Here is a 287,130-nt window from a genome sequence, read left to right as displayed (position 1 = left end):
ACGAAGGAAGTATTATTTATCTTTGTATATTAGTAAAAAAACATGGTCAAAGTATGTTAGGTTAGTGATGCACATTGTCAATTAGGTCATCTAATATTTGAGGGAATAGCTTTTTAAAAGTCAAAATAGGCTTAATTGCATGTTTGGTCCCTTATGTTTATTTTAGTTTTCAAGTTGGTCCCTTATGTTTTGAAAGTTTCAAGTTGGTCCCATACGTTTATTTTAGTTTTCAAGTTGGTCCCTTACGTTTTGAAAGTTTCAAGTTAGTCCCTTATGTTTATTTTAGTTTTCAAGTTGGTCCCTTATGTTTATTTTAGTTTTCAAGTTGGTCCCTTATGTTTTGGACCGACTTGAAAACTAAAATAAACATAAGGGACCAACTTGAAAACTAAAATAAACATAAGGGACCAACTTGAAACTTTCAAAACGTAAGGGACCAACTTGAAAACTTTTAAAACGTAAGGGACCAACTTGAAACTTTCAAAACGTAAGGGACCAACTTGAAAACTAAAATAAACATAAGAGACCAAACATGCAATTAAGCCGTCAAAATATTATGGATTCTGATCAAAGTTGTTATTTTTATCTTATTTTTAGGATACAAGTTAACTAGTCTAGTCTTTTATATATATAGGACCACAACAGACACTAGTCAGCTCTTAGTATTTCCATATTAAAAAGTAAATGAGTATAAATGTGCCAATACAATACATTGATGACGCTCTATGACTGTAAATACGTTTGGTCCACTCAATCCATTAGCTACATTATGATCATTTATTTTTAGTTTGGACCAATCATTCTTGAAAATTTTAGCCATAAGGACATTCAAAATCAATGTGATGAGGATAAGGTCGAGCATAAGTAGTTGGTCAACAATCTGTTTAATAATCATGACAAATTTTAGGACACAGTAAGCGACCCAAATGCCAAATAGAAAGGCAAAAGAGCCGTGAGTGTTAAGAGATATAGGTACTACGTAGTGGGTCATCCTAGAATCCTATAGGACCCAAGTTAATAATGTAATGATATGTTGAAAATTCGCATGTACTGTGTGTTAATCCTTGTGCTTGACAATTTATTTGATTTGATTAATAAGTTGTTTTCCAGAGCTATTGTTCCTTGAGAATTTTAAAGTACACTTAAAAACCTCATACGTAATGCCAAAAGAGTCTTGAATAACAACAAAATGGACATGCGTGTAGTGTAGACAATCACAAAATACTCTCTCCGTCTCTATATATAAACACCCTTTTATTAGAGGTAAATGATGTTTATATATAGGGACGGAGGGAGTATATAGCCAGATGAACCAGGGACGGACCCACGTTGCCTCCAGTGTAGGCCTGGGCCCTCACTATATTTCAGTTTCTTGGCACACAGTTTTACAGTATAAGATTATGTGTGTAGTGTAATATTACAGGCCGTAGTACTAGACTACTAGTATGCCAGTAAAATCTAGTCAAAAATATTTCATATATAATATAATATAATATATTATATTATTATATTATATATAGACATGGCCCTCACTATACAAAATTTCTGGGTCCGTCGCTGAGATGAACATATAAAAGTTAGCATCAACTGAGGGTGGTAAAATCTTACAAAGTGCGTCACACTATAGAGTTTTTCTTATGGAGAAAGAGACAAGATATGGACATTTTTTTATAATTGAAAATATTTGGATTTTTTTTCATCAAGTAAACCTAGTGGCTAGAATTCATTTTTAAAGTGAATAAGTAGGGTGTCTAGTGTTCAAACATAACCCATATATATAGTTCCTATCAACCGAGTTATGTTCACGGTGACAAATTAAATATTCGAACATTTTATTTGGTGAGAGAGATGACATTTACATGATTCATCTCTCCTTCTTGTATATGAACTTTACAGTTGGGTTTTACGTGCAAAGAGTGGCATTGATCGTTGTTAGAGTTTCAAACAATTTTCAAATACCGGTCAACCTTAAGCTATATATGATATATTACTTCCGCTCACCCTAGAATTTGCCAACAACAATGCTAGGATCTTTTCAAATAGAGAGTTTTAATGAATAATTTTATCTGTCTAAAGGGTATCTCGCTTTCCAATTCAATCCATGCATATAGTACAAAGCTACCTCTGTCTTTAGTTCTATTTAAAGAAAACAAAGAAGATAAAAACTTTCGATTCTCATTACTCTTGGAATAATAAGTCGTTGAGGGCATTGATGGATATCTCAATTTAAGATATGGACATCACCTTCCTGTACTATAAGGTACTGTCCTAACAATAACATGTCTGGATACTAGTTTCATGTAAGGTTATGCCTCAGGGCCTTGTACGAAGGGCTCCACCCATTGAATTAATCTTCTGAATTCTGAGTTGGTAATAATTCTATTAAAATGTCATATTCTTATTTTTCTTCTTTTTCATAAGCCAGAGAATGGGTACATATGAGGCCGAACAATTATCACTTGAAGAAAGTTAACAACACAACTTTGGTCACTGCAAATAACCTAAATTAACTTCCTTTCTGACATTTTTCCTTCATTGCAATTGATATATGGTCACGCATGCATCATGCATGGCATATAAGTAATGGTCCCAGCTCTCCAAGGGGAAATTGTGGAAGGGGATGATGTGGTAGAAGGACTAAATCAAAAACATTTGCAAACTTAAAGGACTTATGTGTGACCAAAATAATTAAAAGGACCAATCTGTTACAAACCTCAAACTTAAAGGATTTATATGTGACAAAAATAGCTTAAAGGATCAATCTGTTACAAACCTCAAGCTTAAAGGACTCCTGGTGTAATTTATCCTAGTATTAAATAGGATTTATATGTGACAAAAATAGCTTAAAGGATCAATCTGTTAAAAACCTCAAACTTAAAGGACTCCTGGTGTAATTTATCCTAGTACTCCCTCCGGTCCTATTTATAAGAGAAATTTGGGTCAACAAAAGTGGATGTATTTGGTCCAATTTTTTTAACCAGATACATTAACTTTTGTTGACCAAAATTTCTCTTATAAATAGGACCGAAGAGATTATTAAATAGTTATAGACTAACATCAAAATTTTACTCAATGTACCGTGATAGTACCTTTTATTCTTAATTGGTGTTGAATTAATTATTTTGAAATTTCCAATTTACTCATAACTCATTTATATAGACCAAGTATCTTTCAAGTTTGACAGAATAAAAAACGTCTTTTTTGGTTTTTCTTAGCTTGTATAGTTCTCTTCCTCTTTGTCTAAAAAAAAAAAGGGAAAGGAGCGCTAAGCTAGTTAGTCCCCCAGGACACTGATTAAGGAGACTGATATTAAAATTTTATATTAGGAAGTGATGAAAATTGAAATGTTCTATTTTATAAAAGTTAAAAGTTGTTGTTTTTAATAGAAAATTTTTATTTTGAACTTTCTTAACTAGTGTCATGGGGCACTAGTTAGCATTAAAAAAAAAAAGAAGCATTATCTTCCTTTTCATGCACAAACGCAACTCAATTGCTATATGCTACAATTAATTTCATGTTCTATGTTATTAATTGTCCTGGAGTAGGGTTAATCCCACTAAAACTCTGGTTTGAATGCCTATAAATTACTTGTATGTCTTTAGAGTTTTATGTGTTGATGATTTCCTTAGTTGTCAACAAAAAAAATTCTTTACAATGAGTGTGACTTAAAGATATTATTGTAGAAACTGGATTTTAAATAAATTTCGAACACTATTTTAAGTTGGTTATGTAACTAGATTCAGACATTATATGACTTCATTATATGTCTTAGTATGCGAAACTTTTTAAAACGATTTATCAATCGATTTAAAAGAGCATGTTTTGAACCTTGATAATTAACCGACTTAACATCTTTGATTTGAAACATGTTCTTGTTGACATAGTTAAAGCCAGTTGTGTACAAACAACCGACTTCAAAATGACATTGTTATCGTCGATGTTGTTGGTAGAAAAAAGAAGAAGAAAAGAGAAATATGTTTCATAGATGTTATATTTAATTAACTATCAATGATTCATCATCGTCAGTTGATGTATATCAATTAGTCTTCGTTTATCCACTCACTTGTGTATCATCGTTCAAATGATATGTAACCTGAAGTGAAATAAACAATATATATCAGAATAAACACCAAAATAAATAATTATAAACTCCTTCAAAAAAAAATTATAAGAAATAATATGCAAGTCAGAAACTAAAGTGAGGAAACACGTACCTCAAATTCATGGTGCCGTCTAGCGTGCGAAGGGCAATATAGGTCATGTATGGTAGGAGAGGTAACTTTATTGGTTTTGCAGGTTTTTTTTTTGACAAGTACTGGTTTTGCAGGTTGTTATACTATTCCTTACCCAATGTATTTCTTTTGATAATTTTTTTACATATTTGTTGGTACAAATATTACTGGGACAATTTCGGAATTTCATATTGATTAATTTAATATCAACGTGCTCTTTGGCAGTTCCCGTTCTCTACATTAATTCATGTATTGTAGAGTGTAATTTGTCCATTAATTTCCTATAATAATTTACTATATTAGGTGTTAAATAATTTAGTGGTGGTAGGAAAAGTAATTCACAATAATTATTATATTCAATAATTGAAAAAATATTACTGTATTTAATCATTAATTATTATTATAATTATATATTTTTGGTTAACATTATTTAGAGTATTTTATAATTATATATTATTTTCACCCGACGTTCTGTCTGATAAACTATATAACAAGAAAGAACATTGCTCCTTCAATTGAAACAGTTTCAATCGACTTTTGGTGATGGTGAACATCGTTCAGACCGTTGGATATGTTCTAGTTGAAATGTGAATGAAGAAGAAACTCAGTTTTTGAAGATCGGGATCTTCACTGTACTTTATCCACCTAGACTATCCATCTGGTAACCTAGTTAACAAGAAATGACATTGTTCCTCCATGTACAGTACCAAATTCCATATGTGTCTAGTTCTGATTGAAAGAGACAAGATCTTCACTTTTTGCTTTTGCTTTCAATTTTCACCAACTGTACTATTCACGGTTAAAGCATGTGTTGAGCTGAACATTCTGATCATCATCATCAGAATGTTCCTTTTGTTTCACTTAGGATGATTTGTAAGACTTCCATTTGATGTAATCAAATCCTAAGAGTGAAACAACAATGAAGTTTAAATACCAAGAAATTAATCAAAGAAATTAAATACCTATATCAAAGTCCATTAATTCCTTAATCATTAAAGTTTATTATCTTTAAAATTAATTAGGGATTTTGCCTCAACAGTTGTTTCGACCCGTGATCCTAGGAGTGTACATGGGTTATGTCAGCCCAAAAAACCCGACAAACCCACCCAAAAAAACCAAAAAAGTAGGTTGAGTTGAGTGGATATGGTTTTAAAAAATGAAAAATCCATAAAAAATAACGGGTTTTTGGGTAAAACCAAACATAGACCCAATAAACTCATTTACTCAATAATGTTCATATTTTCATTTTCATTTTCATAGAGAGGTAGAATAACAAAAGTTTTGGTCATAAATCAAGTCTAATTTCTAAAATTTACACAATACATCTATATTAAAAATCAAAACATGTTAGAGATACAAATTTAATGTTTGTATCTAATTAACCGTATCTGCATTTTCTCACACCATTTCAAATAGGGTAGAAAAATATTTTTCATCATAATTAAGGGCAGATTTTTTTTTCTTATTATGGGTTTATATATTTAAAAGAAAATAAACATCCCACACATATTCTTTATATATCGTATTTTAATTAATCCTAAAATATTGCTTCGTTAACTAGCATTTTTTTTACGCATAAAAACAATTCTTTGCCCAACAAGGTTAATCTTTCTCTACTCATTAAATAAATAATGTTTTTCATATATAAGCAATGTTTGCTGGATTTTCACCTAGAGAGAATAAACAAGCACGTAAGAATTAAACAAAATCAGTTGCAGTTTTAAAATTAATATATATATATATATATATATATATATATATATATATATATATATATATATATAAACATATAAACAAGGCACGTATGTATTAAACAAAATCAATTGCATTTCAGCTAGAGAGAATAAACAATGCTTGTTGGAATTTCCAAAAATGCCAAAAACACCCTTTTGTTAAATGTGAATCCAAAATCAATAGCCTTTTTTTAAAATCAATATATATTTAAAAAGTACAATTCTAGTGGGTTACATAACCTGTAAATCTCAGCCATTTAAAATTTTTTAAGTAGATCTAATGGTGGACATTCATTTTACAAACAAAATAAAAAAAAAAACTCAAGTCTCCTACGGTAGGAGACCCATAAAGGTCTCCTACCGTAGCCTTTGCCCAAATTCATGGCCTTCAAATATAGTATCTGCCAAAACTCTGTAGTTCCTTTCCTCACATACACTTCTCTTTATACACCTTGATGAATCTCTTTTTGACAAATTAACCTTGATGAATCTCTTGTAAGTTTAGTATAGGCAATCATTATTAATATAGATAAAAATGCAATATTAACACATCACACACAAAAAAAAGATAACAATGCAATATATGTGTGTGTGTTAAATTAATAAATAAATAGAGTATCTTTTTTCTCCTAAAAAAAATAGAGTATCTTTTTTATGATATTTCCGTCAAAAAAAATAAAATAAATAGAGATCTTATTATGATATAAGCATTGTGGTACATAGATTCTCAATGGCCCAAATATAGCAATGGATACATCATATGCCATGGTGACTACAATCTATACCCTTATTATGCGGGGAATCTCTGACTCTGAAACAAAATAAAAACCATGAAAACATTAGCCAGATAAGAAATAGTCGAGGTTTTGTTCTTTCCTTTCAACGTTATATGTATACATGCAACTAGCTAGTTGGTATTTGTCGTCTCATTAGCTAGGCAGGGTCACGAGAGATTCCCAACGCATCATGTGTATGTAACAACCCATAAAAACAAACGGTGAATGCTTAGGTATGTAGAGCTTTTTTTTATTAGAATTGTGTGCATTTTATGTGTACAATTGTAAAGACTAATATCTTGATTGATAAGATAACAATGTGAGACAAAATTCTCTCTTAAAAATTTAACACCGCTGGTTTCTTAATGTCTATATTCGAACTCGTGGTCTTTGATGAAGTTAAAAGATATATTTTATCATCTCATCAAATATTCTTAAGTCGGTATCTAGAGTTTTGCTAAATGTGTATCAACATCCAAGTCATGTAATATTACATCACTTTTTTAGACTTAGTTTACTTTTGAACAATTGTGAGTAATTTATCCAACAATTAATGAGAAATAGTGAATTTGTAAGTAATATCCACAAACTAATTTTCACTCCACGTAGAAATTTGTTTATGTAACTAATTTTTATGGATTGTTGGGTAAATAACCAAAGACTTGTAAAGGTTTTTTATACAAATCAGTGAGATGCAAAAGGTCGAAAGGAGGTGTTTCAGTTAGGTTGACATCCTTTCCATTAACCATCAAAAGCATCACATCAAAATAAAATATTATTAAAAATTTCAATGTAGAGCAAGCGTCTTGGGTGATTAGCACAAAAACCCAAGGAAAAAGAGAGCTGCTATATCAAGCGAAAAATACAACCCAAAGGAATCACGAGAATTGCATAACCAATTGAATTTGTTTATGGGCGGAAAACATGCTGGGTGGGGTGCTAAGTTGGCTTCAGACGTTATGCCACGTACTCTCAGGATGATTTCGCTTACCAATTTGTCGTTATAAATACCTTTTCCCAAGAAGAAATGCGTACATGCAGATGTATCGTTAAAATTCTTGTCGGAAAAATCCAGTGGGATAAAACATGTTTAAGGAAAAGGAGTGGGGTGCATACAAAGCAACAAAAAAAAAAAAACTTAAGGATGGAATATGAAAGAAGGTAATCCGCATTTGTTCCTGAAGAAATCATGTCCAATATGATTTGGAAAACTATCCTGCCAAATCATTAAAACCAAATTAAAAATAACAGGTGAACAAATATAGTTCATCGCTTAAGAATAAAAGTTACTAAAGAAATCTCATCAAAAAATATATGTTGAATATGAAAGAAGGTAACTAGCTCCTACTGTAGACTTTCTTTTAATTCTCATCAAAAAAATAAATAGGTTTTCTTTTAATTTTTGATTTGATATTTTTGATAGTTTAGTCTAGTTTTTTAATATACTTAAAAGTCTATTAGAGTGAAAATATACAGGTCGAATTGAATTTCATAGAGTCTAAGTCTATTAATAAAGCATTCACCTGCTTTCGAGTAAAAGGTGTTAGAGGTGAGAATTTCGATTTTTGTTGTCAATGATGAATGGAACTTGAAGAGAATACAGATTTGGCTTTTGAACATTGGAGATTATTTCAATATGCGGACGTTCTTATGAAATACTCCATCCGTTTCAAAAATGAGTGTCGTTTTAACCAATTTTTTTTTAAATGAATGTCACTTTCAGTTTCCAATGCAATAATAACTTTTTCTTTTCAATTGTACCCTTCAATTAATACTATGTTACACTACTTCCAAAGTATTATTTTTTCTTTAATGAAAAATAAACAAATAGTTGATTAGGATAATTTGGTAAAATTTCTATGACATTTGACTACTTTATTTCATTCCTTAATTTGTGTGCAATTGACTAAAACGACACTCATTTTGAAACGGAGGGAGTAAATACTAGTATTTGGGAAAATTAGGGTCATATCCATGAGTATTGCCTTTTGAAGATTGGAGATTATTTCAATATTTGGACTTTCTTATGAAATAAATGAAAGTATTGGGGGAAAATGAGGGTCATGTCGATGAGTAAGGATCTCTCCATGATGGAGAGGATTATAGATGGAGATGATCTTAACTCTATGTCAATATGAGGAAATTCAAAGTAAATGCTTCCAAATTATAAACAAGTATCCTAATGTGTCCATACACTAGTTAATATTGGATGTAAAATGGTTTTAAATAGGATGGTTTATGAGTTGTGTTTGCTTCAAATTAAGCACTTGTTAGTTGTTGACCAAATAGGGTCACCCTCGCTTATATGGTTAAGTTGTAGTTTTTTCTTTCTGACCTTTTGACCCTCTGTGCAATAAAAAAAAATAAAAGCAATGTTATTTGAACATCCAAAAAGCAACAATTATTTGACAACCGGTTTAAAAGTACACAATTTATAACTAATGATGTGAACCATGTCCGCTTTAAAACAATGTGGTTTACTCCAGTTTGTTCTGTCGATGTTGGGAAGGCCCTGGGTTTATATCATGCAATCCAGTGGATACATGAGCTTTAACTTACAAATGTTGATTTCGAGGTTGACTTAAAAAGAGTATCTGATTACTTCAACAAAGATCGTGGAGATGTCACTGAATTTGATTCTATTATGGATAGTAGCATCCAATTATGTAGAAATTATTTAACAAACTCTCATGTCGAGTTTATTAGGAGGCAAGCGAATGAGGTTGCGCATGCATTAGCTAAGGCAGTCACATCTAGTACTAACTTCCATGTCTTTGATAATATTCCAACATGTATTACTGATTTAATTTTTAATGAATGATATAAGTTATTTTCTCTCAAAAAAAAACTAATGATGTGACTATAAGAGAGAGAAATAAGTAATTAAAAAAAATGAAATAGAATTTATACGGTATAAATATACGGTGTTTTACACCAAAAGGTTGTCAGAATAACATTTCTCAAAAAATAGTACTTGTATAACTCTCATTGGTATTACTCTCACCAGTCAATCGCCATCTACCTCATCCACGGCCTCTAAATCCCGACCATGTGGTTGTAACCTCACTTGAAGAATCGGTCTCCAGGTGCTCTCCTCAAAAGCCACCATGACATCTTAATAAGTAATTAAAAAAAATGATATAGTACTTATACAGTATAAATATACGGTGTTGGACAACCAAAAGGTTGTCAAGATAACATTTCTAAAAAAATAGTACTTGTATAACTCTCATCGTTATTACTCTCGCCGGTCAATCGCCATCTACCTCATCCACGACCTCTAAATCCCCACCATATGGTTGTGACCTAACTTGAAGAATCGGTCACCAGGTGCTCTCCTCGAAAGTCACCATGACATCTTTATTTTTGGTCACTCCATTAATGTCCTGTTTGAGATCCGGTCTCTTCGTTGATGTTTTTATCATTTTAATGTGTTTCTATCAAATTGAGCTCAAAATTGATTATGTTGACGTTTATTGCTGAGTTGATGGGTTTAAAATCACCGCTCTCAAAATTATGATTTATATGCGTACTATTCAGTCTTAGTTTAAAACAAATTTAAATAGAAGGGAAAAGAGTATAAATAGAAGGGACAAAATCAAATGATCTATATTTTTAAAATAATTAAACGGTATAGAATTTTATGTGTGTCCAGAAAAATTTCTCAAAGTTCTGACCAATCATATATTTATTTAAATATATCCAGACCCCCTCTTTCTTTGTCATTAGCAGCAATGGGTTATTGGACTGAATTATATTATAATTAATAATAAAAATAAATGTTGGCATTAAAAATTATATTAATATGGTCTATACTACTAAAGACAAACATCTAATTTTTGCATGAATTAATATTATCCACGTGCAACTGCATAGACCCAAAACCTCTAATTAAACAGTGCTAAGTGCTAACATTCACTTGTTAAAAATTAAAATAATACTAATAAAAAAAATGAAAAATAGTCCCGTCTTGTGTGGGTTTGTATCACGGATGAAAAAGACAAACTAAAATTGTATGGAGCAGTGGAAAATGGCAGCAAATGTGGTAATCAACCATTGACGTTAACTTATCAACCACGAGGAAGTTTCTTCAACCTCGCCGACAAATGTACAGCCTAAGTACACTACTATATTGTGTTGTTGTGTTGATATTAGTTTAATTATTGTTTACTATTGAATCCAGTGTTTGTCCAAATCTAGACCGACTGATTCGATTTATTAAATCTGAAATAGGTCAATGTGTTGATTGGTTCAACCATACTTCTTTCTCGTTTCCATAGAATCAGATTGAATCGGATTGAATCGTGGTTGGTTTCAATCAATCCATTGTTTCAACAAAAGAAATTAAATATTTTTTTTATAACTGTTTGAATCAATTGTGGTTCAATTGATTGAACCAGTTAACCCATGTACAAAGATTTTATTGAATCAATCAGTCCAATTTTTTAAACATTATTTACATTTTTTTAATGGCAAATATATGTATGTATGTATGTATATATGTATGTATGTATGTATGTATGTATGTATGTATGTAAAAAGATAATGATAATTGTACAAAATACATCAAAGGAACCGTCAACAGACGCTCACAAAAGACCCCCAAGAACGACCCTCAGCCCAACAAGATATGCCCAAGACACACCAAAAGCAAAGTAGGACCCTCCAGTACACCCGAAGTCAGCAGAGCTTTAATCAGATAAGAATAAGCCGACTTAACCGAGTAGCGACCGTCAGAGCTGTGAGTCCAAGACCACGCATCCTCCCTCTCCAACTGGGAGTGTCTAAAAGAAACCAAAAGCAAGTCACCGAGCTGGTCCGATTCCCAAACAAACAGAGGCCTCCTCCACCTAAGGTTTCAAACCCATACACTCCCCTCTCATTCACCTAACTCCCCCACACACCCTCCAGCCTGGGTAGAGAGCTGGAAAATCAGATTAAACCTTTCCATGGGTACCCATTGACATCCCTACCCAAAACCTTTCAATGTTTTTTTAAAACTCTCATACAAGGGTTTAACTCTCCATAAGCCTTTCCTTCCCCTCCCCTCCCCTCCAAAACCCAACTCGCAAACAAAGTCTAAAGGTGAAATCCAGCTCCGTTTCTCTCTTGGTAGTTGCCTAAGTTTCTGAAATACTGGAATAACGCAAGAGTAAATAATTATTTAAAGGTTCATGCTAACTTGTATCCTCAGGACACATGTTAAGGAATCAAAAGTATAAACTTTTTCTTAAATTTTGTGCATACAATTAATTAAAAATAAAAAAAAATAAATTCAAATGTATTAATCACAACAAAATATTTCTATTTTTGACTCATTTACTTATGTCTTAAGAGCATATGTTAACATTTTCCTTATTTAAATATTTTTCTACTTTATTAAAGTGTTTAATTTTTATGCCGATAGGTATAGGTTAATCCAATGGATGAGAATTATGAGTTAAAGGAAAAAGACTATTGATTGATGATTTATTAAATAGTATAAAAAAGTGAAGCAAGATTTCTTTTTCAAAACATAAATTTAGAGCTGTCAAAACAGGCGGCCCGGCCCGTTCGGGTAACGGGCTTTTTAGGGCCGGGCTGAAAAGCCCGGTTTAAATACGGGCTAGAATTATAGAGCCCGAGCCCGGCCCTACACGGGCTCCCGGGCTAACGGGCCAGCCCGGATGTATCTGTTTTTTTTTTTCTCCATTTTTTAAGGACTGAACAGATAGATTTAGATGATGCATCACTGTACTCCTATCAGCTCTTGCACATGTATCAAATCCTGCAAAACGTGAAACATAAGAGAAATCACCTTCATTCTCTCTATCATTACTTCAATTTTTCAACATTAAGACAGAAATTAAATTAAAAAAAACTAACCTTTTAATTTACAAAGCTAAACCCTTCAAGTATTCAGGATCACGCTTAGCCCTTTCTTGAAACTTCTTAAACCACCGATCCAAAATATCCATAGGAACAATCAATTTCGAACCATCCACACACCACAAAAACTCTGCATAAAATTAAAGAGATTCTCACCAACTTTCATTGCCAATCTTACAATCCTCTTCTCACCAGCAACATCAATTGAATTCAACGACACCAGATCCTCCACCGAAACACCGATTTTCGCGGAGATTGGCACCGCATCGGCAGTCAATTGTATCGCGCCGGAGCCAGCCAGAGGAGGGATAAGACGGTCGAGGACGAGCAATAGTGACAACACCGCAGAAGACGAATAGGGAGCTGGGTGATTGAACGTAGACGGTGAGGGCTTTGTCGAGTGAATTATCCAATTAGGATTCTTCTCTTTTATCTATTTAATTGAGTTGGGCCGGATCGGATCTCACAGTAATTGGGTTGTGTCAGTCCAGTCGCACACACATGCCACACCAAAAAAAAAAAACTTGTATTTTTGGCGGGCTGCCGGGCTGCCCGAAGCCCGAACGGGCTAGCCCTAACGGGCTACGGGCTTTTTCGAGCCGGGCTAAAAAGCCCGGATTAAATACGGGCTGCAATTATTCGGCCCAAGCCCTACGTTTTATTCGGGCTTTCGGGCCGGCCCGTACGGCCCAGCCCGTTTTGACAGCTCTACATAAATTGACGCAAGCTTTTGAGAGAACTAATTTGTATTGTAATCTCATGTTGACAAATTACATTAAATTCAACCTCCACTTGCGAGATCAACCACATGCAAACTCAGATTGAGACATGATTAACTTCTAATACACACACTAGCACTCCCTTCAACGAAACCATATGCTAGAATACACACCAAAACACAATCCAGTGATCCCAGTGTGGGGAATGAAACCAAGTTGCAAAAGGAAGTGGTGTGTAAATGTTGTAAATTTTGAGTATATTTTAAAAGTTTCAAATATTGTGTTTAATGTTTTAATTGAGAAATATAGAAAAATATTTTAATAAAAAAAATCATTATCTTATTTTTAATTATAATCTTTGACTTGGTTTTGTAACATGTTTTTAATTCTAAATTTTGTAACCTCCATTCTATTGATATCTCTTGAATGTGCTACTACGTGGCTTCTTTCTTGCTTGACTTAAAAACCATGGGTTGCCTAATGAGATAGAGGATGGAAGTAACATATTTTTTTTTTCACTTGCTTTTCGTCAATAATGAACCAAAGCAATTCTCTCTTTTAATAGGCTAATTGCTCAAAAAAAAAAAAAAGGCTAATTGTAGTCATTCAACTTTTTTTCTTTCTCATGGAAAAAGCCCCTCGTATTCATGCTTAGAGTTATAAACAATTTTGATGAGTCTTACACAATTTTTTTGGGTTTTCATCTTCCTGTAAATATATTCTTGCTAGTTCTGCATCCTTGATTTTAAATCAAAAAAGGTCTGTTAAATGCTGGGGGGTTAGCGTATAACTACGCAAAAAATCCTTAAAGACAGCGCAATCAACGCGTCTCGGTCTATTTTCACTATTTGTACATCTTGCAGTTCTCTTATTGAATTGATGAATAGAGATGGTGATTGATGAGTTATGTCGGTGGTCAATTCAACAACAATCTAAAAAAGATAAGTTTATTGATCTCTCTTTTTGCTTATATTTTATTGATTCTTTTATTTATTTATTGATTATTATTTATAGAGATAATTTATGCCTAATTTTACAACAGTAAACTCCCCAAGCATTTAAACAAACCATATATGGGTTTAAACTCATCTTTAAAGGGATGACACTCGAAACTGACTGCCAACACCATAACAGTTTCCCAACCCCACCACTCGCAGCAACACAAACAAGTTAATGGTCATTCATAGCCAAAATTAGTCTAAATTCAATCACAAATGATCGAATTAGATTCAACCAAAACGAAACTCCAAAACAACAAATGATATCAAACCTTTGAATCCTGCATATTTCAACAAACCTGGAGCGGAACCAGGAAATCCAAGACTAAACTGCATCACCAAGCAACAATGGTGCACAACAAACCGACAAAGATGAGAAATCGATTGACGTCGTTCACCAAAACAAAAACAATGCTTCACCGCGCGGATTTGGAGTGAAACCATCCTCACAGGTGTTTTAAGAGCCAACCTCCAACAACTCATTAACAGAAGAGTTGCTGCCATTGCGGGTTTTTGCCGAATCGAAAAAGCCTTTAAAAGAAATCGGCCCTTTGAAGTACCAACAACCACCGCTATAGAGGCAGTGCCGGACTTCTTCGGGTTGAGACTTAACGCGACGGTGGTGACAACCACCACGTCTATCGACCCCATAGGGGTTCAATCCTTCCAAGCAACCTCAAACCACATTGCGAGCGAACTTAACAACGACCAAATGAAAGAGATGGAAGGATGGTGTTGCGGAGGGCCAAACCACTCATCATACCACCACATGTGAAGGTTATGTCTTTGAAAAAAAAAGGTTTGGATTAAAAGGGTTAAAGTTGGCGATTGGAAATTAGAGAGGTTAGAGAAAGGGTATTCTAAAAAGAGAAGGTTATGTATCAGATATTAACCAATTTCATTACTTCATAACCGTAAACATGTACATTGTTAGGCACTTTTGAATCTATGCACTTTTAATTTTTTTTTTTTTTAACTTTGTAAAATAAGTTTTTTCATTGCAATCTTATGGTCAATAAAATAATCGAAGTGATTAATTAAATTTATGTTCAGAAAACGGGTAACAACATACTTTGTCTTGGTTAATGAAACAATGAAAATGGTTAATGATCCAAAAAATTCTCTTCAATTTAAAAAAAAAAAAAAAGAAGAATTGTTCAGGTGTATTTTTAAATGATTTTAATTTGAAAAAAAAAACGAGTACCTGCATTCATAAAATCATCAAATACGTAATAGAGGAAATACAAAATCAAATACGTAATTTTAAAATGGATATAATTCCTAAAAAATACATATAAAAAAAAAATGGAGCGGGAAAGAAAAAGGAAAATGAAAGTTAAGCGGGAACTGAAAAAAGGTGCCAAAATTTTGAAAAAAAATGGTGCCAAACTGCTACTTTTTATACAGCAAGAAGCATCTTTCAATCGAATCTCCACAATCACCACCACCACCATAACCACACTCTTATCTAATCTAATGGATCTTCGTAACAACACTCAAAGTTTGAAGAGAAAACTCGATTGGACTGAAGAAGATGAAGTGGAAGAAGTAACAACTAAACCTCGTCGTTTAGATCTTCCCACTGATATTTCCAATCGGATTCATCTTCTCAAATCCGCTTTTTCATCTTCTCGTTCAGATCGTTCATCTGCTAACTGCGCTCTCTTCGTCCTCTCCGAATTCGCCAAAGACGGTACCGTTTTCGTCATTCCGTGTTGTTTAATTCGATTTTTTCATTTTTTTTTAAGTTTAATTTGTTTTGATCTATCTTATTTTGTAGAGGATATTGTTGATGTTATAGTCAATTGCGGTGCTGTTCCTGTTCTGGTGGAGATTCTGGAGATGGCCGGAGATTGTGATGCCGATTCTTATAAGTATGATATGGAGAAGGAGTGTGCGTTTATCCTTGGTCTCCTTGCTGTCAAAGTAATTATGTTTTTCTTTTGAATAATCTCAATTATGTGATGAAATTTTGATTAATTAGGTCAAGTTTTGTCTTAATTTTGATTCATTCAGTTACTCAATTTTTGTTCATACAAGTCTCATTTCTGAAAAAGTGTACGTGGAGTGAGTAGATTATGTTTGAAGATTAGGGTTGAGAAATGATCCATTTTAAAGGATTAAACTATGATTTACATATTTAATGATGATAACTTTCTGTAATGACTCATTGATTTTTCACTTATATTTTTATAATAATTTGCAACTATAGTGTAGAAATTAATCAGGTCAAGTCTGGTCTTAATTATGATTCAATGATTTAATCAATTTTTCTTCACACGATTCAATTTTGAAAAGTTAGAAGATTAGGGTCTGAGAAATGATTCATTTCAAATGTTTAAACTAGGATCAGCGACAATAATTTTCTGGAATGACTCATTGATTAATCAGAAGTTAGTCTTCAACTGTTACAATTGAAAATTAAGTGATTAATAATTATGTTATTAAGGAGCAGTTATCGTTCTATGTATAATGCAATTGCACAATTGATTCACCATGAATTGTGCATTCCATTTCAATGTTAGACCTTCTGAACTGTGTAACACTGGCCATTGTTTTGAGGAAGATGATTATGTTTTTGAGTATCCATTTGTCTCTTTTTTTAAATGATTATTTCAGATTCTTGTACATCATGAAGTATATTAACTTGGGTTTTATTTATGCTGATCTTTATGTTCAAACAGCCAGAGTATCAACGACTCATTGTTGATGCTGGAGCCTTGTCCTATCTCGTAGAGTTGTTAAAGAGACCCAAAAGCCCTGTAATTTCTCAAGCACTGTTTTCTGGTCTTCTTAGGAGAGCAGCTGACGCAATAACCAGCCTTGCCCATGAAAATACCAACATCAAGACCCTTGTCAGGTTTTTTGAAATTCCAACACCTTAGATATGTATGCTATGTATAATATATTTCCTATTCTAAAATAGATGCTATGTTCAGGTTGGACGGTGGTATCCCTCCTCTTGTTGAATTGCTTGAATTCAATGATACAAAGGTACAGAGAGCAGCTGCAGGTGCCTTGCGGACTCTCGCATTTCAAAACGCTGAGAACAAAAATCAGGTACTTGATTTTTCGCAGGAACTTACCACGGTGGATTCTTTTGGTATAGTTGCTTACAAGAATGAAAATTGCAGATTATTGAATGCAATGCGTTGCCAACTCTTGTACTAATGCTTGGATCAGAAGATTCCTCAATACATTATGAAGCGGTTAGACACAAATGAATTCATATAACCCCTTATATTAAATTTTGCTTTATACAGAATTCCAAGCTCCAAGAACAAGCTGAATGAGCCGCCTTTTTTTTGTAGGTTGGCGTGATTGGAAATCTGGTCCACTCTTCGCCAGAAATTAAGAGAGAGGTTCTTCTGGCTGGGGCTTTACAGCCTGTTATTTGCTTACTGAGGTGACATACATATTTTTTGTTCTTTCTTTTTCTTAAAACAATCCATAGGACTAGGAAATGTGATTTATTTAGCAAACATTATAGCTGCTTTGTTCTAGTAAGCTATTACCTCTATATTAATCATTTAATATGTTTGTATTTCAACCAATCTATGATTTGAATGATAGCTCCTGCTGTCTGGAGAGCCGAAGAGAAGCAGCTCTTTTAATTGGTCAATTTGCTACAACGGATTCAGATTGCAAGGTTGATTAGATTGTGTTTTGCAAATTTACAATGTGATATGCTTGTCATGTGTGGAATTCTCTTATTGATCCTCATTCTTGGTTCATGCAGATTCACATTGCCCAAAGAGGGGCTATAAACCCCTTAATTGAGATGCTTAAGTCTTCTGATTTACAGCTTAGGGAAATGTCAACTTTTGCACTTGGGAGGTTGGCACAGGTGATTATCACTTTGCAACCAGTATTTATCTGCATGCAGGCATTAATTTATTGAAATCAACCCTAAATGTTTATATAATAATTCATGTTAGGACTCACACAATCAAGCTGGTATTGCTTATAACGGTGGTATAGAGCCTCTGCTTGATCTTCTTGACACAAAGAATGGTTCCGTTCAACACAACGCAGCTTTTGCTCTCTATGGTCTGGCTGATAATGAGGTGAAGTTAGTTTCCTTGTTCTTTACTCGGTCAGCATAGTATGTGGCCCTTTATTAATCATTGATGCCTGGTGATATGCTGCCTCTGACATAACTGCTTTGTATGACAGGACAATGTTGCGGTTATAATTAAGGCTGGTGGTTTTCAAAAACTGCATGATGGACATTTCAATGCTCAAGTACGTTCATTTGCTCTTTGTAGTACAGTACTACAGTATGTTCACATTTAATTTTCTGTCATTTCTTCTCTAGAATGATAATTTAGTTGTTTGTTTATCAAGGTAATAGAACCTCTTCTTCTCACTAATTTATAATCAATTTAGTTTCATTATCATTGTTGTTTGACTTGCAGCCTACTCAAGAGTGTGTAACAAAGACGTTAAAAAGGTTGGAAGAGAAGATGCAAGGGCGGGTAAGTTTTCTCCCAATTTATCAGCCTACTCAATCCTTGTACTATTGTTTACATTATTGGTTTTGATTATTCTATCAATTCCTCTTTTGCAGGTACTGAAACACATGTTATATCTTATGCGCACTGGGGAAAAGGATCTTCAAATACGTGTAGCTCTTGCTCTTGCACATTTATGTTCCCCTGATGATCGTAAAACTATATTTATTGACAATAATGGTAACAAACTTTAAAATTTACTTTTTTTGTCCACCTCCCTGGCAGTACTTAGAAAGTATTTTTAATCACTATGCTGCTAAATTTTCAGGATTAGAACTGCTGTTGAATCTTCTCCAATCTACAAACCCAAAGCAGAAAGGTGACGCTTCAGCAGCGCTTCACACAATGGCTATGAAGGACATGTGTTCCTCTATTGTTGATCCTGCTCCTACATCACCAACTCCCCAGGTATTTTGCGTTTTATGTCTCCAATGGGATCATCACATCTAGTTTGGTTTTTCGTTCTTCACTTGTTGAATCATTTGTTCTAAGTTACCATAATTACACAATTCAATTGAAGTTTGAACTTCTTGTTTTTGAAATTGAGTTGTTCATATTCTATTTTCTATATATTATGGGGATGAGAATGGAAAATGAGATCTTTGTTTTGTGTTGTATGTAGGTTTACTTGGGTGAGCAATATGTAAACAATCCTAAACTTTCTGATGTCACATTCATAGTTGAAGGTAAATAAGCTGCCACAGTTTTTGTTATTGTTTTCTGTCAATTTTTTTTGGTTGTATTCATATTGATTCTTATTTATGTACTAATTCAGTCTGTTCTCCCTTCTTCAGGCAAAAGCTTCTATGCTCATAGAGTTTGTTTACTTTCTTCTTCTGATACATTTCGTGCAATGTTTGATGGGGGCTATCGGGTAAGTAACTAATCATTCAACTTGTTTCAAGTCTTCGTTTAATTTTATGTATCCTGGCACTGGTCTTACACTTAAAACGTTCCTGGCACCGGCTTCCAAATTTTATGCATCCATTAGCTGTAACTAGTACCTTTCTTTTGCAAATGTTCAAGTATAAAGTTGATTGTGATGGAAGTTCTGTGCTTGGCGTCTTTAATAGGCTAAGTGGTACTAATTTTCTTGCCCCACATGCATTGTGGAAAATGTGAAAGCCTCTTTGCTATTGAAATAGGACTAATGGATCTTTTGGAATTAAGTGTAAATATCCTTAGTAATGTCTTACAATGTATAATGCAGGAAAAGGAAGCCAAAAATATAGAGATTCCAAATATTAAATGGGATGTCTTTGAGTTGATGATGAGGTATTTTGGCAGTGTCCCTTTTATATAACACTTTGACGTTTCTATAATAAGGCTCTACGTTTGAACTGATTTTCTGTTAAAATTTTAGGTATATATACACTGGAGCAGTAGATATTGATTTGGATCTTGCTCCGGACCTCCTTAAAGCTGCAGATCAATATCTTCTTGATGGTCTTAAGAGTCTTTGCGAATATGCTATTTCTGAGGTAGGCCACGGCTTGAGTTTCAGTTGCTTTTATTTTTGTTGAATTTTTAATGGTTTAATTTAACACTGTTAAATTATTCTTGTAGGATATTTCTGTGGAAAATGTTTCACAGATGTATGTGATGTCAGACACTTTTAATGCTACATCCTTAAGATATGCGTGCATACTCTTTGTCCTGAAGCAATTTGATAATCTGAGTACCAAACCATGGTATGTTATGTTACTTTATTTACAACTTGAATAGTACTTCTACTGTAAATTGCATTGACCATATTTTTATTTTCTCAATCTTAACATGCAGGTATCGTCGCTTTCTTCATTGCATTGTACCAGACATTCACAAATTCTTCTCAACTCTTCTTACTCACCCTCATTTGGCTAACTCGTGCTGTCTTGCGGATCCTTAGATTTTTAATCTCTGCGCGAGTAAGGATGAAAGTGTACAAAGCTGTAGGTGTTGAGTTAATTAGAAGCAGATTTGCATGTCATTCATGTTTGCTTCTGCATTGTCATGCGCTGAATGCACGAGTGTAGCTTCTGTCCAATTGCACAGGAGCACCGTGATTTTGTAGTTTTTCAAATATATAGTTGATTGGTAGGGAAAGTCATTATATTTTAGAACAATTACAAGAGTCCAGAACTGTACTTCATGTTATTTTGACAGTAAAAATGTCAATTATATTGAAGTAATCATATTTATATATTTGGCTGAGTATCAAGATAGTTTGGTCTTTCTTTAGGCTTGAGAATGCTGGTTTTGGTCTTAAATTATCGGTGGTTATAATCGATGATAAAGTGCACTGCATTTGTATATTCTTATTACGTGCTATACCCAAGTGTTGTTACTCTTGGGTTCTTATTTACATAACAAGCTGCTAGCCTGGTACTGTGTTACTTGTATATTAAGAAACAGCTATCTACATTGACAAAACATCATGAATCAAGTGTAGCAAGTTAGGCAAATATGTTCTCTTTTTTAAAACTATGGTTATGTTTCTTTGCGAGCTTTTGCTCTTCAAATCTATGATCCATTATCCATGTTTGCATATAAATATTAGATTTAAAGTTTGAAAGTCCATATGCAAATAGACCAAAATGAGAAAAGTAATGTAAAAAAGGTAAATGACCAAATTGTATTTAAAAATAAGTTAAGTGACTAGAAATATAATTTTGTCAACAAGTGCTATGAAATTTCACCTTAAAAAAAAGTGCCCTGAAGTTTAAAATGAAAATTTTATTTTGAATTGATTATTATTATTTTTTCACATAAAATTTATCATTTATTTTCTTTTTTGAAGTTTTTAGAAGTGAAGTGGCCTTAAGTTACTTGTTAGAATAACTCAACAAAATATTAGCATGTTAAGGAACTAAAAAAAAAGAGATTCTCTATTGAAAAATACATTGTTTTAGACTTTTTTTTTCTTCGAGGAAACATTGTTTTAGACTTTTAAAAAGTTGACTATACAACTCTCACAAATATACTCAAGAGCGTTTAGATGAGATGACACATGTCTCTTTTAGCTTAACCAAAGTCATGAGTTCAAATCCAACCTTACACATGCAGCAGTGTTAAAACTCTTAGGAAGAGTTTGCTGCCAATTTGAGTTCCATAAGGCTTGATGGATTAGTCTCCACAATTGCACACGTGGATGATACCCGATTTACACTAGAAAAACACTCTCACAAATATCATTACTCAATTTGATTATTTAGCAAATGCCTTTATAGAACTTAGTATAAGTAAACGTGAAATAGTGAAGGGTGAAGAAGAAGATTTTTGCATTATAGTCTTCCAAATGTTATCCGTATTCCTTATAATACCATAGTAGTCCTATTTATAGGGCATAAATCTTTGCAACCCACAAGAGTCAAATGTAAGGTGGCATCTACATTTGAAGTAGAGATTAATAACAGTACATATAAAATCTTTTGTGCCACCAAACTTAAAATCGAACACTAAATAAGAATGCTAAAGACATGTTACTCAAGTACTTCATCTCTTTAGGCCTCGTACTTGGGGGGTTGTGTACCGCCATGAGAATTAAGCCAACTAAGGAGCCACATAACCTCTCTAGAAGAAGGGGTGACCCCGCCTACGTTGCTAAGACATCTCATGCTTTGACTAAAGCCTTCCCACTTAAAATACACAGGGCTTTGATTAAGTCTAGTAGAGGTGGAGTAGTGAGACACCTCATGAGTGCCACTAACTTGCCCACTACTTTTCGCCAACCCCCACTCCTTCACCCATTACCTCATATGACCACACTATAAATAAGAGGCTTCATGCCTCCCTCGGTCATTCATTTATCCTATCACACATCGTCAACTCTCAAGAGAACTACGAAATTATGATTATCACTTCTATCAAACTATAATAAAAGTACCCAACCTTAAGGTTCACCAGTGAGATACTTCTTCTGTCGCCGCCATGTGAGAGACTATATCAATACTCTTGTACCCCTTTACTCATAGAATTTGTAATGACATGAACACACACCAAATATTTTAAATATGCACCATTTTACTTTTTAACATTTCTTATGTAACTTATTTATTTATAAATTTCAAGCAAATACAGAAAAAAAATATTTATAACATCAAAAAAAAAAAATTATGTTAAACCCAAAGCTCACAAGATAAACGTTATATTATATCCCAAATACTTATCATTTTTTACTTCTTCAATCTAAAATATTTTAGAGAAAATATCATTTTTTTTTGCTTCTTCAATCTAAAAGATTTTACGGAACAAAAGAAAAAAATCACGTTGTATGTAATGAAATTTTTTCTTCAAATAAAAAGATAATGTATATTTTGAGTATCTTCCCTTAAATTTATATCAAAAAACGAAACTCAAGAGTAGTAGCACTAGCAGCAATAAACATGGTGATGAGTGTTCAATTTCAACTATCATCATCATCTTGCTTATGGCTTCCAAATTCTCTATCTCCACCAATTTCAATTTCTCCACAATTTATTCCCACCCGCAGTAGCAGGTTCTCCACTTCACCTCTCGGTGCCACACCAACCCTCCAATCTCAATCTCCCACCATTCAGGTAACCCAAAATTGAATTTCATGTGTTCCTTCACTCTTGTGTAATTCGTGTTTTCGGAATTCAAGTTATGAACTTGTAATTCTATATACCCAAACCCACAATTCAGACCAAATAGAAGATGCACTGTCAGTGTAAAATAGTTTTACACTTGCATCCATTGAACATCATGGAGTCTTTTTATTGGATGCATGTATAAAAAAGTTTTACACTGTCGGCATTTATAAATTAAATCCTAATTTAAGTTCTGTTTTTTGGAATTAATTACAATGTCAGTTCACTAAAAAAATCTAATATACACCGTCACCATAATATTATTATTTTTTCACTATCAATCAATCATAACCGTTAGATTATTAGCAATGTCACTACTTCTAATGTCACACACTCAATGTTGTAGATAATTGGCAACAACACATTTGATGGTTCCGAAGGAGGGACTGGGACCGATCTTTGGACTGGTCTTGACACTGATCTTTATCACTGGACAAAGGTTTTACGACCTGTGCAGGTATTTAGTATGTGCACTTTATGTGTGTAATGGTTGTTGCTTCATTGCGAAACTTTGAGTGCTGATTACTCCTTGGTATTGGACAGTGGTTTCCTGGTCATATTGCAAAAGCAGAAAAGGAACTCAAGGAACAACTTAAGTTGATGGATGTTGTTATAGAGGTACGAGACGGGCGGATTCCATTGTCCACAAGTCATCCACAGGTAAGTTAACACCAAAAATGTTCATTTCTTGTGTATACCTTTATTCTATGTACCAATGTTGTCTATAGCGGATTTCTGATAACAGCGGGTTGTTCAAATTCAGCTATGCTATAGCAGCCCTGCTATAGACCCTATTTGACAATACTTTGTGCTAAATTGCGTATTGTGGAACAATAGTTGTTTGCTAAAATTTCGCTATGGTATAGCGTTGTAGTGTCGCGAATGCTGCTATTTCAAAGCACTGCTCTATACTCATTGTCTTAACTAGTTTGTATTTGATTCAATTCTTTTGGTATTTGCTTCCCTATCATTGCTCATGGTTTCGTTACCTGATTGGTACATTTTATCATCCAGGGAATGTTTGGGTAATCAACTTAAGCACCTATTCAATAATTGCTTATCATATAAGTGCTTGCACATAACTTGTTTCTACAGTAAGCTATCTTAACCACCTTCATAAGCTATCTATAAGCCATTTTTTCGTATGTTTTTTCAAACACTAGCAAACACTTAGTTATTAGATAAGCTCTTTCAAACACTCCAGCGGTGTTACGTCATTTTCCACAATAACTGTTTCATAAGTAATAACTGTTTGTCCAATTCAATGTTTAAATTTTTTATGAATGTCACATAATGCTTCTTAATTAGGCATAAAATATCAGTGCATCCAAATACAGTAGTTAGGCCTTTTGTACTACGACGATACCTCTTAATTTTTCATTAAGTTGTTACTCCTGCTTTTGTAGATGGATCTATGGCTTGGTAATAAAAAGAGAATTTTGGTTTTAAATAGAGAAGACATGATATCAACTGCAGATCGAAATGCTTGGGCAGATTATTTTACTAGGCATGGAACAAAGGTTGTCTTCTCCAATGGGCAGCTTGGAATGGTTGGTATCCAAACAAGATCTTTTCTCCTCCACCTCTACATGTTCTCAAGATCCCTTGTTCAACATATCTGATCCTATGCGTTATGTACAGGGCACAATGAAGCTAGGCCGGTTAGCAAAGGAATTGGCAGCTGATGTAAATGTTAAACGGAGAGCCAAAGGACTACTTCCTCGTCCGGTAGGTTGCTTCTAGCAATTGCAAACCAATCCTGATTCTTTTTTTTCCGCTTTCCTGTGCTAATTTTATGATTACTTTTCTATATCTAAAAATAATGAAACAGATCGTTTATTGAAGAAAGAAATAACTTATTCCTGTAGGCATATACTAGTTTCTGCAACTCAATTTTGGCTTAAGAGGACTACTTTTCCATCTCTAGAAATAAGGAAATGTATGATTTTGCAGCTCAATTTATTCCTACAGCTTTCCTGCAGCTCGTACACACTGTTTTATGAATGTTCTATGAATCTTAAGATTTTCTCGTTTCTTTTAATAAATTTCACTTGCTGATTTCTTTTTACAATCTCTCTCTAGTGCCTGTCTTGCATTTCGTATTTACAAAATAATGGCTTTATCAGCTTATCAATTAGTTGTACAGATTATAAGTTATGCATATAATTGAGTTACCCCGGCTAATATTAGATTTTGAATAAATTATTATGTTACATTGTCTTTTGTTTCATAATTCTATTCCAACTGTTATTGTATTAATGTGCATTATTTTGTACTATGGAAGTAGATGTGGTCATGAACTTCAGAAACGTAAAAACTTTTCCTTTAATTGTTAACAAATCATTGCATTTGATACACACATGTTTCTCAAAATATTATTGTTATCATTATTATATAATGATGATTTCATGTTACTATTGAATAGGTTCGAGCTGGAATTGTTGGATACCCTAATGTGGGAAAATCATCTCTGATCAACCGTCTGTTAAAGAGAAGAATGTGCCCAGCAGCTCCAAGGCCAGGAGTTACAAGAGACCTGAGGTAATTTATTCATGTTATTTCCCTAAATATCTTCCAAAACATAACATTTCTAATTGTTAATGAATTTATAAGTAGTTTGTTTAACTTGTTTCCTGACGCTGATGTCGGTACTGTTGAGTGTTGAGCTGTACTTTGCCTGTTTTTTGTTTTAAACACGCCCATAATGTCATCAAGAATACCCCTCCCCCATGCACAACTAAAACGCCAAAAAATTTGAACGGACTTCAAATCCTAATGGAGGCAACCTGTCTCTTGATATTAAGCGGAGAAATAAAATCCCTAAGCCGAAAAATGTAGCTTTTGGGGGTTTCTCTTGTCTCTTGTTTTAAGTGGTAACAGTGTCAGAAAGATTCTGTTGCTAACGTAAGTCGCAATTAATCAATTTATTAGGCCAAGTTAACATTCCAGGAAATGTTATTGTTTTCCATGTTTAGTGTTTTATTTATTTTAGGTTACGCTCAGAGTGAGAAATGTATAATCGACCTAGGTTTATTTGTAAAAACCAATTATAAAAAATACTAGCTTTTCATTAGCTTTTGGGTTTCTTCCTATGCTTCCCTATCCAAATAAAATGGTGGCAAGTTATTTTCAAAATTTAGTTTCTAAGGTTTTATTTGTTCTCAACAGAGGAAGAAGTTAATGGTGATATATTCTGTTTAAGTGTTAATAGTGTCGGAATCAGTTTCCTGTAAAAGTTTATCACAGTTGATTTATTTCTGGCTTGAAGTTTGAGCTCAAGCAAGAAACAATGATGGATCTCTTATAACATACTTAGTACATGATTTATTGCATTATTTCCTTAATATAAAAGGTGGGTTCGATTTGGGAAAGATCTTGAATTGCTGGATTCTCCTGGGATACTTCCAATGCGAATCAGTGACCAGTCAGCAGCTATAAAACTTGCCATATGTGATGACATTGGAGAGAGGTCTTATGATGTGGCTGATGTTGCTGCAATTCTTGTTCAGATGCTTACAAAGCTTCCAGCAGTAGGTATGTATCATCATGGCATGCTTCCCTTGGAATCATATTTCGGTTAATAAAAAATAATAGCTTCCTGATCTCAAAGTTCAAACTTATAATTCTATGTTTTTTTAATGCAGGTCGAGACGCGCTTTGTAAACGATACAAGATTCGTGTAGACAGTGAATGCGGTAAAATGTATGCCAGTGATTTTTTTTCCTAATTTTATTTTATTGATATGAGGGGTAACCTTGGCGCAACTGGTAAAGTTGTTGTCATGTGACTGAAAGGTCACGGGTTCAAGTCCTGGAAACAACCTCTTGTGTAAAACAGGGTAAGGCTGCGTACAATACACCAAATGGTGGGACCCCTTCCGGTGGGACCCCTTCCCGGACCCTGCATATGCGGGAGCTCTAGTGCACCGGGTTGCCCTTTTTTTATTTTATTGATATATTTACTGGTCTTGCATTTAGAGTTTAGAGTTCAGACAGTGCTAATGTCTCGTGATTTATCAGTAATTTCTTCCTAATTTAATATCATGTATTTACCCAATTGTAGATTCATAGAGAAGCTTGCGCTTCATTTGTTCAATGGAGATGTTCATCAAGCAGCATACCGTGTCCTGTCAGATTTTAGAAAAGGTAGGTTTGGTTGGACTTCATTGGAGAGGCCTCCTAGGTGAAGTCAGATGTTTACCTAGAAGCAAAACTCTGACGCTTGAGCTGAAAATTATGCGAGAGATATTCAGGTGCAGAATACAGAACTCAACCCTGTATACTGATATACTGTGACTGTGAATGGTGTCGTAAAACCTTCTATGAAGATTTGAGGCTCACTAGACAAAATATTTGAAGCAATAGATGCTTCTTGTTATTATCATGTAATTATTTTTTGGTCTGTTGTAACACGTTGTGTCTGTATACAAGTGTTGTACCATAGGATTTTGTATGCATCATAATAACATTATTATAGTGTGATGATGAATTGAACTAGCATGATGCATCTCAACAACCTTGTGCCTTTCCTCAAGAAGTTATAGAATTTATGCTTTGCGTGGAAGAGTAACAAATTGTTTATCAGTTCATTTTCCTAATCAGAAAAATATTAAATGATATATTGCTTTCAAGGAAGACTATGTAACAACCACATGCACTATAGGAAACCAAAACAAACAGCAAGGGATGAAAGTTTCATCACAATCTCTACTCAGTTACATGATTGCAATTACAAACAAGGGCAAAGCAGGAAGAAAGAAACAGAAAAAGCTACAGAGAAATGGAAGTAGAACAAATCACAAAAGTGTCCTTAAAAAAATATGGTTGAATTACTAATGACGTATACATAGCAATCTTTTTTCTTTGAATTCATTTAATTGTGGAACAGAAATGATACATTGCGTGGTACTTGCACACTACCATCTTGCAATTGTGGAAGCACATGAAGGGTCATCTTTGTTTGACCAACTTTCTTTAATTCTACAAGCCTGCATTGGCCTTTCAATTTGAAGTGTTTCTAGACCTTCCTCCTCCAATTGCCAACAATATTTATGAAATGTGTCTACACTAACCTGAAGTCTAAAATCTATACCAAACAAAAAACTCATTTCCAATCTGTTTAATTCACATGTCTTTACTCCTCCAACTCTTGCATAGTAAGCATTGTTGAAGAATCTGCAAAACCAAATAGAGAACAATGTTAACAGTTAGAAAAAATAATGAAAATGAAAGCTAATCAAAATATCAAATTGATCATTTGATTCAACATATTTTAATATTGCTAAGGTTGTCATCACCCGTGATTTAAAATTTTGGTTGTCATTTTCAATCAGATAGAGCAGTCATACTAATAGAATTTTGACCATATATGGCCCACAAATATTTAAATATTAGACACAACACCAAGATATCCATCATTAGGAAAAACAAATAGTAGCATTGAGATATTGATGTGCATTTTATTCAATTCCAAACTTGCACTTACGCGTCATCCATGAACTTCGCCGCTAGCATAATGCTGGTTATCAGAAGCCGGTGCACATTAAGTGAGGTCAATTTGATCTCCGTTTGCTGAAGTAATCTATCCACATATATGTGTGCCACAACAAAACAGGACGGGCTGCAACCTGAGTACTTAAAGATACGATCAATGTACTTACGAAGACTCAAAGTAGGTGCACTTAAACCATGAAATACTGTAACAACATCTTCTATATGTTTTGTCTCTACTAGCATCTCATTTTTCTGAACTGATCTCTCAAGAAGGGATGAGAGAAGTGACAAAACCCGCGGAACTCCAACACCTTTATCCAAATCTTTAAGCCCCAGTGAAAGGTATAAATCTGAGCTTGCATCATCGGTTTCAAGCTCCAAAGTCACCATATCCAAGCTGCAAAGAAATGAACAATCGATAAGTGAAATGCACATTTTCAACACTATTGGGGGATCTAGTCAACAATCAACATGATAAAGTTTGAACTAATACATGTCATTAGAACAAACAAAATATCACTAAGTCAGTTGAAATAAAAGTTACTTCACATCATGTCATGATTTAGAGAAGTGATAAGTGAAGCTTAGAGCCAATTTGGATAAACTCCGCAAGCACATATAGAGAAAGAAATACAAAAATAAAATAAAAAATATACACAATAACTAAGAGTATTTTATGTAATAACTTCTAATATTAAGTTATTATTACTTTTGTGTCTCGATTTTTTCAGAAACTCTCTCGTTAAACTTCTACAAGGCCAACACCTATAAGGAATAATTCACAAATTAAAAACCATAAACACTCTCATGAGTTAGAACTTTGAAGCATCCAAATTACTTCTCAAGTCTTTTCAAAACAGTCTATGAAGTATCGACTTAACCATGGAAGAAATTCTCCATTTCCACACCTCACTCACAACTCACTCCCTCTCCTCTCCCCTAAAAAATTGTGACACATGCACTATGTCATATGCATAGATGCCCTTACTATGTTATAAAATCCTTTGATCTTCGATCTCTGATTCTTGTGAACGGAGAAAACTCAATTGGGAGGGGAGAACCCACCTTGAGTGTCCTATAGGTTCTCCAACAAAGATTAGTCATTGTTAAACGACAATTGATACATGGATATTTCTTATCTATAACATGCATATCCAAAAAAAAAAATCATTTGATAAGTACGCACAAACATAGGATTTCTATTCAAGGTAACTTTATGTTTGGGTTAGATCTAAGTAGCTTCTTAATTTAGGCATCAATAAAGCACAACCCAACAAGTGCCTAGATCTCAAGTCTCTTGTCCCAAACCATAAACTAACATCAACAACAAGTTCACTCAACTTGAACCAAATTTCTATCTCCTCACTACAAACTCCTAACAACAAAAAGATTACATACCAAATTTGCTCATTGTTATTATCTCTACAAAAAAATCTACCCCACCCAGATCTCAGAGATCAATTTCACTTCCACCCCACCACCCCAGAAAGATTAACGCAAGTTATAGATAAGAAATTTTTAAGATTAACGCAAGTTTCATAAAAAAGACAGAATTTTTAAGCTTTTTCAGCTGTAAAAACTTTGAAACTACCCTGAACCATCCCACCCAGAAAACAAAAAAGAAGAGATTACCAGTAAAATAAACGCAAAAAGGAGAAACAAAAATAAGAAAACAGCAACTAAATTCAACAATCATAGAAACAAATTATGCTAAAAGTCCAATGCAAGTGATTTTAGAAAGAAAGAAAGAAAGAGATGAAAGAAACTCACAAATTATGAAGGAATAATGAATAACTCTAATGCAGATTTTGTTACATAAAAGATGAATGAAGCGCAAAAAGCGGTTGTTGTTGTTAAGACAGAAAAATCATGAAGTATGTGTTTGCGCCATCTTTGTTTTCTTTTTTTGGATCATGTTGTTTTGTTTCTACACAGTGGACATTCATGTTCAATTCATAAAGATAATAAAGCTTTGCTCTTTATTATTTTTTACTTCTTTCTTTAAATAATTAAATCTCAAACAATAACACCGCTACTATACCTTCCATGTTCATTGCTAACAAAAGTAGGTGCTAAGCCTAAATCAACGTGCTTTCTTTATTTAATTTACTTACTCTGGGGCCCACAAATATCCACCAAGATAAATTACCTACTCCTAATTACTAGTTAGTGTAATAAAGATGTGTAAATGAAATTAAAATAAGGCGCCTTAAAATAACATGATTCTTATATGAAATATTAGTCAGGGTCAGGCTATAGAGGGACACTAAAATGGAATAGATCTGTCAGATTGATTTGTTTAACCTGTTTTTACAGTGAGGTGTGTTGAGATTTTAAACCCATAATTAATATTGGTAAGTATAGCTGCTATACTTATTTGTCGAACTTTTTACCATCGGAGATTGTTCTTTCGAGAACTCGACGGTTAGTGTAAAAAAAATAAAATTAAAATAACATGACTATGTTAGAGTGGTCACTATCTGTCCAATTGAAGTTGGTAACTACGTGTATCCTCTAAATATTTTATTATGAATTTAATTTCTGATTAGTAAATGTGAAAATATAGATGGATATTGGTTATCACAAATTGATTGATCTGTACAATTAAGTGGGGGAGTACAGGTTGATTTCTTTATTTACTTCAAAAAAAAAAGGTTGATTTCATTATTAAAAGAAAGATGAGGCAAATAAAGTAAATCAAACTCCTACACACAAGAAAAAGTAGTGGTCATGCCTTCATGGGTTTTGTGGCTAGAGTGAAAGGTTTGAACAAGCGTTGAAGAATATATGCAATGTTAATGCTGTCACATAAAATGACAAAACCAGCTTTATATGCGATGTATAATGCTTGCCATGCTTCAAAATAACTTCATTTTATTTTTCTTTCAGATTTTATTTGATTGAGATGCGGATAATTATTGTCCCGTAATTTAATGGAATACGAAATCTACTCGACAATCAAGTGTTTGCTTAAAGTGGACAAGAATATTTTTCGCCGTGAAGGAATGAAGATTCTATTACAAATTTGTGAAAAATAATAATATTATTACTTTCACTCTATTTTATCTTTTTTTTTTAGGGAACTCTATTTTATCTTTTATTCCAAACAATGTTTTAGAACCCTAAATTTCATAAGCATGCTACGTTGATTCAAGACATCAAGGATCTCCTCAATCTTGATTGACAAGCTTCTATTGATTACACTATTCGAGAAGGAAACATGTGTGTAGATTTCTTAGCTAAAGCTGGTGCTTCTTCTACTTCAGATTATGTTGTTCACATTTCCCCTCCGACAAGATTATGCGGAACCTGATTCCGTAGACTTTAATCTTTTACTTTTTTTGTTTTTGTTCTCTTTTTTTGTTTTTGTTAATTTGTAACAAAAAAACAATTTTTTAGTAATTTAATGGCTAAAAAAAATCAGACTTTCAACGTCAAATCTCCCAGTTCGATTAAATTTATAATTCTCAAATTCAATTAAAACCACATATAAAAAGTTTATGACAAAAGAAGACAAAGATGCTGACTCGGATATAAATTGGTTTCCTCCTTTTTATGATGGCTTTTAAAATGAGAATGCAATTAAGTTCTTGACAAATGATTCATCTTTATTATTAAATCGAAAAATGTGATAGTAGTATTATTTATTGATTCAATAGTAACTTTTATAGTAAAAAACAAACTTTTATACACGAGTATAATGGTAGGAAATAAATTTATCCTTAATAGAAGACAATGCAAATTTTTTTGCTTACACTAGTTGCACCAATTTAAGAACATTTTGAGCCATCATTTACTAGTATTTCATTTTGGCACCAATCACCATATTCCATATAATATGATCGAGTAAGACAACTAAAGATTAGACAGGACACCACCACACCAGTCGTAATTATATTTAATAATCGTAACAACAACAACAACAATAATTTAAAAATTGGTTACCAAAAAAATCATTTTAAAACACTGAAATTTGTTTCGAACAACTAGTTAGTCTAAAAAGGTAAACTGAACATTTTTAGTTACTATTTTCAACAGTTCAATGATTTCAATCATGACGTAAAAGAAAATTATTTCAAGCATTGAATTTAATTTTATCGTTAATTAAAAATAATAACAGACTTTTTTTATATTTTCTATCTCTATTACGGTATTACCCAGGTTCATTGTGAAGCCTATTACACAGGAACGAGCAATAATAGAAAGAAGATAGAATTTGATATTAATTATTAAACTCCTTAGATGTGCAAAGGGCGGTTTTATACAATTTTATCAAATAGATTGTTGGGATTTGATGATATGTTGAAAGACAGTTGGTTGTTGCATAATGACCATACGGTCATTACCCGTCTCAACAGGTGTGCAGAGGATATTCATTCTTGGAGTCGGGAGCATTGTAACAAATTGAAGAAAGATATTGATGATTGTCGCAAAAAGCTATGCCTTTCTCGTATTAATAACACAGGTGCAGATCAAGTTCATTTGTTGTCCTTGCGTAAACAGATGGCCAAGTTACTAATGCAAGAGGATGCATATTGGCGTCAACGGGCAAAAACTCATTGGTATAAGGAAGGAGACCGAAATACAAAATTTTTTCATGCCTCTGCTACTGCTAGAAAAAAGGTAAATCACATTCTCTCTCTAGAAAATGATCAAGGTGTCAAAGTTACTGATAATCCTGGAATGAGTAATTTAGCAAAGAACTACTTTGTGGATTTATTTCAAAAAAAGATCAGTAATACCACACCTGTGGTGGATGTCATTCGACACTCTATTACTGACACTGATAATGCTTTACTTACTGCACCTTTCTCAAAGGAAGAATTTAGAGATGCAATTTTTTCGATGCACCCAGACAAATGTCCTGGTCCTGATGGTTATAACTCAGGGTTCTATCAACATTTCTGGTCCAATTGTAGTGAAGACATATTTAAGGATTGTTGTGAGTGGTTAGAAACAGGTCAGTTTCCGGCTTCTTTGAATGCAACAAATATAGCTCTCATTCCAAAGGGTAACATTCAGACTACTATGAAGGATTGGCGCCCTATAGCTTTGTGTAACGTACTGTATAAACTTATCTCCAAAGTGCTTGCTAATAGACTGAAAGTCGTGTTACCTAAGTGCATTTGTGATAACCAATCTGCTTTTGTTCCGGGTAGGTCAATCCTGGACAATGCCATGGTAGCTATTGAGGTTATTCACTATATGAAGACGAAGACGAGGGGAACAAATGGTTGTGTTGCACTTAAACTTGATATTAGTAAGGCTTATGACATGATGGATTGGGATTATTTAAAGGAGGTCATGCTTAAGATGGGGTTCAATAATAAGTGGATTCATTGGATGACTATGTGTGTTGAGACGGCTGATTATTCGGTTCTTGTTAATAATGAAGTGGTGGGGCCTGTTATTCCAGGTCGTGGTTTGAGACAAGGGGATCCTCTTTCTCCTTATCTTTTTATTATTTGTGCGGAGGGCCTTTCCTCTCTTATCAGAACTGCTGAGTCTAGAGGAGACATTAGGGGTACAACCATTTGTGGAGGTGCGCCACCAGTGTCTCATTTACTATTTGCTGATGATTGTTTTCTTTTCTTTAAAGCAGAAGAGCGTCAGGCTCAGGTGATGCAGAATATTCTCACAATGTATGAAGCAGCATCTGGTCAAGCTATTAGTTTGCCTAAATCTGAGATATATTATAGTAGAAATGTTCCTGTTGCTTTAAAAAATTCAATCACTGAAATTTTGGGAGTTCAGGCTGTACTTGGTACAGGAAAGTACTTAGGTCTTCCTTCGATGATCGGGAGGAACCGTACGGCAGTATTTTCATATATTAAGGACCGTGTCTGGCATAAGATAAATTCTTGGAGCAGTAAATGTTTATCTAAAGCAGGTCGTGAGGTCATGATCAAATCTGTGTTGCAGGCTATACCGTCGTACGTTATGAGTATCTTTCTATTACCGTCTTCTATTATTTCTACTATTGAGAAGATGATGAACTCATTTTGGTGGGGTCATGGGGGGCCCAATAATCGAGGTATCCATTGGATGTCTTGGGAGAAGCTGTCAATGCATAAAAACCATGGCGGTATGTGATTCAAAGATTTGACTGCTTTTAATCTGGCTATGTTAGGAAAACAAGGTTGGAAATTTCAGACAGAACCTGATTCTCTTGTCTCTCGTATTTACAAGGCTCGGTATTTTCCTTCATGTAGTTACTTGACAGCAAATTTGGGTCACAATCCTAGCTATGTATGGAGAAGTATTTTGAAGGCGCGCTTCATAGTACGCGGTGGGGCGCGTTGGTGTGTTGGTACTGGTCACAGTATATCTATACTTGATGAACCATGGTTGCTGAATGGGGATCGTATAGACAGACATATTGTCGGGGCAAACTTTGTGAGAAATTTTTCTGTGAGTAGTCTAATGAATACCTCGTCGAAAGGCTGGAACCAGGAGGTAATTCAACAAGTTTTTAGTTCTGATATAGCCGACTCTATTCTTCGAACACCGTTACTTGATCAGGTGGTGGATGACAGGTTAATATGGAAAGCTGAAAAGAATGGTTTATATTCCGTCAAGAGTGCTTACAGATTGTGTATGGAAGAATTGGTGGATGTTTCTCACCTTCGGAGGCCGGGATATTGGTCTGGTATTTGGAGACTAAAAGTGCCGCCAAAAATAAAGAATTTACTTTGGCGAATGTGTCGTGGGTGCTTACCTACCAGAGTTCGACTTCAAGATAAAGGAGTGCAATGTCCCACAAGTTGTGTGAGTTGTGATGGCCCACATGAGGATCTTGCTCATATTTGTTTCGAATGTCCTTTTACTGTGCAGGTTTGGCGTACAACCGGTCTTTGGAATACAGTTCATAAGGTGTTTCTTGAAAAGAATTCAGCAGCTGATGCCATCTTCGAATTGCTACATCAACTTTCACAAGAATTTAGTCAACGATTTGCAGCTGTCCTATGGAGCCTTTGGAAGCATAGAAATATCAAGCTTTGGCAAGATGTCACAGAAACTTGTGCTAATGTAGTCGATCGAGCTTGTCATATTATGGAGGATTGGTATGCAGCTAACGCCACTATTCTAGCAGCTAGTCGTAACAACACTTCAACAAATTCAGTTCGTAATGATCAGATGACGACAACAATCCCGGTAAGACAAAGTGGTTCAGGTACAACACGAAATTCTTCTGCTACAACGAGTGATATGGCTTCGGTCAGGTGGCAGCGGCCACAACGAGGTCGTCTGAAATGTAATGTTGATGCTTCGTTTTCGGATCAGTTAAACAGAACAGGTATTGGCATATGTGTCCGTGATGACGAAGGAACATTTGTGCTGGCTAAAACTGTATCTATCTCTCCCATGTGTTCTGTTGCCGTAGGAGAAGCTCTAGGCTTATTCCATGCCTTACAATGGCTAAGTGACATGCAATTTGACAACGTCGATTTCGTCTTGGATTCAAAGATTACAACAGATGCCTTTAACCATCGTTGGATTGATGTTACAGAATTTGGCCAAGTGATTTCAGCATGCCAGAGTCTCTTTAACACAAACTTCTCAAACTCTAAGGTCGAGTTTAACAGGAGACAAGCAAATGAGGTAGCTCACACCCTTGCTGGGGTTGCCACATTATCAGCTAGTCCCAATATTTATTATCGTGTACCTCGTTGTATAAACTCTCTTATTATTAATGAAATGCTATAAGCATGCTCTTTTCCTTTCAAAAAAAATCAAATAGATTGTTTAATGATCGCTGTCTTAAATAAAAAAAAAAAAATGATCGTTGTCTCATAATTTCTACTGTAAAATATGGAGCATATTTTAGTAATCACACCAAAGTCCAAACTCAATTTTACGTTCAGAATAACTTGGTTTGTTGAATTTGTTTGATGAACTCTTTCTATCCCTTGTGTAGGATATAAATGTTGTTGACATGTCAACTATTCTTCACATGTCTGCTTCAATGTGAGTAGCTGTTGGAAGTATATTAATCAAAACTTAATTAAGAAACTATATTCATCTGAAAAATTCTAATTGGGCAATCCTTAGTTTCACGGATGAAGCACCGTTTCTAATCTGCATTTGGTTAATGGCAAGCAACTGAGAAAATATTAGGTCTCTTACTCGTATTGAATTGAAATAGAATGAAAATTCACTACGACCTCGCTCTTAATGTTTATATTATGATTTATGCATACAATTATTTTACAAAATGATAAAAAAAAAATTGTTTTGTGATTATAATTCCTAATATTTGTACTGTACCGACATAAAAGCTAGAGAGATTGTCGGCGAACGGTGGGACTTGTCTGAGCTGTCTATAACTGGGTGGGTGTATAAATATTTGTAATCCAGCCAATAAATTCTCTCATATTATTTTATCAATATATTTGCATGACTTTTTTGTTAGACCATTTACAATGGTCATCAACATTAAACACCCTTCAACACCCACTTTTTCAATTCCCAACACTCCACATCATCTTCTCTCTCTTAATTCAACACTCATTCAACTTTAACCTCTCCAATGGTTTTTTTCATTCAACACTCTACCCCACCACCTTTTATTTCTTATTCTTATTTAATTTTATATTTTTGTTTTTATAATTACATAAAATTACAATTATCGATTATAATTAAATTAAAATAAAGAAAAACCGAAAAAAAATTGAAAAAAATTTATTTAAATAATTTATTTTTATTTTTGGGATCCATTTCACTAAAAAGAAGATTAAAACTTCACTTAGTTTGCTAATAGAAAGATATAATAAGAAGAAGATAGTGAAAAACTTGGTATTTTTTTTCTGTGTCCAAATGAAATGAACCAAGTCTCTATTTATAGAGAAAAAAAAATCTTGAATTTTGATATATATTTTTTTTTTTTAAATTTTTTTTCAACAAAATAATTGATGTAGAATTATTAAAAAAAATTAAAAACAGACCAGCCAATACAAAACCAACACGCGTCCCCTTATTCCATATTTCTTTCTTCTCTCTCCGTCCTCTGCACACTCACGCTCCTTGTCGGCGCGTGTGCTACACGCGCCATGTTTTAGCCAATGAAGCAGCGCCGCGTGGCATCCGGTGCAGATTCAATTGATGTTGAATGCATTCATCCTCTCTCTCGTCCAGCACATCCTTCAACACACCTTCAACACACCATTGGCCTGATTTTGCTTGTTGAATGTCAGATTCAACTCCCCCATTGCACATAGTCTTAACAAGTATTTGTATGTCTTTTTGTACATGTGGCGTGGGTCTAATATGAATGAAGACATTTTGTCAAAAATAAAATAAAAATGAATGAAGACATAGACCATTTATTAGTGATTTTTTTTCGAAAGATTATGGTCGTCGGTGGTTACTTGGCTTGGGTTCAAGACAGTGTTTTATGGTTTTCTTGTTGATCATTTTAAGCATCATCTTAAGCATTTCGAAGGGTTAGGTGGCTGTTTCTAACATATAATTTGAATTTCGAGTATAATTTGAATTTCGACCATGCGGATAATTTGGAAAGAAAAAAATGAAAGAACTTTTCAGCGAAAAGAAGAACAACTGCATCATTTATGTGAGAAGGTTAAGCTTCAAACTTTTTGCAGCTCAAATCAAAATACGCTACATTTGATTTTGATTATCTTTTTTTTTGGAGGTTTAGTCATTTTCAAAGCTCTTATGTTGTTGTTACTTAAGTTTTGTTTCTCTCTTTTCACTTATCATTAAGTTTGATTGTATTGTGACTAACTCTTTGTAGTCTCTCTAGTTCAACTTGTGTTGAAATGACTTTTTGATTTATTCCAATATATTTTATATTAAAAAAGTCAAATATTTCGATTTCTAAGGCAATGATTATATGCATTTTTAAAAATACTTACTACTTATGGGTCTTAAAGAGTGCCCGGAGGCACTCGTTAACATTTTTCTTTCTTTTTTATCATATGTATTCTGATCAAACTAGAATTTCTTTTAAATAGAACAAAATAAAATAAAATCAGACCGGGTAAAAAGACTCAAAGTCAGAAGGTTTGCACCAAATTTTTTTCAGAGGAATGACAAAAATAAAGTAGATTTTAATTTATCGATTCTCTGATTGGGAGTTTAAGTACACATTTGGTTGCACCATGGAGCGCACCAAACATGAGTCTATGCCTGCCAAAGACACTTTTAGCCTAAAAACATATGTTTGGTTTATTATTTCTTGACTCGAGTACGGTAATTAGAAGCAATTAAACATGAAGATAACCATGCAACTCAGCAAAGCAAAGCATCACAAGAGTATTTCAGAAGACCATGAATGAAGATTCAAAAGGCCTCTGAAGAAATTACAAATGGAGAAATTCTATTTCAAGTCCTATGAAATACTCAAAAAGACTAAGAAACAAGCAAAGACGCACAAGAAACAGGGTTTGGAAGCCTCGAGAGTGTTGTTTGCACCCCCGGGGGTGCGCCAAAGCAGTGCTGAAATATGGTAGAAGTGGTTAAAGAAGGAACAACATATGAAAAGGAATTAAAAGAAAAAGAACCTTTGAAAGACGAAAGCAGGACGAGGAAATTTTTCAACAACTAGTTAAATTCCTGGGAAAGTTTAAGATCAATTTGCCAATCAGATAAATGTTATATCAGAGTCATTGTTGCAGAATTTTTTTGAAGGACCTCTTATTAATCAATGGTAAACCAACGAATGATAAAGTGGTAGTTGTTTACGAAAGGGTGTTGCACGGTTTTTGAAGACAAGCCTCCTAAGAAGAAGGAAGATCTCGTTTGGTTCAACGAAGGGAAGGGGAAGGGGAGGGAAGAGATTTTAACTAAATATGTGTTTGATTCAAAGGAGGGGAGGGGAGGGGAGGGAAAGAAAGAGATTTTAATTAAATATGTGTTTGGTTCACAAAGAAAGGGAAGTGATTTTAAAACTAATTTACAGTTTTATTCTTAAAACTTTATGGTGTTAAAGAATTGCATATAATTATGGTACAACTCTTCGACAGAGATCAAACTCTCTATTGATAACAATTTCTGATTTTGATAATCCACCTAATACCATAAAATATTTATAAAATTAAATTCTACAAAATATATAACTCATATGCTACTGTTATATTTTTATATTATAAAACAAATAAATTAATAAAAGAAAGAACAAAAAAAGAATTTGATTTGAAAAAAATGCAGGTAGTGAAAAAAAAGTAAGCAAAACTATGTTTTTTTTTTTAACAATTGAACCAAACATATAGTAGCAGTGAGATATTGATGTGCATTTCATTCAATTCCAAACTTGCACTTACGCATCATCCATAAACTTCGCCGCTAGCATAATGCTGGTTATCAGAAGCCGCCAGAGTCACCATTTCCAAGCTGCAAAGAAATGAACAATCAATAATTGAAATGCACATTTTGATCATTATTGGGTGATCAAGTCAACAATCAACACGATAGTAAAGTTTAAACTGTTGAATAACATGTCATTAGAACAGAAGAAATATCATTAAGTCAGTTGAAATTAAAAGTTACTTCACATTGTGTTATGATGAGAAGGATAAGTGAAGCTTAGAGCCAATTTGGATAAAATCCGCAAGCACATATAGAGAAAGAAATACAAAAAAAAGATACACAGTAACTAAGAGTCTTTTATGTAATAGCTTCTAATATAAGTTGACATTATTTTGTCTCAATTTTTTCAGAAACTCTCTTGTTGAACTTCTACGATGCCACACTTATAAGTCTATAAGGATTTATTCCCAAATTAAGAAATATAAACATATTTTAATAAAAAAGCTCTCATGAAATTAGAACTTAGAAGTCAATTTAGGGGGATGTATTGGATTAGGATTCTAAGGGATTTTAAAAGACTTTTTAATTATGAAAAAGTCTTGTGGTATATCAAGACTCTTTGCAATTTAAAAAAAGTCTTGTGGTATTCAATCAAGATTCTTTGTCATTTTAAAAAAGTCTTGAGGTATTCAATCAAGACTTTTCATCACTTAAAAAAAGTCTCATGGTATTCAAAATCATTCAAATTTCAAAGGATTGTTTAATAAATTAGATTTTGATGGATTTTGTGAGATTGTCTAGTGAAATTTTAACAAAAAAAAGTCTTTCAATGAAGACATAAGATTTCTTCGGATTGTTTTTCTTTAAAAGTTTTTACTATCTCTTTCTTATCCCTTCTTCCTTCTCTCTTCTCCCTTCCATCTCTCCTCTCTTTTCTCCCTCCTCTCTCTCTCTCTCCCTTCTCTCTTCGTCTCTCTCTCTCTCTCTTCTCCCCCCTCTCTCTCTCTCTCTCTCTCTATATATATATATATATATATATATATATATATATATATATATATATATATATCTCCCTCTATCTCCTCTCTTTTCTCCCTTCTCTCCTTCCTCTCTTCCCCCTCTCTCTATCTCTCATAAAAATAAAATAAAAAATAAGAGTATGTATTCAAAATATTATGATAGAGAGTGTGTTGTAATCATTTCTTTTCAATGAGTCCTTAAAATTCATAAAATCTTTTGAAATCTTATAAATCCATAAAATTCTTTAAAATCCTTTAAAATCTTATGATGTAAATCCATTGAAATCCAAATTGAAAATCCTGATTGTCTTTTAAAATCATGAAAGTCATTAAAATCCTACAAAATCTTTTAAAATCTTTGAGACTTTTTTAAGTAAAAATTGTCCTTCAAAATCCTAATCCAATACACCCTAGTTCTTAGACCTTAGTCTTTTCAAAACCGTCTATCAAGTATCAACTTAACCATGGAAGAAATTCTCCATTTCCAATCATCAGGGTCACCTCTGAGGGTGGGCGGAAGCGACAGTAATTTAGGGCACCATTTTTTTTGAAGGATTAGGGCACCATTTTTTAATGGCATCAAAATTATTATGTTATTTTTTTTGGTTAGTGTAAATTATTATGTTAAATTTCAAAAATCATTTTCATTATTTAAAAATAAAAAACTTAATTTTAATTAAATTAAAAAAAGACATAAAAGAGAAAGGGGAAAAATTGAAACTAGGTTTCAGATTTTCCCCCAAATTGCGTCCTCTCTTCTTTTCTTCTCTCCTAAACGGGTTTGTTGTTCCTTCGAAGTGTAATCAAGACAGATTTGTTTGTTGCAGAGGATATTGTTGAATTTGGTTTGCAGTTTCGATTGGGGTTGGTTCACAGGATCGACCCTACCAATGACCTCACACACAACTCAATCCATCTCCTCCCCCTAAAAAATTGTGACTCGTACATTATGCTAAATGCATAGGCATCTATGCCAGCCATATGGGTGGTATAATTGGATCACATTGAATACATTACTATATTATTTCACATTTTCCTATTATTTAAACCACTCAACTACATTTTCTAAATATTCATACTACTCTCCAAAAATTTAAAATGGGTCCCACAAAACCCCACAATATACATCACAATTGTATTTTATATTAATATATAGCACCTTTTGAGGTGATAATTAATTGTATATTAGTTTATAAATTCAGCAAAACACAAAGCCACGGTAGTAATGCAGTGCAACGGTTGCCTTGCCAAAAAGCCAAATATCTTTACCACACTGACACAATGGCTTTGGAAAAAGTGAAGAAATGGTAAGAATCAACCGATATTTATGCTCTTAGTATGTTATAAAATTTGTTGATCTTTGATATCTGATATTTATCTATTTTTTATTTTTATTCAAAAACGAAAGATGTAACCCTTGTATAAGTTCTTAAAAAAAAACACTTGTATGAGTTGATACTTGTCTTTTTTTTAAAAAAGAATGATTTTTATGGATAGTAAAGAAATATAAATAGTTTTGGATTTTATTTAAAATCTCTAACAAAAATATTTCGATTCTTTTAACATAAAACCTATTTTTTTAGCACATCTTTAGTCTCCCCTATGCAAAGTTTCTCTTTCTTGATAATTCAATGGATGTGGATTCTCTACCGTGAGAGGTTTCTTAGCCTTTTGATGTTTGAACTCTCTCAGCACATTTAATTGATGCTAGCAAGTTCTTTTTGTAAATACTCTTTTTAACACTTGTTCTTGAATTAAATTATTGCAAGTCCTACCACTCGGCGTAAATTTTATTTACAAAACGTAGATCCACATTGATTTAAAATTAATAAAAAAAGTGAGTGTCACGCAATGTCAATAGAGGAGAATGTATTCTCTCAAATGAATTTCTCTTCATTTTTTTCAATTGTAACATCTCAATCACACACTCAATATCCTCTTTTCTTTATTATTCATCTGTTTCAAAATAAGTGTCGTTTTAGCAAAAAGTTTAAACGACATTCATTTTGAAACGGACGGAAGGTGTATATTATATACACTCTTCAATCACTGTTATATTAATTAATTAAATAGATTTTTTTTTGAAGTATAATTAAATAGATTAAAATGTAGATTTTTGCTTATAACATTGACCCAATGATATTTTTTTTTTTTTTTTTATCTTTCATATTTAACAATGGAGATGTAACAATTCCCTCAAAAATAAATAAATGGAGATGTAACAATTGAAAAAAAAAAAAAAAAAAAGAGGAAATTCTAATCGAGAGAATCTATCACCGTAGTGCTGGCAACACTGTATCAGTTGAGGGAACCTGGGAGAATCCATTCCCCCAGCACTACTCTTCACGCATTATCTTTCATTTCTCTCTCTACTAGACAGTTCCCTTTCTAGTTCCACCTAGCGCCGACGTGTTGTTTTTCTTTGACTTCGTCAGGTAGAACAGGTATTTCTTTGACTGCATTGAATCTGTATCAATAATTCTACAGATGCCCCCATTTTTGTTAAATTTTTCTTTACTATCAACTTAATTTCACTTTCTTCGATTTTCAGATATTTTACCTACGGAATTCAAGGATATCGACATTTATGTATTGAAGCTAGCTTGAAGGAAGGAAGCAGAACAAACAAATTCAATCATGTATCAACAAGTTGCGCAGCAAGATAGCAGTAAGAAATCAATTCCACCTTACATGAAGGCAATCTCTGGATCCCTCGGAGGGGTTATGGAGGCTGCTTGTCTGCAACCAATTGATGTCATCAAGACCAGATTGCAGCTTGATAGGTCTGGGAATTACAAGGGAATTGCTCATTGTGGTGCCACAATTGTACGTTCAGAAGGTGTGCGTGCTTTATGGAAGGGTTTAACACCTTTTGCCACACATTTGACTTTGAAGTATACGCTTCGTATGGGTTCAAATGCAGTACTTCAATCAGCATTTAAGGATTCTCAGACTGGGAAGATTAGTAATCATGGCCGCCTTCTTTCTGGATTCGGTGCTGGGGTTCTTGAGGCTGTTGTCATTGTCACGCCATTTGAGGTAGCTTTCACATCTTTATTTTACTTTTTTATATGCAATGCAATGCAATGCAATGCAATCACTGGTTGTTTATAGCTTATTATTGGTAACATTTATATCGAGAATCAATTACACATGAACAAAAGGTAAGCAGGCAACAAGCTGCGCCGCTAGACCTTTTTGGATGACAAAATCAATCCTCGTAAAAACAACATTCCTATGGATGACCCTTTGAACTCTATGTAGAAGGTCAAATGCAACAAGTGTATCATTAAATTAAATTTGAATTAACACAATCGAGAGTTTGCTCTCGTCCTCCCAAAGGGACTTTAGAGTATGCCGTAGAGTTTGAGTATGGTTATATAATTAAGAGGAGGGGACACATAGTAACAAAGTAGAAAACCTCCAATTAAAATGTCATTCAGGGTTTCAAAAAGTTTGATGTAGTGTTGGGCTATGAGTAGGTGGAGGGGGTAGGAGAGATATTCATGCCAATTATGGGTGCAAGTAAATGATCAGGTGGTGGAAATTAGGAGAGATCCACTTTTATCCTGAACTGTTGATTCCTTACATGCATGATGAAGGAGTTGTGAAGAGAGGCTACAGGTTACTTTATTGAGTTTGAGATGATTGTATTGTGTGAAATGGAATAGAGGTATTAGAAGAACTATTGAATTGAAAAGAATATGAGGATTTGTTCAAAGGAGCAGTAAAATTGCATCCACAAAGATGTTGTGACCATGCAACCATGATCACAATGGGATCTAAGATTCCCAATCTCAAGCCATACTGTTACCCACCCAAACCACTGGAAGGATGAAATTGATAAATTTGTGAAGGATATGTTAGCAGTTGTCTTATAACCCTAGGCTCTGTTTGAGAGTTTGGAGGGGAAGGGAGGGGAGGGTTTTGGAGGGATGGGATTAGAGGAAAAAATAGAGAAATCTTTCAATTTTTTGGAGTGGTTTTGTAGAGAATGATAAATAAATACCTGTGATTAATGTATTTTTTAACTTTGAAAGTATTATAACAACATAGATTGGGCTTGAAAAACTTACCCAAACCCCCCAAAACCCTCCAAACTCCTCCAATACAATTTTTTAGTTCCCCCAAATTAGGGGGAATTTGTATTATGAAGAAAACTAACCCCCCAAAACCCTTCATTATTTCCACTTTTTCCTTCATTTTTTTACAAACCCTCCCCTCCCCTCCTCTAAAAACTCCCAAACAGTCCTAGTATAAGTCTTTACTTCAATTAATCAATTTAAACTAAGAAATATGATGGGAGTTAGTGTTTTCGTACAGTGCATTGAACAACACTAGCACACTTCAACCCATAACAGGTTCCCTGTTCCTGTATTAGAAGAGTTATTAGATGAATTATGGGGGGCTTACCTAATTCCCCAGGTTGGATCTTAAATCTGGTCAACACTAGATTAGGATGAAAAAGGTGATATTCATCAATCTGCTTTTAGGTTAGATGATGGGAGGGGAATTAAAAATATTTGGAACACTACACACTGGTTTATAGTGTGGATCAACAGTCCCATATAGAGCTGTAGAGGTCAAGAAATCATTCTGTTAGGGAAAATATTAATAAATGAAGTTTTGGAGTAACGCAACTTGAACATTTGCCCATATTTTATAAGCAGAAGAAATTATGGCAGATCCTAGTATGGTGAAGGCGATCAAGGAGTAGCCTATTGCTCACAACACTAAAGGCTTTCTTGGTATTTTGAGATTGATAGGTTTTTGTAGTATTTATGCAATTATCGCGAATCCCCTTACTCAATTGTTAAAATAGAAATAGTTTCAATTGGGGCGAAGAGCTATCAGCTATGTAAGCATTTCTGGTTTTTGAACAAAGCGACGACAGATTTCTGCAAAATTTCAAGTTACTATTTGTGATTGAAACTGATGCTTACACAGGTTTTGGGGCTGTTCTGATGCAACAGGGGAAGCCGATAGCTTTAATTAGCTACACTTTCTCTGATAAATCAAAACTGATATATGTATATGGGGGCACACTTGTACATAAATGGGGGCAGTACTTTCTAGGGAAAGGAGTTTTGGAGTGAACAACAGTAATCAGTGTCCAAGATATTGGGATATGATCTCGAAATTGAATATGAAAGCGGAAATGGAAATTGAGCAGCTGATGCTTTGTCTAGAATGGTCGCTAGGAAACACAATTGTTAAGGTGGGAAACGCAATTGTTAAGGGCAACCCTACATGCTCTGACAATAGATCCAAATGCTCATCCAGGTTTCTCCTTTTTTAAGGTGTGTTTGTGGTATAAGGGAATAGTGGTGATGTCATCTCAATCCTCAAAAGTTCCTTCCTAGCTAGCTGAATTTTATTCTTCTCCATTTGGGTGGACAATTTCATTGTAAGGGGCAGCAGTGTCAGTATTAGATCGAGGATAACTCGTTTAATTCATTTTGCAGTATATATCTATTGAGAGTATCCTAAGCCTCATCTGGGAAATAATAATTCTTATTCTTTACAACAACAACGACAACAAAGCCACTTGGCGGGGTTGGCTACATGAATCAAATTACGCCATAATGTTTGAATTCTTATTCTTACAAGTAAAAAATAAAATTTGACAGGTCTTATACACATGCTTATTGAAACAAGATATCTTGTGTGTTGCAACTTGTAACTACGACTACATGCTGCTAATTTTTTTAGTTGCCTTAAGTGATTGCACTAGCGAGCTACTTATTTTTCGGTGTAAAATTCATTAGATTACATGGCTATTCAGCATATAACATCTCAAACATCCATGCATAATTTGTCCTTGACATGTGGAATCCCAAGCTTGTATTATATACTGTGTTTTTCTGCAGGTGGTGAAGATAAGATTGCAGCAGCAGAAAGGGCTAAGCCACGAGCTTTTGAAATATAGAGGTCCTGTGCATTGTGCAGGAATGATCATAAAGGAAGAAGGCCTTCGTGGGCTTTGGGCTGGTGTTACTCCTACTATAATGCGTAATGGAACAAATCAATCTGTCATGTTTACTGCCAAAAATACTTTTGATGTGCTTTTGTGGAAGAAAAATGAAGGAGATGGTAGAGTTCTTCTACCATGGCAGTCGATGATTTCAGGATTCCTTGCAGGGACAGCTGGTCCTATTTGCACCGGTCCCTTTGATGTAGTGAAAACAAGGTTGATGGCTCAGGGTAGAGAGGGAGGTGAAATGAAGTACAAGGGTATGATCCATGCCATCAGAACAATATATGCAGAAGAAGGAATTTTTGCATTATGGAAAGGTCTGTTACCTCGTCTCATGAGAATCCCACCTGGACAGGCCATTATGTGGGGTGTGGCTGATCAAGTAATTGGTTTGTATGAGAGAAGATATCTTCAAACTTCATGATTGTATTTGCAGGGTTCTTTTTTCTTTTTTACGTTACTTTTGCCCTCTCCATAATAGACCAATTCCATTGTAAGCCCATTAAAATCATCATTTTTGCCTTCAATATTATTCGCGGATCTAAACACTAAACTCCGTACAAGAGCTTCATGTCTTTGGGAATTTCTAGCATTTAGCTTAGAGAAGTGATAATAGGTGACATTTATGATGGGAGAGGCAACTAATTTTCTCATCATGGGAAACACATAATCCGACCATTAAAATACATTATTTAACTTCTACCGTTGAGATTTAGGATGGGCAACTTGTTGTGCCCATTACCATGTTCAATTTACAATTATTTATGAATATGGCTCAAAACTATTCTGAAATTGGTTTTTTAATTTAAAATAGGTTTATGTGATTATTTTTATACCGAGTCTATGCGGGAGTGTCGCCTTGGTAGGAATAAATAAAACAGCGTTGCTAGTCATCCCGAGCACTTTTATCCCAATATTATCCCAAAAATAGCTGTAGCCAATTAAATTTCTCCAAGTCCGAAAAACAAGGGAAACCATGAGGTGTAATCAAAGAAGGATATTTAGCAATACAAGGTCGTGAATTGTTCGTGATTGGATTTTTCGCTACAAGTAGCATTTTCCTAAATAAAATGCAAAAATGAATTGAACTTTTATAGTTATTAATTGCTCAATCCTTGCCTGGATTGAAATTTTTAATATAAAAATTTTACACATTAAATTTTTCTTTGCCTGAATTTTTTTGCACATTAAATTATTAATTATATTCACTCTGTCTCATTCTAACTATCTATTTTTATAATATGCACTATTCACATCATGTATTTTGACATGGGGCAAGATATTAGATTTATATCGATGAATATTTTTCAAAATTTCATTTTTTTATCAGCTTTACTAATAAATAATTAAAGAAATTAAATTTCAAAATTATACATTGACAAATGTAAAATAATTAACGATGCCATTTAATATCTTACTCTATGTCAAATATGTATGTGTGGACTTGACTGAGATTTCAATACTTGTGAGATTAAGTGTTAGGACTTTTACGGTAAGACAAATAACCATAAAAGTTGTGTCAAACAAAGTGGTCAAACATGATAAATGCGTTCCGACAATCAACATGTTTTTGTATCATTTGCATTTGACACTTTTGACTTCCTAACATCAGAGATTGTTGATTTTTACAGAGTTGTCATGCATAACAATGTCATGTCTCATAGATTCATGAATATCAGGTTCACACAAGGATTGATTTTGCCATCTTAAGAGCCAAATAGTGCAACTTATTGTCATCTTGCGTTTTATTCATGTGTAATTAGTATGATAATATTATAAATGGTTTAATATGAGAGGGAGTCGGGCATAAAGATATTTGTTTTATGATTAAAGTACCAAAATTTTAGAGAAGGGTACTCAAGAACGGTGGAAAAAAAATAGTTCGGTGTTTGGATTGTAAAATAATTTTAGTGTCCCTGTAGAATCTTCTCTTGTGGCTTAAGAGGTTGCTGCCACTGCTTCAGCTGTTGACACAAAAGACCAATGTAGTCTTAATTCCAACTAAACCGTATAATACAGCACACAAAGGTACAAAATCATGAAGTTAGGTACAAAATCGAACAAATATTTCTCTTTAACGGTGCTGGAAATTTTATTTGCTGCATATCTGAAGAGAATCGAACATGGTAGTGTGATATCAGGATCTTTAAGCTCTGAAGTTAGGGTTTGTTGGAAACGATTGACAACGAGTGAATAACGATTGACGACGGTACTGCAAGGAAAGATTTCTGAATTGATTTGTCTGGATCTTTGTTAGAGAAGGCGAGTGAAGAACAAAGAATCAGAAATCAACATGAAATCAAAGATCTTTGTTTGTTGAGGACGAGTGAAAAGTAGTATCAGACAATTGAATGATTTGTTAAAAGATGGGTGAAATCAAAGTTTTTTTTTGTTAAGAAACTCAAGGATCTTCATTTGTTGGGTTACAGTCTCACGATTTGGTACAAAGATAAGATTTTTTCGTTAATAGTATTCATTTGTGTAGAAAAAATAATAAAGATAGTAATTGGGTAATACAATCATATTTAGCTTTGTGGGGGTGAAAATTGTCATAAAGGAAAACCTGGTAGCACTTGCTATAACCAGTCAACTCAGATTTTCTCATCATGAGAAAATTATGAAGTCTTCCCATCATAACCTGCACCGTGATAATAATGCCTGCCTGGCAAGCCCTATTCGTGGATCCATCCATGTTTGTTGTCAAATTCAGAATCTGAAAGGAGAGAATGAGATTGCAGTTGCACTGTTGACAATGGTTCTTCACAAAACTTCATGTTGAAATGAAATGAGTTTGATAGATTTTTTTTCTTCTGGCCTGGGTTTAAATATTTGAGGGTTCACGAGTTTAAAGATTTTTTGAGTTTCAATGGTTGGAGGGACAAATTTGAGATGTTTTAAATTTATTTTTATGGGTTTCTTTTTTGACTTTCTGAGTCTCAATGATGAAAGCCAAAGAAGATCAACTAATAAACAACATAATAAATTTTATTTAGATTTTTTTTTAAATGCCATGTATGCAAACATATCTCTATCTTTGATATCTAGTAAATTTTTCTATTTTAATCTTTGACAAATATAAAATTAGTGAGTGTTGAAAAGATAGTGTTGCTAGCACTACTCATAAAATTATGCACCAGTACATGGGCACATTGAGAAAGAAATAAGTATAGATTGATAAATAAAGTACTTATACAGAAGGTATCGAATCTTAAATTCAAGCCATCCAACTTTTTAATATATCAGCGATAAATCTAAGCTTTTCCCATCATAAGAAAAATAACAAACCTTCAACTTTTTTTCTTGAAGAACAAACCTTCAACCTTAAATGTCACCAATTACCATAACCATAATATAAACCGTCATTTGTGTCTCATATGTTAACAAAAACAAAATCAGTGTGTTACTAGCATAAAATTAGAAGTTAACAATTAGTAGATTAAAATAATAAACAATAACAAAAATTCATTCCCCTAACGAAATAATAAAAAATTCATTATAAATAAAATAACACTACAAAATTTTAAGCTCACATCCATCCTTTATATCATCTTTAAGCATCTCATAGATAAGGTTACGGTCGAACCAACAACTATGAGAGTCTTTGGTCTATTTTTCAGCACCTATATAAAATTTGTCACGAGAATTGAAAGTAATTTGCTTAAGCGAATTCACATTTCTCAGTAGGTGGCTAGCCAAGTCAATTACATTTATAGCGCAAACTGATCCACATAACTCAACATATTTCAAATTATCGTGAGAATAACCAACACATTTAGTTCTCTGTCTTTGAAATCCAACCATATGTAAATTTTCCATATGTGAATTTCTAACCTGAAAAATTGAAAAACAAATATCACAATTTTACATATGAAATTTTAACAAATTCACTCTACATATAACACTCTACAATGCAGGACTTGATTATTATTTTAGTTGAAATACAAAGTTGTTTACTATGATTTAAGAGTAACTTGGAGCGTATAAACTCACATGACTAAAATAAAGTTGTCATATTCCTTAAAATATCGTTTGAGTTTTTCTAACTTATATACTTTATAATAGAACTCTCTCTCTCTCTAACAAAAAAACACTCTCTCACACACAATTTTACCCTCACTATTCTAATTGAAGAAATTTAAATATAAAGTATAAATATAGGTTTCTTTCATTGTCTACCTTAGAAGAATGTTGTTTACACATAGTGTTTGATTGAAAAACACCAACAATTTACCAATATAACCTCATCGGTAGTTATTATATTATGCATTAACTGAGCTAAGCTCAACTCACGAGGACAATTAAAATAATTAATAGTTAAGCATACTAAATTATCAATCAAGATCATTATAATTAACTAATGTGAGTTTATCGTACTAAATTGAGTCGGATTGAACTGATCATGGTACCTTGATAATGCAGCATGAATTGATCCAATCTTGTGTAAAATTCAGATTCAAAGAGTGGGAAGCTTTCTTGTAACTTTTGCATTGTTGTATTATTGTCAAACTCAAACATGTTGGGGAAATCAAAATCAAACATGTTATGGAAATCAAAATTGAGGTCCATCATGAATCCCCATTCGTGAAGCCATCGTTTGGACAATGTGCATGTTTTCACCGAATCCTTCAAACTTAACTTTGAAAAAATATACGATATAACACAATCAGGCAACTCAGGTAAATCACTCTTGAGCCTTTTACACCTCTTCATTGCTGCTGCATTTAATAACGAACACAGTTGAGAATACAAAATTTGGAGCGAGGGGGGCAGCGTTAAAGAATAAGGTGCTGGAGATATGGACTCAAACCAGGATATGCGAAGGTGAAAAAACTAATCTAACAGCTATGTAATGGTTCTCAAAATTGAGAGTCAAATAAAATGGATAATTGCAAATTGATGATTAAAATGAAAGGTAAAATTGATAGATTAGAACTCAATTAAAATTGATGTTCTTAGTACATATTGGAGAAAGGAAAAGATAGAAGAAATTACTCTACTTTTATAGAGTACCAAAGAGAGAGGAGAGACTTTCATCATTTTTCTTCTAATCATTGGTCCCTTTTATAGAAGGTTAAGAAAATATCATTCCCTTAATTATTGGAGTATTTGGGATCATAACAAACTAACTACTCATATTCCTCATTAAAAAGAAGAAGTTGAGAATACGAAATTAAAAGAATAATCAATCAAACGAAACGAAACAATATTTGATTTTATTAATTTCATCATGATACTTGCTATAGAAGATACACATATGTAAAGTAAAACTTAGAAGGAAAAAAAAAATAATAGAGTTGGAGGAATGAAGACACTACCTCAGAACTGGTGCTGGAAACAATAGATACACGCCAGTTATCGACTACACGACGGCTTGGATGAAAAACCCTTCTAAATTTATAGTTTAATTAGTTTTATATATGAGAAGCATATCTTGTTTCTTTATTTGTTTTTTTATTTTATTTTATTTTATTTTATTTTGTTGACTTCATTTATTTGTTGTTTTGAGATGATATTGTGTTATTTTTTTTACCGGGCCTTCTCTCGCGTTTGGTAATAGCCCGCCCAATAATAGATTAAGTTGCTCTTTAGGTCCCCAAAATTGATCACAACCCCCCAAAATTTCAAAAATATTCTTGTACATAATAATCATTTGAAGTTGCTTTCTGACGCTCTTGGAAATTATGTTCCAATGCTTTCGGAAGTTATTATGTTTCGTTAATCTTAGAAATTATCTTCTGATTGTAAATTGAGAAACAATTATGAGTTCTACCATTGTGCGACAACCGCAAACAATTTCGAGGGAACTTGCATATACATATCAATCACCCTCTAATATGGTTGCAATTGCAATTTCATCGCTAAGACTTCAAGAGCATTAGAAAGGTATACAATTTTTTTGGGCATCCCAACATTTTTTTTAGTTGTCTCTCAAATTTTTATCTTTATAATTAATTATTTTTAAATATTTAGAAAACACGAATCATAAAAATTTCTTTTCTGATATTTTGGTTTTGATTTTTATGAAAAAATACTAGCAATGTACTACTATTCATATCCGAACGTTACATTTATATTTAATCTATCCATTTAAATAAAACCCTCATCCTTCAATTCATTGCAAACTCACTTTCAAAACTAGCCGTTAGTTAAGATTATCTCACTCTTCTCTCTCTCTCTGAATTCTGAAACACCATGACAACCTCGTTGGACACAGCTTCTCCTTCTCCTCTTCACATCAAACAGGTTTTTCCTCTTCCTCTAAAAAAAAACATCACTATTTTTTTTATGTCTTGTGTCTGAAATTAACGTTGTTTTCGTTTTATAACAACAGGATGATACAAACGTTGTTAATTCTTCTTCTCCTCAGTTCACTCCATCTTCCGATAAACGCTTCTGGAGCACTCTCCGTTGTAGAATTGACTCGCTTCTCGATAAACGCGGTCAACCCAAAATCTCAGATTCATTACAGAATGAAAGAGGAAAACGATTGAAGGAAGATTCGTTGTTGCTCATAAGAGGGTTTGACTCGGTTTCTAATACACTATCTCTTTTGTCTAATAATTTGGACAATGCCTTGCTGGTAAGTAGTATTACAATTTAATCTCTTTTGTGCTAATTAATGTTTTTAGATCCAATTAATTAATGTTTTACTTTATTAATTAATAGTATAATCTAGTATTAATCTTTTAATCAATCTCATTAATAACCGCTTTTTTGATATGGTTAAAAAAAAAAAATAATCTAGTATTAATCTTGTTGAGAGAAATGTAATGTGCTGTTAATTTTTTTGAGTTTGAATGAGAAATCTGCAATATTAGATGCAACAGAAATTGAAATTGATTGCATATTATTACTCCGTCTCAAATATAGAAGAAAAAAAATCAAACAAAGTTGAGTTATCTAGTTAAAAATTTGGATCAAATCAAATACATCTACTTTATTATTATTATTTTTTTTGTTTATATTCGAGACCGGATAAAGTAGATTTTTTAGTAGTACATTTAAATTCTAAACATTCAGATTATTTTTCCATAGGGTGCAAGAGAATTGGGGAATCCACCCACATTAACTGATATATTCAAAAGCAAAATTGATCAGTCAGAAAACAATGAAGAAGAGAATTCAGAAGCAGAGAAAGAGAGAGAGGAGTCAAAGCAAGGAGTAAAGAGGAAAATTGATGAATTCTATGAAGAAAATGTTACAGAGTCACAAACAGAAAATGGGGGAAAAATGCATGAAAAACATATCAAGAAAGCAAAAAATGTTGGTTCTTTGTTTTTTTTCTCCTGTTATCAACTATTGTACTAGTACTAGTTAGTAGATTATATTGGTACTGAAGTTTGTGGCTAATTGTAACTTGTTTTCATTTTTGCAGATTGCAGTTTCAATGGCAAGCAAAGCAGCTACACTTGCAAGAGAATTGAAGTCTCTTAAATCAGATTTATGTTTTATGCAAGAAAGATGTGGTCTGCTTGAAGAAGAGAACCGAAGATTGCGTGACGGTTTCGCTAAAGGAGTCAGGCCTGAGGAAGATGATCTGGTAAGGAATCAATTCAATCTTAATCATATACCATATGGTTAAAAGAATTTGAAAAAGTTCCTGTGAAAGAGTTAGTGATGTTATATCATTTTTGTATTTCTAATGTAACTAATATTGTTACATTTTTTACTTCATTGTAATTAGACATTAGTTAGGATTTGTTAATGTAAAGTTGAGTGAATCACAGTTTTTCTCTAGAAATTGGAGTGGTCTAGTTATTTGGTTCTTAATATTAGCATATCTTTGATCCTCAATGCAATTGTTTTAAGAAAAGAGAATCATTGTTGATAACAATAGGTCAATTCTTCAATTAGTTTCAATTCACATTAACATTATCATATTAGTCATTTTGTGTTGATCAATTTAGTCCTGGAATTGTTCAAAGAGAATAATGTATGTACTTCATTTCAAAAACTATTTTAGAATTTCATTGATTTTAGGAGCCTGAATTGTTCAAATTATTATGGAACTAATCTTATGTGGATGATGGTTTGTGTGGTGTAGGTGAGGCTTCAGCTGGAAGCACTTCTTGGTGAGAAGGCAAGACTAGCCAATGAAAATGCAAATCTGATGAGAGAAAACCAATGCCTTCACCAGCTGGTGGAGTATCATCAACATACTTCACAAGACCTCTCTGAGTCATATGAGCAAGTCATCCAAGGAATGTGCTTGGACTTCTCATCTCCACCACGATCAATTGCCGGAGAAGAGACAAGGGATGAAGATGGTGCTGATGATGATGAGAAATAGAGAAGAACTATGAACACCAAGGAACCATCTCTAGTAACCATTTCTACAAGTTCTCTGGTGAACTTTTGATGATGGAGAAGAACCTACCATCACCATTTCATGCAAACCAAATTTTTTAGCACCATCATAACATCCCCTCTGTAATGATGCTGCAAATATTCCTTGTATTACCGCAGAAAATAATGATCTTCCTACTAATGTGACAATGGTTCCAAATGTGATAATAATATTAGTAGTGTCCACTCCGCCACTATTATAATGTGACAGTCTCTTGTACTCTTGCTAAAAAAATATATCTTGCATGGTCTACATAATTAAGTTAAAAAATATATATCTTGCATTGTCACAAAAAAATCTCTCTTGTACTTTGTCTACATAATTAAGTTTATGTACCCAAACCAAATTTATTAAACATTCACTTCAAGTTTGAGTTAGCTTGTTAAACATTCCCCAACCAAGTTAATTGTAACATATTGTCATGACAACAAATTTCACATGCACATTAAATAAATCACACTATGTTGACCAAAAAAAACAAATCTCATTGCCTCCATTGCAATTTTTTCTTTCTTTCTGTAAAGATGTAATTAAACATAGGAAGATGTTTGGTTGACACCCATGCACCTTAGTGGCAACCTTTGAATACTGACCACCTTTGAATACCGATCCATTAGATTTAAACCCAAATCAAAAATAGACTACCCACATTGTTTGAATGTTAGAATTGAAGAAGGGAACTGGATTATAAGAATAATGATTTTAATAAATTTCTTTTCTTCTATGAGTTAAGGCATTGTGAAGGAATACGGTATTCTCAACAAGATCATTTGGCGAGCCAACAATAGAAGCACGGAATCAACCATGACAATGCAATGGTTGTAGGGCATTTGCATTTCAAGAACAATGTTGTTATCAAAATTGAAACATAAGAATTGGTGTTGGATAGATGAGGATGAGGCATTGAAACATCAGAACCACATACAATTTCAAAACATCAAGTTCAACTTAAAGCAACATAAATCCATACATAAGCAAGTTTAAATAGTTAGGCACAACTTCCAGGCACATTAGGTATCAAGTTTGTGATATGATACAAAAAAAGAAGTTCTGCAACATCAACTTTTTCCTTCATTAGCCTTCAATTCTCTTTCTTTTACCTGCAGAAGCTGAATATGCATTGTCGATTTCTTCATTCAAGGAAATAACAGCAGCTTCAGTAGTTTTTGCCACAGTTGAAAGCTGCTGATTAACAACATCCTTCATTTTATCCAATACTTTTTCATACTACAATATCAAAAGGTATATAGTTAGATACATCAAGTCAACTAAAAAAGCTCAAGTAATTAACACATACAGTTTTATCTGTGTCTAATAACCTGTAAATATTCACAAGATCAGATGCTACACCAGTAATGATTTTAAATAGAACTTCCTAAAATAATGTTCTTGTGGTTGCTTCATGCAAATGCAATGGTTAAAATTTTGTTTATGATCTTATTTTATTACTGATGTAGCATATCATGTCATGTTTTGAGATAGTAGCTGGTTCATAACATGATATGAGAGCTTCCATGGACGCTCTCATATCATATCATATCATGTTTTGAGATAGTAGTTGGTTCATAACATGATATGAGCGCTTCCATGACCAAGAGATCGGAAGTTTAATATATTTGGCTAATGACCCCTGAAAGAAATAATAGAAAGAAAAAAATAGATATCACACAACATACCACTTCCAGCTGCCCTTTTAGTTGTTCATTTTCGTTGGATAAAGCTTCAAGCTGCATAATGTAAGTCAGTACACAACATATATGAAATATGAGATAATCAAACACAAAACAGTAGGCTTAAAAATGACATTAGGATTTTTTTCTTTCTAAAATGAATAAATTAAAAACAAAACCTTCTTTTGGGAATCAATGTACATGCTCCGATAACCGAGTGCCATCGACGGGGCTTCATATAAGCTAGCATTTCCATCAACCTGTTATATGTTCAGAATATATTTACCAATGAGGCATCACACTTATAACAATAAAAATAACAATGGCATGTTGTCTTAAGTTTAGGTATATACTATAGTATACCTTGGCTGTCAACAATTCTATCATCTTATACAAAGCATCAATTTTCTGTAAGGCATAGTCAACTTTTACATCCACACTCTTTTCACTTGCATTTTCAGCAGGATTAAGTTCAAGCTCAGACTCAGGCTCAAACAGTAACTGTTCCATTTCAGCTTGTTCATTTTGAGTGTTCTCCCGTAGCAATACTTGCACGGGCTCAGTTTGAGGATTCTCCTGTGGCAATACTTGCACTGGCTCAGCTTGAGTATTCTCCTGAGGCAATACTTGCACTGGCTCAGTTTGAGTATCTGTTGGATTTGGCTGTGGCAATACTTGCTCAGTTTGAGCATCAGATTCATCTTTTTCACTATCACTAACAGTCATATCCACAACGCATTCAACGCCTTGCTTCGAGTTGGTGGATTTAACTTTGACAACCCCGCTTCTAATGCGTTCAGAACGCCTCACAGATCCATTACGGTATTTGGACATTTTTTTAGCCAATGTAGCATACTTCTTTTGATGTTTACTTACCGGAGTGGTTTGTTCTCGTGGTTCTTTTCCTACAGCACTTGTCTCCACTCCAGCCACTGATGAATTCAGATGCTTCTTCAGTGGGGAAGACATAGGGTGTGGATTTTCCAGCTGAGATTCTAACACCTCCGTTGGATTTATGTTTCCATTGGAAGCTTGTTGTTCAACTCTCTCAGAAGGTAGGGCATTAGCAGCAGGCTGTGAGATGAAAAAAAGACAATAATGAGTGAACATAAATGATTCAATATATGATTTGTTTATTCAATCATAAATCCATGAACTTAGCTCCACTAAAGCAAACAATTCAATTTTTTTCTTCATAAATCAATATATGATATTACATGCACAACAAATATCATCAATTGATATTTTCATCAATGGTTGAAACATGATATTAAAAAGGTGCTACTTTTTACCGCTAAACGTCTTAAAAAACACGCATGTTGTCGAAAGTGTACTTTTTTACTCGTGTAAATATGCTTCTGAACGACTAAAATTACTGTTTTTTTTAAATGTGTACATATACGAATTCCTTGAGTGCCGGACAAAGTTTTTCCCATTCAAAAATAGTATATAGGAAGCATGAATATGGTCTAATGTGAAAAAATAAGAGTTGTTATTTCAACCTATGAAGCACAGACACTCCTTGGATTAGGAGTGTGTCCGACCCCGACACGATACTGATACATATAATTATACTAAATTATGTGATTTTCTCAAATGATTAGCGGTGTTGGGGTGTCGGTGTCGTGTCTGGTGTCCGTATTCGTGCTAGATTTCAACAAACTTATGATTTGTTATCCACTCTAAAGTGAGCAGATCCAAGTCAACCACCTTGTACACCAACAACTCACACTAAATCAGATCCCATGGTAAAAACACATAAATTGAAAAGTGAAAACATCGTACAAAAAGGTAAAAAAAAACTTCAAAAATTAGATAAAAAGCAAGCTTTCGACATAGAAAGTACAGAATAACGAAAAGTCAACAACAACACACTCACGAATGCATGCAACCACAAAACGAAAGCTCTCCTATTTCTCCTAACATTCGTTCATGCAAACATTGAAAATCAGAAAACCCTACCTAAAACCATAGCCCTAAACATGATCCGATAAAAAAACACCAAAATAGGAACATGAGAAAGGAAACACAACAATAATAAGAAGAAAACGATAATATCGTACATACATAAAACGGACGAAACAACGGAAAAGAAAGATGAGAGAAAAACAAAAGAATGGATTTTGTGTACCAAGGAGAGTACCGCGTCTTTGGTCTTGGAAGGTTTAGGTCCAGGTTTTCGGCCCATGGTGCAGGAGGAGAGGAAGGTGATGAGCAGAGAAAAGTACAGAGCACCCCCTCAGTCGTCACTCTTTGGTATTGGAATATGAAGGGACAACACAGAACTAAGTTTTAAAGCAGGAGGAGAAACATATGCAATTTGACACGGCAAAAGAGAAAAATGCCACGTCGCTTATTGGGTGATTTGGAAATTAAAAAGACAAAACCCTAAACCTTAAACCCTAAGATACCGTTTTCATCTTGAAATTTGTTAAAAAGTTAAAAGATTATGATGATAAGAACACGTGTTAAAGATTAAAAAAGAAGGTTATGTTAACTTGTACTCCTAAGACACATGAATTTCATAAATGATAAAGTATTTATTACAAAATATAAATCTCTAAAAAAATAATTTGGCACAATTTTCTAGACAAAATTATGTTACTCCATCCGTTTCAAAATATAAGCAAAATTCACTTTTTAGGTTCATTCATTTAATGATGTATGTGGTTCATAATATGGATCACATACATCATTAAATGAATGAACCTAAAAAGTGAAATTTGCTTATATTTTGAAACGGAGGGAGTAATAAGTACTCCCTCCGGTCAATATTATAAGCAAAATTTCACTTTTTAGATTCATTCAATAAATGATGTATGTAGCATATATATATATATATATATATATATATATATATATATATATATATATATATATATATATATATATATATATATATACTACATACATCATTTATTGAATGAATATAAAAATTGAACTTTTGCTTAAAATAGTGATCGGAGGGAGTATGCTAAAACCATTTGTTAATGATATTAGAAATGATCCATGAAATTTAGGTAGAAAAAGTTAATTTTGTTTTTACAATATGTTGAATTAACAATTTCTAAAAATAAAGTTTGCATTTGGTTTTCCCTTAAGAAAACATTTGATGAATTTTATGTACGAAAAATTATTTTTTTTTTCAATTTTTACAATATGTTGAATTTACGATTTCTAAAAATAGAGTTTGCATTTGGTTTTCCCTTAAGAAAACATTTGATGAATTTTATGTACGAAAAATTATTATTTTTTCAAAAATTATTTTTTTCAATTTTTACAATATGTTGAATTTACGATTTCTAAAAATAAAATTTGCATTTGGTTTTCCCTTAAGAAAACATTTGATGAATTTTATGTACGAAAAATTATTATTTTTTCAATGTTTTAAAAATTATTGAAAAAATTATTATTTTTTCAATGTTTTAAAATTATTATTTTTTCAATGTTTTATTTCAATGTTTTAATGTGTTTTTTTTGTGGTGGCCGGGGTTTGAACCTCGGACCTTGCATATATTATGCATTGTCCATACCAACTGAGCTAAGCTCACAAGGACGTTTTAATGTGTTGAATACACAATTTTTAAGATTTTTTTATGGGTTATGCTAACAAGTGCACTAAGGGAACTTAAAGTAGTAAGTTTGCATTGAATTCTACAATTTTTTAACTATTAGAAAGTTAAATCTATCACTTTTCATCATTTTCCAATACAATATTTCTATTCTTGTTCTCTTAACCAATGAATAAAGCGCACCCTTAAGCATTTTCCATTTTTTATTTTAGACTTTTTTTTAGAAGACACTTGTCTAGCATTTACCAAAAATTAAATTTACATTTTTCAATATAAGAATTCTCCATTTCAAAAATAATTGTATTTAAGCTTTGTTTGATAAAAAAAATTGCGAATAATTCGTTAACTTATAGCAGATAATCTAACTGATTGAATTGGTCCTGTTCGATGAAATTGGCATTTGAAGTAACTTAGAAATATAAAATGACATAAAAGAATGTGCATTTAATTGATATTTATTTGTTACAATAAAGATTGCAAGAGTAAAATCGACACAAAAAGTTATAAGCTCTCACTACTTGAATTAGTTTATCAAAAACATCTATAAACTCATAAAAATAAGCTATAAGTTGGTGTAAAAGAGTAGTTACTAAACAGATTTTTTGAAATTATACGAGTTTACTAAAAAAAAATTGATGAAAAGATCGACTAGTTAAGCTCAAGTGATTAATCAACTCAACGAAAGGACCTGAGTTTAGTTTAAATCACAAGGCTTATTTTTATAATAAATCAGAGGATTTCACAACAAATAAAATTGATGAAAAATAATTGTTTTTTTTTTAAGTTTTATTTTATTGATTCCTTGGATCCAAAGTAGACCCATTTTGGAAGAAAACATTAAATACTTTCCCTTTTAAGTTCTTATTCTATATATAGTTAGTTTAATTTTAAAATCAAATTTAATTCTATTTATTTTATTTTGATTTGATTTTTTTAAGGGAGATTTGATTTGATTTGATTTTGTTGTGGCTGTGGACAATTATAAGCTTAAACTTGCCTCTCAATATACTCAATTGTTTTAAGATACAACCGGTAGTCAACCACTTTACACACATGACTATACACAATAAATTACTAGTGTAAGGAATCTAAATAAGTACTTAAACTATAATTTCATAATATAAATCACAAATAAGGAAGAAAAAAATTGAACCCCAAACCCAAATCAATTTAATCATTATGAGAAATACACGATGAGCGTTGTTGTCCATCTGTCAGCTAAGCTGCGTTCGGTCCAACAAAATGAAATTTCAAAACAACGATAATGTGTGAATCAAGTTAGACGCTATTTGATCATATTTGTTCATGCTATTGAGGCAAGTTTGATTTTTTCGCAAAACATGCGAAGAAACCGTAACTTTTTTTTTTTTAAGGATGCGAAGAAACCATAACCTGCATGGTTGAACATGATGAAGAAAGAATGCCATCTTACGAAAGTGCTACTAGCTTAGCTCATCCATAATCTTGTCAATGTTGAGTTTATGTTTTTAATTTATGTCTTGAATTTTCGTTTTTCAATTTCAAGTTATATGACATGTCTTGGGATGTTGTACTGGCACTTGAATTAATGAATGTTAGCTTTTCAATTTCTTGCATGTAGCAGTGCGTCGAGATTGAAAAACCCGGCCAAGTATTTTGTTATTATTCCAAAATAAATTTTTTTATGTGTTCAGATTCTATATTTTAGATAAAATGCAATCCAAGTTTTGAAATATGGACATGAGTATTTTGGAAATTTCGAGTGGCTTAAGAAAATTAGCGGAATGTGTCAAAAAAAAAAAATAGCGGAAAAATTAATTCACTACGAATTTTCTTTTCTCTTTGTCAAACTTATAACTGCTTATTAAGTTGGGCCAATCAACCCTATCACACTTCCAATTTTAAATTTTCGGAGTGAGTAAACATTTATAATTTGAAAATTGCTCAATAAACCCCTTGATTTGCTCACAAGTCCCTTGAACTTCCCAAAATACCTTTCTCGAGACTTACGAACCAATCACTCAAGTTCAGGTCCTAACTCTCTTTCCCTCTAGTTCGGAAGTTATGGTACGATTGCAAGTTTTATTTAGATTGCTTAAATCGTGTTGTCATTTTCGTTTATGTTGTCAATTTGCATCATTTTGTTCTATCGTTACATCTCTAGTTATGTTGAATTATGAGTGGTGGAATGTCCATTGTTGTTGAAAATATGAGTGGTTTTTGAATTATATCGTTGTTGAAATTTTGGTTTGTGACCTGATATTCAAATTGCTCTTCGATTATGATGCATAAACGAATTGAGTTCTAACTCCTAATCCGTTCGGTTTATAACTCCCGAACCAAGCGTAAATGGAGTTGAGGGCAGTTCGGATACTTACTCTCAAAATAGAACGATCGGGAGTAAGGAACCAAGGGGGTCAATTTCAAAATTCCGAGGGGCTAGTGAACAATCTAAGGGGCATATTGAGCAATTTTCTTCAAATTTTGCCAAAACTCAACTATTTTTCTCATCCACTACTTAGCTATCCGGCCGAATCCTAAAACTAACATGAAATGGTCCAATACTCCTTTTGATCAAATTATTTTTTGGCTTTTAAGTCCCTAGCTTACGTAATATATTTGAGAGGAGTACATTCTAACGTCTCAAGTTAACACCAAAAAGTTAACTCAAGTGGGTTCGTTTACATAATACTATTAAATCAAATATAGAGAATTACTAAATACACTAGATTTTTGTCAAAGTGAACTATAGTAAAGCTAGGTTTGGCTGCCAAATATAAAATTTGAAATCCATATATACTTAGAATCAGCTGTTTGCAAAATTACAGCCTCACACAGTTTGCAAGTCTAATGGATTTGCAACGTCTCTAAATTCCAATTCGACCATCTAACTTGCGACCTTATATATATTTTTGTAGTCTATGACTTTGCAATGGAGTGTAACATTTTGCCTTCTGGAGATGCCATATTCTCACCTTTGATATTTAATTTGAATTAAAAAAATTTCCCACTAACAGCTGTGTGGATTACATACGAATGGAGGCAAAGACTGTTGAATTACGTCATATTTATTAAACAAATGTTTGAAAAAGGAGAAGCTTTTGCATGTCATGATGCTGCAAACAAACACCTTGATTCGCTATCTCCTCATTTCATATGCTGGAAGTTGATGATGATGTTCTTTTTTTAATTGTCTTACTAGTATCTAAGAATTGTAATTAAGTGCATCGCTATCTTTGAGATGGTTGAAATTAGATTAAAGTCAAGGCTTCAAATTCAAAAATGATATCTCTACCGTCCATAAAGTATAAATGGAATCAACGCATCTTCATTTTATTTTATAACGTTTGATAGGATGATGTTCTTTGCAATTTTAGAATTTCACTATAAGATAATACGTATGCATATATAATATAAAAAATAGGTTTGAATTTTGATTCAAAGCGGACCAAAAGACGACAACCGAAGTTGATTGAACGTAAAAGAGGACGGTGGTCGCTTCACAGAGAAAGTGATGTACTTGCAAGGACTCCAACACTCATGTCAATGAAGGCTGCACAGAACTTAGATCTGGATGTTTACCTTAAACAAAATATGTACATTTTAAATATTTAATATTTATTTCTTTCAAATAATTAAAACGAGTAATAAAAGTTAAATCATCTGTAACAAAAAACTATTTTTTAACATAAAAAGTTTTATTGGTCAATTTAATTACCACAATGTCAACCATTAGTCATTGTAATGATTGTTTTATCTTCTTTAAGTGAATCAAATGACTTTCTTCACAATTGTCAACTTAATTCTTAATCCTATACTACAAACACTACTACTACTGCTATATTTTTTATTTTGAAACTACTAGTACTATATTTTTATTTGTTATTACTATATGTCATGTGTACCCAAAAAATATTGGTATCCTTGCACGATCGATCCTTATGTGTTATAGCTAGTTCTGTTCTGGCATTTGATCATTTCCATTTTTATTTGCGTGGAGCAAACAAAACCATAGGAATAAAAAAATTGTAGCACTAGCTAGCACGGTCAATACACAAAACTCAACTTATTAAGTAATGGTGCGTTTTATTAACATTTTAGACTGATTCATGCAAGAGAATCCATTGCCTTTCTTCCTCTAAATTATGTATAATATATCAAAAGACAAAAATATGCCTTAGTTAAACGATACATAAAATATTAGCAAAAAATAACGATACATAAATTAACATTTCACGTACATAATGAATCTATAGCTAGCTAGCTAGAATAATTGTGTTTAAATTGAGTCTATATGCATTTTTTCATAAAGGTTTTAATTGATTGGCCAATTTAGAACAACCGCAAAGAAGTAAGGGTGGATTAATCTAAATAATACATTCAAGAGCATTTGATCTATATATGTTTAGGAAATTGACCTAGCTTTCAAAAGTGTGTAAGACGCATATATTCTTGTCCCCTTCCTTTTATTTCCCTTCTCATATTCTTTTCATAATTCATTCGACCCTCTACTTTTATATTTTACAGCATTAATTTATAGAATTAATTAATATATTACATACATATGAAGCAATTATCTAAGAACTATGCGTGTGGTGTACCAAAATCAGTAAATGTTCTAGGTCCCTCTCTTGTAGCCTTCACGACTGGTTTCAGCATTTATACAATATAAGTTCTTTTATTGGAATAAGATTCTTCTATAGACTCTATTTTCTTTCGGTACACTATAACTCTATTTTATTTTGTCACAAAACTAAATTTAGTACGTCATCATTGTTTGAAAACAAATTATGTCGTTAGTTTTGAACCTTTAAGGGGACCGCATAATTAACAAAGCTATACTGTGTATTAAGGTTAATTGGACGTGGAAAAACATGGTGTTCTAAAACAAACATAATTTTACATTTTTGCTATCTTCTGGAACTAATAAATGGATGTACCCGACCACTGTTAGGTGTGTGATTTTGCCACTTAATTGTTACATGCATAAATTTGGTCTCGATTACCATATTTGAGATGTCAAAAGGACATGTTCATGTGTCCTAATTAAGTCCAATATCATCCCTATAAATCTGTAGCAGGCCATTTAGCATAAGAATTTAATTTAAGCAGTACTATATATGGATGGTGTAAAATAGTTTTACATGTTATTCAAGCACATGACAGCACATACACTGTGTAGATATCTTAGCCTTTAAGAATAACAAATATTATGTGCCTTCTTATTGGAGATTTGTGTTAATTTATTTACACTGTCAGTGATTACTGATTAAACTCGTTAATTAATGAATCACAATTTAGTCCATACAATTATATAATTTGATATCTGATATTAATATTTTAAAAAATAATAATTCCTAGAATTGAAGATACTGAATAACACTAATCAGTCATTTTGGATAATTCGTGGGGATCACCTACACGAACTAATATATTCAATGGAAGATACTGAATAACACTAATCAGTCATTTTAGGGACAATATTTCCCCATAACTAACTAACTAACTAATTAATTATACATGGGAGACAAATAATGAGCAAATTAATCATGGTTATAAACCAAATTGTTGGACTTAAATAACAATGGATTTTACCCACTTGGGTTGCCTTGATGGTATTGACTTGGGACCGTGTCCTCCTCCTCGAGGTCTCAGGTTCGATCATCTCCGGTGTCAATTTGAGTGGATTAATTTAGCTTCTTCAAAAAAAAAAAAACAATGGATTTTAGTGAAGGTCAAATTGATCGGAAGCATGAGTTCAAATATTTTTTTCTGTTAAAACAAAACGATATTCATTCATTCAAATTGATAGAGTACATCAGATACAAACATCGCTAAAAACGTAAAGGGTGAATCAGCGAACAAACTCACAACACCTAAGTTAATAGCATACAACGACAAAATGCCTACAAATAATATGATAAAACCAAAGCCACCGAAATATTCATGCTTCCGGAACATAACACAGTTATAATAAGGCAGTGATTTATTAGAATAAATCATGATTCATAGAGAAAGTCACAATTCATTAATATAGTAAATTGATATTCAAAATGAGATTTATATCGAAAATAGATAGACTCACAAAATATTTTTACTTATAAATTTGATTCTATTTTGTATAAAATCGAAATATGATCCATATATGATAACATATTTAAAATCACCATCAAATTGATGAAATCATTATGACACTTTGATTTTGTTGAAGTCTCAACGCAATATTCGTAATAATCATAGTGACACACTACTGTGAAAGTCATCTTCAATTCAAACATGAACTAAGGTAATGATAACCATGCATTGCATAGAGCAAACCATCAAAGACAACATTACATAGTTAATTGCAAAATTTGGCCAAAGTTAAACAAGTAATTATTTTCAATGTCTTGGGGTGAAAAGCTATTTCCATGAAACCATTAGTTTCATTCACTGCCACTCGTTACTGGTTCCACCAATCCTCACTCACCTAAGTCATGGATAAGGCAATGAGCATCTTGTATGCTATATGTAAGAGCCACTGCCACACAATTAATTTGATCCTTTTTGTGTATGCATATGACTTCATGTACAATAGCCTGCACAAGTGGATAACTTTTTACTACCCTAGCTTAGCCCTATATGCTGTAATGTGTGTATGCTGATGATGCATTTCAGCATTATTTCCAGTGAATTTCTAGCACTTTTCTGAATCTGCAGATTCCTTATACTTGCATTTCTGATTGTAAAGAGAAAAAAGAAAACGTGTATTGTACGATGAAAATATTATTAGCCTTTAGATATTTATAAACCAAACTTTAATTGGAATATATACTTTGTACTACTACTAATGTTCATAAAATCGGAACGGACCGTTGATTTTATCTTAGTTACATTGGTCAAGTAGTTTAATAACTAGAAATTCACCTCTTAAGATGAATAAATGAGATGTTCAAAGTTCAAATCCCGACCCTAGGCCTACATATATTATGACAAAGTCTCACCGATTTTTATCTCTGAACGATATGATTTTTAAAACATTTGCTTTGTCGACAACAAGTGTGCATGACATATTGCTCAACTGGTCCATACAGTTGATGGCCAAACGAATTTACTAAATTGTGTCAAGCTTTTAAAACCTTTTGTTCTCTTGATCATTTGTATATATGTTCTTATGAAAGCTATAATATATATTTATAGATTAAACTTTTAGACTGTGAGAGAAGAGAGTGGCTCGAAGACCATGTGCTTTTACAAAGTAGCTTCTTTTGATTGATCGAACCTCTAGTTGTTAAAATAAAAAAAAAAGCAAATAATATGAACATTTTCCGTACACTAATGGATTGTGGAGAGATTTGGCCAATAGAAAAGTCAGAAGAAAAGTGATGATGAAAATGATTCTTCCCTTTTTTCTGACCAGAAATATATACATGTTGGCCATTTTAATTTGTAGAGTGGGTTGTAAACTTCATTATTGAGTGAAAAGGTAAAGAAAAAGTTTGGAGACCTCTTAGATTAGAAGACATAAAATTGTATAAAAAAAACTTAGAAAACAACAAAGCTATGATCCCTTTCAAAAACAAGAAAAACTATGATTATTCAAAACAATATTTTAGTAGTCCTTATTTGCTTCCCTCTTGTATGGCTGGTTGACTTATTAATTAGCTTGCCATTCCTCCACTATAATGTTGGAATTAACTTAATATTAATCGTATGGTCAATAACAAAGATTATAAATTCTTAAAAAAAAAAACAAAGATTATAAATAAAATCATAATTTCCTCTAAAAAAAAAAAGATTAATCATAATATTTCTATGCGCAATTATAAAAATTAACCCCTCTAATAGCATACTACTACATGAATAACAAAATTGTCCATATGAGTGCTCTTGAGCTTGTAGTGTTAGTTTATCATCTGAATTTAAACCTTCTAAATGATAACAACAACATAAGTTATTATTTATTGTTACTCTTATTGTAAGAGTTTGGTATAGGAGAGATATATAAAGTGTGTTTTTCTAATAAAGTAATAATAATTGAAGAAACAAAGATGGATTATAGGTACTGCACGGATGGTGCTAATCCAATTGTGATTGTATTATATATAGTAAATAGTAATTGAAATTGGTTATTCTACTATATTTGGTTTTGTTCTATTGATGGTAATGCCAATGCCAAACCTATGGCCACAATAAAAAGAAGTTCAGTTGATAAATATAGGGAAGACTATGTCAGTTTGTCTGCTTCTTTTTCACCACTTTGATTTTCTGTGGCAGCAAATTGATTTGTTTAGATTATGAAGATAAGTCATTCGGGGAGCACCGTAATAAAATCTCCACTTAACTCTATTCATTCATCCTTTACCACACTATTCATTTTCACATATCTTACTTCATCTTAGTTTTAGAGATAAATTAATTAATTAATTACACACGTTATTTTCAGGCTATATCAAGGTTTTCATTCTTTTTAAATAAATATGTCAATATGTTTGTCATAAAAAAAATGTTAATATGTTATTAGTGTGAAATATTTATGGATTTTGTTGGTGGTTAAATTTTGTTAAAAAAAATCTGAAAAGTTGCCTTTAATAGGATCACCGCTTCGTTCAGGTGAGCTTAATTCAATTGGTATGATCACTACATTATAATATGCATAGGTCAAAGTTTGAACTTCGAATACCTTATTTAGTTTAAGAGATGAGTTTTTAGTCATTAAACTACTTGATAAAAAAAAAAATTAACAATAGTATCACTGCTTCCAACCATCTTTTTCATCAACAAAGCTCGAGTCCAAAATATTGGTCAAAGAATTTGAGTTAAGTTATACTCAAATCAATGTAATGTTTTCTGTATCAAAGTTTTAAATCGCGATAAAAAAGTTGCATAGCATAAAATTGTGTTGAACTATTCGACTCGAGACTAATATTGATTTGAGTATAACTCGAGAGTTAAGTTATACTCAAATCAATGTAATATTTTTACTTCATTTCATATTATGGTATATATGACTCGAGAGTTAATCTCTACCGTTACATGTAGAGGATTTTTTTGTTTGACAACAGGATAAACGGTTAAAAAAACTTGAATTTGGACCGTGAAACACAAATTAAATTCATATAATAAACATTTGAAGAATGATCATTTAGAATAATTCAATTCTCACTAACCAATCCGCGTGAATTAAATTACGCTGCAATGAACTTTTGGCAGAGCATATGTCCGAATGCCTCAAATTTTATTACTCTACATTACCACCCAGGATTCAGATGTCAAATTGAACTTTTCTACTGACATTCTTACATTTTTTTTTTATATTCATAAACAAAGAATAACTAAAGTTTGTTACTAGTTAAATAATACTAAAACGTTGACATTAATCAAGGGTTTATATTAAAATAATTTTTTAAGAATTGACTGAAACATGAGAGTAAACCATGTTGATTGTTAAATTGTTTCAAGTGCAAAAGTTTTTGAACTAAAAAAGTGATGGAAGCATATTTAGAGCATCTCCGATCAATGGTAACTTCAATGGGTGTTTAATTTATTTTTGGGTAAAATATGTTTTTCATCCCTGCAATTATAGGTCATTTGATTTTACATCCCTGAGCTTACTAATCCTCCCATTTTGCCCCTGTAAAAGTTAATCATTTGAAAATTCGTCCCTCATCAGAGTTAATCACTCATATGCATGCGAAATGACCAAAACGCCCTTAGTTGATGAAGGAGGGTATTTTGGTCCTTTTCTGTTTAACTGGAGCAACTAAGGGCATTTTGGTCATTTCGTATGATGTGGCAATGATTAACTCTGATGAGGGACGAATTTTCAATTGATTAACTTTTACAGGGGCAAAATGGGAGGATTAGTAAGCTCAGGGATGAAAAATCAAATGGCCTATAATTGCAGGGATGAAATGCATATTTTACCCTTTATTTTTTTTTGGATTCAACTTAAATTGCTATCTAGTATTTAAGCAATTTTCAAGGGATCAAACTACATTTTACTCAAATGGTGATAAAGTTAAGCAACACATACTTGACTCCCAATATTAGTTTTTATTCAAGATTGCATGTTAAAATATTATTTTAAATGCCTAAGATCTTAGGAGAGAGGATTGCTTCTTCCATAACTTATTTTAAAATAATCTCAAACTCCATATCAACACACTCCAATGGTAAAAAAACACTAAATTTTAAATTTTATTTTTAAGAGAACAACTAATGTATCTACATTGAAGATGCTCTTAGGTCATGTAAATGTAAATGAAAGAAATACAAATAGCAATAAATTGATTATAAGTAGACTTGAACTAATAAGAATTTAAAATTAACTTTAAAATATATCAATTGACGTTTGAACATATGATTCGATTTTCCTTCCACCGATTTCTGCTGTGATTTTAAATTATTCAATGAAGTTTGTGGCTTTCTCTAAATTTGTATGAGGGTATTTCTACCTTATTTTAAATTTTTATTTATAAATAAATATTAACTTTTATTAAAAGGAAAAAAAATATTAACTTTGAAATGGTACCAAACTTAGAGAAAATAAGAAAAAAGTTATGCTATATTTTACCACTACTTTCCTATTGTTAGGGAATAGGGACCCTCTTCCCACTAGACACAATAAAGTTACAAAGGTTAGTAGCTTCACACCATTGCCCAACTATATATATTAGACCCACCCATTTCACTCCTCATTCATCTCCATTCCTCTCTTCTCAACCCTCTAATTTTCTCCCTTATCCTTACAAACCTAATCTTCAATTTCATCTCAAAGAACAAAAAAAAAAAAAAAAAACAATAACTAAACCATGTCTTTTGCTTAACACTCTCCAAAATTTGCTCTCTTCTCATAACATCCTCATTTTTTTTCACTTTAAAAAATCCTCTGTTTTTCCTCTGTTTTCATTTCCCCTGTTTGTAAAACATTTTTGTTTTTGGATAAGACAAAATGTCTTCTTCCTTGTGCCAAGGGTTGCAATCTTGTCTTGAACCTCGTTTGATCGAACCACGTGTTTTAAGGCTCAAATTGGCTCCACCAGGATCAAACATTTCACCTTCTTTAGACCAAGAGAAACATGAATGTGAAAAAAATGACACAAAATCTAGCTGGAGTTTCCTTCAAGCTTTAACAGAAACTAACAAAACTGAAAATGCAAATGGCAAAGTCTATGTTCATCCTACTGTGAAACGTTCCTCATCAATGCTAAGTGAAAAGAGCTTAGAAATGTGCACTGAAAGCCTTGGGAGTGAAACTGGTAGCAATGCTGGTGAAAGTAGTGATATTGATGTTTCATTATTTTCTTCTGACACAAGAAATGATGTTAACAACAATAACAATATGAATAATTGTGTGTCTAGAAGAGTTAATAAAGCTTCTTGTAACTTTCCACCACCACTCACTTCAATAACTGATTTTGGTGGTGTTCATGTTAGGCCTCATCGTGAAGGTGGTAGGTTGATATTAGAAGCTATTGCTTCTCCTTCTACTACTCCTTATTTCCATGCAGAACGTGTTGATGGTAGGCTTAGGTTGAGTCTTTTTGAGACTGTTTTTGATTATGATGGTGATGATGAGGATTATGAAGTAGAGGAAGAAGAATATGAAGAAGAAGTAGTAGTAGAAGGTGAAAGTGAAAAAGAGTGTGTTGATGATTATGAAGGAGATGAAGAAAAAGAAGAAGAAGGTGAAAGTGAAAAGGAGCATGAAGTGTATGGTGATGAAGTGAGTGAGGAAGAGTGTGTTGAGAAGGTGGAAGATGAGATGGGTGTGACCAAGTTTGGAAGACCAAGAAGGTGCAAAGAAAGTGGGAATAGAGATTTTTTTGGTGATGGCTACTTTGAGCTTCAATCTCTTTCACTATGTCTTTGAATATAACTTGTTTGTATTTTACTACTATTATCCATCACTCTCTCTTGTTTCATTTTCCTTTTAGGATTTCACCACTTATGATTGGTGCTTATTTCTCATTGTCCTCATGGAAGTTAGTTATTATAGTTATTAGTTATATTTGGACATCGTCCTTCTATCTATGCCCCCTTCTTTATGGTGCTAGTCTCTTTCTCACTCAATATTTTGTTTATTTTGGTTCATTATTATTTTTTATGTTTTCTTCTATTTATTGTATTTTATGTGTTTTTTAGTTGAAATAATCATTGATAACCTTTACAAACTTTTTCATCGAACTTCGGATTACACACTCTTTTCTTTTTAAAAATTAGAGGAAGCGTAAGACATAAGAACAAAACTTTGAATGAGATGATACCAATATCTTTAATGTTGACTAAAAATATTAGGTTGTAAGTAAATATAGTCCTAACTTGCTTGCTTATGAGAGTGATAACTTGCCAACATTTTTTTAATGATTATGATGTTTCTTAAATTAAAAGAAAAAAACAGTAAATGAACATGTGAATTAAAGTTGTACAACTAATTCCAATCCATAGAACAAACTTAAAAGAATGAACAAGGAAAAGGGAAGGAGAAAAAGCTAGTGGTGGGGTGTAATATAAGGTGGACCCAAAACCTTAATTGCACCATACATATGTTGATTATTATATTTTGTTATGGTCCTTGTCTGATTTTTTTCTTTTCCCACGTCAAAATCCATAGATTACATAAAAAGGGTGATATAATCCCATTTCTTTCTAATGATAAGACTTTGCTATGTTGGCAATACTTTAGGTCATATACCGTTTCAATTTGAGCATACTGTTAGGCTCACGCGAGTCTCTCAACTAACAATGGCTACACATTGATAATACTACTAATTGTTTTCATTAAGAAAATGATGTACTAAATCTTAGTTCTCAACCTTTAATCAATGTGCCCTATTAATTTTTGAACCAATTTAGTGTTTGAGATCGAATTCCAAGTTTTTTTTTTTTTTTTATAGAAAGTAGGGAAATTTTACAAATTGATCATCTAAGACATACTTTATGGTATAGCCGTTATAAAACATTCGATTAAAAGAGACAAAACTTATCTCTCTTAATCAAACGGTGTATAGTTAGTTGCACCATAAAGTCGACAGTAGAATATCATTTTTTTCTTTCTTTCTTAAACAAACGGTATGCCGTCAATTGTACCATAAAGTCGGTTGTAGAGAAGTTGAGTTCATATTTTTAAGTTTCCAACCTCTAAAGCAAAAATGTCAATCATTGTTGAGATGTAGTGAGATGATGTATTCCCTACAAGCATGTAATGTATGTCAGTTAGAGCAACATGGGTGGGCATGGAATCTTGCTAGCTCATGGGAAAGTGTTGAAGGGTTAAGAGTGAGTGAAGGAGGAGGGGATATAAAGTGCATGACTTCTTAATCTAGTAATAAATCAATGGGGGGAGATGAAAAGAATTGCTGCATGTATACCCCCTCCCCTTCCTCAATAGCAAACCTAAAACAAGTTGTGTTGTACGGACTTAGTACCAATGCCTGGTGACTATCAAAAAGGAGGGACCCCAAAACAATATAACATGGACTGAGTACTTCATCACGTATAATGTATCTCACCCATGTGATACCATTTGCCACTCCTCTTCAGTCACTCCATCATCATGTTATCAACACATTGTAAATTTTAACAATTGGCCCTACTTTCTTTCCTTTATTAAAGGATTCTTACGTCATTCAATGGGTGAGATGCAGTTGGTAACACAATTTGAGCTTAAGAGTAAGAGTGAGAGGATCAAAGTTCAATTTTTGCAAAAATATACATTTAGCTTAAGTGGTTGAATTGCAGACACTCGAAAGAGTTTGAGAATGAAGCTCGGTGTTCAAACTCTGCCTACTAAGTTTACATTGTAAATCGACGGTTAGTCTAATAGTTGGCCAAACGACTTGCAGATACACGAGTCAATTGACAACACTCTCAAATTGTGGATAAAAAGATCAAAGTCCGATCCTCACAAAGCACGTATTTGAAAAGATGCAACCAAAGAGTTGTAAATGCAACCAAATCCAAACAAATAATTACTCTCATAATCAATACAAATGATTTAAATTTGTGACACCTTTTGTCTTAGTCTTAGGGGAGCCAAAGGACCAAATTAATGTGGATTGAGAAAAAGATTCTTATGTCATCAAAGTGAGTATATGATATATCCTAATTGTGTTGATGTGACATGATTATAAGGTTTATAGATGAAGTTGGGTGTGTGTGACATTCTTGAAGAGGGGAAGGCAATGGCTAATCGTGGAGTTTGGGCATCCATACAATAACTTATTTTGTGTTGAGGGTTTGGATGACAATACTTGTGAAACAAAACTTTCAACCCCATCACATGCATCATTTGGTCCCTAACATCATGTGCTAGCTTTAAGAACCTTGTTTTTATGTCCTTTAAGCACATATTCTCTCACCATATCATCTCACAGTAAGAAAAATCTTTGGGGCAATCCGCATGTCCCCTATTTTTATTTTTATTTTTTGTCACATGCAGGTACAAATGCTAATATCTATATAAAAGATCATTTAAAGAAGCAAGTTGATTTTTTTGTTTCTCTTCATTTTCTAGATTCGATTTAGGTGATAGAGTTTGGTGTGTCTATGAAAAATGCTGCCTCTCAAATTTCATATTCGACCACCAACGGCTATACCAAAAGAACAAAAATAGAAATGTAACACATTATATATTAGGCATTGTACTTATTTTTTTCTGGTCTTGTGTTGCCATTTGTCGATCACCTAGAGTTTTGATTTGTGTCTTCAATTAAGTCACAAGTGCATTTCAATTGAATGCTCGTGCTTTTAACTAAGATAATTGCAGCCACAATAGCGTGTTAATGTTAAGGATTTTGATGTCTACGCGACACTTTTGCGATCACACTACTTGTGACGACAATTTTAGTCGTAATCGTTGTATTTGACTGTTATTTTTAACAATTTCAGAAAATGTGACCATGGATAAAAAAAAATCGTACATGGTCACATTTTCAGCTTTTACATAAAGCGATTTACATTAGTTGGTTCTACGAATCAATTATATTAATCTCTAACATTCTTTGTTAACTATGAGTTTCACTGTTTCAGTAATGAGTCTATAACATACATGAGAGTCTTTGGGTTTCATTCTAAGATGTTTTCGGTGAAGAATCATATAAAATAAAACAGTGCCCCGGGGGCACCGGTTAACATTTTCCAAAAAAAAAAACTGGCAATCATATATGAATATGATACAGATTGTAAAAGAAAATAACTTTGTTTAGTATTTGAGCATTATATATATATATATATATATATATATATATATATATATATATATATATATATATATATATATATATTGAATTATCAATTGATTGATTGATTTACAAAATAAGTTGCAAAAAAATCCTAGGATAAACTTATTCCCGATTAATTTAGAAAAATAATTATTCCTGATTAATTCATTGGGGGGATTTCAGAGTTGGCCTATTGACAACACGAGTGGGGTACCTTATGTTCTATGCTCATATGATGATTCAGAATAAACTTAGAATCTTCAATTTAAAAGGAAGGCAAGCCAAGAGAACCAATAGTAGATATACTTTTTAATACTTTTTTGAAATGGAAAAAAATTAATAAAGTTTTTTCTGTCATATTTTTTAAAAAATCATAAAAACAAAGAAGTTAAAATGGTCTTTTTTTGACTAGAAGTTAAAATGATCTTATAATCAAACTTGGCCAAATTTTGGTTTAGATCTTGTAAAAAAATATCTTTGATTTTCACTTCTCTAGAATCTCAAAGTGGTAATTTTGGTATCATCTTCATGCGACATTGCTAGTAGCTTATGCGTCCAACAGAAGATGATATAGTCATCTTATGTTTTTTTTTTTTTTGGTACAAATCATCTTATGTGTTTTGAAAGATCAATGCCATTAGTTTGTTCTTGGAAATATTTAGGAGGGGATTCAAACCTACCATCTATTACCTCTCAAACTCCAATACTACTCTCCATATAGCGTGTGTTTGGCATTAAGATGAATATGTCAAAATTACGGTGATCTATCGTGATTTTCTAAAAGCTACACTTTATATCTTTTGTAAAATCACGATGACTCGCTAAACTTATGATATATCTATTGTGATAAGATTGAGTAATTTTGTGGAGGAAAAGTCACAATGACTCTTTCTCATATTAACTATCGTTTCTCTTTCATATTTTCTTTCTCATAAAACATTAATACTAAAGTCACCATAACTTTCCCTCTACAAAGTCACACAATCTCAATCCATATGTGGTCATTCCTAGTCCTGATCAATATTGTATGTGGTTGCATGTTATCCGATTATTATTTTTTCTTAAATCCTAAAATGAATTACATTTATCACCCTAAAGTGAATGTTAGGAATGAAAATCGAAGATTTTTTTTACAGAAACTAAAACTACAATTTGCTCATTTTATAGAGAAAAAAACATTTAATCCAAGTAACTTCAACTGCTTAATTTTTTGATATATCTCTTATCTAATTTCCCTATAAATATTTAATGACTTATAAACTTTTTTTCACAAGTTAAAATCAAATAGTTTAGAACGGCCAATAAATAAATAAATAAAACATTAGCAAACTAGAGCAAGTTGATTTTCTACAATGACTTTTTAATGATCTAAATTCTAAAACCTAGTAGTATTTTGAAAGTTAAACTGAATCTTGTTTAAAACTAGAGCAAGTTGATTTTCTACTAAGGAGATAAAGCTCTTTAATGTCTATTTTTTCTATTTAGTAGACTGGAATCAACATATCTTATGAAATTTAAAACAAAATCCTATCCACGTGGAATAATGTGTTTATACATTATATATCCACAATTTTGAATATTGGTGTCCTACTGTCCTGTGTTTTTTTATTACTAGGAATCAAACTCGGTACTTCAATTTTAAATGTTGTTGAACTTGTTTGTATCTTTTCTTTTTGGTACAATATTTTGTATTTTATATATTTATATTAATTTATAGAGATGTAAAACATTCAAAATTTTGTACTTACTGCAATTTAATTATTATCCAAAAATAATAATAAATAAAAAAAATCATTTCCCATATTCTTTCCTAGCTATTCTAATGCCACTATCTTATATTCTTATATAGGAATTTTAGAGGTACATAAATACCGTTTTGACTATTTGGTGTTGTTATTTTGTTTGAGGATTTCCCCCCAGATGTAGGTAACATGATCTGACAAATTGTGTCATAATTCATTGGATATTAGTAGTATGTTGTTGAAGTACTTAAGCAAGCTGAGTCGTTCCGCATAGACATATCATAGTGCTACATGATAAATATCACAGCAGTTGATAATATTAACCCACCTTTGCATTATAGTGCTACATAAACACAAACATAAATAGTCAACCATATGTCATTGTACGGAATAAAAGTGTCTGGCCAAACTGTGCAGGAATTTAGTACTTGATGATTCCCATAATAATTGATCTATTTGATAATTTTATCTACTAGATGAAAAGAATATAAAAATGAAAGAGAATAAAAGTTTACTACATTGCCCTAATCAATTATTGATATATTTAGGAAAAATTATTTCCACGGTCGCTTAATTTAAATTCAAATAACTTTGGATTTGTCCTCGTGAGCATAGCTCATTTGGTATGGACAATGCATAAAATATGCAAGGCCCGTGGTTCAAATCCCGGCCACCACCAAAAAATTATTTCGGGGTTCTATTTCTATTTCGGGGTTCAAACCCCGGCCACCACCAAAAAAAAAAAGATAACTTTGCATTTTTATCTCTTTTTTTCTTCTTTCGTTTAGGTCATTTACATTTAAAAATCTTCAAACTGTTAATCTTCCTTTTATATAGAATTTCTTGGGGTTCAAACCCCGGCCACCACAAAAAAAAAAAAAAAGATAACTTTGCATTTTTATCTCTTTTTTTCTTCTTTCGATTAGGCCATTTACATTTAAAAATCTTCAAACTGTTAATCTTCCTTTTATATAGAATTTCTTAGGAAATCCATAAACCTTGTCTATGTCTTCAAAGAAACTTACATCTTCTTCGACCCGCATGTTGATAAAATTATGAATATTTCAGTTCCATGCTAGTTTGATGGAGATAAATGTGAATGCAAAGGCATCCATGCACGCGGTTATTTGCATTTTTATCTCTTTTTTTCTTCTTTCGATTAGGTCATTTACATTTAAAAATCTTCAAACTGTTAATCTTCCTTTTATATAGAATTTCTTAGGAAATCCATAAACCTTGTCTATGTCTTCAAAGAAACTTACATCTTCTTCGACCCGCATGTTGATAAAATTATGAATATTTCAGTTCCATGCTAGTTTGATGGAGATAAATGTGAATGCAAAGGCATCCATGCACGCGGTTACCTGCATTGCATCTGCTGGTTTGTAAAACAACTTAAATAAAAGTGTGATGTACTAATCTAGATGTATACATCTTGAAGCAAAGAGGAAAAAATGAGTGATGTGATAGACGTAATATATTTGATGTGATAAAAAGAGAGAAGTTGAGAAAAAGTGAGGTGTTGAATGAATTATAAAATTAAGAGGTGTCTATTTATCATTGTTGAAAGAAAATAATTTTTTTATAAATTTTGTCTGCGAATATCTACGGGTACATTTTTTAATTAATCTTTGACAATGAAAATAACATTAACATATCAAAATATGCTTTGATCATTCTTTAAAATAAAAACAATTGATTAATTATATCATCACAATCTCACTTTGATATACAATAAAGTATTCAACAATGATATTTATACGCTCTTATTTTCAAACACCGATTCAATACCGTATTTTCTCTTTATCTCTCGCTTTCGATCACATCACCATTTTATCCCATATATTGCATTACTTTTTTTTTTATTATCTCTATCTTTCAAGGTGTCAAATAATATTTAGTATAAAAAATAATATTTTCCATTAAATATTGGCTGAGAACCCTAATGAATAGCAGCTATATATAAAGTGGAGTTGCATGTATTTGTTCTCCGTGTGGATAAAAAGAAACAAAACACACAATTACATGACGTGTTAATGGTATTAAGGGAGACGCCATCCACACGTTGAGAAATCAAAAGGCCTTCCTAGCCTTGTTAGAGTTTCCTTAATTTCAAATGCCAATAGTTGTATCCCATTAATTATACATGTGGTCTTCCACTCATATGTAACACTAATGTGTAGATCTTTAACTTGTTCAACTCTGTTGTTTGCCACATGTTATGTATTTCTGATGTTGGATCCTTGTCATTGGCCTAATATCCACATTCCACTTGATCGTGTAATGCCTTAAGATACTCAATTCAAAGTTACCTTGAGGTCAGAATTAAATTTGTTTTGTTTCCAATTTAAGTAAATTATTATTAGATCATATCCATAACACCAAACATCTTTGAGACATATCCCCCAGTAGCTGGTTAGTTGATTGATTTATTAATTAAGCTAAATGCATGGCCAATGTAGTTAGAGAAATTGATAAGATAGTTGCATGTAAAGTCGCACGTGTGATCATATATTAGAGACCCAAATAAGTTGTCAATAATAAGGGAAAAGAAGATAAGAACCAGGGGCCACAGCACGGTGGCTTCCAACCAAAGTCACCAGCAACTTATGGTGGTCAATTATAATTTGACAAAGTAATATTGGAGTAGAGTTGGCCAACAAATATTGATCCATTTTCCAGAGGGTTGACTCATATCCATGTTAAGAATTCTACATTTGATAAAACATGGTCTAGACATTTTTCTTAAAGAAAAACTTGGTCTGGACATAAATTTACTAAATACTCATTCCGTCCCATAATAATAGAGTCATTTGTAAAAAGATACCAAGAATATTGACTCATTTCACTTTTTAATACAACATTAATTACTTTTTTTCTTCTAATTATAACTCTAATTAATAGTACCTTTAAAAAAAAAACTCTAATTAATACTACTTTCATCACTCCTTATTCAATACTCCTATATTCTACATTATATTTATGATAAAAAGAATGCATCAATACTTAACAAAGGCACTCAAAAGTCTAAACCATTTTTCTCTCTTTTTCATTTATACAATTTCTTAATCTGTGTGAAATGGTACTCAGTTAAACTGGGACGGAGGATACTTCTCCCGTCTTAAAATAATTGTTTCTTTAGCCATTTTTTGTCTTACAATAATTGTCACTTTATAATAGTAATGCATCATTTATTATTATTTCACTATTATACTCTATTTATTTATTTTCATCCAATTTAACTATTTCACTAACTACAGTTTATAAGGATATTTTAGTAAATCATACTAATTTTTTTTTTTAAGAAAGAAATTCATTGCTTTTCATTAGCTATCAAATCTCGGATACATGACGGTACATCATCATAAATGTGGGAGCTAGCATGAGATGGGGCTACCCTAGCTAATTCATGAGCGACCCCATTGGCTTGCCTCCTATTGAACTCGACATGAGAGTTCTGAAAATTACAACCAAACAATTGTCTACAAGCCTGAATAATACAACCTAGTTCACTACTATCAACTAGGTTTGAATTAAAACGTTCAACAACAGACTTGGAATCCAAAACAAAATCAACATGGTCATAGTGAAGATCAGCCACCCATTGTAGCGCCGTGTGGAGTCCAACAGCCTCGCCGACATCAACATCACAAAGAGGAGAGAAGCAGTCCGTCTTGGCCATAACAAACTCACCCTGATCATCACGGATACATATGCCAATACCTACCATATTCAGAGAGTCAGAAAAAGAGGCATCAATATTACATTTGTACCTACCATATGCCGGCTTCGTCCACTCAATGACATGACCATGAATAACACTGTTCGACTGAGCATAATTATCAGTAGCTTTATGCGATCTGACTTCTTAGGCGGTTCTCCAATCATCTAAAAGGTGTCGAGCCCGTTCAACAACCTGCATACATGTTTCATTTTGTTGTTGCCACAATTTTAAATTCCTTCGCTTCCACAAGCTCCACATGATCGTCACAAATAACTCTTTTTGCGTAGAAGGCAGCTTATCAAGAAGGGAAAAAATCAAAGCATCCATGTTATAATTTTGACGGAGAGTTCTATCAATAATTTCCCATAAGTTGACCTCCCTCCATACTTGCATCGCACCTGGACATTCTAATAAGACATGAATGCTATCTTCATAATTAGTTCCACATAAAACACAATCATTAGGACAATGAATACCACGACTACTCAGGCGTGCACGTGTAGGGAAGCAGCCCCGACACACACGCCAAACAAAATTTCGAATTTTGGGGGGCACCTTAAGCTTCCAAATAGAACTCCATTTTCCCGGAATATGCAAATGGGAGTTATCTGCAATTTCTGTGACACAAATACGATATGCACTGCGAACGGAATAATTACCATTTTTCTCCGCCTTCCAAATAATTTTATCTTCATGAACAAGAGGATGGAGAGGAGTATTTAAAATAAGCTGGGTAGTATTATGATCAAACAGATTAGAAATTAAGGTAGCATTCCAAACCTTTGTCGATGGTTCGATGATATCTTGAACTTTGACATGAGCAAGGGCCGCATAAAGAGGACTTTGAGTTGAGAGGGAACAACCGTCTTTAAGCCATGGAGCACCAATTAAAGGAATACTAGCACCAGAACCAATTCTCCATCTAGCACCCTGTTTAACCACTATTTTAGCACTGAAAATACTCCGCCATACATAACTGGGGTTAGCTCCAAGCCTAGAACTCAAAAAATCACACTGAGGAAAATATCTTGCCTTAAATAAACGAGACACAAGACTAGTATTATCAACTTGAAATTTCCATCCCTGTTTACCAAGCATCGCCACATTAAAAGACGTGAGGTCCTTGAATCCCATACCGCCATAATTTTTATGAACAGATAAACGTTCCCAAGATAGCCAATGCAAACCTTTTCTAGTAGAGCCACCATGTCCCCACCAAAAAGCATTAATCATTTTTTCTATTGCATCTACTAACTTGTTTGGTAAGAGATAAACACTCATAATATAAGAAGGAATATATTGGAGTACCGATTTAATCAGCACTTCTCTTCCGGCTTTAGAGAGGCACTTGCTGCTCCAAGAATTTATTTTGTGCCAAATGCGGTCTTTGATGAAGCCGAAAGTCGCCTCTTTGCTTCTACCAATCATGGATGGCAGCCCCAAGTATTTACCGGTACCCATAACAGCGCGTACACCAAGAATGGAAGTGATAGAATCTTGAGTAGGGCCGGGCACACTCCGACTATAATAAACTTCAGATTTGGGGAGGCTAATTGCTTGGCCAGAAGCTTTCTCATAAGTCTCAAGGATATTTTTCATTACTAAAGCTTGTCTTTCCTCCGCCCTGAAAAATAAAAAACAGTCGTCTGCAAATAACAAATGAGAAATAATAGGAGCATTAGTACATATAGAAATGCCATGAATATCCCCTCTCCTTTCAGCTTTACGGATAAGAGCTGAGAGACCTTCTGCACATAAAATAAACAAGTAAGGAGAAAGAGGATCGCCCTGTCTACGACCCCTACCAGGAATTATAGGACCCACCGACTCATTGTTAACAATTACAGAATAATCAACTGTTTCAACACACATCATAATCCACCTAATCCAACGGCTAGCAAATCCCATTTTAATCATGACCTCCTTAAGATATAACCAATCGATACGGCCGTAGGCTTTACTAATATCCAACTTTAACGCTACATTCTTATCTCTTATCCTCTTACTTATTTTCATATGGTGAATAACCTCGATAGCAATCATAGCATTATCCAAGATGGCGCGTCCAGGAACAAACGCTGACTGGTTATCTGAAACACATTTATGGAGGACATTTTTCAATCTGTTAGCCAAAACTTTCGCTATAAGCTTATACAACACATTGCACAAAGCTATGGGGCGCCAGTCTTTCATAGTATGCTGCTCATTTCCTTTAGGGATCAAAGCAATGTTAGTGGAATTAAGCGAAGGTGGAAATTGATTATTATTCAGCCAAGAACAACACTCACTAAAAATATCAGAATTACACACTGACCAAAATTTCTGAAAAAATCCTGGATTAAAGCCATCTGGACCAGGACACTTGTCCGGATGCATAGAATACATGGCTTCCTTGAATTCTAGGAAATCATTGTCCTCTACCGACACAACATTATCAATGGCAGCCAACACAGGGGTGCGGTCACTATTATTTTCAAGAAAAAGTTTCTCAAAATAACCTTTAGCAATCTGGCATAGACCCTGTTCATCTGTTACCCATATCCCCGCATCATTTTCTAAAGAAATAATACGATTTACCTTTTTGCGAGAGGTAGCAGACGCATGAAAAAAATTTGTATTCAAATCACCATCACGATACCAATGAGTTTTTGCTCGTTGTCTCCAATACTTATCCTCTTGAATCATTAACTGAGTCATTTTCTTTCTTAACGAGGACCAGCGACTATGATCAGCTGCTGCTCCTTGATCTCTGCATCTATTCAATTCTTTCCGGCACTGGGAAATTTCTTCTTTCAAGCCATTACGAGTAGTCTTGCTCCACGAGGTAAGATCAGATGCACAATGATCTAATCTCTCGGTTATCGGCATATCTGCACTAGACAACCAACTGTCAGAAACAACATCATGAATGCCCGGTTCTACACACCAAGCATTCTCAAATTTAAAGGTTCTTTTAGGCACCCAGACACGTGCAACAGGCTCCCTGTTGAGAAGAATCGGATAATGATCAGAAGCCGGGGCTACTAAATTTTCCACCTTCGCATTTTATTATTAAAATCAACACAATTAATAAGTACTTTTGTGAGATGTATCTTGAAATTGAGACATGTTAGACTGTGATGAATTCATGAGACCCGACTCATATAAATTTTTACTTGATGAAAAAAAAAAGTAGCTAGTTGTTGAGAGTTATTTTTGTTATTACTTCCCTTTTGGGGCACTAGTCTAACATTAGAACCGCAATTTTTTTTTTTTGAAACGCTTAGAACCGCAAACTGTTGGGCAAAGAATTTCCTCAAAAAATGGCATCCAATTGGATTCAGTGATATTTTAGAAATGTCTCAAACTATTTTTGTTGTTGTCTCAGCTCTCAAATTCTCAAGAGAAATATTCATAGAGTGTTAAGTAAAACCCTATTGTTCCGATCAGAGTACCAGGGGCGGATCTAGACATTTGATATCAGTGTGGAAAAAAAATTATGAAGCAAATTATATTAATATATATACTAAAAATATGAAATTTTGACATCTAAAACGCTTCAGCAAATTGGTTTAAACATGTTCATTTCATCTGAATGGTTTGAGGTTTGATTCCCAGCAACTCACATTTTGTGATTAACTATTTTATGTTAATATTTAAAAAAACATTAAAAAGGGTTGCTCGCTGGGTGTTTATTTTATGTTAATATTTAAAAAAACATTAAAAAGGGTTGCTCGCTGGGTGTTGAATGGAACAATTGAACTATGTACAAACCATTCATCTATGCAGGCTCAAACCGCTAGGCCATGTGAACAATCATGCTATAGTAGCAACATATATTATATATAATGAATAGTTTAGGTTTATTATATGAAAAAAAAATATGGGGAATAATCTGGTGTGGCACTTGCCACACCATGCCTCAATGTGGATCCCCCCATGCAGAGTACACGTGTTTCTCTCTATATCAATTCTAAAATAATCAGGTATGCTTGATTTTAATTTAATTGATTTTAAAGATGTAGAATTGATTTTGATATGTTTTGTTGTATTAGAATTTGAGCTGGGTCTAACACAAAATCATCTTGCAAAGTGAAGACTTCCTTCACTTATACAATTATGTTAATACAATATCTTATTCAATATAAAACTTGATAGGTTGCTCTTGTATATAATTGATTTTGCCCTCATAATTTATTATAACTTGAAGTTAAAATTTAGAGTTTTTATTTTAGAATTGATTTTTAGACTCAAATTTATTGTTCTACTCACTTTTAACCATAATCAATTCATTCAAAATAAATTTGTGGCGCAAAAACAAACACATACTCATATGTTAATTTATTAATAAATAATTAAAGAATGGATTTGAACATACCCCAAGAAAAAAGGGACCTTGTTCTTCTCATTGAAGCATGGACGTATAGGTGGAAATATGACATATTGGTTTAAAGGGGCCTATGGTCTATTTTACTTTTTTTTTTTTTTTTTAAGAAATCAAAATGGAATTAAATTACCAAGAATGATTCATCTCGTACAAGGTGTGCAAAAGAGAATCACCCAACAAATTACAAGGTTAATGTTTTTTGCCAAAACAAAAACACTCCACAAAAAATAAAAAAGAAGAAAGCTACTCCATAACACTCATACATAATAAAGGGTGTTGCCACCAGTCAGTATAACTGAAAGCGAAAATGAGCATTTTAGCTTTGAACCAAGCAAAAGACATAAACTTAACGTTCTCCAATAAATTCACCAAATCCTTTGCAGTATGGGAAATTTTTTTGTTGTTTATTTCCTTCCAAACAACCCAACAGCCGGCGTGCCAGATCACTTGGAGAAAAGAATGAGTAAACCGTGGTAATCCCGCCAGATGACCAAATTGATGAAGATGTTCATTGACGGACTCTGGAGATGTGAAATTGATACCGATCCACTGGTAAATAAGGTGCCACAAGCTGCGGAAGAAGTCACATCGAAAGAATAGGTGAGCCATGATCTATTTTACTTTAGGATTAAGCATGATCAAACTTTTATTTTTAAATAGTGAACGTTAAAGCTTTTTAATAAGTTGTCTACTTAACTAAAAATGTCAGGAAACAAGTCATAAAAAAATCTTTTAGGTCTATTAGATCAGCATATTTAAGTAAAGAAGATAAAAATTATTTATTATTATTATTATTATTATTATTATTATTATTATTATTATTATTATTATTATTATTATTATTATTATTATTATTAAATTTTGTACTCGAGAATACATTATAAATTTGTTAACTTTTTAGTAAGTTAACCTTATTTGCTAGTCTACATTAATTTTCGTATATTTAAATGTATTATTATAAACTAAAAATGAAATATGATATCATATCATCAAATTCTTTAAAATATCACATTAAATGTTAAAAGAAAGTTTAATCTCGTTGGTGTATTAGTTCATTAGACGTCAGTCAAATTACTTATTTAAATATGTTAATATGAAATAAACTTTTACACAAGATAAAACTTTTTATCAAACGTCTCCATGAGCTTAATTCAATTGGTATAAACAATGCATATTATATGCAAGGGTCGGAGGTTGAGGTTTGAACTCATACACTCTACTTCTTCGTATTTAAAATGTGTGAACTCCAATCACTAGACTACTTGACAAAAAAATAGATAAAACTTCGTATCAAACTTTTAAAAGGTTAAATTTAAACTTTAAATTTTTGATAGGGCATTGTTAAACCTTGCAAAGCCAAGTTCGACGCACCTTACTCTGATATGTACTTGCACTAAGGCATGCATAAGCCTACGGTAGCTAGCTTAGGCGGTTGGTGTCTTTCCACTGATCTTGCCGTGGATTGGATGGAGTTGCAAATTAGTAGTTTGTTCGTGAATTTTGTTGTTTCGGGGTCAAACCAAAATTGTTTGTTATTGTACTGCAACAGATGCCATGTCCATTAAAGCTATTCAGAGAATCCAAAAGAGTATCCTCTGAGTGAGACCCAACACCTATATTATTATCAACTACTTGGAAAGTATCCTCATTATATCAAATTCTCAGTACTTGATAAGACGTTTTTTGTTTTTGTTTGTGAAATAATGTTTGAGAATAACATATGATGAGCTACATTATGAACCGAGTTCCTCTGGTTTTTTTTATAATGATTTTGGTGTTTTTATTGTGAGATATATTATTTGAACAATCATTTTTGTTACAACATATAGAACAACCAAAGATATAGAGGTATTGATATATACAAAAACTTAAACAATTGATAGAAAGTTAGAATACAGTGAGAGTATAAAAACAAGGAAGCCCCTAATATGGACCTTAATTTTAAAGGACCATTGGTGGACCTTATTAATTTACCTGCTATAGCCTGTCAACTGTTTTTGTTCTTTTTCTTCCTATATTGGTTATTTTGGGTTTAAAGGTGTAAATTAATCGCATCTCCTTCTCCATTTCTCCAGCCATTTATGGTTGCATCCACTTTCCCAATACTCTCTCACGTTCTTTTTTTTTTTTTTTTTTTTTTACAGATACACATACTCTTTTCTTTCACATCTTCATTATACATGACATGCCCCTATCGTTTTCAAACAATAGTGAAGTAATTGTTTGTCAATTGAAAAAAATTACAAAACAGATTTCCCCTTTTCTCTTGTTTGTGTTATTTGTTTAGTGTCTTCAAACAAATAATGGAAAAAAGAAGAAGAAAATTGATCAGGAGTAGGTGCTGTTTGTGTGGTTGTGATTGAAATTTTGAAGCTTTTGGGTAAATGGAAGGAGTTAAAACACAAGTGTGATGTGGTGCTGGTTTTAGTTATGAAAAATAAACAACAAATAAATATTTAGTGTTCTCTTAAAAACAAATTAAATCAAAATTAAATCAGTGACACAAAAATAGCAGTCTCACACACACATTAATTATACAGAAAGGAGAGACATATGATGAGTCAAACTCATAGAAGGGAGAAGAAGAGGGAGAGACCCACAAGAATGGAAGAAATGGGGTGGTGTTTTTGAAGGTGAGAAACACCCACAAAGTGGATTTTAGACTTTGAAATAGACAAAGAGATACATGAACAGCACAGAGACCAGAAGCAGAATGTTAATAACTTAAGCTCAAAATCCAATGGTTCATAATAAAAATTGTGGACAGGTTATAGCAGGTAAACTAATGAGGTCCATCAATGGTCCCTTAAAATTAAGGTTCATATTAGGGGCTTCCTAAAAACAATTGTCACAAAATAGTTGTACAAATATCGTTTGTCTTTTTATTTAACTTGTTTTGAAAAACTATTCGTTAAAACAATTTTCACATGTTGTTCAAAAGAAAACACATTAATTTATTTGATAACCTTAATTTGAAAACAATTTGAGAGTAGACAACCAAAAAAACTTGAGAGCATATTATAGATTGGAAGGTGACAAGTGGCAATGATGGGAAAATTGGAAAAGCCTGAAGTTTGATATTGACTAAAATAATATTTGAAATGAGTTTATAAAAATAACAATCACCTTTCAAACCGATTTTGTAGGATTCGAGTAATACCCAACCCATAACCAAATAGAGAATGATCCCATATGGCTGTGGCAACACTAATGATAATGGTGGACAGTGTTGAATCGAACAATAGTGAATGTTAGTGGGTGGTAGATGGTGGAAGGTGTTGCTTTGTGGTGGTGGAAGGAGCTAGGTTGCTAGGTGGAGGAGGGTGCTGAATAGCAAGATCGATGGATCGTTAGTAAGGAAGGATTGACCGAAACGGTAAGAACATCAAAACAATCAATCATCTTAGACGTAAAAAATATAACTAATTTTATTCAATTAAAAAACTTTATATTCTATTATTTTCCAAAATTAATATTATCTCGATAAAATCTTAATCGACTTTTTTCATCAAATGAAAAAGAATATTAAAGAAAATTGATTATATTAATTAAATAAATGATTATGTATTTTCAAAACGTCTGAAAAACATTCTATCAATGAGTATAGCTCCATAGTGTTATTATTTTCTAAAATAAGTGAGACGCATTAGATTAGAGTAGCCAATTCCATTAAATAAGGTAACAGAAAAAATTATACAATTGAAACTCCAGTCCTCATTGTCTCCCACCACCTATGCATAGTGTTTGGGCATGTATGGAACTTAACTTGCATACAATACAATGACTGAGATATCATGGTCTTCTTTTTCTTTCTTTTTTTTCTATTTTGTTGCATTAATTCAAGGCAAAGTGCGATAGGACAAGGAATTGTTGTCAACAAGCACTAGCCAACTTTAAAATTCCATTCAAAAGAGTCTCAAGTTTAACACTTGCTCTAGCCAATAGGGTAGCCTAGACTCTCTAAAAATGGATGCCAATTTCCTGATTTGTTCTCTTTTGGCCCTAGAACAGTACTGTCCTTTGAAGAGAATTGACATAAATCCTTGAGGAAAATGGAAATTGGGGACCATACACTTGCACTTTAAAAAGAGAATATATTGCACAGAAACCTCATTCAAATCGATCAGTATATATTTGTACAAACCTGTACTGGAAATAAGTTTTACGTGTCGAAACCCTGTGTGGCATTGCTACTTAACAAAACAGGTAAGGTGGAATCGTCTATGCCAAAGGTCTAGCCATCATGTCATGTGTTAAGAAAATATATATATATATATATATATATGATTCGAAACCACTACTGTGTAGAATAATTGGTGGGGGCAGGAACCTGTAGCTAATATATCAAGCACGATTTTAGGAACGAAATGAATGAACATGCATGCCAGAATAAACTTGTGAATGAATAGGAAGGATTATGATCTAGTGATCAGAAATTTGTGGAAGTTTCAGTACACACTACACTGACGGGTCCTGTGAAACTAACCCTAAGAGATAGATAACAGTCCTCATGCAAGAGGAGCACGATAATTTTGAACTTAGCCTAGACTCTATTTCGCGAGTTTACAACTATTTCTATCCGATTTAGATATCTGCATGCTAACTTTTTTTTTTTAAATAAAAATGTTACTAAATTATTATAAGGTTAATTTTCTATCCTTAAAAATACAAAAAATAAAATGATTTCATCCTCCCAAAAAAAATTATTCCCGTCCTTGTGAGCATATCTCAATTGATATGAACATTGCATAATATATACAGGGTCAAAGTTCGAACACACCCCACTTATTCGCTTTAAAAAATTGAATTTATATTCACCAATCTACTTGATCAAAAAAATATTCCATTTTTGGTATTTACTGACTAATTTATATTCAATATGTAGTAAAATTATATTCATCTATTATATCTAACTCTTGTATGTCCATATCATGTTCAAGCAAGAACATATCAAAATTATATCCATTAGAGACCAAAAATGAAACGAAAAATGTTAGGAGGACGAAAACATCCTATTTTATTTTTTAAGTACTAAAATCAAACGTGCAGTGTAGTGTTCATCTATTATATTCATCTATTATATCTAACTCTTGTATGTCCATATCATGTTCACTTTTTATTTTATTTTTTACTTCATATTTGAAAACCACCAAAATAAAAAATAAAATATATTTTTATAGCAGTGGTTATTGTTCTTCCACTTAATCCAGTGATATAAAATCCAAAATGTCAACTTAAACAATTAAAACTAAAAATTATATCCAACCAGCTTTCAATTTCATTTGCACTCGACTAAAGAATTTAAATAAGATCGATAAATGTAATTTCATCAAATCAATGTGATTGCCCCTAAAAGGTCCACAATGAAAAACAGACTGAAACCAAACAATCCTATTGTCAAGTATGGTCTATTGTCATCACTCGACCACAGCTACGTCTATTGTAGGGAAAAGAAGTGAATCTTTTCCTTTTTATAAAGTAAGATGATTGAAATCAATTTAGAGATATGTAAGAACGAGTTTAGCTTGATCAAACAGAGTGGACTAGGTGGTTGATTTAAAAGTTATCCCTTTGTGGAATGTTTAGTAACTACAGAAGTATTAGGCTCTCATGTCCTTGAGTCGAATGTGATACACCGTGGTAGGATTATTCTTTGAAGTGCCGAACAGAATAGGAGATACTATAGTCAATTATTAAGAATTAGAGGAACATTGCTAGAGTGTTTTACTTAGCGTTAGTTTCGAGGACGAAACTATTTTAGGTGGGTAGAATGTAAGATCCGTGTATTTTATCTTATTTTTATTTTTATGCTAATGCATTCTATGATGATTCGACGTAAAAATATATTATCGATATGATTTATTAAGTGATGATATTATTTCTCTCTTAAGAAAAAAATATTTTTGATTTTTTATTCATTAAATGGTCAAATCCTCGTTCCTAATTATTTAGTTGATGTCTTATTTTATGTCATATTATTTTAGCAAACTATATGAATATTTACTTTATTATATTAGAGTAGGTAAAATTGGTGACATTTATTATAAGTTACTAATGTAGTTTTATTATAATTGTTTCTAATTTTATGTTACTTACCGGTTAGGAAGCACACGTTCATTTTCATTCATTACTAGAAAGCAGGAGATACAACTTCTTCCCTATTCATATGACCATGACACACCACTTTCCACTCCATGATTTAGTTCCACATTTTTAGGAAGAAAGTTAGTGAGAGAGTTACTAGAATAACCGGTTCCTATTCATTTTCACACACACTCATTCTATGCTTTGAAGAACAAAAACAAAATACATAGAGAGAGAGAGAGAGAGAGAGAGAGAGAGAGAGAGAGAGAGAGAGAGAGAGAGAGAGAGAGAGAGAACGGGAAAAGGGGTCTGAAGGAGGGAGAGAAAACAAACATTCACTCTAGGGAGACAAGTAAGAATCCTATTATCATTATTACTCTTCATTGCAATTATTATTGATAAACCAAAATCATTCCCTATTTTTATAGCAGTGGTTATTGTTCTTCCACTTAAAATAGTTCAAATCACTCCAGTGATATAAAATTCAAAATGTCAACTTAAACAATTAAGACTAAAATTATATCCAACCAGCTTTCAATTTCATTTGCACTCGACTAAAGAATTTAAATAAGAGCGATAAATGTAATTTCATAAAATAAATGTGATTGCCCCTAAAAGGTCCACAATGAAAAACAGACTGAAACCAAACAATCCTATTGATGAAACTATATAACAAGCCTTAACCTAACAAAGAATAAATGAAATTAGTAATTCCTATGCATAACACATTCTAACATAAGGTTTTCCAAAAATGTTATGTATACAATAATGAGCACGAATTCAACAATTATGTCGGAACTATTACCATAAATTAACTTGTTTGATGACTAAGCAGAAGAATTCTTCTTCACCGCATATGCACGGCAGGCTGCCAAGCCAACAACTGCCATAGCTGTCCCAACTGTAAATTCAACATAGAAAACTATTTTAGCAATCAATTTTTTTTTGCCAATTAACAATCAACACTTGAACAACAGAAAAATGGGTATTTTGCAAATTTGTGATGTATGTATGCATCATGTCCTGGTAGGAAAAGTTAAAAGAAACACCTGAAGCAAAAATAAGAGAGTTCTGAACAAGCCGATTGTAATGCTTTCTTTTCTTCCCAATCTCAGTTTCTGGAATGCTCAAATGAGGGTGTTCTGCAGCACTAACAATTTTATTATACACATTACTTGAATCACCTAATTTCATGCTTACGTGAATAGGTGCCTCTATTCCCAACTCCTGAGTAACCTATGCAAAAAATAAATAGATGATAACATTCTGAACTGTCAGATTGAGCTATGAAATTGTGCATAACTTAATCAATTATATGATAACACGTGGCTGGAAATGCAATACCTTCACTGAATCTTGCACTGCCCTTGGATATGGAGTTAGATCATCCTTAGCAGCAATAAGGAGGCAAGGAACTCTATAACCAGTTAGATCACCTTGCCCAGCAACCTTCTCAAGCAAATCTCTGGATTTCTTCCACGAATATTCATCTGAGCTGGAAAACAAGCACAAAAGAGCAAAAACTAAGAAGATACTGGAACAATAGAATAGGCATGATAAAGATCCCTCTCAAAATCTGGTACAGCATTACTCATACAAGTACATGAGAATCGCTTTTTATAATTTTAAATAACATGAATTTGAATGAGAGGATAGCCTTCCCTAGAACAAGTGCAGATGACGATGCATCGAGTTTTCGTTCCTTCTTTACAAGCAGGAATACTGCCAATGTTGTTGGCATGAAACAGATCATATATATATATATATATATATATATATATATATATATATATATATATATATATATATATATATATATATATATATATATATATATATATATATATATATATATATATATATATCAGATTTTAGTGAAAATTTTGATCTCATAATTTGTTATAATTTATTGGCTATTATTAACTCCACATACAACAAATCATTCCTCTAACTTGATATGATCATTTCTCTAGGAGGTCGAGAACCATGAAAATGCAAGCCGTATCAAACTTCATGTCGATTTCCAATACAATCAAGACGAATATGTCAAAGATTAAGGGTACATTTCATTAAGTTTTTCCCCCAAATAAACTATTCTATAAAACAATTTTCAAAACTGCCTTTCCTTACAAAAAAAAAAAAAAAAAAAAAAAACCAATTGTTATCATTAATTTGAATTTTTTTTATAATGATTTAAAACAAACAAAAAATGTGTCCAGTAATTTGTTTTATGGTGTAATGTGGGACATTTCTGGGCCAGTGAGGTATATTAATTTGGAAACAGTTTATACTGATAAATTAAAACAAAAAAAAAAGTGTTCGATAATTTGTTTTATGGTAAAATATTGGACGACAATGCCAGACAATTCTGGGCCGGTGAGGAGAATGGTGCCGAGTTGCAGTTGATGTGATTGTGGAGGGTGTTAGACGACGACAATGGGAGAGTCCATGGTGGCAGCAATGGTGTTGATGTTGCTAGGTAGTGACAGCGGTGGGGATTTAGTATAGGTTTTAAATTTTAATTCATAAAATAACATTTACATTGATAACTAACTAGTTTATGGGGAAATACACCATTAAAGACTTTGGAGGGTTTTGAATAAACTTCCAAATCCTTTCCCTCACTTCATAATACTCTCAAAACAAAGAAAATATTATACAAGTATTCTCTTCTCCTCCCCTATAAAAACACTCCCAAATAAGGTGATGGGTTCCCCTCAATTAGCCCCCCCCCCCACCACCAAAGTGTTTCCCCCATAACTCCCAACAAAGCATTGGGGAATTAATTTACATACACGCATATATGGGGAAGTTATAACTTCTATTCCGGCAGTTACTATATTCCACAGCTTATAGGATTACAGATCCTGTGTCCCTCTCCCAGCCAACCATCTGCCAGGTAAATAACCGAATCCCCAACATTCTCTTCCCACTTCTACTTATTCTACATGTATTATATTAAATTAGGCAAGGACTGTTGGGTCTGTGCCTTACATAAATGTGCTTAATAGGAGGCCTACTAACACATCCATACATAAAATGCTGGTGAAGGTAAAACAAGAATGCAAAACAATCACTCCTACAGATTAAAATTTAAATGTAACAAAGCACGAACACACAAATTCATTTGCACCATACCTGTCATACACAAAAACAGCTACATCACACGCAGCCAAATAATCCTGATTTGACAGAAATTTTGATACTTCACTCTCAGGTATCTCCCGTAATACAAGAGTTTTCCTAGTTCCCTATATAGTAGTGAACAACAAGATCAAAAGTATATAAAAACTGCACATTATACTCACTTAACTTCCCCCACAACATCAATGTGACTCCTACATTTACTAGTTACAGAGTATGTTGCATCACTGCAGAGCATAAAAGAAATAAAGCATACTTTTAAAATTGATATAAGTAATAATAATCTTCTCCCACCTTGATACTCACCCCTATTAATTCAATGGCATTTGCAGCAAACTTCTCAACTGTTGTTGGAGTATAATTATTTGAGAAAGGCCTACAAGATCGGTGATGTAAGTGTTACTTTGAAGAAAAATGAACATAAACATTAAGAGTGGATAAATTTTACTTGCTCATGGATCAACATAAATTCAAAAGATGCGCTGACTATGGTAATTGGTTTAGAAGCACACCTTCCCAATAATGCATCCAACAGAGCAGATTTCCCGGCATTTTTAGAACCAAAAACGTAGCATTGGAACACATTCCTTTCTGTCGTTTGTTTCTTGCGATCAACTGATCTCCTACGAGTAACACGGAGTGCTGCAGCAGGATTACCGCTATATCCGATGTAAATCAAATTTGCCAGGCTACATGGTGGATCAAGTAATGTCATAAGGGCCCACTGCATCATAAAATGTAGGAAATATATCAATAACTATCTCATGGTGAAGACTAAAAAACAGTACATGTTATCCCCACCTGGGATAGGAATCCGTTAAGAGACATGTAACCCGTATCAGTTCTCTCAGTAACGTCGTTATATGGAGCATCATTCCATGGACTGCAATTCAAAACGAACTACTGAACATAAGAATCAAGTGGAGAAACTAACATATAGCTGTAAATCATTTCAGTATTATCACAATTGAAAAAGAAGGAAACAAAGTGAATAATTTGCAAATAAAATATCACATTTGAATCACTATAAAGTTAAGATCAAACTGCAAGTGGATAGGCTTCACTTGAAAATGTCTAAAATTTTAATGCTTCTGAAGGTAACCTGTGGTGGGCCATTGATCTACATGCATAAAAATAGAGGAAAGAAACGAAAAATGGGCCTCATAGGGTTGATATATTAGAATATAAGAAAATATCTTATAATGGCTTTGATATTATATTAGAGCATCTTAGTTTATTTCCTAGGAATAATTTACAGTTTTTGAGTATCATAGATCTCTTAGGATTGAGGGGTAACCTTGGCGCAACTGGTAAAGTTGTTGTCATGTGACTGTAAGGTCACGGGTTCAAGTCCTGGAAACAGCCTCTTGTGTAAAAACAGGGTAAGGCTGCGTACAATACACCAAATGGTGGGACCCCTTCCCGGACCCTGCGTATGCGGGAGCTTCAGTGCACCGGGTTGCCCTTTTATAGATCTCTTAGGATTAGTTTTTATATTACTTAGATATTACAATGATTTGTTTCCTCACTTATCTATTTATTTATGAATAGAGCCTTGTATCTCTATATGTAGATTTCTATCAAGTTGCTATCAAGCTACAATCAAGTTATTATGTGAGGTGTTACGTTTCTATTTTAAAGAGTATATTTGTAACAAGGTTATAGCTTAGTAAGCTTTAGCTTGAGGAGCGTGTTAGAATATAAGAAAACATCTTATAATATTTTGATATAGCAGTAGAGTATCTCAGTTTATTTCTTAGGATTAGATTTTAATGTGATTTGGTTCCTTATTTTCCAATTTATTTATGATTAGAAGCTCTTATTATTTTTCTCCTTGTTTTATCTGAAACCTGTAACTTCAACATGATAGATCATTGGCCCACTTTATAGAAGAGGAATGAAACAGAAAGATGGGAGTAGAAAAAACCTGTTGTGTATTAGTTTCCATATTCTAACAGAGAGGAAAGATATGGGAGAGGGGATTATCAAAGAAGTAAGGCAAGAATACAATGCCATTGATTGGGGAAAGGAATGGCACTGTATCCGGTGTTAATTCCTTATCTTTATGTTCTGGGAAATAGGATGCTTTGTCATGTTTCTTGGGTTCTGTTCTAGAGAACATCTCTTACATAAGGAGCTAAGCTCCATTGTTCTTGGTGGAATTTATCATCAGTTTTAGTTTTATCAGTAAAATTTTGTATCAAGGTTTTGAACGTATATTGTTTTGTGAGCTCACATAATGCAGTAGGATAATATGATGCTTGCCGATGATATGTTGAATGAAATTCTGTTTTAATTCTACAGAAACAAGAGACTTGTCAAGAAAAGAAGTGAAAAACATTCTTTCGAACTGTTAGATTCCTGAGATGGGAACCTAGGGGAATGTAGAGGAAAGAAATAATTACAGAGAATGGGCACGGCAAGAAAGCAGGAAGAAAGAATATGCAATGTTATTATTCTGACTCACAAGGTTTCTCATAACCTTGCCAGGGCGGTAACCCTTACAACTAAGAGACCAGTTTCCATCAAGAATTCTACAAGTGTCTTATCCCTATATAGAAAAAATACCTCTATATTTTACGAAAAATTCAACTACCAAACCAACTAATTTAACTAAAAGACTAATAGACTAAAGATGTCCTTATTTCAACCTAGAAGATACATCCTAACAATACATTCCCCTTTAAATTCCACCTTGCCCTCAATGCGAAAACTGAGGATTCCCACTTTGCCAGACTTCCAACTGATCATTTCCCTAGCATGCAAATTTCCCTTCCAGATAAGCAGCCTCTCTGGATTGTTGATCCTAAGCAAGGATCAGGACCTGCACCTTTGGACATCATATATGCTCACTGCTCAGGACTAAACAGTCACCCGCACTTGAAGAATCTCCCTTCCTCCTTCTAAAGAAACTCACAAGAAGGCAACTTCCTAGTGTCCGAAGCCTTGAATAAGCCCTGATCCAACACGTTACTCGTCGTCTCGTCGTACTCAAGGTTGTTGAGGCAGCATACCCACCGCTTCCCTATCCACGTTTCTCACCGCCCCTCATACCTAACCTTTTGTAAAGAAGTGGGTGCCACCACTTGCCCTGCACCAATTCTTGCCGCCAAGCGTTCTTTAGCAATTGAGAAATCAGTATAAATCAAGAATTTCGCGAGTGCTTTCCCTTTAAGGTTATCCCCATCTCTTACAACAAATTTAAATACGTAACTAACAAATCTTATCTTATCAAGCCAATGGGCTAATTGACTAACAACTTCCTCCTAGAAGATGCATCCTGACACAAACCCACGTATTCCAAATTTCTAGTGATGACTCCAATAAATTGTTTTTAGAACCAAACTGTCTTAATAAGATATTGAAGCTTCTTAATAGATAAGTCTGGGAGTATAACGGTCCAACAATAGCTACAATTTGTTTTTAAGAAAATACTATCCCTGATCATTTTCAAGGGCATCCCAATGCATCCAAGCGGGGTCCGGGGAGGGTAGATATACGCAGCCTTACCGGTGCAAGCAAAGATGCTGTTTCCAAAACAATCAAAAGGCAAGTTTTCTTTCTGTTATATGCATAGAAAGATTTAAATTTTATTTGGGGTGGGGGGGAGTTTACAAGTTCACACACCTTTCTGGAGCAGTACAAAATAGCTTGTCCACTTCGGCGGGTTTTAGGGCTCGGTCCTATAGAATATCAATGTTCAAAGCAACAAATCAGATAAAAGCACGTTGAATATCATCTAAAAAATAACGTGGAAGGAGATAAGGTTAAAGTACATAGTATGGCTATGGAAGTGATAATAAAAATCATTAGTACATACTTTATCGGTATCCAATAGTCTAAAGATGCCATTTAGAAACTCTACAGCTTCACCTGTCAGCTCCACACTCTGTAAGATTATCAATGAAAGTTGAATAGAGTGTAAAATAACTACATTAATAATGACTTAATGACCAAAAATGCTGGAAAATACTATTAGGTAAAAAGTGGATAGTGTGTCTTGTGCTTCTTTTAAAACCATTATTTGACTTAACAAGATTGCATCATAAAATCAGTGACACCAAATCTCTGCATTTGTCGTCTCTCTATCCCAGTAATAATTAACAACATGAATAACTGTATAATATGTCAAGATCAATAATACACTGGTCGAAATCCAAACTGCCATATTTGTACAATAAATGGAAACAGATAAGGAAATATCAATGGAATAACCACGAAACATGTAAGAATCATTTTCTGAAACGAATAGAAACTCTACACTTGATTTTTCCAAATCATCAATCCTAGACCCAAGAAATTATGTTTACAGCTAATATTTGCAAAACCCTGAGTACACTTGGTTTTAAGCGATCATCAACCATGCGAAAACCTACTGGTGAATGGAATTATTACAATAAACATGCATAACCAGCAGATAAACTTTTAGTCCTTCTAATTTAACAACAATTTGCATTTTCTGTTACTGTTGATACCAATATTGAAAATTGTTTAGTTAAATGATAGTATCACTACTCCAACCTCTTCCACTCAAACCGGATAGGAAGACAATGGTGAAATTTACATAATAATAGAATAAGTAAGTATAACCTGATCAGGAGCTGTCTTAGATGGAACAGGAAGGAAATCATCCTTGAGTTTTAAATCATTATCATATCCAAAGTATCTTAACACAGCCCAAAATGTCTCCGGATTCCCTTTTCTTAAGAACATGTTATGTATATACAAAAATCCTGGAAAAGTAAGACCATGTGAGTTGATTCCTTCCGGTACATCCTGCTGTACAACTGTTTTGACATCTGCTATTTGAGGTAACTCCAATGGTGCATTGAAACATTTAACCTGTAGATGTATTGAAAGTTTTGAATAAAGGGGACACAAATGAAAACACTGCATTCTCGGAGTACATTAAATAAAACGGAAATAAAAAAAATAAAATTCCAAATCTATTAAAAACCTGAAAATCACTTAGTTCTGCATCATTGAGGGCATCATCCATGTCACGGTCACAAAGAACAAATATTCTTCTCAACGCCCTAACACATTTATCTGTTAAAGCTTGACTTTCATGATCAAACAATGGCTCTACTGGATGTAGTACAGCTTTTTGAGCAAAATAAAAAACTTCTGGGACCTAAAAAAGTAAGATTAACATTACATTTCAAGCAATTATTTCCAAATTGAAGTCAAATACAGAAATAACATTATGAAGATGATGTCTTTGCTTATTTGCACAACTCAAAACAATTGCAATATTGCAGAGATGCACAAATTTTTTACTTCACACTTTACTTGTAAAGAATAAATGGGAAACTATTTAGCTGTTTTTGTATCTTTTCAGTTTTGTATTTGATGATTAAAGGTCATTTGGCCTTCAATAAAGCACGGGATTGTATTTTAGAATAGGGAAACACGTTGGAAACTTCATTAACTTGTAAGATATTGATGTAATGAATGTCATAGAAATCTTTATAGGATTCATTGAGTTTTAATCAAGAAAAAAAGAAAGATAAACTTATAGAATTTCATCTTGTATGCACAAAACATAATATACTCTATGTAAATAAGCTAGCAATACCTCGTGAAAAGATAATACAGGAACGCAACGCAATATACCTGGTATAGTGTCGCTGCAGAGCATTCAATGCAGGTGGCAACATTCTTGAACTCTTGTAGGAGCTGTGCCATGAGACGTTCTAAGCTCACTTGTTGGCTTTCATCTCGCAGATCTAGCTTGCAACCAACCACAATTACAGGTACCGTTACCTGTATCACAAAATAGATAATATACTTCCATGACTCCTCAAAAAGAAGAGTGATAGCAAATAGCATTACACACTTTTCAATTTGTTTATTATTAGTTAAGTTTCATGTAGATTTTACTAAAGAGAGAGCATGTGATGGGATCAGATAGATTGATCTATTGGTCTATAAACCAGCCAGGCCACAAATCTGGAAGGTGTACACTAGGCAGCATAACAGTGGGAGTAAATGTCTGATGACAATCATGGTTAGAAAAAACTAGTAAAGATCTTGTACTCGCACCGATTTGAGTTGGGTCATGAACATCACGAACAACAACAGACGAATAACCAGAACCACTAAAAGAGCAAGACACAATATCTCACCCAAAACCCTAAAGCATTAGTTATATGGGTACATATCGATTATATATTCTTCAGTTAGCTCATTCCTAGCCAATGTAAAACTAACTGCTCACACTCAAATTCCAAAATTATGTAAGATTGGTATTATGTATTTTATACAAAAATACTCTCCATACTAGACTTAGTCCCTATGAGAGAAAGAGCATGTTTGTTATCACGAAAGATTTGCCAAAATCACGACGACTCACTCTGATTCTGGCAAACTCACCATGATACCAAACATTTAGCACAAAATGCTTAGCATTCGCCTAATAATAGAAAGTATATAAGAAAGAGCATTCTAACATTTTCCTATCAAGAAAGCAAGCAAAATGCATAAAAACACACGAACCTCCAACTTCTGTAGTTCGCGAAACCAGTAAGAACTCAATCGCGAAGAGGACTGAGAATTATTGCAAGCATATGTTAAAACTACGACATCAGCACCTTTCAATTCTTCATTGCGCTTGTTTTGTTTCTCCAAACTAGAAAAATCAACAACACAATTTCATTCACCAATCAATCATTTCAAATCGAGTCATCGACAAACATAAAGTAGACACGTGGCAAACAAAATTCAGTGAAGAAAATGCAATACAACACACATTTTAGGTAAAATAAATATTGAATCAAACTTAAATTAATGATTTAAATGCAGAGGTTGACTTTAATTGATCAGTTAATTGATAAAAATGGAAAGTGATTCATTCGAAATATATATGCAATTAATAGCGTAATTTACCTAGAGGATGTGTCGATTACGGTAATGGGAACATAATCGGGGAAATAATCAGCGGGCAAGAGAGTAGGCGGAAGAACGGGAAGAACCGTATCGGGGAATGACTCCGACGCGATGGCAGCGATGAGGCTTGATTTTCCGGTGCCGCGGTCACCGGCGACGACGACTCGAACTGCATTTCGATCGGTCTTTGCCATTGATGCTGTGATGCGAGATAGCGGAAGAAAAACAGAAAATGTGAAATATTCAAAATAGTGTTCATATATAGAATTTAATTAACTAACTAAGCATTAACTACGCGTTAACCTCTCCCTCCATGATTTATTAAACTTTTTTTTTTTACCTTCTGTATTTTTAGTTTTTTGGATTCTATTTTATGGTGTATTTTTATTGGCTAATAGTCATTTTGGTCGGTAAAATGGTTGCATCAATAATTTATCACAAATTTCAAAATAGTTTGTTAGTTTAAATAGTCCCTAACATTGAAATGTTTAGTTAATATTGTTACATGAGTCCTTAAATATAATTACTTATTGTCATATCAATTTTTACAAGTACTTACTGTCAATTCAGCCTATATATGAAAATAGTTATTGTGAGTATTGATAGATTATTTTAGCTTTAGAGACTATTTTGACTAATAGAGTGCACAGTCAATGACTATTTTAGAATTTTGATACATTGAAGAAGTATCTTTGACTACTCGTTACACATTCAGGAATCAAAATGACTATTACCTCATTTTTCTTGATATTTTTATTGTGTTAAATGCTAAAGAAAGTAAAAAATTGATTTTATTAAGTTGTAACAAACTGTGTTTTCACTCGAAGATCTAGATTTCATATGCATATACGATGTCGTTTAAAACAAATCATGTCACAAACGTGACAAACTACGTCTAAAACAAAGTATCGAAGTATTGTCCTAAAAAAATATACGCTCATGTTATCACCAATAACAAAGCAAGTCAAGAGAGATGTTGGACTCCGAGATATCAAATATTTAGGACAACAGTGGTACAATTTTCTCATATTCTTATTATGCTGTTTCGATTGGCTTATTTTAGAGATTATGCAAAATAGCTTATGTAAATAAATAAGCATTAATGTATTATTTATAAACTTGTTAAGGTAGTTTATGAAAAAACAACTTATGAATATAGATTTTTCGTAAGTAAGATCTTATGAATTAACATAAAAACTTATTTATTTGCATAAGCTCTTTTTCATAAGATCAAAATAAGCTGAATCCAAACAGGGTCTTTATATTGTTCAAAAAAGTAGTTTAAAAAAAAGGTTAAATATGTTTTTTGTTTCTATAAATATATCAACTTTTCGTTTTAGTTACTTTAAAATTTTCAATCAACTTTTATTCCCCGTAAAAATTTCAACACTACTTTTGGTCCCTATTTTTAAATTATTTTTTGTATTTTTTTAATGAAATTTTGCAAAAATGTGTAGAAAATTGTAAAAATCTTTCCAAAAATAAAATAGAATTTTCTAACAAAACATAATTTAAATATGAATTTTTAACCGTCAAAAATATGATAATTTATATTTAATTCATGTTAAGTTAAAAAATTCTAAAATTTTTTGGTTATAAACTACCCTACAAATTTTTATTCAAAAATATGAATTCCACATATGAGTTTACTTTAAATAAGGAGCCAAAAGTGAAGATAGAAAACTTTTAGGGTTAAAGGTTGAAGAAATTTTCAAAAATACTAAAACGAAAAATTAACGTTTTTTTTTGTGGTGTCTAGGGTTCGAACCCCAATCCTTACATATATATTGCATTGTCCTTAGCAACTGAGTTAAGCTCTAGGGAACAAAAAAAATTAACGTATTTATAGGTAGCAAAAACATATTTAATTCTTAAAAAATTGTTAAAAAATAACTGTGCAAATATCCTACTCTTCTTGTAAACAAAAAAGAAATATCTTAGTCATGTGAATTTGGGGGTAAATTCAGTTCAGACATCAACAAACAGAGAAAATGTCATGAACCTCGGCTTTTTAACCCTCTCTAACACTCGCTTTTAAACTCAGATTCATTTTCAGAGTGAGTTATCGACTTCATACATTAGATACGGTGACGTTGGTTTCAAAAAAAGAGAAAGAAAAAAAAAAAAAAACAAGAGTCACGTTTTGGTCTATCACTGCTGCGAAGTCCAGCCATGGAAGCAACTGCAACGCGATTATCCTCCTTCTATCACTTCCATCCCCACAATTTCCAACCCAAACCCAACACGATTCTCCACAAAACTAGAATTTCCATTTTCACAAGAAATTCACCTTCGCTTCACCGCAGAATTTCCGTTAACTTCTCCGACCGACTCCGAACCAATCATACGCCGCACATTAAGACTCCGCTCTTGAGTCAAGAAGTTTTTCCGGAAACTCATGGTAGCGATGGCGAAGCAATTGTTGCTTCTCCGGGAACCGTAGAGTTGAAACCTAGAATGTTCAAGAATAGGTTTCTGAATTTCGTGCGTTTTGGTTCTGTTATTAATGGTGCTGCTGAAACATTTTTTAAAAGTGAGATTAGGAGGAGATTGTTTGTTACTGCTGTGTTAATTGTGATTAGTCGTGTTGGTTATTTTATTCCTCTTCCTGGATTTGATAGAAGGTTGATACCTAAAGATTATATGAGCTTTGTTTCTGGTTCTTCTGTTGGTAAGTTACACACTTTAATTCCTTTTTTTTCTTTTTTCTTTTTAGTTTTCATTGCAAAATCCAAAAGGGCCATGATTGAATGATTAGTAGGAGAAATGTTTGCTAGTGGTTATGGAAATTAGTTGTAAGCTCAAGGTATAGTTTGTGACTCTTTTTTTAATATTGATTCATATGGGCGCCCATTGCTTATGAAGCACTGACATAGACATCACACACGACACTGACATGTTGACACCGCTGATAGTTTGAAAAAATGGGAGTGTTTGAATGTAACCATACGTGTTGGTGTCAGACACACTAGAGACACGTTTAATAGAGGTATGTTATTCAAACAACCATTTTTTAGAAAACTTACAGGACAACCAAAGATATACAAAGAAATGTAGGTATTGACACGAAAACAAAAACAATAGAGAGGGAAAATAAGAACACAATGTGAGTATGAGAGAATGAGTTGTCACAAAATAGTTGTACAAATATCATTTCTCCATTTAATATGAGGTATCAATGTTGCATACTCGAGCCCCATTATATGGGGAATGAAATCTACATAAATTATCAAAACCCATTAGAATTTTCAGCAATAATAGAGAGGGTGCTTCTATTTGACAGGGCTTCTATTTGAACTGGGCCCTGTTTGGATAAATAACTTATTTCCAGCCTATATTATAGCATAAGTGCTTTATCATGATAAGTGCTTGTGTATAAACTATTTCTATAGCAAAATATAAAATAAAGTTAGATTGTTTTCATTAAGCTATAAGCTTTTTTCATAGGTTATCTTGGAGACTTTATGGAATAAGCTGAAAATAGCTTATGAACAATCTCGTAAACTGTTTTTATAAGTTTTTCCAAACAGTCTCCTGGTGTAAAAGTGCTGTTTTTGCAAGTCCATTTTTTATCGCTTGAATAATTTTCATGAGTTTATACATGTGAACGGTCATTCATGTAGCTTCTGACAGATGAACTTGGTGACTTCTCCTCTGAGCTGAAGCTGTCTCTTTTCCAGCTTGGAAACAGTCCTCAGATAATAGCATCCATTATTATGCAGGTATGCCCCTTTCGTTCACTGAGTTTGTTAGACAGATAATTGTTGCTAAGTTGTTTTTCTGCTTGTTACTTTCAAGGCCAAAGGATGTTTAACTTCCTTTAGTTATATATGATTATCATTTTCAATTCTTTCACGATCTTTTTGCTAATGTTAAGCATTCATATAAAACAGGTTACTATTATGTGGAGTCCAGTGTTGTTCATCTTAGTTGTACATGCTTAATTTCTTTCAAAGTTTTGGCCTTTTATGACCTGCATCTACACATCATATTCATGTGCAGGTATTCTGTCATGTTGTTCCTTCTCTAGTAAAGTTACGGAAAGAAGGTTTGGATGGGCATGAGAAGATTAAGAGTTATATGTGGGTCTATCTATCCATATCAAACAGTGAGCTAATATCTAGCTACACATTGTTTTTTTAACTCCGTTTATGTGATTCATGATATAAGGAACCTCAATTAATGAATTGTTCATTTGTTCTTTCAGCTGGTGGATGTCACTGGGCTTTGCAATTATGGAAGCTCTAATAGTTTCTTGCTACTCACTTCCATACTCAATTTATGCTGCTAGTTACAGGTACTCTTCATAAAACAATATTTTTAAAGCAAAAATTAAATAATCTAACAAATAATTTAACTATTGATATTTCCTCAAAATTTGATAGCATAAGCCGGGAAGGTTAAAAAGATGGTTTTCTATATATCGTAATCCCGGCAGATGTATTTAGGCAGTCTTATCAATTGTTCGACATAGCAGTGACATATCAACGGTCTTTGTTACATTTTAAATTGTTATCCTAAATATGCTTTATAAAGATACGGATCTCATTTTCTTTGCTTGTTTTTCATACTTTTACTGAACCATAAATATGGTGGAACAACTCTTGGTCTGAAGTCTTGTTAAAATATGTGTTGCTTTTGTAGGTTCAAACATGTTATGGTGACAACTTTGTTGTTGGTTTGTGGTGCAATGACTATTACATGGATATGTGATACCATATCAGAATCTGGATTTGGTATTTTTCTTACCACAAACTTTGACTTTATCATACTTGATTTGAGTTAAAAAATTTAAAGATAACCAGAGCATATGATGGGAAAAATTATGCATGAATATAAATTTTGGATGTCTAAAAATATACATATATACCATGCAGAAGTTCCTCAGTGACCTGTCTTTTCATTCAGGACTTTGGGGTCATGTAATCTTAAACCGTAAATGATAAACAAATGGCTTTTATCATATAACCTTTGTGATTTTTCCTATGTTATTCTACAATTTCTATTTATGGTTGTATCTATCCTTTTCAAAGTGCTTCGTCATTATGCCATTTCAATTGAAAGACACACCGATGACACGCATTGGATGTTTGCTTTTATCATTATTATTTATTAATTCATTTGATATTTGCCTTCTTCAGGTCAAGGTTCATCTCTTTTCATATGTGTTGGAATACTGATAGGGTATATGGATACATTACACAAAATGGTAACTCAACTTTCAGGTACATGACTGTATGCCAAAAAATCGCTTTTGAAATTTTATCCTCCCTTTCTGTTGCCTCTAGCTTAAATTTGAACTTACTGTAGTAACATGTCTGGTATCTTGAGTTTGGCATGTAGGAGAATGTATATTGAATAGTTTTCTTCCAGATGGGACAAAATATAATGAAATGGCCTGTTCAGTTATGTTCTCTTTGGTTCCATCCTTTTTAATGGAACTAAAATGCATCACTTTCTGACATTTTGTTATGTGTTATTCTATTTTTCAATATACACCAAACATATAATAGAACTCACACGTTTAGTTCTGTCTTGTTTCTGACCTGTCTACCATACGCTAGAATATATATTTTTTGAATGAAAAATGTTAGTAATTAGTTGTTAGATTAATATCTACTCCTTCGTCCGGGTTTGAAGCCAGGACTCCCCCCCCCCCCCCCCAACGCACCAAAGATGTTTTACAACTTTAATAAGGTCAAGACACTAGAGCTATGTTATTATATTTATATCATTGAGTTATTTGTGGCTGTATTGATTCATATTTCTTGATATTGCAGTGAGTGCTGTTAGTTGGTGGCCTTATGTGCTTGCAGTATTGGGTCTCTTCACCATAGTCACTATGTGGGCAGTTGTAGTAACTGAAGGTTGCAGGAAAGTAAAGCTTCAGTACTATGGTTTCAAACTTGCTTCTGCTGCAAGGTAATGTCATTGAAGTTGTCCAGACAGTTGAACCTTGTTATCCTCATTGAAATTGCAGATGTTACTGGAGTTATGACATTCTCTCACCCATAGAAAGTTTTAATTGGCATTTTCTGACAAGTTGGTTCATGAGGAAAGTTGTTACATACCTCAAAAAACTGTGGATTCTGTTTTCATGTTCTGTGGCTTGAATATTAGCTTATTTGACTTGGGTCATATATTCAATAGAATCCATTGTCCTTATTTATTATGACAGGCAGTTTATGTCTTTCTGAAGGAATTAAATGATAATCTTGAGTCCTTGACTGTACTGATGCCAAAAATTAAGACTTTCATGCCTCTCAATTTGAAACAGGGAGCAATCACCTATTACTGAAGTGGAGCCATATATTCCTTTCAATATAAATCCAGCAGGGATGCAGCCTGTTTTGACCACCTCGTACCTCTTGGCCTTTCCAAGCATCGTCGCTGGGTATGTACATTCCGTTTTGCATTTCAAATGACACTCTTGGTTTGACCTCATGATTCAAGTTTTGTCGGTTCCATAGCATGCTAGCACTCTATCTCTGTTTGCTAGCAAATGTGTTTGCCTGTTGCCAGTTACATGTTGTTAAAAATAACAATGAAGTTTCCTTTACTACTCATTTGTGAAGTGCAATTTCTAAAATTGCTATTAATTGGCAGTTTGCTTGGGTCACCTTTTTGGGAGCATGTGAAGGAAATGTTGAATCCTGACACTTCTGTTGGTGCTGAACCGTGGGTCTACTATTCCATATATGCCTTCTTTGTCTTCCTTTTCAATATATTTGATATCGTAAGTTTCTTGTTGCTACTATTATATGATTGAACAATGTACTTGATATAAGGAGTTTCTAGTCTTTTTTTTAAGCTTTATTTCGTTACAAGTTATTGGTTTCACAAATTGATAATTGATGGATTAAACTTAAGGCTGCTGTAAAAATTCGTCTGAAAAGGGCTCCGGTCTGAAATGAAAACGTTGAAGAAGACACTAATATGTGTTTCAACAAAGTTTGCATGGTATCCCAAAATGTTACTGATGCAGCACATTATTTCAAATTCTAGTTACATAGACATACTTGATTCTTAATTATGCGAAAGTTCAACCAAGATTTGCAGAGTATAAATGTTGAGTAAACCTGAACTAAACATTGCATGTAGTGAAGTTGTTTGTTTCTCTAGTACTATTGTAGGCTGAATTAAAAATAGGGTAATGCTAACTTGTGCCCTTGGGGTATATGTTAAGAAACCCAAAAGAAGAAATATTCTCTTAAATTTTGTGCATTCAATTTATTAAAAAGTTAAAGATTAAATTTAATACACGCATTCCAGTAAACTATTTCTATATTTGATTTATTAACTTGTACCTTAATGGCACAAGTTAGCATTTCCCTTAAAAATATATTTCAACTGAGACCATGGACTTGAATATGGAAAAATGATACTGAATACGTTACTTATTGCAATGATTTTAATTCTGAGCTGCCTATTCTGATTGTTAATTTTCAACATGATTAAAAGTACATGTTTTGTAATTGTAAATATTTTGAATTCTTAGTTTGATGCGACATCAAGTCATTTCCATACTATATTAAAATATCAGTAATTCAGAACAACTTGTATCTATCTTGTTTAATATGTGGATTTTTCACAGGCTAACTTGCCAAAGGAAATTGCTGATTACTTGAACAAGATGGGTGCAAGAATACCAAATATTAAGCCCGGGAAGGCTACGATAGAATACCTCACAAAGGTTCAGGCTTCCACGCGATTTTGGGGTCTGTTATGGGTGAAAGCTGCACTTTTATCCTTCTTTTGATACTTAGAAATTTAATATTTTCCTGTTATGTGATGGTCATCCACTACCTCATGAAAATTTTGCAGGGGGTCTATTGTTAAGTGTTTTGGCCACTACTTCAAGTGTTCTCGATCACTATTTACGGCGTACCAATGCTGGATTTGCCATTGGTTTTACATCAGTTCTAATTATTGTAAGTGCAAGAACAGTTCTTGTCGTATAATTCTTCTACTTTGCATTCAAGCTTAAATGGTCATACGCAGTCAGGAAAGAAATTCATGCCAGCTGCATTTATCTGGCTTGCGTTGCATTCTAAGTATTTTCTATTTGCTAGTATAGCATTGACCGGTTATGTTGAGTCATTTCTCATGCATCTCACCAGTAGTATAGCATTGACCGGTTATGTTGAGTCATTTCTCATGCATCTCACCAGTACCCTACTGGTAGTACTGTAGTATTTTATCCTTTCTACTGTTTTCATCACCCAAAATACTTGTCATTTCTTGGTTATTAAGATGATTTTTTTAATCTCTTTCTCGTCTACAGAAAATTATTGGTTTGATAATTGATTCAAGTGTCACATTTCTAAATAGTATATACAGTATTGTACATTTGGAATGTACTTTCTTTCAAAATAAACTATGAAGTGTTTTGTTCAACTGCTTAGTCTAATACAGTTTCACTGAGCAGCCCTTGGTTTTATTTTTCCAGGTTGGTTCCATTATTGAACTTAGAAGATCGTATCAAGCATATAATGTGATGCCAGGCTTAAGCAATGCTTTGAAACGCTATGGTGTATAACTTATGAAAAGCCATGCTATCATTCCTGCTTTCGTCAGCATCCTTACTTTGCAGATTTTCCAATATAATTGATCAGGGCTGCCTAGTATTTCCAAGAAGCTTGGTTTTTTGGAGAATTAAATCTGGTTTGTAGGTCTTTTAGTATTGAGGTCCATTAAGCATTGCTAGTAATCTGGTGCAAAATGCTGCATGTCAATGCGTGCAAGTTACCGATTCAAAAGCCTCATTTTCTGATTTCTTTCAGAAGGAACTTATTTTGATGATTTTAGGAAAGTATTTAGTTAGGTTATAGTTGTAGCTGCAGCTGATAGTTGTACAAGAAATTTTGTTATAGATACTATGTGTAATGTAGGTTATGTAGGAGATTAAACACCTTAAAGTGGCCTTTAATCTCTCCAGAAAAGGGCCTTGGTGGTAGGCATTAGTAATATTGTAACCAAAGAGAGACATGCCATTTGATTTTTAAGTTGTATGTTATCTGCATGTATAGTGATTGGTGAAACCCTTCGAGCACGGTCCAAATGGTGCAACGAAAGAGCGTAACGACTAATGAAAATGATCCCCTAAAGCCTCTTGAGCACTATGGAGAAAATTATAGTGTTTAAGTTGCTCATCTTTTGTTCGTGTACAAATGGCTTTTTTTCTTCTTATTTTGCATCTCTATTTATTGAAGAATTTTTTATTCGAAAGTGATTGATAATTGAACTCTATTTGAAAATGCCAATCAAACCTTTTCTTTCATGTTTCCAACTTATGCCATGAAAATAGTGTTGGACTTTCCTTCATTAGTAGGATCTTCAGTTCAAAATATTTCACTATTAGGCGATGCATATAATAGTGGAATTGGGTTAGTTTTTTTAACTTAAAATGTACTCGACACTTATTTTAGCATTGAACCTCTAATATTATACAAAAATAACATTGTTATATGATGCATAGGGCTGGCAATGAACTGAACCAACTCGATTATAGTTCGTAATTCGATTCAACATTTGATTTGTCGAACTTGGTTCATGAACCAAATGAGCCGAACTTGAGTTGAAAATTAAGTTTGTCAACTAATTGAACTGAACTTGAGCTATATAAAGTTGGACTCGTTTGATTCACGAGATGACTCAATTATATATATACATATATATATATGCTAGAACACACCCACTAGTTTTTATGTGGGAGTGTTTTAGCAAGCTACACTTTAAGGTGTACTTAACTATTTTTTAGTTATCATTTGCTAAAATGATAACACTTAAAAAATATTTTTAAATTTATATATAATTGATTTGACACAATTAGATAATTGATTATATATAATACTTTAAAAATTAAGACAAACACTTAACAATAATAGGATAAAAATGAGCTACAACGCAATGCACAAGTTGTAGTTTTTAAGGATTTTAAAACTAAAATATTCCCGCATCGAAACATGCATGAAAAATAGAGGATAAGATTATCAATAATAAAAGAAACATATGACACAAGAAGGCAAAATTGGTTTGGGTGGTTACATACTATGTGTAATAATAGCCTCATCCAGTCCATTAAAAATTGGTATAAATTATAATATATTTATGGGTCAAAAATTTAAATTCTTTAACCTTTGAGTTAGTGATTCAAGTGGTTTTTTTTCTTCATTTCCATACCTAAAGTTATGTGCTTTGAACAAATGAATTGAACCTAATGAGCCGAACCAAACTGTTCGTGAACTTTAAACGAGCCGAAATCGAGCTGAAAAAAAGTTCGTGTCAAACTCCAACCGAGGTTTGAACCGAGCCAATTCTTAACGAGTCGGGTCGAGCTCTAACAAGTTCGATTAGACTCGACTCATTTCCAGCCCTAATGATGCAAAAACTAACCATACAAAATCTTTTTCCTTCACTTTTTCTTTTGATAATGTCCTTGCCTTAGAACCCCAACCATCAAGGTGATGGTTTGGTATTTTTTTTTCTTTCACCCTCTTCTTTAAATGATGAATTTTATTTTCATTTTTTAGACATCGTGTCCTTAAACAACCGTTTTTGGAGTCTATTCTCTTTCGGATTGGCACCAACTGAGCATCTCCAATTGAGCGCCATCTTACGAGTTTTTCTTTAGCAACGAAGTAGAAAATACGTAGTTGATGTAGTGTCCTGCAATAGCCATAATAAAGATGCATGTTATAAATAGGCCACCAATCGGAAGATAACTTCCTAAAATCTTGAAATCGAGAAATTCGAGAGCATTGGAATGCAACTTTCGATAGTTATGTATAGAGGTATTTTTGAAATTTTAAGGAGCATGTGAACAGTGTGGAGACCCAAAGAGCAACATTCTCTTTTTAGCAGTACAAAAGAAGGCTGAAGCCTAAATCATGTGTGAATACTTTTGTCTTCACTTGTTGCTTGGACGGACATATAATTTGTGAAAGGTTGTGGGGATATTTATTTAAAGTATTACTTTTCCCACCCTATGGCCTTCTAGCGCGCCCTGCAAAAATTCCAAAAATACCCCTGGTCCAGATTACATATTCCGAACCAGATTGTTAGTGTTTCCGGATTATAAAATCCGGACAAATACGATATGAATAATTTGTGTCTTTCTTTGATGTCAAGGGTCTCTGTTGACCGTTATACGACCCCCGCATAAGCTGAAATGCAATTGCAGGGGTCGTATGAGCGGTCAACAATGACCATGACACCACAAAGACTGATAAAAGCTACCTAAAAAACTAAATTTTTTTGAAGAAAATGTAAGAAAGGAGGTGAAGAAGAATGAAGGAAAACGTTGAAGATCCAAGCCTTTTTATAGCCTTATATAAGTCATAGGTCTTAATTACAGTCAAATAAAAAGTGTTCCACATTCAAAACCATAAAAAAATGCATTCAAACTCCACTAACCGGCATATTAATGAATGAGATAGGAACTTTCTCTCTCTAAGAAATTTTCTCTGACCTCTCTCTAAGAAGCCAACACACGCCCTCCTCCTTTCCAAACTTTGTCTTTCACGATGTAGACAGAGGTGGTGGTGGTGTGACGGTGGTTCGACCACCCGCACCACCTGGTGCCGCTGTCCTCACGGCGGTGCTCTCGTCGGTGCTCTCGTCGGTGGCCCCTGTTTTCAGCGCCTTTAACTGTTTCAGATCCGGAGATTTTCGGAGATCTTGTTACCTGCCGTGGGAGCTTGCGGTGGTTGCTGTCTTGGCTTTTCACGGTGCTTTCGGGTGTTGTATCAGGAGCTTCCTTCTGGTCCTCTATTTTCTTTCCTTTCCGGCAGCTGTCGCAGAAAGTTTTGCTTGGGCTGTTTCTTGGTGCTATAGGAGGTTTATGGGGTGGTTTTTGGTGGTGGATTTGTAGCAGCAATGGTTGTTTTAGGAGGAAGTTGCAGAAGCTCGTGGTGGTTGTTTTTTGTGGTGGATAGCATGGTTGTTTGTGGCGGTGATGGTGGTGGCTGGTGGCAGTTTGTGGTGGAAGTTTCGGATCCGGATCTGAATCCTCGGTGGCTGATGAGAAAGATACGGCAAGGTTTCTTTTATGAGATTTAGTTTCGATCTTTTTCGTTATGTCATTCCAACACCTTGTTTGTATGGTGGTGGTGATGTGGTGTGAGGAGGAGGACACGGATTTCGAGTTCCGGGAAGTGCTATTCAGATTCACCGTTTCGCTTCACCATTGGTTCTCTTCTCTCCGGCGACGGACGCCTTCTCCTTGTCATTGGCGGACGCATTTTTACGATCTGAGTTGTGTTTCCGCTTCAAACCGGCGTCGCTGCCCGTGTTTTGTTGTTGGATTTCATCTTCGACTAGATCTATGTTAGTGTTGCTGCTTGTTTTCTCGGTGAGGTTGTTTGGCGGCGTAGTGATGCAGTTGTGGTGATGGTTAGACGCGCTGATGCTGTAGTGGTGGTGATGCGTCGTGATGGTAAAGAATGGTGGGTTAATGTGTGTTTTGGTGGTGGGGGTGATGACATGTGGTGGTGGGTGTTGCTTAGGTGAGGTGGTGGGTGGTTGATGTGAGTGACTTCTATTGGTGGCTGCCTCTGTTATTCGAGTCGGTACTCGTTGTCGCTAGCGCATGTTTTGAGTTTTGGGTTGTTAAGACGTTTAGGATGTTTTGAGGGTGTGTCCTTCGAGCTGAGCATTTTTCCATTTTTGATTGATGTTTTCTCCACTGCCAATTTTGTCGTCTGTCTTACTTTTGTGTGCTGGATTCTGATGGGCCGGTTATTTTGCTTCGAGATCGGGAGTTGGTGTCTAGCGACATTATTGTTTGGTTGGCTACGGTGTTTCTCTGGTGCATCGGGGGTAAGGGGTGCCCTTCTGATTTGTTCTGAAGTCTGGTGGGCCGATCACTTTTGATTCGAGATCGGGAGTCGGCTTCTTTGGATCAAGTTTAGTTTTGGGCTTTTTAGGAGTTCTTTCGGTGGACTGGAGATTGCGCGTTGGTGGAAACTGATCGATCTTTGGAAAAAGAGTTCTTCAAAGGAGGCTTGGTGTTGGGGATGAGGACTGGTTTCTCTTTTCAAGGGTGTTCTTTTGAGGCGAGTAGTGACGACGAGTGTTTTGGATGTCGTTTTTCAGTGGTCGGTAAGTATAGGAGTCAATTTTAGAGGGTGATGTTTATTTTGGTGGGTGTTGTCCTTTTGGGTGTTGATCACAGGGGTGTCGTTGTTGGTGTTTGTTTTCAGGTGTTCCGCTTTTATACGGCGCCTGTAGTTTGTATTTTCTGTAATATCGGTCTCTGTTCGTCTTGTGCAGAGACCTAATTATTAATAAAATTTTGCTGATTCAAAAAAAAAAACTCCACTAACCGGCCAAAGCTTTGGTGAAACGTCACCGACCAAATTTTTACCGAGCGGTTCCGGATTTTATAATCCGGAATGCACGAAGTATTTTCGGATTATATAGTCCGAACCGCACCTGAATAACATAAATGATGAATCTTTTGGGAAGGTGGTTCGAAGAGGAGCTTTTGAACTCGATCCTGCCGGCCTGCCAACTGACATGTTACGATCTGCAGACCGACATGATCGAGTTCATAAGAACCTCTTCTTTGGAGTCAGATCTGCAACACAATGAAGAAAGGCAAGGTGTTTTCAAGAGGATTTCTTTGAGTTAGATCCTGCTGCCTTGCCAAATGACATATTCATCTGGCAGGCAGCAAGATCTAACTCATAGAAACCTCTTGATATTTTTGAGTTATCTATCTATCAAAGAGGCATCAAGGACTATCTATATATTTTTGACAGCATGCTGAGGATCTTCATCATGCCGTCAAATAGAGAGTTAACTCATCCATTCGCGACAGCGTGAGAAAGATCCTCAGCTTGATGACAAAAATTTGCATGGTTTACTTTGATGTGTTTGTGTGTTTTGATGGTATTGAAGGTGAAAACCGAAGAGGATGTATTTATAGAGGTCCTTGGATGTTGTGGACCACATAAACTCTTAGTGCAATGTGGTCCATAGAAAAGAATCCTATGCTGAGGCATTCCGGATTACGTTTTCCGGAATGTACTTACGCCCTGTTTTTCCGGATTAAGTAATCCGAAAAGCATATATTTGGTTATTTTATCGATTAAATGAACATCTTTGCCGTAAATTAAAACAAAATAAAACACGCAATTAAATTCAACAACATATAACTAACACGCAATAAAACACGCAATTAAAAGATAATGCAACAACTTAATTCAACAACACATAACTAACACGCAATTAAAACAACATAAAACACACGATTAATTAAAACATAACACATTATCACAGATCATCTAAACTAACTTCTTCCTCCTCTGGTCCCTCCAGCAGAGCCCTGATCTCTTCGTAGTTCCTGGGCCGGTGCAAACTTTTCAGAATTTGTTCAGCAGATCTAACCAACGAAGCGTCTAACTCGATCGGTCCTCTAGCGCTGTGCTGACCAAAGACAGAGAACATGGTTCTCACGTCGCCGTCGTTTGTGAGTTTCATCCGGCTGAAGCGTATAGATCCGGCTGAGTCGGACAATGGACATCGATATTTAACACCGACCACCCTCCTCGTGTCTCTGTGGTTGAGTTGACGGTTGATTTGATCCAGCTCATCCTTCAGCCCGGAGAGGGTGACATCGTCGCGAATCCTAAACAGATGGGGTGGTGTTCCACCGTTGTAGTAGACTGCCGCTAGCTTGGTGTTCGGATCAAAGCCAGGGAATTCCATGATTTTTTTTCCAGGTGTAGTTTACTTGTAATGAAATCAGGGACCCCTATTTATAGAGGCATTTGGGCGCTGTGGACCACAAAAATTGTCGGTGCAATGCGGGCCACACAGAAGAATCCAATGCTGAATCAATCCGGATTATACAATCCGAACCAACCCTCACCATACACAACGTCCCAAGTTTCACTTTGGGACACCCCATTATCGTCTTTTTCCGGAACACGTAATCCGGAGTGCGTGTGAATTCCGGATTATATCTTCCGGACTGCACCAGAAGTTTAGGACGGTGGTCTGCACCACAAAGAAAACATTTTATAAACGTTATGGGCGGTGGTCAGCTTCATAAAACGTGTTTTTACACGTTTTTTGACCGTAATTATGGCCTCCCACACGTTTTTTAACCATCCCTCCCCTATCATTTTCTCAATGCAAGTCACACATTCTTCTTTCTCTTCTTCTCCTCTTCTACAACGATGTGTTTCCATCGTTGGCCTTTCATAGAAATAGGCCTCTTTGGAAATCCATCAGGGGTCATATGATCGGTCAATAGGGTAGGGGTGAGTCTGAATCTGAGGTTGGTTTGCCTGGGTGTCATGTTGACCATCATGGTCTCTTGTTCCCTAGAGGCACCTGTTCCCCCTCTGTCTCCCCACCAACAGCTTTTCTTCTTCCCCGCCATCTTCTTTCCTCCCACCCTCTTACCTCTTCATCAGTGGCTGGAGTTAGAGCTGGAGCCACTGGTATAGCTTATGTAATAGGATAGGATTAGAAATAGTTTTAGGATGTAATAAGCTTAAAAAGCTTGAAAGCTTGAAAATTATTGTAATGTATTGTTCATATATTAATAAAATGATTTCTTTTTATGCTTATGTCTTTTTATTTCTGTTTATTATTTTTATTCGCATTTTATTTTTTTTACTTCTGGTAAAACAGTATTCCTGATTTTACAATCCGGAAACATCTGCAAAATTCTAACAATCAAATCCGAAAAACGTAATCCGAAGCAGGGGCAAAATTGGAAAAAAATAGGGCGCGCGAGGAAAGGCATGGGGTGGGAAAAGTAATACTCATTTATTTATTGTTGTAGGACACGGGATCGAACATACAATGACCCCTCTTCTCCGCACATAATATGTGAGTTTCGTTGCTAATTTTTTTTAAAAAGAATTAAAAAAACCTCTCGAATCCACTCAAAACTTCTATCCTCACATGCAAAACTTCTATCCTCACATCCATTCAGTTGTACTTCATAAAATACCATTCTTTCGGTCGAAAGACGGTCCTCATTTGTCGACAAAAACAGGAAAAAATGTCTATTTCCGATCATATTATATATAATTAAAGACATCATATTTCACATCAATAAATACATAATATTTATAACAGATCCTTAAACTTTACTGGTGGCAGATTCATCTACGAGTTTTGCAGCATTCATATTAGTTGCTTAAACTAATTCGTCTTTTACCGTAAAACTTCCTTAAGATATCCTTTCCCGGTGCCTTAATTGTCAGCAATTATAGAAATCCACGAAATGGGTGCATTTTAATTCATGGTATGTGTTCAAAACTAGTACCTAATCTTAATAAGATTGCATAGCTTAATCTGTTAGTTTTCTTAAACTATAAAGATAGCTTGTCCACTTTAATCGATTAAGTTCAAGTATTTAGTCTTAGCTTTGTAGTGGTAATTGGAATTCCAAATGCATAATAGAGAAAAGAAAGAGCCAACCTGAAACGGTTGCATGTAAACAATCCAGTATAAAACATATAAACTTAACAGAGGAACCATATTTGCAAGATAAATACATAATTCACCATGTCCTACTCATTTCTAAATATACAACTAAGGATAAAACCTGCAAAAGACGAAACAATAGAACTCACCAAAAGAGTCCCAGAAGATAGCAACAGACACATGTGCTGCTCTTGGACTTCTAGCTCCTAGTAGAGTTGAAACTCTAGTGCTTAACAAGACACCCAATAGAGAAACCAATCAGGGGAAAAAGATATGAAAATTCTTCAGAAGTCCATAACTAACATATTGAAACAATAAGTAAAAAAGGACAAATGAAAAGATAAATTAAAAAAAAAAAAAAATGCCTACAACAATTCTGTAAGTCTCTTTATACTTGCAGCCCATTAAAATATTTTGATTCCTGGATATTTTATAGGATTTGGTAGAAAGCCCCAAAAAGGAATTGCATTGTCACTAAGCAATATAACACCTTTAACACCTGCACAAATTAATCCAACATATCTGCCTAGTAGGTTGCTCACAAGATAGACTGGTTTACCAATGACCTGTAACAAATCAAACTGTATCATTGCTTTAATCATAACCTTCCACGTGCAAGGTAGCTTCAGACTAATAAACTACACAAAATCTTGGTAAGCATTGAAATTATAGACCATCAGCATTGTTTGTCAATTATATTTCTCAAAAGCAATCATAATGTGATATATTGACATTAAGAAAATAAATATTAAATGATCTTAGAAAGATAATTTTTTTATGTAATTTAGCTATGCACTAGCTACCTTTACAGATTTGTGTAAACATAGCAAGTATAAGCATTAAAATACTACTGATTATACAAGGCTTATTGGTAGAAGACAAAAGAATACTTGTAGGTCAGCTAATTCAATGGTAATAGCAACATTTTAATTGGCAAGGTAGTTTTTGCAAAAATGATCAAGTAAATCATGCATTGCAGCATTATTAATTGCCATCAATGCAACATAAATCAAGCTATAGTTATTGAAACATTATATTTACAGCGCTAGCTGTGCATAGGAGACCACTGGGACAATTTCAAAAATTCCAAAATTATGAACTAATCATCTTCAAGTGTTTCTTGTCAAAACCAGCATGAGTATTTAACAAAACCATCAAACTAAGTAGTAGTATAAACTTCACCATGATATGTTACCAAAATTGGGCCGAAATCACTAGTTATTGGCTGCTACCAGCAAGTGCATATCATTGGGGCTCGCACTACTAGGTACAATTGTAAATTAAATTTCATCATGAAGTATTCAGTTCTCACACGCAAAAGTTGTGTCTCTATCTAATTTCTGCCTGGACATAGTTTTAGAGATCAATCATTTTCTGATATATTTATGTAAGAAATTCTAACATATAGATTGGGTCAATCATTCATATATACTAATTTTCAATTTATCTCATGAGACAAATGTAGCACGAGGCTTGAGAATCTAAAAATATGAGAGATGCATGCAGAATGGAAGTTTTTGAGCTTGCAAAGATTTAGCCTGTGGAGAACAATATAGACTTTCCTAGTTGCTGCAAAATGATTATCAGTAAAAGGCACTTTCTTGCTTCTAAATTTTGCATTCTAAAATAATAAGTTGCTGCTTCTTTAAGAAAAATGATAAGCTGCACAACATCTGTGAATGCATATGCACTATGCAGACCTTACCATTGACATCCCTCTTAACAACCAAAAACATTAAAATGACACATACAAACTTTACCAATAATGTAAAATCTAATCTCAAATTGGAAAAACATTATGATTTCAAAAAATGAATCTGGTTAGTCAATCCTCCACTAAGAAATTTTGTTTTCATTCTTGTTACATACAGGGAGTCTTATAGAGAAGTAAAAAAAAATCCAAACCAGATTACAGCAAGTGACTCTGAAATAATAGTTACAGCAAAAGAAAATTATAAAAAAACATGCAAAAACTGAGTTCACAGGGAATATCAAATCACATAGAGGGCATGGTACATGAAAATGAAATAGACATTAATGAAATTATTTTTGAAAATCTCAAGGAACGACAAGGAGTCATTGTTTACTCATAGTTTGTAAGTTATTATATGAACATTATAAACCTATTTGATTATTGTCAACTTGACTACATTATGTACCTCCTATAATTGAAAAATTCAAATTCTTCTTGGCCTGTAACTAAGTAACTAACAGGCAAGGACGTGTAAGAACAACATACCTGAAATGGGATTGCAATTCTTCCTTCCCATCCCATGGCTCATCATATTGTCAATTCATTGTCTACTTTTATGACAGGAATGTGAGCAATGTTGGACCAATGCTCCCCTCTCTGATTTTTATACCTTGCTTTCAACAGACGGCACTGACTAATGCTCAGTCGCTTAAGAGAAGAAGGGAGTCCGTCTTTTGGCAGTGACCCAAGTCTTCGACAATCATCGAGCTCCAGTATTTCCAGAGAGGAAGGCAACCTGTCTGGCAAGGACTTGAGTTTTGGGCAATAATCAAATACAAGTGATTTCAGAGAGGAAGGCAACATGTCTTCCGGCAATGATTTAAGCCTTGAACAAGATTTAAATTTAAGATCTCCCAAGGATGAGAGGTGTTGAAGTCCATTTCCTGGTAAAGATTTCCTTTTAGACAGATTATTTATTGTCAGAGACACAAGAGAAATGGGCAGCAACTGCTCCTTCAGCAAGGTGTTAACAATATCATCACCTCCAATATGCAAATCAGATAGTGCATTAAGGTTTTGGAGACCCCATCCGGTCGCAGGCGTTGTTGTTCTCAATGATTTAATGTCAATTAAACGTAATTTGGGAGGGAGGCAAGCTCCTTCGCAACATAGCAATAAATGATTGAGAGTCAAGCTTTCAAGAGAAGTGAGAGTGTCCAGCCTCTGAGGAAATGATTTAAGTGTGTCACAGAGAGAGACCTGGAGTGATTGGAGGGTTGACGGGCAATGGGAAGAAATTTCTGAAATAAAAAAGCATTGCAGACTCCTACAACCTGGAATGTAAAGCCTTTGGAGCACAGGGAAACCATTCAGTGGGAATGAGGTAAGTGCATCACAGGAATAATCTAGCTCCAAAGTCACAAGTGATGTGTACTTGCTCCATGTTTCAGGTGGCAGGAATGCTAAATTCTCACAGTTAATAATATGTAGCGACTGCAAAGAAGTAGGTAGGCCATCATCTGGAAATGCAGTGAGAAATGGAATATGATAGAGTTCCAAATGTTGAAGAAAAGTGGTGCTCATAAACATTTTAGGTAGAGACAACATCGTCTGAAAGTTCCATATTTTTACACGCTGAAGAAGACATGCATAATCACTTTCAAACAATGACCAATCAGTAGACCCTCGAGAATGAACATCTAAAGATTTTACTGATGAGAGGCAATGAAGAGTCGGTGATGTTGCCAGAAGACGATCACAACCAATTATTGTAATCTCTTCAATGGAAGAAAGATGATAAGGCAAATGTCCCCTAAGCTCAGGACATTGCTCGAAATTCAGAGTTTTAAGCCGAGGAAACGGAAATGTGTTGCCTCCAAAGGGAAGCCATTCCTTCCAATGAGACATGAAGGAAATTGTTAGATGCTCAAGAGATGGAAATGGTTGGAATGGAGAATTAAAACCTCCTCCTGACATGCCATAGAACTCTTGGCCAATTGTCTCCAACATTGACATACCTGATATACTTAGATCCTTGAGAGAAGGTAGTTGCCCTAGTGGAGGAAGTGTCGCGCAATACTCGCAACAACTTATGCATAAGTACACCATGTTAGAAAATGAAGAATCTCCCAACCAACTTGGAAAGCTTGTCCCTCCATAAATGTCAATGCTCAATTTCTTCAGGTTTGTTGATGGTTGCAACACATCAAGAACTACTTTGTCTATTGGTGAATCTTTGTACTCTTCGCCCCAATATAGCTCTAACTCCTCAAGGTGTTCTTAGCTCTTCAAGTTGGCATCACACGCCTCACTAACATCAGTGACATTATGCAAGTTTTGGATGCATAGTTTTCCTCGTAGGTTAGGAAACTTCCGAAGCTCTCTCACACTTAATCCAACTTCTTGGTCGCCCACCACAAAAACAGTTAGAGTTTGAAGGTTTTCCAGTCTAACAATTTGCATTGGCATCTTGCTAATGTTTGTACTGCTGATATTAAGGTGGCGTAAATTAACTAACTTTCCAATATCTACCGGCAATTCAGTGAGTGCTGGGCACATTGATAAATTCAAGGTTTGCAGATAGTAAAGGTCACATATTGAATCTGGCAAGCTTTTAATTTCAGTGTAAGAAAGATCGAGATACCGCAAATGCAACAAGCTATAAATTGAATATGGTAACACGGTGAAGCTTCGCAAGCATTCAGAGTCATAGAAAATCTCAAACTTCTTGAAAGTGTCGTACTCTTCTTGAATGCATGACAAATGGTGAACATTTTCAGAGATGCTACCACCATATTCAAGCTTGCAACAACTTTTCCCAGATACAACAACAGCTAGATCATAGAGAAGGTCGTGCATGACAAACTTTTTTCTCTCAGTGTCATCATTCGATTGTTGAATGAAGAACCTCGATAACAATTCAACAAAGCAGTCATCACCTACTTCTTCTAGTGTTTTTTCACCCTGGGAATGTTCAAGGAAGCCTTCTGCCATCCACAACAAAATCAATTGCTTCCTATCAAAGGAATAACCCTTCGGAAAAATTGAGCAACAGGCAAAACATCTTTTCAAATGAGAAGGAAGATATTGATAACTCAGAAGCAAAGATGGCAGAATACTATCATTTGGTATGTTCCGTATGTTGTTGATCAAAATTTCATTCCACTCCTTTGCATTTACCTTTGAAGATAAAAGCCCTCCAAGTGTTTTAGCAGCAAGTGGCAATCCTCGACACTTTCTTGCAATCTTCCTGCCAATTGCTTCTAGATTTGAGTCTTTATTGCCACCACAATTTTCACTTCCAAATGCATGCTTGGAGAGTAAAGACCAACAGTCTTCATATGATAGAGGTTCTAATTTATGGATAGGAAATGTATGAGCAACTTCAGCAACTCTTTCTTGGCGTGTTGTAATGATCACCCTACTCCCAGATTTTCCATCAAATAAGGGTGTCACTAATTCATGCCAATCATTATAACTAACATTCCATAGGTCATCCAACACAAACAAAAATCTTCTACACTTCAGTTTCTGCTTTAACTCAAGCCGAAGATAATCAAGATTATTGCTATCGTAAGTTATTGGACATACAGATGCAAGGAGAGCTTTGATAACTCTCACAATATCAAAATCCTCGAATACATGAACCCATGTTTTCAAATCAAAATGCTCGCTAATTTCTTTATCATTATAAACAAGTTGAGCAAGTGTCGTTTTACCAACCCCTCCAACACCTAGAACAGCGACCACACCTATGTTGTTATAACTACCGCTCGTGCCACCATTAGACAACAACATATTCATCAATCTCTTTTTATCACCATTCCTACCAACTATCACAGATTCATTTACCACTGAATTTGAACGCATTCTATAAAAAGAAACCCTAGCACTTACGGATTGCAAACGAAGGATATCAATTTGTTGAACAAAACGTTGCAGCCTTAGACACATCAACTTCAATGGATAATTGAAATCCCGTTCAGGTTGAGTATTCTCCATCTTGCATTGCAGGGAATCGTAACCAATTTCATCGATTAAATCATCTGCAACTGAGATTGCGTAGTACAATTCATCCATCCAAATTTTGACTTGAGGATTGAAGAAATGCTTCTGCTCAGCATCGTGAAGAACTGAACGAAGAGTGAGAAGCGAAGTCTCGAACACGGTGAGTTTCAAGAGGTCTAACTTACTGTATTTGACGTAATCGATGAACTCTGAGGAAGAGAGTTTCTGCAATAAATCTTCAACAGTTGCAGAGAGAAAAGCGCTTCCTAATGATGTTGTTGTTGACGCCATTTCTTCGTAATGTAAAGCAGCAACGAAGGGAGGGTTAGAGCAGCTATGATTATGAATGAACGAAAGAAAAGAGTAAAGTATAGGGTTTATGGAAATTCAAGAGAAATCATTTCATAGAAAAATTTAAAAAAAAAAAAAAAAAAGGAAATTTGAGATATTTATTATATAGAAGAATTGGAGTTTTTCATTCCATATATTTGATTTTGATGATTTGTTTTTTAAGGATTGTTTAATATGGGTCAAGTTTAAAGAGGATCATTTCTATATTTAATAAATTTGAAATAAACATTAGATTTATTTAACATCTCTTTTGTTTCAAAAACAAATTAACATCTCTTTATTTAAAAAAAAAACATTTTTTATTATAATTGTTTTTATTAAAAACAGTAAAGGTTAACCTTTGAATCATTTTTAAGAAATTCGTATTAGACACATTCTATTTTTTAAATGTTCTTTTCGATTTTATGATCTGGTAAAGAGATTTATAAGAAATCTCATGTAAAGAGATTTTATGATCGACACCAATTTTGTTCAGGCGGGTCGAGCCTTAGACCTTTAGATCTTTCATTTTACAAGATGCATGCGATCCAAACATGTTTGCCTGTTCGCGATGCTCTCGTGAGTAAGTTTTCGTGATATACATCATTATCCTTTTTTTTTTCACTATGTCGGTATATTAAATTAAATAAGATTTTTTTAAACGAAAAATTAAAAAATTCACAGTGTTTCGAACTTCTCATTAAAAAACGGTTGAACCACAAAGGAGTTTGAATGTTTCTTTTTTCAAAAACAGGGTACGCAAGAAGGATGGAGGATGAGAAAAGAATTTTTTAAGCGGTTTTCTTCGTTGGGCCTTAATTATTCGGTAGTATCTAAGCCCAATAATTGGCGGGTATTTTGTTCGAAATTAACATTTGAATTGAGCAACGGTGAATGAGCAATGTCGAAGACGGCACCGGAGATGATGGATCTCGCCGAGATCTACACCGCACCAGACACCATCGATTCCTCCGTAATCTTTCACACCATCTACGACGTCATTGCCTTCGTTCTTTACATGCACCAGCAAATCCCCTCGTAATTTCTAACCAATCCCCTCTTCTAATTTTTTTTCTCTTTTCTTCATTTTGTTTTCAATTTTCACCATTAGGCGCATTTTGTTTATGCAGCACAGTTCAGGATATGAGCGTTGAGTTTGATTCAATGCATTCCGAGTATAAACAACTGGTAATTCATTTTATTTTTATAGGACATGCTATACACATGACACTGACACGTCCACACCTATAGTAATTTGAAAAAATGACATAATTTGATTTAAACTCATGTGTTGGTCTCGGGCACCGACACTTGTCAGACACCTTACGCACCTTCAATCAGAAATGTTGGTTAAGAGGCTGTGTATTGCAGAACAATAGCCATTTGTTCAAATTTTGCTACGCTATAGTGTTATAGTCGATAGTTAATAAACACTGTTTTTGTTCATGTGGAAATTGTTTGAATTAAGTGGTTAATTGATATCTAATTATGTTTGTGATTTGCTTTGAATTTGAATTTGTTGATGTTAGGAGATAGATAAGGGAAATGAAGTGAAGGCGTCGTTTAGGAGAATGCATGTGAGTAGAATGAGGGAAATCAAAGTAGGAATAAAGAGATTGGATAAATTGATGAGTTCTCTTTCGAAATTACAAACTGCGCTTAAAGTGATTATCAACGAGTGTCATAACATAGATGGAGTCATTTTGGCTCTTGGTGGTAGCTCCCTTAGACCTCAGAATGTTTATGTATTGGAATTTCCACGTCGAACTGGTGTTGCCAATGCTGAGGATGATTTTGCTAGGAGCAAAGCTGCAGAGGCTCTTTCGAGAAAGGTTCGTTAATTAGCCTTGTTGTTTCTTTTGGTGTTTTGGATTTTTGGATTGGGATGGAATGTGCTTTGCGCGTGGTCATGTTTTTGTGTTTTTTTTAACAGGCGATTCGAACATTGATATCAAAGGATGCTGGGTCTGTTACTTATCCTGGTAGTTATTGACTTTCCTAGTTGATAAACATTCATTTTGAAGAATAGATATGAAGATTCAATACTGCAATTGGTGCTCCAACCATACACGAGACATTGATTGAGTTGGTCCTTTAAAAATTTTGGACATCAGTTTCGTCTTTTGTAGCGTAAATAAGCATCAATTTCGGATCAAATTGATGTTTTAATACATTTTCTGGGACTGAATTGACGTTGGTAAAAACACTTCAGGGTCAAATTGATGTCCAAAAATCCCTGTTGGACCAGACCAACTTGATGTCTGGTATATCTTTGAAGTACTAGTTTGAATGTTACTATTAGTTTGAAGGAATTTTTTTTTTGTTATCTCATTTATTTGTTTTGCTTTATTCTATAATGACAGGATGATTACATTTGACTTGCTTTTGTGTAGGTCCTAACAAACTGTTTGTATTAATTAAGGCCCCTTCTTCTTTCAACCAGCCTCAACATTTTCTGCCCAAACGTGATTTCAAGTACAACAAAAAGGTAAACTAGACATTGAGGACATATTTAATTTGTGGTTATTTTATTTTATAGATTTGAAGTATATGATGGTTCCTGTCTGCATAGGGCATTATATGCTGTATTTGTTAGTGTTGTCCTTATAGTGAGTGATGTTGATAACTTCTTTACTTGGTAAAGAAGATAGCAAGTGCTATCTATATGTTTGCTGCTTTCTGAGTTCAAATATGGTGGACTTTTTTCTTTTGTATATGAATGATAAAGTGAATACATAATTTACACACTCACACATAGACAGATGTAGCTGTGAGCTCAATGAAACTCGTGGCAATTTGTAATTCATCATTAAATCATTAATATGATCACTCTTTAATTTCTTTTAAGCTATAACTTTAGTTGATGCTTTTGTTGTTCCCGTTGACTTGTTTTCCTTTGGAACTGAAACAAGTTGTTTTTCTCTCGCCCCCTGAGTAAGCTTAAGACCGTTTATTTAGGACAAAAAAAAATTAAATCTTTCGGTGTATCTTTAAGGGGCGTTTGGCATTTCCAGAATCTGTTTAACATGGTGAAGAATGGAACAGATTAAATACACCCCTACGAGGGAATAAGCCTGTTGAAGCATGAAAATGAAATTGGTTTTAATATAAATGTTGTTTGTTTGTCTTAAAATGAGATGTAAACTAATTTTTTTTTATTAGACTGAGGTTCCCAATTCTTAGTAATAGGTTGTTATGCATTATATGTTTCTATGTCGCACCTTTTTGGAGGGGCTTATTGCATGTATTGCCAGCAACTGAACTGCATTTTCACCTCAGATTGTGCCTCTCAGGCTACTGATTAAGTGCCGGAACCAGGATCAAGAAGTGGCTGCTTCTACTTCAGAAGATTGGATCTGGTAACTTTCTTATGATATGAATATTTATCTGATGATGACGCATTTTTGCTTAGATGAATTGCCTTTTATACGCTGCTACTTACCAAATTACCTGTTTATAACTAGTAAATGTATATTTGTTGGTGGAGGTGAAAACTTGCAGAAAACACGTCACTGTAAAATTCTTTTGCTCATTCGCGATGTGGCACATTATATTGTTACTAGTATATTTTGTCATTGTTAGATTTTTTTTTCCTTCTATTTACAGTATATCTAGTCAGAGCATATCATTACTGTTTGCCAAGGGACAATAAATTTGCCTTGCTGTTTGACATTTCGGACCTTTCTAAATAGTATTTCATTTCATATCTACCAATTTTATTGCTTCCATCCTCTTTCATTATATGGCTTCTTGATGACTTTGAAATGATTTGCACCTTCTACATCACAGGTTTCAATGCCGACACGTGATAAAAGGCCTTGCCATGAATGCAATGCCAGAAGAATGAAATCCTCCATTCCAATATAACACAGGAAGATATGTTGTAAATACGACTTATGCTGGAATTGAAGCTAATGTACCCTTGTTTCATTTATAGTTATGATGTGGGGTTATTAAGCTTACATATCATTATCATTGCAACATTTTAGACCATCTTATACCATGTATGTTAAAAAGTAAGAAATGTTAGGCGTTGGTAGAATTACATGTTATACAAAGCCGTTAGGAAAGGCAGTGATAGCAGTTTTTATGGACAATAGAAACCCAAGAATATGGAAGTTCTATACCCAACCTTGTATTAAGATTCACTATATCTGTAGCTTTAATTTTGCAATCAAGTTTAAATTATTTGATCTGGTTGCATTAGAAAATGTGCAATTGATTGTGTGAAGATGTCGTTGAATTGGTGTTGCATCTTAACTTCTGTGCACTTGAGACTGACATTATGCATGTTATACAACAACTATCTGTCTGTACCTAGTTACTGCGTGTCAATTTAGTTCAGTTGGTGATTTATCATGTGCTATAATACTGGCCATAATACTGTTCTTTATTTGATTATTTTTTCGATAATGTAATGTTTTTTAACGGTTGATACTGTAATACTATTCCTCTCTTACATATATAATTATCACACCCTTTATTATACATAATTATAGCATTTCCAAAACTCATGGTAATGTGATGTGACTGCTGGCCTCACATTTTCTTCCGTAGTACTCGTATATAAAAGTCCACTTAGTGGCCTTTCCACTAACCACTCTACAAAGTTTCAAATTTTTGGTGTCATTGGTCTCCTATCATTTCAGGAACAATTGGTTGAAATTAATGTAGAACTTCAATTCAAGGGATGTAATGCTCCCTTTGCATCGGGTTCCTTTTCGTTGAGTATCCATATTCTAGATTCATACATATGTTCACCTAATTTCTCCACTAAATAACTAATGTGACTGCAACCTAATATTACCCATCCTCTTTTTTGACGTTGGTGCTAGTTGGTAGCAATTTAAAATTTCCTAATAATGCTAAATAAACTCATGTACCTAAGTATAAACCACACACATATATGCCCAGTGATCCACTTATTTCAATAGTCTTAATGTTATTTATTTGTATTCCATTGTAGAATATGACATAAACAACTCAGGTTATAACAATAATCATAGACGTCCAATTTCAGATAAAGCTGATAGTTTTAATTATGTAATAATCTTATAAACTGTATATTTGTGTGAACTAAAATTCATGCTATCATGTCGACAAGCATGGCCTCTCAATTTTTGCTTAGACTATTCGTGTACCTTGAGGCTGAGAGCACGATTTTCTGTTTGGTTACAAGCATTCAACAATACATCTTGTCTTACTCATATTCATATCAGAATTATGGGATTGCATACGTACATTGGCAGATTTGTGATTTGTCCTCATGACACGTCTCAACCTGGGAAATGGTTTTCTAATTTGTTGTTGTTGATAACCAACACAAAAACAAACCTTAGTCAAAAATAAAACACACACAATCTAATTTTAAAAAATGAATAAACTCAGCCCTAAATAACTTAATCGGATCAGAACTTGAAGACCCTTAAAATTTACGTGCAATAATATGATGGTGGGAGAGTGAACATGTAACCAACCATCCTGTTATGTTCCGTTGATATATTCCTAAACAAGACAAACACCAACAAAAGTTGTTAAACTCTTTAAAGTTTAAACTTGACTAGTTGAACACCACATTGGCTTTATCTTTCACATCGACCAAGTATATATTTAACTTCGCTTGCAAAATAACGGTGACACTATGATTTTGCTAAAATTGCAGCGACTCATCAGGATCGTCTTTTTTCTTTTAATCCCAAAAAAGTATGATTAACTTGTATCAACAATAGCTCCCAACTATGTTGGCTCTGTTATTCGAGATTGTATTAGTTTTAAGGGTAGTTTTCGTAGTTTAAATTTTTTGCATGTTAGGCGTGAAGCCAACCAAGCTGCTCATTATGTAGTTAAATATGCTCTTAAAAATTCAGATTGCATATGGATCGAAGAAACTCCGCCTTATATTTCTGCAGTCTTGGCATTTGATTTGTTGCCAGACCTTCGTTAATGAAATTGTCTTTAACGTCAAAAAAAAAAACTTGTATCAACAATAGCTTAATAAAAACTGAAACTTAATTAATCTCTTTGTTGCATGGACACTTCTAATTGAAGTCGTATCCACGTGTCCGATAGGTGTTGTGTCTGTTGTGATTACATTGAATTATGTCATTTTCTCAAAATTTTATCAATGTCAACATATAGTGTCAAGTTGTGAAGTCCCGATACTTCAAAATAGATGACGTATCGCATCTCCTGCGTATCCTGCACCGATACCTGCCTGATACTTCCCGATACGTATCAGGAGAGTATCCGAAGATTAAATTTTATTTTTTTTAAAAAATAATTATCCGATACTTCCCGATAGGTATCAGGAGAGTATCTGACTATTATACTTCACTGATACATGCCCTGGTATTTTCCAATTAATGTTAACTAAAATAACTTAGCTCTTGAGTACTAATGTGTTCTTTTATGGATATAGTGCTTTTTTTTTTTTATCGATATAATATAGCACTAACAATGTTCCTTTTGGATATAGTATAACACTGATGGTGCTCTTTTTGTGATATATTGTGTATGTAATTGACTAATCATCAATATTATTTATATTTATGTTGATGTGCTACAAGCCTATGACTGATTTATTTTGTTTGTGAATATATTTGCATATTAAAAAAATTGTTATAATTATATTGTATATTTAATTATATAATTTTTTTTTATTAATGTATCTCAGCCGTATCGTATCTTGATTTTTGAAATTTTTCCGTATCGACGTATCGGTGCAGTATCGTATCCGTATCGTATCTCGTATCCGGGCTTCACAGACTGTCAAGTGTCCATGCTTCATAAATCAAACTCTTTCATCTTGCTGCCCTCAGCATCTGCATCAGCCTCCTCCAAACATGTATCGAAAATTTGATTGGAAACGTGGTGAGAAAGAAACACCAAACACACGGTGAGTTTCAAGTTCTAAAAGCTAAAAGCAGGTTGTTGATAATTGCACGGTGCCAACGTGAGAATTCATCTTTCTATGCTGTTTTATTTTTTGTTTCCTTTGTTTATTACTATTATGGTTCAAAAAGTTGCATCAGTGGCCAACAAAACCAAGTAGCAAACGCGTGCAAACATATATCTTCTAATTGTTTGTCGACCCGTTAGGATGGTACAAATGTCGTACACATTAAATAAGCACACAAATGACAAATTATAGTGCATGCTTTTTTCTTCATAAAAAATTATAATTCAACGTATGAACGTCAGCAGTGTACATTGTACTACACAAGAAACCGTGTACGAAATGACGTTTTTATATTTTTTATTACAAACATAATTGATAAACTTTTTAGACCCAAAAAAGTTAACTTTTAAAAGAATGATTAAATAAATTTTTATGAATTTGTTAACAAGTTATAACTAAAAGTGGATAATGATACGTTGAGATGTGGGTAGGGATGGGAATAGATCAGACTGGTTTACAGGGGCCTACGACCTACCCTATGACAGGTCAGGCCAAGCCAGGCTTTTTTCTTAAATAGAGAAGGCCTAGGCTTTTTTTTAAGCCTATTTAGCTTAAAAAGGCCAGGCCACATGCCTCTCAAAAAGCCTCTTAAGCTTATTAGGCCGGCCTATTTAAGGGATATGAATAATATTATTTATTATTATATTATATTTTGCACTTTGAATTAAAATATAAATTTGTAAACTTTTTCAATAATTTAAGCTTTGTTAGTATACATTAATTTTTTGCATATATAAATGTACTATTATAAACTATAATAGAAATATGATACAATATATAGTCGAATTCCCTAAAACCTCGTGTCGATTATCAAAAGAGAGTTTAATATAATTGAACTATCAGTTCACTAGTCTATTTAAACTTGAATCACATTGCTTATTTAAAGATGTTCATAAGATATAAGCTTTTAAACAGGCTAGTAGGCCGTATCAGGCTTTTAAAAGGTCAGGCTCAGGCCTAAAAAGTTGGCCTATGACAGGCCGCATGCCAGACTTAGGCTTTAAAAAAATATGGCAGGCCAGGCTTAGGCCTTGCAAAGCCTAGCTCGGCCTAGCCTATTCCCATCCCTAGATGTGGGTTGCTAAAAGATTCTTGGCTTAAATATGACATTGGTCCCTGCATTTTCATCAGTTTTTGGTTTTGGTCCTTGCACTTTTTTTTGTTTGGTTTTGGTCCTTACACTTTGTAAAAAAATTGCTATTAGTCCCTCTGTTAAGCTGCTGTTAAAAAAAAAAAAAGGAAAACTAACGGAGTGCCACGTGGCCCACTAAAATCATGTCACGTGGCACACTAAAATACAAAAATTAAAAATAAAAAAATCAAATAAAACAATTGGTTTTTATTTAGTTTTATTCTTATTTATATTTAATTAGAAATTTAAAATAAAGTAAAAAAAAAAAGACACGAAGAAGTGAAAAGGAATTGCCGATTGAACTTTTAGAAAGGGGGAATAAATGGAATTTAGGATTCGACCCAAAAACCCAGATTGATTCTGTTTGATTTTCAATAGCTTTTCCGACCTGTATCTTGAATTAGATTTGGCGTTTCTATTCGAGTTTGTGTTGTCCTTGTTAGGCTATTTCAATTCCGCGTTTCTGTTCGAGATCCTCCATTTGTTTACTTTTCCGTTGTCGCTTCGGTTCAATTTGAACTGCGTTTCACGTCGCTTCAATTCTGCAAAATCGATCACTGAGTTGCGTTTCTGCAAAATCACATATGTACAACAACTTGATCTGGTTTCTGCGTTACTGCAAAACCACTTCTTTACCGTTCCCTCAACTTGAGCTGTCTAATTATTAATTAATTAAATAAGAGTAAAACTAAATAAAAACCAATTGTTTTATTTGATTTTTTTTATTTTTAATTTTTGTATTTTAGTGTGCCACGTGGCATGATTTTAGTGGGCCACGTGGCACTCAGTTAGTTTTCCTTTTTTTTTTAACAGCAGCTTAACAGAGGGACTAATAACAATTTTTTTACAAAGTGTAAAGAGCAAAACCAAACAAAAAAAGTGCAGGGACCAAAACCAAAAACTGATGAAAGTGCAGGGACCAATGTCATATTTAAGCCAAGATTCTTTCATAAAAATTAGTGGATGTCTTCTAACGACTCTTATAGACATTTGTTAAAAGACACCAACTAATTTTATGAAGGTTATTTCAAAATAAATAAATTATGAAGATGTTTTTTAGTAAATTATAACCATAAAATGGATAAATACACATTGAAGTGTGGGTTGCTAAAATACACCTTCATAAAAATTAGTAAGTGTCTTCTAGCAATATTTAAGGGAAAGGTAAATCAGGTATTATAGTTTAAGGTGTTGAAGATATTCTTAATCAATGATTATAACCTGCATAATTTCTATGTATTTAACTATAATATGCACAAAACTAGTAGTTAGTATTATTATAGTTCATTCTTAGTTTTTCTTTAAAAAAATTAAAAATAATATAGTCCATATTTTCTGAGACGAGATCATAGAACTTGCCTAAATATAAACATTAAAAACAATAGCCAAATTTAATCTTATGTAGGTTTGGAAGACTGACCCATCTTATATATAGCTTTTTTTTAAAATAAAAAAAAAAGTATAAAATACTTCCACAAAATTTCTTACAAATATTATTACCCTACATTAATCTTCCAACAAAATCTCATACAAAATGATCAAACACATTCTCATACAAAATTATACACAACTACAAGAGCCAAATTATCCAACATCTTAAGTCTCAAATATTTTTTAGGATTTTATTCAATTATGGATGCTACTCATGAGTCATGACTCATGCAGAGCTAATCCAAATTCAAAACAAATTTTACAATTGAAGCGGGCTAAAAAGTCTGAAAACTAGTTGGGTCGAAGATTTAAAACCTAAGCTTTAAGTTACGTCGAACTTTGTCAGACAAGTATGTCAATTTTATCATTTCTAATGTGAATCACTTTTCTAGGGCAATAGAATATGCGACCAAGGTAACTAACCACTTACACCTAATTGATAAGGAGTTTATTTACCTCTTTACTTAAAGGCATAACAACAAAGAGTGAATTGAAATGCTCTTTTGGATGAAGTTGGAGTTTTGTTTTATTGATTTCAAGTTGGCTAATATTTAAACTGGAGGGATGTGATTTTTGAAACTTATTCCTTGACAATTAACAAGATGAACCAAAACAATTAAACCATGCCTCATATCCCTTGTTGAATGGTGTCTTCAACATTTTTTTAGAGAAGCTAATGCGTGTGATGTTGTCTTAGCCTCTAAAGGATATTTTTTGTTTGATTCCCTTTTATTTCATTGTGGTGTTTTCTTATTTTCTCTTTTGGTCTAAATTTTTTGATGAGTTTTTGGATTTGCACAACACATATTTGTACCCTACAACGTAAGCCATCTTCGGGACTCTTAGGTTATCTTTGAGATTTTGGAGGGAAGGGGATGAAAAGTAGTTGGAGATTAAGAAATGAGAAGTGAGAAGGAAAAAGGAGAGTAGTCTCACACATTGCAAGAAGGTTTTTGTCTTCACACCAAAACTTTCTTAATATGGAGTAACTCAAAATAAATCAAGGGGGAAACTTTAGAGGGTTCTGGAGGATTTTCAATAAATTTTCAAATCATTTTTCTCTTTTATAATATTCTTAAAAGATAACATTAATAATAGATGAGAGATTTTTTTTTTATTTGTCTTGCTCTAGTCCCCTCAAAAGCCTTTTCTTTTCTTTTCTTTTTCTCTTAACTCTGTTGTAGTTGGCTTGACAGAGCAAATAAAAGTAGCATAACACTTAAGAAACCAGTGCAATGCCATTCAAAGAAAGAAAAAAAAAACAAACCAGTGCAATGAAATTAAATACAATAGTAGAAAAATAGTGTAATAGTTAGAATAAAAAATCTAATTTTAATAGACACAAATACTATTTCAAAAAACGTTCGTAAAGTATTATAATAGTGAAATAACAATCAAGTCTTATTAACCCATTTGGGGTTAACCTACATGTTGGCTTGGGATCTTGAGCATGCTCTCAATTTCAGTGGGTAAATCCATACAGAGCTTTGATTTGATTTAGAACGGGGCGGCTCCCGCAAATGGACGGTGGGATTGGTCCCCTCGGATTAGTCGGTCCTTAGATCGGATACCGAGTTTTTTTTTAAAAAAAAAACAATCAAGTCTTATTTCACTAATTCTTTCGCCTTTTCAACCATCTACTTATTTTTGTAGGCACATAAAATTAAACTTCCTCTTAGTTAGAATGCCCACTATTTTCATAGATTTTTCTGTAAGAGTGTCTATATTTCATGTTGCAGAATAAATCATATTCTCATGAACTAACTTATTTACCCACACTCGTTCACGAAAATGTGAGAATCCTTATTTTCTCACTGCATCCAAGTGGTAATGTTGTGGCTCTTGCTCATTTGTCTATGTACCTAGACTATAAACCGTGTTGCTTTTGCGAAACGACCTAACCTTTGCACTATTATGTATTTGGTCCATCTCATAAAGATTCATCAAAATATTATGTTGGCAATCGAGACCTTACAACTCTGTCATTTTATTCAGGTTTGAGTCCGGCCATGCATATCAATTTTATTCGGGTTTGAGTCCGGCCATGCATATCAATGCTAACATAGACATGGTTAAATATTATAATAATAAAATAAGTCAATTTACCAATTGTTTATATTTTAATCAAATAAATATATTAATTAATCAAATACCTTATAAAACAAGTTGCAATGAGTACTAAATAGAGCTATAGTTGAATAAACACTTTGGATGAAATTTGATCACTCAATTAGAGACAAGTATAGGAATAGGAGGACCGTGCTAAATTTGGGGTTCACACGCCTATAGTGGTTCGCATAGTTATGTTTATATTTTTGCTAATTAGGTATAAATTCCTAATAGACATTACTTACCTAAAGATAACTTGGAATATGATAATATTTTGAACACAATACTTTGAACCAATGTCTTGCATAGCCACTACTTCACAAAACAACAAAATAGTTGCAGAAAGTTGAGAAATTCAATGTGTCGGGGCATGGTCTTTCTATGTGCAAACATGACTGTTTTCAATGGGGTTATCTAAAAATTTAGGCCTACATTTTTAGCAATCTGATTAATCTATTAGATAAGTGTATCCTACCACGGAACTCAGCACAAAAAAATAGATAAAGATCATTTACATAGGTGCTTCTCACTCGTGGGAATAGTTTTTTGTGGTTTTAAACTCTAGTTATGAGAGGAATGGAGCTATGATAATCTTGAGTTTTGTTCGTGAATGTAAGACTTTATTAAAAATGATTTTAGATATAATTTGAATTGTCATTCTCTTCAACAATTCATCTTTAACGTGAGCTCACTTTATTTATAGGGAATTTAATTAGTTGTTATTTTTCCTTTTCCATGACACCAATTAAATTTTGTTAGCTTTGGTTTTTTTGGTTACTCATCACAATTTTTGTCAGCTTTGGTGGCACTAAATTTGTCCCTTTTTATATGTTTGTACACTTTTCACATATACAAGACAAATTAGTTATCAATGGAGGTTGGATTTAAGATCATGGATAAACTAACACAATATAAGGAACCAATAATTGAATTATGATTAATAGAAGTGTTTATATTTAGTGTATGACAATATTTCGAATAGGATTATCACCAATGTTGAGAATCTAAGTAAAATAGAAATAAAATTGATAATGTAATTTATGTGTATATTTTGTAAGAGGATCTGAGTTTAAATTCCGATAAAAGTGAAAATATTAATATAACAACTAATAAATGAGTGAATATTTTGTAGGAGGGTGTAAGATCTATTTTTAAAAAGGTAGAATTCACATGAATTTTGATCAATAATAAATAAGTGAATTTAAAATGAAATTGCTAAAATGTATTATGAAGATTACACTAATTTTTTTTTGTGTAAACTTAGTATTTTTCGTGCGCGCAACTGCCGACTAATTCCTCGTGTCTCGTGGGACCTAAATGGGTAACAAACTCTCTTAAGAGTTTTAACGTTATTGTGTGCTCAAAACTGAATTCGAACTTTGATTAAACTAAAAGACACACGTGTCATTTCATCTAAACACTCGAGTAATGTTACACTAATTTTGTTCCTTCCGAAAGACCATCCCTTAAAAGGTACGGATGATGGTGATTACATACGTGTTCCACTAAGGTCGCTCACTAATTAAGGACGTCCTCTTGGTTTGTGCAAAACAAGGTATAAATTGCACAAAAGATATTGGTGCTACTTATTCATACTCCATAGTCATATCTTGATATTGGTGCTGGGCAATGAAATTCAATTTGTGGGTGCTGTGAATTTGATTAGCAACGCATTCTTAAATGGGTAAAGATCCTCTCCATTTATAACTTTTTTCAGTTGTTGCAATTTGGAGAGAGATAGACACAAAAAATAAGTGGTGGGTCCTATCTCTCTCCAAATTGCAACAAATGGAAAAAGTTATAAATGGAGAGGATCTTGACCCTTCTCAAATAAACTCTTATCAAGACACAAATATCTAATTTGCTGAAATTTAATTCAGCTGTATTAAATTCATGTAAGACTCAATATATAATTTATTTGAATTTCAACTAATTCGAAAGTTCATGCTGAACAAAATTCTGTTGATAATATTCAACTTCTGAATTTGTCCTAATTTGAATGGAGAAAATCAGCTTTAATAAGATGTGAGTAGATATTTTTTCTACTACTAAAAGTCAACAAGAGTTTTGTCAAAAATAAAAAGTCAGCTATGGTTTGTAACAAAAAAGGTCAACTAAGGTAAGTTCAAGGTACAGTGATGCCTAAAATTAGGCAAAAATTTAATGTGAAAAGTTCATACAAATTAGAGTGAAACTCATGTGTAATTTTTGTTACATATTAAAATCGAGGTAATGGCAGAAAATTAGTGGCTATTTAGGGACTAAGCAAGTAGACTAAGTCTTTGTTTGGGAGTTTGGAGGGGAAGGGAGGGGAGGGCTTTGTGGGGTTGGAAATATATAGAAAAATGGACAAAAAATTCACATTTTTTGAAAGAACTGTTTTTTAGAGAATGATAAACTAATACTTATGATTAATATACTTTTAAATTTAAGAATATTATAACAACATAGATTAAATTTGAAAAATTCATATAAACCCTCCATAACCCCCCAAAACCCTCCCCCAATGCAATTTTTGAGTTCCCCCAAATGAGGGAGATTTTTTATTATGAGTATAAAATTAACCTCCAAAGCCCTCTCCTCCCAATGTCTTTTATTTCTTCCACTTGCTCCTTCCTTTTTTCCAAAACCCTCCCCTCCCCTCCCCTCCAAACTCCCAAACAAAGCCTAAGTCTTTGTTTGGGAGTTTGGAGGGGAAGGGAGGGGAGAGCTTTGTGGGGTTGGAAATATATAGAAAAATGGACAAAAAATTCACATTTTTTGAAAGAACAGTTTTTTAGAGAATGATAAACTAATACTTATGATTAATATACTTTTAAATTTAAGAATATTATAACAACATAGATTAAATTTGAAAAATTCATATAAACCCTCCATAACCCCCCAAAACCCTCTCCCAATGCAATTTTTGAGTTCCCCCAAATGAGGGGGATTTTTTATTATGAGTAAAAAATTAACCTCCAAAGCCCTCTCCTCCCAATGTCTTCTATTTCTTCAACTTGCTCCTTCCTTTTTTCCAAAACCCTCCCCTCCCCTCCCCTCCAAACTCCCAAACAAAGCCTAAGAGGCTAAATCAACAATGGCTTGTTTGAACAGACTCTTGGGCCGACTTTACCAGGAATGGAGTGAAGATGAGGGAATTTCTTTTCTCACCCCCACTTGTACGGACGTGGATTCAGTGCAGTCTGACTGCATGGTTTCAACACATATGAACCATCCGATCAAAATTAAACGGTCTATATTTTGATATCATATTTTAGTTGTTTATAAGTATTAAATATGATCTTAAAATATGAATCGTTCGATCTTGATCGGATAAATCAAATGTGGTTAACTGCACTGTAGTCACATGCTTCTGACTGCACTCAACCCCTCTTTCCACTTGTACTTCATAAGTTTCCTTTTGGAACAAACATAGTTTGTTTTTTCGTTTGTACTCCGGTCACGGTCTTCTGACTGCACTCAACACCGTAAAAAAAGACTGCACTCAAACCCGTCCCACTTGTATAGTAAGTATCCTTCTAGAAATAATGTATTTTTTTTTTTTCGTTTGGAAATATATTCCTAGAGGCATTTGTAATTGTTCATTATTATTATTTAAAAAGTTTAGCAATAAAACTCAAACACATTATCCGTAAAAAAATGAAGTATTGCGAGTTTGAACCAACGTTTCGGTAAATTAAATGCATAGCAATTTTTTATCAGGTGAGTTGTATTTACTTACTGCATGAATTTTTAAAAGTGTTGAGAGGAGAAAAATATATTTCCAATGATGTTAATACTAGCCCAAAAAACACTATTCACACACACACACACACACACACATATATATATATATATATATATATATATATATATATATATATATATATATTAGTTACATTTGTTTTTGTTTGTCTATTTTTTATTTTAAATCGCTTTCAATAAAATATTTTATTTTCCCAAAAAAAAAAATTTATCATTGTATAATAATAATAATTATAATTTGATTTTATTGGTTAACATAAATTGAAGATCTATTATTTTTGAGTGGGATTAAGTTGCCATGCCTAATGATACTTCCCAAGTTAAACCTAATCAATCTCCACTCACATTGCTTAGTATAAATAGGGGTTCCCCAAGAGAATGACTTGGTCACAGTCCAAGTGAAAGGGAAAATAAAAAGAGGGGGAGTAAAGACAAAATGGAATCAAGTCATGTAATATCCATTGCAAATGAAGAAGATAACAACAACAGCAACAACAATATTGCTCAAATGAAGAAGGATACAAATACCCATCTTGGAAAAAATAAAAACTTATCCATTGTTCCAATTACTTCCAACCCAAAGGACAAAAATAATAAGCAAATTAAAAGTGACCATGACATTAAGAAGATGATTCATAGCATCAAAGTAGGAATCTCACTTGTGTTGGTTTCACTTCTTTACATTTTGAATCCTCTCTTTGATCAAGTTGGTGAAAATGCAATGTGGGCTATCATGACTGTTGTTGTCATCTCTGAATTCAATGCAGGTATATACTTTCATTAGCTAGCATATATAATTCAGTTATCAATTCTTAAATTTTTGCATATATGCTAGAAATGTAGTAAACATATATATAGCAATGCCTCTTAGGCAATATATGATGAATGTGTTAATTAATCAATTTGATCAACATGTTAGGAGCTACACTAGGAAAAGGCTTGAATCGTGGAATAGGTACCATTGTAGGAGGAGGATTGGGATGCTTGGCAGCAATTTTTGCACAAACCATTGGAGGAGTTGGTAACTCAATTTTCATTGGCACTTCAGTTTATATTTTTGGTAAGTGTTTTTAAAATCTCATACAATTTTTGTTTAAGACAAGAATATTTTGAAGTCATTTTGTTGTGGTATTAATTGTATTATTACAATTAGTACGAAAGTTGTTCCACAAAAATTGCACCGATCAATATAGAAATGTGCAATTTGTTGTCGACTTGTCTTCCATTTATGTATAAATTATTATAAGGAGTATATACATGTTTGAAAGTTGATATGTTATTAATAAGGAGTATATACATGAATGATTACAGGATCCGTTGCTACATATTTTCGACTAGTTCCAAAAATAAAGAATAGATATGATTATGGAGTGGTGGTATTTATGCTGACCTTCAATCTAGTAGTGGTATCTGGGGCACGTCCAGGTGTGAAAGTGTGGGAATTAGCAAGAGAACGTTTATTGAACATCCTAATGGGTTTCATTATCGCAATTTGTGTGAATTTGTTCGTCTTTCCTTTGTGGGCCAGTGATGAACTTCATGATTCCATTGTCTCAAGATTCCACAATCTTGCCAATACAATACAAGGTATAGATAATTTATAGTATAATGTTATATATACTCATTATATATAGTTTATGCTTTTCTAGGTGAGATATGAAAACAGAACAACAACGCAATATTCTCATGACCAAATATGTGGTCCCTAGATCAACCAAAAGAGACATAAACAACTATAGCAAAAGAATGTTAAAAATGTGGTCTTCCTTAGTTTCATATTCCTTTATTGTGTTGTAATTCACCTGATATATAATATAACTACCTAACTTTTTTTATGCTGGCCAAAATATTTAAACAAAGACTCCCATGCTCAAATTTTAAAATATTATTCTTCTATAAATGAGTGGATGGGATTCAACAAATTACAATTAGGGAAAAAAATTCTTCACCCTCAACATGAATTCAAATGTACACATTCAAGGAAAGAAAAGGACTTATTTTGTGCGTGGGGGGCAGAGCCACCTACAAGGCTGCATGGGCTCCAGCCCCTCCATATTTTTCGATATTATCTGACTGTATTACACTAAAAATAGTACAATTATGATAACTATATTCATTACATCATCCCAAAGAAGAAAAAAAATCGATAGACTTATGTCTAAATTATATAAAAAGCAATCATTTTTCAATATTGGACATGCACAACAATTAATCTGTTGGTCATTTACTTCTATTTATTATTAAGGTTTTTTTTTTTGAATAATTCTATTTATTATTAAGGTTAGATATGTTTTTATCGCTCATAAAATAAAGATTTTTAATGTTTAGCCTCTAAACAAATTTTATTTATTATTTTGAATCTTTTTTTATTTAAAAAAAATTAGGTTTTTAGTTGTTAAAGGGACTAAAATAATAGTCCATATAAAATAAAATAGTGACTAAAATTGACAAAGCCCTTCATGCATAGAGAGGGTTGAGAAAGTGTATAATAATGATACCGAGTCCGATATTATTAATAGGGAGATTAATCACTTTAATCCCTGAAGAGGAATAGGAAAGGAGTCGTCACTTTAATCCCTTAATGCATATAAATTGCAAAATAGTCCTTGAATGTAGACTCTGTTAGTCAATTTAGTCCATAAATGCAGACTCCGTTAGTCAATTTAGTCCCTGAATGTAGACTCTGTTAGTCACTTTAGTCCCTGAAATTGACCAACAGAGTTTACATTCGGACTGTTTTGCAATTTCTCTGCATTCAGGGACTAAAGTGACCACTCCTTTACCATTTAGGGACTAAAATGACTAATTCGCCATATTAATATTACTTACAAAAAAATTAAATAGCTATGCCCAAAAGAATATATATCATGGTCTTTTATTGTGTAGGTTGCTTGGAGGAATGCTCCAAAATAGTCAAGGAAAATCAACCAGATACCAGCTTCACAGTTTGCAAGTCAGTGTTAAACTCCAAGTCAAAGGATGAATCATTGGTAATTAATTTTGCAATTTTTTTTAAAGGAATTATAACACTTATTTTTAACTGGGTTTTTTTTTATTTATTTAAGTTGCATGCTTATCATATTTTTATCAAGAATTAATGAATCAAAGAATACTTTGTTTTTCCAGGCAAATTTCGCAAAATGGGAACCATGGCATGGGAAATTTGGATTTTCCTACCCATGGCAAAAATACTTAAAGATTGGAGAGATTATTCGAGAACTAGCTGCACTCATTCTTGCATTGGAACGTTGCTTCCAAGCCTCAAAAAAGGTAGCTGTTTATTTTACATGCAGTCCAAATTTAAATATCTTTTTAGATACGTCAAATACATCAAATTTTACTATTAGTATGAGTCAAATATTTTTTTTTGTTTTTTGTTTTCGTTACCTACCTTAGATTGAGACATCGTCATCTCGTCATTTTAAGTTTTTACATCCTATTGTACAAAATAAAAGGAAACAGAAAGAATAGCTTTTTACTTGATCTTTACTGTTTTATTTTCATCTTTATATTTATTTACGTTGAAATTAGTTCATGCAACTTGTAAACCATTTGATTTTAGTTAATATTTATTCAAATATGAACTATTTAATGTCTAAAAGTTGCATATGGGCACATATAACTAATATCCACGGGAACAAAAAAAAATTATAGGGATTAAAACAAATCAAAGATGATGATCAAATATAAACGACAATATATTTGTGAAGACTAAAAAAAATAAACAACAAAAATTACCACGACCAAAAATAAAAAGATGTCGTGTTTGGCTTATAAAAAATACATTATGGTCGCATTTTTTTTACTAAAATGTTTGCATGATCTAGAAAATGATATGGTTGCAAAATGACAAAAAAAAATATTTGATGGGCTAATTAATCTTTTTTTTTTGTTAAGCTTATGGCATCTTTGAAGCAGACCAAAAAAGTTCAATTAGAACAGTGCGAGGCAATAGGGTCAAGGATTGTGTGGACTCTACGAGAAGTTGGAGATAGCATGAAACAAATGAGAAAATGTGAAGGAAGGGACAACACTATAGATAAGTTGAAAACAACAAGAGAAGAGTTGAGTTTGGTGATTTCCACGTCCGTGATAGAAGAATTTGAGAATGGTGAAATGCTACCAATTGCAAGCTTGGTGTTCTTGCTCATGGAAGTGGTGGAGAAAGTAGGGGAATTGGTTATAGAGGTTGGAGAACTTCAAGATATGGCTGGTTTTCGCACCCGCTAACTCCATTATCTTTCTATATACATCATAAAACCGGTCGTAGATGATCTAAGTTTTCATATGTGTATGTATATATGAAGTTAGTATTAACCATTCACGATTTTGGGTCATAAATTAGAAATGGAGTTGAATGTGTATTTGACATATGTATCAATATAGATAGGAAAATAAAGTAATTAAAGTAGTATATGATACAAGTCCACGAGGTCATATGTCATCTCACTAATAAGAGTCTTATCTTGTAATTTTAAAGGATGGAGTTTAAATCCCCTTTAAGACTATTTAGGATTGTAAAATGACCCTTTTTAGGATGTAAAATGACTATTTATTAGTGTCATTTTAATTTACAATATAATATAATATGAAGTTACTATTAAGTATTAACCACTCACGATTTTAGGTCATAAATTAAAAATGAGATTAAGTGTGTAATTGACTATGAATCAATATAAAAAGAAGTAAAGTGATTGAAGTAGTATATGATACAAGTACATGAGTTCATATGCTGTCTCATTGATAAGAGTTTTATATCGTAATCTTAAAAGATGGAGTTTGAATCCTCTTTACGATCATAAAATAACAATTTATTATTGTCATTTTAATTTAATTTAGGCTTAAATATGTCTTTAGTCCCTGCACTTTCATCAGATTTTGGCATTGGTCCCTGCATTTTTTTTGTTCGGAATTGGTCCTTGCACTTTGTAAAAATATTGGTATTGGTCCCTCTGTTAACTTTCTGTTAAAAAAAAAACATAAAACTATTGGTATTGGTCCCTGCACTTTGTAAAAATATTGACATTGGTCCCTGCACTTTGTAAAAATATTGGTATTGGTGCCACGTGGCATGAAATGATTGGGCCACGTGGCACTCCGTTAGTTTTGTGTTTTTTTTTTAACAGAAAGTTAACAGAGGGACCAATACCAATATTTTTACAAAGTGCAGGGACCAATGCCAAACAAAAAAAAGTGCAGGGACCAATGCCAAAATCTGATGAAAGTGTAGGGACCAATGACACATTTAAACCTTTAATTTATAATATATGATACAAATCAACTACCTCTGTATCCTTTATTATAAAAGCTAGACTTGCTTGGCTATCATGTTTGCCCTAATCCTCCTTACTTTGCCCTAATTCCCTAGCTTTTTTCCCTCTTAAACATGTACTAATTGCTCGAGTAATCTCATCCGTTCAAGCACTTGATCACATCCGTTTATTCAAACTTGAAAAAAGTTCTCTCACTTCGTTAATGCAATTGAATACGTATTAAAGCCTAATCAAGTCGGTCAACATTCCCCTACACTAATTGCTAATCAGAAATAACATAAACATCCCTTAGAAAGTGGCAATTGAAAATGTTTCACGCATACATTTTTTATTGTTTCACGCATACACTAATTCCTATCACATTATTCTACTGACATTTCAATGTTTCACGTGCATTTTTTATACTATAATGTGCTATCCAATATAGAGTGATAGGAATATATGCGTTTCAAGGTGAAATTTCCCTCGAATTTTACCACTAAAGTATGCACTAATCACTCTACCAATTACTACCTATTAAAAGCAATTATGACCTACTTATTTCAAATATTAACACGTATCAAGGTTGATTCAATTTTGAATATTAATTATTCTGTACTGTTAATGGCAATTAAGAACGTAGTTAATGGCTTGAAAACGTCGTTAATGGCAATTAAAAACTTTTAAGTCGCATATTTTTGTATAGGAATTATTTTTAATTGTTTTTATGCATTATGCACCAATCATTCTACTGATTACTACCTATTAAAAGCAATTAACTACGTACTTATTTCAAAAATTAACACGTATCAAGGTTGATTCGATTTTGAATAGTAATTATTCTGTACTGTTAAAGGCAATTAAGAACGTAGTTAATGGCTTGAAAACATCGTTAATTACAATTAAAAACTTGAAAGTCGCATATTTTTGTATATGAATTACTTTTAATTGCTTTTATGCATTATGCACTAACCACTCTACCAATTACTTCCTATTAAAAGCAATTATGACGTACTTATTTCAAAAAATAACACGTATGAAGGTTGATTCGATTTTGAATAGTAATTATGACGTAGTGTTAATGGCAATCAAGAACGTAGTTAATGGCAATTAAAAACTTTTGAATAGTAATTATTACCAATAGAAGACTATGATTAATCACATTTGAAACTAACGAAGAGAATTGACAATTACCTATTTAAATACCACTTAGTTGTGCTAATACAACCATTCTCGACTTTAAGCAAATTTAAGCAAATATAACTCTTCCTTGCACTTGCTAATATGGCAAACATTTTCACCCCCATTTCAGCTGTGACAGGTGGAAAGAAGGATTTGAAGTTGATTGTTTGTGTGGCCCATATATGGCTGATCCGTGATAAGGAAAATCCAGACGATATCATCTTCATGAACATGATATTGGTTGATGAAAATGTATATTATATAAATCGATTGTATAAATAAATGATCCTTTTTTCAAGTTGCCACTACGATAACATATACTATGGTTTATGTTAATGACATGTTATTTTTTGTTTAGCGAGGACGGATCCATGCCACTGTTCATAAGTTCCTGGTGCCAATGATTCAAGGAATGGTTGAAGAAGGAGGAACATATAAGCTAGAGAATGTCATGGTAGGATTTAATGAGGGGAATTACAAACTCTTGCCACACAAGCACAAACTTAATATGGAATTGGTGTAAGGCTTGGATCAAGTTTCAAAGGAGTCAATTTTTGTTTGTTTTATTTGTAATGACTATTAACAAGAGTTACTTTAAGAGATGGGTTGAATGCAAAAGAAAAAAAGGGTTGATGATAACCAATGATGAATGTGAAAATACGAATGTCACTTCAAATGTCGTTTTTATAGTATTTCGTAATGTATGATAACTAATGTAAAATGTACGGTTTTCAAACTATATTAATATCAAGATGATATGATTAATGTAATACATTTTTATCATGTGAATATTTCATTTTTTTATTATTATTATTATGATATAACTTATTCCTACATATTTTAGTCGGTAGGACCCGTGCGGAGCACGGGTCAATGGTCTAGTTTATGAAAACGTAAAATCTAAAGAAAAACTCCCGCTATCTTTTTTGTAAGTGTTTTAGCGCGCACATACACATATATATCAAAAACAATTAGCAGTGTAATCAATAGATAGATTTTGTGTGTAAATATTATTTAATTAATGTGTAGGTTTATTTAATTCTGACTTTTCATATTTTAAAGACTAATTATAATTCTTTCAAAAAAAAAAGACTAATTATATAATTAGGGAGGGAGTAGAAGTAAAAGCCTAAACTCTTATTGTATTTATCTATTTACCACTCACTCCATTTCACATGGTATATGATATTAAGAAAAGGAAAAAAAATCAAAATAAGTGTTATTTGTTTTTTAATTTAAATGTTGTTTTCACATTAATATTATATGCATCAATCTCAATTTTTTTATAAGTCAAAGCATAATGACATAAAAAAGTATAATGTCCAACTAAGTCGGTACTCTACTCTGTTGCCAATTACTCATATATATTATTCAAAAAAGAAAAAAAATTACATAAATACTAGGGGGACATAAAATCTGACTCAGTCAACAACCCCAATGGGAAAAACATAAAAAAAATCCACTTTGTGGATCACACCCTAAACCTAAACAATTCTAACAAGCGGGTCTAAAGTTTGGCGAATGAATCGATCGTCAACACAAAATTGGATCACGTACCATCAACTCCCTGCAACAACGACAACCAGCATTAATGACTCTTTCGAGTCCATACAGTCCCATGTCAATCAACAAGATGACTGGGATACATAACCACGGACAAATGCCTGAAAGTGAGGAGTGGATTCGACCGCCAACACAGTAATTAGCAAATCCAGATACTCTTTTGTCGGGTGCAGATCCTCTCCATTTCTACTAGAAATGGAGATCTCAATTTCCTTCTATTTTCTTTAGACACGTGGCTTTAAAATGTTTGAAGGGTTGAGATTCAATTATTATTATTTTTATTTTTTTATGAAGGAACAGAACAGTTCAGGTTCTCCAACATTCCCATAGAAAACCACCGTCTTTAGTTACAGAATGCCACTGCCACCTACGTCGTGCCTTTCGTCGCCGACCACAGTCGTCCTTCCGTCACAACGCCGTCTCATCCTGTCAAGCGTTGCAGCAAGGAAAGAAATTGAAGAAAAATTGAATGGATTCAATGGCTTAGATTTGATTTTATTATTAAATAACTGATGATTATCAATTTATTTCTTTGGAAGAAAACTTTGAGCAGATTTGCCACCGCAACGTATGGGGTAATGAGATAATGGCCACTACTTTGTTATCCCTTCCCTTGCCGTTATTGAGAATCTCATGTCCTATATTGGCCTTGTAACAATGAACAACCATGACTAGGCAGTCGTACAACGAGGAGAAAAATAAGGAGAGGGACGTTGACGCCGAGGCGGACAATCGCCTTCTTCGGAATCGCCAGCGGATGAGCACGTCAACAGGCAGGGATGATGAAATGTTGCAGAATCTGAACGGTTTTTAGTTTTCTTATTAAAAAATAATAATAATTGAATCTCAACCCTTCAAACATTTTAAAGCCACGTGTCTAAAGAAAATAGAAGGAAATTGAGATCTCCATTTCTAGTGGAAATGGAGAGGATCTGCACCCTCTTTTGTCTATTTACATTTTTCTTAAAATGTGTCCAATAACATTGAATGACACTATCCCCGTGAGCTTAGCTCAGTTGGTAGGGATATTGCATATTATATGCAGGGGCCGGGGTTCGAACCCCGGACACCCCACTTCTCCACATATTATATGTGTGAGCTCTAGCCACTAGGCTACTTGACCAAAAAAAAAAAAATTGAATGACACTAAATATAAGACCAATGAGTATAACCATTAATAAAAAGAAGGGTCATGTTAACTTGTGCCCTTAAGGCACATGTTAAGCAACCTAAATAAAACAATTTTGCATTGAAAAACACAATATAACAACTTTTAAGAAGTTGAATGCACGTCTTTTGATATGTGTATTTCTATAATGAGTATCTTAACATATGCCTTGAGGGCACAAGTTAACATTAGCCTAAAAAGAATGATGTTAAAGCATATATGTTATTTTCATATGATTTGGTTTTAACGGTTTGCATACGTAACAACAACAACAACAACAAATTTTTTTTTTTTTGATTTTCCATGAACATTTTGTTTAATACACCCCACTGAATGTTCCTCAGGGACAAGGTCGCAGTGCCTAAGTACTTAGGTGGTCTTGGACTTCTCTGATTGAATGTGATGAATTAAGCTTATGCCTTAAAGTTAGGATGGAAACTTCAATTAGGTGCTCACGAATGAATTATGGTGTGATGTGATATAGGGAAAATATAGGTGCAACGAGAATTGGGAGGAGCTTAGCGTGAGATCAAGTTATTCAAGTCTTTGTGTCCCAAATTGAAGGATTATTGTTACTAGTATTCAGGTGATGGACGTTTGGTTAATGCTTGGATTTGTGCTTGGATTTGTGCTCGGATTAAAGTAGCATTGCAAAATACTGCAATTATTGTGGTAGTATAGTGGAAGTCTGGAAGACATAGTGGAAGACAATGCTATGAGAAATTGTCCTATTGGTATATGTCTCTTTGGTTGAATGTGGTGCCTTTAATTTCTCGAGATAATTTTTTATTGGAGATTTGAAGAGCTGGATTTCTCTTAATATGGATAATAATGATGTTAAAGTGGAATAGCGAGATGTTAATGGAGGGATTTTTGGGCTGTTTATGGTATTGGAGGAATATGAATGATAACACTTTTTGGAGGCCAAAGTTTTCAGCTCATGTCATGAAGCTTTAGTTATTCTTGGTTTGCCAATGGATGATAATGTTTGTTATTAGGAGTTTTGTTCAACTTAATTTTGTCACTTGTCAGGAGCTTATTTGTTCCTCAATTGATTTCTTTTTAGTTTTTTTTTTTTTTTCATGCTCTTAGCCCTCTCTATAATATGACCCATAAATGTGAAGCTAACCAAGCAGTAAACTCCCTTGTTAAGTTTTACTTGAGTCTATCCGGTGAAGGATTCATAAATTTCAAGTAATGGGGGGTAAGATTAAATTGGAAATTATAACACAAAATTAAAGACACTTTAGCATCCACACATTTTAATTGTTTTCTACATGTCGTCATATTTGACAATTGTAAGCTTTTTAATTTCCAATACTATAAAAATTATCTCTCTCTATGTGCTAGTTATTCGGTCTAAAAAATAAACAAAAATTTGTCGAAAAAATTGATTTATTTGATTCAACTTTTAGACTAAATACATATTTTTTTTTTCAACCAATTTTTTCTTTTAGTTGAGACCAGATGGAGTATGTGACTAAAAAATCATTCAAAAACTCACAATTCTTATGATTACATATTCAATTTTTCACAAAACTCCTAAGAATAAACTTTTAAAATTTTAGTGTGCATATGCTCTAGTTAATTAGAAATTTTAATTATAGTCTAAATTTATATGTAGTGAGGGCAAGATCTTATTTTAAGAAGAAACAATGATTAAAATTGCTAATTCCTAACTAATAAATTTTTAAACACAGTGGGGAGCATGTGGCCCTAGTTAACTAGGAGTGGATTCGTCCCTCAGTCTATCGACTAGTAGTAGAATTTTTTTAGTTTATCCTTGATTTTGTCTCCTTCGTTTTATTAATTAATTGGATTTATTATAAGTTTTTAGTCTTTTTCATTTGTGTTTCTTTTTTGGACTAAAGTTCTTTTATTTGATTTTCCATAATTTCTTCTGTCGAAAGTTATTCTATTTGAAGTGTAGGACCCTAAATGTCAATATCTCATTCAATCAGATCAATTAGTTTGGAATACCCTTCTCATAAAAAAGAAAGAGACTAAGTTTTTTCTAGATAAATAAATAAATTGAATACTAATGTTTATTCCTTCATCAAAGCATAAAACAAAGGTTAAATGGCCGGCGACAAACTATAGCATGTTTCTCCTCTAGAAACCTCCGCTTTGATATCTCAAATTCATTATAATACAATGAGCTACCTTCATTTAATTAATTTGTATATATATGAAACATATATAAAATTTAGATGAGGGAAACTCATCCAATACAAGGTAACTTTTATCTCTCAAATCTCAATGGCTCTTGAGGCTATAATAACGTGGTTTCCAAAATTTCTCCCATCCCAGCACCCTGAGGAGGAGTCATATATACAAACCAAAGCCCCTGAATTTTCAACACCAGTTAATTAGAGACCAAAACATTATAGGGTCATATTAACCAGTGCCCCCGGGGCACTGGTTAATGAAGGCAAAAGAGAAAATTTTAAATAAAAATAATATACTTTTTCAGTTTTTAATGCACTGATTACACATCTCTCAATGCAAATCCTACTATATTTGACCCTTAACCAGTGCCTCGGGGGCACTGGTTAACATTTCCCAACATTATAATATAAAATAAATAGAAGAGCTACTTGGCTGTGCTTGTTTATTAAAATGAAAATCACTTGAAAAAAAAAAAAAGATCAGTTATTTGAAGAAGCTGCAAAAAAAATCTATAGATTCTTTTTCTTGTTTATTAAAATGAAAATCACTTGAAAAAAAAAGATCAGTTATTTGAAGAAGCTGCAAAAAAAATCTATAGATTCTTTTTTTTAATAATATATAATAAACCGATAAAAAAAAATTAGAAATGATTACTTTGTTTAAAAAAGGTGTTTTTTCCCTAGAAAAAACAACAAATGACCTCTAAATTATCCATAACATAGTATTGTTTCAACTAACAAAAGACAAAAGCTTGGTATTGAATATTTCATAGATAAATGTAGTGGATAAAACCGACACAAAAGATTAGGTAGATGACCCACACACACAAACCCTTTGGTAGCACAATGAATTCAATCAAACATCATAGGAATATGGACAATCCTCACAAATATGTAACAATTATGATTATTTTGTTGTGCCTATGGAGTTCAGCTGAGAGTGTTCCAAATACAAACATCATCAAAGTTCTATGCAACAGTGGAGTGTACACCTCAGGTGATCCATTTGGTATTAGTTTAAGCTATGTTCTTGAAGATTTAGAGAATGAAACTCCATCACAAAAAAATTATGACTATCACAACATTTCACCTTATCCTAATTCATTTGCTTATGGACATGCTACTTGTAACCTTAATTTGACCTCCTCTGATTGTAAAACATGTCTTGGTGTTGCTAAATCGGACATTTTCACCACTTGCCAGACAAAAACAATAGGGGCTCGTTCTGTGCTTCATGATTGTTCAATCAGGTATGAACAATACCCATTTGATGATTAGCATCAAAAAAAAAGTTAGATGGTTGTTCAATAGACACCTCAAAATTGATCAGTTGACTGAAAATAGTCAATTGGAAGTTACGACTCGATTGAATTTTACGCACAAAAACAACCGATTGAGAGTTACGATCCAATTCAAAGCGAAATTAAGGTGTCTATTGAGCAACTTTCATGAAGTTAGAGCTTTGGGTTTCAAATTTTCATTTTAAAACCTTGTTGTATGTAAAAAGCTCATATCCAAAGCTACTGTTTTGTAAGTCAAATACTCCAACTTTTATTTCTAAATAAAGTATGGTTTTGTGTATTTTGTTATATGGTGAGAAAAAGATCATAATTGATTTGGCCTCTTATCAAATGTGATGATATAGATACATGTGTGATTTCAAACAAAATTGTTTGATTTTGTCTTCAAATTGAAATTGGATTTAATCTAGTCAACACTTACAATCAATCATCTTAGTTGTTGAAGAAGATTGAATCAATGAAATTTCGAGTTTTGAATTTCTCCAAATTAAGATGTGAATCATATGAATTCTATCTAATGATTAAATTTGCTTCTTGTTGCACTGAATTTAGACTCCTCCAAAAGTTATTATAGATTAAAAGTGGTAAAAATAAATGTCTATCAAGTTGAAAAATATACACAAAATTTACAATAAACTTGTTTTAGTAAAAGAAACACACACATACAATCGTTTATAAAGATCTAGTCTATCTATCTTAAAGAAAGTCTTAAAAAAAAAAAATGTGGCAAAATTTCACACATGCCATGTTTTACATGGGATTTGAACCTTACATGTTAAATGAGAGATCATATGCATGATTTTATTTTCACGAGGGAGAAGGCCAATTGTTTAACTCATAATATGCCTCGTTTGCTGCTTGGAGTATATTTTGGATCCGTTTATTACTAGGAAAATGCTAACAAGTGTCCTAAGGGCATTGTTTAAACATCTAAAAGTAGCAATTTTTGCATTGGAAATTGTACGGTTATGACTTTAACATATGTTTGACTTGTATTTTCAAGACATAATTTCTTTTTGTGAGTTTTTTAAACAATGCCCTTAGGGCACTTGTTAGCAAGACCCTTATTACTACTATTAAGATACATATAAAAATTTGACTTCACATTTAAGTTTGCTTTTGATGTTATCGAATACAATGATGCATTGCCGAGTAAGTATTGCTCACGCAAAGTACATAATGACAATTTCAAGAAAAGCTTAATCACTTGTATCATTTGGAATCATTCAAATGAGATTAAAAAATTACTACTACAAATAAATCATGAAACTTGAGATTACATGCATGAATTGATATTAGAGCTGTAATATTTATCTCTCGGGGTCCCTAATTGAGTTACATTAAATACTATAGCTAACAGTAAACATGTAATAACATTAGTACAGTGGATTGTTGGATTATGAGCAAAATAAAAGGGTAAAATATGCTTTTCGTCCCTGTAATTAGGGGCCATTTGAATTTTCGTCCCTGAGCTTACTAATCCTCCCATCTTGTCCCTGTAATTCTTAATCATATGAGATTTCGTCCCTCGCCCCTTTTAATCACTGCCACGTCAGCAAATTACCAAAATGGCATGGGAAATGACGAAAATACCCCTGTCTTATTTTTTTTTTTGTTTTTTTTCCTTCAAAATTTTATTCCCAGCTTTTTCCCGAATTTTTTTTACGATTTTTTCTCCGAAAAATTTCAGTTTTTTCAGTTTTAATTTTAACATTTTTTTTCCGAAATTTTTTATGTTTTTTAATTATTTTTTCAGATATTTTAATTTAAAAAAATAATTTTCACAAAAATTTTTTTCCCAGTTTTTTTCCGAATTTTTTTTTACGGTTTTTTCTCCGAAAAATTTCAGTTTTTTCAGTTTTAATTTTAACATTTTTTTTCCGAAATTTTTTATGATTTTTAATTATTTTTTCAGATTTTTTTAATTTAAAAAAAGAATTTTCAAAATTTTGAAATTTTTTTTAAGGAAAAAAAAATAAGACAGGGGTATTTTCGTCATTTCCCATGCCATTTTGGTAATTTGCTGACGTGGCAGTGATTAAAAGGGGCGAGGGACGAAATCTCAAATGATTAAGAATTACAGGGACAAGATGGGAGGATTAGTAAGCTCAGGGACGAAAATTCAAATGACCCCTAATTACAGGGACGAAAAGCATATTTTACCCAAAATAAAAAGCACTACACGTGTGAATTACTAGTTTGTTAAATATAATAATCATTAAATGAAAGCAAAGTTCCAAAACAAAAATAGATTTTTTATACACTTTGTACAAAATGTAACATAAAAAACTTGACACATCTTCCACTACTCTTTTCAAGACCAAATGTCACCTGAGATTTTACCCAAAAAAATACGTTGTATACATCAAGTTTGTATCTAGGTGATTATTATTTTCCTATAAGCTATCTGCTATCCCTCAGATTCACCATCCCACATTAATCTAAAATGGCAGACCACTACAAAGAGGGTCAAAACAATCACTTTGTATGAAATTAGGTCGACAAGCATGTTCAATTTAAGAAAACATCTTCTGTTTGTATTTTCAATTTTAACCAATAACTATTATATACACACCATCTTATTTTCACTTTATTTCAAATTTTCAAGGATTTGTACGACCAAAAAAAAAAAAATTTTGTATATTTTATGATGTACAAATCTCCAAAAATAAGAAATAAGGTGAAATTAAAATGATATGTATATGACTATTAGTAAAATTAAGAATAATAGAAACAGAAGACATTTTTCTTAAACCAAACATGTTAATTTCTTTACTTTGTAACACAAGGCAATTACTAACAAATAGTTAGATTCGCCAATTAGTGAATCTGACCACAAAGATGGCCAATTTAGCTTCCAACTTCATGTCATTCACCAATGATTGAGAAGGGTTGGCGAAGATTTTGTAATATGTGCTTTTTTCGCAAACTGTATAAGACTATTTATAGAGTAACTTGAGAAACTTTTGTTGTATTGCGGTCCGAAAAAGCCTTCTTCTTGAGAAGAAGAGCATAAAGAATCTCGTTCCACGAATCAGGAACACCAGGGAGACGCCAATGGCTACAGTCTTGCTGCTGCATAGAGGTTGGGCCCTTGTCTGGCCCGATATAGTAAATAGATGCATGGCCGTCTTTCCTGCGTGCCGACATTTGTGTAACGTTAAGTAAGTCCAAATTCAAAACATCTGATTTACTCGTGCGTTGTGACAAGACATTGGTGACGGTACTGAAATGAATGTCGGAGAGTGCAGGCACAGAACCTAAATCAGGTAGTGTTTCCGAATGACATGCACCACCAGTATTCCAGTCACCACCCCTGATACATCAAAAACGAAATTAATGGTAAGGAACAAAACCAGATCAATATGCTGAGGAAGAATAAATACAAAATATTCTCACAAGTTTTTAAAGTATTTAAATTTTAGTTTTCCTGCATTAAATGGACTGAATCTGATATCAATTTACATTAGCATTACTATGCCATGTTTTGGTTTGAGGTGAATTTGGCTGAATCATGGTGTGCCTCCGTAATTTTAGCAGAAGCTACACTTCAGAGCTTCAACTAAATCATGGTGCCACCGTGACAGCATGACTTTGTCAAACTCGCTGTAAAGCAGCTAAACTAGTTATTATAAAGCAAAACCAGATTTTGGAGTTGCAAATTCTGCTCATTATCCTAAACAGTTATATTTTGAACTACTTGCTTTGTCTCCTTTCGATCGCTGCATAATTAGGATTTGATTTTTTACCCCAGCACCAAATGTTTTTAATGACAACTTTGATAAATGAGAACCAAATCTCCAGATTCTCTACAATGACAACAATAACCTGCTCAAACTATTTCAAAGTAACATGACTGAGATTAAAAGTCATAGAGGGAAAAGCATACACATCTGCTAAAAGGAATTCCCTTAAGAAGCGGAAAGTTATGTGATTTAAGTCATAAAATTCGTGTCATATTTTAAAAAACGAATTACAGTCAATAAGTAGTAAATGCTTGCCAAAAGCTGTGGTGAAAGGAAAAATCCCTTTGAAAAAAGCTATGCAGAAGTAAAATTTAATTGAGTTCACACCAATGTCCTTTTACCAAACCTAATATTCTTTATAGCACTGACATTTCAAATTGAAGGCGTGTTTGGTGGCATTCACCTCCCATTTTTCTCAGTATTACCGGTGTCGTGTACTCGTGTCACTGTTTGTGTCAATGCTTCATAGCTATATATTTATTCGAGAAGTGGTATACTGGTATTGTAACTGAGTTTTCCATTTAAAATTTTATAACAGAAATTTTGATCAAATAAAGATAAAAGGGAAGGTAGGTTTGTTTGAAAATTTAGGCAAACCTGAAATGGACAGGAGCATAAGTTCGGAAAAGGACATATGTTTTGTTCCTGTTTACTTCACGGGCAATCCAATCAACTACTGTCTCAACTGATAATCTGAAAGCAAGCATCTTACGTAGACATATTCATCTTCACTTGCTCTCCTATTTGAAAGTAACAACCCCTAATTAGCAATAAAATAAAACCAACAAATCAAACTCTCATACAGGGTAAAATGAAATCCTTACATTTTGACGGTCTTCTCGTAATTCCACCAATGCCCAGCATTGAGAACCAACACATCTGCATCTCTCCACCTAAGAGAAGTCCAGTCCATATGATCAACCCTCAAAGTCAATTTTACCCGGTAAGGTGCCCCATGAGGAGGCCGTCCCTGCACTACTAAAAACGGAGACCTGTAATATTCAACAGTGCAGTTGAACTCTTCAAACTTGAATGCCAAGAAGAACTCTTGTTTTATGTCAGCATTTTGTCTCTCGCACCATTGGTTTTAACAAAAACATTTAATATGAATTTTTATATTTTTTATTTATAGTTAAAAATTCATATTATATTTAATTGGTGTTTTGTTAAAAACATTATTAACCCTAATTTATTTTATGTCAGCATTTTGTCTCTCGGAATTAATCCATTAGCGAGAGGATCTCTAGCAAAACTCGATCGATGTAACTGTTCACGGCGTTTCTACAAATTTCATTTCCGATTCAGATCTCAGTTGTGAGTGTGCAGCTCAAAGATGCTCGCCTTTTGCCTACAAAACTTTCGCAGAACATCATCATCTTCATGGAACCAACTGATTCTCTCCTCCCGCAAACTCCATGATGCTTCTTCCACAGGTATCTAAAACTAATGCGTATCGTATCTTAGTTTTCTTCTATATTATAATAAACACCGACCGACTGTTTGTGAAATTTACTGTTAGACGAGAAGAAGCTTAAGCTTCTTGACTACGCTTCGACAAGACAAGAGGAAACAATTGAGAGGAGCAAACAACTTTGTGAAAGCGAAAGTGACCGCACAGAAGATTATTTCGGATGCGTTGAAAAATATAGACATTAGATGGTATGTTGCTAATTTCAAGGTTGATCATATCATAAGAAAGATGGAGAATTTGCATGGTGAAATTTTCCCTGCTTCCTCCTCTATGTTTGAAAAGCTAGTATTGTATTGCAGTGCCTCCGCGGATAAGGTATAATTTTCTCCTTTATTCATTCTCATATTACGTACGGTTATCCATGAGAAGGAAAACGATAACAGGACGTTACGTTGCTCCCTTCATATCGAATTCTCTCTTCATTCTATTTTCTGTTACCATCATTTTTCAAAACTGCATGCATTTCATTTTTTCTTTTTCACTTATGCAGGTGGATGTAGCTATTGATTTTGTTGATAAAATGTCTGAAGCAGGCTTTACGCTTTCTAGTCATGTAATGCAATCTTTATTAGAGACTTGTTCGGAAACTGATCAACATTTTCGGGTACTATATATCTTACTTAAAGCAGCTTCCCTCCCTGTTGAGGTAGAGGAAGACCTAGAAAAACTATAAGAGAAACTGTTAGGAAAGATTTAGAGGTAGGTTAATGAGTTGGATCCAAATATATGGTATTTGAAGGACTTGAACTCTTGACCTTTCTTTCAGTCATGTGACAACAGTTTTACCGTTTCTCCAAGGCTCACCCTTAAACTTTTACAATTACATAATGAAATTTATGATTCCTTTTTTCCCCTTAATTGAAGCATTGTTTCTTGTTTGTCTTGTTTTACTAAAATCTGTTTGTTCATTTTCTATTCCTTTTGCTATATTGAAAATCAAGGTTTTTGACATCTATTCCATCATAAGCCGCCATCCCCACCATTTCGAGCTAAATGGAAAGATTTGCTGGCTTTTGGTACACTATTGTGTAGTGATGAAAGATGTAAGTTTTACCTTTTTTATTTTTTTTTATTTCTTAATGTATGCTTGTTTTCTACAATAATATCTTTTGAAAGAAAGCTTTTTACTAACCTGATAATGTATTTACTTTCATTATGCAGTTTGAATGTGCGTACCAGATGGTTAATGAATTGCAGAAAAAGTATTTCAAATACAAAACAACCATGTATAATGCCATTATGGCAGGATATTTTTTCGAGGTATCATTGTTGGATTGTGCTCTCACTCAGATTTTCAACTATGAAAGCTTCTCTCTCTTAATGATTTCATTCATTAAAAAATATATTTAAATGAGTGTATGAAATCTATTTAAAATAGTTCTTTCATATTCTCACTTTTATCGATATTGTAGAAAAACAAAATTGGTGGGTTGAGGGTTCTCAAACAAATGCGAGATGCCAACGTAAAGCTCGATTCATACACTTTCAGCTATTTGATTGAAAATTGTGAAACAAAAAAGAGATTAAGAAAGTAAGTTGAGTTTAATAATTTCATATATTCAAGTTTGTGGGGGCCTCTGAACGGGGTTTTTGGTTCGACTCCTGATTTCATGTGTCTTATCTCTCTGGTGGGGTTGGCTTGGTCCATTCTTCATTTGTTTTCGGCACCATGAGGGATGGAGATTTCTTGTGTTGTTGTTTTTGTGATGGTGTTGGTTTTTTAGTTCCCCTAGTAATGTTGCAGCTGTTCTTTTTATGTTATTGTTGGGGTTTTTTCCTTGGGCCACCTTTGGTGTGCTTATTCTCTTTGTACATTTGTTATCCTTTTCTTGTATGTGTAATTTCCTTTCCAAAAAAAAATAAATCCATATATTCACATACTTTCAGCGACTTGGTCGTTAGTTTTAAATCAAGTATTGAGATTAATATTTGATTTTTCAATAATCGAGTTGCTAATTAGAATATTTACTTGTAGTATTATGAAGAGATGGAACAATCTGGAATCCACTTGACAAAAGAAGTTTTTGTAGCCCTGATTCATGCATATGTACCTTGCGGTGAATATTATGAAGAACAGGTATGTTTGTGTAAATATGCTGTCTTTCTACGGTTTCTCTTTTGGAGTGACCTTGTAAAGGTCATAGCATGTTGTAAGTCTCATGGTAGGGTTTTAGATTATTATTAATTATTAATTTGTATACTTTCCACTTTCAACCTTAAAACTCATCAATCATTGTACATTCTTAGGATAACAAGGATGTGTTATGGAATTTACATGGTGTTAGCCAATATATTTTACTAGCTGTAATAAATGTGGTCAAAGTATAGTTGACTTAGATTTAAAGAAGATTCGAACAGAGTGTTGTGTTGAAAGCAATTATGGGTTCGAAGATGGTAGAAGACTTCGATAAGGCAGTTTTCGAAGGTGGTTATCAGCAGTTATTCTTTAAGTCAGTTTTTATTTTAAGTTTGTTTTCAAATAAGTAAAACTGTCGACTTGTGGCAGTTGTAGTTTGAATTTCAAAGAAGTGTAGTTATTTCTAGACTTAGTATAAATAGTAGTTTTTCATAGGAAAAACAGGTCACAATTCCGTCATACAAACTTACACTCAAAGTATCCGTATGGAAGCGAGAAACGAGTCACAAGTTGCAATGTATGAATCTGTGTACCAACCTTTGTTTAATCAATGCAATTTACCCTTTGTTCTTTAAGTGTTCTTGCACTTTACTTTATTAAGTTCGATTGAGTTCAAGTGGATTGAATTCGATTGTTTTTATCATATTTCTTATATTTTTGACATCAAAAACGCAGAATTTCTAACAACAAGAACAAACACAATATGTCCTAAGATTTACTGGTTGATCTTGCAAGTTACCATTTGTAAACCAGCGGTTGTTTACGAAAATCCAACGTAAACAAATTGGCACGCCCAGTGGGACCGTTTGTGTTTTTTGTTTATAGTTTTTGTTAGAATTTCCTTTAATTCTGGTTTGTTTTGTTGTGTATGCAATTAAGAAACAAGAAATTGCTTCTTAATATGACACGCGCTAACAACCAAAAGAAAACAAATCCAACATCTTCAAATGAAGATGTGGATCAAGTGACGGTTGAAGATGATGTTTCATCCCCAGGGAATGTTAGAACATCACAGGCTGTTCCAACCAGTAATACAGTCACTCAAACATCGTCTCAGGCCATGCCTTCGATGGCCACAGTAATTTCTCAAGCCATGCCTTCGATGGTTACCCAAACTTCCCATGATTATCCAAATACTTCTATTCAAGGAGTTTGGGATCATAGATCAATGCCATATGGTATGCCATCATCATTGATGCAAGGCTTACAAACTAGTGGTAATATGTTTTCAGAGAATTTAAATGTTTCATTACCACAACTTTTTGGTCCTGGGGTATCTACAACATATAGAAGTCCCCAACAAAATTTAACCAACGCTTCTATGGCTGCCATTAGGCAAACTATGGAAGAAACTAATCATGATATGGTTAATATGATGACCCAACAAATTGGTACTGTCATAAATCCTTTAATTCGAGACACCAACACTAGTTATCAACGGTTGTCTGATCAAATGGAAAGAATTGCCAATTTCTTTGGCGCTCCACCAATCCAAAATAACCCATTGCCTCAAAATCGAAATGTGAGGGCAATTGAAATAATTGCTGATGAACCAGTGGTTCGAAATCATGAAAATATTGTCCAACCACAAGTAGTACAACCACAAATTCAGGCAGAACCTGAAAGACAACCCATTTTGGTTAACAGAAACCAAGATGCCGATCAAGTGGTTTTACAAGCCCGTCGGAACAATTTCGATGGTCAGAATAATATAGCAGGTATTGTCGAGGCTTTGTTAGCCCAAAATGGTTTTAATATGGGTTTACATAGACCAAATTTTGTGTCTCCTTTGTATGAGTATGTTTTAGATGCTGAATTGCCTAGAAATTGGAAAATTCCAAAGTTTACCAAATTTGCTGGAGAAACTGATGAATCTACTGTCGAACACATTGCTAGGTTTCTCATGGAAGCAGGAAATATTGCAGAAAATGAAAATTTGAGAATGAAATATTTCCCAAGTTCTTTGACAAAAAATGCTTTTACTTGGTTTACAACTTTACCTCCTCATTCAATTTATAGTTGGAACCAATTAGAAAAAGCTTTTCATGAACAATTTTACATGGGTCAATCTAAGATTAGTTTGAAAGAATTGGCCAGTGTTCGACGTAAAAGTCATGAGTCAATCGATGATTATCTCAATAGGTTTCGTCTCCTTAAGGCTAGATGTTTTACTTCTGTTCCAGAATATGAATTAGTCGAAATGGCTGCTGGTGGCCTCGATTATTCTGTTCGAAAGAAATTAGATACCCAGTACTTAAGAGACATGGCCCAATTGGCAGACAGAGTTCGACAAGTTGAAAGACTTAAAGCTGAAAAAACTAGAACTCATAACAAATTTTCTAAAAAAGAAAAAATTGCCTATATAGAAACAGGAGATAGTGAACCCGAATTCGATTGGGGTTTAGATATCGTTGAAGACAATGATATAAACCTGGCAGAATTAAAAGACGGACCTCCATATGCTTGTAAAATGTTGAGGCCATCCAATGGAAAAAATCCTGAAGATCCCAAGAGTGACAAATATCCTTCTAAAACTTATACTTTTGATATTACTAAAAGTGAAGAAATTTTTGATCTATTAGTTAATGATGGCATAATATTGGTGCCACCTAATATGAAGTTACCTCCTTTGGAACAAAGGAAGAAAAGAGGATTTTGTAAATTCCATGGTTTTTTAGGTCATAACCTATCTCGATGTACTCGTTTCAGGGATTCTGTACAAAAAGCTCTTGATGAAGGGAGGCTAAAATTCGGAGAAAAACCAAAACAACAAGTGGATGGAGATCCTATGAAAAAGGCAGAGTCCATGTTTGCTGATGTGTCTACCAATGTGGTAGAATCCATGTTTGCTGGTATTTCTATCAATATGGTGGAAATTTCAGATAATATTGATGTAGAAATGGTTACTGAGGACCATCGAATTGAAGAGCCAGTGGTTACTGAAGATCAATTGGCCAAGGAAATGGAGAAAGCATATCCAAAGGCTGAAGAAGATTTGGTTGATTTTTTAAACCGATGTAAAATATCTAACACCCATGCTATGCTTTGTCCTCGATGCAGTGCAGTGTTCGATAAAGAAGCTGCGAAATCAGTTGAAGGATATCAACCTCAAACAAAACGTAAAGGAGGGTGGTTCGAGAACCGTTCTAAGTTTGGCTTTAACAAAAGAGGTGTTCCTTACAAGATGAAAACTTCAGAGAAGTATCAAGTGAAGAACCATAAGAAGACGTTCGTTCCTTCATCGAAGTCTCCTATTGATACTTGGGTTTTCTCTGGAGGCAAGAAAACTGGTCATTCTGCGCCTCCAGCACCACCAACAAAATGGGTAAAAAGAGCTGTCAAAGTTCCAGACCAACCAGAGAGTTCTAATCCTAACAAATATGCTTACAAAAATAACTATAAAGGTAAGAATCCTATGACTAGAACTCAATGGCGCCGTTTTCAACGCCAGAAAAAGGAAGGAGTTTTAAAAGATGTCACTAATGGTGACAAAAGTAAGGGAAAACAACCAATAGTTTTCGAAATGGTTAAAAAACCAGCTACTGAAAGAATTTTCCCTCCATTATCTTCTGCTTTAAACATCCCTAAAGGGGATGATGATATTCTAACTTCTACTTTTTCAGATTCTGAACCAAGTCTTGACATTATATGTGTGGTTTCTATACTACCAATTGAATATGCACATGATGTATCTTCGAAGGCCAATCATGATGATGAATGTGATTTCACTGAGGAAATGGCTCGTCATAGGCCTCTATGTTATTATGTTATGAATAATGGCTGCATCGAAGATCAACATGCAGTGTTCGAGAAACCTGATGATAGCATGAAGCTTCATTTAAAGCCTTTGTTTATTCAAGCTAAATTAAATGGTGTTGGAATTAACAAAGTGTTGGTAGATGGTGGTGCTACTGTTAATCTCTTACCACAATCTTTTCTAAGGAAACTTGGTATTTCTGAATGTGATTTGAAACCACATAATGTAGTGCTCACTAATTATGAGGGATCTACTGGACAATCTCTTGGTGCTATCGAACTAGAATTGGTAGTAGGAAGCATAACCAGAGCAACTGTGTTTTTGGTAGTTCCTTCTAAAGCCAATTTCAATGCATTATTAGGAAGGGAATGGATCCATGCTGTAGGTGCAGTTCCTTCTACAATGCATCAAAGGATTGTGATTTGGAGGAAAGATGGTTTGGTAGAGAATATTGAGGCTGATCAGAGTTATTATTTTAAAGCTGAAGTTGATAATCAAGATATCAACAAAAAGAACTTTGACAAACAGCTTCAATTTATTGCACCATTCATGGAAAATGATGCATCAAGTTCTATGACTAAAGAAGAAAAATTCTTTGTAAAACTTGCACCAGAATGGGGTTTTCGTTGGAAAACTGCATTCGACGATGACTTCGTAGTGGTGAACAACGAAGATTGCCATGAGAAGATACCTGTAAAGGAAAAAGATTTGCTGAAGACAAGAAGTACTTCGTACAAGAGGGTCACTGATGACCAAGGATGTTCAGCAAATGGAATCTCACCAACTAGGTGGGATATCAATAAGTGATCAATGGTTGAGCCCAGCATATGGGAAAAGATTACGGCTTATGTAGCCGAGAAAAACTTCGATTTGGCTGAAACAGCCAAAGAAGAAGAGGTCTTCGATGCTTCAGTGGAAAATAATTCTGATGACATCATTGATAATAAAAAATTAGATTGTATTTATGATGATGAACCTTTGGGTTTTGAAGAAGATCCAATGGGATCTACAATAAAAATGAAGGCCCAAGATCCTCTTGAAGAAGTGGATATAGGAGATGGTTCTGTAAAAAGACCAACATACATAAGTTCAAAGATTCCTAAGAGCTTCAAAGATCGAATTGTGGCGCTTTTGAAAAATTACAAGGATTGCTTTGCTTGGGATTATCATGAAATGCCTGGTTTGAGTAGAAAGGTAGTAGAGTTGCAATTGCCAATCAGGACAGACAAGAAACCAGTGAAGCAAATTCCAAGAAGGTTTGCACCAGAGATTCTACCAAAAATAAAAGAAGAGATCGAAAGACTCCTCAAATGTGGCTTCATCAGACCTGCAAGGTATGTTGATTGGTTAGCTAATGTAGTTCCTGTTAAAAAGAAAAATGGTAGTATAAGAGTTTGTATTGATTTTAGAGATTTAAATTTCGCTACTCCCAAAGATGAATATCCTATGCCAGTAGCAGAAATGTTGGTAGATTCTGCAGCAGGTTTCGAATATTTGAGTATGCTTGATGGTTATTCAGGTTATAATCAAATATTTATTGCTGAAGAAGATGTTTCTAAAACAGCATTTCGATGCCCAGGGGCATTAGGATGTTATGAGTGGATAGTAATGCCATTTGGTCTTAAAAATGCTGGTGATATATATCAAAGAGCAATGAATTCAATGTTTCATGATTTTATTGAAGATTTTATGCAAATTTACATTGATGATATTGTTGTGAAATCATCTTCTGAAAACAAACACTTAGAACATTTACGGTTATCATTCGAAAGGATGAGACAATATGGATTAAAAATGAATCCATTAAAATGTGCGTTTGGTGTTTGTGCAGGTGATTTTTTAGGATTTGTTGTCCATAAAAAGGGCATCGAAATCAATCAAAATAAGACTAAAGCTATAATGGAGGCTAAAGCACCCTCTACCAAAAAAGAGTTGCAGTCTTTATTAGGCAAAATAAATTTCCTCAGAAGATTTATCTCTAATCTCAGTGGCAGAGCGCAAGCATTCTCGTCATTACTTCGATTAAAGAAAGAGGAAACTTTTAGATGGGAGCCTGAACATCAAAAGGCATTTGAAGACATAAAGTCATATTTATCTAATCCTCCTATTCTTTCACCTTTGTTAAAAAACAAAAAGATGAAGTTATATATAGCATCATCTGAAAGAACTATAGGGAGTATGTTAGCACAAGAGGATGAAAATGGTATAGAAAGAGCCATTTATTATCTTAGTAGAGTTTTAAGTGATGTTGAAACAAGATATCATCCTAGTGAGAAACTATGTCTTTGTTTATATTTCTCATGTATGAAACTTAAACATTATATAAAGCCTTTTGATGTTTATGTTTATTCCCATTTCGATATTATTAAGCACATGTTATCTAAACCTATTCTGCATAGTAGAGTTGGTAAATGGGCTTTAGCACTCACAGAATATTCTTTAACTTATCAATCTTTGAAAACTGTGAAAGGCCAAATAGTGGCTGATTTTATTGCTGATCATTCCATAGAAGAACCTGTGACTGGGGGCATCGAAACATTTCCATGGACATTGTATTTCGATGGGTCTAGTCATAAAAATGGTTCTGGAATAGGTATAGTTATTGTTTCACCAACAAATGAGGTAACCAAATATAAATTTCGAATTAGCCAATATTGTTCGAATAATGAGGCAGAATATGAAGCCTTAATAAATGGTTTAGAGATTTTGCTCGGACTGGGGGCAAAATGTTTAATTATTAGAGGTGATTCTGAATTAGTAATAAAGCAAATAACAAAAGAGTATAAATGCCTCAAAGAAACTTTGATAATGTATTACACTATAGTTAATGCATTACTTAAACATTTTGTTCAAATTGAAGTTCAACATGTTCCTAGAGCAGAAAATCAAGAAGCTAATGATTTAGCTCAATTGGCTTCTGGGTACAAACTTTCGAAGGAACAAGAGCAAGAGGTTATTGAAATTAAAACAAAGCGTAATTCGATAGACATTGTGCCTAACAAATTGTTAAGACCAAAACTTGGGGGCATGGAAGCATCTCAAGGATACCTTCAGAGTGCAAAATTTTCTGAAATTTTGGTCATTAACAATTTGGATGATGATGATTGGCGAAAACCCATAGTCAATTTTTTGGAAAATCCAGATGGCACAACTTGTAGAAAAGTCAAATATAGAGCCTTGAGTTATGTGATAATAGGCAATGAATTATTTAAAAAGACTCCAGAAGGAGTTTTACTTAAATGCCTTAGTGAAGCAGAAGCATATTTGGCTGTATCGAATACTCATAGTGGTGCTTGTGGTACACATCAAGCAGGCCATAAAATAAAATGGCTTTTGTTTCGACAAGGTGTTTATTGGCCAACCATGTTAAAAGATTGCATAAACTTTGCTAAAGGTTGTAAAGAATGTCAAGAACATGCTGGAATTCAAAAAGTACCAGCTAGTGAATTACATTCAATAGTAAAACCTTGGCCATTCAGAGGATGGGCTTTAGATGTAATTGGGGAAATTAAACCTAAGTCATCCAAAGGCTACAAATATATTTTGGTTGGAATAGATTATTTCACTAAATGGATAGAAGCTGTTCCACTAAAAGATGTTACTCAAGATGAAGTTATAAACTTCATTCAAAAATTTATTGTTTATAGATTTGGCATACCAGAAACTATTACTACAGATCAAGGATCTGTATTCACTGGTCGAAAGATGGTAAAATTTGCTGAAGAAATGGGATATAAATTGTTGACTTCAACACCATATTATGCTCAGGCAAATGGTCAGGTAGAAGCAGCAAATAAGAATTTGATTACTATAATCAAAAGAAAAGCTAGCCAAAAGAAAAAACCCAAAGAATGGCATGAGTTTCTTTATGAAGCTTTGTGGGCAGTTCGAACTTCTCCTAAAGAATCTATAAATACTACTCCTTTTCGATTAACATATGGCCATGATGCTGTATTGCCAACAGAAATCTTACTTCAATCTACTCGAATTCAAAGACAAATCGAAATTCCAACAAATCAATATTTGGATATGATGTTGGATGAATTAGTAGATATTGATGAAGAAAGATTGATGGCTTTAGAAGTGCTTACAAAGCAAAAAGAAAGAATAGCAAAAGCCTATAACAAAAGAGTTAAATCGAAATTATTCCTGCAAGGAGACTTAGTTTGGAAAGTCATTTTGCCTATGGATAAAAAGGATCGATGTTTAGGAAAATGGTCTCCTAGTTGGGAAGGACCATGGAAAATTCTAAGAGTTTTTTCGAATAATGCGTATGAGATCGAGGAACTACAAGAAGATCAGAGAATTCTACGCATAAACGGTAAATATTTGAAAAAATATAAACCGATGTTACAAGAAATTAAAATTACACAAGAGTAATTTGATTCGAAATAAAACTTGGCATTAATTTAAAAATGCCAACTGATGGGCAGGTTACATCGAAATGCTTAAAACGGAAAAACCATTACAAAAGAAAACACAAAGTACTTAAAGACAAAAAAGCATTTAGAAATGGTTTTCACCATTCAGTTACAATCCCAAAGCGATCGAGAAACCAGCGAATTTCTGTATCGAGACGACACCTGAAGCAAGCATTGACCAGGTAGTAGTCATGATCTGGCCCAGGTAGAAGTGAATACCAGCCTCCAATTCTCCCATCTCCTGCACAGTTGTGGTAGTTGTTGCAAAAACTACGCCTAGTAAGCCAAATAGGCATGGGCCTATTCCACCAAGGACAGCGAAATCGATAACTCGAAGTTCCTCCCAAAATGTCGCTTCGAAATTCTGCCAATCGATGTGTCCATGCAAGATCTTTGAAGTCTTCGAGGATGTTTTCTGGCATAGGCATGGAGAGCGCATTGATGAGAAGAAGGTAGTACCTTGCACTCAGAGAGCCAGTGGCATTGATAGCAGTAGTAAGGAGGCGTTTCATTTCTTCAACGTTTGGATTAGCATCCAACATGTGTTGAGTGCTTCGAAGAATACAGAACATGGCGTTGCCATGATTCCAGAGTCTAAGTTTAAAAGCAAACTTAGAATGAGCCACCATAGCATTGTTGTACCATTCATTGGGGTCGTAGAGGAAGTAGAGGACATCATTTCCAAAAGCCCTAGAAACTTCAGAATCCTCACTGATGCGCCAATGCCTGCTATTGGTATGGCGAAAGGCGAAAAGATCTTTCCTGCTTTGAGCAGCAATCTTTGCAGCAATCTTGACTAAAAGATCATCACTCAGATTATCAATGGTGGTCATGATGATTTAAGAAAGAAAAGCTTTGAGTAAGAAGGATTTTTTCAGACGAAGACGAAACAAAGAAAAAGAGTGATTTTTATAAAAGGGAAAATCATATTTATAATGGAGGGAAGTTGAAAGAAGTGGCTCAATCAAACGGTTCTTCTTGCTTTGAAGATGATGACACGTGGGAACGGTTATTCCGATGGCCAATGGTTACTTAACTTTGTAATCTGAGGGAAGTTTTAAAGGTTTTATTTTAAAAGGATTAATTTGTGTTAAAAGGTCATTTATTTGTTTTATTTCTTTTCAACTTCCTAGGCAAGTTTAACTTGTTGGGTTAAACAAAAAAGTTACTTTTTTGTTTCCTCATCATTAAAATGTCTTGGAAATTGTTCCAATCTTATTTGGATTTAAATAAAATTTAAATTCGATACAAGAAAATAAGAAAGGAATTTCGATGATTGAAAAGAAATTGTCGTTCGAAATAGAAAATGGTCCACAGATTGTTATAAAGACATTACGGACCAAGATATTCGATAAGGCTGAAATAAAATAAAAGTCTTAGAGAATAAAATAGAAACAGAACTAAATCTCAAATGATGAGATGAGTTTCTCAATTTGGCTTTTGTATTCAGCCAGTTGGGTATCGAGAGCATGGTTGTCATTTGCAAGTTGAGCAATGGTAGACTCTAGTTCCTTGGAGAGCTTGAATTTGTTAACAGCTTCATTGGCTCCTCGATTTCTGGCTTCATCCTTAGCCAAAATTTCAGCTTTCTGAGCTTCCAGTTCTTTAATCTTGGCATCGATGTCAACCACTTGCTGCTTCGCATTGTTTCTTTCTTGCTGAAGAGTTTTAAATTTCTCTTGGAAGGATGACAGTTCGATCACAATTTGATCATGATGCGCTTTCTTCTCTGCCATCTGAGCTTGACCAGTTTTCCTCTTCTGGAAATTTTGATTAGCACTCTCCAACATTGGTTCAAGATAATTAAACAGGTTTCGAAACTTCCAACCAGTTGGGAGAGCACCAAGTTTTTCAAATAAACTCTTGATTTCAGCAAGAGTTCCAGCATCCTTTTCAATCAACTCTAGCAAGTTGGCTTCGATGATCTTCTTTTGAAATTCTGCTAGCAGGTTGTTCTTTGAAGTCTCAGAGGGATTTCCCTTGGATGAATCAGAAGTTTGGCCAGTGCTAGTTGAGAAAAGAGTATTACTCTTAGCTATCAAGGCAAAGGCATTGAAAGGATCATCTTTGGCCAATCGATCGATTTCTTCCAGATCGATCATAGGGGCATCTTGTTGAGCAATCATCTCTGCATCACCAGGAGCATCTTGTTGAGTAGTTATGTTTGTATCTTCAGTAGCAAAGTTCGGTACATTATCTCCAAGGGTGGGTGCAGAATGAGATTGGTCATTGTTGAGTGATTCATCATTTACCAAGTCATCAGTGGGTGTTTCTGCCTGTTGTTGTTGAGGAGGATCCACTTTAAGACCTTCTGGACTGCTAGCATCATCATGCTCATCCTCTTTGTCTTCAGCAATTGGTGAAGTGGTCTTCGAAGAAGGAAGAACTTGCCCATGTTGTGATGGTTTAGTTTGTTCTTGTTCGATACCCTAAAAAGAATAAGATAGATGCTTAAAAAACAAGACATTTAGAGATATTTCGTATAAAATATGGTTTCGATAAAATACCTTCGAACCATTATCACCAACATGTGAATGAGCACTAGAATGAGAAGTCTTTCGACGACGTTTGAATGGTTTAGATGGTGAGATGGGGGGAGAACTTTCAGAAGCTTCCACTTCGACTTCCTTTTCTTGGACAAGTGATATTTGTTCTTGTTTTCTTTTCCTTCTTCCTTCAGTATGGACTTTGGGAAGTGTTACTTTGGAAGCTTCGATCTGTTCTTTAGTTATCTCCACCTCACTATCATCATCAGAGAGATCGACAGTTGCTTGTTCTTTCTTGCTCTTCGATCTAGAATGTCCTTTTGATGAAGTTGTTTTCACTTTGGGTTCCTTTGATTTAGGAGGTTCCTTCGATGCAGCCTCAGATTTCTTCGATTCAACTTCTTTAGTTTGGGAAGCTTTCTTTTTCTTCTTGTCAGACTTGCTTTTCGAAGTGTTCTGGGTGCTGGCATCATCGAGCTTTGCTTCTCCTGGAGTTAAAGGCAAAGCTGAAATATGTGATTATACAGATAAGTACTATTTCTTTTAACAATAGTATTAATGTGTTTTAGCGAAAGAAAAAATCATACCCATGATACTGGGAGTTTCGATTCGAACTTGGGATAATTCATAGCCAAGTTCACCATTATATTGGTATAAATTGCATTTAGCATAGGTTACTAAATTATTTTGTGGGAATTTGAAATTATAAAGTAACCATTTTGGGTATGGTGGCCTGAAGGCCAAAGCAAGATTACAAGATGGAAGTCTTGCTAGTCTCATTTTCTTTTCTAAAACATAAAGATATTTATTGGGTGTTCCAGGGGGAAAAATTGTTTCTGAAATTTTCTCTCGAACTTTATCTCTCAGAGTTTGAGCAGCATAATATACTGTCCTCTTTGGATGTAAAGGGTCATATGTTGTTTGATAATATCTTTGAAATTGCTGAATTTCTTTAATGTGCGTACCTCTAGTCTTCTTGTCTTTGTTCTGCAAAGTGTGAAAAGTACTGGTCAGTTGAGGCAGCAATTCATCGGGATTCCCTCGATTGGATTGGCGCATGTAATAATTTCGCCACCATCGAAAGAATGCTTCAGAGCATGCAAATGATGTTGAGAAATATGTAGGCTCGAACACAGTTGTTCTCTTGGCTTGAATTATGGATTTCCACACAGGTTCGATCAGAGGAATTTTCCATTCACTTATACTTTTGAACAAGGAGCTGGGTTTTGATTGAACCATACCAAACTGTCTAGCTACATGGTTAGGTTGATAACCATATACTCCATAAGGGCTACCAGGTGTAAGTCTGCTAGATAGATAGGTAGGGGTCAAATAAGCTTCCCATATAGCATTGATTTCTGTTTTATTGGCTTTTTTCGAAGTAGTGGGAAAGTCCTCTTTGAACCAGTTAGGTCCATATTTCCTAGTGGTAAATGGTGCCATCATAGGGGTGAAAATGGGACAATCAAGCAGGGTTGTATAAGCATTTTCAAAAAGTTGTTGTGAAGACTTGTTCCCATCGGGGTGAAACATAGCTAAGCCTATACCTTCAGTGGTCTTGTCTGAGTATGCTGATGTGTAAGAGGAAGGTAGGATCGAAGCAAGTTTTGATCCAAAAATGGCTAAAAGCCATAGTTGAAACAACCATATGGGTCCTGATACAACTAAATTTCCACCAGTTTGGGGATAATCTCTAAGATTATTAGTTGTTTGGTTAAGGGTTTCATATAAAGAACCTAGAATCAGTTTGCTTAAACAGATATCTGTTCCTTCATGCAACTGACTAGCTAGACACATGAATTTCTTAGGGACTTGTACTGACCTCGAGCAAAAAACATGCATAGATAACCAGTAGGTCAAAAAAGCTACATGTTCATCTGCAGATACTTCAGCACATTCGGTATCATGGTTGTTAGCTATAAATAAACCATAGGCAGGGCTATCAAAATTTACTGAGTATTGAGAAGTGGTAACATCTGGATTAAAGGTGTATCCAGTTGGTTTTAAGCTAGTAAGGCCAGCCACATCTAAAAGGGTAGGAGTGAGCATTCCACATTTCAAGTGAAGGCTGTTGTTCGATGGGTTCCAAAAATGTAAAGCAGCAAATATCAATTCATTATGGTATTTTGGACCATATCGAGATATTTGGATGAGATCAAAAATCCCTTTCTCCTTCCAGAACTGTCCCTTTTGTTTTTGAACTTTGTCTAACCAAGCAATATATTCTGGATAAGTTTTTGGTTCAGTCCTAATTTTGGATTTTACAAAACTTAGGTCAAAAGGACCTTTTGTGAAAATTAAAGGAGGTTGAGTTTCAATGCATGGGAAAAGAGAATTAATCTCTGGAGTTTCAGGTTCTAGAGAAATGGGGCCTAAAAATGCATGTGGAGTATCAGTACAAGGGATGATTACCTGGGTTTTCCAGATAGCTTTTTCAGCTTCATTGATCTCTGGTTCGTTCATAAAAGCAGGAGCAGCACTGGCGATTTCTTTAGTAAAATCAATGGGTTCTTCGCGATTCACATGAGAAGTTCCTGCTGCGTTCGTCATTGTTTAAGTATTTTTGTGAGAATTTGATGAATAGTTCGTGTGTAAAGATAGGAGTTGCAGAAAATTTAAAGTTTTTTCTTCGAGAGAACTTTTGGCGGAGAAGAGGAACAGTGAAAGTGAAAATGAAATGGTGAAAAGTGAAAAGAGTAAAGGTGAGTTTGCTTTTATATGGACTTTTGATCATGACACATGTCAAGATCTTATTTTGACAGTTTTACCATTAAAGTGTTGTCTTTTCCAATGTTAGAGAACGTGGCCCACTAACTAAGATTGTGGGGTCAGTATTTAAAGGAAATTTGAATTAGTTTTGAATTAAATACTGACATCATTCATTTCGATGGAGAATGTTAGTTTTTTTTTTTTTTCAAAAACGTCTTTTTCTTCTTCGATGAAATCGAAAATGGCGTTTCTGGGGGGCAATTTGTTAGCCAATATATTTTACTAGCTGTAATAAATGTGGTCAAAGTATAGTTGACTTAGATTTAAAGAAGATTCGAACAGAGTGCTGTGTTGAAAGCAAATATGGGTTCGAAGATGGTAGAAGACTTCGATAAGGCAGTTTTCGAAGGTGGTTATCAGCAGTTATTCTTTAAGTCAGTTTTTATTTTAAGTTTGTTTTCAAATAAGTAAAACTGTCGACTTGTGGCAGTTGTAGTTTGAATTTCAAAGAAGTGTAGTTATTTCTAGACTTAGTATAAATAGTAGTTTTTCATAGGAAAAACAGGTCACAATTCCGTCATACAAACTTACACTCAAAGTATCCGTATGGAAGCGAGAAACGAGTCACAAGTTGCAATGTATGAATCTGTGTACCAACCTTTGTTTAATCAATGCAATTTACCCTTTGTTCTTTAAGTGTTCTTGCACTTTACTTTATTAAGTTCGATTGAGTTCAAGTGGATTGAATTCGATTGTTTTTATCATATTTCTTATATTTTTGACATCAAAAACGCAGAATTTCTAACAACAAGAACAAACACAATATGTCCTAAGATTTACTGGTTGATCTTGCAAGTTACCATTTGTAAACCAGCGGTTGTTTACGAAAATCCAACGTAAACACATGGCGAGTTGGAGAGGGTGCTTCTCCTACTCAAGGAGTTGAGTGGTCAAGATTGGGTTGACGGTTGCAGGTGGGCTATCCGGTACTCAGTTCAAAACAAAAATTTAAGGTATGACGGTTCTTTCTTCTCAACATTAAATTATGATTTTATTCTGCCATTTGTTTATGTTCATTGTATATTTCGCAGTTCTACCATTGAACTGTTTAAACAACTCAAGGATTATTACAAAAATGATGCACCCGAGAGAAGTGATCCTTTATATTTCGGAAGTGAGAAACTGGTTTTTAATGTTAAAGAAGTAAGTTTTTGTTTCCTTATGACTTGAATAAGGATTCGCGATTATAAGAATTAAATTTTGGTTTAATATTTCTGCGTGTATGAAGCATGACATATTGGTCTCATGTATGTATAGGCGTATTTTCTAATTTTGGAATCTTGGTCCACCACATATTTGCAATTTGGATTGGACTTGCTGGATCTAATAAAAAAAGAGCTTGGTCTTGTTCCTTCACAAACGTGTCTTGATGTACTCCTAAGACTTTGTGCCCTATCAGGAGATTTGAATAATGCTAAATTAGTTTGGAGAGAATTTGCATTTGCTAAATGTTTGTATACTTCATTTAGCTACTTGAGGTGGGCTTCTAACCTTCATACTATTTTTTCCCTTTATTATAATATTTTCCTTCTCCTTATGATTTTACTTTATGGTTGTAGTATGTATGAAGTACTTTTGGCCACAGGAAATCACAAATCTGCTGACATTATGGCCAATAAACTTCCAAGTATTTTTTCTGGTTATGTTTCCTATATGAAGAAGCGCTATAGCGCCAAAAAGGATGACGTACTGGTATCTGATACGTAGGGTTGGCAAAACGGGTCCAACACGTCGGGATGTCCTGTTTTGCCTGTTATTTTTAGCGGACTTGTTTCATATAGTTGGCTCGCCTGCTTAACTCGATGAAAAAAGGGGCGGACACGAGGCGGGGCAGGTCCTCTCGCTTAACTCGTTTTTCTTTTATTTTTTTAGACCTGTATTATCCTTATTTTAAGATTTGTTTTATGTTGACGATTTTACTTATTTTGCTATTATTAAGTATGATGTTGAGTTCGACAATTTGTTATTTACTAAACGTCTACCCGTGCGACACACATGCAATATTTATAGAATTATTTTTAATAATCGGTGTACTTTAAATATATTGTTTTGAATATATGTGTGAATAATATTGGTTGTGCTTTCAATTTAGACCTTGAAGAGAATAGGTGCTTGAGTATTTCAAAGAGTTTTTTTATTTTATTTTAGTGAGTTCATCATGTAAAGTAACCGAGTCAACATTAGTGGTGTGGTTTAGTGGAACGGGGTTAGTGAAATACAACTAAAAGTGACATGGTTTATTAGGAAAACTAATTAGAAGTTTATTGATTTTTTTTGGACGTAGTGATTAGGAGTTTCGGCTAGCTAGATATTTTTAAATCGAAGAGGAATATAAAAATATATGTATCATTAAGAAAAACAATAAGTAGAGTCCTTCAGCTCTATAACCATGTTCCAAATATTGGAAGCATTGTTTATATAACCATAGGCCGTTTGGATTAGCTTATTTTAGAGCTTATATAAAACGGTTTAGGCAAATAAATAAATTTTTATGTATGTAAGTTTTTAAGATAGTTTATGGAAAAACAGTCTATGAAGATACGTTGGTGAGAGCATGTAAATTAAAATAAAAGCTTATTTATTTACATAAGTTATTTTTCATAAGCTCAAACCAAACGGGGCCATGTTCCAAATATTGGAAGCCATTATTTAGAATTTTTTTTAAATGGAATAAAATTTTAAATAAAAATAAGAAGTTAAAAACATATTATGTTACTATTAAGAAGTTTATATTAATTTATAATTTTTTTTTTCTTCTAAAGAAAAGTCTATGAGAATTTAAAGATCGGTGAAAGTTATATATGGATGGAATGACTAAGATGAATCAAAATTTAGAAGTAGCACTTATAATGACACTTTGAGATTACTTATGTAGTGGGAGGTTGGATGAGTTCGGTTAAAAAAATTGATTTTCGATTTAAAAAAAAAAGGTTTTAAATAAACTTTTTCCAAAATATTATTCTCTAAAACCTATAAGAGAAAATATCACAAAGAAAAGAGAAGAGAATGAAGCATGTGTATAATGAGTAGTGCTACACTAATCATCAAAAATTAAAAAACCGTGAGGGAAAATCTACACATGATAAGGAACATAATATTATAAGCATCCCTTTTGTAGGCTAATGCTTCAAATTATAAGCATCCCTCTTGTAGGCTAATGCTTCAAAGTTCAAATAATCTCTTCTCTCATGTTTTTCATAAAGATAATTCATATCTTAGTCTTCCATGATCGTAAAGCTATCATGTTTGCCCTAATCACTAGCTATTTTTCCCTCCTAAGCATGTATATGATCTCAACCGTTGATGTGAATTCATTGCTAATCTAATCTCAGCCGTTGATTCAAAGGCTATGTTTCAAACTAATATTTCCTATCTCATACAGATACGTCATAATGTCCATTAAAATCGTAGTTAATGAAGTGGATAAAACAGTCACAAGAAAGGGGGGGGTTTGAATTGTGACCCTTTAAAAATTAACCTGCAACTTAAAAAATGATTCTCAAGTGGAAACTTGGAATAGTTAAGTTAATAGCAGACTTCAGAACGTTCTGATGTCTGAGTGCAAAAACAGTTTAAAGCAGACTTCAGAATGTTCTGGTGTCTGAGTGCAAAAACAGTTTAACAAAGTAAATGTGTTTATGTGTGTTTGTGTTTGCAGTAAGTAAAGAGTATAGGGAAGAGAGAATCAACACACAGAAGTTTATAGTGGTTCACCCAATGTGGGTTAGTCCACTCCTCACAATCTTGTGAGAGTTTCCACTATGATGCTTGAGATAACCTCTCAAATCCTGCACCTTACAATTTTGTTCACCTGAACAATTACATCAACTGTATTCTCTAAGCCTCAGCAGGCTTGCACCTTTTTGCTAAGTTACCCACTTAGACTTTTGCACCTTTTGCTCAAACTAACACTTTAGTACCCCTAAAGCTAGATGAGAGTTTACAAGATGTTTGGAGTTTGAATGTTTGAGAAACAAACAGAGGAGGGAGAAGAAGAAGTTATCTTTACAAGAGATAACAAAGAGAATTGATTTACACTACAAAGAAGGTATAAAGACCCTTCAGTGATGATCAATTCAGAGAAGAAAGGAGGGAGAACTTATCTGTAACAAGATAAGGAAGAATTGGTTTACACTACAAAGAAGGTAGAAGGAGCCTTCAGTGATGACCAATTCGAATGCTAAAGCTTCAAACATATTTAGGATGTTTTCTTGTATGCTTTGCATTGGTGCAAGTTTTGCTGAGCCTTAGATCTGTATTTATAGAGTCTTTGGGCTCAAATAGCCGTTGTAGGGTGTCCAATGGTGTTATGCCATGTGTCATGGGCCCCACAAGCTTTTACTTGAAAATCTGGGTGAACATTCTGACCATCAGAATGTTGTTGCGTTCCCAGGATGAACATCAGAATGTTGCTGTGTTCTTCATCAGAAGGTTGGATATTCATGATGTTCTTCATCTGGGTTCATCATGGATGAATGTTGGATGAATTTCTGGGCTTGCCCAGCACGTGATGTGAGATTTGTTTGAGTTTTATCCTCCAAAAAGTAGCTTCTCCATATGCTTCAAAAGTTGCTGGAAAAGTAGGATAAAGTGAACCAAATTTGTCTTGGACTTTGTGCAGGAAAGAGAGGATAGTGGTCTGCAGCTTCAGGCCCATGCTTCTAGGAGATTTGCTTGATTTTGTTCAGAGTACAAGTTATCTCTGATGCAAGATCTCCTTTTGTTACCTTTTTCTTCTTTTTACCAACTACACTGTTCATGGCTGGAAGCATGTGCAGAAGTGAACATTCTGATCATCAGAATGTTTCATTTGTGCTTACTTTAGGATGATTTGTAAGACTACTTTTGATGTAATCAATCCTAATAGTAGAGACACGACTGAAGTGCAGTGAATGCAACATCTAGGATAATATTCTCATTGGAATAATCCTAGTACTTTAATGTTCATAGTCTTGGATGAACATTAAAGATCCTTTTTACATGATTCATTGTCCATGTCTTTATTTGTTGATAGATCCATGCATTTGAACTTTTCTGGACATTTATTTATGTCACTTGTGCCTTGCATGTTCTTGAGATTCTGAGTTTGAGCTTCTGAACTTGAGCTTCTGAACTTCAGCTTCTGAACTTCAGCTTCAGCTTCTGAACTCTTATCAGAACGTTCTGATCAACTCACTGATCAACATTCTGAACAACCTTCTGAACTAACTTTCTGAACTTCAGAGTTAGTTCATGAATTCAAATGTACTTTGATTTCTTGTATCTTGGTATGATTTAAACTTTGTTTGTGTCTTGGTTAATCACTCAAGAATGCACAAATCCCAAGAACTATCAAAGTCCATTAATCCTTTAATCACCATAGATGCCTTCATTGCTTGATCCATGCAAATGTACTTTTCTGGACATATATCCATGTCACATGTGCCTTGCATAACCTGGATCAATGTTCTTGAGATTCTTGGCTTGTTAAGAACAATCTTCTGATCTCTGCTTGAACATTCTGATCTTCGAGCAACATTCTGATCTAACTTTCTGACCTCAGTGTTAGATCTTGAATTCAAATGTCCTTTGATTTCTTTATTCTTGGTATGATTTAAACCTTGTTCCTGTCTTAGTAAAACACTCAAGAGCACAAGTTAAATACCAAGGAATTAATCAAAGTCCATTAATTCTTTAATCATATTGGTTTATTATCTTTAAAATTAATTAGGGATTTTGCCTCAACAGTTAATGCTAATCAAATAACCATAACTCCCAACGATTACCATCTCCTACCTTTGTCATCTCCCGCTAATCAAATCGCCATAACTCCTAACGTTTACCATCTTCCACCATTATCATCTTCCACCATTAGAATCTCCTACCATAAGATATGCGTTTATCAAATTTTATCGTCTCCTAACTCTTAATGCTATCTGAAATAGAGTGATAGGAAGATATGCGTTTTAAGGTGAAGTTTCCCCCAAATTTTACCACTATGGTTAAATATTCGTTGTTCACAGTGCATGTACAAAATCAGGTTTGTTTCATTTGATGATTTAATCTTTTTCTATTTAAATAACATGAACGGATTTCGTAAACTTATTCCGTAAATTTTTCTGCCTAACTTATAGGATGTTGGAGAACTGCAGCCATTCTTCGTTGCTGAATATTTCTACGAGCTACCGGAGCAATGACACTTGCTAGATGGTGATGGAATACTCATAACGGCGTGTTCAACAAATCAATTAGTCGGTCGTTGTTGACAGATGGTTGGAGTGCATTGCGATTGTTCTACGAGTTTAGTGGAAGTAAGATTATTGCTTTCCAGTACCTTGGTGGAAGTAGATTTCAAATCTTTGTTTTTGCTCATAACATTACTCTAGCTGATTATCCACCCTATCATTCCATGAGTGCGGCACCATCGTGTTATTGCACCTTTGAAGTTCCTATCGTTGGATATGGATCGACGATATCACCGAAGGTTGTTTATTGTTTTTTTGTTGCTATTCAATTTGATATATGCTATAATAAAGGATTTTTGTCTGTCATTAACAGTTTTTTTTTTCTTTTTTTTGGGGACTACCTCATACTTTTGGCAAATTCCTTAGAGTGAAACATCACGATTACCTAATGTTGTGCGGACCTTATGACAATATCATTCCTATGAGACTCAAATATACAGACGACCCCATACCAAATGTTATGTTCGGAAAAAGTTGGACGAGTTTTTGTGCTGCCAATGGTATTGAGGGCGGAGACGTGTTGATTTTCAAGTGCAAGTGCGTCATGGACAAAAAATATGTTATCGTATCCAAGCGTTAATAAACACATGACTCGTGTTTTTTTATTAGTAATAGTTTAAGTTTTTCTTTGAAAAAAAGAATAATTTAGTATGTGTTTTTTGTTAGTAATAGTTTAAGTTTTTCTTTCCATGGGTAAAAAAAGTACGTAATGCGGTTTATGCTATTGTCTTTCCAGTTTAGTTTGCTCTCTTATTTCCTGTCGTAGCAGTTGCTTTTATTTTCTATTTAGTGAAAACTTTTAACTTGCATATTTTCGAATAAGAATTGTTTTTAATAGCTTTTATGCAGTATGCACTAATTTCTCTGCCAATTAGTGCGTATTGAATGCATTCATGACTGCAATGATGATATTAACAAAAAAACTTTCTTAGAAAAATACATTTAATGAGCACTAATTGCTTTTATGTCTGCAATTAATAGAAATTACTACCAATATAATACTATAGTCGTTCACATTAAAAACACGCCCGTGAATATACCTATCTATAATTCCCTTACGAAAAAGCTTTCTTGGAAAAATACAATTAATTTGCACTAATTGCTTTTATGGAAGCAATAAATAGGTAGTAATTGCATTTAATAAGAGTTACTTTTAATAGAAAAACTTTCTTCGAATAAGAATTGCTTTTAATAGCTTTTATGCAGAATGCACTAATTGCTCTGCCAATTAGTGCGTATTGAATGCATTCATGACTGCAATGATCATATTAACAAAGAACTTTTTTAGAAAAATACATTTAATTTGCACTAATTGATTTTATGACGTCAATAAATAGGTAGTAATTGCATTTAATAAGAGTTACTTTTAATAGAAAAAATTTCTATGTATAAATTTTCTATGTATACACGCCAGTGAATATTCATATATGTAATTCCTTTATTATTAAAAATACATTATCTTGATGGTTAATGTTCAAACCTTTTTGTTATGTATGCTACCATTTCATTTTGTTATGTATGATATAAAACTTCTATCGCCAATACATGGTTACATTATTTTCATTGTTTCGATTAACTTTTACGTGGTTGGACCCGTGCGGTAGCACGGGTCATTGGTCTAATTAGAAGAAAAATATAAAGCTTTTTTTATTTTCATATAAAACTTTTTTATTGCTATTAATGAAGAAAAATATACATTATATTCATATAAAGCTTTTTTTATTGCTACTTCTTTTTCATAATTGGTGTTTCGAGCTGAATCAACAACGTTTGCTTCCGTTGAGGGTTTCTCCGGTGTGGTTCTCCTGCCCCAGTCATGTTTGACGGGCAGGCGGAGCTTGCGCCTTCGCCCATCAAACTTGGAATCTCTGAAATTCCCGTGCCCCCACCTGTGATGCTCCCTGCCGCTCCTACTGCTCAGATGACAACAGTTGCACCGAAACCTTCCTTTGCCCAGGCCCTACGGGGTAAGTCAGCTCTCTCGGACCCACTCCCGGTGCCCTCCATTCGTGGTGATATGCTATCTGTTAAAATCACCGATGAGGTCTATGTTCGTGGACTGGATTTTTGCAAAACCAACATTAGAGGTAGGTTAGTTTTGAACAAGGGAGATAAGCCTTTCTCCTCCAAGGATCTTGCTGCCAAATTGCAGAAATTGTGGAAAGTGAAAGGGCCATGGCATCTAACATCCCTTGGCCGAGGGTTTTATGAATTTTTCTTTAACTCACAAGATGATATGAAAACCGTTTGGGCAGCCGGCACGGTTAGCTTGAAGCCGGGGTTACTAAGATTATTCGAATGGAAAAAAGACTTTAACATGCACACGCATCGACAAACTCACACCCAGGTTTGGGTTCGATTATGGGAATTACCACAAGAATATTGGATGGAGAGGACTTTGTATGAGATCGCCGGGGCAGTTGGAACTCCGTTACTCATTGATAATGTGACTCGTAACAGACTTTATGGTCATTATGCCCGCATTCTTGTCGACCTGGATCTCTCGAAGGATCTATTTTATGAGATAATGGTGGAACGTGAAGGCTTTGCGTTTCCATTGGCGATAGAGTATGAGGGACTGCCCGATTTTTGCAAACATTGTACAAGCATTGGTCATGATGTCTCTAAGTCCCGTTGGTTGTACCCTAGAAAGGATGATTCTAACAATAAAGGTAAAGATAAAGATGCTGATGGCAAAGGGAAAGAGAAACTTCCGATGAAAAAATCTGCGTGGATGCCGTTGAAGGACAACCCCTCGGGAACTGGTTCCTCCAAGGCCTTTGAAGCCCCACATTCAGAGCAGCAGTTGGTGACTAAGAATTTAGCTGAAAATTCTTTCAGTTTTGCTTTGCAAAATGTTACAGACGAGGTACCACAACGTTTGCCTACAATGGAGCCTTTATTGACGTTGGTGACAGTTGAATCACAGGATGTCGAGATGTCTCCTAAAGGGAACAACACTGCTTCGGTTGGTGATGTTACTAAATCTCCGGTTGCTACTGGTTCCCCTTTGCACCTGGAGCATGTTGATGTGGAGGAGGTGCCTTTTGATGATCGAGGTGACACTATCGCAGCAAATGACACACAAGCTACTCAAGCTATCATTGAAGGTACATATACTGATGTCGACAATGTTGATAAGGAGGTCTCACCAACTGTTCAATTTGTTGACGACGACGATGCAGAGATGGAGGATACAAACAGGCCCGTAATTGTCCGAGAGGAAGGAATGACACACACTAATCCTCGTATTCAACATGATCTAGATCTTTGGCAGAAAATTAAGGAGTATGATAAACGCTCGGCAGAGAATCCTTTCGTGCCCGTGTTATCCAAAAAGCAGCAGCAAATGTTAAAGAAACACCAGTTTGATGGCAAAGCACCTTACAAAACCCGCTCCACGGGGCCGATCTCACCACCTTCTCAATGAACACTACAGAAGTTTTGAATCTCTATAAGGCTCCACTATCTGTTGAAGGATGGGATGAAGCGGCTCTGAAACCAACCTTGCAGCAAAAAAATGCAGAATCATTGCTGCAAGATGTAGAAGACATTTCAGTGTTGGTTAAAGCTATGGCCTCAAAACTAAAATTCTAAACTGGTTGCAATATCTGGATGTGGCCCCATGAAGAGTTTGCTTGCAGTATATAGTGTATCATACACTCCATGCATGCATCAGTTATCATATATAGCTTGTGTAATGCGAATTTCAAGTCTGAAGTGGTCAATGACCAGGAATGAATGTTATAAGCTTAGTCCATTGTTTTTCTTTCCTTTCTTTCTTGTTTCGAGGGTTTTGGTATAGTCCCCCCTCTTGTATATATTTTTCCCCCTTTTTTAATAAAATTTTGAGATTGACGGCATAGGATGGAGGTTCTTCGGGATGTCAACTTAGTTGGGATGTCGTTGCTTCCTCTTGATGCTTGTCTGTTCTCCTGGCTTATCCAAAAAAAAATTAGAAGAAAAATATATGTATTCATTATTGAAGATTTATGTATTGCATGCTTAGAAAAGAAAGAAAACCTAAATCAAAAGGTGCACATGAAATCGTTACTTTAGAGACAAAGTATAGCATGTTTCTCCTCTAGAAACCTTCGCTTTGATATCTCAAATTCATCATAATACAATGAGCTACCTTTATTTTATTATTTTTTTGAAGGAAATGAGCTACCTTCATTTAATTAATTTGTATATATATGACACATATATAAAATTTGTTTTTTTTACATAAATATAAATTTAGATGAGGGAAACTCATCCAATACAAGGTAACTTTTATCTCTCAAGTCTCAATGGCTCTTAAGGCTATGATAACTTGGTTTCCAAAATTTTCTCCCATCCCAGCACCCTGAGGAGGAGGAGTCATATTCATATATACAAACCAAAGCCCCTGAATTTTCAACACCAATTAATTAGAGAGCAAAACATTAAAATATAAAATAAATAGAATAGCTACTTAGCTGTGCTTGTTTATTAAAATGAAAATCACTTGAGAAAAAAAAAGATTGGTTATTTGAAGAAGCTGCAAAAATTTTTATTTTATAGATTCTTATTTTTTTAACAATATATAATAAACCGATAAAAAAATTAGAAATGATTACTTTGTTTAAAAAAGGTGTTTTTTTTCATAGAAAAGACAGCAAATGAACTCTAAATTGTTTCAATTAACAAAAGACAAAAGCTTGGTATTGAATATTTCATAGATAAATGTAGTGGATAAAACCAACACAAAAGATTAGGTAGATGACCCTCACACACAAACCCTTTGGTAGCACAATGAATTCAATCAAACATCATAGGAATATGGACAATCCTCAAAAACATGTAACAATTGTGGTTATTTTGTTGTGCCTATGGAGTTCAGCTGAGAGTGTTCCAAATACAAACATCATCAAAGTTCTATGCAACAGTGGAGTGTACACCTCAGGTGATCCATTTGGTATTAGTTTGAGCTATGTTCTTGAAGATTTAGAGAATGAAACTCCATCACAAAAAAATTATGACTATCACAACATTTCACCTTATCCTAATTCATTTGCTTATGGACATGCTACTTGTAACCTTAATTTGACCTCCTCTGATTGTAAAACATGTCTTGGTGTTGCTAAATCGGACATTTTCACCACTTGCCAGACAAAAAGGATAGGGGCTCATTCTGTGCTTCATGATTGTTCAATCAGGTATGAACAATACCCATTTGATGATTAGCAACAAAAAAAAAGTTAGATGGTTGTTCAATAGACACCTCAAAATTGATCAGTTGACTGAAAATAGTCAGTTGGAAGTTACGACTCGATTGAATTTTACGCACAAAAACAACCGATTGAGAGTTACGATCCAATTCAAAGCGAAATTAAGGTAACTATTGAGCAACTTTCAAGAAGTTAGAGCTTTGGGTTTCAAATTTTCATTTTAAGATCTTGTTGTATGTAAAAAGCTCATATCCAAAGCTATTGTTTTGTAAGTCAAATACTCCAACTTTTATTTCTAAATAAAGTATGGTTTTGTGTATTTTGTTATATGGTGAGAAAAAGATCATAATTGATTTGGCCTCTTATCAAATGTGATGATATAGATACATGTGTGATTTCAAACAAAATTGTTTGATTTTGTCTCCAAATTGAAATTGGATTTAATCTAGTCAACACTTACAATCAATCATCTTAGCTGTTGAAGAAGATTGAACCAACGAAATTTCGAGTTTTGAATTTCTCCAAATTAAGATGTGAATCATATGAAGATGTGAATCATATGAATTCTATCTAATGACTTAAATTTGCTTCTTGCTGCACTGAATTTAGACTCCTCCAAAAGTTATTATAGATTAAAAGTGGTAAAAAAAATGTCTATCAAGTTGAAAAATATACACAAAATTTACAATAAACTTGTTTTAGTAAAAGAAACACACACATACACATCAATCGTTTATAAAGATCTAGTCTATCTATCTTAAAGAAAGTCTACTAATAATATGTGGCAAAATTTCACACATGCCATGTTTTACATGGGATTTGAACCTTACATGTTAAATAAGAGATCATATGCATGATTTTATTTTCACGTGGGAGAAGGCCAATTGTTTAACTCATAATATGCTCGTTTGCTGCTTGGACTATATTTTGGATCCGTTTATTACTACTATTAGGATACATAAAAAAAATAAAAATAAATTGACTTCACATTTAAGTTTACTTTTGATGTTATCGAATACAATGATGCATTGCCGAGTAAGTATTGCTCACGCAAAGTACATAATGACAATTTCAAAAAAAGCTTAATCACTTGTATCATTTGGAATCATTCAAATGAGATTAAAAAATTACTACTACAACAAATAAATCTTGAAACTTGAACTAGATTACATGCATGAATTGATATTAGAGATGCAATGTACTTATTTATCACTCGGGGTCCCTATTTGAGTTAAATTAAGTACTATAGCTAACAATAACATGTAATAACATTAGTACAGTGGATTATTGGTTATGAGCAAAATACAATTAAATGAAAGCAAGTTTCAAACAGTATATTTTTATATACTCCCTCCGTACCATAATACATGACACAGTTGACCCTATTACGCATGTCAATGTCTAATTTTGAGCTTAAATATCTTGAATAATATGTTAGAAAAAAGGGTCTTTGCTAACAAGTGCCCTAAGGGCATTGTTTAAGGAACCCAAAAAAATAAACTATGTCTTGAAAATACAAGTCAAACACTTTTTAAAGTCATAACCGTACAATTCCCAATGCAAAAATTGCTACTTTTAGATGCTTAAACAATAGCCTTAGGGCATTTGTTAGCATTTTCCTAGAAAAAATTATGCAAAATTTGATATTTTGAAAATACTCATCGAGACGAATCTAACGACATCTTATATGATATTATTTATCTTTGTATATCACTCCCTCCGGTCCTATTTATAAGAGAAAGTTGGGTCAACAAAAGTTGACGTATTTGGACTGGATTTTTAACTAGATACATCAACTTTTGTTGACAAAACTTTCTCTTATAAATAGGACCGGAGGGAGTAGTAGAAAAATATGGTCAAAGTAAATTAAATCAAAATTACAAATTTTCAAATCGGTCATCTATTGCGGGACGGAGTGAGTACTTTGTACAAAATGTAACATAAAAAACTTGACACGTCTTCCACTGCTATTTTCAAGACCAAATGTCACTTGAGATTTTACCAAAAAAATATGTTGTATACATCAAGTTTGTATCTAGGTGATTATTATTTTCCTATAAGCTTATCTGCTCTCCCTCAAATTCACCATCCCAAATTAATCTAAAATGGCAGACCACTACAAAGAGGGTCAAAACAATCACTTTGCATGAAATTAGGTCAACAAGCATGTTCAATTTAAGAAAACATCTTCTGTTTGCATTTTCAATTTTAACCAATACTCCCTCCGGTCCTATTTATAAAAGAAGGTTGGGTCAACAAAAGTTGACGTATTTGGACTGGATTTTTAACTAGATACATCAACGTTTGTTGACAAAACTTTCTCTTATAAATAGGACCGGAGGGAGTAATTATTAACACATCATCTTATTTTCACTTTATTTCAAATTTTCAAGGATTTGTACAACCAAAAAAAAAATTATTTTGTATATTTTATGATGTACAAATCTTCAAAAATAAGAAATAAGGTGAAATTAAAATGATATGTATATAATTAGAAACAGAAGACATTTTTCTTAAACCAAACATGTTAATTTCTTTACTTTGTAAAACAAGGCAATTACTAACAAATAGTTAGATTCACCAATTAGTGAATCTGACCACAAAGATGGCCAATTTAGCTTCCAACTTCATGTCATTCACCAATGATTGAGAAGGGTTGGCGTAGATTTTGTAATATGTGCTTTTTTCCGCAAACTGTATAAGACTATTTATAGAGTAACTTGAGAAACTTTTGTTGTATTGCGGTCCGAAAAAGCCTTCCTCTTGAGAAGAAGAGCATAAAGAATATCGTTCCACGAATCGGGAACACCAGGGAGACACCAATGGCTACAGTCTTGTCGCTGCATAGAGGCTGGGCCCTTGTCTGGCCCGATATAGTAAATAGATGCATGACCGTCTTTCCTGCGTGCCGACATTTGTGTGACATTAAGCAAGTCCACATTCAAAACATGTGACTTGCTCGCGCGTTGTGACAAGACATTGGTGACAGTACTGAAATGAATGTCGGAGAGTGCAGGCACAGAGCCTAAATCAGGTAGTGTTTCCGAATGACAACCACCACCAGTATTCCAGTCACCACCCCTGATACATCAACGACAAATTAATGGTAAGGAACAAAACCAGATCAATATACTGAGCAAGAATAACATGAAAAATATTCTACACAAGTTTTCTCTGTCTTCAAATTTTAGTTTTCCCTAGCATCCAATGGACTGAATCTGATATCCATTAACATTAGTATTACCAAGCCCATGTTTGGATCTGAGGTTAATTTGGCAGAATCACGGGGTTCCACCGTTGGTTATTATAAAGCACAACTTAATTTTGGAGTTGCAAATTCTACTCGTTATCCTAAACGGTTATATTTTGAACTACTTGTTCTGTCTCCTTCCGATTCCAAGCACTGCGTACTTAGATTTTGATTTTTCACCCGAGCCCCAAATGTTTTTAATGACAACTTTGATAAATTAGAACCAAACCTCCAGATTCTCTACATTGATAACAATAATACCTGCATAAGCTATTTCAAAGTAATATGAATGAGATTAAAAGTCAAAGAGAGCAACACATACGTGTCTGCTAAAAGGAATTCCCTTAAGAAGTGGAAAGTTCTGTGATTTGAGTCTTAAAATTCGTGTCAGATTTAAAAATAGAATACAGTCAATATACAGAAAATGCTAGCCAAAAGCTGCAGTGAAAGGAAATATCCTCTAAAAAAAGCTATGCAGTAATAAAATTTGATTCTGTTCACACCAATGTCCTTTTACCAATCCTAATATTCTTTATAGCACTGACATTTCAAATTGAAGGCATGTTCGGTATCAGACACATGTTGATGTCCGACACCAACATGTGTGATTACATTCAATTACCTTCCATTTTTCAAATTATTATCAGTGTCGTATATTCGTGTCCGGTGTCATTGTTTGTGTCGATGCTTCATAGCTAATATATTTACTGGAGAAGAAGTGGTATTGTAACTGAGTTTTCAATTTAAAAATCAAATAAAGATAAAAGGGAAGGTATGTTTGTTTGAAAATTTAGACAAACCTGAAATGGACAGGAGCATAAGTTCGGAAAAGGACATATGTTTTGTTCCTGTTTACTTCACGGGCAATCCAATCAACTACTGTCTCAACTGATAATCTGAAAGCATCTGCTGTAGACATATTCATCTTCACTTCCTCCCCTATTTGGAAGTAACAACCCCTAAGCAATAAAATAAGACCAACATCAAACTCACATATAATTACAACAACTTCAATATTAAATACTTAAACACATATAGGGTAAAACACTGTTGCAAACTTTCCACAAAGTAACTTATACGCCCAAGGATTTAAACAGAGCATAAAGATGGGCCTACGACAGATAATAGGTCAGGCTAAGGCCTAATGTTTTCAAAGCAGGTCAGGGTCAGGCATTCAAAGTCTAGCTTAAGCCTATTCCCACCCCTAATCACATGATTAATGTCTTCTTTCACATGTCCTTGTTAAAGATTGAATTGTCGATGATAACAATCCATCACACCGAACAAACATAAAATAAAATCCTTACATTTTGACGGTCTTCTCGTAATTCCACCAATGCCCAGCATTGAGAACCAACACATCTGCATCTCTCCACCTATGAGAAGTCCAGTCCATATGATCAACCCTCAAAGTCAATTTTACCCGGTAAGGTGCCCCATGAGGAGGCCGTCCTTGCACTACTAAAAACGGAGACCTGTAGTATTCAACAGTGCAGTTGAAATCTTCAAACTTGAATGCCAAGAAGCCTGTGTGCTTTGTAATTGGGTTCCCATTAACCTCATAGACAGAGCTCTTGTTTGTAACTGCAGAAGATAGCATACAGAGAAGTGATTCCCATTGGTTCCTTCCAATCGAATCACCAACAAAAACTAATCGTTTGTTTCGTAAGTTTTCCAACATCTTCCTTGCATCAAATCTGTCATATAAGAATAAAGCACCAAGTTATATATCACATTCCAAAAAATAATTTTTGTTCAAATTCCGCTATGCACACTACTATAACACCGTTATGTATGCTATTTCACAATATTTTGTACTAAATAACGCATCACATAACAATAGTGATTTGTTGAAAACAATGGCCTTAACCATTTGGTACCCAGGAGAAGGGGGCCTTGGTAAACTAGAGTTCGACCAGGAGGTAATAGTCTGGTCAATGATTTTTCCAGCTAGGATTCAAACTCGGGTTCTCCCAAATAATTTTCAAAATATAATTTGACTTACTTAACACACTATATTGTATGCATAAACAAAACGCTTCATAAGATGCAAATCAAAAAGCAGATAATTGCAAGTATGAAATTATTAAAGGTAAAAAAGAGGAGGAATAAACTGTCACATTGAGAACAGGAAACACAAAAGCAGCTTAACCCCAAATAAAAAAAAATTCCTTTCTTCCTTATAGAGAAAGAAAAATAGACAGACTAAGTAGTTGCTGAGCTTGAATCAGACGCCAATGTTAATAGTTAATCATAATGAAATTGGAAACACTGACAAGGACAAATCACAATTGTTATCACTAGCACAAAACCAATAAAGGAAAAATCTTAACAACCTTCATACCAACACAAAAACACCTTCATATATAAATTCAACAATCCAAAAAAAAAAAAAAAAAACACTAAAAAAACACTTCCTAGTACCAATTGATAAGGGTAGCTCATCAAAAAAACTGATTTTGCAAAAATATATAAAATACAAGGAAGCTTATGAAAGATGATATCATAAGCAATCAACTATATAAGACAAAAACTAAACACTGATGATAACCAATAAACAAAAAAAAGGTTTTGTCTTCATATTTTCAGCACTATGTTCTACCAACCAGAATAAAATAACTACAAAAACAAAATCAAAGCAAAAGGGGTTGCTCAAAACCTTGGCAAGTTGCAATCTTTGGGTTGCCATCTCCACTTAGTGTAGAAAGCATCAGGTCTACCATTCTCAGAGCAACGAAAACCTTGATCCAAGAAGGAACAATTTGAAGAATGATAAAGTGGATAAGTTTCATCCCAAACCCAGTTTCCATCAAAAACATCACAGTTATCACCTTTTTGAGTCAAAAATTGAATAGGAGGAGGAGGAGAAGGTGAAGAAGAAGAAGAAAAATGGAATGAAAAAAGTTTGGTTCCTCTAGAGTGAAGTATACCCTTGTAATCAACATAGAAGAAGCAAGCAATAAAGAGAATTGAAACGAAGAAGAATCCAAGGATTGTTAAGGAAGGTTCTAAGGGGTTAAAGCGTTTGAATTTCTTGAGAAAATCCATGTGGGTCATGGTAGTTTTTTTTGTCTCAGAAACATTTGTTTTGTTCATATTTCAGTGTGAGAGAAGAACAAGTAGTAGAAGAAGAAGGTGAAAGGGTTAAAGTGGGGTCCACAACAAACAAAGAGAAGAGTAGCATTAATGAATGGTAGGAAAAGGTAAAGTAGTGTTTGTGAGGAAGTTGAAGTTTGAATGAATGAGGTTGAGATTGAGATACAATCAATAATGTGAAGTGAGAGGGTTATGAAAAAGGAAGTTATTGGAGCGTTTTGTGTTTGAGTTTTAGATTTTGTTTTAAGGGTGTGGGATTTGTTGGTATTTTTCTCCCTTTATTTTAGGGGTATGAGCGGCAATTTATGATCTTGTTCTTATATTTATTCGATTTTGTTTCTTTAATTGTCCAACATCGACCCCGCATATATTATGACTGCGTCATATCAATTAATAAATTATGATAAATCATGTATTTTTAATCTATTAGTAAATAATGTAACAATACGTCTTTGGTGAGCATAATTCAGTTGACAGAGACAATGCATCGTTATATCAGAAGTTGGGTTTGAATCGGATATCTCATTTATTCATCTTAAAAAGTGAATTCTAACCATCAGACTAATTTGACCAAAAAATAATAATGTGATAATGCATGATTGGATGTATGTGTAAAAAGTTTGTATATTAATGGCTTAAACTCTTATTTTATTGTTTTTTGACCAAGTTTATTTATTTATTTTATTTACAATAATGATATTGATTAATCAATCGTGGGGAGAGTGATGAAGTGGATGAAAGGGAATGAATGAATGGAATGGGAAAAAGGAATATTGGGTACCATTGGACGCGGAAACAGTCATCATCTTTTCTTATTCTCTTCTCCCTCAAAAAAATCTTTTCTTATTCTCTTCTTATGATTTTCTATATCTATCTATTTTTCTTATAAGAAGTCATAAACACGTCTCATAAAATAAGTTTTTCTTCTTACACCAAAAAAATAATTAAGAACTTCCTTTTTGACTTAGTCACAAAATAAGAAGAAACATTAAAAAATTGATTGGAATTTCTTGTAAAAGAAGAAGTTGAGTTGGAAATTATTAAAATAAAAAGGCACTCCGTACGTTTCCACCATTTATTTTTATTTCTGGTCAAAACTAAATATATTAATTTTTGAATGTTTACTTTTTTTTTATCTCCATAAATATATTAACTTTTGTTTTTAGGCTCTAAATTTTTTTCTCTCCATATCTTTCATTCCTAAGTTGTTTTTATTAAAATCTTAAAATACATTAATTTAATAATTCAATCTTTAACTTATTTAATATTTTTCTTTTTTATAGGACAAAAGTTTGAAGACATACTTTTTTTCTGAAGAAATATTTTTTGTAAGGATTGGAAACAAAATCTGTATATTTACACAAATAAAAAACATATTAAACCATATTCTAATAAGACGTTAACTTTCCGTGAATGTTAGCATACTCTCTACCACATTTCCAACACATTTTTATTGGTTGAAGTTTATATAGATATTTCACGAATTTTAAGTGAGACATGATAGATTTAGTGAGGTTCGTTTAGATTTAAAGCAACATGATGGATGTGTTGTTAGCGATCGCTCAACATTTTTTTTTAATCCTTTGGTTTTTAACGAAACATTTTTAATAATTCAAAGTTCAATCATGAAATAAATATATTTTTGCTAAAAATTGTCTCATAAAGGAATCAAATTTGATTCTCCAAAATAATTCATTATTTGAAAAAACTCATTAATCATTTGAGTTTAATTACTCAATTTTTGTTCACTTTTTTAATATAAGAAGACGTCTCTTAACTTTTTATTCATCTCCAAATGAACACAAATGTATCACTATCAACTCAAGTTATAATGCTCTATTATATACTTCCGGTCACATTTATAAACAAAAAGTTATTTTTAAATTACAAAAAATTATTTTTAGATTCATTGAATATCTGATGTATTTGATTTATAATATGTATTAAATACATTAGGTATTCAATAAACTTAAAAAAAAAAATTAGTATAAATATGACGGAATGGATCCTGTATGACAATAGTTTACAATAATAGTAAAAAAAAGTTTTAAATTCTATCTGAATGTATCTTTTTACCCACAACTATTTCACATTTCCCCTCTTTCAATCATATCGTCATTTTGTCAAATAAAATTGTAATTAAGAAATGTCGAATAATTGCGATTGATCTTAAATGCTCCTAATGAATCAGACTACAAACGAATTTTTTTTAGAAGATTAACAAACTCTTTTTCTGAAGGAAGATTAACGAAGTTTTATTATGCACTCGAACCTTCGTTGAATGTTAACGAGTGTCCCACTACTTTTTAAACACTCAAAGTAGTAATTTCTTTATGAGAAATGCTAACCGGTGCCTCCGGGGCACTGGTTAAGGATACTAAAAAGGGAAATAATATAGTAATTATTGCATTCAAAAATGTGTAATTAATTCATAAATAAGTCGACAAAGTTTCCTTTTATGGTAAGAATTTCCTTTTTTTGTATGCTTAACCAGTGCCCCGGGGCACCAGTTAGCATGACACTTTCTTTATTATAGATGTTTAAAAAGTGTCTCGGAGCACTCGTTAATAAGACACATACAAATATTGAGAGCTTCTTTTTTTTTTTTTTTAGCAAATATTAAGAGCTTCTAATAATCAAAACTTAATAGTAGTATTTAATGTTAAAAAAAAAAGACAGAAAAATAATTTTTGAAGCCGTTTTTGGTGGCATAGCGCAGCCAGTCTAATTATGATAGGTCAATGAATGCCCATCCAACCTGTCTAATTATGCCAGCTTATCGGACAAGCACATTTTGCCCGCACTATTACATCATAACTCTCTTTGAGAGGGAAGGGAACTATATTCATTCATTACCTTTAAAAAATAAATAAACAAATACTTAACGTCATGTTTTTTCTTTTAACAGGCAGAATAGTTATTTATTTATCATAAGGATAAGCACAAACAAACAAATTGTGCTAAGCAAAGTGAGATTACAACATCAGGAATATGATTCCTTAAAAAAAAAAAATCAGGAATATGATTAATACCAAATGCTACAATACAGAATAGGGAAAATAGCACGGCCTAACCAAAAGAGACTAAATGAGTAACCATAGAGAAAACTCAGCCACTCCACAACAATGATGCAGGCCAGTACACCCTTAAATTCTAGTAATTTCTACATAAGTAGCAGAATTAATTGACTCAAAGGTTGCCTAGCAAACCTGTACGTACGGCTTGTGAATCAACCTCCCACATAAATATTTAATGATTTTAAATAATTTTTTATCTTTTTTTGAGGGAAACGTGCTTATAGCATTTCATTGATAATAAGAGTCTCAATACAAATGTGTATTTCATAATAAACGGCGGAACTAGCTGAACATGTGGCCTCTCGTGCAAGAGTATGAGCCACCGCGTTGGCTTGTCGCCTAACAAACTCCACCCTAGAGTTAGAAAATAAATTGCGAAACTTAAACTGTTGATGCCCTCCAGTCTACTCGAAACGACTTGTATTAATTTGGTTGTATCATTTCTTCCCGTCGTTCAAAGTCTGTTTCAAAGTCCACGTTATCAAACACCATATCACTCAACCATTGTAAAGCAGCGTGCAGCCCTAAAGCTTCACCCACATCCACTGAAATAGTACAAGGATATGTAAAAGTCTTAGCCAGAACAAACGTACCTTCCGAGTCGCGAACACAGACGCCAATACCTGTGCGGTTAAGATGAGAAGAAAAGGCTGCGTCAATATTACATTTATATCTACCTGACATAGGGGGCCGCCACAAGATTCTATTTCGCTGGTGTGAGGTGGAGACCCCATATTCACGGCCATTGGATGCTGAGAAGGCGAGTGGGATCACTACCACAATTTTGGCTTTTAATAGCACAATTTTAATAGCGTTTCTGGATAAATGCTATTAAAAATGCAAATTATAGACCTGTTATAGCACTCTTCAAAAAGCGCTAAAAAAAACTTGTAAAAAGTTGGGTTAGATAGCGCTTTTCTATAAGTGCTATTATTCTTGTTCGCACTAATAGCGCTTTTAAGAAAACGCTATTGTTGAAGGGGGTATAGATAGCGTTTTCGCAAACGCTATGTTTGCCTTCATGAAAATTAAAAAAGGGCGGATACTTTTTTCATTTTCCCGCACATAACAAAAGCGTGAAAACACACCCACTCACTCCAAAAACTCACCCACTCACTCACCGTCCAAAACTCACCACTCCCTCACCGTCCAAAACTCACCTACCGTATCGAAAATCTTCCACCGTCAAAGTCAGAAGTCGATCACTTTCCTTCTCCCAAAACTGAAAACTTCCCTTTAGAACAGCTTCGGTCACTAAGTGCTATTATTCAGCTTCGGTCACTCTCACTCACTCGAAATCTCTCATCCTCACAGTTTCCCTTTAGAACGCTTGTAATCGAACAATCTCATCCTCACAGTTTCGTATTCTTTCCGATCTCACCACCACTGTAAGTCTTCATCATCCACTTCCAATTCCTAACCCTAATTTCTAGATTCAATCCTAATTTCACATATCCCTAATTGTTTTTGATTTCATCGATCGTTTTTATATCGAATAATTCAGCTTTTTTTTTTTTCATTCTTAGATTCATAATCGAGTGATTTATTTTGGATTTTGATTTTGTTAGTTTTGAACTATTAGGATTATGTATTGGATTTTCATTTTTTCGCTGTTTATGTCAGCTTGTTATTCAGCTTGGATTTTCATTTTATTTTGGATTTTCATTCTTAGATTCATAATCGAGTGACCAGAATTGGTTTTATGGGTTTTATGGGTTTTGTTCCAGAATTGGTTATGAGTTTCAAAATTGCTAATTAAACTTCCCGAATCAACCAAATATCATATAATCTTCAATTATTAAATTACTATTAAACTTAAAATCAGTCACATGTAACTAAGTAAGCTTCTTCCCTACTATCCACTTTTGTTTTAATCGGGTTTGTGTAAAAAATCTAGATGCCACCTCCTACTATGTATTGGGCAAGCAAAAATGCCCAACTTTTGAAACTATCTATATTGTTTTATTTATTTTTTACGGCAAATCATGTTGATTGTTACTCAAACCTTTTTTTCACTGTGATAGAGAGTGGTTGGAGCATCTTATTGTCTCTAATGGTTAAAAAGAACAATTCGTGTAATTGTCGTGAGCTTTTTTTCGCTGGATTAAGCATTTCTGATTGGTTTTTACCAAGAATTGTATAATGACTATAGGTGTGCGTGCTTATTTTCAGACTTTGTTTGTTAATTGTTATGAATTGCTTAAGGATGATTATTTGTTTGTTTACTTGTTTTGTTCTGTAACTAGTCTGATCGTGTGTTTTGATCTTGTTTTGTTAGTGGTTTTTGATTGGTTTTGTGTTTTGATCAATCTTGTGTTTTGGGTTTTGTAGGAACATTAATTGGAGGAACTTGAACGGAGTGTGGAACCTTTGTAGCTTAAATCGGTAAAGTTGTTGGAGAAGATTGTGAATAGGTAAATCATCTCAAATATGTCACATATGTTAAGATAGTTATGAGCTTCCTTTTTTTTTTTTTGCTAAGGTTGGTTCCGAATTTCTGTTTTTTTTTTCTTTCAATGTTGGCTATGAATTCAAAGTTATTAGTTGGGTATCTCATTCACATTGACAATATATTTTCTCAAATAAGTGATGAAAGGGTCTGTCATTTGTGGTCAAATTAAGCATTATTGATTGTGTGTTTATGTAGACATGATTTTGGGTTAAGTAAAGATGTGAATAAGAGTTTTTAAAATAGCTCCTGGTTTGTCTAAAATTCATTTTTGCAAAACTATTTCGTTACCAACTTTGGTACATATAGTAGTGGTAAGGGCTGGAAGAAAGTAAAAAAAAAAGGACCTGAGGCAATGGTTTATAAGTTACCTCATAACCTCGAAATACTTGTATTAGGTGGTAGACAAGTTTCATAGTTGTATTTTGAGCATAAATCAAAATGACCATTTTAAGTTAAATATGCCAAAGTACTATTATGAGTCTTATTTAAAATAGGCATATTCTTCAAATGAAAAATGATACTGACACGAGGTTTGTCTCTGTAGTTTTATTTTATTAATCTCTAATTGTAAAAAAAATGAAATCTTTGTCTCCTGATTCTATGAATGTTCCTTGAATTTCCATATTCAACTATGTTTGTTAGTCACAACAATATGAGATGCCAAAGTTATGTCTATGTGTGGATTAGAAATTTCCTACTACTGTACATTGGGACTGGATTCTAAACTAAGATGTATAATTAAGCAAGTGTATGTTGTTATATTGACCTTAATCAGTTTAATGATCCACATGGAAAAGCATATTTATCTTATATGTGATTAATGATTATTCTGATGGAAAACTAGATTCTTGTATAAGACTATCAACAAGAGCTAATTAATTATGATAAATTCATATTATTAGAGAATTGAAGTGTTCTTTCAGTTGTAAGTTTGATATGGCTATCTTGTATATTTTTTGTTTCTTTGTTTGTGATTCAACCTCAAATCCACAACACTGTATTTCCGAGGTATTGTTTGTTTTGGCCTTGTGTGAAAGGCATCTTATTGAATTGAGGAACGTGTGTGTTGTTTATAAACTACTATTGGCTCCGACTCCTAAACATTGTGGGATTTTTTTGTGTACCGGAACAGTTTGTTCTATATTCAATTTCCTTTTCAAATTCAAATGGTCGAATCAATTTACTAGCATTAAAATTGTATAACTTAAAATTGTATGATGGATGTGCAAAATTCACAAGATTGTCTACGATCTTAAAATTGTATAACTTAAAAGCACGCAATGGATGGTCTGATAAGAGCTTTACAGACTTGCTAACTCTGTTAAAAGATATGTTGCCTGAGAATAACGTGCTCCCTAGTCGAACCTATGAGGCTAAACAGATGTTACGTTCTATTGGCATGAGTTATGAGAAGATACATGCTTGTCCTAAAGATTGCATTTTATTTCGACTAGGGCTTTTGGGATATTGGTTTTCTGTCACAAACTCTGCTGTTCTGTTATTCCTATTTTTGGGAGTGTGTTGTTTGGTTTTTTATGTTTCTGTTTTGTGTTGTTTGTTCTGTTTCAAGGTTCTTGTATGAAAATTTGATCAAGCCTCGTGGGTTGGAAAATAAGTTCTCATTTTTATCCCCACATGTATCTCACGAGGATAAACAAGGGCAACAAATAGCAGACATCCTATTGACACACAAGTTTAAGAAGAAGCTGATTTTTGCACCGGTCAATTTAGGGTGAGTTTTCTCTACAAAACATCATTCAAGATGACTAAATTTGAAAATGTGGTTTTTTAATTATAATTGAAATATATGTAAATTATGATGGATATGCAGGCTAAATCATTGGGTGTTGCTTGTCATCAATCCCGGAGCTGAGATGATATATTATATGGATTCATTGCCGGGGGGACATCCTAACATTGACGTTGTAAGAAGAAAGTTCATGAAGTGAGTATTGATTCTTTTGATTTATAATTAACATAAGTATGATTATTGAGTGCTATTACTCCTTTGAAGTTGATTTAATTTTGATAGTGCAATGTGTATTTGTCGTTCCCTACATCCCAAGTCAAAATCAAAGTCAAGTATAATCCCATGGATAGAAATAAAGGTATATTTTCTAATCAATGGTATTTTTTTTGACAACGTAATCAATGGTATTTTTAATTCATCATGTGGATTAAATTTCAATTATGTAATTTTTTTCTAGTGTCCTATGCAAACTAATGGCATTGACTGTGGCTATTTTGTCATGCGATTTATGAAAGAGATAATATTGGCAAATCAAGACATCATCCCCGAAAATGTATGTATGTGATTTTTAATATACTGTTAATTTGTAATCATATATATATATATAGCTAGCCATTCTTTTTCTAACTCAATTTTTGGCTACTTTTATATTTGAAGTACTTTGGAGATTACAAATGTAAAACCTATTCTAAAGATAAGCTAGTTGAGGTCGAGGAGGATTGGGCAACCTTTATGGTCGAGTATCTTAGTGAGTTTCATTTTCTTTTTCAACAATTTTCATTTGCGTTTTTTAACTGAGTTATTTTAAATCGTAATTGGTTGTGCTGGAAATTCTATGTTAATTTTTCGTTTCATATTATATGACACAGGAGACTATATTGCTGAAAAACTTAAATTAGGTAAAATGCAACACTGATGGTGCTGCCAGCTCTGATAAAGCTGCTTGTGGGGCTTATTTAAAAATTCTGACTCAGGTTTTTTAGGTGCCTTTACTATCAATATTGGTCAATGTTCAGCTTTGAATGCAGAATTAATAGTAGCAATGGTAGCCATAGAGCTGGTACAATGATTTGCATCTCAGATTTTGGCAGAATTTGCTAGGCTAGGAACAAGACTGGTTTCCCAAATTAGTACTTTTTGGAGGGTTTTGGTTTTATGTCCCCCCTCATCTTCATCTTTATTTTGTACTTTTATCTTTTTATGGAATGAATTCTGAAGATTGTAATGAGATTATCATGAATGTTATTTGCTATATTCATATTTCAGTATCATTTTATAGCGTTTAATTATAGCATTTTTGGTTACAAATTAAAAAAAAATCGCAACTTTTGTTAGCGCTTTTAGTAAAACGCTAAGAAACCCCTATTTGAGTACAAAGGCTATGATAGCGCTTCTCAGAAAGTGCTAAGAAACAACTGTTAGAAAAGCTACTTTAATAGCACTAAAATAGAGCTTTATTAGCGCTTTTCTGAAAGCGCTATTGATGTGTTGCTATTTAATAGCGTTTGGAAAGCGCTATTATAGGCTCCTGACCTTTTATAGCGGGGGCTTTCTTAGCGCTTGAGAAGCGCTATTAAGAGCCAAAATAAGTGCTATTAAAGGGGGTATTTTGTAGTAGTGGATGCAAGAATTTCCGGCGCATTCGCTAGTTGCCAATCCGTAACCATGTTCCTAGCACGCTCGACAACCACCGCACTTGTTTCTGTAACATTGTCCCAAACTTTAAGGTTGCGGTGTTTCCACAAGCTCCACATAACAGTTGACAGACGTTGAGATAACTCAGCATATGATATTCTGATAAAAAATAGTGAAAAAAAATCATATTTTATGCAGGTTCCTTAAAAAAAATCATATTTTATGCAGGTGTAAAGCCATATGATAATGATATTCTGAATAAAAAATAGTGAAAAAAATATGCATTAGAAGTTTGATTTTATTAGAATGAACTAATGTATTTAACAAAGAACATGAGTTTAGGTTTTAACTTAGAGAGAAAAGTGGAATGTAATTCAATAATGGTTGAGAATAGGATAACATATTTTTCTATTATATATTTTGCATAAGAGTCGACCATGTATCTTAACATAAAAATGAATATTAGTGTCATTTAATCATCACTGAAATAAGAGTGTAATTGACTCTATTTTTTTCTTAGTAAATCCTTTAACTTTCATAACATTATTAACCTTGATTTTTCTTAGTCCTCATTAAAAAAAAAACATGTATATGTTGTCTGTTATATGGTGCTTATGTGTTTGTTATGATGCTTATGTGGATAGTCCTAACAGGATTTCAGTCGAAAGTCACATTTTTAATTATTACTTTTGTTAAAAAAATCCAATTAGTTAGGGTTCTTTAAAACCAAAAAATCCCCAAATTAATATGGGCGAAGCTATGAAAGCAATTAGATTGGATGAAGATGGTAGGCATGGATGTAAGAGGGGAGATGTTTGTGATTGAGACAACATTGGACCCCCACACTCAAAAAAAAAAGAGAAATGATATTTTGACAACCATTTTTTGACAACTTTTAGACAACTTTCTCTCTCATACTCACATGATGTTGTTATCCTCTCTTTTCCTTTTTCTCTCTCCATTGTTTTTGACCAATAAGAAGTGAGAAAAACAAGGTTGTCAACAAAGTTGTCATCAAATAGATGTCAAAATATCATTACTCAAAAAAAACCCACGGTGAAGTTCATTGAACATGTTTCTATCAAGTACATTATTGTTAGCTATGCCACTTGTTCTCCCACAACTCATTTGTTAATATTCCTACATCTCCACTAAAAAGTCGTAAATACGCTATTGAAAGAGCGAAAGTAAGAATATGAGAGGCATACGCCTAAATTGTGTGTTTGAATAGAATCGCTGAAATTCTATTTTATACACAAACATAAATTAAGAGCATTAATTAAGTACAAAAAGAATATGCTAAGAAATGTGGTAAGGAGTATGAGATGTTAAAAACATTCTAAAATAAAATATGCTAGAGTATATTCATGCACTATTCCTATATCATTTAAATAATGTTTAAATATCAACACACACTTCCTCTACGAAACCATCAATCCCCAAGAGCACCACAGTCCACCATTTAGAGGTATCCACAATTAACTCATGGTGGAATCCATCTATTAACTTTTTTGAGATGTTTGGTTGTTGGAATTTGATGTTTATTAGCATTAAAAAAATATAAATTAGTGATATGCACTACAAGGCTTAGGCATCCAGATACGAGGACTCAATTGTGGATGCTTTAAGTCCTCCCAATTATCCTATTTCCAACTCATAAAAGTTTTATATAAAAAAGAAAACTCCCGTAAGGCTTTAAGAATGGAGATTATGTAAAGCATTTCTCTTTTGTAAAATACACTCTCATCGTTTTTTGTTTTGACGTTTATAAAGTGTGTATCAAAGTGCAGTGTGAAGTAGGATGGGATAATGGAATAGCATAAGGAGCTGATACATTTGGAGTGCTAGTGCTTCATTTTATTGTCTTTCAATATAGTGATATATCAGCATGTGATACATCTCGTACCATTTACTCTTATTATAACAACACTTTTAGGAGTGCTTGGAGTTTGCTGTGGAAAAATTCATGCATGCTGCAAATCTGTTTTTTTGGTTCATAACAATATCAGGTAGGAGCTATTTTGTTTTAGAAAGATGAGTCATATGTTGTGTTGGGGAGTTCGAAGATCACAAAAGAAACTCTAAGAAATAAGAGAGGGAGACACAACATCTCCACCCAAAAGCATAAGATATTATGTCAATGGGTAACATCTCTTATACATTCAACATTTCACTCATTCATAGACGATATAAGACTTAACAACTCACACTTAAAACCCAACATCCTGTTGAAGAAAAGTGAAGTCTATTATCATTTGTTATCTTTGTTTGATGTGCTGCAAGGAAAGAAAGTATATCTTGGTGCTTATTGTGTGGTTGGTTGTTAGTGCTTCCCTAATTGGTACCCTAGGTGGATTTGTAATGTAAAGAAGGATTTGGTGCTTATATATGTTGGCTTGTTGCAGACAGACAGTAGTGACAGTGTAGTTTGCTTGGCGTAGTTTTTTTCTTCTTTAGTTAGGTGGTTATGGTTATCATGCTTTTTGGTGAAAACTTTTCAGCCAGCTTTAGGACGTGATTTTGCTATAGCTAAAAGACAAACCTTACCAATTGCCCAATGTATGAAGAGAACAACCTGGTATTCAATCCTAATCCTAAAATTACAGTATTTCATAAAATAAAACAAAACACAAATACGATGCTTCTATTTCAACAACAGAACACTGCTAATGTTATTTTACTTGGACAACTGGACGAAATACAAATACAAGAAAGGAACAATTAACACCCTCGACACGGCAGCGCTCAAATTTAGGCGTCTGCGGCGCCATCTCCAGCGTCAGTTTCAGAAGCGGCGAAAGCGACAACCCGGAACATCTCTCAATTTATTTCTTTTTTTGAGCAAACCACACTCTGAATTTATGAAGATAATGTAGTGCAACTTGCGTGTAGCAACTCCAATGCTGTTCTTAAGAGTGTTCCACAGCTTCAAGAACAGGTTCTACTTTTGTATCCCATTGAAGTTGAGTGACATGGAGGGCCAAGCTGGAGAACCGTTCTCCAGGGAGAACAAGTTCTAGCAGAAAATGGTCAGAAAAAGCAGATGAATGGGAGAGAGAAGATGCAAAAAGCAGATGAACAAGTTCTTCAAGTTTTTTCTCTTCAAATATCATCTCAGATCTGATTTAAATATGTGAGAACAGTTTAAAAAGAATAAAAATGATAGAATTAAAAAAAAAAAAAAAAAAAAAAGGAGTCGGCGATGGATTAGAAGTGGAAAGAGGAAGTTGGAGAGTTTGATGGCATATTTATGTGCTGGGTTGTTGCGTTAACTCTATAGTCTATATCCATTCCTTTTAACAAAATTAAATTAAAAAACTGATTTTTTTATTAAATATATATTACAAAAATAGAAGATATAAAGAAAATAAATAGTTTGGTAAAAAAATAGAAATGTGTGGGGTCTATTGTGGGACCCTAAAAAGTAATATAAGAACACAAATATAGTTCTTGCATTAGAGCAAAAATGAGTGATAGTTCTTAAATCCTATGTGTCATCCATGGGCCCACAAAAATTGATTGAAGAACAAAATTTTGGTTCTAGTATTGGAGATGCTCCAACTCACCACCACAAACAACTTCCTAATCCAAACCTTGGCAGTACCACTCAAAAATGTAGCTTTCATGAAATTGGCATATTCTTTATTCTCCTTTTTACACGTAACTATTTTTCAACTAATTATAAACACTGCATGAATGATAATGATTATGTTCGCTGCACATTCTAAAATTACGATCGAAGAAACCAGAATTCAGGGGGGATTCAATTGGATGTAATGGAGGAGAATGGTGAGTTTTGGCCAAGTTAGAATTAATGAGTTGCAAGGATAAACTAGTGAAAGTGTGGAACATGCATATCATATGATTTAAAATAATGCAGCTGCATTGATGCAGTATTGGAATTTGAAACTCTAAATTTCATTAGGTTATCAATTACAAATATACTTGCAGCAATTAGTAAACAAAAATATAGTGATGGTATTGCAGCATATGGAAGCTAAAATCAAAATATATTATGTATACAAAAATTACCAAAAAATATACATTAATGAATAAAAAAAGGAGAATGCTAAGGAGTGCCATTGGTTAGAGTATTAAAATAAGTAATTTTGCAATAAAAAGTTGTGTAATCATTGCTAAGACAAAAGTAAAAACTTGCATTTCCAAGACACAATTTCTAGTAATGGATTCCTTAACCATTGCCCGCACCTGTTTGTAAAACCCATAAAAAAAAAAAAAAAAAAAAACTGACAACAATAAAAGATAATTGGAGAATTGAAATCAAACATCTTCATACTCCCCAATTGTCCAAATAAGGGGAGAACAAGACATTGTTCAAATTGTAAAGCAAGAAAATAAGATGAATATCACATTAATTAGGTAAGTACAACCCATAATAAGAAAGTTTTTCAATCTCTCTATCAAAGCAACGACAAATTGACAAATTTCAAATCCAGATCAGAATTCAGAAGCAAGTTTGAACAAAGTTATATTTCAAAGTTCAAAATTGTTAATCTAACAAGAAGATGCTACTAGCAAATTTTAATGTCTAAAAAAACGCCAAAAATTTAACACATGTCAAATTCCTTCTAAAGTGTAAGTTGGACAAAATCATAGACTAGTGACATGATTTTGTTGAAGCTGCTGAGTGTTGTTATAGAAGAATGATTTCACAAGCTTTGTTATTTTTATAACATGATTGCAATTGTAAATATAATACATAACGAGAATCAATCCTAATCTTACCCTAAAATTACACAGAATTACACAAAACAGAACAGAAAACACAGGTAATATTATTTCACTTGAACAATTTAATACAATACAAGATGCAATAAAGAAATTACTAAGCAGCACCAGCTACATGATTGCGCTGAAATTAGGCGTCTGCAGTTGCGGTGGCATCTCCGGTATCAGCTTCAGGAGCGGCGGCAGCAGGAACATCATCAGGATCACGGGTCGGGTCAGATTTGTCGATAGAGTCGCGGGTCTGAGAAAGGAAGGGTTTGAAAGCGAGTTCAATAGCGAGCCAGACAAATGCTAAGGCTCCAGCAACCACAACCGCTTCTTTTGCCTTTCCCATCCTTTTTTTTCTTTCTTCAGTCTATTCTTTACTTACCACACTCTCGAATTCGATAGTGAGATAGTAATAATAATGCGTTGCGTGTGACTCACCACCACAAACAACTTCCCAATCCAAAACACAGTCCTACCACTCACAAACGTAACTTTCTTCGAATGGAATTCGCATCTTCTTTCTTAGTATGCTTTTTACACGTAATAATTAATAACCATCTCATAAAATCATTTTTTATTTTGTTTACTAAATATGTCAAGTAGTAATTGAAATTGTAGGAATTTGATCCAAACATTTTGATCAAATGGTTTATATCAAATTATGTATACCAAGAGTATTTAAATAAGATGGTAGTAAATTATCTCGTCCACCTTAATCAGAATTTTTAGTTTCGAGTTCAAACCTAAACATGGGATGGTGTTAAATATTTTTAAGGAGAGTTTTGTCATTTATTGCAATCTTATCTGATTCAAAAGATATTACCACCCTTTATGGATGCATGCAAAGATATTTAATTAAAGAGTGGTGCTATATAGCACGACACCCCTGATGCACGAATAAAACAGCTTACAATTTGCTTGGTAAACAAAAAAAAACACCGTAAAAGTCATAACCGTATAACATGTTAAAGCAGTGCTTACTAGTTACCAGTTATTAATTGTGAGAATAATGTACACTCATAATTACTATGCTTCGTTGGTCATAGTAATTAACTGGTCACTTTTTATAATAAAGACTATATACATTAATTATTCAATGTATCTAAAAAGTGAAATTTTGCTTATAATAGTGACCGGAGGGAGTATATAAATTGACTTAATACATTTTTAAGAAAGGACAAATGTTAATCATTTTGTTAATGCAGCGTCAAACCCATGACATCGTTATCACTTAAACTCCTATGTTCCTCCTCAAGCCACTAAGGCTCTGTTTGGTAAAACCAGTGAATAGCTTATAAGCTAGCTGATAGCTTATAGCTGATAGCTAATGACTGATAGCTTATAGCAGATACTTGATAGCTGATGATTTATAACTGATAAGCTAATTAAAGTGTTTGGTAAAATTAACGGTTCAACTAGCTGATAAATATAAAATGACGTAAAAGGACATTCCTGATTCGTAATAAAATCTATAATAACTAATAGTATTTTAGATATTTGAAAAATTCTTGTTTTTAAAAAAAATTGGTAATTTAAGTATTTATATATTATTAAATTAGTTTCTTTTTTTTCCTAAAATTTTATTTTGAATTATTTTTCATTTCAGTTTTTATACTTTATAAAAAATTAAAGTGTAAAGTTTTATTTTAAATCAAAATAATATACCCATAAGATAAAAAAAAAATGCTAAAGGAAAAAAACAAAGATGCATATATATTTTAGGGACAAGTTGTATATATATATATATATATATATATATATATATACAACGAGATAACATTTTTTTTAGAAAAAGAAATTGCTATAAAAAAAATCGTATATTAATTTGAAGTGCCCACTCGATGTTGTACGTTAAGGTAATAGCCTCATTTTGTTTTAAATTATATAAGTAATATTATTATTATTAAGGGTAAAAGTGGATTTTAATTAAAATAATAAGGGTAAAACTGGAATTAAAAGTGAGACGCTGGCTCTGTTTGGTAAAAATAGCTTTTAGCTGATAGCTTTTAGCTGATAAGCTAGTTGAAGTGTTTGGTAAAATTAGCGGTTCAACTAGCTTATAAACGTAAAATGACATAAAAGGACATTCTTAATAAAATTTATATCAATTAATACTTCAAATACTTTCTTTTTAAGAAATTTTAAGATACTTAAAAATTAGTAATTTATATAATTAATTTAAAATATTAATTTATATATTATTATTAATAAATTAATTTTTTCCTGCATAGATTATTATTTATATTTATGTTTATTTTAATTTTATACTTTATAAAAAAAGTTAATAATAATGTTTCTATCTATTCATTTAAATTATAAAACTAATAATAATAAAATTATATATTATACTAACAACGAAAATTATAAAGGCTCTTTCAAAGCAAAACAAAAAAATTATAAAAAGGTAATGTTGTTTACGTAACAAAATATGTATATTGCAACCATCTTTTTTTTTTGTCAAGGTAAATTGCCATCTTCCCTTAAATATATTGCCACGTAACAATTTTTTGCCAATAACCTAACAATTTATATAGGGTAAAAACAGAATTTAGTTAAAGTGATAAGGGCAAAAATGGAAGAAAAAATGAGAAGCTATAAGCTATAAGCTCAAACGCTACTTGAAGTAGCTTCTGAAAAATAGCTTATAAGCTCCTGAAATAAGCTATAAGCTCGTTGTAAAAAAGTGTTACCAAACAGAGCTGTTTTTGTCAAATGAGCTTATAAGCTAAAAGCTCTTTTTGGTGGTTTACCAAACAGAGCCGCTATAAGCTCAAACGCTAGCTTCTGAAAAATAGCTTATAAACTCCTGAAATAAGTTATAAGCTCGTTGTAAAAAAACGTTAGCAAACAGAGTTTTTTTTGTCAGACGAGCTTATAAGCTATCAGCTATAATCTCTTTTTTGGGTGTTACCAAATAGACAAGCCACCGTGTTTCATATTAAAAAGAACACCTTTTCAATTTTCAAAAAGTGGAATACACAATTTTCAAATAACATTTTTTTTTTTTTAAATCCCTTAACTAGTGCCGCACTGGTTAGGGGTTTTCACAGTACGATTTGGTTCAGTTTTGAGATTAAGTCATCCGAACCGCAAGATAAAAATACATGCAATTTGGTTTGGCTCGGTTGACTTTAAAAATAAAATTCAAATCAAACCTAACCATCGCGGTTTAGGCTGGATCAGTTGGTGCGGTTTTTCTAAGACAATATAATTTTGTTTTCAACATTAAAATCAAGTTAAAAAGCTAAACACAACATATTTCCAACAATGTTTGGTTGGTTTGCCATTTTCCTATTGGATTGATTCGATTTTGAATAAGCGTAACATTGCTTAGCATTTCAATTTTACAAATCATTTTCTAATTCAATAATAACTTGCAACACTTCTAACAATTAAAACCTACAACTTTCAGCTAGCGTTTTTTTTCCCTGAAAAATAACTTTGTCAACATTCAGTTAATTTAGGGTTAAATATGTTTTTGGTCCCTATAAATATACCAACTTTTCATTTTAGTCCCTCTAAAATTTTTCTTCAACTTTTAGTCCCTCAAAAATTTTCATCTTCAGTTTTGGTCCCTCCTTTAAAGTAAACTCATATGTAGAATTCATATTTTTGAATAAAATTTCGCAAAAAAAATTCATAATATTATAAGAATCTCTCCCAAAAAAATTTGGAATTTTTTAACAAAACATGAATTTAATATGAATTTTTACATTTTTTATGGTTAAAAATTCATATTAAATTTATGTTTTGTTAAAAAATTCTAATTTTTTTTGGGAAATATTTTTACAATATTCTACACATTTCTGCACAATTTCATTAAAAAATATTAAAATTAACTTAAAAATAGGGACCAAAAGTAGTGATTGAAAATTTTATAGGGACTAAAAGTTGAAGGAAAATTTTAGAGGGACTAAAACGAAAAATTGGTATATTTATAGGGACCAAAAACATATTTAACCCGTTAATTTATCATGTTTATATTTAAACAATCTACACGTAACAAAATCAGCGTCTAAATCGCAGAAAATAACCATTTGTTCAAATAACACAATTACCATTACCACTGCAGACAAGGCAAGTCAGTGATCAACGATTCCTATAAGCTCCTACTAAGACAGCTTCTTTCAGTTGATTGGCATTTGACATTGCCCAGCAGGGATTATAAACTAGATCTATATAAAGCACTTATGTAAGAATATAACATCATTAACATTCCACACAACTAACAATAACACACAGTTGATGTCTTTCAAACTGTCAGAAAATTGCCCTACAATAAGGTCAAATCCATAAAACCTGTGATACACAATTTAACGGCCACGACCGCGTCCACGACCGCGTCCTCGCCCCCGTCCTCGCCCCAAAGGCTTTCCTCCTGCAATTAAAATCAAAACTTTGAAAACCAGAAATACATAGATAACAATCCAACTAGACATAATGGCTCTGATTGAAAAGCATCATAGTTACTATCAAATAGTCGTATACAGTACCAGCAGTTGGCTTCTTAGGCTTGACCCTAGGAGCTTCTTCAACAAGTAAAGTTTCAAGGTTCAAGCTGTCAGGAAGGATATAATAACGAATGTTGTTGCCTCTCACACTGAGATGATCCAAAGTAACTGGATTTTTCCCCTTTAGAGTTAGCTTAACGGTTTTCAAATGTGTATTCATACTGATGTCAACACCTGTAACAAAGCAACAAGTCCAAGGATCAGTACAACTAATGCTCCAAACCACTTCTCACCCCATCACAAATAAAAGGCAAGAAAATTCACTAGTTAATAGTTAGACATGAGCCGATATGCATTCACTTTTTAATACAAGGAAATTCCTCGGTGCTTAATTTGATTGTATATGGATTATAAGCAGTAACATATTGCCAATTTAGAATACAAGGATTCACCATACTCACAAATCATGTTCACTTTCAGTTTCAACTAATTATAAACATTGCATGAAAGAAAGTGATTGTGTTTGCTATTTAGTTATGAAGCTAGTAGACACACCTACACATTGGACCTTTTAAACTTACAATTGATGACCACATAATTCTGGGGGATTCAATTGGAGGAGAATGGTGTGTTTCCGGAAAGTTAGGATTAGTAAGTTGGAAAGCTACACTAATGGAACAGGCATTAGAGATGGGCTTTAGAATGATGCAGATGCACTGACGCTGTATAGGAACGCTAAATTCCATTAGTTTATCAAACATGCTTGGAACAATTAGTATACAAAAATATGGCTGATGATATTGCAGCATATGGCAGCCATAATCAAAACATAATTTGTATAGAAAGATTACCAAAAATATATACGGCAAAGGATAATAAGAAAACAATGAGCTGACAACGGTTGAAGAGAATTGGAGAATTAAAATCAAACATCCTCCTACTGTCCGATTGTACAGATAAGGGGAGAACAAGACATTGCTCAAATTTCAAAGCAAGAAAATAAGATAAATATCACATTTACCATGCAAGGATAACCAAGAATAAGAAAGTATTTAAATCTCTCTATCAAGCCAGAAACGACAAATCAAGAACTCTCAAGCCCAGAGCAGAACACCAAAGAAAAGCAAGGAAAAATAATCCTATTCTAAAGCAAGATCAAAATTATTAATCTAACAAGAAGCTACCTAGGGTCTACTGGTAAATTTTTTGTCTGAAAAAAGTCAATATATAAAAAGAAGCAGAAAACTGCAACCAACTCCAGACAGAACATCAACATTTGGCCCACTAAATTAAGAAAAAAGGGAATCCATATTCTATTAGGGGCCCAATTGGATTGGCTTATTTTTTTAGCTTATACAAAACAGCTTATGCAAATAATAAGCTTTTATTTCATAAGCTTGTCAAGGTAGTTTATGAAAGAAAAAAAAACAGCTTATGAAAATACAACTTTTGTTTGTGAGAACTCATGAAACAACGTAAAAGCTTATTTATTTGCATAAGATGTTTTTCATAAGCACAAAAATAAGTCAATCCAAACGGGCCCTAGATATGTTGTACAAGTAATCTATTGCACTGTCATATAGAAAATAACAGGGTACTGTAATTACTAATTAGCTCTTCACCTTGGCAAGACAGGAAGTTGTTCGTAATATTATAGGAGTTAACTACCAATTAACAGCTCATGTCAAATGTCGAAATCTTGCGGAATTCCAAGTAAGTTGAAGGGAGAAGTACCAGTTTAAAAACAGATCTATTGTGGAACTCCCAAAACAATGCTTCGTATGTAATACATGATTATGCTTCGTATAAAATATAATAATAATAATAATAATAATAATAGAGAAAATAGGATACACACTGACTGTGTGAAATAATAATTTTACACTGTCATCCAATAGCAACCGTGTACTCCATCAAATCACCCCACTGTAATGGCATGATATGGAGAAACAGCTGACTTCAATTGGATGTTTGTGTAAAGTCAATTTACACTGACAGAGCATATCCATTAAACTCGTAATAATAATAATAATAATAATAATAATAATAATAATAATAATAATAATAATTAGGGTTTAACAAAAATGTGGTAATGCAAAGCACAGAGCAAAATTAGGGTTTAAGAAAAGCGGCAACAAAATGAGAGTGAAGAGTACCTGTGATAGTGCCATGAACAATAGTACCATTCTTCAACTCGATTGAGACGGTTTCGTTGTTCAACTTCATGAGAAATCTGCACGAGATTTGGTATTGACATTTTAGACTGAGATTGAAAAGGACAACAGTAAACAAGAACAAAAAGGGAGAGGAAGGTGATACCTAACGAGCTTCATGGTGGTGGAGAAAAAGAGAGTCGCGGTGGAAAATCGCAAATAGCGGCAGAAAGAGTGAGGTTTTTTTTGGGCTCCGAACTACACTAGTGTTTAGTGCTGCTGTACTCGCTGCAAGAAGAGAAAAAAAAAAAACCCTTCGATAAACTATATATAGAAACACAAATTCAAAGTTTTTCCCCACATTATTGTGGAAAAAAAAAACAATTGCCCCACATTTATAAAATTTTATTTGAAATTTTAAAAAAACAACTAAAACGTGAAACAAATTTGAACCTCGGGACAATTTCCCGAGCGCTTATTTCAGCAAAATCAGTCAATTTCTGCCTTAAATTACACCCATGCCCCCCCTTGTTTTGTGGCCATGAAGCAATTCTATTGGTTAATTCATCTATCGGGATGTGCTCGGGATAAAACCCCTCGGGAAAAATAGCATGGCTGCACGGTTAATCATGGCTAAACCTTTTCATTTTTTTTCAAATCTAAAATTCTAATTAAAAAAAAATATTCTTCAGTGAAATAAGTTCTGAAGTTGCTGATAGTTCGCTGTGTTTAATAGCAAATGCAAAAATGTAAAGTACAAGCAAATAAACCCAATCACATTTCTTGTGTGCAATTGGGAGGTAACATTGTTTTACCAGGATTTTCCCGATCATATCAAGAAAAAATTCAAAAGAATCGCAATAAAACATTTAATTTGGATTGAGTCGCATTTTTTTTCATGAAAAGATGAGCGAGGAAGGAGCATCAAACTAGTCTGTTTCCTTTTGGTGATTCATTATTTCATGACACTTTTGGTAAGTTTATAGTGGTGATGGACTATGACTTGCCAAACTTCAATGAAAATGTTATTCATAACATGCAAGTTTTATGTCTTGTTCCTATTGAGACCCAACAAACTAAAATTTTTTTAAGTGATTTCTGGGCTAATATGGCTGCGATAGAAGAAAATCAATTTCAATTGGTGGTTCTAGATACTATGAAATTTTAAAGCAACATAATCTCATTCTGGCCTAACATGCAAATCAATTTTAAAGCAACATTAATCTCATTCTAGCGAAGGGTTTAAGATAGGTAATTCTAACTGTTCGCCACACTAGTTTTTTGGTGAGATGTTGTTCCACTTGCTTTTAGGTAGTTCTATATGTTTTGTTCTTTCTTTTGCTTTTCTTTTTTTCTCCGAGGGTTTTGGCTTATGCCCCCCTTTTTTTGTACTTTTATTTTTTGCATATAAGACGTTGGTGTTGCAGCATGAAACCCCTCTGCACCCAACCTTTGGTCAAAAAAGAAAAAGAATTTTTCAATATTTTAACATTTAAGATCTAGTGCTTGTTGATATGTTGTGGTATGAGTTTTGATATGGTGGTTTTTGAGCTTATGGGTTCTGATTAATGGTGTTTTCATTCATATTTCATACCTTTTTTAAACAATTGATTATTGTTTTTCAATATCATGTCTGTCACACCACTTTTATGTCGTATTGTCCTCTTTGAATAAATGCCCCCACAATCTTCTCATTTATAGAACACACGTACTTGGATCGAGGAATACGAGTGTTGATTATAAATTACGAGACTCATAAATTACACTCCACATGTTTTCTTTGAAACATAAAAATAAACAATGTTTGACATTGATTTTAAAGTAAGACAATACTTTAGGGTTTGTCATCCATCGTGCATGACTTGGACCCTCAACTCCAAAAGATGACAGAAATGAATCATAGTTGAATCTAAGATGACGACCAAGATGGATGGATGTGACAAAGGACGGCATCAGGGGCGGCCCTAGGCATCGGCCGGGGGTGCAACAGCCTAGGGCCCATGCCGTTAGGGGGCCCTAACAAAAAATTATTTTGGGGGTGTATATAGAAATATTTGGTTTTTTGGGAGTGTATTTAGCAAATTTCTTTGAAAGGCCTACAAACATTAACTTGGGCTGAATCCTGTTAATGATTTTGGCTTTTTGGCGTGATTTTCTATATATACCACCATATACCACATATTTCTATATACACCCTCCCTATAAAAAAAATTGCCAAAAATTTTTTTATCAAAGAAATTTGTGATATTTTTTGGGACCTTTGTTTCTAATAATATGCCTCACTAATAGAAAAATATTTGTGATATTTATTATATGAAAAATTGGGATAATTTTATAACAAAACAAATTATATTTTAGTTGAAAATGGGCTACTAGAGAAATTAATTTTAATCTTGTCTTTCAAAGGTTCCAAAAAATTAAATTATATCGTTATAGTAATGTCAACTTTCTTAAATAGATTAAAAGGATTGCAAAATTGATTTTGATAATGCAAAATCATGTGAGACGCATTCATGATCATGAAACCGATGTGAGACGCATTTAGGATCATGTGGCCCTATTGTTCTCAGGTGCTAAAATTTTTTTGGATCATGAAACCGATCTGAGAATTTAGGATCATGAGACGCATTTAGTAATGTCAACTTTTTTGGTGTTATTATTCTTAAGTGCTAAAATTTCAGTCTACTTTGTAGGTTCTATTGTTCTCTACTTCTACGGTATTTTATTTTGTTTTGACAGCTATGAAGTATTTGATTTATTTTCAGATGTTGCCTAAAAAACATTCATCTAGTAGAGACAAGCGGAAAAAAAACGAAATAAATACCTAATAAAAATACAACGGTGGACTAAAAAAATTTATGATGTATTATGTAAGGGGCCTATTTCTCATATTATGCCTAAGGCTTGTGAAATTCTAGGAACGGCCCTGGACGGCGTTGCCACCTTTTGTGAGTAGTTAAGTTAGTGAAAATTTTACAAGAGCCTAGATGTTTAACCAAATTTTCCAATGAATATTTCACCAAAGGGTTAACGTCCTTTTACATGGGACGTGTATGAAACAATGATTCCACAATAGTTATTCTATTAATCAACGGTAATTGAGTTTGATTCATTTATTGTCATATGAAGGTCGTGATTTGATCACATAATTGCTTATGTGTTCAACTGTCACCTATTTTTTTTAACATGATCGTGGATCTTTCACGAGTTGAAATTAACTAGATCTAAAACATTTTTTTTAATAATTACAAAAAATAATAAAAGTAATTTAAATTTGTTAGGAATATCGTCCCGTAAAAAAACAAATTTTTAAAATCCAAAATTGAAATAAAATGGGTGCAAAAGTGTAAAAAAAGGAAATGAAAAGAGATAAAAGAGAATGCGGCATCGTCGGTTGGTGAAGGAGGGGGAAGAAAACTCGTATATGCGTGGTGGCGTAGAACAAAACAACGCATAACGAAAATCTTCACTTCCGAAAATCGATTATTCTGATTCTTTCACATCCCAACCAAAACCCTAATCTCCACTCTCATTCTCATTCTCCTCCAATGAACTATCAAATGGTAGATTCCTCCTTTTTCAAAACCGCAATTCACACACGTTTGCGTTTTTCTTCTTTCAATTTGTTCGCTTTTGTTACTCTCAACTTAAATCTAGATTAACCAATTATCACGGTAAATTAACATTTGAGTAATATTAAAATTAATTTGCTGTTTGTTAAAATAATCTCCATATTATTGGATTAACATTGATTTGATCGATTTTATGTATAATTTGATGCAACACTTTAAAATCTGATATAATACGGATTTACAAATTCAGAAGAAAAAAAAACTTCACTATTCTAATTAGTAGAAATACTGTCAAAGTGTTCAGTATGCTTTTCTTTTTGAAAATCTGATTAATTGTATTGGATTATCAACTAATCCAAGTGTTTTGGGGTGATTATTACTTGCTTAGTGAACTTTGCTATGCATAAAACATAATATTTGCTCTTCAGTTATTCCTGTTGAACTTCCTTTTAATCCCGGGCTTGGCAATATCTCTGTAGCACTTACACTTCTGTTCTGTGTATCCGGCATCCAGCACGTGTCTGTGTGACACCAACACTACATTGTCACACGTGATTACATTCATTTATGTCATTTTCTCAAATTACTACCGGTGTGTGGACGTGTCAATGTTAGTGTCGTGATCGGTATCCGGGTGTGATTCATAGGGGCAATATTGATGTTATGCATTTGTTTAGATTATTCTTGTTGTATTTTCCGTCGTTTTTGACTTTTTGTTGAAGTAGCTCCTATGCTGTTACTTATTATGAGTTGTTTATGCAACAGAACGGCGAAGATGCACGCAGAGATTTAAAAAGAAAGCTCCCTCAGATGGATCGAGGGCAAGAACGGAGACCTTATAATACGAATTCTACACCTTACGACAGGAATGCACTTCCTCCTGGTAGGTTTTATTTCATGTAATACAACCAAAGACTTGGTTAATGAATTTTGTGAACATAGTATCGAGAATTGAGATAATACTCTGTACTTTAAATCTCATTGTACCGTAAGAAAGTTGCATTTTTCTTTCATTTTAGAATTTAAATGTACAAAGGATGGAATCCATGTAAATAAATGAAGCTATACATTACCTTTAGCATTGAAAGGGTTTTTATCCTCCTGCAATTGTGTATGTTAAATGTGTCGATTGTTCAATATGAGTCATCTTTTATTGCTCTGTATGCTTGTAAGTTATAACAATGTTTCTCACTATTATGTTTTGCTTTCATTTTCCAGTTTTTTTATGTTTAGTTGATTTTGTATTACAGGTTGGTTAGGCTGTCCAGCACATGGGCAAGAACTAGGATGCATAATCCCTTCAAAGGTTCCACTTGGTGAATCATTCAATGATCACATTCCAAATAATAAATATACTCCCAAGCAAGCAATTCTTCAACAGAGAGCTTTAGGTAGAGAAGTGAGTTTACCAGATGCCATCAATATACTTTGTTAAACGTGTTCTGTTTTGGAAAGTTAAGTAGATGTTTCCAGCAACATAAAGGGAGATAATAGTGGATTTTTGGTGTGCACGAGCCGTTCATATCATTATTTAAGTTTATCGATAGAATTGCTGTTAAATATTTTGATGTGATTTGTTATAGTTTTACGTGATTGACATTATGATTTTGGAAAAAAAATGTAAAATGTCAAACCTGTTCTTATTTTATTTTTACTACTTCACGACATTTAAAGGAACTTGTTCTGTTGTTCATGGGCTTTGCACAATTTTTTTTTTCCAAGGTAAGTTTTATTGACGAAGCACCACTTGATTTCCAGTTTAGGACTTGAATAATTGACATAAAAAGCAGGAAGAATAAGGTGGCAAGTGTTTTTGCTTGATAGTAATAAATACATAAAAGGCCAGATTTGTAATATAAGGAAGCTTTTACTTTACATGTTCTATCTGTTACCTCGCCTGAATAGTTGAACCAAGATTGACATAATAAAATGAAGACTTTAAGCAACTTACGAGTGTCTTTCAGTATTACCGTATTATTGTTTTACATCATGTCCTGTGCATAAGTTGTCTGAGTACCTTTTCTCTTTTCAGTCTTGTATATAGTTTTGTTGCACCCAGCATTTTAATGCTCAACTCTATTAAATTTGCAGCTTGGTTTAGTGATTGATCTGACAAATACTACTCGTTACTATCCATTATCAGATTGGAGAAAAGAAGGAATACAACATGTCAAGGTAGCATATGATATTTTATGCTATTGTTTTTGAAGCTTCATATGCAGTTGAATTTATAATTTTGACTTGATTATGCAGATAAGATGTCAAGGAAAAGATTCTGTACCTGATGACGAATCTGTACAAAAGTTTTGCAATGAGGTAGCTTCCTTTTGAGCATTAATGTGTCAACTTGCAGTTCATGGGTGTTACTTCTACTCATTCTTTTGTTTAATGCTCAATCTGATAGTAAAAAGTTTCTATTTTTTTCTTCTTATTATTAGCATTCCTAGGAATGATGGTACAGTTCACGATAACTCTTTTGAGGTTTTATGATTTATACTAGTTAGACATTTTTTGTAGGTTCTGGATTTTCGCTCCCGAAGACCAAACGCAGAGAAATATATACTTGTACATTGCACTCATGGGCATAATCGTACAGGTTATATGATTGTTCATTTTCTTGTGCGTACAGAATCAATTTCTGTCACTGAGGTGAGTAAAATCATAAATTGTTCAGAGGTTTGTTTCAACAGCCACTTCACTCTAATTGTCTACTTGTACATACTTATGCTTGTTACTTTCCAGGCAATACATAAATTTTCTCAGGCACGTCCTCCAGGAATATACAAGCAGGATTACATCGACTCCTTGTACATGTTTTTTAATGAAAGGAAGCCTGAAAGTCTTGTTTGTCCACATACTCCAGAATGGAAGAGTCTTCCTGATCCTGACTTTCATGCTGTATCTGTCTCAGCTACTGACAATTATGCAGACATTTTGCAGCAGGTAGATGCACATTTCGTATGCATAACTTGGTTATCTTTTCAGAAAATATGGTTGCAGCTTGTATGCACATATGATTCTGCCAGTTTAGTTATGTTCTTATTTTATTTTTGTTCAAGATAATTTGATATAGCCTTTAAATACAATTGGCTTCACTCTGCATCTTTTTGTCTTTCAAGCTATATTTTGATACATAACATTTTGTTGGCATTGATAAAGAATTTTTTTGAACATCAGTTTATCTCCTGTCCCAAAACAAGTTTGTCACAACTGGAGAGGAAACTTTTTATTAAGTTATTATATTTCCTTTATTGTTGCAGAAAACTTTGTTTTGTCTTCCTTGGGTAAATATTTTGCCATTTTTTGTTGCTTGTATTCTGATATGCAGTTTTGTGAATAACTGACTATGAGATTAATATGTTGTCATATTAATATCAAATTTCTTTCTTCGTACCACTTAATTTTTTTGTGTAAGTTTGCTTTGTTGAAATTATCTTTAAGAAACTTCAAAACACTTCAAATTTTTTTATGGGAGTTGTATATTTTCCTTATGTTTGTTTGATATTCTAGGAGAATATTGTGAGGAATGAAGTAATGACAAATGATGATGTTTTGGGAGATCCTATTCCTTCAAACCAGCTACGTGCAATGCGAGAAGTTTGCTATCAACTGCTCAAGATGGGCACAGGGGTGGGTATTCGTGGCTATTTGTTGATTTCTGTATATTTGTCAACATGACGCAAGTTCATCATATTTTGTATAATCAAGTATTATACAAGTATGGAATGAAGAGACGTCGCTATATAAGGGAATCACTGAACCTGCTATGCTTTTATTTTTCTTGAATGTGACTCGGCTAGTAAATTGAATTTTTAATTTCTTAATACTCAATATGCTCAAAAGACAAGCAGTCATTTTTAAATAAAGCTTTCCACCTATTTAAATATTATTGAAAATATGATATTTTACGCGTTGGCAGTGTTGGTAATAGTCACTTTTCAAAACCTATTTGTGACTTATCTTTGTCTCTTTCATATTCAATTATTCATCTTTGGCATGTATGCACCTTTGTAGTTTCTTTTCTATAAATTTCTTAAAATTCATACTTTTTTCATGTATTAGTCACTTCAGCCTGTACATATAGTTTTTTTTTTTTTTTTTAACAAGTATCTTTCATCTGAGTTTATTTTTACTTTCTGAAGTGTAGAATGGGTTTTTAATGCTTCGGGTGATGCTCCATCATTTCATAATTAAGGCCCGTTGACATTCCTTTTCAAACTTAAACTTTTTGAAAAGAGCAAAATGACCATCTATTACGCAATGACACACTAATACTATATTTTTGGAATAAAGAATGCTGCACATTAACTGTGGATTTTGAAATGGTAAATTATTGAGTATTATTATCCTTTATTGATGCATGACAAATTAGTATAAATATTATTATTTATCTTTACTTTAGGGAAAATTAGTGGAGTGAAATGCTAAGCATTGTTTTGGCCTCCATTTTTGAGTTTAATGTGATTATATTTTGAACATTATGATGTTGAGCGAATGCCCAATGGTTTATTTAAACATTTGTGAGTGGTCTGCGGAGATGTTGGCTCGGCTTAGTTGACGGGTATCGATGGATACATTGATACTTTTTGTCAGGATTTTAGAGTCTTCTATTTCTTCTTTCTTTTTAGAATTATTTCCTATCCTCTTCTGTAATATTTCTCTACTCCATTTCTCTAATATTTCTTCACAATATTACTAAAATAATGTTATTCATATCTCGGGTAAGGGGTTGTATGCATTATCTTTAGCTACAGAAATTTGATATTGCTATCTCTTTTCAGGGAAAAGGACTGCATTTTCCCGGATCACACCCTGTTTCTCTGAACAGGTCCAAACTTACCAAATCTGATTATTTTGATTTTTATGGCATTATGAATTATACTTAACTTCTTGACAGGCTTATCTATTACTAAGATATGGACTTCACTTGTTTTTCGATCAATTATAAAAGTAGTACTACCCAGAATGTGTTCTAAAATGTCGACTTGCTTTTAATTGTTTCAAACTTCAATCATTCCTTGTAAAAGAGCATCTTGTGCTGTCGAATGTTGATTAATTTCGTTTAGTAATCAATATCATTTGTAAAACTGGTTTGGCATAAATTTAGCAGTTCTCAGAGTATAAAAGTGCTGGCATTTAATTTGTTATATTAGATCTTCTATTCTAATATTGACAATTGAATCAAATGGGAAGAGGGTTTAAATGTGTAATGTATGCTGCTGGATAGTTAGCTTGTCCCAGGAACATAAGCTGATTAGATTTTTTGACGCATAAATTTAGGAGGTTAACATTGTCAATCACTTTTACCTACATACCTGGATTTGTGCATAAATTTAGGAGGTTAACATTGTCAATCACTTTTACCTACATAGTACATACCTGGATTTGTGCATAAACAACAAAACAGTTATAACTTATAACAGGGTCAGAAATGTAATGAGATCTTACTAGGAGTGATGCATCAACTCCCACACTAGGATGTAAATGAACTCATGGTTCCACACTAAATTAAACTTTCATCAGTTAAATTTTGAGCTAAATTGTATCAAAACTATCAGAACTGGATTTGTGAGAAATTTGCATAGAATAAAATGGTGCAAGTTCACATTCCAGATTTCTCTCCAATGTATATTTTAATTTGGCCTCAATTAATCAACATGCTTCCTCTATTGTCAAATTATACCTTATCCATAGTAACATGTTTCTTCTAGAGTGAAGTACTTCTCATGCCCTGTATTTTGGGTTCACATAGACGTTCCTTTGAGTTTATTATGAATACTCAAAAGAAAACTTCTTTTGCATTAAAAAAATATGCTCAATAAACTTTAACATGCTGTTCGTCTCAATATTTGGTTATGGATCTGTTTGTTAATCCTTAATAGACGCTTTGTGGTCAAATAGCACTTCTATTCCTATACCTGTTTAGTATTTATTATGTTGAGAAAAAGGGAATACTTTCATTTGGTGCAGTTAAGTTCACAGAAGGGGAGAGTAATCATTAAAATATTCATTTTAAATATTTGTATTTGTTATCCACTATGTTGTTGTCAATTGATGTCCGTTCAATTTGTTTTTGCAGGGAAAATTTGCAACTCTTAAGACAGAGATATTACTATGCCACCTGGAAAGCTGATGGGACACGGTATATGATGCTAATCACTGGGGATGGATGTTATCTGATTGACAGAAAATTTCTTTTCCAAAGGATCTCTATGCGGTTTCCTTGCAGATACTCAAAAGGGGTATATATATTTATTTACTTCACTTTTTTTTGTGGTGCCAATTCACTTTATATATATCTGGAAATCTGGAAGATCAGTGGCTCCTTAAATTATATATTTGATTCCCTATTGAATAACTCTTGAATGCTTTTTCCTTTTCTTTTTCTTTTTAATCACAAAACCTTCAAGGGTACACCTGAGCGGAACCACCACTACACATTACTTGACGGGGAGATGATTATTGACACGGATCCACATACACATAAGCAAGAAAGAAGATACCTCATTTATGATCTGATAGCAATCAATCAAGTCTCTCTGACACAGGTACACACGTTTATTGACAACTGTAGTTTCAAGATCTTACTGACTTCTTGGCTGGTTCATTCTACAATTTTTATTCAGAAATTTACACCAGTCGACTTTTGTTTATACATTTTGCAACCTTTGAATCTCTAATTTTAGTGTTCAGCCAAACTCTGAAGCATATTGCTGATAAGGTCTTTGAATTATTCAGTTTTATAAATATCTCCTAACAATCCTGCATTGATTGAGCATTCCATAAGCTTCCTAATTGGATGTGAGATTACCTTTAATTTTTGATGCGGAGCCTTGATTGGGATCACTGAGCAATCCATGTTAACTGCAGCTACTTATTGCTTATAATTAAATAATTTAAAACATAGTTATCAGGGCAGTAGTCTTACTTGTCATGTTATAAACTTGTAAAACATTTAAAAAATGACACAAAATACACAATAATGCATGCTGAGCTTCTTGTAAGTCTTTGATTATTGTTTACGCATATGCTTGGCAGATTTTTAACTTGACCATTGTGGTTATAATGCATGCAGATGCCATTCTACGAAAGGTGGAAGTTGCTGGAGAAAGAAGTAATTGAGCCTCGTAACATGGAACGAGAAGCCCTTTCCAAGAGTACAAGTCCTTACTATATATACGACTTGGAACCTTTTGGTGTACGTATAGTGACATTTTCGATTCTATTCTCAGAAACAGTTACTAGTAGGATTAGCTATTTGTTTATATTCTTGTATTTTTGTTTCAGGTGAGGAGGAAAGGTTTTTGGTTACTATCTACTGTGTCAAAGCTCCTTCATAAATTCATTCCAGGCCTCTCACATTCATCAGATGGTCTTGTGTTCCAGGTAATAATTAGAAATTAGTATCTCCCTCAAATACTAAACATCTCCAGTTGAGCTTGAATGTATAGCATTGTTGAGTCAATAAACACTTGGCTTTTAGGAAAGCCAGATCTTTGAGGATGACGTACAGAATTCATGCTCTGCCAGTGAGCAGTCCAAATTTTTCCAGTTGGTTCTTGTTTTGAAATATTTGAGTCATTATTAACTATTGAAAAATCTAAATATTGATAAACATTTATAGTTTGCAAAAAATATTGACTAACCATGAACATACTATCACAATTATGTACAGATGCTGTCTGGTTTTTCAACCTGTCTGTTGTTATTTATGTCCGATTTTGTCAGGGTTGGGACGATCCGTATGTCCCTCGCACACATGAAGGTCTTCTGAAGTGGAAATACCCTGAGATGAACTCTGTTGATTTCCACTTTGAGGTTGTCTATGTACTTTACCCTTGAATTCAGAAATCAATTTAGTTCACGTGGTGTTAACTCACCCTATGGTGGTGACAGGTGGGAGCTGGTAATCGTCCCCTTCTTTTTCTGTTTGAACGTGGAAAGAAGAAGTTAATGGAAGGGAATACTGTTATTTTTAAAGGTTGTGGCCCCTTGTTATTTTTTTTATACCATTATAATGTTTTCATTGTCATTTAGGTTGTTGTTGTTGGCAGCTACTTTAAATGAATGATCCAATTTTTTGGCTATGCATGGATTGACTTGTGTCGTGAGCTATAAATATTCCTTGATCAAAACTCCATATCTGCCGGAGTCTGTCTAAACTATAATATAATTCTGATTGATTTAACAAAATTTTGTATCTGTAAAAAGTAAACCATAAATTTTAATTAATTTTTTGCTCTATATAATTTTCAGATGCAGAAGATATTTCTTTCTATTCAGGGAGGATTATTGAGTGCTACTGGGATGCTGCGGAGCATCACTGGGTCTGTATGCGGATCAGAACGGATAAAGCAACTCCAAATGAATTCATTACCTATAAAAAGGTTATAATGTTATCTTTTCCATTCTATTAAGCATTCTTCTTCATACTATCCATGTTCTTGTTTAATTAGCTCGTGTAAAAACCCTTCTGAACGTTCTTTTCTGTAAAAAAATAAAAATTGGTACAGGTAATGCGAAGCATCAAGGATAATATCACAGAAGAGGTCCTGTTGAACGAGATTAGTGAGATCATTCGACTACCCTTGTATGCGGACAGAATAGATAGGGATATCAAGGCTCACCAGCATATGGTCTCGTCACGGCGCAAGTGAGTTATCACAAAAGCAAAGCACGTCATCAACTGTCGTCGTACTTAATTGAAGAGCAAACAAGACTAAATGAACACGAGCAAAGCCGTACAGTTTTGTTGCCAAAGTTATTACATGTGCTACGACATTCATTCTCAACATCATTCCTTACCTACCTTGGAAAAGAGGTCTAGGTTCTCTGATATTGTCGTGGTTACTAATTGTTGTTGTATATTAGCAATTTTGCCAATTTTCTTTATTATTTTTTTAGCATAAAACAAAGTCAAGTTCCTAAGAGATTGTTGAAAAAAAAAAGCTCAACACAAATGGCTCTGAAGGGGGTATACAAATATTCCACCTGCTAATATTATTGATTTCCAAGGTTTTGCTTTGTGATATCATGCTGCTGTCGAACAGCCACCACTTTGCATAAACTGTGGATAATAAATAATTGACTGTCCACTGCCGCGTCTCTTATCTTTGCATTGTTATCACTGTGTACAAATTAGATTCTCTTTCCCTTTTGTAACCCAAAAAAGAAAAGAAATAAAATGTGTGGTATTTTGACACAATTGTTTCACAATAATTTGATTGGTCAGTGTGCAGTTCAATTACATTTATAATAACTATGTTTAGTAAATGATCAATGAATAGAACAAAGTGTCACAATTCATTAACTATTAACACAGTACAATTAATTGTGATTTTTAGATGTCTATTTGAACACAAGTTGTTGTCAATAAATCCCTTCATCCTAAATTATAAGGAAAAAAAAATTCTTTGTCCCAAATTATAAGCAAAAAAGACAAACTTTTGTCATGATTAATTATGTTATTTCAAAAAATCTTTTCCAAAGTGAAATTAAGTGTAAATTGAATTTAATTTGTTCTCCCTCTCATTTTTTCTATAACAAATAATCAATGAAAATTGTTTTTATATGATATGTTCCCATGAAACTAATTTTAAAGAGAACACAAAAAACTATACTCCAAATTATCATGTTTTAGTTTTCTTAATAAATGTGAAATGTTCATTTTTCTTTTAATTTGGGACGGATAGAGTATTTATTTATTCCCTAATTTTTTTATGTATATTTAATTTTAAATACATAAAATTCATATGTATATAAACCCAATTTAGGTTATTTTAATGAATATCATGCATATTTGTTTAAAATATCATGCATATTTGAACACATGAAAAATTAGATGATTATAATGAATATCTTGCAAATTTGAGCATCTAAAAAAAATTATAGTAAACATTCAAAACAATTGTTAATTATGTTCGATGAATGTTTAATGACTTTTTTTTTACATGGATGCTTAATGACTCGATACGCTTGTATTTATTAGTTATACACACAGCGTATTTAGCCATATATTTAAAATATATTACTAACTTAAATTGTTGTCAATTTTTGTGGTCAAACTCATGTGTTAATAGCTCAAATAAGATTCTATGTTAGATCTCATGAAGGAGAATTTTGAAAGACATGACATGTCTATGTCTTTGCCATCGTGGATATTAAGCATTCTTTAAAATTTAAAAATATAAACATAAATCACACTTTTTAGCCCTTATAAAATTATCTCTCGTACAATTTTAGCCTTTGTTCAAACAATATGGGCCGGACTCATTCAGGTTACTTTGGCCCTAATTCTCAAATCGGGTTATCTCTTGTTTGCTGCTACGTTTCGGGACATTTAATGTTTAATATAAATTTATATTTGATTCATTCTATTTTAAAAAAATTAGAAATTTTAGTGGAGAAATATGTTTGAAAAAATCATTCAAAAATATACGCTGAGCAAACGCCCTTCCTTGATCGTCTTCCTCAAACATCCCTAGCCACGCGAATTTCATAGCTGCACCGAAGAGGTAAGTTCTTCTTATTTTGTTGTGTTTGGAATCGAAACTGTTCAAAAGCACTTATATGAATAAGCGCTTATGTTATAAATTTTTAAATTCTGGTGTTGTTCTTTTCAATGATAAATAAAAGGAAATAGTTCAATCAACATATATCACTATAGCTATATGATTAATGTTAGAAAAGGATATTTATATCAATGGAAATTATTTATAATAAATCTGTATTGTATAATAATTGAGTGTTTAATTTGTCACAGACGCATCCATTGCCAGCTTTGTCTACTATTAAGGTGCCATGTAAGTGCAAATGTCACATTCTGTCTTAATATAACGAAAACACTCTGAATCAAACCAAAATATGCGAAATGATTTGGTTGTGGTTTTGTTTCCAGGTCGAGGATATGTGTGAAGAATCTCCCTAAATATGTTGCGGAGGATCGACTAAAACAAGAATTTTCTAGGAAAGGAGAAATAACTGATGTCAAGCTTATGCGTACAAACTATTGTTTCTTTCCTTAAGTCATAAAATCTTTATTCCAATCCTCATGGACACTTGTTTAGAATTTTAACTTCTTTGTGTTGTTTACTGCTTAACTCAGAAACGGGAAAAGTCGCCAATTTGCTTTTATCGGATTTCGTACGGACCAGGAAGCTCAGGCAGCGATTAAATATTTTAATAAATCTTACCTTGACACACAAGCAATTACTTGTGAGGTCGGTTGTTTATACCATTATTCTTTCTTAACTTCTTTCACACTATTATATTATTTATCATATTACTGAAACTGAGAGCCATTAAAAATGCTTGACCATGTTTTCATCTACCAAGCAGGTGGCTCAAAAACTTGGTGATGCAAATCTTCCTCGTCCATTGAGTCGACATTCAAGAAAAAAAGACAATAAAGTGATCACCCCAGATGTCAACAATCGTGCTAGAACTAAAGGACATGAAGACAATTATATGGACATTGATGACCCGAAGCTTCGAGAATTTCTTCAGGTCATGCAACCTCGAGCAACGTCTAAGCTGTGGGCAAATGATACTTCAGTTGCATCCAATGATGGTAGCAACCAAGCAACATTGAATAGGGAGACCAAAAGTTCATCAGTTGCAAACCATCCTATCCTAAGCGACTCACAAGTAGATGAATTACCAAATAACCCTAAATCCGATAAGAAACGTGAGCTTAAGCATAATGGAGTAATCTCTGATATGGATTATTTCAAGAGTAAAGTGACAACGGAGTGGTCTGATTCTGAAAGCAGTGATGATGACAATAGCGATGACAACAGTGATTCAGCGTCTTCTGATGACGATGACAATGATAAACATAGTCATGCTACTGAACATAAAGAAAATCGTGGCAATAACCCTTTTGAAAGAACCCCAAGAAGTGGTGCTCTAGAGTTAGATCTAGAACAAGAAAATACTGCTGGAAAGGATGTAGCCAATGATAAGTCTCAAGTGAATTCAACTGAGGAAGAGAGGCAATTATCAAATCCAGAAGATAAGAAAGGAGTTTCTGAGCCGTGTCGACTGTTTGTCTGTAATCTGCCATATTCGACCACGTAATTTATCAAATTATCTTATGGATGCATGTTTCATATTATTTTGCCTACTTTTCTCGTTATTGTTTTTCTACAAGAATGAATGTCTTCTGCAAGTTAATTTCAATTGACCTTAACATTTTTTATATTTCTAGTTGGTTTTATAATTTTATTGTTATTCGGTTGCAGTGAGGAGGAACTGGAAGAGCATTTCAATCAGTTTGGCAGTGTCTCACAGGTTCATTTAGTTGTTGTTGATAAGGAAACAAAGCGATCCAAAGGAATAGCTTATATTCATTTTTCAGTTCCAGAATTTGCAGCCAGGTAACAACTAGATGAATATAAATTGTTGTCTCACCTTAATTTACACCAACTATTGTTATATTGTGAATCTTTCTTTTTGTTCATGGTTCAGCTGTAAATTGTTATATTGTGAATCTTTCTTTTTGTTCATGGTTCAGCTGTAAAATTTGTCAGGGAATGCTTTTGAAGCATTTAGTCATTTTTTTAAAGAATCTTCAGGTTGCAGATGTAGGCATAAATAATCTTTTGTCCATTCCAAGCACTTGGCAAACCTTCCCTTAAAAGCTAGCTATCAAGAGGGAACCAAACCACTTAAACACTCCACTGAGCATCCCATACTACTTGATGGAAGATATAGGCACCCCGTTCCATAATACCCAAGTCCTTGTCAAAAACTTCCCCACAGCCTTATCCACATTCACGCAGAGTTACTTATTTAGTAGTTATGGTTAATTTAGGGAGTGTCTTTTCAATTTGAAACAATTTCAATTGATCAGCTTTAGAGGATCTGGGAGAATTGAAGAGCAAAAGACTTTATGATGTTGTGTCACCTATGCTTCTTTTGTCTTGTATTTGGCTTTTGTGAATTGTTCATGTCTGCAAGGATTCTTCTCAGTCTTTTAATGTTAATCCATTGTCTATTTAAGGGTGTATTGGCAGACATGTGATGGGTTGGATTTCACTTGTTGTCTCTTCTGTACTTCTGTTGCTAAGGAGGGAATTCCAAGAGTGTCTTGTTTGTGTTCTTGTTTCTTTTAAATAATACTTGTAACTAGCTAAAATAGTATATTTTGTATTTAAATGATCAGAAGACGGTTTTTCCACTTGGGCCTTGTCCTGTAAAACGGGATTTGGATCCTCTAAAGCGAGTGAAGTGTAAAGCGAGAAAATCAAGGGTTGTTATTTTAACAAACTCATGATTTGTTATAATGTTCCCTACAATATCTACCTTTGATTTTTTAATTAACGGTTGATTATTCACTTTACACTCTAAAGTGAGTTGATCATTTTAGAGGAGGCGGATCCTGGAAAATGATAGGATTACTATATTGGTTTGAGTTATCGAAAAGTTCTAAAACATTCTAAGAACCTCTTGGAATTTATTGGAAATGTTTTCTGCAATGAATCGAAGTAGGTTTGAATTGCATAATTCCACGTCAATTGAATCTGTAGCTACAACATCACTAGACTTCATATAGCTGCTATGTTTCGCAACACTTATACTGTTTCAAAACTTAAGCTGGTGCTTGTCAACATATCATGGTAATTTATACAATTGTAAGATAAATGTTTATCAGGGCGCTAGAAGAGTCGGACAATTCAATCTTCCAGGGGAGATTATTGCGTGTTATGCCAGCTATACCAAGCGAGTAAGGCTCTCTTACATAATATTTGCATAATATAGTTTACATTATAATAGTATAATATTATAGTTTGTGTTGGTATTATTTAAATACAATACTATTATACTTGTCTCTTTTAAATAGTTTACATAATAGTATAGTATTATAGTTTGTGTTGGTATTATTTAAATACAATACTATAATATTATAGTTTGTGTAACTAGCTAAAATAGTTTACATAATATTTTGTAACTAGCTAAAATAGTATACTTGTCTCTTTTACATAATATCGCTAACAGTGTTAAATTGTATATTTGCATTATCATGTATTGTCATTTTATGGTTTACATGTTGTAGGAACAAGGACCAAGGCTCTAAAACTCTCAAACAACGAAGAGAGGAAGAAAGGAAAGCAGCTGAAGCTAAAGGAGATACCAGAGCATGGAATAGTCTGTTCATGCGCCCTGATACAGTATGTTTATGATGAAATTGAAATCTATGCTTCTATTATTTCATCCTTTTTGAGTAGCCAATTTTTCAATAGTTCATTCATGTTCTGAATAATGCTTGTTTTATCTTCATATTTTCTATAGAATGTCACAACATGTGGCATGTTTCCATTTTCCAATGCAGTCATAATTTCATTTTTCCTTGGCATTATAATATTACCTTTTATTGGTGGTGCAAATATGTTGTTTTTTAGTGATGGAATTAACATCAGCCTTATTGATTATACTTCCTAAAATGTTTTTGGTGATGATGTGTCGCCAGCAGGTTGCTTGTGTGTGTGTGTGTGTATTAAGTATATTTTAATCATGTGTTGATGTTAATAGATTGCAGAAAACGCTGCTCGGAAATATGGTGTTAGTAAAAGTGATTTTCTGGATCCAGAAGCTGATGATCTTGCTTCACGTCAATCTCTGGCACAAACTCAGGTGATTTTTGAAACAAAAAATGCATTTAGAAAAGCTGGAGTGAATGTGGAGTCTCTGGAGGAGCTTGTGAATGGTAAAGTTGATGGCGTGAAAAGAAGTAACCATGTACTTTTAGCAAAAAATTTGCCATATGGTGCTACGGAAAATGAACTTGCAAAGATGTTTGGGATATTTGGTAGTTTGGATAAAATAATTCTCCCCTCGACAAAAACATTGGCCCTGGTATTTTTCCCTCTCCTTATGTTCATGATGTGTCTTATGTATTTTTTATTTTGGGGGGTGGCCGTGGGTACATTTGATAGCTTATTATCCTATCGTATAGCCTAGTTTTGTTATAATTTCTAATAAAGCTTTATTTCTCATAGTACTCAATAGCGGCCAATAGCGGCCGCGCGTAGCGTAGCGGCGACGAACCGCTACGTTAATCATTGTAGCGGTGCGGAATGAGATAGCGGCCGCTTCAGCCGCTATTTGATTTTAGTTGAAAATTTTCAAATTGACACTATCTTTAAAACATTTTGTATGATTTCCAAATTTCTAAATTGATTTTAGGGCATTTTGGGGATTTTTAAAACCAAATTGACTCTGTTGTACGGTTTCTTTGTTCTATTTTTCTTCCTATGTTTTCTTTTGTTTTATGATTTTTTTATTTGTTCCTCTATCTTTTGTTTTTTGGTGTTTTGATTTATGAATCTCTCATCAGATTTGAGTGTTATATAATTTTATATTAAATATAAGTTTTTTTTAGAAATATGTAAGCTTGTTTATACTTTATACCATTATTCATGTAATTTGTTCAAAAAATAATCAAATATCGGTGACTGCTTTTTGTCATACCGCTATACGCTAACCCGCTATCCTACTTTTGAGGTCGGCCTCTACGCACCGCTACCTGAGATTGACTACTATGTTGAATTTTGATTAAGACTTTTGATATTATGTTGGAGACTTGAAAGCTTTCATAAGATTTATGAATATGATTTATGAATGATTCATGAGTAAAAGCTTTCATAAGATTTGGGTGTTTGGGTGTTTTGTATGATTTATGAATGTTTCATGAGATTTGAATGTTATATTTAATTTTATATTAGAAATATGATTGTTTATAATTTATAGTATTATTTACGTAATGTGTCAAAAAAGTTATCAAATAGCGGTCATAGCGCAGCGCTATCCCACTATAGCATTTTTGGGGTCGGCCGCTACGCGCCGCTATCCGCAATTGACTACTATGAATTATGTCTTAATTCAACTTTCGACAGTATTTCTTCTTCCATAATATGTGGTTGAGGAACAGTCTTGTGTCCTAATATCCTAAAGAAAAAACAAATTACAATCTTTTGCTTGAAGCTTATTCTTTTACATTTTAAAAACTATATTACCACACCATTAGTGTATTATTTATATTTGTTTGTTTAATAATAATAATAAATATTATGGTCCTTCTGGTTCTACATATTCTCATCTGCACCATGTGCTGTACATGATGGTAATGTACTGTACTGTATTATGGATTTTTTTTAGAGTTAGGATCCGTTGACACTAGGTGTAAGGCTTAAGACTAAGCGTAATAAGAATGGATTGTCTCCTGTGTTTTTTCTCTTCAGTTTTCTCCAGTGAAAAATCTAAGCCCTTCATTTATTTTAATGGTAGATCAATGGATAGGATCAATTGATTTCATCTCCCTCTCTTTTCACGTAAAACATCACAGCAGCTTCATCTTCTTCAACAACAATAACAACAAAAAATGATCTATAGTTCAAATATAATCAACTGAATCGCAGCTCCCCTTTGGTCAGACATAAGATACAATCCAAGCATCTGTCATGTAGTTTCCAAGCAATTGATATAATTCCAAGCAATTGTCATTGTTTCCAAGCAATTTACATCAACAGGCGTTGCCGCACTGCTCCACCGCCGCAGTTACCTACACGTTTCATTTGGAACTAGACAGGGGTCGCCGCTACTTCAACCGCAGTTTCTCTCCCGTCGTGAATCATTTGTCTCCCGTCGTGAATCACGGTTTCTATCGGCGCCGGCGTGGAGTATCATGGAGTTGCAAATCTTAGGAATGGAGATCAGAATCGGATTGCGATGAGTTTGTTTGAGGAAAAGGGGGAAAACTGGATACATACCAGCCAAAAGTTTGTTTGAGGAAAAGGGGGAAAACTGGATACATACCAGCCAAAACGAACTGATGGATTAAACAGAGGAAAGGCCAAAACGACAAGCCATTTATGAATTATTAATCCTGTCCATTAATCTACAATTAAAATAAATGAAGGGCTTAGATTTTTCAATGGAGAAAACTGTAGAGAAAAAACACGGGAGACAATCCATTCCCAAGCGTAATGTACTCCAAATCTCAACTGTTAAATATAATGTATCAAATGGCTCGTAATATTCCATCTGTGAAATAAATAAAAAAACTAATTGAGGCACGCGTGTGATTCCGTCTTCATGCTCATTTCTACTATCATAGAAACCTTATTCATCAGTGTGCCTCACTAATATCTAGACTTACAGATTTGTACCATGCTTGACATCGATCTTTTGAAGCTTCAATTGAAATTTATAGATATTATTATGATGCCACATGAAAAAATTAATTCCGAATTCTAAAACAAGAGCACTTAGCATTGGAGGATTACTGAAATTGACATGATCGAGATATATTTTTATGGCCACAAATTTGCACCCAAATTGTATAATTTCATATTGATGATTGAAGGTTCAACAAACCACAAACTGACAAGAATGAACTCTAATACCATATGCTATCTAAAATCAAAATCTAAAGCCTGATCATTACGGGAGAAGTGATATAACCCCAACGTTGGCTTCTGCAACTCTGAGCAGTGCTGAACAGTGTGCATTAGTTCAATCAGTATATCGTTTCGGGGAGAAAAAAAAAAAAAGAAATTGCACGCATGCCTCACTTAAGAGTTTTATTTTTATTTTTAATAGATGGAATATATGATTCATTGGATCAATCAAATTGAATGGATGAGATTTGGTATAAGCCTTTTGATCGACACTTGGTTTCAATGGATCCTAACACTTTTTAATGTATGTATTAAGGGAACTTTAATATACTTATAGGCATTTTGTTGCATATTTGTTTTAATTGATTGGTGGAGCTTGTCTTCAGCAGTGAGGCATTTTAAAAGTTATTTCTTTTATTGTTATTTGTTCATTGTTTAATGAATAGGTAAACACTAAATTCTTGTTCAAGCTTTGAATTATTTGGAGATGATATTTCAGGTTATTTTTCTCGAACCGGCAGAAGCTAAAGCTGCTTTTAGAGGTTTAGCTTACAAGCGTTACAGGTAAGATCTTTTGTTTCTTTTGGTCACTAGTTCCATGCAGCATTGTTAAGTGATAAGCAATATTTTATTAGCTTCTATGAGTAGACAATCAGGCATTTATGTTATCCTCACTGAATGAATTTATTGTTTCTTCCTCTGTTGAATACGAGTCGATCTTCATAAGAAAGAAAGAGAGAACATTTTCCTTGCAAATTGCAACAAGTATGATGCTGGTCTGAATTGTGCAAAAGTTAATGTGCTCTGGCTCTCCTGTGTTATTTGAAAAAGGGAAAGGATAAAATTGAAAGAATAGTTTTGTCAAAAATATGTGTCTTACACCCAAAAGGGAAGTGTGCGGGGGGTGGCGTTAGAGTGTACAATAATCCAGAACTATGCCCATAACTTCGTAGTTTAAATCTTATTGCTGTAGTGATTGGACTAAAGCTTGGATTTTGTTAGTTGGGAAGGATTGACACTTTGAGATGTTGCACAACCACAATTTCATCCCCCCATTCTCTCTTCAGCTGGTAGAATAATCTTGGGCAAAACAGCACAACCCCCCTCCACTAAGCTAACAATAGGGATCCCATATTTTATTTATTGAAGGTTATTGACTTGATTTGTGCTCTATTCATTGTAGATATGCTCCGTTATACTTGGAGTGGGCTCCTTCCGATATTCTTACCCCAAAATCAACATCTATAAATGATGAGGTGAATATTGGAATTGGTGAAAAGGATGTCAAGCGGGTGATATTAGAGAAAGACGTGGAAAGAATATCAGATGCTGATATTGATCCAGACAGAATAGAGGTTTGGCCTATTTTTACCATTCTTTTGCTCTAGTTGTGTTTGGTATTGTTTGTTTTGATGCATTAGTCTATTGCAAGAATTGATGGAAAATAGAAAAGAGAGAAATACGAGGTCAATGGATAAAAATAAAATATAAATGCATAGGCCAAGTTGTATATGCAATAAAAGTGACAATAAAACAATGATAAATTCCTTTTACTTTTTAGGTTGAATTATTCCATAGATCGCTGAACTCCAAATTTTAATATAGATTCCTCAACTAAAAATATTTTAAATCCGGTCTCTGAACTTCTGAATAATTTTATTGTTAGGTCCTTAAACTAACAATTTTAATTGGATCCCTAAATTTTTAATCAGGTCTCTGAATTCAGGTATTTTTAAAAGTTATTCAAAAGTTCAAGAATCTAATTATGAATTATTTAAAAGTTCATGGACTCGGGTAGTTTTTAATTTCAAGGACTTCAACACAAATTGTAGACATTTCAAGGACCCAATTATTTTGTTAGCTCAGGGGCTATTTAAAAATCCTCACATAGTTCAAGGACCTCCTGGGCAATTAAGTTACTTTTTGTTACCTGATATAGTCCTTTATATGCTTAAAATACGAAAAAATGATAGACATTGGAAATATTGGTATTAAGCCGTGATAAGTATTAAAACTGAAATTTTCTTTCCTGGTTGATATATATATATATATATATATATATATTTGTAACTTGAGTTTTTTTACCCCTAAACATTTTAAACTTTTCTTGAAGGCCTGTAGTCATCTCTTTGTTGTTCGTTCAATAATTTCTATGTCAATAAGAACAGAACTTTGAAGTCCAATATCATTTTCTGTATTGATTGTCAATTTTGAAGGACGTTTATCCCCTTGACTGTTGATTCTTTGTCCTTGCCTTTAGGGAAATTGTTTGTCACCACTCTATTTTTGTTTTCCACAGATTACTATGCAATTCAGTCAATATTTATTTTGAAATTTTGTGCATTAACCATTGCTAAATAATCCATAATTATTGCTCTTCTATCATTTGATTAATCTGTCATGCTTCAGGCTCGGTCCCTGTTTGTCAAGAACCTAAATTTCAAGACAACAGATGAGGGTTTGAGGGAACATTTCAGTGAACACATGAAGGAGAGGCGGATTTTGAGTGTAAAGGTAAATGGATTTAAGTGCTAGGTGATTCATTTTACTTTAGATGACTTGGCTATTTTTTTTTTTTTTGTTTCACTGCTTTTTAAAATAGGTGAAGAAGCATTTGGAAAATGGGAAAAATGTTTGTATGGGATTTGGATTTGTTGAGTTTGACTCCACAGAGACTGCTACAAGTGTTTGCAATGATTTACAGGTAATTACACATTTGAATCAAAAGATGCATGCTATATGTATTTGATTGAAATCCTAATTATAGTTATGGTTATTTTACAAAGGCTTTTTTTAATAATATTTTTTGTTTGGGTATAGGGGACTGTGTTGGACGGTCATGCTCTTATTCTACAACTCTGTCATGTCAAGAATGATGGTAAAGTACAGAAGAAAGTTGAGAAAGATAAGAGTTCAACCAAGTTGCATGTTAAAAATGTTGCTTTTGAGGCAACAAAGAAGGATCTGAGACAATTATTTAGCCCGTTTGGCCAGGTGATAATTAAAAATGATAATTTTAGTACAATTGCTAGCAAATATTCACTCTCTCAGCCAAAATATGAACATTTAGCTGTATACTACAAGTATTTAATAGTTTTCCTTTCACTCATGTTTGATGACTTAAAAACCGTGCAGATTAAAAGTTTAAGATTACCAATGAAGTTTGGAAATCATAGAGGATTTGCTTTTGTGAAGTATGTTACTCAGCAGGAGGCACAAAATGCACTTACAGCACTCTCAAGTACCCACTTGTATGGCAGACATCTGGTAAGTGAATCTCAGTGATGGATTTGGGAAATTCTGTTTATGGAATCCTCTACACTTCGACTTGTTTTGGGTGGTGTACATACTTTCAAATTAGATTGCAAATAGTTGAGAAACAGTGGTCCTTATTATTTTCAGGTGATAGAGAGAGCGAACGAGACTTTGGAGGAAAAGCGGGCTCGAACTGCTGCTCAGTTGAATGAACATAGTGGATTTCAAGATACCAAGATATCCAAGAAAAGGAAGGCCATCAGTATGTTAGATGAAAGAAATATGAAGTTTGAAAGGTTTCATTATGCTTCATTCAAGAATTTGAGGTTTCTGTAGATATCCCAAAGTTCAGGGATGACAATTTTGTAGATTGTAGCAAATTGTTTAATTTGCCGCGCGTTCTTGTAATCATTACTATTTATTACCATGTTTAAAAGATGCAGTAAAATTATATGGTCATGAATATTGAGTTTGCCTTACTGTATGATTAAAATAACAATTTTAGGAATTAATTTGATTTATACTAAAACGAGATTTTTGTAAAAAAATATTGAAGACACTGATGGTGCAAAATTGCTACTGGTGATTTATCAATTCTCATGACAATATGAAAAGCATTGTTCGCTACACTTAAAAGCTAATGAATGGAGTAAAGGGACCTAAGGCATAATGAAAAATATATCTTCCCGCTTAAACAATTTACTCACACAAATTGGTCTTCCAACTCACGAGGTCCTCTTCTGAAAACGACGTGAAAGATATGGAATTATTTTAAAATCAATTAGCTAATATCAGTACATAATTATTCAACTCATATCAAACTTAAATTGATGAATAAATAAATCTAGTTATATGGAGGCATTGCTTACAACCTCTACTAATGGCTGTGTGTATGTATGGGACTAAACAGTAGCACAAGCTAAATATACTATAGGAACCACAAACAATAACTACAAACCCTTTTGTTTTTTTGCGACATACCATAACATTAACATGTAAAACCTTGAAAAAAAAACCAAACAAACACACACACAAGATAATAATGATTAATAACTGTAGAGCCTGCATCATAATTAATGCAAGTTTGAGAATCATATTGGACCACCCATTAGTAAGTGATCTCGCAGTCTTCACCAATGGTGAGTGTGTAGAGATGGAAAGGCCTAACAAAGAATGGTGGCAAACGAACAAGCAGTTCACAAACACATTGGTTGTCCACTTCCCTAACTTATCGACAACAATTTTCTTCCTCCGTGGTCTGGCGACGTCTGTGTTTATATCCGTGTCTGTGACCGTGCCCATGCCCGCTCTAAGGGGAGAGAGGACAGGTGGTCCGCCGGTGTGAAGGATAACCTTCCACATGTATAGTTTACTAGTGCAAACTAAGATGCACAAAATGGGCGTTGATTTATTGGTATAGTAGGCCTAACTTCACTTCCAGGGTGCGTTTGTTTTAACTTAAAAAAAAAATCGTGTTAAAAGAATTTAGAGATTTAAAAAAAATCTGAAATTACTTTTGTTTGTCTACTACCCATAAAAATCTTTTTTTTTTTTAAAAAAAATGAGTTTTAACATGCACATGTGCTACCTCCTTGTTGTTGAAAAAAATAGATTTTGAGAAAAACTAATCCTAATAGCTTTTTATTTTAGGGTCAAAATAGTTTTTTTTGATAAAATGATTTTTCTAAAAATCCTAAACAAACACTTAATAGTGAATTTTTCAAAAGAAAAAAATATATTTTTTTTTAAAAAAATCCAAAACAAACGGGGCCTCAATCTTTGGCACTATTGCCAACAATAGAGCCATTGCCATCATCTTGAAATATCTGGCCACAATTTTGTTTGCAGACATGTTTAAAACACTGTAAAAAGAAAATCGTAGTAAAAAATAAAAATTTAGAGCGATCTATGAATTTTTACTGTTACTTTGCTGACATCCAATATGTCTTGGATACACAAGTAAATGACTAAAAAACCCAGCGGTAGTTAACCACTCTCGATTTTTTAGTTATAAGCTAATGGTAGTTAACTACCGCAGGGATAATTTAGTATTTTACTTGTGTCTGAATTATTTTCAAAGAGAATTGCTTTTCTGACATAGAATACTTCCTATTGACACATGAAAATGACCAAATTACCCCCCGCGGCTGTTAACTGCCGCTGGGAAACACGCCGGTAGTTAACTACCGCTGAATCACTATTACACATTAAAAATCGTTACTTTCCCAATCTCATTCTTCTCTCATGCTTCTCAACCTTCTTCCTCACTTTCTTTCTCCTCCTCTCTCTCCATCCCGTAAACCATCACTTCCCAAGTTGGTCTTCTTCTTCTATTCTCTCAAACAACCATCTTAAAAAAAAAAATTATTGCCAGTAGCATGCTTTTGAAAGGCTTTATTAATTGAAGGTTAATTTAATGAGATCTAGTGATGCCTAAGCCATCAATCATGTTCCATAGTTTTTATTGCAAAACCATACAGAACCAAGAATGTACATATGAAGATTCTGTCATACTCTCTCCAAAAATCACCACTAGTTCCTATTTCATGAAGATGAAGCTTCATTGGATGATGCATGCTTTAAACACTGATTTTTTTTTCTTTATGCATATTTTAAATGAATTCATTTTGCTCATTTTGAAGCTTCAATGGAGTTTTTCTATTTCTCCAGATCTCTAGATGTTTCATCTTTTGAGACACTCAGATTTAACTTCCTCTCTTCTTCTTCAATTATTTTGTTCTTATTGAAGCATCATCATCAATCCACTAACCAACAACATGAATCCAGAAGATGAATGTAACAAATTCAGATAATTATTTTGTCACTTTATCTCTCTGCAACCAAAGTAATCAGTACCGCTTTCTCTCTCTAAAATCAACACTGCATTTTCCTCCCCCTTTTCTTCTTTAAAATTGGATGCTGATGATCCAAAAAAAAAATTGATGGAAAATTACAAATCTTGATGTTGGTTGAAAAAATTAAGTATTAAGTGAATATTTTTCCCTTAAAAAAAATTAAGTGAAGATTTTATGAAGGAAAAAGAGCAGAAGAGGTTTGTACCTACCTGTTATTTGTACCTGTTATTTTATAAAGGATTTCCAGCGGTAGTTAACTACCACTGAGTTTCAACGGCAGTTAACTACCGCCGATTTGCAGAGCGATTGTTAACAACCGCAGGGGCATTAAGGTCATTTCCATATGTCAATTGGAAGTATTCATTGTCAAAAAAGCAATTTTCATTTTCAAAATGATGACCCAAGTGCAATGATTTCTAATTTGGGCCGGTCCCACCCGTGTGGGCTGGGTTGGATCTACCTCGAGAATCTGGGTTAAAAGTACCCGATTCAGTCCGACCCACTTTGTTCTCTTTTTCAACATACCTAGCCACGCGAAGAACATAGCTGCACCGTTATCTCTCTCTCTCTCTCTCTCTCTCTCGCCGGAGACCGTTCTCTCTCCCTTTCCTGAACTCCGCCTTCTTGAACCGTAAGTTCGTTTCATCTGCCTGTATTTATGCACTTTGAATTGACTAATCTGAGCTTGTTTGGAAGAACTACAACTTATGACTTATACAAAAACAATTTGACTATTTTATCCTCTGCAGTGGAAATAGATTATTCATAAGTGCTTATTCGATACTCGCTTATGATATTATAAGAACGCTTGTTATTAAATCAATTACCCTTTATCGTTTACTTCTTAGATTATAGTGAGAATAGGATATTTATATCAATGGAAATTCTGAATTCTGTGTAATGAATCTGTGTTGTATAATAATTGACTCTTTTATTTGCTACAGACACATTCACTGCCTGTTTTGACTACTATACTCAACTGCAACTGTGCAATTATACTAGAAGGAGCCATGTAAGTTCAAATGTGGCATTCATTCATGTTGGAATTCGTAGTTTGAGGAAGTTTAAGAAAATCATAGAAAAATGATATTTTGTCTTTCCAGGTCGAGGATATGTGTGAAGAATCTCCCTAAATATGTTGCGGAGGATCGACTAAAACAAGAATTTTCTAGGAAAGGAGAAATAACTGATGTCAAGCTAATGCGTACAAAGTATTGTTTCTTTTTTTAATTCATAAAAACTTTATTTCAATCCTCATGGACACTTGTTTAGAATTTTAACTTCTTTGTGTTGTTTACTGGTTAACTCAGAAACGGGAAAAGTCGCCAATTTGCTTTTATCGGATTTCGTACAGACCAGGAAGCTCAGGCAGCCATTAAATATTTTAATAAATCTTACCTTGACACGCAAGCAATTACTTGTGAGGTCGGTTGTTTATACCATTATTTTTTCTTAACTTCTTTCACACTATTATATTATTTATCATATTACTGAAACTGAGAGCCATTTAAAGTGCTTGACCATGTTTTCATCTACCAAGCAGGTGGCTCAAAAACTTGGTGATGCAAATCTTCCTCGTCCGTGGAGTCGACATTCAACAAAAAAGGACGATAAAGCGATCACCCCAGATGTTAGCAATCATGCTAGAGCTAAGGGACATGAAGACAATTCTATGGACATTGATGACCCAAAGCTTCAAGATTTTCTTCAGGTCATGCAACCTCGGGCAATGTCTAAGCTGTGGGCAAATGATACTTCAGTTGTATCCAATGATGGCATCAACCAAGCAACATTGAATAAGGAGATTGAAAGTACATTAGTTGCAAAACATCCTATCTTAAGCGACTCACAAGTAGATGAGTTACCAAATAACCCTAAATCCGACAAGTCGCGTGATATTAAGCATGATGGAGTAATTTCCGATATGGATTATTTCAAGAGTAAAGTGACAACGGAGTGGTCTGATTCTGAAAGCAGTGATGATGACAACAGTGATTCGGCGTCTTCTGATGACGACGTCAATGTTAAACATAGTCATGCTACTGAACATGAAGAAAATTGTGGTAATAAGCCTTCTAAAAGAACCCCAAGAAGTGGTGCTCAAGAGTTAGATCTAGAAGACCAAGAAAAGACCGTTGGAAAGGATGTTGCCAATGATAAGTCTCAAGTGAATGCAACTGAGGAAGAGAGGCAATTATCAAATCCAGAAGATAAGAAAGGAGTTTCTGAGCCGTGTCGACTGTTTGTCCGTAATCTGCCATATTCGACCACGTAATTTCTCAAATAATCTCATGGATGCATGTTTCATATTATTTTGCCTACTTTTCTTGTTTGTTTTTTTACAAGAATGAATGTCTTCTGCAAGTTAATTTCAATTGACCTTAATATTTTTTTGTATTTCTAGTTGGTTTTATATTTTTATTGTTATTCTGTTGCAGTGAGGAGGAACTTGAAGAGCATTTCAGTCAGTTTGGCAGTGTCTCACAGGCTCATTTGGTTGTTGATAAGGATACTAAACGATCCAAAGGAATAGCTTATATTAATTTTTCAGCTCCAGAGTTTGCTGCCAGGTAACAACTAGATGGATAGAAATTGTTGTTTCACCTTAATTTATACCAACTATTATATTGTAAATCTTTCTTTTTGTTCATGGTTGAGTTGTAGAATTTGTGAGGGAATGCTTTTGAAGCATTAAGTCATTTTTTTTAAAGAATCTTCAGGTTGCAGATGTAGGCATAAATAATATTTTGTCCAATCCAAGCACTTGGCGAACCTTCCCTTAAAAGCTAGCTATCAAGAGGGAACCAAACCACTTTAACACTCCACCTATGAAGCATGAACACTCCTCGGATTAGGCATGTCTCGGTGTCCGACACGCGCCGTGTCCGACACCATATTATTACACTGAATTATGTGATTTTCTTAAATTATTAGCTGTGTCGGCGTGGCAGTGTCTGGTCCGTATCCGTATCCATGTTTCATAGCACTCCATTGAGCATCCCATACTACTTGATGGGAGACTTGGGCACCCCGTTCCATAATACCCAAGTCCTTATCAAAAAAACTTCCCCACAACTTTATCCACATTCACGCAGAGTTATTTTTTAGTGGTTATGGTTAATTTAGGGTGTGTCTTTTCAATTTGAAACAATTTCAATTGATTAGCATTAGAGGATCTGGGAGAATTGAGGAGCAAAATACTTTATGATGTTGTGTCACCTATGCTTCCCTTGTCTTGTATTTGGCTTATGTGAATTGTTCATGTCTGCAAGGATTCTTCTCAGTCTTTTAATGTCCATCCATTGTCTATTTAAGGGTGTATTGTAAGGTAGTCAAAATCGTGATTCAACTCGTAGGATTATACGATTTTGCGATCTTGTCACCCCTTGGCGTGCTGGGGTATGGTCGGAATTGTAATCTGATGATCGCGGTAAGGATCGCCACGGAAGATCGTGAAAACTGTGAAATCGTACGCGTCGGCTCTTGCTGTTCATGCTGTGCAGAGTTGTTGTTTCCGGGTTGGATCTACAACCCATTTTCTTAAAACGACGTTGTATTTCTAAATCCCTAAAATACAACATGTGAAAGGCACATGTGCGTTTCCTTTTTCTTTTTCATTTTTTTTGTTATTTTGCCTTGTGTTTTTTTGTTATACACTGAGGTTTTTTTTTTTTTTTTTGAACGTTTGTTTTTTAGTTTTGTTTGTTGCACACTTGCTTTCTTTTTTGTTAACCAACAATTCTTTCAAAAAATTAATAACTAATAATGTGATTTAAAAAATCCATGCACATAAACACAATAAAATTCCCATAAAAAAATAAAATTAATAATAAAAGAAATTTTTTTATGTTATATTATTTTTAATTAACAAGGTGTCCTAAAAGAAAATAATTTATTTGTTTTTCATCAAGTAATTAAGGTGTTCTGAAGAGTTTTTTATGCATACACATAAATTTATAGGCATATGTATGTCGATTTGTGAATTTGGTAGGATCTTACGATCCGTGTTACGATCTCCCGATTTACGATCTCGTGACCTCTCTCTGATCTTGCCTAGGATCTCGATTTTGACTACCTTGGTGTATTGGCAGACATGTGATGGGTTGGATTTCGCTTGTTGTCTCTTCTGTTGTTAAGGAGGGAATTCCAAGAGTGTCTTGTATTTGTTCTTGTTTCTTTTAAATAATACTTGTAACTAGCTAAAATAGTATATTTTGTATTTAAATGATCAAAATTTGGATTTTCCACTTGGGCCTTGTCCTGTAAAGTGAGTTGCCCATTTTAGAGGAGCCGGATTCTGGAAAATGGTAGGATTACTATATTGGTTTGAGTTATCAAAAAGTTCTAAAACATCTAAGAACCTCTTGGAATTTATTGGAAATATTTTCTGCAATGAATCGAAGTAGGTTGGAATTGCATAATTCCACGTCAGTTGAATTGTATATGTAGCTACAACATCACTAGACTTCAGATAGCTGCTACGTTTAGCAACACTAATACAGTCTCAAAGCTTAAGCTGGTGCTTGTCAACAGTTGATTGTAATTTATGCAATTGTATGATAAATGTTTATCAGGGCGCTAGAAGAGTCGGACAATTCAATCTTCCAGGGAAGATTATTGCATGTTATGCCAGCTATACCAAGATATTCAAACAATGAAGAGTAAGGCATAATATTGCTTCATCAACAATGTTTAATTGTATATTTGCATTATCATGCATTGTCATTTTATGGTTTAAATGCTGTAGGAACAAGGACCAAGGCTCTAAAACTCTCAAACAACGAAGAGAGGAAGAAAGGAAAGCAGCTGAAGCTAAAGGAGATACCAGAGCATGGAATAGTCTGTTCATGCGCCCTGATACAGTATGTTTCCTTATGATGAAATTGAAATCTATGATTTTATTATTTCATCCTTTTTGAGTAGCCAATTTTTCAATAGTTCATTCATGTTCTGAATAATGCTTGTTTTATCCTCATATTTTCTATAGAAAGTCACAACATGTGTGGCATGTTTCCATTTTCCAATGCAGTCATAATTTCATTTTTCCTTGGCATTATAATATTTCCTTTTATTGGTGGGTGCAAATATGTTGTTTTTTAGTGATGGAATTAACATCAGTCTTATTGATTATACTTCCTAAAATGTTTTTGGTGATGCTGTGTCGCCAGCAGTTTGCTTGTGTGTGTGTGTGTGTGTGTGTGTGTGTGTGTGTGTGTGTGTGTGTGTGTGTGTGTATTAAGTATATTTTAATCATGTGTTGATGTTAATAGATTGCAGAAAACGCTGCTCGGAAATATGGTGTTAGTAAAAGTGATTTTCTGGATCCAGAGGCTGATGGTCTTGCTTCACGTTATTCTCTGGCACAAACGCAAGTGATTTTTGAAACAAAAAATGCATTTAAAAAAGCTGGAGTGAATGTGGAGTCTCTGGAGGAGCTTGTGAATAATAAAGTTGATGGCGTGAAAAGAAGTAACCATGTACTTTTAGCAAAAAATTTGCCATATGGTGCTACGGAAAATGAACTTGCAAAGATGTTTGGGAAATTTGGTAGTTTGGATAAAATAATTCTCCCCTCGACAAAAACATTGGCCCTGGTATTTTTCCCTCTCCTTATGTTCATGATGTGTCTTCTGTATTTTTTATTTTGGGGGGTGGCCGTGGGTACATTTGATAGCTTATTATCCTATCGTATAGCCTAGTTTTGTTATAATTTCTAATAAAGTTTTGTTTCAATTATGTCTTAACTCAACTTTCGGCAGTATTTCTTCTTCCTTAATATGTGGTTGAGGAACAGTCTTGTGTCCTAATATCCTAAAAAAAAAAACAAATAACAATCTTTTGTATGAAGTTTATTCTTTCAACTTTCGATAGTATTTCTTCTTCCATAATATGTGGTTGTAGAACAGTCTTGCGTCCTAATATCCTAAGGAAAAAACAAATTACAATCTTTTGCTTGAAGCTTATTCTTTTACATTTTAAAAACTATATTACCACACCATTATTGTATTATTTATATTTGTTTTTTTAATAATAATAAATGGTATGGTCCTTCTGGTTCTACATGTTCTCATCTGCACCATGTGCTGTACATGATGGTAATGTACTGTATTATGGATTTTTTTGAGAGTTGGGATCCGTTGACACTAGGTGTAAGGCTTAAGACTAAGCGTAATGTACTCCATGGATTTTTTTGAGAGTTGGGATCCGTTGACACTAGGTGTAAGGCTTAAGACTAAGCGTAATGTACTCCAAATCTCGACTGTTAAATATAATGTATCAAATGGCTCGTAATATTCCATCTGTGAAATAAATAAAAAAACTAATTGAGGCATGCGTGTGATTCCGTCTTCATCCTCATTTCCACTATCATAGAAACCTAATTCATCAGTGTGCCTCACTAATATCTAGACTTACAGATTTGTACGATGCTTGGCATCGACCTTTTGAAGCTTCAATTGGAATTTATAGATATTATTATGATGCCACATGAAAAAATTAATCCCAAATTCTAAAACAAGAGCATTTAATCACAAATTTGCACCCAAATTCTCTAAATTCATATTGATGATTGAAGGATCAACAAACTACAAACTGAAAAGAATGAACTCTAATACTATATGCTATCTAAAATCAAAATCTAAAGCCTGATCATTACGGGAGAAGTGATATGTCCCCAACGTTTGCTTCTGCAACTCTGAGCAGCATTGAACAGTGTGCATTAGTTCAATCAGTATATCGTTTTGGGGAGAAAAAAAAAGAAATTGCACGCATGCCTCACCTAAGAGTTTTATTTTTATTTTTAATAGATGGAATATATGATTCATTGGATCAATCAAATTGAATGGATGAGATTTGGTATAAGCCTTTTGATCTACACTTGGTTTCAATGGATCCATGTATTAAGGGAACTTTAATATACTTATGGCATTTTGTTGCATATTTGTTTTAATTGATTGGTGGAGCTTGTCTTCAGCAGTGAGGCATTTTAAAAGTTATTGCTTTTATTGTTATTTGTTCATTGTTTAATGAATAGGTAAACACTAAATTCTTATTGTTCAAGCTTTGAATTATTTGGAGATGATATTTCAGGTTATTTTTCTCGAACCAGCAGAAGCTAAAGCTGCTTTTAGAGGTTTAGCTTACAAGCGTTACAAGTAAGATCTTTTGTTTCTTTTGGTCACTAGTTCCAATGCAGCATTGTTAAGTGATAAGCAATATTTTATTAGCTTCTATGAATAGACAATCAGGCATTTATGTTATCCTTACTGAATGAATTTATTGTTTCATCCTCTGTTGAATACGAGTCGATCTTCATAAGAAAGAAAGAGAGAACATTTTCCTTGCAAATTGCAACAAGTATGATGCTGGTCTGAATTGTGCAAAAGTAATATGCTCTGGCTCTCCTGTGCTATTTGAAAAAGGGAAAGGATAAAATTGAAAGAATAGTTTTGTCAAAAATATGTGTCTTACACCCAAAAGGGAAGTGTGTGGGGGGTGGCGTTAGAGTGTACATTAATCCAGAACTATGCCCATAACTTTGTAGTTTAAATCTTATTGCTGTAGTGATTGGACTAAAGCTTGGATTTTGTTAGTTGGGAAGGATTGACACTTTGAGATGTTGCACAACCACAATTTCTTCCCCCCATTCTCTCTTCAGCTGGTAGAATAATCTTGGGCAAAGCAGCACCACCCCCCTCCACTAAGCTAACAATAGGGATCCCATATTTTATTTATTGACGGTTATTGACTTGATTTGTGCTCTATTCATTGTAGAGATGCTCCGTTATACTTGGAGTGGGCTCCTTCCGATATTCTTACCCCAAAATCAACGTCTATAAATGATGAGGTGAATATTGGAATTGGTGAAAAGGATGTCAAGCGGGTGATATTAGAGAAAGACGTGGAAAGAATATCAGATGCTGATGTTGATCCAGACAGAATAGAGGTTTGGTCTATTTTGACCATTCTTTTGCTCTAGTTGTGTTTGGTTTAGTTTATTTTGATGCGTTAGTCTTTTGCAAGAATTGATGGAAAATAGAAAAGAGAGAAATGTGAGGTCAATGGATAAAAATAAAATATAAATGCATAGGCCAAGTCGTATATGCAATAAAAGTGACAAAAAAAAAATGATAAATTCATTTTACTTTTTAGGTTGAATTATTCTATAGATCGCTGAACTCCAAATTTTAATATAGATTCCTCAACTAAAAATGTTTTAAATCCGGTCTCTGAACTTCTCAATAATTTATTGTTAGGTCCTTAAACTAACATTTTTTAATTGGATCCCTAATTTTATAACAGGTCTCTGAATATAGGTATTTTTCAAGTTATTCAAAAATTCAAGAATCTAATTATGAATTATTTAAAAGTTCAGGGACTTGGGTGGATTTTAATTTCGAGGACTTCACTACAAATTGTAGACATTTCAAGGACCCAATTATTTTGTTAGCTTAAGGGCCTATTTAAAAATCCTCAAATAGTTCAAGGATCTCCTGGGCAATTAAGTTACTTTTTGTTACCTGACATAGTACTTTATATGGTTAAAATACGAAAAAATGATAGACATTGGAAATATTGGTATTAAACCCTGATAAGTATTGAAACTGAATTTTTCTTTCCTAGTTGATATATATCGTTGTACTTGAGTTTTTTACCCCTAAACACTTTAAACTTTTCTTGAATGCCCGTAGTCATCTCTTTGTTGTTCATTCAATAATTTCTACGTCAATAAGAACAGAACTTTGAAGTGCAATATCATCTTCTGTATTGATTGGTATTGATTGTCAATTTTGAAGGAAATATCCCATTGACTATTCATTCTTTGGCCTTGTCTTTAGAGAAATTGTTTGTCACCACTCTATTTTTGTCCTCCACAGATTACTATGCAATTCAGTCAATATTTATTTTGAAATTTTGTAAATTAACCATTGCTAAATAATCCTTAATTATTGCTCTTTTATCATTTGATTAACCTATCATGCTTCAGGCTCGGTCCCTGTTTGTCAAGAACCTAAATTTCAAGACAACAGATGAGGGTTTGAGGGAACATTTCAGTGAACACATGAAGGAGGGGCGGATTTTGAGTGTCAAGGTAAATGGATTTAAATGCTAGGTGACTCACTTTACTATTTATGACTTGCTATTTTTCATTTTTTTTTTTTTTTTTTGTTTCACTGCTTTCTAAAATAGGTGAAGAAGCATTTGAAAAATGGGAAAAATGTTTCTATGGGATTTGGATTTGTTGAGTTTGACTCCACAGAGACTGCTACAAGTGTTTGCAACGATTTACAGGTATTTGCACATTTGAATCAAAAGATGCATGTTATATGTATTTGAAATCCTAATTATAGTTATGCTTGTTTTACATAGGCATTTTTTAATAATTGTTTTGGTTTGGGTACAGGGGACTGTTTTGGACGGTCATGCTCTTATTTTACAACTCTGTCATGCCAAGAATGATGGTAAAGTACAAAAGAAAGTTGAGAAAGATAAGAGTTCAACTAAGTTGCTTGTGAGAAATGTTGCTTTTGAGGCGACGGAGAAGGATCTGAGACAATTATTTAGCCCGTTTGGCCAGGTGATAATTTTACTACAATTGCTAGCAAATATTCATTCTCGCTAGCAAATATTCATTCTCTCAGCCAAAATATGAACATTTAGCTGTTTACGTATTTAAAAGTTTTCCTTTCACTCATGTTTGCTGACTTAAAAACCGTGCAGATTAAAAGTTTAAGATTACCAATGAAGTTTGGAAATCATAGAGGATTTGCTTTTGTGGAGTATGTTACTCAGCAGGAGGCACAAAATGCACTTACGGCACTCTCAAGTACCCACTTGTATGGCAGACATCTGGTGAGTGAAACTCGGTGATGAATTTGAGAAATTCTGTTTAGGGAATCTCTACACTTCCCCTTGTTTTAGGTAGTGTATATACTTTCAAATTAGATTGCAAATAGTTGAAAAACAATGGGCCGTATTATTTTCAGGTGATAGAGAGAGCGAAAGAAGGTGAGAGTTTGGAGGAACTGCGGGCTCGAACTGCTGCTCAATTTAATGAACATAGTGGATTTCAAGAGACTAACTTATCTAAGAAAAGGAAGGCCATCAGTATGTTAGATGAAGGAAATATGAAGTTTGAAAGGTTTGATTAGTGCTTCGTTCAAGAATTTGAGGTTTCTGCATATATCCCAAAGTTCAGGGATGGCAATTTTGTAGATTGTAGTAAATTGTTTAATTTGTCGCTGCTTGGTGTTATTGCAATTATTACTATTTATTACCATGTTTAAAAGATGAAGTAAAGTTATAGGAAAAGCATTATTCGCCACACTTAAAAGGGTAATGAATTGAGTAAAGGAAGCCAATTGCACACATTAAAGAATGAAATAAAGTAGTAAATGTCATAGCAATTTTACCAAATTATCCTAATCAACTACTGGTTTGTTTTTCATTAAAGAAAAAAATAATACTTTGGAAGTAGTGTAACATAGTATTAATTGAAGCATACAATTGAAAAGAAAAAGTTATTATTCCATTGAAAACCGAAAGTGACATTCATTTTGAAACAAATTTTTTTGGTTAAAGCGACACTCATTTTGAAACGGAGGAAGTATCTTCAGGCTTGAACAATTTACTCTCACAAAGTGGTATTCCAACTCACGAGGTATCTTCTGAAAACAATGGCGTGAAAGATATGAAATTATTTTAAAGTCAATTGGCTAATGTCAGTACATAATTCACATTAAAACATAAATTCACGAATAAATAAATCTAGCATTGCTTACAACCTTTACTAATGGCAGTGTATTCGGGACTAAACAGTAGCACAAGCTAAATAACAATACTATAGGAACCACAAACAATAACTATAAACCCTTTTTTTCGACATACTATAACATTAACATGTAAAACCTTGAAGAAAAAAAATAAAACAAACAACACGCACGGGATAATGATAACTATATAACTTGCATCATAATTAATGCAAGTTTGAGAATCATATTGGACCACCACAGGAGTAAGTGATCTCACAGTCTTCACCAATGTTAAGTGTGTAGAGATGCAAAGGCCTAACAAGGAATGGTGGCAAACGAACAAGAAGTTCACAAACACATTGGTTGTCCACTTCCCTAGCCCATCGGCAACAATTTTCTTCCTCGGCGGTCTGGTGACGTCTATGCTTGTGCCCATGTCTGTGACCGTGCCCGTGTCCATGTCCATGTCCGTGCCCATGGTCGCGGTGGTTGTTTTTGTGCCCCTCATCATTGCCACCATCATCGTCACCACCACCATTATCACCACCATCATCGTCGTCACCACCATCATCATCATCAGGTGCTGGTGGGGGCCCTAAGGGGGCAGGTGGTGCCCCTGGTGTGAAGGGTAACCTTCCACATGCATAGTTTACTAGTGCAAACTGAGATGCACAAAGTGGGCGTTGATTTGTTGGTGTAGGCCTAACTTCGCTTTCAATCTTTGGCACTATTGCCAACAATGTTAGAGCCATTGCCATTATCTTGAAAATCTCAATTTTCTTCATTTTGAAATTCTCAACTCTAATCATCAGATATTACAAGAATTTAGGAGTTCATATAGGTACCCTTTGAAGTGATGATTATATTTATACTTGCAAATTGAAAGGGGTAGCATTCTGGATAGGTAGTTTACGAAGAGTGTGAGTTGTGTTCCTATTTGTTTAAGAACTCATCATCCATTTTGTGTGATTATTCTTTGTAGGTGACGTACAAATTATTCTAAATGAGGGTTCACCCACCAACCTTTTTAACTGAACAATTTTTTAATTAATTAGTCTAGCATTGATGGGAGGAGCGTAGTTTAATCATAGATAAGTTAGCATCATGCAGAACTTGTGAGGGAAGAGGCACTTTTCTAGTTTTCTTGACAGAAAGTTCCATATATTAGAAAATAAAGAGTGAGACAAACAAATGTTGCACAAACATAATAAAGGGTAAGATTTAAAAAGGGGTTAGGTGTCGTCAAAATTTTTATAATCACTATATTTTGTTTTGAGAATAAGAATCAGACGGTTCATATTCATACTCAGAATATTAACCGTCTAAAAACAAATTCAACAATATATATGTTATGGCTTCACTTTAAAAACTTTTGACCGCATCAAATCCATTTTTTAGAAATAATTGTACGCAGTCATGCTTATTGCAGGTTCAACAACAATTAAGCTAGATGAGCATATCTTTTCACCCACCAAGTACCAACATTAAAGGGTAATCATATTCATATGTGAACAAACCTTGAATTTTGAGGACACAAAAAAGACAACAATTACATATGATTTTGTGATTAGAATATGATATGTAAGACTACATAGAAACAAATAAATTTCTACCAAAAAAAAAACATAGAAACAAATAAATGACATTTAGTGCATGTATTATGTACACATATAACATTACCCAAGCTAAAAAGCTAATACTTATGAGTTTTGAAGGAAAGAATTAGAATATTAAAGGGTTTTTTTTTTTAAACAGAATATTAAAGGGATTGTAGGGTAATGAAAAGCATAAAACATATTTAATGGACAATACACACATTCATATAAACACAAATGAATCCTGCTCTTTACCCAAACAGTTTCGCTCATTCCCAAAGTAAAAGTCGAAAATGCCCATGCCCCTACGCAACTTAACTTGCGCTAGTGCATTTGTTACGTATGTTAAGTCACGTTACGTGACTCAACATGCGTAAGTGTTATATGAACGTGACTTAAGTCACGCCAAACTACAGCACTAGCGCAAGTTAACTTGCGCTAGTTGACCGGTGAAGAACAAACGTTTTTCCAACTTTGGTCAGCTTTTCAACATTCAATGTACACGTTTTTTACCACTTCACACGTTTTTTTGACCACATTTATGTTAGATATAACCTAGGTTCACATTTCTACCTATAAATACCCCTCCATACTTACCTAATTCCTCACACCATATCACTTTCTCCCCCTCCTCACTCTCTCCCTCTATTTCTCTTCTTTCTTTTCTTTTTTTCAATATTCTCTTTTGGGGTAAAAGGTGATCAAACTTCGTCGGGGTAAAATAGTGAGTAGCCGACTTGGGGAAGTGATCGACCCTTGGGATAATTTTAAACCTGTTTTTTTAACTGCAGAAACTTTTTACCGTGGGTAAAAAGAACTTCTTGTGGTAAAAAAAAACAGATTTAAATTTAGCCCAAGGGTTGATGATGTATTTTCACCAAGAAGGCTGCTCACTATTTTACCCCACGAAGATTGTTCACTTTTTACCCCAAAAAGGAGAAAATAAGTAGATTTAGTGAATAACTTCAACATTATTGTATGACAATTGTTGTAATGTGAGAATTATTAATAAAATAAGATATTGTTATATTTACTTTTATTTATATTTAGTCCATTTACTTTTATTTATATTTAGTCCATTTGCTTTTATTTTTATTAATTTAGTCCATTTACTTTTATTTATATTTAGTCCATTTGCTTTTATCAATAATTTAGAATAATGTTAACAAAATAATTTCAGAATAATGTTAATAAAATAATTTAGAATAAAGTTAAGAAAATAATTTAGAGTAATGTAAACAAAATAATTTAGAATAAAGTTAATAAATTAATTTAGATTAATGTGCACAAACTAATTTACAATAATGTTAAGAAAATATTTCAGAATAATGTTAATAAAATAATTTAGTATAAAGTTAAGAAAATAATTTAGATTAATGTAAACAAAATATTTTAGAATAAAGTTAATAAATTAATTTAGAATATAGGCCTTAAATGTAACCAAAAAAAAAGTGAAGGCCTAATTGAAAATTGTTTAGTGCATAGGTTTTATATGCACTAAATTCAGTCAAAAACAGTAAAAAAAACGTGTAAAACACAATAAAATCATGGTTGAATAACCGACCAAAGTCCAAAAAACGTGTTCTTGAGTTGTGACCACCGGCCTAACTAGCGGGAGTTAACTCACGCTAGTGTAAATCCTGGGCGTGAGTTAACTTGCGTAAGTTATAACATCCAACTTATAAAATTACGGCCAACTTATAACTAGCGTGACTTAAGTCACGTAGCGTGACTAAAGTCACGTTCATCTTCTAACTGGCGTAGGTTAACTCACGCTACGTAAATTAACATGCGTAAGGGCAATATGGACTTTTACTTTGGGAGTGAGCAAAATCATTTGGGTAAATAGCAGGACTCAACACAAATAATGACGGAAGTTTTATCAAAGTTGTTTCATAGTCGCTTTTGTAATATGATATTGTAATCATTTTTTCTTAAGAGTCTAATGGCTAAGCCTCGCACACGCTAATTTTTTTTTTTTGTAACATTTTTTGAGGGATTCTGTTTTTGATAACATGATATTGTAATTTTTTGTAGGCTTAAATATGAAAATAGTCCCTGCAAATATCTAACATTTTGGTTTTAGTCCCTGTAAAAATATTTTTTTGGTTTTAGTCACTGCAAATATAAAAAATTTGGTTTTGGTCCTTGATATTTTGTTTTAGTCCTTGTAAAATTGATTCATATTGGATTTGGTCCTTGTAATATGTAGAATATTTGATTTTAGTCCCTCAAAATGAGGACTAAAATGAATATTATAGGGACCAATTTCAATATGAAATGATTTTACAAGGATTAAAACAAAATACCAAGGACCAAAACCAAATATTCTATATTTGCAGGGACTAAAACCAAAAAAATATTTTTACAGGGACTAAAACCAAAACCCCAGATATTTGCAGGGACCATTTCCATATTTAAGCCTTTTTTGTAAGTAATTAATATAATTTATAAACTAGCTAAAAATCCAATTCTGGTTCAATTTCGATAACCTTAAAAAATCTAAAACCATTTAACAATTATCTCAGTGATCTATTTAGTTAGAAGCTAATTTGGTATTCAATATTCTGAGTTTCTACTTGTTCAAAAAAAAATATTCTGAGTTTCTAACCAAGAATCCATCTACTAGCAAATAAAAAAAAACTAAAATCCATCTAATTTATTCCATCGTTAATTATAGTTAGTACATAGATAATTTGTTTCTTTCATCACTAAAAGTCCAAATTATAAAAGATATTTTTAAAGATACCAATTTTGCAATTTTTAAAACAATATATAATTGTAAAACAATACTCTCATTTATTTTTATAAAATTGGCTTGTAAGATAAAAAATTGATAAAGCATAAAAATAGTTTATAAAATTGGCTTGCATAAAAATTGGCTTTATAAACTATTTTTATGCTTTATCACCCTTCAATGCAAGATTTGAGTTTTTTTTTTTTTCTTTTTCCATACTCAACATATTTTGAACCATGCTAAGAACGTCGAAAATATAAGCCACTGATAAAAATTAATTAAAGGTTTCATTAATCTGTAGACCGCATCTCTGAACATAGTTTTTTTTTTTTTTTTTTGACAAATCTCTGAACATAGTTGTAATTGAGTATCTTAATTTGTCAAAAATATTTATTGAAAGCTGGACATTTTTTTAAACGAGTCCCTAAAATTTTAATTGATTTTAATTATGCCTCTAATTTTAAACAATTTGTATTTAAGTCCTTAAGTTCAAATTTGAGTAAACCAACCACAATTCAACCGGAGCTAAGTTTTAAAAAATTGGAAGAAAAAAATTGAATATTCTAAAATTTTAATTGGTGGAACATTTTATGTTGCAACATATTCAAAACTGATTTTCCCAAATTTTCATTTTCTTTTTCAAAAAAGGGTTAACCATGATGGAACAATGATTTAGTCTGTCAAATTGTGATCAAGTTTTAGAATTTCTTCCCAGACATTTGAACTTTAAAAAACTTAAAATCTGATTAACTTTCAATATAATTTTATATTCCTGATTGAACTTTCAAAAATAAAATAAATAAGGGTACACACACTAATTGAAATTCAAAATGACAATATTTTTGTTAAAATATGGGATAGGGAATAAATGTGTGTTATGCAGTATTTTTTTTTTTCTTCCTTTTAAACTAATGTTTGACCCAAAACCTAAGAATCTCTAACCTCTCAATAGAGGCGAGCGAGACCCAACCTAGCCGAAAGACGCATTTCATATTTGTCCTATTTGATTCGCAAATCACTGAGTTTTTGTGTGTCTAATTACATATTAGGATCTAAAGATTTGAACCAATTTAGAAACACGTTAGGGTTGAGTGTAATTTTTTTTTAAGGAAAGGTTGAGTATAACTCTTCCCTACCCTAATTGTTAGCTCCAATGCACTTATAACACCAACTAACAAGCCTTTTATAAACGAAATATGTTAGTCATGGCTGGACCTTGGGGTGTGCAAGGAGCTCAATGGAACCGGGTCTCCCTAAGCTATGGGCCTAAAAAAAAATTATAGCCCAGTAGTACTACTACGTACTATCCCACTAAAAAAAATTCCTTATTATCTTTCTCTCTGATACCACGCGTTTAATCACCATCACTCCATCGGACTTTCCTTTTCTTCTTCCCTGATTTTATTTCCTTTTCCTCTTCTATTGTCTTGTTTTAGGCCTATTAGAATTGGGTCATTTTGCTTTTGGTGTTAGGTGGATGTTTTTTTGGGAGGGTGGTTTGCGGTTCCTCATGTATATGGTAATGATTTTCACCTTTGGGTGTATCGCATATATACAGCACATTGTATTTATCTTTTAAAAAATTTAAATAGAACATTGTTCTTTAAAAAAAAAATACGTTTTTATTTTATTACGGACCTCTTTTCACTTACAGAGTCAAGCCTCCGGATTCATAGGAACGGCGCTGATGTTAGTTTAGGTAGAAATCTTGTTGCAGAAGTAGAATCACGTTTTGAGTTAGAGTACATGATAAAATATATATTAAAAAAAAACACTATCTTTCATTTTCAACTTTTAGTCATAATAGAAGGACCATCTCATAATATTGTTTCTAGGGTTAAATATGTTTTTGGTCCCTATAAATATGTCAACTTTTCGTTTTAGTCCCTCTAAAATTTTCCTTCAACTTTGAGTCCCTATAAAATTTTCAATCTTCATTTTTTGTCCCTCTTTTAAAGTAAACTCATATGTAGAATTCATATTTTTTAATAAAATTTTCCTGAAAAATTCTAAATATTATAAGAATCACTCCCAAAAAAAAATTAGAATTTTTTAACAAAACATGAATTTAATAAAAAAATTTATATTATTTACGGTTAAAAATTCATATTTAATTTGTTTTTTGTTAAAAAATTGTAAAATTTTTTAGAATTTTTTTTTGGAATATTTTAAATATTTCTGCACAATTTCATTAAAAAATACAAAAATTAAATTAAAAATAGGGACCAAAAGTAGTGATTGAAAAGTTTATGGGGACTAAAAGTTGAAGGAAAATTTTAGAGGGACTAAAACGAAAAATTGACATATTTATAGGGACCAAAAACATATTTAACCCTTGTTTCTATTGTCCTTCAAATCAACCCGATATTGTCTTAAATATATTCAATCTTAATTTAACTCGCAGAATATGAATGAAACTAGACTTTTGACACGTGCGTTGTACGAGTTTTCTCGACTATAATAGAGACCAATAAATAATTTTTAACCCGTAAGATCATTGATATGGTAGAAAATATTTTCTTAAAAAAAAAAAAGGCAAGAGGATAGGAATGAAATTGGTGTGCAATGCATTTTTTAGATGGAATTTGTTAGGTTAAAATTAAATAATTGCAAACCTAATAAAGCAAATGAGCGGGAAAAAATTAGGTTAAGTTGCTGCAGACATAACAAAATTAATAAATAAGGATGTCAAAAACAAAAGGCATGAAATTAAAAAAAATCCAAAAAAAAAGTGTAAAATTCTTGACAAAAAAAGTATCAAATAGAAGGATCATACGTGATCATTGATATGGTAGAAAATATTTTCTTCAAAAAAAATAGGCAAGAGGATAGGAATGAAATTGGTGTGCAATGCATTTTTTTAGATATTTGTTAGGTTAAGTAATTGCAAACCTAATAAAGCAAATGAGCGGGAAAAAATTAGGTTAAGTTGCTGCAGACGTAACAAAATTAATAAATAAGGATAAATAAGGATGTCAAAAAAAAAAGGCATGAAATTAAAAAAAAATCCAAAAAAAAAAAGTGTAAAATTCTTGACCAAAAAAAAAAAGTATAAAATAGAAGGATCATACGTGATCATTGATATGGTAGAAAATATTTTCTTCAAAAAAAAAAGGCAAGCGGATAGGAATGAAATTGTTGTGCAATACATTTTTTTTGATGGAATTTGTTAAGTTAAATGATTGCAAACCTAATAAAGCAAATGAGCGGGGAAAAATTAGGTTAAGTTGCCGCAGACGTAACAAAATTAATAAATAAGGATTATTAATTTTAAAAATAACCTAAAAGGACCTCACTAGCGTACACGCAATTGACTTGAGCCCAAAAATTTATGAGTGTTGAGGTGGAAATGAGTCAATCATACTGAAAATATTCATAAATTAAAATTTGGCAAACAATGTTGTTATAGTTGGTAAAATTTAATTCATATTCTTACTCTACAAAGATGTGATTTTAAAAATCTTGCTATAAACATGAAAATTTTATGGTTAGATAACATTTAATATGATTAGTCTAAATGTTCAAGTATATGGAAAATGTCATAGTCGGTCATATGCATATGCAACAAAGCCTTTAACACATGACTTTAAAATTAAGAGGATTAAAATTTTGGTTAGAGTATGTTTATTATATATTAAAAAAAAGTGTTTTTCTCTGTATTTTTAAAATAATTTTTATCAAAACTTATTCAAAAATAGTAAAAGTTATTTTAAACTCATTTGACATAAATTAAAAGAGGAATTTTGATATTCATTAACTTAAATGTCTATTGTTAGAGATTTAATAAAATAAAAAACACAGATTTATTCAAAAAAATATCTCTCAAAAATTATTTTTATGACAATTCTTAAACATTCTTCAAAATTTTATTATAAAAAACATTCGCATCAAAAAGATGAAATACTTATTTGTGCCAAAAAACTGAAAATCATAATTTTTTTTCCTTCTAAAAAGCTATAAACAAACAGGCACTTATGCTATATTTTGTTATTATCGATTAGAACATGATTTTTATTATATTATTGATGTTATTTCGAAGTTTTTTATGTCATTTAAAATTCAAGCCCCATTCGGATAAACAACTTATATAAATGTTTATATTATAAGGACTATTTTTTTAGGGAATATCACTAGGACTTATAGCATGAGAGTTTGCATTATAAGCTACTGTACTCAATAAATTATTTACATTGATATATACACTAAGAAATAATTACATAAATTGAAGTGTTTATATGGATCATTACATAAATAATTATAAAATGTTAATATGGTTTTAATTTATAAAAAAGACAAGTTTTTATTAAATGGATATTATAAATATCATAATTTAATTTGGGTCCCATGAAAAACAAAAGAATGAAATAAGTTGGAATAGAATATAAATATAAGTGGTATAGAACAATGATAAACTTTTTTTTTCCTTTTCAAAGTAGTCTAGTGGATGCACCTCATATATTTTAAATATGAAGAAATGAGGTGTGCGGAGTTCAAACGTTGACCCCTACATGTATTATACAAGCCGTACATAAAGATACTAGTGTTCCTTTGGAAAAAAAATATTTTTGTTGGGTTCTACTCTCTTTCACCACCATAAAAAAATGTATGTTTAAAAGAGAAGATAAGCGTGTTAGTTTGAAATCGAATAGAGTTACTTTGCAAAAGCTCTATGTAAGTCCGATGACAAACTTACAATGAGAACTTATTAAAATATAGTATATATAGTATGAGTAGATAAAATCACATAAACTTAAAATAAGTCAATCCAAACAAAAGCTAAACAAAAAAATGGCTCTTTGAGTTGTGCATACTTCTTTTTATTAGAGACATACTTTTTAAGATTAAAACATGATATTCAAATTGTTTAAGATGATCCTAAAAATATTTAGTAGACACCCATTCATCCATTATCCAACCTCCCTCTCTCCCAACTTAATTTGAATTATGGAAATGTGGAACTCACATGGGATATAAAGTGAAGTGGGATGTCAATGGGAAGAGGAAGGGGTCAAGGGGTCAGGAAGTACTTCTTTACTTCTTGCCACTCAACTTCTCTTCCATCTTTGTTTGTCTCTATTCACTAGAGAGTTTGTCCTCCGGTTCCATCCCCATAGAGATCCCATCAACATTACAAAAATAACTTAAATCTCATTATTTTTAACCAAAATCAATTACTTGATAAAAAAAACTCGCTTAAGTTGACCCGATGAAATTGATTTGAGAACTTGAATTAAATGATAAAAAGTAATTAGGAAATAAACAAACAATACAATATAATCAAAATTCTAAATGGAACAATCGGATTCAATTTATGAACCGAATCAAATAACAAATTCATCATTTTAATTAGAATTTATATTAAAAATATATATAAAAAGGAACTAAACGACAAGTATTTTGTCGTTTAAATATTTTCTCTTCAAAAGAGGAAACAAACGAAATCTATCTACGAGAATTAGTTGCACTTTTTTCTCCGTTGTGTTTTAGTACCCTTCGACTGAACACGCGAGGAGCATGGAGCATGCCGCATGGTATATGTTAACACTTATCAGTTACTATTATTATTAAGGAGTAAACAACAAAATTCACGATTCTGAATTCCATAACAAAAACAATGTTCCCTCAGAACCTTCTTCTAAACCTCCTCACCGGAAAAAAGGATTCGTTCGTTACCGACGGCGACGATGTTCCGTTCGGTACGTTATGGTGGTTTATTTACGCCGGAATTTCTTTCTTGCTTGTTCTCTTTGCTGGTATCATGTCTGGTCTTACGCTTGGTTTAATGTCGAAGCGTCCTGTTGACCTTGAAATTCTTCAGCGGAGTGGTTCTTCCACTGAGAGAAAACAAGCCGGTAATACTAATAATGACGCTGGAGATGATTCTTCTTCTTCTTCTTCTTCCTCTTCTTTTTAATCTTTATTTATTTATTATTCTTCTTGTTTATTGTTGCAGCTGCTATTTTTCCTGTTCTTCAAAAACAACACCAGCTGCTTGTTACCTTGCTTCTTTGTAATGCTTGTGCCATGGAGGTACCTACTTTTTTCAATTTTTTTTTTATTATTAATTAAGCATAATAACACCTGCAACTTTGATTGAAGACGTGTTCTGGTGTCTGACACGTGTCACATGACACTGATCCATGTGATTACATTAGATTGAATTATGTCAGTTTCTCAATTTTTTATCATTGTTTATGTGCCCGTGTCAGTGTTAATGTCTTATGCCATTGTTTTGTGTCAATGACATGAGTTGCGTGTCAATTATGCGCCGTGCATTTTGTAGCACCGACACTTTTGATTGAATGCATGTCCTGGTCTCGTCTAACATGTGTCAGTGTCCAACACTCACATGACACTGACACATGTGATTATATTGAATTATGTCATTTTTTTAAATATTTTTGGTGTTGATGTGTCAGTGTGACTGTCTATCTCAGTGTCACTGTCAGTGACTAGTCACTGTGTGTTGTGTCAGTGTCCTATGTGCTTGTGACATATGCATAACTATTTTTATAACAAAAGACAATTTTAAGTCAAATTGGTTTCACAAGCTATCATGGAGAGCCGGTGGAAATAAGCTGAACAGTCAAACCAGTGCTTATGTTAATAGACAAGGTTAAATAAGTTGATTCTAATAAGCCCTAAAACTCATATGAACAGTGTAATTTATACTTTTTTTGCACATGTATCTAATATTATCTTGCCATTTAGATATTTGTAAAAATGCTTCAATAAGTGATATAATTAAGTGATTTTATAATAACATATGACTGGATGTATGTATTTCTGCCTTTTTTTTATTTGCAGGCACTTCCACTTTACCTGGATAAAATCTTTCACCCTGTTGTAGCAGTGTTGTTATCAGTAACTTTTGTTCTGGCTTTTGGAGAGGTACATTATGTTTCTAGTTGAGTTTGCTTGCATCATAATCAAGCAGGACATTGCACTGACTGTTACATTGTCACATGGGATTATTAGGTCATTCCACAAGCTATATGTACAAAACATGGACTCTATGTTGGAGCTAGTTTTATTGGACTTGTTCGCTTCCTCATGTTCATCTGTTATCCAATTGCTTACCCTATTGGAGTGGTAAAGATTATACTTACCCATATTATAGTTTTATTATACTTGCGACAAACTATGGTTTTATGGAGCTTATAGCATAACCTTGGTGCTTCTAGGGTTTGGATTATTTGCTTGGACATGATGATGTAATGTTTAGGCGAGCACAATTGAAAGCCTTTGTTTCAATCCATAGCAAAGAGGTAATGTGTTTGAATTATCACCTGTGTGTGTGTGTGGTTTACAACTTCCTAGTTAAGAAGATATTGCTTTTATAAATGATTGCTGCTAATTTCACTTTGTCAAAATTTCGTGTATCTTTCTATCTCCTTTGACTTCATTTTGTTGATCATTAAAGGCTGGTAAAGGAGGTGAACTCACACATGATGAGACAACGATTATCAGCGGAGCACTAGATCTCTTTAAGAAGGTAAATGCTGATTATCAGTACATTCACTCTGTTAGCTGAATTGTTCTAATGGGCTTAATCGGTCAGGTTCTCTTTATTGCCTGACCATAACTTTATTAGTGATTGCTGTCTCTGAATCTGTTATAACTTCAATTATCTTTCAAGCTCGTCCAGTCGTTCAGTGATAAGATATATAATTAAATACAAATGTATCTACTATATTGCTTTTATTCTAATATAGGAAAAATTTCTACATTGCTATGCAGACTGCAGAGCAGGCTATGACATCAATCGATTCAACTTTTTCCTTGGATGTTGCTTCCAAATTGGACTGGTGCGTTTGCTTCTGTAAGCATTTCTGTTCGGATCTATATAGAAGCCACAGCAAGTTCAGTTATTTCTTCCTCACATGATAGTAGTACCAATGTCAAACTTTAAGACTTCAATACATAATATTACTTAGTGGACAATGCTAGAAGAAACATAACTTATATAAGTAACTTTGGACATTAAAATTCTTCCTATGCTTAAATACCAAATTATATGTTGATTTGTTTTCACAAGTCTTTCCTGATAAGTTTATCCAAAGTGGCTTAAAGTGTTATATAGAGCTGAAGTGAAGTCATAACTTGTTTTCTGTTTTATCACAGGGAAGCAATTGGGAGAATTCTTGAACGAGGTCATAGTCGTATCCCTGTATACAGTGGAAATCCAAAAAATATAATTGGCCTCTTGCTAGTAAGTGTGATTATCCACAGTGCTCTCAAAATGTTTTATCGAATTTTTTTTGTTGCCACTTGCTGCTAAAAACTGTTTGCTACTCTTCGCTAGGTAAAAAATCTTCTTACTGTAAGACCTGAGACAGGGAGTCTAGTTAGTTCCTTCAACATCCGGAAAATTCCTAGGTTTGGCCAATTGTGTCCTTTCATTTCATTTTTTATAACTTATCAATTGAATAAAGTTATTATTCATGAATAACACAGGTTTCCAGCAGATATGCCTTTATACAATATCCTTAACGAGTTTCAAAAAGGAAACAGTCATATGGCAGTTGTAGTTAAGGTTATAAGAGAGAAAAACAACCCTCAGGAAGCTGGCGACTTCAACAACTCGAAGGATGAAGTAGGCATCAAACACCGTTCTCAACTGACTGTGCCATTGCTAGCCGGGACTTATGAGAAACCAGACAATGTTATCAATATTGACAAACTTTCTAGGCATCATAACCCTAGAGGATATAATGATCCCAATAATGCCGACGAACAATGCGAAGAAAGTGACACGTCACCAAATAGTGTCCATGACTTTCCTTATGATAAAGATGGGGAAGTTATTGGCATCATAACCCTAGAGGATGTTTTTGAAGAACTCCTGCAGGTAGCCCTACTTATCTTAATCTCCAGCAAACCCTGTTATCCATCAGTGTTGTCAAATAGCGGCTATAGCAGAACTGTAATGCTTTAACACAGTGGAACTCAAACAAATCAATATTGTTCTGCGATGCGCTATTTAGTTCAGAGTGTTTCAAATGGCTGCGCTATAGTCAATCCGTGATTGACAACACTGTTGTCTATTTATGTTTATCATCATTACTTTATGTGACAGATAGATATTGTTCCGTGTTATATGCACAACAGACAAAATGCAGTATGCTGTGTAGCCCATGGATGGAATGGATCTTTGCTAACTTTTTTTCTGTCCATGCAGGAAGAAATCTGGGATGAAACAGATATAGATGTACATAGGAGGTGCCGTGATTTTTTTTTGTTTCTTTTTCCCGTCTCAATCTCTCACTGTTTCCCATAGCTCTTAAATGTTTAATGACTTGCTGACTATGAAATGCATAATGAATTCGGCAGAATACGTGTTGCTGCTGTCGCAGCTGCTTCATCTGTGGCACGAGTTCCATTAGGCCAAAAGGTGATGGGTCACAAGCCTGTAGTAAGTTGGAGCCATTTTTTTTCCTCTTTGAAAGTTTAAGCTTGGAATAGAAAGTGGATCATTATGTTGGGGCAGTTTTTTATTGCATGCTAAAGGCTAACTTAATTTGTTTGCTTCAAATAAATACGTGGATGTTTTATTCAAGTGAAAGATGGTTTTGAAATCATGGTAACATAAATACCTCATGTGTTAGATTTAAGTTTGTAAATCAGGCTTTGTACTACTTTTTCTAGTTTCTGATCTAGATCTTCATGTGTGATTTCATCATCAAATTCATTTAATAAATTGTGTGAAACCTGGTAGATGGTTGTAACCAAATACACCTTTTTGGTAACCATTCTAGTACTATCATGATTGCTGTGTGACAGATATCATGTGAATGTTTAGATATCTTATATTGAAATAATCTTGCTTTCCTTCAGGTGAAAGTTTGACCAAGTTTGTGGATGATGGTTCACATTGATACTGATGGAGCTTCCTGGACAATAAAAGACGAAATTTTACCATACACTCTTCTACTATATCTTATAGCTATTGATGCATTTTGATGTTAGGAATAGGATGATACAATACATCATGGAGATATTAGCCACGCTTCTTACTATTTTTTTGTGTGCAAAGAATCACACTTTTCTTAGTCCTTTTGTAAAATGCTGGTCTTGGATTTCTAATAGTTATCTTTGATACTTGGTTTCCTAAGCAATTTTGTTTGAATTAGTCATACTTCATGTCTAATCTCATGATTGAGTGCAAGCAGTTAATGCGCTTCAGTTAAAGTCGAATCGTTTGAGGAGTACACAAGTTCAAAATAATTAGTCAGGCTTTACTTACATTCCTCCCAACTTTAAATTACAAATTCCCCTTTCCCCTAAAAATTAGAGGGTTAAGACAAAATAAAATCGTACTTCATGGCAATCATAGCTATATTGCTTAACTGAGGTTCAAATTGATGTATAAACTATTGTATCATGACTAACTTATTAAGGTTTAGAGTTGAATATAATATCTACTTGGACCAAAATCTGGAAGGAAAAAAAAAGACTAGGCCATGCAAAATGACTGTTTCTCTTAACTGGCACAAATTAGTATTTTGGCTCTGTCATCTCTTTGTTTCTTAGTAGAAAAATTGTATTGGGTTGTAACTATTTATTAATCATTAGTTTCTGTTTGTTAATTTGATTCAGTTGTAACAATATGTCCTATAATAATCATATATTTCCTCCAACAACTGAGTCCTGTGAATTTGATAAGTCATTTTTTGTTCACCTCAACGTTATATATCATCCTTAAAATGTTTGGCACACTTTTTCTCCCCTGTAAAGAGGGACACTTTTTATTAAAAAGAATATTAATATTTTTTATGCACGAGGTATGAAATATTTCAGTGAACACTATATTCTAGGGTTTTGTTGGATATGTATCCAACATTCACTCGTTTAATGTCATGTTATTTTCTATGTTTAATTATTTTGAATTTTGCTTTTGATATCCAACAAAACCTAGGATACCTTAGAATTTTTTAATATTTTTACACACGGATCCAATCAAATAGATATCACTTGTGAAAAAATAAGTAATTCAGCTAGACTCAACATTAGTTGATAAAACTTGTTTACACTATTCAAAAAATTCCAAACATAACAATTTTTGACAGGAAAATATAACAACTTAACTTTCCATAAGTTTGAGTGCTTCAATTTAAAACCTTTACCTTTAAAAAAAAATGTGAGAGAGAACAATCCATTTTTTTCCCTTTTATTAATTTTGTGCTATAGCAAATTAACATTTGATAATAATTTTCTTGGTTAACAATAATGAGCAAAAACAATCGTGCTATTATTGCCGTGCAGCCTGTACTTGATAATATATTGGAATAATTCATCATCGACATTATTTAGTATGATTATATAAAAATGAAATGAAAAAGAAAAAAAAAACTTGCCACTTTGTCTGCCAATAAAAAAAAATAAAATGAAAAAGACAGAAGGGAAACACTGTTTGAGGAGAATGTAAGGGTAACGTGTCCTCTTCATGTGGATTTGGTTGCTCTAAAACTAAGATTATGACCAAACAGCAGGTTGTCTCTTTTTTTCTGGACCAATTATGCCCTTGCTAGGGTTTGTTCTAGAAATTGCTCAAAGGCTATAAACCTCGAGAACACTTTCTTTTAGTTGCACTTTAATTTGTTATTAAGATGTTTAAATTTTCTCTTCTTTATGAAATACTTTATTACTTGTAGAGATTAATGTTATAATTTTATGGTGAAATTTCTAACATGATTAATTATATAAAAAATTAATTTAATTAAAATGTATTGGTCTAATCAAAATACTTATCTTTGGTGGAGTTCACTACAAACATATATGTTGTTTGACAAAAACTTACATCTCCCACTTCTTTTATGTACAAACAAATATTCCTTTTTTTTTTTTTTTTTTGAGAGAACAAACAAATATTCATTCAATGCAATACATCTTTCCTATTAAAATCACACTTTAAACTTTAAACATGATATACATAAAATGATTTTTATTCCATTCACTTAATCACAATCTGGTTGTTGCTCATAATAATAGGGAACAAAGTTATGTCAAACTCACAAAGGCAATAAAGTTTCCCATGATCACAATAATGAATCTCTAGAACTTTCATTTGCTTCAATTTATTTAGCATAAAAATAAAAAGGGTAAACAGTGCTTTTAACCCCTGTAATATAGGTCACTTTTGGGTTTAGCCCCTGTAAAATTTTTTTTTTAGATTCCACCCTCATAAATTTTTTTTGTTTTGGTTTTGGCCCCTGACCCCCTTGAGTCAGCAGAATCTTTGACGTGGCAGGCGTTCTGCTGACGTCGCGCGCTGACTGTATAATTATTTTTATTTTTTATTTTTTTATTGGGGGTACACGTGGCATTTTCGTTTTTTTTTTTTAAAATTTTAAAAAAATATTAAAAAATTCTGGAAAATTGAAAAATTAATAAAAAAATTTTAAAAAAATTAAAAAATTCTGGAAAAATTTAAAATTAATAAAAAAATTGAAAAAAATATTAAAAAATTCTGGAAAATCGAAAAATTAATAAAAAATCTGGAAAAATGAAAAATTAATAAAAAATTGAAAAAAAAATTAAAAAATTCTGGAAAATTGAAAAATCAATAAAAAAATTGAAAAAAATATTAAAAAATTCTGGAAAATTGAAAAATTAATAAAAATAAAAAATTTTAAAAAAAAACGGAAAAAATTAAAAAAATCTGGAAAAATTAATAAAAATAAAAAAAGATTAAAAAATAAAATAATCCAATAAAATGAAAAATAATGAAAAAATTCTGGAAAATATTTAAAAATTTCGAAAATTTTAAAAATTCTGAGAAATACTAATAAAAATTTCAAAAATTTTAAAAATTTCGAAAATTTCCATTAAAATTTCATTTTGAAATTTTTTAATGAAATTTTCCTGGAAAAATGAAATTTTAATGAAAATTTTTTGAAATTTTCGAAATTTTTATTAGTATTTCTCAAAAAATTTCCGGGAATTTTTGTGTATTTATAAACCGAGCTTAGGTTTTTTATGTATCTTTCGAAGTTTCGAAATTTTCATTAGTATTTTTTCCGAGAATTTTTGTGTATTTATAAACCTGAAACTTTTGTGTATTTATAAACCGAGAATAAGGGAAAAAATACACTGAAAAAACCTGAGCTAATCAAAATTTCGAAAAATACGAATGATTAATCTTTTTAATTTTTTTTGAAAATTTCAAATTTTTTTTAAATATTTTCCAGAATTTTTTTTATTTTCCAGAATTTTTTCATTATTTTTCATTTTATTGGATTATTTTATTTTTTTAGTCATTTTTTATTTTTATTAATTTTTCCATATTCTTTTAATTTTTTCCGTTTTTTTAATTTTTTTCATTTTTCCAGAATTTTTTAATATTTTTTTTCAATTTTTTTATTGATTTTTCAATTTTCCAGAATTTTTTAATTTTTTTTCAATTTTTTATTCATTTTTCATTTTTCTAGATTTTTTATTAATTTTTCGATTTTCCAGAATTTTTAAATATTTTTTTCAATTTTTTTATTAATTTTTAATTTTTCCAGAATTTTTTAATTTTTTTAAATTTTTTTATTAATTTTTCAATTTTCCAGAATTTTTTAATATTTTTTTAAAATTTTAAAAAAAAAAAAAACGAAAATGCCACGTGTACCCCCAATAAAAAAATAAAAAATAAAAATAATTATACAGTCAGCGCGCCACATCAGCAGAATCTGCTGACGTCGCCTGCCACGTCAAAGATTCTGCTGACTCAAGGGGGTCAGGGGCCAAAACCAAAACAAAAAATTTTTATGAGGGTGGAATCTAAAAAAAAAAATTTACAGGGGCTAAACCCAAAAGTGACCTATATTACAGGGGCTAAAAGCACTGTTTACCCAAATAAAAAAAAGAGTGACCTTTTCAAAAAAGCTTGTGCACATCAGTATAATAATGGATCAACTGAGGCATGAGGCTGAGCATACAATTAAAATTAATATACTTAGCTTACATGCATCACAAACCAAACTATCTACTCCGTGCATTACATAGGAAAAAGAAAAAAAACTTGTGATAACTTACGATAAAAGCTAGCCATCTACTTATTAGTAATTAATATTATCGCATCTAATTTGTTAATTAAGGTACCAACTATAGATATGCAGTGGCACCAAGAACATGAAACATACATTGGTTACTCATGCCAGCACAAGAGTAGGACAGTGCATCTCCAAATAATGTAAAGCCGTGTCTTCTGCTGCCTAATGTGCTTCGAACATTTTCGCCATGGTCGAAGCTTGGAAGAAGAAGAAGAAGATCCTCTCACTGATGAAAATGAGAATATACTACCTATACCTGCCATTTGCAAGTTCAAAAATGGTTATGATTTGCAAGTTCAAAAAAGGAAAATACGAGTATTTGATGTGAATGTTACTCTTAAGTTGAGTATTTGGTGTGAATGGCACTCTACTATGTATATGTGTGAGTGTGGGGAATAATAGGGGGAAGATTTGAATTGAAGGAATCAAATTTGTGGTGGATTACTTGTTATGGCCCATGGTTGCAAGAATGGGACATGTTCCATTGTCCATATTAAGATAGATTGGTGACACCTTTGAGCTTGTTCCCCTTGAGAGGGACTTCTCATCCCCTTCTACTTCATGCTAAGGGTCTTACTTGTCCCCCCTAATCTATGTATCATTCACCATTTAATTAAAATTAATTACTCCCCCTATGTACCCTAATTTATTTTATTTTTTAAAAAAAATAAATGATATTCATTCATTTAAATTGACAGAGCACATTGATACAATACAAATTCAAAGTCGCTAAAAACAAAAAGGATGAATATGCGAACAAACTCACAACATTCATGTTAATAACATAAAACAACAGAGTATATATGGCTACAAATATGACTATATTCACACCACCGAAATACTCATGTTTCCGGATCTGCAATGTTGACGACGTAAATGACATTGATTGAATCTGAACTTGATCAAAACTAATCTTTCAACCTAAATCAAATAAACATTGCGCTAAGACGGGAAATCAAAAACAAACGCCAAAAAGGCGGGAAATCAAAATAAACATAGTCGTGCTAGACGACAAAATCACAAAAACAAAAGAAAAGATAAAGAAAAACAATTATTTCTATTTAACTAAAATGAAAGACAAACAATTCGGAGGGATGATTTTGATCAAAATTAACCCTAAATCACCTCTCTTTGGTAGATCAAGAAAAAGAAAAGTTGTGTCAGCTAAGGTTTAAGAAAGGAAAAAAAGAGTGAGAAAATAGTTGAGACACCCACCCATATATCCTAATTAATAACCATCATATTTGTTTTTTTTAACACAAATTAAGAAAAAAAATTAGAATGAAATAAAAAATGACAATACAAAATTATTATCATTAAGCATTTGTATAGTCATCATTATTATAAGTATAGAATGAAATATAAAATGACTTCATAGTGATGCAAATGTCTCGGAATTGCAACATAAATAACATGCCACAAAGTTAAAGTTTTTAAAAGAAAATTTTACCATCCATTACAATCATATCTAGTTGGAGGGATTAGTTTCTACGCGCAAGGGTATATCAAATTCATATTAGAAAAGACTACCCGGACATTTGATGAATTCGCTTACTCCATTTTTCCGTATTTAATGTGTGAACTATATAATCAGACTATTTCAAAAGTAAAAATAAAAAAACGATCTTCATATTATCTTAGTTAAAAATGGGATACTTCCACAAGAAATTTGGTGTACTAGACAACTGAAAAACAAAATGATCTTCATAACTTTTGAGATACCAATTCCCATGAACGTGTGGAAAGACATGGAGAACCTTGGGGTCTCATAGACCAATCATCGTGCTAAGAGTGTGTCTCTTCCTTTTGTTGTTGTTGAAGAAAAATAACCGACTAAGATTGACTCACATGGTAAAGAGACTCAAATTTAAAGTCGTGGATCCGACTTCTGTTGTCGATTAGAGATTTTTTTTTTTGTTTTGAAAAAACTAAATTAGCCCACCCAAATTGGCACCAGGAGGAAAAAACTAAATTAGCCCACCCAAATTGGCACCAGGAGGAATCGAACCTGAGACATCGAGGAGGAGCACACTCCCATATTCCAAGCCAATACCACGAGGCCAACCCAAGTGGGTTTTCAATTAGAGATTGATCCAAAATATTTAATAAATGGAGTCAAGATTATATATCATTAACAAAATAAGTTACTATTTTTATCAATATAATAACTTCAATACTTTTCTATACAAAGTTATTTCTTTTGGTTGCTTAATCAATGCATTTAGAACATTCATATGTATTAGTCTTAGTTATATAGTTTGTTGTAGTGTTATACATGGACTACATGTAGACAACAATATCATATAAGTGAGATCACATTGCATAAATATCTAAGTATTTGTTAAAATTATAATAAGCAAATGAGGTCAGCTGACCAGCTGCCCCCACATTGCGTCCGTGTTTGTTGTTGACGTGGGACCTCTTTAATGAAAGATATATATAAGTATCTTTGTTAACGCTAGCCGAACATTAAGTCATACCATGACCCTGGTTATTCTTTAGAGCCTTATCAAAACTTTTGTTGTATAAAAAATAAAGACATTATACATTATCACACCACACGGGAAAAGAATACTCATACATTGCAATCGTTTATTGAGACTTGATGCCAGCAATAGTGTCCACAATCACGTGTACCGTAGTCATTTTCGACCCAGCTTGCCAAAATCATATATTTTCAAAAAAAATTCCCTGTGAATCGAAGATTTCAAACTTCACAAAATGGGGTGGGTTCTACGTGATACGTACTCCTCTGTGGACCGCCATGTTTAAAAATATCTGAAGCATTAACAACCATTAAAATGCTCTTCGAAAGTAAAAATTTATGGTACTCTTAGTTTGGTCAGTATCGGTTTGAAAAAAAAACACTGAATGCAACTTTTGACCACAATTATTTTGTGATAATGTTTTCTATTTTTATTTTCGATACTATGTGTTTTTAGTTTGTAAATATGAACGAAAATTCTAAACTTCACGACAATAAAGTTTAGGAATGCATCACGAAAGTAATATACTCCCTCCGGTCTCAAATGTAAGAAACTTTTCACTTTTTTGGTTCATTCAATAAATGATGTATGTGGTCTATAATAAAGACCACATACATCATTTATTGAATGAATCTAAAAAGTGAAAAGTTTCTTACATTTGAGACCGGGGGAGTATGTATTTTTGAGTGTAGAGAGCATAAGTCAAAAAGTATGTATTTGCATTGATAAATTATTCCACGACAATTTCTGATTTGACCGTCGGAGTGTGTGCATGTACATTACCCCATTCGTGTGAAGTAAAAAAGTTGTTGTTGTCAAAATTGTCCTACTTAAAGGTCATTCAACATCATCACTCAAGGATCTGAGCTCAGGTCCTGCAAGATCGTTAGGCTACACTAAATATCCATGTCAGTATAAAAGTCTAATAAGTGTTGACATGTCATAAATGAATAAGTCACATTATTAAAAAACGACCCAAAAATGAGATGAGAGATCAAAATTCAGAAGGGAAAATAAAAGTTAAATAGAGATACAGAAAACTAATTTTTAAAATTTGAAGACCAAAACTTAATTTTTTATAAATAGAGGGACAAATATTGCATTTACGCTTATTTAGTTTGTATACAATGTAAAACTTTTTTACACATGCATCTTATCAAATTGCTTTACAATGCCACTTTTACAACATAGTTTCCAAAATATCTTCACAAAAATTTATACAACATGATTTGATTAAATTAATGCAACTGTAAAATAGTTTTAACAGTCGACGCATAACAATTAAACTAAAAAAATAATGAAAAGGACAGAAGGGAAACACCAGTTGAGGAGAATATAAGGGCAACGTGGTCCTCATCATGTGGATTTGGTTGCTCCAATACTAGGATTATGACCAAACAGCAGGTTGTCTTTCCTCTTTGTTAGACTAGTTATGCCCTTGCGTAGGGTGGTTCTAGAAGATTCTCAAAGGCTATAAACCTAGAGAGCACTTTCCTTGTAGCTGCATGCCATTTTCTGCTATTGATCAACTCAACACGGCATTATCGAACATAAGTTTTTTTTGTCTAATAGTCTAGTGGTTGGAGCTCACGCATTTTAAATGTGGATAAATGATGTATATAGGGTTCAAACCTCGATCCATGTATATATCATGTAATATCTCTACCAACTGCATATATTAAACGTGTTCAAATCTCTCTTCTTTATAAAACATTTTATGTGTAGAGATTAAATTTATTTTATCGTGAAACTTCTAACTTGATTAATTATTAAAATTTACATTCAGTTAAATTTATTGGTCTAATCAAAATACTTTTCTTTGGCCGAGTTCATTACAAATATATGTTGTTTGGCAAAACTTAATTTCCATTAAGTCAAATCTTGAGCTCCAATCACTTGAATATAAAAATAGACATCTCCCAAAAGTTGTAGTAAATTGAAAGGAAAAAAAAAAGGGTATACCACTTCTTTTATGGACAAACAAATATTCATTCATTACAATATATTTTTCATATTAAAATTGCACTTCTAACAGGATATATATATTCCATCGACTTAAACATAATCTGGTTGTTGCTCATAATAATTATGTCAAACTCACAAGGCAACAAAAGTTTCCCATGATCACAATAATTAATCTCTAGAAGTTATACATTTGCTTCCATTTATTTAGCATAAAAGTAAAAGAAGAAATGAGTGAACTTTACAAAAAAAGATTGTCCACATCAGTATAATAATGAATCAAACTGAGGCATGAGGCTGAGCAACGATTGATAAACTTAGTTTAGATTAGGTATCTTTAACATGATACTAAATATAGTTTGTAATTTACACATTCAAAAGGGTCTACTTACGATAAAAGCTAGCTATATACTTGTTAATTCTACTTTGGAAATTAAGGTAAGATTAATCAACACATGACCAACTATATATATGCAGTGGCACCAAGAACATGAAACATACAATGGTTACTCATGCCAGCACAAGAGTAAGACAGTGCATCTCCAAATAATGTAAAGCCGTGTCTTCTGCTGCCGAATGTGCTTCGAACATTTTCGCCATGGTCGAAGCTTGGAAGAAGAAGAAGAAGAAGAAGATCCTCTCATGGACGAGAATGAGAATATACTACTTATACCTGCCATTTGCAAGTTAAAAAATGTTTATGATTTGGTAGGTGAGAGTGATATATTCTTCACTCTAAGTTGAGTATTTGATGTGAATGGTACTCTCCTATATATATGTGGTGCGGGGGAGGGATGATATTAGGGGAAGATATGAATTTTGAATGAATCAAATTTGTGGTGGATTATTTGTTATGGCCCATGATTGCAAAATTGGGACATCTTCCATTGTCCATATTAAGATAGATTAGTGACACTTTTGAGCTTGTTCCCCTTGAGAGGGACTTCTCATCTACTTCTTCATAGTAAGGCTCTTCCTTTGTCTCCCCCTAATCTTTGCATGATTCACTATTTAAGTAATTAACTTCTATACTCAATAATTAGGAAAGTGTGGGCACATGTTAATATAACAATGATAAAAATTATGTATCGAAAATTCTGTTAATTTTTTTTTCAATTTTTTTTTTTAAAAAAATTCAATGAATACTTGCTATGTTTGGAATACTTATCATATGAGTTCTCTACTCATAACTAAATTTTCTTCATTTGCAAGAATTAGAAATCAAACATCTAATAAATCCATTGTTTAAGGGGTTCTGAATTCCTTATTAAACCAACTCTTTAATTTATTTGTAATTAATATATACGCTACCTTTATAATATGCATATTATCTTGGGTTTAATATGTTTTTGGTCCCTATAAATATATCAAATTTTTGTTTTAGTCCCTTTAAAATTTTCCTTCAACTTTTAGTCCCTATAGAATTTTCAATCACTACTTTTGGTCCCTATTTTTTGTAATTTTTTTTTTAGTGAAATTGTGCAGAAATGTGTAGAATATTGTAAAAAAATTTCCCCTAAAAGATTAGAATTTGTTAACAAAACACAAATTAAATATGAATTTTTAACCATAAAAATATAAAAATTCATATTAAATTCATGTTTTGTTAAAAAAAATCTATTTTTTTTTGGAGTGAAGATGGAAAAATGAAGGACCAAAAGTGAAGATGGAAAAATTTTTAGGGACTAAAAGTTGAAGAAATTTTTTAAAGGGACTAAAACGAAAAGTTGACATATTTATAGGGATCAAAACATATTTAACCCTATTATCTTCTATTTTGATGTCTTTTATATGAAAGGGAGGGCTATGAACTCGGAATATCTTCAATTCAATGTGGTATGAGAGACACAAACCATCGAAATAAGGTTTCCATACTTCAACAAAAGTACACAACAAGAGTAAGCGGTTGAGGAGAATGATTTAGTATTTTTTAGGACTTCTCTTTTGTTCTTTTCAGATATTTAATCCGTAGATGGGAGAATGATTTTTCAAGAATAAACGATTAAATTGCAAATGAAAGTGTAAATATATTGTTGATGTATCAATTGTGAGTTAGAAATCTCTCATTGAATTAAGCAGTTGATGTTGAACAATATATAAGTGAGATGACTCATATTTCTACTAACTTAAAATTTAGTTAATGTGCGATATATAATTCCACTTATTTAGTTGCTCAAAACTCACTATATTAATCTTTCATACCCTCTTGACCTAACTCTAAAATCGGAGCCGGAAGTTTGACCGACTTTTTTTGTCAAATTTTGTGATTAGATAGTAATGGTGGGTCTAAGGTTCTGTATTTTGAAAACACCCCCCTTTACAAGATGAGTAAGATAAAGTATATATGCATCACAATAGAAAAATGGGTTAAATATGTTTTTGGTCCCTATAAAATGGCGACCTTCTAAGTTTAGTCCTTACTTAATTTTAATAGCTTTTTTAATCCATACAAAAAAAAAATTTACTTATAATTTTAGTCCCTGCTAAAATAAATTTTGTTTAATTATCCTTAAACTCTTAAATTTTTTAACGATTCTTTTTATACAAGTTTAGAACACTATGAAAGGTTCATTTACTAAAATCTATAATTTTTTAACATGAAATAAATTAAATATGAATTTTTTAAAACGACAAAAGTTTAAGATATAAGTAACAAAAATATGGACGTAGAAATCAAATTTTTGCGAGATTTTTTTTCGGAGGACCTTTTAATAACGTTCTTAACACGCCTGTAAAAAATTGTTGAAAAACTTAAGAGTTTAAGCATAAATTAAACAAATTTGGATTGAGTAAGGACTAATATTGAGTACAGAAATTTTTTGTAGGGATTAAAAATGCTATTAAAATTAAGTAGGGACTAAACTTACAAGGTCGCAATTTTGTAGGGACCAAAAACATAATTAACCCTAGAAAAATTATTGGCTAAAATAGTGATTTATCTGATTTTTTTAGTTTCGAATGTAACCCCAATGAATTTATCTATATCCACTATCTCAGGGTTTAGATTTCAATATGGTCCTTTTGGCTTAGATTGTGTTTGAAAAGTATTACATGAAAATATGGTCACCATGAGTATAGCACCGCTAGTAGGGACAATGTATTGTAATATGTAGGGGTTGGAGTTCGAACTCTAAACACCCCACTTATTCATCTTAAAAAGTGAATTCTAACCACGAGGTTATTTGACCCAAAAAAACTTTGCAAAAATAAGAGACCATTTTAAACAAAAAAGTGACATATTGATATAACTTTCGTAAAAAAAAAAAATTATTTGGAGAAAAAAAATAAAAAAATAAGGACCCAAATTTGAAGACTTCATATATTTCACTATGATAGCATAAAGGAAACAGATTTCATAAATATAGTTAAAACAGCAAAAGATCCACTACAATATTATCTAAGAATTTTCTTGCACAATAAGCATAGCTTATAAACAAATTTATAATTTTTTTTAGGCATGCAAATTTATAAATTAAAACAGCAAAAAGATAAACTTGAAGACTTCCAACTGTTTGCTACCAATGAATCATAGTTACTTCAAAATCACACGAAGTAAAACCGGAGAAATGATATTTATACAATCATTTTTTGACAACTTTTGTAACGACTTTCTTTCTCATACTTACTTTATGTTTTTACTTTTTCTCTCTTTTACTTTGGTTTTTGGATAAATACTTCATTTTCTTTGAAAATTATGGTTGTCCCATAAGTTGTCATTGAAATGGTTGTTTAAATAACACAACTCATAAAACTATGATCAATTTGAATGATAGAAGAAAAATCTATTTTAAAAAAAATACATATTCTGTAAAAAAAAAATGTATGCATACATGCATTTTTGTGGTTAATGAGACTCTTAGTAGGTTAATGAGGGTGGGGTTTAGCATGGGAAAGGAAACTTCTTTCCCATGATGGGAAAGTTCAACCACAACCATGGATTTAATAATATTTAATTTGGATGGTTAAGATCTTTTACCTGGTAATGGCTTTAACTTATTGATGGATATTGTGAAACAAAAAAGTGGACCCCACCGAATAATTAAATAACAATTTTGTATTGTTAGATTTATTGGTTTTTGTTTGTAACAAATCATGGGCCTTTGCATATTGTGTTGGCCTTTTTGTTCTAAATCAAAATTTCGGATGACATGTTCTTGTGCTTTTTTTGATAATAATGCTGCCATATTAAATTTTTTGATGTCATATTAATTGCAATTACATAAGAAATTAATTGGGAATAAAACATTTTAATTTTGTACATAGTTTCTTACATTATGTGAAAAAAAAATTCACTTTATTTTGTTACAGTATTTAACAAAAGAGTGATTTGTCTTTGTCAAAAAAAAAAAAAAATAGAGTGATTTGTCAAAAAGAAAATAAAAAAACAAAAGAGTGATTGATGAGTATACGGATTAGATAAAAAAAATGAGAAATGAAGAACACATAACGTGGTGAATGATCGGACAATAACAAACGGTGCATTAGTAAAAGAGATACTAATACACATTCGAATCTGAGCCTCTTCATCCTCTTCCTCTTCACTTTCATACCCAAATTCAGTTTCCGATGCAGAGACAGTGGTGCCGGCAGGATTCGATTTGGTTTTGAGAGCATCAAATCTAGCGTTTGATATCCAACGGTTGTTGAGGTTTGGATTTTGTTTTGAATGCTTGAAATCGACGTTCCAGATCGATATCGAATTCGGGATCCGGATTAGGGTTGGGATTGGGATTGGTTGAGGAAGAAGTGTAGGCGTTCTTTCTTCTGGTTCTGTTTCCTCGACTCATCCTCTCACTACAGTTCTGGAAAGAAATAAATGAGGTGAGACAATCCTAAAGTAAATGGGGGGTGTAACTGGAAGAAACAAAAAACGTTAAAAATGAGATACTCCATACATTTTTGTGGTTAATGACAATTAAGACACTAACGATGTAAAGTAACATATGACTGCCCTAATCCTTTTCCTGGAACCCAACTCATTTAACATCTTGAGACAAAAAAATATAGAAATACTTATGTATAAAATAATGTAACACGGGATACTTATACACGAAATTTGGTGTACCACACAATGAACAGAAAAGAAAAAAAAAAAAGATCTTTATAACCTTTGAGATCGATCCCACGAACGTGTGGAGAGACATAGAGAATCTTGGGGTCTTGGAGACCAATGATAATGGGGTGCAAAATGTATCTATCTTCCTTTTTAATTTGTAGTTGTTGAATAAAAATAAGACATGCATTTCCACACGAGGCAAGAATCACTATATAGCAATAATCTTTTATCATTTTATGTTCTCTTGCACGCACAAATTAATGCCATCAATAGAGTCCACAATCACGTGTAATGTGTCCACCAATAAACGTACAAGTCATTGTCAACCCAGCTTGCCAAAATCATATATGTTCACAAACTTCATTTTGATTTGAACACAAGAAGATCTTCAACTTCACAATGGGGTGGGTTCTACATGATTTAGTGCACAAATATCAGTATTTATTACTCTAACAAATGCTCTTTGAACGTAGAAGTTCAGAAATTCTTCGTCATTATCATCGGGAAAAAAATAACGGGGGAGAGGAATTCGTCAACGTAGTTAACTTGATTGGTGAATTAATGAATATAACAAAATATCGTAGCTCATTTTTCACTCAACAAACTCTATTGTCGAGTTTACTAGGAAGCAAAAGAATGAGGTTGTCCATGAATTGGTGTAGGCAGCCCTATTCGAATCTAGCTTCCGTATTTTTTATAATGTATCCACATGTATTGAACTTTTGATTGCTAATGAAATGATATAAATTTATTTCCCTAAGAAAAATATTGTAGCTCATTTGTCGTCTACCGAACACAACCATGATTTAGGACATCATTAACCATAAATTATAAGGGTATATTTGAACACAAAATATGATTGATGAATATCATGTACTATTTGAACACTTGCAAATCATATATATTTCAACATAATTTTCTTGATTAATATATGATTCATGGTGTTCATGAACTATGACATCTTCTTATATCCATTAACCACTTATTTGTCAACCAATATTTGAACTTTGTCAAGCATCTAATTTATTGTCCAAATTTAATATTAAATTTGTGTGTGAAAATAACACAACTCACTCTAGAAATTTTTAATTACCGACGTACAGTAGAATTTGGCCATGAATGTGTTGTTTTCTCTGTTTTCATTCTCGTTGAATTGTGCAAGGTCCCACATGGGTTTATCCGTGGACCATGGGCCACATTACATGACTTAGTGGGTTGAGTCCAGTGTGTACGACGTGTGTGATGGGCTTTGCTCCTGGCCATAGCAGCTTGGGCCCATTTATGACTTTGTCTTGATTTTGACCGTAATATAGAACAAGAAATTGGAAAATATCTTCATGATTCACTAAACGAAAAATCACTATATTACCTTTCTCTCATTTTTTCCTTTTAAGAAAATCTGTACGTATAAGTTTGAAATCATGTCATTAGTAAATGAAGAGACGTACAAACTAAAATTGTTCAATTGGTAACATCTCGACTTTATAAGGAGGAGAACACGAGTTCTATCAAATTCAAGGATCATTAAAGAACCAATAGCTGTAATTATAATAGTTTACCAAAAAAATAACTCAGCAGATGTTATCCCTAAAAAAACTCATTGGATATTATTCCCAAAGGAAAAAGACTAAGATAAGAAGTACTGTTCAATCTAATTGATGTCACATGATTAGTTAGTAATTTCATGACATGTACTCATTGAGTGTGATTATTGCTTTCATGATCCATCCATGTGAATGATTCACTTTGTGTTATTATTATGGGATGGGATGGGATGGTTTTTTGAAGGAAGCTTTGATGACCTTATCTCAACAGTGCTGGAATGGAAATCAAAAGGGATAAGATGATGTTTGTGTATCTCTAGTTTCATTGCCTACCTTCTCGGGCACGCAACAATGACACACAAACCTTCACTATGTAAACCTTCACTAGAGTTTGAATGTATCAAAGTTTTTAAAATATCAATGAGTTTGTTTTTGTTATCAATTTTATAGATCCAATTAATTGGTAACTCAAGATGATTTGAAATTCAAACTAATTAAAAGAGACATTTGTTGATTAAATTGAAAAATTGTTTCAAATATATTTAGTAAATTGAAACCCAAAAAAATATATTTTGTAAATTGGATAGATTCATGGAGTATAGCGACATATGCACATATTCAATGACCAAAACACTATTGCTTGCTTATGTTTTGGATTAGGTATTTGGATTGCGTCAAAACCTATATCACATACATCAGACTATATACGCATCACACGGTGGCCTTTCAAGATAGAGCTGTCAAAACGGATTATTTGATCCGTTTAAAGTTGACTCTAACGGGCTATGGATATTATCGGATCGGGTAAAAAACCTTGTTAAAATATAAGCTCTAAGAGTAATACTCAAGTCCTATACGGGTACGCAGACTAATCAGATCGACCTTTACTTTATTTTTTTATAAAAAACTAAAAAATCTTATAAAATTTCTTAAATATTTTTTTTTTAAATTCAAAATAACCACAAATCAAAGCATGAAATGTGCTATTATTATGCAGGAAACTGCAGGAGCAACATATCACAATTACACTGTCAATACCTACATCAGTAAATTACACAATAAAAAAAATTAAATAACTAAAAAGCAAGTGTCTTTCTATATATCCCCATAAATCAAAAACATCATCATGCAGTCTTACTGATTGGTCGTCCACGTATAAATAAACTACATAAATTAATTTCCTCCCCATGAATCTTTCTTCTTTAGCCACTAGCCAATGAAAGCATTATAAATGGTGCACTACACATTATGTTTCAAAGAGTTCCATCACTAAAAAAAACTTAATTTACTCCAAAAATTCAGCTCGTACATTATGTTTCAAAGAGTTCCATCACTAAAAAAAACTTAATTTACTCCAAAAATTCAGCTCGTACACCATATTTTATCACTATAGTTTAAAATTTCAAAGGGTTTATGTGTAGTGCACATAAGTGTGAAATTTAAGAGGAGTATTTGCACATAGGTTTATAGAGTGTGAGGGGTTGTGTGCGAATGTTATCGTTGAAAAAAAAAGTTAAGAAAAAAATTCCTTAAAAATTGGAAGAAAAAAAAGAAGCAATATCACCTTACAACATGTTATTATCTGTCAGACCACGTGAAATTGCCACATCGATAGTAAACTCTCACGTCATACTGATGGACGTTTAACAATTTGAGAAGGATTTTTACCTTTTCTCAAATTTGTATGGGTTATTTGCAAGAATTTACACTTCAATATTATTAGAGTCTAAACTCACACATGCATAGAATTATAGTAGTGTTTGCAAGTACACCTCTACCATTGACTATAACCTCCACCTTGGATTCTGGTGCAAAACCACCACTCTCGGATCATTCTTTTTATCGATCCACCATCACTATAAGATCTCTTACGATAAATTTGAGTTATATACGCGAAACAATTCCAATTTCACACAAGGAAACTATGGTGGTAAGTTTGGACATTGCTTCATCTCCTGTCTCTGAAAACAATTACCCTCCATAGTAATGGTTTGCTTATTTATTTTTTCGATATTTATATCCACATATGTCAAAAACAAGAATAAAAATCCAAACGGCAAATGCAAACTATATTATTGCTCCCTCTAGTCTTAAGTATAAGAGAAATTTTGACCAACAAAAATTGATATATTTGGTGCAAAATTTGGATCAAATACATCTGTCAAATTTCACTTATATATTTAAGCCTAGATGTCTCATTAAACAGGGTGGTGACTATTTATATCCACATATGTCAAAAACAAGAATAAAAATCCAAACGGCAAATGCAAACTATATTATTGCTCCCTCTAGTCTTAAGTATAAGAGAAATTTTGACCAACAAAAATTGATATATTTGGTGCAAAATTTGGATCAAATACATCTGTCAAATTTCACTTATATATTTAAGCCTAGATGTCTCATTAAACAGGGTGGTGACTATATATAGAAGAAAAAGGATAACAAAATATTTTACAATAACTATGAATATTTGAACGAACAAGTTCTCTTATATTTGTCAACAAAAAAAAAAAAAGTTCTCTTATAGTAATAAAAAATAAAGATTAAGTTCTCTTATAAACCGATATTAACCAACAAATCTCCACCATTCTATATACTCCTTCATTTAACTTCGTTATAAACATTATAAATTTATTAAATTTTATGTTGATTTAGAAACTAAATTCTTATTCAGATGATTTTTTTTTGTAACTTAAAATTTAACTCATACTGGAGCACATAAGAAAAATAATTGCTCCTAATAAGAGTATCATGGGAAAAGATAATCATTGACATCCTCTCAATTACTTATTTTTCATTTATTATCCAACAAAAAGAAAGGTAAATCTCCGGGTAAAAAAACACATTTTTGTATGGTACACAAAAAGCTTCACTTGTGTATGCTAACCTTCACCGGAATGATTTTAAAAAACAATCCAACCGAATCTCCTGCTCCAGAAGATATGAGTACAATTTAATTTTCTCTGTTTGCTTGTTTCAATTTTGTATAATGATCTATCTGGAAAAAGAAAGGTAAATGAGAAAAGGAGAAGACATAGCTATTGCATTTACCAGCCAAATGTAATACACAGCAATCACAGGGCACTAATCAACTTTTTTAAATAATGAATTATATCACAAGGCCAAAGGAGAATTTTGATACAACAGTTAGAGCCAAACAAAACCCCTAGACATAACATATTCAATAAATAATCACTAAAAGAAACGTCTACCAAATATACATTCATTTTGTTTTTAATCATCTTCTGCACCCGCAATAATTTGAAGCGATTGTAGATCCTTTCAAGCCTCTCCCAATGCCTTCTTGATGTCATTCTACAAAGGCAACAATGTAAAAACTTATGAGCCAACAATTTTGTTTTATGAAAACAGCATATGCCAACATGTTTCACATTTGCCATGTTCCCTTTTCTTGTTTTCTATTTTCATTTCAAGTAATAAACATGATAGAATATAGGTTCAATACTTTGCACGCCTTTTATTTTTTTACAACTTTTGAAAGCAGTTTAAGAAATTTTGGAAATGTCAAAACATTGTTTTCGCTTTCATTGTTTCTGAAAATACATTCTGCCTAGTTTTTCCTTCTATTTTTTTCTATCACAATTATTTACTACATGAGTCTTTTCATACCCTTGTTAGTAAAACTTAAAATGAAAACAAATTTTAGACAATGAAAACTGAAAATATTTTTTTAAAGTAAACAGGCTCTAAGCTTCTAGTTGCATACACATCAACGTGAGAAATCATTGCATACACCAAGAAAACCATGTGAGATTATGCTCACTCCATTGATATATTGACATCTTTAGCCTTAATAAATGATAGGGTCCACTCCTTACATCTTATTAGGTTGAGATGATAATCATATAAACGTTGGGGCCCATATTATTAAAGCTGGCTGATATGTCAAAATTAGAATGGAATGAACATAACAGAGACATGGAGAGAAATAGAGAGGGAGATATTACTTCCATGGAAAATGGTGAGGTGGTTGGACTATAACGCTGGAGCACATGCCCTTCCTTGTCAACCAAAAACTTGGTGAAATTCCACTTTATCCTAGACCCTAGAAAACCAGATTTCTTTTCTTTAAGGAATTTGTAGATAGGTGCTGTGTCGGGTCCATTCACACGTATCTGCAAATAATAACGAATCAAATATATCTGGTTAACAAACAATGGCAAAGTTTGTAAGTAGCAAAGAGATGCATGACTATCTAGGCTTTTAAGAGTATTCCTAATCATCATTTGTAAAGATGAATAAACATTCAGAGGCAGGACATATTATTTTGAAGCCTAGCTGACACCACGACAAATTTCCCTATATATTTCCGTCTACCAACACATTGAATAGTTGCTCATTTGACAAGACGCGGCTTTGCTTTTTTCTTTTCGAAACAAATAATATATAGCTCTAGACTTATCCCAGAGTTGTAGACCAATCCAGTAATGGCACACAGTGAAATTAACTTATACATAGCACTAGAATTCATTGCAAAGAAAAAATAAAACAAAAGGAACCAGTTTTTTCAAGTTCAATTTCCAATAGAATTGGACAGCTCAATAGGATATACAAGCAAGTCAACTTGCAGGGTTGGACAAACATGTGAGTAAAGTAAGGCGTGAAACACAGATGAAGGAATACATTGCTTCATAAGTACATGGCCCAATCCGTCGCCAATGGATTCTATAATTTACAGTAAACTACTTACACTAGTCATCTAACCTAATTTTAATTCGATGAGGGGCACACTTACACAATAACGAGTCACCGGAAAACAATAACTAGGGTCTGAACTACGAAGAGATACAATAATTTCTGGAAAAGTTCTGTGTGACAAGGTAAGAAGATGTGATCATTGTAGAAACCTTTTTAGAAAAATGTCAGCAGCACACTCTTTGATACTCTCTTCGTTAGGTGAAATCCAGCTAATAGATAGTGGACATCACTAACAGGGTCCACATGAGATTTCACTCAATAATAGAAAGTGTTGAAATGACTGTCAAAAGTGTCTTGCTAGCATTTTTCATCTTTTTGGACAAATTTTGAGCTTTGCCTAGTTGTCATATTATGATTAACTAGGAGATTTGATTTTGGAAAAGAACAAAAAAAAGCGAGTTCAGAAAAAGTACAAACACAGAAAGGTACACCCTTTCAAAAATTGACCTGAATCTCATTTGAGTGGATTTGTAACAAAGAAATTTATCCTAGACCTAGTCAAGTCATTGAAAAAAGAAGAATTGTCTTGATAGAATGATTTTTTCGCATACAACAGTCCTAATTTATGTTTTTAATCAATACGACCTATTATACATGGACAACAGTTTTGGTAAATCCTATATGGTATTCGGTCGATGACATAACAAGTTTAATAGAAGGGTTTAGTATTAAGCCTTATGCAACATGACATCTTCCCGCTTAAAGATTACCGACCGTTGTAGACCAACTTAAAATTACTTAACCGATTAACAACATAATTACAACTAAACCAAAAAATCATTGTACTCTTTTCTTTTAATTCATTTTGGAGTTTCAATCATTCAACAATAAGCTCAAAAACATCCAGAACAGAAAAACTATCAGGTAAAGAAACGAGACTCTGTACACAAACAAACAGCGCATTACCTTTCCGAAAATCGGATACTCGGCTTTGAATCTTGTACAGGCAAATTGCTCTGCCTCCTGACTATTCCCCGGCTCTTGATTCAGAAACTGATTGCACGGAAAAGCCAATATCTCAAGTCCTGAAATCAACCAACAAAAACATTCTCAACTGAATCAATTTCAGAATTTCTTCAAACCCTTCAGTCTAAGTAACTTCAAAATGGTTCAATCATAGCAAAAACACAAAATTTAGAGTTCAACACCAAATGCAAAAATCAGCACTTCAAACCCTTAAAAATCATACCTTTATCCTTGTATCTGCTGTAAAGCTCAGTTAACTGGGTATAATTGACATTCGTAAATCCACTGTAATTAAAAACCCAATAAACAAAATTAGCTAAACCCTATTAAAAACTAATTTAATCAACTAAACCCCAATTTAAAAAACTAGCAAAACCCTATTAAACAATTAATTAAATTAACTAAACCCTAGTAACAATTAAACCATAAAGAGAAAGAAAGATTGGATTTTTATCATAAACACAACAAAAAAATTGAATTAGAGAAAGTGGGGTTGAACCATTTCGAAGCAACGTTAACTACAATAATCACTTTCCCTTTGTAAGTGCTTAGGTTCACATCTCTTCCCTTTGCATCCTGTAAGAAAAAAAAAGGGTTTTTTCATAATAATCTTCAAAAGCAAAGTAACAAAAAAAAAAGGGTTTTTTTGTAAAGAGTTAAAAGGGTTTGAGAAAAAGTAGGTAACTACCTTAACTGTGAATTCATGGATTGAATTTTCAGAGACCGAATTTGAAGCACCCATTTCTTTGTTTGGTGTTTTTTGGTTGTTGAAGGTGTGGTGATTTTTTGTTACTATTTTTTCTGTTTTGCTTAATATAGGGGTAAGACTATGTCTATGCCTATGCTAAGATTGATTTGGGTCGCTCACACTTTGTTTCAACATTTTTCTTTCTTTATAATCTGAAAACAATGGGAAATGTTAACTTATGTCCTTGGGGCATAAGTTAAGAAGACAAATATAGAAGATTTTTCTTGGAACTTGTACATTCAATGTTTTAAAAATTGTAAAAGTTAAACTTTCAATATAAAACTTATTTTTAATTTCTATTTTAAGTTCCTTAACATGTGCTCTAAGGGCACAAGTTAACATGACCCGAAAACAATTGATTGATTCATCAATTTTGTGGTCCAATAATGGCAGATAGACAGACACGTAGACAGTGAATTATCTGCTTTTTGAACATGATTCACGTTGACTACTTTTCATGATTATGGTTGACACATGTTTTACGCTATAACATTAAATAAATTTGTTTTTTTGCACCAACTTCTGGGTTTTTTTTTTTTTTTAGGGAACTAACCTCTTGGTTCTTAAGGGAAAACTTTTGCTTAAAAAAACGAAAAGACTTGGTAAATTTTGCTTATAAAAATGAAAAGACTTGGTAGTTAGGAAAAAAATTTGCTTAAAAAAAATAAAAGACTTACACCAAAAATTCTGATCAGTAGATAACTAATTTTGATCAAAAATTACTTCAACAATAATTAAATTTGGGTTTTTCGAATTACTCGTGGAGTTTGTTGTGTGATCTTAACTTTTTTTTTTTTATAGCACGGTTAGTAAATACTATCTTTGTCTTATTTTAAGTTTTTTTTATCTCAAATTATTTGTGTTTTTTTATAATATCTATAGAACATATTAGTTTAGTTACTCGAATAATGATAATTAATAAAAGTATTTTAGTAAATGAACATATATTAGAATCAACACCATCACCAATCATTTTCTTAACAATCGTCTAAAATTTAAAAGGGACGTTTAATTTAAGACGGATGGAGTAATTATTTCTAAATAAAAATAATTGCTTTATTAGCTTTAATATTTAAAAAAATATATAGATTTGATTCAAATTTGAACCAGTTACACATTAAGTCTAGCAAAAAGGAATCATTTGGGGTTAGACTAATGGTTGGCTTGATATCTTGGAGTTTGCTCCTCTTAATGTCTCAGATTCGATTATCTCCAATGTCAATTTCAATGGATAAGTCCATACAGAGTTTTACCCTGACTTTAAATGGGGCTACAAATGTGATACTCCCTCCGTCCCAGAATAACTGACCCATTTTCTAAAAAAAAGTGTCCCAAAATAACTGACCCATTTCAATTTTCAATACAACTTTCATCATTTCCAATACAATATAACACTAAATAATACTACTTTTATCATTCCCAATACAATATATTCCACTTTCCCCTTTATTTATACATTTTTCTTAATATGTGTGAAAAACAAAATTGTGTCAATTAAATTGGGACGGAGGTAGTATCAAATGGAACTAAACATGTGGGAAATCAAACAAATTTGCACTAATTAAATACAATCAAACAAATTTGCACTAATTAAATACATAGTTTTTTCATTCCTTGTCATGAGATATTGCAGTATACATGGGGCGAAATTAGACCTTAACAAATGGTTTTCTAAATTTTATTTGTCTCATATTTAAAATTAGGGGTATTAGATCTTTTAAACATATGGTTAAAGATGTTGTCATTTATAAGGGGATTTAAGATTAAATAATCAAAACTCTAGAGAGAGAAGGTTCCGCCTCTCTCTAGATTTCAACCACAACTTTTGCTTGCTCGTTTTCTCACAGTACCTCCGCCCTTCCCATCTTCTCTCCCTCTAGCAGCAGCGCCTTTTATCTCTTAACCTCCAATAACACAGCTTTCCTTCCACCGTTGCTCCTCCCAAAATCCAAATCCGACCCCACCGTGATGTAGATCTGTGGTGGTGGTGCGTTGAGAGTTGTTCTCCGCACCACCGTCGCACCCTTCTCCCATCGGCGTTCTCCTGGTCTTGCTCTGTCGTCGCCGTCGCCGTCGTAGTTTCGATGGGTGACTTTCGGTCTTGTTCGTAGGGTGCCGGTTCGAAGTGTCGTCGGCGTTGAGAGCTGTTCTTTGAAGGATTCATGTCCGGAGGGCGGGGTTGTCGGTCCTCCTCCACGCCAACTCCTCCCTTCGGTGTGGTTCTGCTCTCCTTGCAACCGGAATCCT

At 33.2% G+C, this 287,130-nt stretch overlaps 31 protein-coding genes, 1 long non-coding RNA gene and 1 pseudogene across 42 annotated transcripts; 18 read left to right on the top strand and 15 right to left on the bottom strand.

Annotated features, from left to right (window-relative positions):
• Positions 1-15,754: 15,754 nt before the first annotated feature.
• On the top strand, positions 15,755-21,138 carry LOC146910065 (ARM REPEAT PROTEIN INTERACTING WITH ABF2-like). The gene is made up of 19 exons (XM_085724318.1): positions 15,755-16,019; positions 16,107-16,252; positions 17,011-17,186; positions 17,266-17,386; positions 17,461-17,535; positions 17,638-17,732; positions 17,900-17,975; positions 18,066-18,173; positions 18,265-18,393; positions 18,503-18,571; positions 18,745-18,804; positions 18,897-19,020; positions 19,109-19,248; positions 19,463-19,526; positions 19,635-19,714; positions 20,051-20,115; positions 20,204-20,321; positions 20,407-20,531; positions 20,623-21,138. Exons 1-19 carry the CDS (start codon positions 15,803-15,805, stop codon positions 20,726-20,728), a joined length of 2,094 nt encoding a protein of 697 aa, XP_085580444.1. The 5' UTR covers positions 15,755-15,802; the 3' UTR covers positions 20,729-21,138.
• A 2,003-nt stretch (positions 21,139-23,141) lies between these two features.
• Positions 23,142-28,002, top strand: EMB3129 (GTP-binding family protein). The gene is made up of 9 exons (XM_085723534.1): positions 23,142-23,378; positions 23,776-23,886; positions 23,973-24,089; positions 24,836-24,979; positions 25,071-25,157; positions 25,855-25,970; positions 26,782-26,963; positions 27,074-27,131; positions 27,492-28,002. The coding sequence occupies exons 1-9, from the start codon at positions 23,205-23,207 to the stop codon at positions 27,613-27,615; spliced, it is 1,113 nt and encodes a 370-aa protein (XP_085579660.1). The 5' UTR covers positions 23,142-23,204; the 3' UTR covers positions 27,616-28,002.
• A 23-nt stretch (positions 28,003-28,025) lies between these two features.
• On the bottom strand, positions 28,026-30,976 carry CYCP1;1 (cyclin p1;1). The gene is made up of 3 exons (XM_085723535.1): positions 30,692-30,976; positions 28,914-29,318; positions 28,026-28,603 (listed from the first exon to the last, which is right to left on the bottom strand). Exons 2-3 carry the CDS (start codon positions 29,309-29,311, stop codon positions 28,345-28,347), a joined length of 657 nt encoding a protein of 218 aa, XP_085579661.1. The 5' UTR covers positions 29,312-29,318; positions 30,692-30,976; the 3' UTR covers positions 28,026-28,344.
• A 12,474-nt stretch (positions 30,977-43,450) lies between these two features.
• On the top strand, positions 43,451-47,738 carry MSFC1 (Mitochondrial substrate carrier family protein). 2 transcript variants are annotated; one of them, XM_085725080.1, is made up of 3 exons: positions 43,451-43,652; positions 43,760-44,247; positions 47,079-47,738. In XM_085725080.1, the coding sequence occupies exons 2-3, from the start codon at positions 43,846-43,848 to the stop codon at positions 47,607-47,609; spliced, it is 933 nt and encodes a 310-aa protein (XP_085581206.1). In that variant the 5' UTR covers positions 43,451-43,652; positions 43,760-43,845; the 3' UTR covers positions 47,610-47,738. The 2 variants fall into 2 exon arrangements, with proteins under 2 accessions (XP_085581206.1, XP_085581207.1); XM_085725081.1 differs by having other exon boundaries at positions 43,507-43,643.
• Positions 47,739-50,656: 2,918 nt separating this feature from the next.
• Positions 50,657-52,581, bottom strand: LOC146910061 (uncharacterized). The gene is made up of 3 exons (XR_015018365.1): positions 52,501-52,581; positions 51,592-51,900; positions 50,657-51,016 (listed from the first exon to the last, which is right to left on the bottom strand). It is a non-coding gene; the product is annotated as an uncharacterized LOC146910061 (long non-coding RNA).
• A 721-nt stretch (positions 52,582-53,302) lies between these two features.
• On the top strand, positions 53,303-55,734 carry LOC146910060 (GRIP/coiled-coil protein). The gene is made up of 5 exons (XM_085726383.1): positions 53,303-53,428; positions 53,517-53,765; positions 54,221-54,448; positions 54,561-54,725; positions 55,230-55,734. Exons 1-5 carry the CDS (start codon positions 53,378-53,380, stop codon positions 55,473-55,475), a joined length of 939 nt encoding a protein of 312 aa, XP_085582509.1. The 5' UTR covers positions 53,303-53,377; the 3' UTR covers positions 55,476-55,734.
• A 659-nt stretch (positions 55,735-56,393) lies between these two features.
• Positions 56,394-59,578, bottom strand: LOC146910059 (uncharacterized). 2 transcript variants are annotated; one of them, XM_085726665.1, is made up of 5 exons: positions 59,334-59,578; positions 57,566-58,276; positions 57,382-57,462; positions 57,209-57,259; positions 56,394-56,759 (listed from the first exon to the last, which is right to left on the bottom strand). In XM_085726665.1, the coding sequence occupies exons 1-5, from the start codon at positions 59,388-59,390 to the stop codon at positions 56,607-56,609; spliced, it is 1,053 nt and encodes a 350-aa protein (XP_085582791.1). In that variant the 5' UTR covers positions 59,391-59,578; the 3' UTR covers positions 56,394-56,606. The 2 variants fall into 2 exon arrangements, with proteins under 2 accessions (XP_085582791.1, XP_085582792.1); XM_085726666.1 differs by having other exon boundaries at positions 59,346-59,513.
• An 11,845-nt stretch (positions 59,579-71,423) lies between these two features.
• Positions 71,424-72,768, top strand: LOC146910058 (protein FANTASTIC FOUR 3-like). The gene has a single exon (XM_085730361.1). The coding sequence runs from the start codon at positions 71,687-71,689 to the stop codon at positions 72,605-72,607; it is 921 nt and encodes a 306-aa protein (XP_085586487.1). The 5' UTR covers positions 71,424-71,686; the 3' UTR covers positions 72,608-72,768.
• Positions 72,769-81,011: 8,243 nt separating this feature from the next.
• On the bottom strand, positions 81,012-81,428 carry LOC146910057 (uncharacterized). Its single transcript, XM_085729406.1, has one exon. The coding sequence runs from the start codon at positions 81,426-81,428 to the stop codon at positions 81,012-81,014; it is 417 nt and encodes a 138-aa protein (XP_085585532.1).
• Positions 81,429-92,434: 11,006 nt separating this feature from the next.
• LOC146910056 (mitochondrial Rho GTPase 2-like) lies at positions 92,435-102,145 on the bottom strand. 2 transcript variants are annotated; one of them, XM_085730356.1, is made up of 14 exons: positions 101,905-102,145; positions 101,515-101,647; positions 100,633-100,782; positions 99,974-100,150; positions 99,607-99,858; positions 98,837-98,905; positions 98,644-98,699; positions 95,818-95,899; positions 95,529-95,740; positions 95,311-95,392; positions 95,011-95,123; positions 93,217-93,367; positions 92,922-93,108; positions 92,435-92,773 (listed from the first exon to the last, which is right to left on the bottom strand). In XM_085730356.1, exons 1-14 carry the CDS (start codon positions 102,096-102,098, stop codon positions 92,700-92,702), a joined length of 1,932 nt encoding a protein of 643 aa, XP_085586482.1. In that variant the 5' UTR covers positions 102,099-102,145; the 3' UTR covers positions 92,435-92,699. The 2 variants fall into 2 exon arrangements, with proteins under 2 accessions (XP_085586482.1, XP_085586484.1); XM_085730358.1 differs by having other exon boundaries at positions 95,323-95,392.
• A 1,801-nt stretch (positions 102,146-103,946) lies between these two features.
• On the top strand, positions 103,947-110,956 carry SCY2 (SecY protein transport family protein). Of its 2 annotated transcripts, XM_085730359.1 has the most exons (12): positions 103,947-104,575; positions 105,538-105,626; positions 105,907-105,986; positions 106,112-106,201; positions 106,549-106,640; positions 107,046-107,129; positions 107,685-107,826; positions 108,182-108,298; positions 108,511-108,640; positions 109,499-109,622; positions 109,729-109,835; positions 110,354-110,956. In XM_085730359.1, exons 1-12 carry the CDS (start codon positions 104,077-104,079, stop codon positions 110,441-110,443), a joined length of 1,644 nt encoding a protein of 547 aa, XP_085586485.1. In that variant the 5' UTR covers positions 103,947-104,076; the 3' UTR covers positions 110,444-110,956. The 2 variants fall into 2 exon arrangements, with proteins under 2 accessions (XP_085586485.1, XP_085586486.1); XM_085730360.1 differs by lacking the exon at positions 107,046-107,129 and having other exon boundaries at positions 107,721-107,826.
• Positions 110,957-113,424: 2,468 nt separating this feature from the next.
• On the bottom strand, positions 113,425-116,616 carry LOC146910054 (uncharacterized). Its single transcript, XM_085729405.1, has 2 exons — positions 116,203-116,616; positions 113,425-113,553 (listed from the first exon to the last, which is right to left on the bottom strand). Exons 1-2 carry the CDS (start codon positions 116,614-116,616, stop codon positions 113,425-113,427), a joined length of 543 nt encoding a protein of 180 aa, XP_085585531.1.
• Positions 116,617-120,366: 3,750 nt separating this feature from the next.
• LOC146910053 (putative disease resistance RPP13-like protein 1 pseudogene) lies at positions 120,367-124,402 on the bottom strand (annotated as a pseudogene). Its single transcript, XR_015020547.1, has one exon. The product of XR_015020547.1 is annotated as a putative disease resistance RPP13-like protein 1 pseudogene (transcript).
• Positions 120,635-124,402, bottom strand: LOC146910052 (putative disease resistance protein At3g14460). Its single transcript, XM_085730355.1, has one exon. The coding sequence runs from the start codon at positions 122,153-122,155 to the stop codon at positions 120,635-120,637; it is 1,521 nt and encodes a 506-aa protein (XP_085586481.1). The 5' UTR covers positions 122,156-124,402.
• A 712-nt stretch (positions 124,403-125,114) lies between these two features.
• On the top strand, positions 125,115-128,595 carry LOC146910051 (non-structural protein). 2 transcript variants are annotated; one of them, XM_085725103.1, is made up of 7 exons: positions 125,115-125,422; positions 125,515-125,572; positions 125,914-126,216; positions 126,318-126,366; positions 126,778-126,872; positions 127,664-127,743; positions 128,174-128,595. In XM_085725103.1, exons 1-7 carry the CDS (start codon positions 125,286-125,288, stop codon positions 128,229-128,231), a joined length of 780 nt encoding a protein of 259 aa, XP_085581229.1. In that variant the 5' UTR covers positions 125,115-125,285; the 3' UTR covers positions 128,232-128,595. The 2 variants fall into 2 exon arrangements, 1 of the variants encoding a protein (XP_085581229.1); XR_015018375.1 differs by having other exon boundaries at positions 125,144-125,422; positions 127,678-127,743; positions 128,174-128,426.
• An 11,551-nt stretch (positions 128,596-140,146) lies between these two features.
• Positions 140,147-144,365, top strand: LOC146910050 (aluminum-activated malate transporter 2-like). The gene is made up of 6 exons (XM_085725101.1): positions 140,147-140,528; positions 140,681-140,821; positions 141,073-141,348; positions 142,648-142,751; positions 142,888-143,031; positions 143,659-144,365. The coding sequence occupies exons 1-6, from the start codon at positions 140,198-140,200 to the stop codon at positions 143,989-143,991; spliced, it is 1,329 nt and encodes a 442-aa protein (XP_085581227.1). The 5' UTR covers positions 140,147-140,197; the 3' UTR covers positions 143,992-144,365.
• Positions 144,366-151,850: 7,485 nt separating this feature from the next.
• On the top strand, positions 151,851-152,697 carry LOC146910049 (antifungal protein ginkbilobin-like protein). Its single transcript, XM_085725274.1, has one exon. The coding sequence runs from the start codon at positions 151,908-151,910 to the stop codon at positions 152,370-152,372; it is 465 nt and encodes a 154-aa protein (XP_085581400.1). The 5' UTR covers positions 151,851-151,907; the 3' UTR covers positions 152,373-152,697.
• On the top strand, positions 152,214-175,238 carry LOC146910047 (uncharacterized). 2 transcript variants are annotated; one of them, XM_085725272.1, is made up of 13 exons: positions 152,214-152,344; positions 157,345-157,574; positions 157,661-157,927; positions 158,103-158,216; positions 158,554-158,655; positions 158,774-158,872; positions 159,025-159,143; positions 159,588-159,689; positions 159,860-159,891; positions 174,031-174,135; positions 174,214-174,325; positions 174,440-174,660; positions 174,742-175,238. In XM_085725272.1, the coding sequence occupies exons 2-8, from the start codon at positions 157,557-157,559 to the stop codon at positions 159,622-159,624; spliced, it is 756 nt and encodes a 251-aa protein (XP_085581398.1). In that variant the 5' UTR covers positions 152,214-152,344; positions 157,345-157,556; the 3' UTR covers positions 159,625-159,689; positions 159,860-159,891; positions 174,031-174,135; positions 174,214-174,325; positions 174,440-174,660; positions 174,742-175,238. The 2 variants fall into 2 exon arrangements, with proteins under 2 accessions (XP_085581398.1, XP_085581397.1); XM_085725271.1 differs by lacking the exon at positions 152,214-152,344 and adding an exon at positions 157,065-157,198.
• LOC146910048 (protein trichome birefringence-like 10) lies at positions 155,139-156,855 on the bottom strand. Its single transcript, XM_085725273.1, has 2 exons — positions 156,739-156,855; positions 155,139-155,711 (listed from the first exon to the last, which is right to left on the bottom strand). Exons 1-2 carry the CDS (start codon positions 156,846-156,848, stop codon positions 155,339-155,341), a joined length of 483 nt encoding a protein of 160 aa, XP_085581399.1. The 5' UTR covers positions 156,849-156,855; the 3' UTR covers positions 155,139-155,338.
• Positions 175,239-179,387: 4,149 nt separating the features above from the next.
• LOC146910046 (uncharacterized) lies at positions 179,388-180,031 on the top strand (the record flags this gene model as incomplete). Its single annotated transcript, XM_085729404.1, has 2 exons — positions 179,388-179,645; positions 179,720-180,031. Coding segments are annotated over 2 exons (525 nt in total), but the record flags the coding sequence as incomplete, so codon positions are not given.
• A 1,126-nt stretch (positions 180,032-181,157) lies between these two features.
• LOC146910045 (uncharacterized) lies at positions 181,158-182,836 on the top strand. The gene has a single exon (XM_085729403.1). It carries the CDS (start codon positions 181,223-181,225, stop codon positions 182,834-182,836), a length of 1,614 nt encoding a protein of 537 aa, XP_085585529.1. The 5' UTR covers positions 181,158-181,222.
• A 1,227-nt stretch (positions 182,837-184,063) lies between these two features.
• On the top strand, positions 184,064-184,968 carry LOC146910044 (antifungal protein ginkbilobin-like protein). The gene has a single exon (XM_085724189.1). The coding sequence runs from the start codon at positions 184,150-184,152 to the stop codon at positions 184,612-184,614; it is 465 nt and encodes a 154-aa protein (XP_085580315.1). The 5' UTR covers positions 184,064-184,149; the 3' UTR covers positions 184,615-184,968.
• A 1,514-nt stretch (positions 184,969-186,482) lies between these two features.
• Positions 186,483-191,087, bottom strand: LOC146910043 (protein trichome birefringence-like 10). The gene is made up of 4 exons (XM_085725270.1): positions 190,508-191,087; positions 189,156-189,545; positions 188,649-188,807; positions 186,483-187,679 (listed from the first exon to the last, which is right to left on the bottom strand). The coding sequence occupies exons 1-4, from the start codon at positions 190,942-190,944 to the stop codon at positions 187,307-187,309; spliced, it is 1,359 nt and encodes a 452-aa protein (XP_085581396.1). The 5' UTR covers positions 190,945-191,087; the 3' UTR covers positions 186,483-187,306.
• A 3,990-nt stretch (positions 191,088-195,077) lies between these two features.
• Positions 195,078-199,488, top strand: LOC146910042 (uncharacterized). The gene is made up of 8 exons (XM_085725269.1): positions 195,078-195,409; positions 196,353-196,435; positions 198,044-198,205; positions 198,305-198,418; positions 198,506-198,581; positions 198,681-198,776; positions 198,881-198,971; positions 199,093-199,488. Exons 4-8 carry the CDS (start codon positions 198,348-198,350, stop codon positions 199,137-199,139), a joined length of 381 nt encoding a protein of 126 aa, XP_085581395.1. The 5' UTR covers positions 195,078-195,409; positions 196,353-196,435; positions 198,044-198,205; positions 198,305-198,347; the 3' UTR covers positions 199,140-199,488.
• A 5,038-nt stretch (positions 199,489-204,526) lies between these two features.
• Positions 204,527-204,980, bottom strand: LOC146910041 (outer envelope membrane protein 7-like). The gene has a single exon (XM_085725268.1). The coding sequence runs from the start codon at positions 204,939-204,941 to the stop codon at positions 204,738-204,740; it is 204 nt and encodes a 67-aa protein (XP_085581394.1). The 5' UTR covers positions 204,942-204,980; the 3' UTR covers positions 204,527-204,737.
• Positions 204,981-208,595: 3,615 nt separating this feature from the next.
• LOC146910040 (small nuclear ribonucleoprotein SmD1b-like) lies at positions 208,596-211,566 on the bottom strand. Its single transcript, XM_085725267.1, has 4 exons — positions 211,366-211,566; positions 211,203-211,279; positions 209,089-209,280; positions 208,596-208,973 (listed from the first exon to the last, which is right to left on the bottom strand). The coding sequence occupies exons 1-4, from the start codon at positions 211,377-211,379 to the stop codon at positions 208,909-208,911; spliced, it is 348 nt and encodes a 115-aa protein (XP_085581393.1). The 5' UTR covers positions 211,380-211,566; the 3' UTR covers positions 208,596-208,908.
• A 3,033-nt stretch (positions 211,567-214,599) lies between these two features.
• LOC146910039 (uncharacterized) lies at positions 214,600-223,976 on the top strand. 3 transcript variants are annotated; one of them, XM_085725265.1, is made up of 17 exons: positions 214,600-214,762; positions 215,537-215,654; positions 216,022-216,170; positions 216,863-216,946; positions 217,025-217,087; positions 217,289-217,420; positions 217,514-217,714; positions 218,282-218,401; positions 219,553-219,599; positions 220,851-221,013; positions 221,182-221,319; positions 221,847-221,969; positions 222,059-222,157; positions 222,500-222,589; positions 222,668-222,752; positions 223,028-223,158; positions 223,285-223,976. In XM_085725265.1, exons 1-17 carry the CDS (start codon positions 214,748-214,750, stop codon positions 223,426-223,428), a joined length of 1,902 nt encoding a protein of 633 aa, XP_085581391.1. In that variant the 5' UTR covers positions 214,600-214,747; the 3' UTR covers positions 223,429-223,976. The 3 variants fall into 3 exon arrangements, with proteins under 3 accessions (XP_085581391.1, XP_085581390.1, XP_085581392.1); XM_085725264.1 differs by having other exon boundaries at positions 217,289-217,714; XM_085725266.1 differs by lacking the exons at positions 222,500-222,589; positions 222,668-222,752.
• A 1,165-nt stretch (positions 223,977-225,141) lies between these two features.
• On the top strand, positions 225,142-235,904 carry LOC146910038 (multiple RNA-binding domain-containing protein 1-like). Its single transcript, XM_085725261.1, has 16 exons — positions 225,142-225,285; positions 225,534-225,573; positions 225,669-225,776; positions 225,876-225,990; positions 226,109-226,845; positions 227,014-227,148; positions 228,426-228,497; positions 228,828-228,942; positions 229,304-229,627; positions 232,670-232,734; positions 233,354-233,525; positions 234,580-234,684; positions 234,773-234,874; positions 234,991-235,164; positions 235,306-235,437; positions 235,573-235,904. Coding segments are annotated over exons 2-16 (2,547 nt in total). The 5' UTR covers positions 225,142-225,285; positions 225,534-225,571; the 3' UTR covers positions 235,762-235,904.
• Positions 235,905-238,824: 2,920 nt separating this feature from the next.
• LOC146910037 (multiple RNA-binding domain-containing protein 1-like) lies at positions 238,825-248,606 on the top strand. The gene is made up of 16 exons (XM_085725262.1): positions 238,825-238,911; positions 239,225-239,292; positions 239,384-239,491; positions 239,591-239,705; positions 239,824-240,551; positions 240,719-240,850; positions 242,855-242,941; positions 243,028-243,142; positions 243,551-243,874; positions 245,370-245,434; positions 246,054-246,225; positions 247,267-247,371; positions 247,470-247,571; positions 247,684-247,857; positions 248,001-248,132; positions 248,267-248,606. Coding segments are annotated over exons 2-16 (2,526 nt in total). The 5' UTR covers positions 238,825-238,911; positions 239,225-239,290; the 3' UTR covers positions 248,432-248,606.
• Positions 248,607-249,083: 477 nt separating this feature from the next.
• LOC146910036 (uncharacterized) lies at positions 249,084-249,930 on the bottom strand. Its single transcript, XM_085725263.1, has one exon. The coding sequence runs from the start codon at positions 249,838-249,840 to the stop codon at positions 249,274-249,276; it is 567 nt and encodes a 188-aa protein (XP_085581389.1). The 5' UTR covers positions 249,841-249,930; the 3' UTR covers positions 249,084-249,273.
• Positions 249,931-258,796: 8,866 nt separating this feature from the next.
• On the top strand, positions 258,797-263,477 carry LOC146910035 (putative DUF21 domain-containing protein At1g03270). Of its 2 annotated transcripts, none has more exons than XM_085730329.1 (13): positions 258,797-259,215; positions 259,317-259,393; positions 260,171-260,254; positions 260,342-260,455; positions 260,548-260,631; positions 260,787-260,858; positions 261,104-261,171; positions 261,488-261,575; positions 261,669-261,742; positions 261,821-262,214; positions 262,545-262,585; positions 262,697-262,757; positions 263,201-263,477. In XM_085730329.1, exons 1-13 carry the CDS (start codon positions 258,978-258,980, stop codon positions 263,210-263,212), a joined length of 1,407 nt encoding a protein of 468 aa, XP_085586455.1. In that variant the 5' UTR covers positions 258,797-258,977; the 3' UTR covers positions 263,213-263,477. The 2 variants fall into 2 exon arrangements, with proteins under 2 accessions (XP_085586455.1, XP_085586454.1); XM_085730328.1 differs by having other exon boundaries at positions 262,697-262,778.
• An 8,544-nt stretch (positions 263,478-272,021) lies between these two features.
• On the bottom strand, positions 272,022-272,692 carry LOC146910034 (small polypeptide DEVIL 14-like). Its single transcript, XM_085730327.1, has one exon. The coding sequence runs from the start codon at positions 272,528-272,530 to the stop codon at positions 272,357-272,359; it is 174 nt and encodes a 57-aa protein (XP_085586453.1). The 5' UTR covers positions 272,531-272,692; the 3' UTR covers positions 272,022-272,356.
• Positions 272,693-281,467: 8,775 nt separating this feature from the next.
• On the bottom strand, positions 281,468-285,003 carry LOC146910033 (putative glutathione peroxidase 5). Its single transcript, XM_085730326.1, has 6 exons — positions 284,824-285,003; positions 284,635-284,711; positions 284,359-284,420; positions 284,076-284,194; positions 282,419-282,586; positions 281,468-281,765 (listed from the first exon to the last, which is right to left on the bottom strand). Exons 1-6 carry the CDS (start codon positions 284,875-284,877, stop codon positions 281,733-281,735), a joined length of 513 nt encoding a protein of 170 aa, XP_085586452.1. The 5' UTR covers positions 284,878-285,003; the 3' UTR covers positions 281,468-281,732.
• Positions 285,004-287,130: the final 2,127 nt, after the last annotated feature.

Source organism: Medicago sativa, chromosome 7 (genome assembly GCF_051527215.1).
Source record: "Medicago sativa cultivar Bolivia chromosome 7, Bolivia_mono, whole genome shotgun sequence".
In the NCBI taxonomy this organism is placed as follows: domain Eukaryota; kingdom Viridiplantae; phylum Streptophyta; class Magnoliopsida; order Fabales; family Fabaceae; genus Medicago; species Medicago sativa.
Note: the sequence above shows the minus strand (reverse complement) of the source record. Positions and strands in the feature narration are given on the sequence as shown.

Coding starts and splice junctions, on each gene's coding strand:
- LOC146910036 (XM_085725263.1), bottom strand. CDS start 249,840: ATGATTAGAGTTGAGAATTTCAAAATGAAGAAAATTGAGATTTTCAAG.
- LOC146910057 (XM_085729406.1), bottom strand. CDS start 81,428: ATGGTAGGTATTGGCATATGTATCCGTGATGATCAGGGTGAGTTTGTT.
- LOC146910058 (XM_085730361.1), top strand. CDS start 71,687: ATGTCTTCTTCCTTGTGCCAAGGGTTGCAATCTTGTCTTGAACCTCGT.
- LOC146910039 (XM_085725264.1), top strand. Junction 215,655..216,021: donor CAGGAATGCACTTCCTCCTG/GTAGGTTTTATT, acceptor TTTGTATTACAG/GTTGGTTAGGCTGTCCAGCA. Junction 219,600..220,850: donor CACCCTGTTTCTCTGAACAG/GTCCAAACTTAC, acceptor TTGTTTTTGCAG/GGAAAATTTGCAACTCTTAA.
- LOC146910043 (XM_085725270.1), bottom strand. CDS start 190,944: ATGAACAAAACAAATGTTTCTGAGACAAAAAAAACTACCATGACCCAC. Junction 188,808..189,155: donor TACGAGAAGACCGTCAAAAT/GTAAGGATTTTA, acceptor TTTATTGCTTAG/GGGTTGTTACTTCCAAATAG. Junction 187,680..188,648: donor TATGCTCCTGTCCATTTCAG/GTTTGTCTAAAT, acceptor TTGATGTATCAG/GGGTGGTGACTGGAATACTG.
- LOC146910059 (XM_085726665.1), bottom strand. CDS start 59,390: ATGGGCCGAAAACCTGGACCTAAACCTTCCAAGACCAAAGACGCGGTA. Junction 58,277..59,333: donor AAGACGCGGTACTCTCCTTG/GTACACAAAATC, acceptor TTCATCTCACAG/CCTGCTGCTAATGCCCTACC. Junction 57,260..57,381: donor ACATTGATTCCCAAAAGAAG/GTTTTGTTTTTA, acceptor TACATTATGCAG/CTTGAAGCTTTATCCAACGA.
- LOC146910048 (XM_085725273.1), bottom strand. CDS start 156,848: ATGCTTGCTTTCAGATTATCAGTTGAGACAGTAGTTGATTGGATTGCC. Junction 155,712..156,738: donor TATGCTCCTGTCCATTTCAG/GTTTGCCTAAAT, acceptor TTGATGTATCAG/GGGTGGTGACTGGAATACTG.
- LOC146910035 (XM_085730328.1), top strand. CDS start 258,978: ATGTTCCCTCAGAACCTTCTTCTAAACCTCCTCACCGGAAAAAAGGAT. Junction 260,456..260,547: donor TTGCTTACCCTATTGGAGTG/GTAAAGATTATA, acceptor TGGTGCTTCTAG/GGTTTGGATTATTTGCTTGG. Junction 261,743..261,820: donor AACATCCGGAAAATTCCTAG/GTTTGGCCAATT, acceptor TGAATAACACAG/GTTTCCAGCAGATATGCCTT.
- LOC146910033 (XM_085730326.1), bottom strand. CDS start 284,877: ATGGGTGCTTCAAATTCGGTCTCTGAAAATTCAATCCATGAATTCACA. Junction 284,712..284,823: donor TCCATGAATTCACAGTTAAG/GTAGTTACCTAC, acceptor TTTTTCTTACAG/GATGCAAAGGGAAGAGATGT. Junction 284,421..284,634: donor GTTAACGTTGCTTCGAAATG/GTTCAACCCCAC, acceptor TTTTAATTACAG/TGGATTTACGAATGTCAATT.
- LOC146910042 (XM_085725269.1), top strand. CDS start 198,348: ATGATATATTATATGGATTCATTGCCGGGGGGACATCCTAACATTGAC. Junction 198,419..198,505: donor GTAAGAAGAAAGTTCATGAA/GTGAGTATTGAT, acceptor TAATTTTGATAG/TGCAATGTGTATTTGTCGTT. Junction 198,777..198,880: donor AAGACATCATCCCCGAAAAT/GTATGTATGTGA, acceptor TTATATTTGAAG/TACTTTGGAGATTACAAATG.
- LOC146910038 (XM_085725261.1), top strand. Junction 228,943..229,303: donor TGTTCATGCGCCCTGATACA/GTATGTTTATGA, acceptor TGATGTTAATAG/ATTGCAGAAAACGCTGCTCG. Junction 229,628..232,669: donor CGACAAAAACATTGGCCCTG/GTATTTTTCCCT, acceptor ATGATATTTCAG/GTTATTTTTCTCGAACCGGC.
- LOC146910056 (XM_085730356.1), bottom strand. CDS start 102,098: ATGGCAAAGACCGATCGAAATGCAGTTCGAGTCGTCGTCGCCGGTGAC. Junction 95,393..95,528: donor TTGGATGCATTATTGGGAAG/GTGTGCTTCTAA, acceptor CCGATCTTGTAG/GCCTTTCTCAAATAATTATA. Junction 93,109..93,216: donor CAGTGCAAGATTCAGTGAAG/GTATTGCATTTC, acceptor TTTTTTGCATAG/GTTACTCAGGAGTTGGGAAT.
- MSFC1 (XM_085725080.1), top strand. CDS start 43,846: ATGTATCAACAAGTTGCGCAGCAAGATAGCAGTAAGAAATCAATTCCA. Junction 44,248..47,078: donor TCATTGTCACGCCATTTGAG/GTAGCTTTCACA, acceptor GTTTTTCTGCAG/GTGGTGAAGATAAGATTGCA.
- LOC146910049 (XM_085725274.1), top strand. CDS start 151,908: ATGACCCACACACACAAACCCTTTGGTAGCACAATGAATTCAATCAAA.
- LOC146910045 (XM_085729403.1), top strand. CDS start 181,223: ATGTTTGACGGGCAGGCGGAGCTTGCGCCTTCGCCCATCAAACTTGGA.
- LOC146910051 (XM_085725103.1), top strand. CDS start 125,286: ATGTCGAAGACGGCACCGGAGATGATGGATCTCGCCGAGATCTACACC. Junction 125,573..125,913: donor ATTCCGAGTATAAACAACTG/GTAATTCATTTT, acceptor TGTTGATGTTAG/GAGATAGATAAGGGAAATGA. Junction 126,873..127,663: donor ATTTCAAGTACAACAAAAAG/GTAAACTAGACA, acceptor TTTTCACCTCAG/ATTGTGCCTCTCAGGCTACT.
- LOC146910050 (XM_085725101.1), top strand. CDS start 140,198: ATGGAATCAAGTCATGTAATATCCATTGCAAATGAAGAAGATAACAAC. Junction 141,349..142,647: donor TCTTGCCAATACAATACAAG/GTATAGATAATT, acceptor TTTATTGTGTAG/GTTGCTTGGAGGAATGCTCC. Junction 143,032..143,658: donor GCTTCCAAGCCTCAAAAAAG/GTAGCTGTTTAT, acceptor TTTTTTGTTAAG/CTTATGGCATCTTTGAAGCA.
- LOC146910034 (XM_085730327.1), bottom strand. CDS start 272,530: ATGGCAGGTATAAGTAGTATATTCTCATTCTCGTCCATGAGAGGATCT.
- LOC146910040 (XM_085725267.1), bottom strand. Junction 209,281..211,202: donor TGTTCATGGCACTATCACAG/GTACTCTTCACT, acceptor GCTTTGTTACAG/GTGTTGACATCAGTATGAAT. Junction 208,974..209,088: donor GCCTAAGAAGCCAACTGCTG/GTACTGTATACG, acceptor TTTTAATTGCAG/GAGGAAAGCCTTTGGGGCGA.
- LOC146910054 (XM_085729405.1), bottom strand. CDS start 116,616: ATGGAATTCCCTGGCTTTGATCCGAACACCAAGCTAGCGGCAGTCTAC. Junction 113,554..116,202: donor AGGGACCAGAGGAGGAAGAA/GTTAGTTTAGAT, acceptor GATCTGAAACAG/TTAAAGGCGCTGAAAACAGG.
- LOC146910041 (XM_085725268.1), bottom strand. CDS start 204,941: ATGGGAAAGGCAAAAGAAGCGGTTGTGGTTGCTGGAGCCTTAGCATTT.
- LOC146910052 (XM_085730355.1), bottom strand. CDS start 122,155: ATGGTGTACTTATGCATAAGTTGTTGCGAGTATTGCGCGACACTTCCT.
- LOC146910047 (XM_085725272.1), top strand. Junction 158,656..158,773: donor ATTGTGTAGTGATGAAAGAT/GTAAGTTTTACC, acceptor TTCATTATGCAG/TTTGAATGTGCGTACCAGAT. Junction 159,144..159,587: donor ACAAAAAAGAGATTAAGAAA/GTAAGTTGAGTT, acceptor ATTTACTTGTAG/TATTATGAAGAGATGGAACA.
- LOC146910065 (XM_085724318.1), top strand. CDS start 15,803: ATGGATCTTCGTAACAACACTCAAAGTTTGAAGAGAAAACTCGATTGG. Junction 17,387..17,460: donor ACGCTGAGAACAAAAATCAG/GTACTTGATTTT, acceptor TGAAAATTGCAG/ATTATTGAATGCAATGCGTT. Junction 18,805..18,896: donor AAGAGAAGATGCAAGGGCGG/GTAAGTTTTCTC, acceptor CCTCTTTTGCAG/GTACTGAAACACATGTTATA.
- SCY2 (XM_085730359.1), top strand. CDS start 104,077: ATGGAAGCAACTGCAACGCGATTATCCTCCTTCTATCACTTCCATCCC. Junction 106,641..107,045: donor CATATCAGAATCTGGATTTG/GTATTTTTCTTA, acceptor TGCCTTCTTCAG/GTCAAGGTTCATCTCTTTTC. Junction 109,623..109,728: donor GGCTTCCACGCGATTTTGGG/GTCTGTTATGGG, acceptor AAAATTTTGCAG/GGGGTCTATTGTTAAGTGTT.
- EMB3129 (XM_085723534.1), top strand. CDS start 23,205: ATGGTGATGAGTGTTCAATTTCAACTATCATCATCATCTTGCTTATGG. Junction 25,158..25,854: donor AAGGACTACTTCCTCGTCCG/GTAGGTTGCTTC, acceptor ACTATTGAATAG/GTTCGAGCTGGAATTGTTGG. Junction 25,971..26,781: donor GGAGTTACAAGAGACCTGAG/GTAATTTATTCA, acceptor TTAATATAAAAG/GTGGGTTCGATTTGGGAAAG.
- LOC146910060 (XM_085726383.1), top strand. CDS start 53,378: ATGACAACCTCGTTGGACACAGCTTCTCCTTCTCCTCTTCACATCAAA. Junction 54,449..54,560: donor ATATCAAGAAAGCAAAAAAT/GTTGGTTCTTTG, acceptor TCATTTTTGCAG/ATTGCAGTTTCAATGGCAAG. Junction 54,726..55,229: donor GGCCTGAGGAAGATGATCTG/GTAAGGAATCAA, acceptor TGTGTGGTGTAG/GTGAGGCTTCAGCTGGAAGC.
- LOC146910037 (XM_085725262.1), top strand. Junction 243,143..243,550: donor TGTTCATGCGCCCTGATACA/GTATGTTTCCTT, acceptor TGATGTTAATAG/ATTGCAGAAAACGCTGCTCG. Junction 247,372..247,469: donor GGCGGATTTTGAGTGTCAAG/GTAAATGGATTT, acceptor TTTCTAAAATAG/GTGAAGAAGCATTTGAAAAA.
- LOC146910044 (XM_085724189.1), top strand. CDS start 184,150: ATGACCCTCACACACAAACCCTTTGGTAGCACAATGAATTCAATCAAA.